This window comes from Callithrix jacchus, chromosome 9 (genome assembly GCF_049354715.1).
Source record: "Callithrix jacchus isolate 240 chromosome 9, calJac240_pri, whole genome shotgun sequence".
Lineage (NCBI taxonomy): Eukaryota > Metazoa > Chordata > Mammalia > Primates > Cebidae > Callithrix > Callithrix jacchus.
In genome coordinates, this window is record NC_133510.1 from 33,447,097 (window position 1) to 33,735,454 (window position 288,358).

A 288,358-nucleotide genomic window follows, 5' to 3' on the forward strand; every position below is an offset into this window, starting at 1 on the left:
GGTCTTTTGTCAAGCGGTGGCTTTTCTTATGGGAGAGGGATGCAGAGGTAGGGAAAATGTGTGAAGCCTTTGAATGCCAGGCTAAGGAGTGTGGAAGTCGTTAGTAGTTCTTGGTGAGAGTTGTGGCATAGTATTAACTGCATTTTATTATTAATCTGGTTGTGGATTACTTAATAGATTGGGGAGGTGGAAGTGGAGCTTCGGAGACCAGTTAAGATGGCTGTTGCTAGAGTCTGGAGTATGAGGACCTTTCGTATGTTGCGGTAGAGACCTGGGAAAGTGTTCTTTTGTTAGCAGACATCGTTGAAGGCACATGCAAATTCCTTATATTTAAAAAGGCCTTATGAGTATGCACTCGGTTTCTTTTAAAAGCAGCTACTGCAGAGGCCTGAGAGGCCAAAAGGGCGCGTTTGAAATTAAAACAGAGTTAGACTGCTGGCTTCGTAATTTTTAAATTATGTAGCCTAAAGGAAGTCACCTAACCTCTCTTGAGTCTAGGTTTCCATTCCTCTAAGTTAGGGGTGACAATCCTTACTTGTTAGATCAACTGTGTGCATAAACGAGACAGTGCTGTAAGGCATCTAGCAATGGCGTTGCGTGTTGGTTCCCGCCTTCCCCCTGGTATCCCGCAGGCGGGGGCTGAGTAGCCGAGGACCGCAGAGGCCAGGAAAGTCGTTCTATCTGGAGACCCCCGGCTGGCACTTCCGTCCAGCCCTGGACAGGCCTCCGAACGCCGACCGGCCGCACCTTGGACCAAGCTTCGCACGGGATGACGGAGCATTCCCTGCCAGTCGGTGGGGCAGACGTTTTCCTTTTCAGGGGGGCTCTGGAGCGCGCGGCAGTCCCTGGCAGCCTGGGATGCCGAGGGGGCGGCGGGGGAACAGCGCGGAGAGGCGGCGCCTGCGGCCAAAGCCGCCGCGGCCACCCCCGCACGACTCGCCTGCGAACTCGCCGCGGGTGCTGGGCCGCGCTGGCCGCGTTTGAAGTCTCCGGCGCGGCCGCTGGTTGGCGGGCGCGGGTCACGTGCGCCCAGGCAGGAGTTTCCCCGACAGCTGGAGGCTGCGTGGGATCCGGCGGCGGCTCTCGAGCGCAGTGGTGCGGCCTTCCCCACCCCCTCCCTCCCTCCTCCCCCGCCCGCTTCCGCCCGGCTTATTATCCTCCTTATTGACAAACAGAGCGGCCGCAGCGGCGACTCTCGGCGTCCGTTGATAGCCAAGCCATGGGAGACAAGAAGAGCCCCACCAGGTAACAGCGCCCGGGCCCCGGGGCCCGGACTGTGCGGGCGGCAGGGCCCCTGGCGCCGGGCTTCGGGTGGCCGCCTCGCTCGCCGCCCGGGCACCGGGGCGAGCAGGGGGGCGGCGCCGCTGCTGTGAGAGTGCTGCCGCATGAGGGGGCCGGCGCCGGCCGCCCCACAATGGAGCCGCGATGGCGGCAGCGGCCGGAGCGGCAGCCCAGAGCGGCTGTGGCGGTGGCGACTGCGGCCGCGCTCGCGCCCTGCCTCTTCCTGACTCCCTTCCCCCGCCGAGCCGGAGCGCGGCGTGCCGGGGGCCCACGGGACGGGGGTCGCGGAATTGGGGCGGGGGGCGGGGCGGGGGCGGCCGAGGGGCCCGGGCGCCTGGCGCGGCCTGCTGGTGACCCCGCGCCGCGTCGTGTCCGGGTTGTGTCCTGCAGGCCGAAGCGGCAGCCGAAGCCGTCCTCGGATGAGGGTTACTGGGACTGTAGCGTCTGCACCTTCCGGAACAGCGCGGAGGCCTTCAAGTGCATGATGTGTGATGTGCGGAAGGGCACCTCCACTCGGTGAGTACGGGGCCTCTCCCGCGTGCCGCCGGTCAGGCGGGGTGGCGACCAGAGGACGCCCCTGCGGCTGCCGCCCCCTCCCATGACAATCGCAGACCCTGCGGGAGGAGGCGAGACGGAGGTGGTGGCGGCGATAGGAACTGGGTCACATTGATCGCGACCCAGGCGATGGTTTGCGGTGAGGGATAATTGAAGAGGCTGTAACGTTTTTTGCTGCCAAGAGAGAATAAATTATTTAAGGGAGGCATTAGCTACTGCGATTTAATTCGTATCGCTAGGTGTAATGCCCCTCTCCCCACTCCGGGTATAAAAATGTTGGCTGCATTGTGTAGGGATCAAGGAAAACCCAGAAAATCCTCTTTTAGGAGCAAAGGATGTAATTTAATTTCATTCCTCAAAAAAAAAAAAAAAAAAAAAAAAGTATCTGATTGTAGAAGGGTCAGATCAAGGTTTTATTTAGTGTTTTTTTATTCCAGTTCTCTAATATTTTGTAAATAAGTAGTTGGAGATGAGCCCAGTCACAGGAACAGATTTTTACTGAAAGTATCTGTAATTTTTAGTTTGATTAAATGGCAGTCTCTTAGACAAATGAGATGAAAAGATCTCTATTTTCAGACTTCATTTTATTGTAAGCTTGCAGTATAATACCTCAGTCTTGGCCGGGCGCGGTGGCTCACGCCTGTAATCCAAGCACTTTGGAGGCCAAGGCGGTTGGATCACCTGAGGTCAGGAGTTCAAGACCAGCCCGACCAACATGGTGAAACCCTGTCTTTAAAAATAATAATAATAATAATAAAAACTCTGTTTTTTATAAAATGACTTTGAATTAAGTGGATAAAGAAAATCAGGAAATTCAGTCAGTGGCATTCTTAATCTGTCAGCACTTAGTTATCGAGCTCCTTGATTTTTATAGGAAGGTACCTTTTGTATTAAATGTAAGCCTATGATTTATCACTTAATATTTAGAGAAGATACTTAATATTACTTAATATTTAGAGAAGATACAAAGTCCATTAGAAACTATAACAATAAGCATATTAATCGGTCTTACTGTTGCTTTAAAAAAGAGGGCATATATAATATTGACATATATAAATATTCAGTAGACATTAGTTTTCTAAAAAATGAGGTATCTTGATTTTTTAAAACACTGTTTACAGAATTTTATTAAGTTTAAAATTTAGAGACAGGAATAGTTGACAATGTATTTGAAAATTTTCTTAGTGAATATCGTTGCTTTTGACATGCTTGCTTTTTGTAAATTATTTGCTTTTTGTATGTTCTTACAAAGAGTAAAATATTTTGTACATTTTTCATATTCAAAAAGCAAACTTTCAAACATATGCTAAATTTAGGAAATTACAACAGAACACTCCAAAAAGGAAAAAGGTATTGCTAAGATGATTGTGGTTACTGTTTTTGGACCCGTGATTTGTGATTTAAGTATTTTGAAAAACCGCATCTTCATGTCTGTAAGGTTGGAGTTGGTTTAGAGTATATTTGTATGACTATGTTAGTATTTTGGGCTTTTTTAAATGCTCAATAAGCAATTTTTAGAAAATTTGTTTCTTGGAGGCAGGAACCTTAAAGTGGAGACTATTATAATCTTAATATCTGGTACTATATATTATTGCTTTTTGTTGTTCCCTCTCTATTTTCTTGTAGCCATTAGAAAAATACTGAAACTAGAAGAGCCTATATGTTTATTTGCAGGGACAGCAAGGAAGGGGGGAAGCTGGTGTCCTACTCCACAGCCAGTCTTGGGGTTAGAGGAACCCTGAGAAATAGAGTAGGTGGTGGCAGCTCAGAAGAGAAGAAACAGGCCGAATACCTGGCACCTGGAAGAAGAAGGAATATAGTACACAGGGGAGTTGGCCCAGGACAGAGAAGTGGGCCTAGTTTAACAGGCTTGAGGCCCACATGGGGGCCCTGACATTTTTTTTTTTTACCGGTACATCTGAGCTCTTGTAGATCCAATTTTTAGTGGTGGAAACATTACTTGAGGAGGACTCAGAGAAGCATTGTCATTTGGATTGAAACTGAAGAGGCTCTGGGCAACTCACCAGAAATCTAAGGGACACTGTGTTCCTGAAAGTAAGTGTTCTACACTACGACCCTCTCAGCTTCTTCCTTCCTCTCTCTGAATTGTCTCTTCTCTTTTGATTTTGGCTCTAAGTTAAACCTAAGAGCTCTAATTTCTCTGTTATCTGTTATTTTCCTAGTGGTTTCTGAAATTCAGGGTGGAATCTATGTTTGTATAGAACAGTGGAACAGAGTATTAATAGAGAAGAAATTGATTGCATCACAGAATATTAATATTTTTCTTCTGGTCATGTTAGCAAAACAATATTAAAGGGACTGCAGAATGCTACTGAGAAGCAAAAGTTTCAGTATTTGGAAGGAATAATTCTCCATATTGATATGTTAATTAACAGGGTAATTTCCAGAGTAAGGTTGGCAAGTACTAAAGCTGGGACTGGATAGCTGCAGAGCAGAAGGATGCAGTTTGCTAGTCATTTGTTTGTGTGACCCACAGATAGGATTTGAATCCTTTGGGTCAGACTGACCTTTGAACTGATTTTGCCTCATTGTCAAATGTGAGGCCAAATCTAAGTCATTCTAGACATTTGAAAAACATTTTTCTGTTTAAACCTGCAGAGAAGATTGAGTCCTTGTTCCATTTTTACATCTTTTGTTTATTTCTTCCTTTCTTTTTTGTGGTAGGATCTCATTCTGTTGCTCAGGCTGGGTTCTGTGGCACCATCCAGGCTTATTGTACCTTGAATCCCAGGCTCAAGGGATCCTCCCACCTCAGCCTCCTGAGTAGCTGGAACTACAGATGCACACCACCATGTGTGGCTAATTTTTTTACATTTTTGCAGAGATTGTGGATTTCTCTGTGTTGCCTAGGCTAGTCTCAAACTCCTGAGCTCAAGCGATCCTCCCACCTTGACCTCCCAAAGAGTTTGGATTATAGATGTGAACCACCATGCTGGCCCCTTTAAAGTCTTTATTGACAATATCCTTTTTTTTCTTTAAAGAATATTAAGTTCAAATTCTTCTTATTGCAACAGAAGCTCATTTTGTTGGCTATATCCATGGTAGGTCATGTCTTTCTGTAGGATAAAGTTATATTTGTAGCATGTATTTCAAAATAAAATTTGATTTGTTGTAGCTTGAATTCCTCAATTTTTAATTTTTAGATTCTGGGGTACATGTGCATGTTTGTTACTTGGGTATATTGTAGACTGGTGAGATTGGCCTTCTAGTGTACCCATTACTCAAATAGTGAACATTATACCTTACAACAGGTAATTTTTCAACCGCTCACTCCAAAATTTTTTACATTGTGCTTTTGTATGAGAAACAGTAAATGTTAAACTGATAGGAAAATTTTTAAAGAAAAAAAAAATGGTATGGTGACAAATTATTTTTAAGATGCTACACAGTCTTTGTATCTGAAGTTTCCTAAAAGGCAAGAAATGTCTCAGATATAAACACAAGAAACTTTAGGAAATTAAGGATCATTCTTGGCTGGACCAGTGGCTCATACCTGTAAGCCCAGCACTGTGGGAGGCTGAGACAGGAAAATTTCTTAAGGCCAGGAGTTTGACACCAACCTGGGCAACACAGTGAGACCTCGTCTCTACTAAAAATAAAAAAAAAAAATAGCTGGGTGTGATAGTGCATGACTGTTGTCTCAGCTATTCAGGAGGCTGAAGTGGGAGGATCCCTTGAGCCCTGGAGTTCAAGGTTGCAGCGAGCTGTGATCACACTGCTACACTCCAGCCTGGGCAGCAGCGTGAGACCCTGTCTCAAGAAAACCAAAACCAAAACCAAAACCGAAACCAAAAACATTATCAATCATCAGAGAAAACAAGATACTAAGTATTAAGAATAGTCTGTATGAGGGAGATGACCAAGGTATGATGATTAAATTAAGACTAGAATCTTATTGCTACTTCATCTAGGAATAAAGAGTTACTTTATCACTTAATTCAGGTAGCAAATATTTAGAAATAAAAATGGTAGAACCATTGGTTTGGGTTTCAAACTATGGTCTAAATGAGAACCTATTAAACAATACCTAGTTCACACCAGGTTTTCAAATGTAACAGGTAATGTTACATTTTCTTAGAGTATATTATAACAGTTCTTTAGGTTTCTCATAGGTGTTATTTTAGAGAGCTGTGAAAAAGATTTTACACAGTAGAAAGAGTGCTAGGTGTTATACTAGTGTGAGTTTGGTAACCTGCATTCATATTTCATACCAACCATTTCAATATTCAGCATTCAGAAAATGTTTATTGAGCATCTTATATAAGGTCTGAGTTGGGTACTGGACATACAGTGGTGAGTAAAATGCATTTTTTTTGTTTCTTTAGAATTTTACGGTTTTGCAAGTCAAAACCACTTTGGACTGTAACAAGCTCTATATGTGAGGTTTGGTATTAGATGTTTCCTTATGTGTAGGCTGAAGAGGCGAAATTTTTTAATTAAAAAACATATTGTATGTCACTGAAAACAATATTATAATTAGGTAAAAAGAACAAGTTATTTCAGCTCCTGTAACAAGTGAACTGTAAAATCCACATTCTGAAGGAAGCTTAAACCAACTATCATCTGATAAAAACCTTTTCAGTATTGTTGTCTTGCCATACTTGCTTTCTGTCTTCAAATTTGAGGGTTGGCATTGATTCTACAACATTTTTGGTGTAAGAATGGGAGAAAAAAGTTGAGAACCGTCTACATAAGTCCTTTTAAATGAAATGCATGGTTCCTGAGCCGCCTCCTGTCTATCTGAGGAGGCTTTCTAGCAACCGTTTAGTTGTCCAGAGACTTCTTATTATGGAGGTTTCTTACTTGATTGTCTTTGTCCTCCCTTTATGTTAGAGGACTCAAATGCTGGTTAATTGTTTATGGGTAAATTTTGCAAGTAATCAGTGATTGAATAGTCTGGATATCAGAGTGGTTTTCAAAATGTAGTCTAAGTGACACCGAGAGTCCCTGAGATCTTTTTAGTTAGTCTGTGAGGTTCAAATTGTTTTTATAATAATTTGAAGATGTTATTTACCTTTTTCACTGTGATGATGAAGAGGCAATGGTGGGTAAAACTGTCAGCACCTTAGCATGAATCAAAGTGGTGGCACCAAATCGCTATCTTAATTGTAATATTCACCACCATGTACATGCATGCAGTAAGAATAATGCCAGTTTGAATTAAGAGTATCCTTGATGAAGCAGTAAAACTTACTAATTTTATTACATCTCATGCATTTTAAAATATTGTCTGACAAAATGGGAACTACACATAAAGGACTTCTACTGTATACTTAAGTATAGTGGTTAAGGGAAAGCACATGTGTAGTTTGTTTTGCAAGCAGAACTAATCTTTTTTCATAGAATATCATTTTTACTTGAAAGACTACCTGAGAAACTACAGTTATTCAGACTTGGATATTTAGCATATATTTTCTTAAAAATGAATGTATTCAAGAAATATACCACTTCAAGGAAAATACTTGATAGTATATGTTGCCAATGATAATCATTCAAGTGAAAATTAGAATTTTTGAAAATCTGTAGCAACAATGAGCTTTAGAGTTTCTGTGTATAATAAATACTTTTCTGAGAAGATTAATGGTGATATCAATGAATATAATTTCTGATACTTTGCCATGAAATGTGTCGACATTTGGAAGATACACCTAACTCAGCAAATAAATGGTTCCTAGTTACCGATAAATGATTTTACAAAACCGTCATGGATATTTCATTCCAAGTACAAAATACCAGTGGATTTTAAGGGAACACTGAAAACTTCATTGATGTAGTTTCAGATTTTACATTGCAGCTAACCTTTGAGAAACAACTGTGTTTTGATATAGTATCAAAGAAAAACATCTATAATTATCTGAAAATGCTATTGAACTACTTATGTCTTTTCAACTATATATTTGTGAGAGTCCAGATTTTCTTAATATTTTTGGACCAAAACAATGTATTGCAACAAATTGAATGCTGAGACAGATGTGACAATCCAGATGTCTTCTAAGCCAGATCTTAGAGGTTTGCAAAAACATACAGTGCCACTCTTCATATAAAATATCTTTGTTTAGGAAAATACTTTTTTTTTAAAACAAAAATATGTCATTTCTTATGTGATATATTTGTTTTTAGATGAACTATTAAATATATTTAGATTTTTAATCAGTTTTTATTTCTAATATAGTAAAGGTCAATATATGACCAACATTAAGAAAACAAACAAACAAAAACCTTTTTTTAAATTTTAAGAGTATAAAGGATCCTGAGACCGAAAAGTTTGTGAACTGCTGGTCTAGAGTTTATTGGCTTGGGTTTCTACGTGCAATGGATTTACTTCAGCAGGCATTCTTTTTATTTCCTTTATGGTGTGAGGCCTGATAACTAGTATCCTACTTGTTTAACTTGTTTAATCTCACTCATCTTTTAGTGTCGCCTCTGAAGTATTTGATGTCATTGGCTGTTTTTTCCTTCCTTAATTGAAACTCTCCTTCCTTGATGCCTCTTACACTTCTTTTTCTTGGATTTCCATATGTATCGCTGAAACCAATTCCTGCCTCCCCAAACCTGGCACCTGTATATTCTTTACTTTGTATGTGGCATAAACTCCTTTCTGGAGCCTCAGCTAAAAACTATCGTTGCAACTTTGAGTCTAATTTATAGTTGTCCTTCATATCCTTTCTCTGGATCGTCTCTTAAATCTGTCCCTTTTCCAGTTTATATAGTTACAGTTCAGAAGCCAGTATCATTTATCTCATGAACTATTGGACAAATTGGTCTCTCCTTTGGAATGCTACTAACATTATCTTCATTATCTTTTTGGAAACCTATCTGATATCTAATTATGTTGGTCCCTGTATATTTAAAAAAAAATTGAGTCCTCTTTAGTGTCTGCTGAATAAAAGCTGAAATCCTGAGTATAGTGTTCAAAGTTATAATAATAATCTATCCCTAAACTACCTTCCTAGCTTAATTTTCTGCTGCTTATCCTGATCCTGTGCTGCCTCAGCACGGAAGTATTTTTATCATCTGGTACTTTTCAAAGAAGCCCTCTAGGATTACTGTCCCTCCACCCCTTGGTATTGTATTGATTCTATGTATGTACGCTCCATAATGACATTTTGGTCAGCGGGGGACCACATATACAGTCTCATAAAATGGTAATACTGTGTTTTTACTCTACTTTTTCTATGTTTAGTTATGTTTAGATACAAATACCATGCTGTTACAATTACCTGCAACATTCAGTGTAGTAACATGTTGTATAGGTCCTAGGAGCAATAGGCTCTATCATATCGCCTAGGTATGTAGTAGGCTGTACCATCTAGGTTTGTGTAAGTACATTCTGTGATGTTCCAATGATGAAATTACCTAATGATGCATTTTTTAGAACACACTCCCATCATTAAATGATGTATGACTGTATGTATATGTAATTATTCCTAGCGAATCACTAAGTGTAGTATAATTGTCTAGATACTTACCTGCCCTACAGGGCAGAGATTGTCTTATTCACTTTGGTATTTCCAGAAGCTAATAAAATACCTGAAGTATTGTAGATATTTAAATGTTTTTAATTAACGTTCCTTCAAATTTAGCTATTGCTCTTTGACACCTGCCATTTCTTTTCCAATAATTTTAAACACTATGTTTGTAAAAATACTGTCAGACTATTTTGTCTCTTAAGTTGTAGGTATAAATCATTTTGGCATTATTATTTTCTGAGACAGGGTTTCACTCTCTTGCCTGGGGTGGAGTGCAGTGGTGTGGATATAGCTTACTGAAGCCTCATCCTCCCAGGCTCAATTGGTCCTCCCACCTAAGCCTCCCAAGTAGCTAGGACTACGGGAGCGTGCCACCACGTCTGGCTAATTTTAAAACTTTTGGTAGACAGGGGGTGTCTCCCTCTGTTGCTCAGTCTGGTCTTGAACTCCTGGGTCCAAGCAGTCCTCTCACCTTGGTCTCCAAAATGTTGGGATTACAGTCATGAGCCACCACACCCAAATGTTTTAGTAGTATTTCAAGGATGATATTGTGCATGAACACCTTAGCATTTTTAAGGAACAACTTTGGAAAGTGGTATCTTATTGTTATCTCATTTGTGGCCACTTAGGTCTCATTTTTCAGATTATTGAAATTTAGGTAATATAGCTAAAAATGTATTCTTGACTAAAGTAAACCATTGAAGTCGTGAAAGTGTACAACGTATTAAAAAATATATTGTATTCCATTGCTACAAAGAGAATAAAATACCTAGGAATACAGCTTACAAGGGGTGTGAAGGACCTCTTCAAGGAGAACTTCAGACTACTGCTCAAGAAAGTAAGAGAGGACATAAACAAATGGAAGAACATTCCATGCTCATGGGTAGGAAGAATCAATATTGTGAAAATGGCAATACTGCCCAAAGTAATTTATAGATTCAGTGCTACCCCCATCGAGCTACCATTGACATTCTTCACAGAATTAGAAAAAACTACTTCAGGCCAGGCGTGGTGGCTCACACCTCTAATCCCAGCACTTTGGGAGGCCAAAGTGGGCGAATCACAAGGTCAAGAAATTGAGACCATCCTGGCCAACATGGTGAAACCCCGTCTCTACTGAAAAATGCAAAAATTAGCTGGACATGGTGGCACACACCTGTAGTCTCAGCTACTCGGGAGGCTGAGGCAGGAGAATTGGTTGAACTTGGGAGGTGGAGGTTGCAATGAGCCAAGACTGCGTCACTGCACTCCAGCCTGGTGGATGGCAACATCTTAAGACTCTGTCTCATTAAAAAACAAAACAAAACAAAAACTACTTCAAATTTCTTATGGAACCAAAAAGCCCATATTGCCAAGACAGTCCTAAGCAAAAGGAACAAAGCTGGAGGCATCATGCTACCTGACTTCAAACTATACTACAAGATTACAGTAACCAAAACAGCATGGTACTGGTACCAAAACAGAGATGTAGACAAATGGAACAAAACGGAGGCCTCAGAAATAATGCCACACATCTATAGCCATCTGATCTTTGACAAACCTGACCAAAACAAGCAATGGGGAAAGGATTCCCTATTTAATAAATGTTGTTGGGAAAACTAGCTAGCCATATGCAGAAAACTGAAACTGGACCCCTTCCTTACACCTTATGCAAAAATTAACTCAAGATGGATTAAAGACTTAAACATAAGATGTAAAGCCTTAAAAACCCTAGAAGAAAACCTAGGCCATACCATTCAGGACATAGGCATGGGCAAAGACATCATGTCTAAAACACCAAAAGCAATGGCAACAAAAGCCAAAATAGACAAATGGGATCTAATTAAACTGAAGAGCTTCTGCACAGCAAAAGAAACTGTCATCAGAGTGAACAGGCAAACTATTGAATGGGAGAATATTTCTGCAATCTGTTGACCTGAGAAAGGGCTAATATCTAGAATCTATAAAGGACAGAAAGAAATTGACAAGAAAAAAATAATCCCATCAAAAAGTAGGCAAAGGATATGAACAGATACTTCTCAAAAGAAGACATTTATGCAGCCAACAAAGATATGAAAAAAGCTCATCATCACTGTTCATTAGAGAAATGCAAATGAAAACATGATGAGATACCATCTCACACCAGTTAGACTGGCAGTCATTAAAAAGTCAGGAAACAGATGGTGGAGAGGATATGTAGAAATAGAATCGCTTTTACACTGTTGGTGGGAGTGTAAATTAGTTCAGTCATTGTGGAAAGTGTGGCGATTCCTCAGTCTGGAACCAAAAATACCATTTGACCCAGCAATCCCATTACTGTGTATATACTCAAAGGGTTATAAATCATTCTACTGTAAAGACACATGCACATGTATGTTTATTGCAGCCCTGTTCACAATAGCAAAGACTTGGAGTCAACCCAAATGCCTATCAGTGACAGACTAGGCACATATACACCATGGAATACTATGCAGCCATAAAAAAGGATGAGTTCATGCCCTTTGCAGGGACATGGATGAAGCTGGAAACCATCATTCTCAGCAAACTACTACAGGAACAGAAAGCCAAACACCCGATGTTCTCACTCATAAGTGGGTGTTGAACAATGAGAACACATGGACACGGGAGGGGAACATCATACATGGGGGCCTGTCAGGGGTTGGGGACTTGGGGAGAGATACCATTAGGAGAGATACCTAATGTAGATGATGCGTTGATGGGTGCAGCAAACTACCATGGCATATGTATACCTGTGTAACAAACCTGCATGTCCTGCACATGTATCCCAGAACTTAAAAAGCGTATAAAAGGAAATTCATTGCATTCCTCACCTAAATTGTTAGTGTTTTGTTTAATGAAAAAGTTAAGGTAGTTGACATAAAGGGCTTATCAGAAACTCAAATATGTTATAAATACATGCTGATTGGGAACCTATCATATGCAATGAATTATGCTAGGACTACAGAATTGTGGTTGAGACCCAATACTGGTGTTTAAGGGTTTCAACTCTAGCATAGAAGAGAATATTTGCTAGTGAGTAAAATACAAGGGGTTGAGAATGGGTTTTCCAACATAGTTCTAGTTTTTGGAGAAGACTATGCTTATATGAAAACAGTTATTGTTGTGGCCTTTTAAAAACTGTATTTTATTTTACTTTAAGTTCTGGGATACATGTGCAGAATGTGCACGTTTGTTACATAGGAATACATGTGTCATGGTGGTTTGCTGTACCTATCAACCTAGGTTTTTATTTTTATTTATTTTTATTTTTAGTCATGGTTTTCATTGCAAACATCATTTAGGTTTTAAGCCCTACATGCATTAGATGTTTGTCCTAATGCTCTTCCTCCCATTGCTGCCCCACCCTTCAACAAGCCCCAGTGTGTGATGTTCCCCTCCCTGTGTTCTCATTGTTCAGCTCCCACTTGTGGGTGAGAACATGTGGTGTCTGGTTTTCTGTTCCTATGTTAGTTTGCTGAGAATGATGGTTTCCAGCTTCATCCATATCCCTGCAAAGGACATGAACTCATTCTTTTTTATGGCTGCTTGTGGCCATTATTAATAAAGCACTTTTGGCTGGGTGAGGTGGCTCACACCTGTAATCCCAGCACTTTGGGGAGGCAGAGGCAGGAGGATTGCTTGAGCCCAGGAGTTCAAGACTAGCTTGGGCAACATAGCGAGATCCCCATCTGTACAAATACATACGTAAATATAAATAAAGCACTTTTGGTAAAATGTGCTTTAGCATCATGGCCAGTTTTCAGTTTGATTGATTACCTTCTACCCTAAGAAATTTTAGCCAAATTATGTTATTTGAATCAGCTGCCATTTTATTGTTGGGTAAAGCCTTCTCATTTTTTTGTGTGTGTATATATGTACTTTTTTTTTAAAAAAAAACTACTGTTTTTAAGATGATAGTTATACAATGTAAAAATTCAGTAGACTGAAACTTCCTACATAGTATGCTGGCCCTGTATGTAACCTTGAAGGAAGGAAGAATAAGCAAAGAAACCTTTCACCCAACTATCATAGTTTTATAAAACTGTTTCAAACAACCCAGGTTTAAATCTAGGTGCTAATATTCATTCTGTTACTGTATTTCTTATTTGTTTCTTGCCAATGACATTATAAATCATGCCTTTGTAACTGTGACTGGATTTCTACGTTCCTCACCAGTTGCATAGGGTGTTTTGATAAGCAAATGGAAGTATATATCGGAAAACATTCTGAACACAGTAAAGCATTGCACGAGTGACAGATAATCAAAGATACAACTTTTACTGAATTTCCAATACCGGAAACTACCAGAAGTCACAACAACAACAACAACAACAAGCCAATGAATTTGGCAGCCATAACAGATAAGCCATCATTTATTCTTTAACATTAACGGCCACTATTTACTGAGCACTTACTGTGTGTCAGCCACTGTGATAATGACTTTACCATTTAATCTTCTCAACAATGAAAATTAAAAGCATTTAATCTTCTCAACAATGCTTTTGAAAGAAAACGAGAGAAACCTGAATATCATGCTATCATTGCCAACATAGCCAATAAGGTAACTTAAGAAACAGACACTAAACTTAATAATGTAACACTAGTACAAAATTATTTTATTTACAAAATAGATAGTTTCTGGGATGATTTTTCAAGTACTGAGTATGTATAAATTTAACAATTCTGTCCTTTTATGTAAGCGCACTTGTGTAGTGCTTTACTGTGTTCAAAGTGCTTTCCTATATATCCTTCTTTTTTTTTTTTTTGAGACGGAGTTTTGCTCTTGTTGCCCAGGCTGGAGTGCAATGGCGTGATCTTGGCTCACCGCAACCTCCGCCTCCTGGGTTCAGGCAATTCTCCTGCCTCAGCCTCCCAAGTAGCTGGGACTACAGGTGTGTGCCACCATGCCCAGCTAATTTTTTGTATTTTTAGTAGAGACGGGGTTTCACCTTGTTGATCAGGATGGTCTCGATTTCTTGACCTCGTGATCCACCCGCCTCGGCCTCCCAAAGTGCTGGGATTATAGGCGTGAGCCACCGCGCCCGGCCTCCTATATATCCTTCTATTTGCTCATCGAACCACACCTATATGACTAGTGAGGAACATGGTCCGCTGGTCAAAGAATTAATGTTAGAGTCTAGGTTGAAACCTGGGTTGTTTGATTACTGGTTAATCTTTTTACTCCTTTGTCTTTAATAAAGGGGTTTATAAAACTATCCTAGTTGAATGAAAGGTCTTTTGCTTATTCCTTTCCTTCAAGGTTAGATATAGGGCCAGGATACTTGGTAGAAAGATGAACATTCTGTGGAATATCAAGTTTTCAAGCAAGGATTTAGGGAAACTGGATTTTTTCCTTTAAGGTGTGTTTTCCTTAAATAATTCTTCATAGCTTGTAATAATTACTTAACAGATGTTTGTTGAACACCTACAGAGTTTTGTTTATTGGTTTTCATGGTTGCTAAAAACTTTTGTTACCTTTTGTTAAATGAGCTGTGATTTATAATCATGTTTTAAAACTGTCTGTATGTACTTCTTTCTGTAATATTGTTTATTGTGGGAAATTATAGAATTACTGAGAATTATAGAGGTAAAAGGCAAGTATCTCTAGAGTGTTTAGTCATTTCCTGAGCCAGACAAGTTTTTATTACTTGAAACCTTAATGGTAGTTTAAGAGAGTCATCAGAGGGAAGATCTTGAGAGGTTTGGAGTAGAGAGGCTTGTGTTAAACTTTTGAAGTGGGTTGAGCCCACTGTTATTTGCAAAACCTTCTTGTTGAGATTTTTAGTTAAGTTTGGAGGATTCTTAATTGTGGAACTTGGGGAACTAGTAATATTTAGCAATCTGCTGGGTGAGGTCTTTTCTATTTGTTGGAACTCATGGCTCTAGCCTCATATCCTCTTGATAGCTAAGAAAACAGGCTGGAAATATCGTGACTTGGATCAATAGTTGATTAGTTTGAGATCTGGAAAGCTGAATTTCCAGTCCCTTAAAAAAATTTTTTTTAAGAGGCAGAGTCTTGCTCTGTCACCCAGGCTGGAGTACAGTGGTACAATCATAGCTTACTGTAACTTCAAACTCCTGGGCTCAAGTGATCATCCTTACTCAGCCTCCCAAGTAGCTAGGACTATCTATAGACATGCTCCATCACACCCAGGTAATTAAAAATTTTTTTGCAGAGATGAGGTCTCACTATGTTGGCTAGCCTGGCCTCAAACATTGTTTCAAGCAGCTCTCCTGCCTCAGCCTCCCAAAGTATTGAGATTACAAGTGTGAGCCACCATGCCCAGCCTCCTGTCCCTTGCTGTGGTAGCATTTAATTAATTTTGCTAGAAAGTAACTTAAAGATTTCTTATTACAATTTTCCCTATACCTAGATGTTGTGGTATATCTCTTAACAATTTCGATCATTAGACCTACTAATTATGAATAATATAAGAACTAAAAAGCAAGAATTAAAATGTAAAAAATCTAGGCTAATAGTGTGGTAAATAAAGAATAAAATGACTGTCTTTTTTCCTATATTTACTGATCTTTTTGAAGTACAAATGTTAACAAACTTCATTTTTGTCTTTTATAACAACTGTTCTTTTGCTGTATATCTGCACTTCTTTGATATTATAGTTTCTTTTTTTAAATTATTTACACTTAAGTCAAGATTAAGATATCATAGTGTTTCTCAGGAGAAATAGCAGTAAATGTTCTCTCTTTTATTTGTGATGCAAATATTAAGAATCACTGATAGTAATATAATCACTTTGATTATATGTGAATGTGTGAATGACCAGATGTGTGTGCATGATATAAAGTTTATATAGCCCCTGACATTTTTCAGACATATGAATTAAACCATTTCATCTTTTTATGTTTTATACTTTGATCAGAGTTCCTTTGCACAATATTATGCTTTACTTTTATGGAATATACTAGGGACAGTTAACCCAGAACAGCAGCAAGTAGATGATTTTTATGCCAGGGAGGTAGTGCTCAACAGGTGAAGCTCGAGTCTCATTTGCAGAGTAGGCAAAGTGATTTTGGTCTTCTTTCCTCTTTGTTCCATCCATTTTTGCTATTTATCTTTTGTCCCCACAGAGCCCAAAATCTCTTCACTGATACTTATTTCTGGCCTACCTTCTAAAATGTTATGATTGCTTCATTTTCTTTATTTGCTTCACCAACTGTTCTTCCTTTACTAGAAAATCTTTTATGTTTTACGTAAGCCTGAATAAAGTAATTTGTTATAAATGGTAATGCAAAGAATCTGGGCGTGGTGGTGAAGAGTTTTACTTTTTCCTTAAGATAATAATTCTTATGATTATAAAAATATCATGTATACATTAAAGATTTAAAGAAGTATAAGGAGGAAGATAGTAATGATTATCTTCATATTATCATTCCATCAGAATTTAGCTACTTCTAAAATGTTGTGTTTCCACTCTTGTCTTTTTGCATAGATGTTAGCATTTGAAAGTGAACCTTGAGGTGTCTCTCATTGGAAGAATGGGGAAAAAGGAGACTTTTCCCCATTTGAGGGCCTTCTTATGACCATTCTTACCTCATCCTTGTCCTCTAAGTCTCTGAGAAGTCCTTCAGTCCAACAGTTTGTTTTGGCTTATTTAATTGAGCAGTTCTCAGTCTTATTTTACCAGAGAACTTTGTTTTTCAGTTATAATATAGACCATGTGGAGATGTGTTGTTCTGTAGGATTTTGCTATCAAAGTGTGGTCCATAGACCAGTGGCATTAGTATCATCTGGGAGCTTGTTAGAAATGTCCAATCTCGGCTGGGCACGGTGGCTCAAGCCTGTAATCCCAGTACTTTGGGAGGCCAAGGCAGGTGGATCACGAGGTTAAGAGATCGAGACCATCCTGGTCAACATGGTGAAACCCTGTCTCTACTAAAAATACAAACAATTAGCTGGGCATGGTGGCGCGTGCCTGTAATCCCAGCTACTCAGAAGGCTGAGGCAGGAGAATTGCCTGAACCCAGGAGGCAGAGGTTGCAGTGAGCCGAGATCGCGCCATTGCCCTCCAGCCTGGGTAACAAGAGCGAAACTCCATCTCAAAAAAAAAAACAAAACAAAAAGAAATGTCCAATCTCAGTCCCCACTGAGGACTTACTGAATCAGAACCTGCATTTTAACAGGATCTTTAGGTTATTTATACACACATTAAAATTTCAGGAACACTGCTCAATTTTTTTCCAGATAAGAAGATGAGGTGGACAGGGGACTGAGGAAGTCATCCTACTTCGAGCTGCTTTTTCCAAAGAGCTCTTCCCCTATATTTCTGTGTGTGCACGTGTGTGTGCAGGCAGTGTTGTATGTCTAGGTTTGTGCGTCGGCATGCATATTTGTACAGGCGTGTGGGTATGCAGTCATCTCTCTGTGTCTGTATCTCTGGTTCCCCTTTCTGTCTAACAGACACTTCTCTCAATGAGCTTAATGAACTCTTATGTCCCCAAATGTTTTATTTGTTATATCTCCTCTCTTTTATACCTACTCCCAATATCTGTACACAGCTATACATTCCTTCAACCATACAGCTCATCCAAGGCCATCTTTGGAAAACCTCTTGTGAAAGAGCAGGTTTCAGGAAATAAAGAGGAGAGAGGGTTGTCTGTTAGAGTCAAGTAACAACTTGACTTCTAACAACTTCTTTTTGGGGAAGAAGAGACCTGGCTTTCTCTCAGGAGGCATAGTGGTTTTGAATTGTGTTGATTGGATCCCTAAGGTTTCATGGAATTGGCTCAGTGGGAGCAAGCAAGTGGGGCTCTGTGGTTGCCTGCTTCACTTCATCCAGATCTTTTATGTTTTTATATATTTTATTAGGATTTCTCTTAATTTTTGTTTTATAAGGGTGTTTTGCAAAACTTTTTTTTTTTAAATCACTGCTGTGTTTTACCACTTAGATTCTGTTCAGCACAGGCTAAGTTAATTGTGACTGGACTACCCACCCTCACATTTCAAAAAGAAGAGCTATTTGTGAGTTTTGTAGGGTGGCAGGAGAAATTTGAAGCTTTCTTTCTTGAAAGACCTTTCTCTCTCCCTCCTTCCCTTTATCTTTCCTCCCACCCTACCCTGCACTCATCATCTTAGACACATTTGTTCTTTTTCAGGACCAAGGTTAGTAAGGCTCAGAGCTACATAATCGACTGATTAAATGAGTAATGAGCAGTATAATTTACAGATAAAACGTATGTTAAATTCATAATGCTATCAAATTGTACATTTTGATAACATTTAATAAGATTATTTTGGGAGCCAATCATAATTCCAAAAGATATAGTCCTGAATGCCATAATCTCAAATGTTGGAATCCTGAAAAATCAACATCCTTAAAGTCTAAAATCCGCCAAATCACAATCCTAAAATGTCAAAATCCCAAAAATATATTTTGGAAAAAATAATACATTTTTAAAAGACACATACATTTTAAAAAGGATTTATTTGAGAAACAGAGAAAAACACAACAGAACAATTCATAGGCCACTTTACACAATAAAATAGGCAATAATAACATTTTTGCAAGCATAGACACTCAGGTGTATTAATGACAATCATATAGTTTTAACAGTTATGAGAAGACAAACCATATTCATAAGTCAAAAAGGGAAATGTGTAAATGCATATCACTGTGGTTGGTAATTGTGTGCACCCAGCTTTATAACTGCAGTAATCTGAAATACCATGGAATACCTAAGCCTTGATGAGATCGATAATCATCTGTATGTGTGTATGTGTATGTGTGTTTATGTGTGTGTGTTGTTTCCTAGTAGCTTGTTACAGACTGTCACGTAAAATTTGGACCTTACCAATAAGTTTAACATCTAGAAAGTACTCTGGTAGTGTAATAGGAGTGAGCAGTATATATTGACTTAAGAATTAAGCAAGTAAAAGCAGAATTTTTTACTCTTTGCCATAAAGAGTACGTCTGTTTTCAAAGTTGGGATTGTCTCAGCATGGTCATGGTCTTTTTTCAGGCCACTGTGCCCTTTTGTATATTATGCTGTTTCTTCTGCCCTCCTTCTTCTGTTTCTCCTGCCTTTCTTGGTCTTTATGATTGCTCAGGATTCATCTCTGAAGGCCAAGCATTCCCTTGTCTCTAGGTCAGAGCAAATGCCCTTTCAATTACTCTTAAAACATCCTATGCTAAAAAGTGATGTTGTATATCCACAGTATATTGAAAATATTTTGTATTTGTTTCTTTCCTTCCTGAGGGCATTACCACTGATTCCAGTATCACATTTCAGTTTAAATCCCTTCAACATTTATATTCCTGTGGCTTTTTGATGCTGATTAAATATAAGCAATAAAATGAATTTAGCACATTTCTTAGTTAATGATAATTGTAATAATATTAATAAAATTCTCAATGCTTGTCGTAGTGTCTTGTATAGGTACTGATAATACTTAAATGAACTGCAAAAGGCCCTTTATTATATATCTGATTCTGCTGCTGTTTTAAACTGCTTTCCACTTCTTGTTTTTAAAGGAGCATTTATGGAATTTCATTTCATAATTTTGTGAGTTAGATGGAATATGTTTAAGTATACCCATTTTAATGGATAGAAGAACTTACATCAATCTAAGCAACCTGAATGTTCAATTTTCAGGAGTTTTAAAAATGTTTTATCATCAATATAATGCATGATTGAAACCACAGCTGACAGATGTCATTCTCTCTTTTGTCATGCTTACTTATTTGCTGAATCTTAACTAGAGGTTGCTGAATCTTAACTAAAGGAGAGAAACCATTTAGTGGAAGCCATTGTGATAATCTAGGCAAGAGGCAGTAATGGCCTGAACAAAGGGAATGCCAGAGGGGAGAGAGAAATGAATGTATTACAGATATATTTAGGAGAGATCTGTAGGACTTGATAGTTGATTGTATATGGTTGTGGGAGGGAGGAAGTTGGGTTCTAGTAATGGGGAGGAATCAAGGATGAATCTCAGAATTCTGGCTTAAGCAGTTGAGTGAATGGTGTTACTTCTCACTGAGACAGCAAATAGGAAGACAGGTTTTAGGGGAAGGTAATAGTTTACCTATAGATTTGTTGAATTTTAGGGAAGATCTGAGAGGGAGTATCTGTGAAGCAGTTTGGATATGTTGGGTAAGGCTTAGGAAGGAGAAAAGGGGTGTAAATACATATTTGATAGTCATTAGCACCCATGATTTGTGTTGAAGCTGTGGGAGTGGGTTAAGACAGATCAGGGAGAGAATACATTGCATACCATGAGAAAAGAGACCTAGGAGAGACTTTTGAGAAACATCTTAACTTTTTTGCAGTGGTAGAAAAAGAGCATCCCACAAAGAAGAAGAAAGAAATGGAGAAGGAAAAAAATTAATAGGGAGCAGGAAACCCAGTAGAGTGTAACAATACAGAAACAGAGGGAAGGGGATATTTTCAAAAAGAGTGGGGTGTGTTTAACCATGCCTAATGGCTTTTATTTTTATCAGACAGAATCTTAATTTTTCTCTCAAGTTCCATGTACTATTTGTTTTACTAAGTATGACATTTAAATGTATACTCTTTTTTTCTTTTTTGACGGAGTTTCGCTCTTGTTACCCAGGCTGGAGTGCAATGATGCGATCTCAGCTCACCACAACCTCCGCCTCCTGGGTTCAGGCAATTCTCCTGCCTCAGCCTCCTGAGTAGCTGGGATTACAGGCACACGCCACCATGCCCAGCTAATATTTTTTGTATTTTTTAGTGGTGACGAGGTTTCTCCATGTTGACCAGGATGGTCTCGATCTTTTGACCTTGTGATCCACCTGCCTCGGCCTCCCAAAGTGCTGGGATTACAGGCGTGAGCCAACGCGCCTGGCAAATTTATACTTTGAAGTCATAACAAGATAATAATCCTGAATAGTGCTTATCCTCAGCTTTTCATATTAGTTAGAATAATTCTCATTTATATTTATAGGCAAAGTAAAGGAGGTTAATACTGGTAGGTAGGAAGATGGGTAAAATTATGTTAAGGACTAACTTTTGTTGTCCAAGGATATAATTATCTAGTAACATCTATCTTTAAGTCTGTGCCTCTAAAGGTGACTTTAGATTATAGCTAGAAAATGTGACAGAATTAACAACAACAAAAATCCCCAAACATTGGGTCCATCTTGGTGTCAAGAATTTAAGTGGTAAGTAAATGTATAGTAACTTAAGTTTTGTTGTTGTTGTTTTTGAAATGGAGTCTCACTCTGTCGCCTACGCTGCTGGAGTGCAGTGCCGCAATCGGCTCACTGAAACCTTCACCTCCTGGTTTCATGCGATTCTCCTGCTTCAGCCTCCTGAGTACTTAGGACTACAGGCGCATACCACCACTCCCAGCTAATTTTTTTGTGTTTTTAGTAGAGACGGGGTTTCACCATGTTGGCCAGGCTGATCTTGAACTACTGACCTCAAATGATCCACCTGCTTCAGCCTCCGAAAGTGCTGGGATTACAGGCGTGACCCACCACACCCAGCCAATGTATGGTTACATTGAAAACTCCGGGGAGATTGCATAATAATTATGAGGGAGTATATATGGTTTGAAGAAACCCTTATTTTCTGTTTTCAGGAGGAATGAATCATAGCACTCTTCAATGATTGGTTAACCAAGCAATCACAGCACTTCTTTTAAAACTCTTTTTGTTCTATAAAGTAATAGCTGTCTCTGAAGTATTTTTTTTTCTTTATTTCAATTTTTTATAGATATGAGGTCCCTCTATGTTGCCTAGGCTGGTCTTGAACTGCCGGGCTCTCACGATTGTCCCACCTCAGCCTCCCAAAGTGCTGGAATTATAGGTGTTAGCCATAGCACCTGGCCTACACTAGATTTCATATGATTTACAGTGCCTAAAGAGTCAGTTTTATGAGTGCTGAATAACAAAGTTATTTAGAACATAGGCAGAATAAGAAAGGAATAGCCAAAGACTCTAGAACTAAATAGCAGTGAATGGCTTTTGAATTTCAAAAATATTTTAATTACTTACTAAACATTAAAATGCTGTTTTATCTGGAGATAGCATCAGATAAAAAAAATAAAATGCTAATTTAGGGCATGAGTTGGGCTAGGTAATGGAGTTAAAAGAACAAGACACATCCTTACCCTCATGGAATTTTTGTTTTGTTTTGTTTTGTTTTGTTTGAGATGGAGGAGTCTTGCTCTGTTGCCCAATGCAGTGGTGCCATCTTGCCTCACTGCAACCTCGGCCTCCCAGGAGTTAATTTTTGTATTTTTAGTAAAGAAGGGGTTTCACCATGTTGTCCAGGTTGGTCTTGAACTCTTGACCTCAAGTGATCCATTTGCCTAGGCCTCCCAAATTGCTGGGATTATAGCTGTGAGCCATTGTGCCCAGCCAGCCCTCATGGAATTTAAGTTGCAAACAAAAAGTACAAATAAAATCATTGCAGATTGTGGCAACCAGGGGAATTATTTGAAATAGGTAAAGAGGGGAGGCTTCTCTGAGTGGGTAGCATTTAATCAGAAAGCTGAAGGATAAGAGAAGGCTAGGCATGGTGTCTTTACAACTGTAATCCCAGCACTTTGGGAGGCTGAGGCCATTGGATCACTTGAGCTCAGAAGTTCGAGACCAGCCTGGGCAACATGGCAAAACCCCATCTCTGCAAAAAGTACAAAAATTAGCTGGGCATGGTAGCATGCATCTGGTTTCCCAGCTGCTTGGCAGGCTGAGGTAGGAGAATAGCTTGAACCCAAGAGAGGTAGATTGCAGTGAGCTGAGATTGTGTCCCACTGCACTTTAGCTTGAGGAAAGCCAGACCCTGTCTCCAAAAAAGGGATAAGAGGAGGTATTTGTGAAAGTTATGGTTAACAGCAAGTTGCAAGCCCTTTGGTTAGGAGTTTGTTTTCCATTGAGCAAAGACTAGTGCATAGTGAGGCAGAGAGTAAGTGGCATCGGATGAAGGTGAACAAGTAGGTAAAATGCCAGATCACAATTTAGTTGTAAATGATATAGGACACTGAGATTATAGGAAGTGTAACAAGCAGCCATTTAATGAGTTTAAGTGTGGAAGTGCTCTGTGGCTTCTGTAAGGCAAATAGACTGGCAGGCTGCAGGAATGTATAAATAAAAAGACTAGTTGGGTTATTCTTCTAGTTAGATGAAAGATGTTGGGACATTAATATTTTGAGATTAGATAAAAGAGAATGAGTTTGTGCCTTACTGTTATTAATACCTTGCTGTATATTTCCATAAAAAGGTCATCAATATACACACAACGAAGACTTTTTAAGGTATGGCATTTCAGTACTTACGGTTTTATATGTACTTTTAAAATGATAATGAAATTAAATATATTAAAGCAGAATGATTTGCATGAGCATGGTGAAATGTAATAGAGGAATTTCTTTTTTTAAAAGTTGTTTATTCATTGGCAATAAAAAAGGATGACTTTCCCTAAGGAAGGAAAATGAGACCTTAAAATTGCCTTGAGACAATTGAAATTTGTGATATTAGAAAAATTTATCAGTTTTATAAAATCAGTTTTACACAGAATACATTCACTTTAGAGATGGCTATTAAGAATTGACTTGAAAAGTAATAAAAGTCTTCAAAATCTGGTCAGATTAATTTAAATAATATAATTTTTTCCCCACCTTTTCTCTCACAACCCTGCAGTTATCTTAGGGCTCAACTGGGGAAGGATTCATTTGCAGGCTCACTCATGTAGTTGTCAGCTGATCTTAGAACACCTGCTTCTAAATTAACTCACATGTCTGTTGTCAGGCCTAAGAACTCTGGCTGTTGGCCAGAGACATCAGTTTATTGCTTTGTGGTCTTTTCTTGTCTGTAGGCTCAAAAAAACATGGCAGCTTGTTTGCCCCAAAGCAAAATAATCTGGACAGTGAGAGAAAGGCCTGCCTCGGGCTCCTAAAGTGCTGGGATTACAGGCATGAGCCACTGTGCCCAGTCTCTTAATGACATCTTTTATACTAGCTTACACCATTAGGATAAAATATTTGCATTATTGCTTCTTGATCTGTTTTATGACTACAAACATATAAGACCTTTGTGCTATGTACTTATTCTTCAGTGACTAGGAGTCTAGTAAACTAGAATAGTTAACTAGATGACCCTTTTCTGATATTTATTCCAGTTGGACATGGAGATCTGTGTAGTGACCCTGTTTGAATGGGTCATTTAAAAGTGAATGTATTTATTACTGTTAACACGTAACTCAAATTTATAGAAAAATGCATGTATTCATCCAAGACAGTTTGTATCTTATATATAAGTAAGAGTCTAGCAAAGATTTTGACAGATGTGTTGTCAACATTAAATACAAATAAGACCTTATAACAGGATTGAAATATAAGATTTTCGTTAGAGTTACATGTTGAATTTGATTTTGTAGAATAATGATTTTACAGGCCATTTTATACTATTCATTCTTTTTTGTGTGTTTTGTTTTCTTTCATTTATTCAATGGTCAGTTAGTTACTAGGCTATTCTTAAAGGAAACACCATATACTTTGTTTCCATAGGATGAAGAATCATGAAATCATAAATTACTTGAAGGAAGGAGGTGATTATTTAGAAGCATAATGGTAAAGGGGTATTAAAACACATCTGTATACTGAGTACAGGCAACTCTCCTGTCTCAGCCTCCTGAGTAGCTGAGATAACAGGCATCCGCCACTATGCCTAGCTAATTTTTGTATTTTTAGTAGAGATGGGATTTCACCATGTTAGGCTGGTCTCGAACTCCTGACCTCAGGTGATCCACCCGCCTTGGCTTCCCAAAGTGCTGGGACCACAGGCGTGAGTCCCTGCACCCAGCTGACTTTTTTTTTTTTGAGACAAGAGTCTCACTCTGTCATCCAGGCTGGAGTGCAGTGGCTCGATCTCTGCTCACTGCAACCTCTGCCTTCTGGGTTCAAGCAGTTCTTGTGCCTCAGCCACCTGAGTAGCTAGTATTAACAGGCATGCAAAAAGAGTTAGACCATGCCTGTCTAATTTTTGTATTTTCAGTAGAGACGAGGTTTACCATATTGGCCAGGTTGGTCTCGAACTCCTGATCTCAGGTGATCTGCCTGCCTAGGCCTCCCAGGGTGCTGGGATTACAGGCATGAACCACCATGCCCAGCCTGGTTAAAGACTTAGTGATAAAATGGGAATTGTATTGATGCATTTTATCTGAATTCTAACATATTTTAGTCCACCACGGTGGCTTCTATACTAAAATCTAGTGAATGTTAATGACAATGGCTAACATTGTTAAGAAATGATAGATTTTGATAGACTAATTATTCTTGTGCTAATATAAACCGTAACAATATTGTTCCAGCAAAATGAAATAGCCTGGTTAATTTTGTATATTAAAATATAGTAGCCATTATAATAGACATTTTAAAATGAAACTATTCTAATGATTTTCTTTCCCTTATGTTTCTGATGATGCAGAAGTTTCTATTGACATTATATTTAGCAAATTGTTTACAAATTTACTTTGGTGTGTGCATCTATCGTTATCTAGTGAATTTGTGCTTTCCCCCATAGTTCTTATGTGTAATAATAATCTCAAATAAAATTAAATAATCTTCTTATTCTGATAGAGAAGAAAAAGCTGGATCACTTACCAGTAACTGGAGTTCTCCTATTGGGTAATCTCCACAGATCCACATTGTTTGAAGTTATTGTGAGTGCCTCGAGGACCAAGGAACCGTTGAAATTTCCAATTTCAGGAAGGTAAGCAAGTGCACTGAAGCATGTCTCTAGCATCTCCCAAATCCCCTCCCCCAAACTTTCTTACATATACGTCTGTACTGCATGCCCCCTCAGTTCCAGTGGATGCCCATCAGGAAGATTCTCATGCTGGACAGAAGGGCAAGAGAGGTGGATCTGTGAGGGAAAAGACCCAATAGGATAACTCAAGTTACTGGTAAGTAATCTAGTTTTCACAAACTTGAGATTTTTTTTTCCCCTCAAATTTTGTCCCTTGAGAAGGAGTTTGTTTAATTGAAAAGAAAGGAAGTTATTTGAGATAGCTTCTTTTTGTATGTTTGATGTAGATTATGGAAATTATTGTATTGATAATAAATACTGAACTATTAATGGGTGTATGAATAAAAAGTGTGACAATTTAAAAGTGTCTTATTGGCCGGGCGTGGTGGCTCACACCTATAATCCCAGCACTTTGGGAGGCCAAGGCGGGTGGATCACGAGGTCAAGAGATTGAGACCATCCTGGGCAACAAGGTGAAACCCCATCTCTACTAAAAATACAAAAATTATCTGGGCATAGTGGTGCGTGCCTGTAGTCCCAGCTACTCGGGAGGCTGAGGCAGGAGAATTGCTTGAACCCAGGAGGTGGAGGTTGCAGTGAGCCGAGATTGTGTCATTTCACTCCAGTCTGGGTAACAACAGCGAAACTCCATCTCAAAAAAAAAAAAAAGGGTCTTATTTACAAAATAGCTGCTTCTAAAATATTATACATTTACTGGCCTTTGGTAAATGATGTAGTTGTTCTAAAGCAATATAGGGAAGCTAAATGTTGAATTCTTGTATACCTTTCTTTATGATGTTGCTTTTTTGAAGTAAATACTTATACTGTAAAATTTATGCAGATGTCTTTATGCAGGTGAATTTCTTTTGGCATAGTAGTACTGATCAGCAAGGATAGTTGACTAGCACTTCTGTTTATTAATTTTTTTTTTTTTTTGAGACAAAATCTGGCTCTGTCACCCAGGCTAGAGTGCAGTGGTGTGATCTTGGCTTACTGTGACTTCTGCCTCCCAGGCATAAGCTATCCTCCCACTTCAGGCTCCCTAGTAGCTGGTACTACAGGTGCGCACCACCATGCTTGAGTAATTGTTTTATTTTTTATAGAGATGGGGTTTTGCCATGTTGCCCAGGCTGATCGTGAACTCATGAACTCAAACCATCTGCCTGCCTTGGCCTCCCAGAGTGTTGGGTTTACAGGTTTGAGCCATTGTTCCTGGCCTGACTAGCTTTTTTCTTTTTTTTGACTAGCACTTCTTAATGACAGTTTCCAATGTATCTTGAACTTCATTGAAAGTATATTTGAAAAATAATTTAGGATATGTTGCAATTATATTCACCGCTTCCTTGTTTGTAATGAAAAGACTTGATGTGAAGTGTGGTAGATTTGGTTCAGTTTGAGCCCTCTGATTTCCTCAGGTACCAAATAATTTGTTGAATTGTTATTTGTAAATGTTACTATAGAATTAGACTGTTTCTTGCTTCTCATTTCTCTCCCACTCATTTTGCATTATTATTAGGTTACTATTTCTAAAAAGGCATTTTAACATAAAGAGCTTGTAATGGTGCACTGCTTGTAGGTGTTTTTACAAAACTTTCATCTGTTTGCTGGGTACTTGCGGCCTCCTGCTACCCAGTTCTATCTTGTTTATCTAGCCTTAATTTCTTCAGTTTGAAACTTTTGTTTGTTCTTACTTGGATAGTTATATTTACACTGGCTTGTGCTTTTTCACTTTCTTTAGATAGCGTTCTTTCCATTCTGATTTCTGTACTTTAAAGTTGAGGCAAGTCTTACCGCTTATCAGTCCTTTTATGCTGGCATCTTTGTTACCTCCAATTCCTCAGTAGAAAAGTGAGATGTCTATAAGATTATGTTAAATCATGGAATTTACTTAATAGAGTGCCTTACAGCACCTAGTTAATATTCTTGTTGGCTAGTATTTGGCTATAGATTGATCTTAAACATTTCTGTGGTTATGGTTAGTTGAATGATACAGTTTAGCCCTTAAATATTACTTCAAGTTGTATTGCTATTTAAAAAATTTTTATTTTGTTTATTTTATTTTTATTTTTTGAGACAGAGTCTTGCTCTCTCTCCTAGGCTGGAGTACAGTGGTATCATATCTGCTCACTGCAGCCTCTGCCTCCCAGGTTCAAGTGATTCTTCTGCCTCAGCCTCCTAAGTAGCTGGGATTACAGGTGTACATCACCCTATCTGGCTAACATTTTTGTATTTTTAGTAAAGACAGGGTTTCACCATCTTGGCCAGACTGGTTTTGAACTCCTGACCTCAAGTGATCTGCCTGCCTTGGTCTCCCAAAGTGCTAGGATTAGAGACATAAACCACTGCACCTGGCTATATTGCTATTTTTAAAAATACAGAGTTCTTTTAAAAATTTTTATTTATTTTATTTTTTACATGGGTATGTTGCATTATGAAGATATACAACTCTTAATCTGGGTTTTTATGTTCTTTGAGAGCAAGCATAGGATTTTATAGTTTATTTTACCTAGTTCCTAACATCAATGACAGATTAAATCATCCCCACTGAAACATTAGCTTTTCACATAGATTCATGAATACACTTGCCAGTCTTTTATTCTTTTCTTTCTCCCCCCACCCCCAGTTTTTAAAAAATGTATAAAGCAGCTTCATTTGACTCATCAATCTTATTTGTACTGTATTATTTTCTTAAAAACAATTTTTCCCTTTAAAAGCTGGTATAGTGAAATTCTAATTAGTATAATATTATTAGTACTTTATCTTGTGGCATATAAAAAGAGAGTTATAGTTTTGAGTGCAGAATGGCTTAACTTTAAGACTTAGTGTTAGAAAACAAATTGAAATACAGTGTACTTGATTTTTGCGCTTTGAATATCTTTGAAGAGTATTTCTTTCTTTTCAGAAATGAAGTAAGGAAATCTTTTTGACAGACTGTCGCTTCTAAATAATTATCAGAAAGCAGTTTGTCCAATCATTAGACAAGCCAAGATAAAGAACATTTAGTTGGATGACTTAAATCCTAGTTTTGAATCTGCTGCTGCATGTTTATGTACCATTCTGTTTAATCTCATAGTTTCTTCGGTATGAATGATAGGGTTGTTACATTGAGAGTGCTTTTATTCTTTGGAGAAATAAATTGAAATGTTCCAAGTAAAGTATTATGTTCAGTTCAGGAGTGAGTTCAGAAAAAAAGTGTGTGGATATTTGGGTGTGGTGTGTGCATGTATGTGTATGAAGAGAGAGAAAAAAAGATAAAGCAAAAGTTGTAAATGTTTAAGAATTTTGAATCTGGGTAGAAGGTGTATGGGTCATTTGTACTTTCAACTTGTCTATGGCTTTGAAATTTAAAAAAAAAGTTGGAGAGAAAGTGTTTTAAAAAGAACTTTATTGTGCTTCAGTTTCTCTAATTCTAAAATGGGAATAATAGAACTTTTCATGCCTTGAAGCAGGTAGGCACAGTGGGATAACATTTGGCAGAATAGCAGCCAGAAGAACTAGAAAAGTGATGATTTTTTCTGTGTGTGTGTCATTAAAGAAGAACTTTATAGTGGAGAACTTTTCAAAGAAAATTTTGCCTAAGGTGTTTTAGCTTAAAATTTATCAGTTACTTTTTTTTTTTTTTTTGTGAAATGGAGTCTCACTCTGTCGTCCAGGCTGGAGTGCAGTGGTGCCATCTCAGTTCACTGCAACCTCTGCCTCCCAGGTTCAAGCTATTCTCCAGCCTCTGCCTTGCGAGTAGCTAGGACTACAGGTATGTGCCACTGCGTCCAGCTAATTTTTGTATTTTTAGTAGAAATGGGGTTTAGCCATGTTGGCCAGGCTGGTCTTGGACTACTCCTGATCTCAGGTAGTCCACCGATCTCGGCCTCCCAAAGTGCTGGGATTACAGAAGTGAGTCACTACATCCAGCCAGACATCAGTTACTTTTTTTTTTAAACTAAGAGCATACTACATTATAATTGAATAAAAACAGTTACTTCAGAAACAATAAATATTTATGTAAAATAACCAATTAAAATCTTGAAAAATATAGCTTGTAATAAAATAACTCAATAAATGGGTAAAATAGAAGATTAGAAACAGCTAAAGAGAGAAGTTATTAATTTGAAGAAAGAAATGAGGACTCCTCGGGACAAGCACAGAGAAATGCAGAGGTGAAAAATGTAGAAGAAAAGACGACACTTAGAGAGGGTAGACTGAGCAGTTCCAATATATGTCTAATTGGAGTTTCAGAAGAGAGCATACAACAAACAGTGAAGAAGAAATATTAAAGGAAAAATGACTAAGAATACAAGAATTAAAAAACAAAATGGAAATTACAAAATAATTAGAACCAAATCACAACAAAAGTGTTGTATCAAAATTTGAGGTATGCCACAAAGATGGTACTTAGGGATAAATTTATAATCTTTAATGCATGTATTAGATTGAAAGATCGAAAATAAATGAGCCAGCTGTTCAATTTAAAAAAACTAAAAAAGGAGACAGTAAAGCCAAAGGAAGAAGAAATAATAGTGAAATAGAATTTGATGAGCTAGAAGATAATCAGCAACAGCTGGGTGCAGTGGCTCATGCCTGTAATCCTAGCACTTTGGAAGGCCAAGGTGGGTGGATCTTGAGGTCAGGAATTCAAGACCAGCATGGCCAAGATGATGAAACCCCGTCTCTACTAAAAATACAAAAAGTAGCCGGGCATGGTGGTGGGCACCTGTAATCCCAGCTACTCAGGAGGCTAAGGCAGGAGAATCACTTGAACACAGGAGGTGGAGGTTGCCGTGAGCGGAGATCTTGCCACTGCACTCCAGGCTGGGCAACAGAGCAAGACTCCATATCAAAAAACAAAACAAGAAAAGAATCAGCAACAATAAAAACAATATGATAAGTCAAAGCTGGTCATTTTCAGTTGGTTCTGGAAATACCCAAGAAAAATAGATGTTACAAATAGTCAAATTTTAAAAAGAGGTGTAAGTACAACTATAATGGCAATTTTTAAAATTATAAGAAATCACTAATAAGTTATATGTATGTAAATTATTAAAATGAGAGGAAGTTTTATTTTCTAGGAAATTTTTTATTCACATTTGTACAAGACAGACAAAACCATTAAAGAAATTGAAGCTGTAGTAAATTTTTCAAGAGGAATAGGTTTTTTTTTTAGTGACAATTTTATTGAGATAATCACATACCATATCATTTACTTGGTTAAAGTGTACAATTCAGTAGGTTTTAGTATTTTTACAGAGTTGCTCCCAGAATTACTGTAGTCATTTTTAGGACGTTTTCATTTCTCGTAACCCTCTATCCTTTGTCGTCTGCTAATCTACTTTTTATTTCTATAGATTGGCCTGTTCTAGACAGTTCGTAAAATGGAGTTATACAATATGTGTTTTGGGGGGGAATTGATTTCTTTCACTTAGCATGTTTTTAAGGTTCATCTACATTGTAGCATATGTCAATACCTTTTATTCTTTTTATATAGCCAAATAATAATACATCATCATGTGGATATACCACATTTTGTTTATTCATTTACCAGTTGATGGATGTTTGGATTGTTTTTTACTTTTTGGTTATTGTGAATATTCCTTCTGTGAACTATTATAGTCCTATGTTGTTTCCAGGACCTCCCTTGGATGATTAAGTCTCTGGCATAAAAATGGCACAGTATTTGCATATAACCTATGTACGTTCTTTCATATGCGTTACATGATCCCTAGATTATTTATAATATCTAATATAACCCAAGTGCTGTGTAAATAGTTGTACTGTATTGCTTAGGGAATAATGACAAGGGAAAGAAATCTGTACATAGTCAGTACAGATACAACTTTTGCCCTCAAATATTTTCAATCTGCAATTGGTTGTATCCATGGATACAGAACCCATGGATATGGAGGGCTGATTATGTATACCTAGGAGTGAAACTACTGGGTCATGTGATACTCTGTTTAAACTTTTGAGGAACTGCAAGACTGTTTTCCAAAGCAGCTGCGTCATTTTATTTTCCCTCCAGCAGTGTACAAGGGTTCGTTCACATTTTTCTGTACTGTCAACAATGCTTTTTATTGTCTGTCTTTTAAATTATTGCCATTATAGTTTGTGTGAAGTGGTGTCAGAAGGAAAAGGTTTTTTTTTTTGTTGTTTAAGAGATGGGGTCTTGCTGTACTGCTGAGGCTGTAGTGCAATGGCTATTCACAGGCATGATCATAGTGTACTACAACCTCAAACTCTTGTCCTCAGCAATTCTTCAGCCTCAGCATTTCAAGTATGAAGGAATAGTTTAATGGTGATATTTGTGATTATAATTTTAGATATGCTTTTGGGGAACAGCTAATCCCAATCTTATACAAATTGACTCAGAGGACAGAAAAAGAGGCAAAGTTACCCTATCTGTTTATTAGGCAAGTTTAGTATTGCAATCTAGAATGGAAAGAATATACAAGTAAAAACATATTACATTCAGTCTTCTTATGAACACATACACAACAGTTTTAATTGGGATAGAAATTTAAGGATAGTTCAATATTTGAAAATTGTATTAATTTAATTTATAAGAAAATTTAGGAAAAAATTAGATAAATTTAGTAAAAGTATCTAAACTCAGTACCCATTAATGTTTTAAAAACCCCCTCTTAAACTATGACCAGAAATGAGCTTTTTTTCTTACAGTAAAGGCTACCTTTCAGATAGCAAGCATCATGCTTAATAGTGAAACTTTGGAAACATTCTCATAAAAGCCAAGTATAAGACAGAGATATATCTCCATCAGTAAGGGAAGCAAAAGAGAAAATCCAAAAGGATTGGAAAGGAAGAAAAATTAGATGAAATTTTCCCTAGACAATTTAAAAGAAATGAACATATTGTTTGTATTAATAAGAGAATTCAACATTGCTGGATACAAGGTCAGCATTCAAATTAGTGATAGCCAGTTAGAAAATAAAAAAGATCTCCTTAACAGGAAATTTATATAAACAGCCCAACATTTTATTAAAGGACATAAAATTAGTCATAAATAAAAGGCAGGATATACTATATTTTTGGGTGGGAAGTTTATTTAAAATTTAGTAATACTACTGAAAGTTGCTTTGTGAATTTTATGTAGTTTCAGAGAAACATCCTAGTAGGATTTTTTGTATGTGTGTGTGTGGAAAATGACCTTCATGTGCAAAATTAAAGGTTCAAGAATAACCAAGATAGTTTTGGAAGAAGAAAAAGAATGAGAAAGAACTTACTCTGTTGGATATCAAGACGAATTTTTAAATTGTGGTATTTATCCCCGGGTGTGGTGACTCAACGCCTGCAATCTCAGCAATTTGGGAGACCCAGACAGGTGGATCACCTGAGATCAAGCATTCAAGAGCAGCTTGGCCAACATGGTAAACCCCATCTCTACTAAAAACAAAAATTAGCTGGGTGTGGTGGCATGCATCTGTAATCTCAGCTACTCAGGAGGCTGAGGTGGGAGAATCACTTGAACCTGGGAGGCGGAGGTTGCAGTGAGCCGAGATTGTGCCATTGCACATGGGAGACAAGAAGGACACTTCATCTCAAAAAAATAAAAATTACTCTATTTAGATTGAAATACTGCATACAAAGAACAAACTGCTATGCATAACATAACATGAATCGCTCCCAGACTTAATGTTGAATGACATTAGTGAGACACAAGGCATGCATATTATATGATTTCATTTATAGGAAGCTCAAAAACAGGTAGAAATAACTATAGTGATAGAGATTAGAATTGTGTCATCTTGGAAGCATGGTACTGATTGGGAAGGATCATGAGGGAGCCTTCTGGAGCATAAGGAATGTTAATAGTTTGGTCTGAGCTAGATCACACAGGAGTATATGTATTTAAAAGTCAAGCTGTACATTCAGTATTTGTTTTATGCTTTACTGTATGTAAGTACGTTTGATAAAAAAAATGACACTTGAAATAATATAGTATTAGTATAGGAAAAGACAAACTAATAGAATAGAGTTGAAATGGATTCATACGTATTTGGAACATTGGTGAAGGCTAGAAATGGCATTTCCTGGCACTAAGGAAAGAAAAAGTGGACTGTTGAATTGGTTTTCTAGTTGGGGGGAAAACTAGATCTCTGCTTCAAGCAATGTCTCTCAGTAGGAAGGCATGGATAAATAACATATAGAATAGTTATACAATGAAGAATTACCTAGATCTATATTTAGACTATTATCATTAATTAGTATTTTTTCAATTTAAGAAACACCTTGTACTTTCTATGTCCAGCTGTTGTTTTAAGCACTTTATGAACCTTAATTGTTGTAATCCTCATGAAAATTCAGAAAGAGGTACTATCTTTATCTTCCTTTTGCATATGGGAATACTGAAGCAAAGAGGAGTAAATAACCTACTCTGATAGCTAGTAAATAGCAGAGCTGAGATTCAAAGCTAGGATTTGAACCTAACCTGGCTTCAGAGTCCACTATACCATGCTGCCTTTTGATGTGTATGAATTTGGAGATACCTTATAAATATAAGGAAAAGTTCATTTCAGAATTTATGTGTACAATGTGATTTCATTTACCCAAATTTATGATAGTGGTTGCCTTTGGATGGGATTGTGGTGAAAGGAAACTAGCTTTATGGAACTGCATGTTTTCCCTTAAAGATGATGTATATTACTTTGTAGCTTTAAAAATAGTTATATGGAATATAGGCATATGCATGTTTTTGCAAAAAGAAACACTGGGAGGATTGACCTTTATTGTTTTAATCTTCATTTATACTTGATACTGGTTTAGAGTAGAAAAAGATATTTGCTTGGTTCTGATGTGGTGGAGCAGCAGATAAGCACTAGGTGCTAGGGACAGGAAGGTGAATAGGTTTCAGCCTCTCTTTAAGGAGTTCAGTTCTACAGGGAAAGAGACGAGGAAAACAATTTTGTTTCAGTTGATAAATGCAAATCTTTTTCCTTCCTTGTCACTATTCTTCCAAATACAAATAGGATGAGGGAATGTCTTGATTTGGAGAACAGGAAACAGGCAGTGAAATACTGATGAAGATAGCACTTCTTTTTCTTTCTTTTTTTTTTTTCTTTTTCAAGATGTAGTTTCACTCGTTTCCAAGGCTGGCATGCGCTGGCATGATCTCGGCTCACTGCAACCTCCGCCTCCTGGGTTCAAGTGATTCTCCTGCCTTAGCCTCCTGAGTAGCTGGGATTACAGGCATGTGCCACCATGCCTGGCCAATTTTGCATTTTTACTAGAGATGGGATTTCTTCATGTTGGTCAGGCTAGTCTTGACTGGTCACCCAGTCTCAGGTGGTCTGCCCAATTCAGCCTCCCAAGGTGCTGGGATTACAGGCTTGAGCTACTGTGCCCGGCTGAACTAGCCACATTTTAAGTACTCAGTACCCACATGTAGTTCCTGTGTTGAACAGCACAGACTTAGAGCATTTGAAAAAACTTTGTTGTTATATAATTCTGTTACTCTTCAATAAAGGTGCCTTAGCTATCTTTTCTTCTTTTATTTCTTCACCTGTTCGTGGGTGCTCATCTTTACTGTTAATCATTTGTAGTCTGAAATCCTGCTATCCATTCCTAAATTTGACAGAGCATTTAGGACTTTCTGTAAGTGTTGTCTGATCTAGATCTACTTAATTTCTTTAGATAAAATGTGATGTTTCAGTTTGATAAACTTCTGTTTTGAGACAGGGTCTCTCACTCTGTTGCCCAGGCTGGAGTGCAGTGATGCAATCTCAGCTCTCTGCAACCTCCCTTTCTTGGCTCAAGCCATTCTTCTACCTCAGCCTTCCAAGTAGCTAGAATTATAGACATGAGCCATCAACACTTGGCTAATTATTGTAGTTTTTTTGTAGAGACAGAGTTTTGCTGTGTTGCCCAGACTGGTCTCAAACTCCTGAGCTCAGAGTGATCTGCCTGTCTCAGCCTTGCAAAGTGCTGGGATTATAGGCATGAGCCACTGTGCCTGGCTTCATTTTGATACGCTTTTAATCAGAATATTGGCTCTGCTTTTTATCAGAATATTAGACCCTCTACATGGGCTAGAGTAGGTAGGATTATAATTATAATCATCTCTCTAAGGAAAGATCACTAACCTCTCCTTTTTTTGCTTTAAAGTTATTGCTGTGAACCAGAAGGATTCCTTACATGATGACTTATTTATTCATAAGGTGAGGCCCAACATTTCACTTTATGGGGATTGGATATACTTCCCTAGCTACTAATTGCTTAGGGGTTTTCAAATCAACATATTTTTTTTCTATTTTTTTCTCTAGTAGATACTATTAGAGAGTGAACATATTGAAAAGCAGAGCCATATCTAAGGTATAACATATGTGACTTAATATTTTGATAGTCTGTTGCTTTCATCTTTCCTAGATGAGGGACGGTTTAGAAGATTACTTTCAGTAAATGATTCTGTAATTTCTAATCTAGTTATCCATATATCCCAATTGCAGCAGAATTTTCTATAATTTATTTCAAATACTCTCAGACTTTATTCTTGTAAGATAAGATTAATTGGACTCTGAATATATAAATGTTAAGATTTTGAGGTTTTGGGGATTACCTGTTTTCTTTTTTTTGAGACGGAGTTTTACTCTTGTTGCCCAGGCTGGAGTGCAATGGCACGATCTCAGCTTACTGTAGCCTCCGCCTCCTGGGTTCAAGCGATTCTTCTGCTTCAGCCTCCCCAGTAGCTGGGATAACAGGCATGTGCCACTATGCCCTGCTAAACTATTTTCTTAAGTTTATTATTGTTTAATTTTTATACGCATTCTGAGTGTCTATTCTTAGCCTACCTCTTTTTTACACCACCTCTATTCCTGCAGAATCTCAAACACAATTTTAGTTTAAATTTCCGCTGCCTTGAGGTCAAGTCAGACTCATCAGCTTTGTCTTTGAGCTTCAGATGACTGAAATTCAGTAGGGACAAGTGATGGGTGGTATCGGTTTGCTCATAGTCTTGTTTAGTCCCCTCAATGTTGGCCTGCATCATGTTTCAAAGAAATTTAATTGCTGTCATTAAAAATCAAGAGCTTCCTCTTGGAATTTTTAATTTTCATCTTATTTTTTAAAAAATAAGATCTAGCAACACAACTACCTTCGTTCATTGCAACAGTTTGCACCATTTAGTTGGGGCTTTTGCTTTCAACAGCAGTCCCTGTTCCTCTTCGATTTTTCTTACACCTGGTCCTCTTTATTCCTTTTTGTTATTTACCTAGTCTGTAGATAATACAGCTTGCAACCTTGTTCTAGATAATCTGGTCCCTCACTACTACAAACTTTCTTTTCTTTGTCGTGAAACTTCTGGTATAGCCAAAGGGACACCTTTTTTGTTACCCAGGTTCAAGCAATACCTCCTGCCTCAGCCTTCTGAGTAGCTGGGATTACAGGCATGCGCCACCATGCGCCTCTACTAAAAAATTTAGTATTTTTAGGAGAGATGGGGTTTCTCCATTTTGGTCAGGCTGGTCTCAGACTCTCGACCTCAGGTGATCCACCCACCTCTGCCTCTCAAACTGCTGGGATTACAGGTGTGAGCACCCAGCCTAGGACATCCTCTTTAACACGGTCCACACTCCTTAACATGGCTTTCAAATTGTTTCATTCTCTGGTTTCTGTTTATTTCTTCAGCCTTACCTCTTTACATTCACCTGTATAAAGTTATGTCACAGCCATATTCTCCACCCGCTTATAGGTGTGCTTTTCTCTTTCTGGCCTATACATGCACTCTAATCTCTGGGTGCTGTTTTGCCTGTCCTCCCATTCTCTCTCTTTTTTTTTTAATTTTTATTTTTTGAGACAGAGTCTTGCTGTGTCATCCAGGCTGGAGTGCAGTGGCGCGATCTAGGCTCACTGCAATCACCTCCTGGGCTCAAGCAATTCTCCTGCCTCAGCCTCCTGAGTAGCTGGGATTTACAGGCATGTGCCACCACGTCTGGCTAATTTTTGTGTCTTTAGTAGAGATGGGGTTTCACCATGTTGGCCAGGCTGATCTCCAACTCCTGACCTCAGGTGATCTACCCACCTCGGCCTCCCAAAATGCTGGGATTATAGGTGTGAACCCCTCCTCTGGGACTTGTCCTCCCATTCTCTGTCTCTGCTCTTGCACCCCCTGCCTGCCACTACTTCCCAGTACCAGTTTAGTTAATTCCCGTTCATTTCAGTCTTAATTTATGTGTCATTCAGAAAGCTTCAGAAAGCCTTCTGTGCTCCTGTAGGATCTGTTTAGGTACCCATCCTCTGTATTCCATAGCTGCCTGAATCTAACCCAGTCTCAACACACTGTAACTGGTTTCATAGTCTGTTGTCTGCAGTGTTCGATAGCCTTTTTGAGGGGAGAACTGTGTCTTTACCTTTGATTTCTAATGCCCCTCATAAAATAGGTATATTGTAAATATTTATTGAATGGATGACTCATTCCTCTAAGCTCTTTTAATAATTGTTAACTCTGAACCTGTGTGGTTTCTATTGTACAGAATATTGTTTTCATCCTTTCAACTCTTGTTCATCCTCTAAGCTTCTACTAGGGGACTATCCCTAATAAGATACTTTTTTTCCCTGGCCTGTTTCAGTATTCACTTACCTTTTATTTCTTTAATTCTGGTAATATGTTTTAGAAATCTTGTTTTAGCATTCGGCATTTGTTTCCTGTATGTTATTTTAAGTTGAAGTTATATTTAATGCCATAGTTTAATTCTTAAGGTATTAAAATTTGTCAGTAATCTGTGCTTTACTTGATAGTATATTGCCAGCTAAAATATTATATTCATTGATTAGATTCATTCATGAGTCAAACCTTTAATACTTTGCTGGATATTGCTCCTCATTTACAGAGAACTTGGACATCTAGCCAGAAGTTTTTCTCTCTCCCTTTATCCATTTTGGACTTAGATTTTTTTTTTTATCCGTTTTGGACTTCTCGTATAATAGCACTTAGTGGATGTACTTTGATTGCTTGTGTATTCTTCCCTTTCTCACACTGAAACCATGTCTGTCATATTAAAACTACCTTTTGGTGTAGTATTTTAACTAATATTGGAGTTTAGGAGATCTTTATGTTCAGTGTATACATGTTTGATATATATCTGTACCATGTTTTCAGTAAGTTAGGCATGAGCATCTCATTTATTTACATGTGAACTATTAGGGAGTTATTTAGACAGCTCCATTTGCATGTCTTCTAGACACTTCAAACTTAACATATGCAAAGTTGAACTTATGTATGTTTGCCTATTTTTACTGGAATGTATATTTCATTAGGGAATATTTCTGTATATTCTGTAATATAGGGCCTGGACGATAGGTAGTATTTAACAAATGTTTATTAAATATTTGACTGAATGACTGTACAACACCAAAAAATTTTTGTTACTCATTTAGAGTTTTATTATAGGACATAATTAGATATATAAGAATGGCTTAGATTTATTTATTTATTTTGAGATGAAGTCTCACTCTGTCATTCAGGCTGGAGTGCAGTGGCATGATCTGGGCTCACTGCAACCTCTGTTTCTTGGGTTCAGGTGACTCTCCTGCCTCAGCCTCCAGAGTAGCTGGGATTACAGGTGTCTGCCACCACACCTGGTTGATTTTTGTATTTTTAGTAGAGATGGGTTTTTCACCATGTTGGCCACACTGGTGTTGAACTCCTGACCTCAGGTGATCTTCCTGTTTTGGCCTCCCAAAGTGGTGGGATTACAGGCGTGAGCCACCACACCTGGCTGGTCTAGATTTATTTTATCTTACAACTTTTTGCATAGAGCTTGCAGCACTGGAAGTTGCCCTGGGTGAGTCACTGAGTGAGTAGTGAATGAATGTGAAGGCCTAGGAAATTACTATATGCTACTGTAGATTTTATAAACACTGTACACTTAGGCTATGTTAAATTTATTTTTAAAATTTTGTTTCTTTAGTAATAAATTAACCTTAGCTTAATTTAATGTTTTTACTTTATAAACTATATTAATTTTTTAACTTTTTCACTTTTGTAGTGACACTTGGCTTAAAATGCAAACTTACTATACAGCAGTACAAAAATACAAGTATTTTTTTTCTTTATATCCTTATTCTGCGTGCTTTCTCTATTCAAAAATTTTTTACTTTATTACTTTTTAAATTGTTTGTTAACAATGAAGACACAAACACATACATTAGCCTAGGCATACAGAGTCAGGATCATCAGTGTCACTGTCGTCTTCTTCTGTCTTATCTCGCTGGAAGATCTACAAGAGTAATAACATGCATGGAGTTGTCATCTCCTGTGGTAACAATGGCTGGTTAGGTGTGGTGGCTTATGCCTGTAATCCTAGCCCTTTGGGAGGCTGATGCAGGCAGTACGCTTGAGCCCAGGAGTTGGAAACCAGTCTGGGAAACAGGGTGAAACCGTCTCTACAAAAAATACAATAAAATTAGCCGGGTGTTCACACATCTGTAGTCCCAGCTACTCAGGAGGCTGAGGTGGGAGATCACTTGAGCTCAGGAGGTCAAGGCAGCTGTAGTGAATCAGGATTTTACCATTGCACTCCAGTCTGAGTGACAGAGTGAGATCCTGTCTCAACAAAAAACCAAACCAACGATACCTTCTGGAATACCTAATGAAGGGCCTGCATGAGGCTGTTTACAGTTATAAATTCCAAGGAATACATTCTAAAATAGTGATAAAAAATAGTAAACACATAAACTAGTAACAGTTATTTATTATCTTCATCAAGTTTTATGGACTATACATAATTGTATGTGCTATGCTTTTTTTTTTTTGAGAGGGAGTCTCATTCACTCTGTTGCCCAGGCTGGAGTGCAGCAGTGCGATCTTGGCCCACTGCTGCCTCCGCCTTCCAGTTTAAGCAATTCTCCTGCCTCAGCCTCCTTAGTAGCTGGGATTACAGGTATGCACCACCACACCCAGCTAATTTTTGTGTTTTTAGGAGAGACAGGGTTTCACCATGTTGGCAAGGCTGATCTCAAACTCCTGGTCTCAAGTGATCTGTCTGCTTCGGCCTCCCAAAGTGCTGGGATTACAGGTGTGAGTCACTGTACCCAGCCGGTATGCGCTATACTTTTATCTGACAGGCAGCACAGTAGGTTTGTTTACATCGCCACAAACACATGAGTATTATGTGATGTTATGACAGCTACTTCACTAGGTGATAAGAATTTGTCAGCTTCATTATCTTAGGGAACCACTGTCACATATGTGATTTGTTGTTGACCAAAACGTTGTTATGCAGCATGACTGTATGTTTCAGAGTAACTTTGCAAAGAACTAGAAGTAAACATACTGACTACATGTTTAAAAGTAACATGCTGACTATATGTCTAAAAGTAACTTTGCAGTATATTATTTTTAAACATACTGATTGTATGTTTAAAAGTAACTTTGCAGGCCCAGCGCAGTGGCTCAAGCCTGTAATCCTAGCACTTTGGGAGGCCGAGGCGGGCAGATTATAGGGTCAAGAGATCAAGACCATCCTGGCCAACACGGTGAAACCCCATCTCTACTAAAAATACAAAAATTAGCTGGGCGTGGTGGCATGCGCCTGTAGTCTCAGCTACTCAAGAGACTAAAGCAGGAGAATTGCTTGAACCTTGGAGGTGGAGGTTGCAGTGAGCTGAGATTATGCCACTGCACTCCAGCCTGGCGACAAAGTGAGACTCTGTCTCAAAAAAAAAAAGTAACTATGCAAAAAACTAGAAGTAAACTACGTAACTCCAAAATTGGGTGGGGGAAGAGGAAAACTGATAGTAGTACCTTGATTAAAATCTTTAAATCCATTTACTTCTTTTTTTTTTAAAGACGGGGTTTCACTATGTTGGTCAGGCTGGTCTTGAACTCCCGACCTCAGGTGATCCGCCCACCTTGACCTCCAAAGTGCTTGGATTACAGGTGTGAGCCACCACACCCGGCCTAAATCCATTCCTTGCTATCTCTACCATTTGTCAGCTACCCCAAGCCACCATTTCTTTTCTGGGCTACCATATTGTGTGCTACTTAGTCTCTCGAATTCCATATGTGTTTCAAAAATCAAAATATAATCAAAGTCATTTATCTCCTTAAAAGTATTTCAAGGTACTTATTGTACCTAGAATAAAATCCAGGTTGTATTGTTTTGTTTTGTTTGAGACAGGGTCTCACTGTGTTGCCCAGGCTAGAGTGCAGTGGCACGATCACAGCTAACTACAGACTTGACCTCCCAGGCTCAAGTGATCCTACCACCTCAGCCTTGTGAGGAGCTGGGCCCACAGGCATGTGCCGCCATTCTCAGCTAAGTGAGTGAGTGTGTGTGTGTGTGTGTGTGTGTGTGTAGATGAGGTCTTGCTGTGTTGCCCAGGCTGGTCTTGATCTCTGGGCTCAGGAGATCCTCTGGTCTTAGTTTCCCAAAGTGTCTACACTTTGGATTTCAGGTATGTGGCACGATGCTTGGCCAAAGTCTAGATTCTTTAACATGGCTCATAGAGCCCTAGTAGCCTGGGGTCTACCTAACTTTCAAGTTTTATCTCATTTAATTTTTCCCCTTATTCAATATTCTTTTTGTTTGTTTGTTTTCCTCCTCCAGTATTCTCGAGCCTTATTAACTTTCTTTCGGTTTCTGTAACACTCTTTGTGTTATTTAAATCTAATGGATTTTTTTTTTTTTTGAGACAGAGCCTTGCACTGTTGCCCAGGCTGGAGTGTAATGGCATGATCTTGGCTCACTGCAACCTCTGCCCCCTGGGTTCAAGTGAGCTCATACGGCTAATTTTTGTATTTTTAGCAGAGATGGGTTTTCACCATGTTGGCCAGGCTGGTCTTGAACACTCCTGACCTCAAGTGATCAGTCAATCTTGGCCTCCCAAAGTGCTGGGATTACAGGCATGAGCCACCGTGTGTGGCCAAATCTTTCTTGATTCTTATTTACCCTCACTCCTGTTAGAACCTCTCATGGTATTGCATAGGGTAGGAAAAAATGAACAGCACAATTTATATTATATAGCTTGGGAGGAATGAACAGCACAGTTTGTAATTATATATATGTAGCTAATTTTTTTTTTTGTTAACCACTGTATTCCTTCCTAACACTAAGCATGATGCTTGGCACATAGTAGGTGCTCAATGTGAAATAAGCGTATGGCAAAAGAAGGAGAAATTCAGAGAAAACATGGCCCATGACATAAGCTTGGCGATTAAGCCAGATTTACATTAGATTAAGTACAAAACCCACCTATACACTTAGTATTTAGAAACACACTAGAACAAAATTACTAGGGGGTTTGGAAATAAATGGATGGTCAAAAAAAGACACTAAGCAAATATAAGCACAAAAAAAAAGCAATGGATTTGTATTATTAGAAAAAGTTGAATTAACAGTAAACATCAGGTAAGGAAGAGAGACTGTGATAATCTAGAGTATAGTTGCTAATATAAAGAGAGCCACAGATCTTTACTTTTTAAAGATGAAGCACAAAAGTATTTAGAATGAAACTATATAAATTCAGGGAGGAAGAGAGAGACAGTAATAGGAGTACTTTAACAGCAATAGTAGACGTTAAAAATATTTTTCAATCCTTGCCACATCAAAGAGATAAGAAATATAAAGAATTTGAGTCATATAATTCGTCTATCTGATTTGTAAGGCTGATGTAATAAATATATTATTCTGTTATTGTAAAGAGAAAAAAACTTTAAAAATTCTCCTTAGAACATTTTAAAAAATAGGTTGTATTTTTAAACATTTTAAATAAAGAATGCTGAAAAAAATTAAAAGCAGAAATATTATCAACCACATATTCTACAATGAAATTTTAGGTTAATAACAAAAGTGAGAGCCAGAAACCAAACCACCAATCCTTTTCAAATTCCAAAACTAAAACCTCAATTATTTGAATTAAAAAATGTAAAATTGCCGGGCGCGGTGGCTCAAGCCTGTAATCCCAGCACTTTGGGAGGCCAAGGCAGGTGGATCATGAGGTCCAGATATCGAGACCATCCTGATCAACAAGGTGAAACCCCGTCTCTATTAAAAATACAAAAAAATTAGCTGGGCATGGTGGCGTGTGCCTGTAATCCCAGCTACTCCGGAGGCTGAGGCAGGAGAATTGCCTGAACCCAGGAGACGGAGGTTGCGGTGAGCCGAGATTGCGCCATTGCACTCCAGCCTAGGTAATGAGCGAAACTCCGTCTCAACAAAAAAAAAAGTAAAATTATTGTCCTTCAAAAAAGAAAAAACTTAGGTCAGAGGTCTAAAGATACTGCAAACTAGCAACTATAGTAGAAAATAATTACAGTGAAGGACATCAGTGATATATAGGACACAAGTAAAATTATTTCTTTTTAAATTCTTTTATATTTATTTTTAAAAATAGAGACAGGGTTTCTCCATGTTGGTCAGGCTTGTCTTGAACTCCTGACCTCAGGTGATCTGCCTGCCTGGGCCTCCCAAAGGGCTGGGATTACAGGCATGAGCTACCACACCTGGCCTAAGTAAAATTATTCTAAGAATTTCATTACTAGAAAATGAAAACAAACATTCAGCGAAATAATTTAATACAAGAATAACAAACCTAAGGAAGGCTGGAAAAAGTAATTGGTGAAGATAAAGAATAGTAAGTGATGAATTAGCAGAAAAAAAAAGTTAAAAAAAATAGAACTTGTCCTTTAAAAGACTAGCTAGCAATTGTTTTTCAACAAAGGGAGAAAGTACAAAACGCAAGACTAGGATTATGAAAAAGAAGTAACTATAGATATAAACAATATTAACAATTTAAAAATTTTGTTATTTAGTTTTTTGAGACAGGGTTGCATTCACTCTATTGCCCAGGGTGGAGTGCTGTGGCACTGTCACAGCTCACTGCAGTTTCCGCCTCCCAGGCTCAAGTGGTCCTCCTTCCTCAACCTCCAAAGTAGCTGGGACTACAGACTTATGCCACCATGCCCAGCTCATTTCTATAATTTTTTGTGGAGATGTGGTCTTACTGTGTTGCCCACACTGGTATCAAACTCCTGGCTTCAGGTGATCCTTTGGCCTCAACCTCTCAAAGTACTGGGATTACAGACATAAGCCACCACGCCCGGCAAAAACAATCTTAATAAGATGAAAAAGTAAATTGTAATGGCATTGTATAATATGTTAAAACAGTAGCATATTTTGTCTACTGAAACTCATCTGGAAAGAAATAACTTTTTTAATTAAAATAAGCATGGTTTGATTAAGATTTATGTTCAGCCCTTTGAGAATTAAATGTAGCTGCTTTTATTATTTAGAAAGTATATGCTGTAGTGAATATGTACACTATTGACCTGTTTTCTTGTGCTGATCATTTTTATGTGAATTATTATCAAAATGTGCTTATCCTAATTTTCTTTTGGTACACGCTATCTGTAGCCTACACCATCAATTGGTACTTGTGAAACTCCATCTAATATTAGTATTAACCTAAGAAACAATCAGAAATGTAAAATTTCTTCAGATTTTATATTTGCTGCAAAAAGGTATATGCTATGTTTAATCTATAATGTATGTATCATACTTAAACATCAGATACATATAGACAATATGTATGTGTATACCTATGCACAGTCTCTCTCTCTCTCTCTCTCTCTCTCTCTCTCTCACACACACACACACACACACACACACACACACACGAGTCAAACTAGCAAATTTTAACATTTCTGCTACTGTGCATCATCATGCTGTCAGGCCCCTAATGGTTCTCCTTGCTTCCAGTCTGTCCCTCATGCCCTTGCATTGTTAGTGGTGTGGATTTGAAAATTTATTCAGTGTTTTAAACCTTTAATTATAGGACATTTCAAATATCTGCAAAAACAGAATAGCATTAAAAAATCCTACTAAAGATTGAGCTTGTGATAGATAACTGCCTGTTCTTTCTGATTCAAATCCAGGCTCCAGACCAGTTACTGTATCAATCAGAATTCTCCATATCCTGCCTCTAATTTGCCTTTCCAGCTTATGTCTTGTTGTAAGCTCAATATGCAGTTGTACTTGATTATTTACTAATAGATTTTCTGAAAAAGATTTGGAAATTTTATACATCTTCTTGATGTTGTGACTTTGCTCATAGTACTCTCTCTACCTTAACTGCCCTGCTTCTCAATTCCATCTGTTGAAATTTTACACACACAGTCTAGGCTCAGTTTAAAAGTCATCTCTACAGGAAGGCTTTCCTGACACATTTCCACTCTGACTCTTCCAGTTGTAGGTATAGTCTCAGCATTACTTATCTCTTGTATTTATTCAACAAATGTTTGAAAGTATACTACATTCTGATTCATTACTGGATTCATCATGTCTGTTTCTCCTATGAAATTGAGGCTCCATGATGTTAAGAATTGTCTGTCTTCATCTTGTAGTCTCCTCTTGCATTTAGCACAGTGCCTTGCACATAATAGAAGCTTTGAAATGAATAGTGTCTCAACAGTGAACTTTTTTGTAAATAGATTATTATATAATAAAATTGTACATGTGAATACTTAGAAGATTTTTTAAATGAAGAAAAAAAAAACATTTCTGGCTAAGCACTGTGGCTCATGCCTGTAATCCCAGCACTTTGGGAGGCTGACGTAGGCGGATCACATGAGACCAGGAGTTCAAGACTAGCATGGCCAGCATGGTGAAACCCTGTCTTTACTAAAAATACAAAAATTAGTGGACATAGTGGTGCATGCCTGTAATCCCAGCTACTCGGGAGGCTGAGGCATAAGAATTGCTTGAGCCTGAGAGGTGGAGGTTGTAGTGAGCCAAGATGCACCACTGGACTCTGGCCTGGGTGACAGGGTGTGAGACTTTATCTCAAAAAAAAAAAAGCAAAAAATATATTTCAAAGTTTATAGCATATAGCTAAGGACAAAGAAGATAATTAAATGATCTTAGAAACCAAGAAATAATGACAGACTAAAATATTTTGAATACATTGATTTATTCTATTCATTAGGTTAGCTCTCTTCCTATTCCTCTCCCTTTTTATGTCTTATTCCTCTTTCCCACAGCAGAAACCACTGTCTTTTCACATGTTTTTGATAAACAGATTTATTATCTGTTTTTGTGTGACAAACTACCCCAGAACATTTATTTTCTCACAGTTCCTGTGAGTCAGGAATTTGGGAGCAGCTTAGCTGGGTGTCTCTGGTTCTTGGTTTCTCCTGAAGGTGCAACTAAAATATTAACTGAGGCCGCAGTTACCTGAAGGCTTGACTCAGCTGGAACATTTTCTTCCAAGATGGCTCATGGAGCTGCTTGAGTGTCCTCATGACATAAGAGCTGGCTTCACCCAGAGTGAGTGATCCAGGAGTAAACAAGGTGAAAGTCACAGTGTCTTTTGTGACTTAGCCCCAGAAATTCTACTTGGTCATTTCTGCAGTGTCCTGGTTATACAAGTCAGCCGTATTCAGTGTGGGAAGGCTATGCAAGGGCATGAATGCCAAGAGATGTGAACCTCAAAGAATACTTACAAATAGTTATTATTTATTCATACTTATTTGTAAGACAATGTGTTAAGGTATTTTCATGCTGTATATGTTTTACTCCTCACAATTACTGTTTTATAAAAGAGAAATGAGGATTTATTTTATTTTATTTTTGAGATGGAGTCTCTCTCTGTCACCCAGGCTAGAGTGCAGTGGCATGATCTTGGTTCACAGCAACCTCCGCCTGCCGGGTTCAAGCAGTTCTCTGTCTCAGCCTCCAGAGAAGCTGGGATTACAGGTGCCTGCCACTATGCCAAGCTAATTTCTGTATTTTTAGTAGAGACAGCATTTCACCGTCTTGGCCAGACTGGTCTTGAACCCCTGGTCTCATGATCCACCTGCCTTGGCCTTCCAAAGTGCTGGGATTACAGGCATGAGCCAGTGTGCCTGGCCAAGAAATGAGGATTCTTAAGTAAGTATCAGAGTAGGATTTGAATTCAGGCAATCTGACTTCAGAGACAAGCTGTTAAATATTATCCCATTGTATCTCAATCTTCAGTATTCTTGGAACACAAAGAATATAGAAGCATACCACTAATTTTTGGTCAACTTAAAAAATAAAATCACATCTTAAGTAATAAAAACAGGCATCTTCTGAAATATAGGTGGAAAAAGAAAAAAGTAATAAAAACAGGCTGGGTTTAGTGGCTCATGCCTGTAATCCCAGCACTTTGGGAGGCCAAGGCAGGAGGATGGCTTGAGGCCAGGAGTTTGAAACCAACCTGGGCAATATGACAGAATCCCAGCTCTACAAAAATTTTATTAAAAATTAGCTGGGCATGGTTGTGAGCACCTGTAATACCAGTTACTTGGAAGGCTGAGGTGGGAGGATTGCTTGAGCCCAAGAGTTCGAGGTCACAGTGATCTATGATTGTCCCACTGCACTCCAGCCTGGGTGACACAGCAAAATCCTATCAATCAATCAGTAAATAAATACAATAAAAATAAAAAAAAAAATAATAGTAATAAATAATTAGTACTTAAAATAACAATTATTCATAATAAACCAAATTTGTGAAAGTGATATTGTATATTAGGTTCTATTTAGGGCTCATGAGCTTGAACTGTATAGAACAGGTTCCCCATTTAGTATGTTTCATTTCTTCTCTTCTTTTTTTTAAATTTTTTTTTATTGCATTTTAGGTTTTGGGGTACATGTGAAGAACATGCAAGATTGTTGCATAGGTACACACATGGTAGTGTGATTTGCTGCCTTCCTCCCCTTCACCTATATCTGGCATTTCTTCCTATGCTATCTCTCCCCAACTCCCTACCCCTGCTGTCCCTCCCCTATTTCCCTCCAACAGACCCCAGTATATGATGCTCCCCTCCCTCATTTCCTCTCTTAATTTCTACTACCTGTGCTAATTTTTATGCTAATTTAAAATTGCAGTTTGCTGAATTGGTGGCAAGCAATGACTTGCCCGGATAATTCTGAATATTCAGATTGAACTTCCAGAAATTAAGGATAATTTCCTACCGATGGCTGTTTCTTTTACTCTCAGACCCTTGATGAGCTTCGTCCCTCTAAAATGCTAACAGTTTGAATAGTCCAAATTGAGGTATTGGCAAATTTAATACTGATCTGCTTCCTGGTTACTCCTGGTGGGAAAGTTAATTTTTTTTCTTTTCTTTTTCTCTCTCTCTCTTTTTTTTTTGAGATGGAGTTTTGCTCTTGTTGCCCAGGCTGGAGTGCAATCATGTGATCTCTGCAACCTCCGCCTACCAGGTTCAAGCAGTTTTCCTGCCACAGCCTCTTGAGTAGCTTGGGATTACAAGCCCTGCCACCATGCCCACCTAATTTTTGTGTTTTTAATAGATGTGGGGTTTCACCATATTGGTCATGCTGGTCTCAAACTCCTGACCTCAGGTGATCCACCCACCTCGGGGAAAGTAAATTTCTTGAAGATCAACCCTTATACATGATATTTGCATTTATTTGTTTATTTTTATTTTTTGAGGTGGAGTTTTGCTCTGTCACCCTGGCTGGAGTGCCTTGGTGCCATCTCAGCTCACTGCAACCTCCACCTACTGGGTTCAACAATTCGCTTCAGCCTCCTGAGTAGCTGGGATTATATGCATGCACCACCACACCTGGCTACTTTGTGTGTGTGTGTGTGTGTGTGTGTGTGTGTGTGTGTGTGAGAGAAAGAGAGAGAGAGAGAGAGAGAGAGAGAGAGAGATGGAGTCTCGTATCTCCTAGGCTGGAGTGCAGTGGCATGATTTGGCTCAGTGCAAACTCTGCCTCCCAGGTTCAAGCAATTTTTCTGCCTCAGCCTCCCAGGTAGCTGGGATTACAGGCAGATGCCACCATGCCTGGCTAATTCTTGTATTTTTAGTAGAGACAGGGTTTCACTATGTTTGCCAGGCTGGTTTCGAACTCCTGACCTTGTGATTCACCCTCCTTGGCCTCCCAGAATTCTGGGATTACAGGCGTGAGCTACCACACCCAACGTGACACTTTTTTTTTCTTTTCTTGAGATGGTGTTTGGTTCTGTCACCCAGGCTGGAGTGAAATGGTGTGATCTCAGCTCACTGCAACCTCCAGCTACCAGGTTCTAGTGACTCTCCTGCCTCAGCCTTCTAAGTAGCTGGGATTACAGGCATGCACCACCATGCTCAGCTAATTTTGTATTTTAGGGGTTTCACCATGTTGGCCAGACTGGTCTCGATCTTCTGACCTCAGGTGACCCACTGCCTCGGACTCCCAAAGTGCTGGGATTATAGGGGTGAGCCACCGCACCCAGCCCAGCCTGACTTTAAAATTAAAAATTAAATTTATTGTGTTGTGCCCTATATCTAGAACACTGCAATAAAGCAAGTCACATGAAGGTTTCAGTTTCCTAGTGCATATAAAAGTTATGTTTATACCATACTATAGTCTGTTAAATGTATAACAGCATTATGTTCAAAAGTAAAAATGTACATGCCTTAATTTAAAAATATGTTATTGTGGCTAGGCATGGTGGCTCACTTCTGTAGGAATCCCAGCACTTTGAGAGGCTGAGGCAGGCGGATCGTGAGGCCAGGAGTTCGAGATCAGCCTGGTCAACATGGTGAAACCCCATCTCTACTAAAAACAAAACAAAACAAAAACCCGGGCATGGTGGCACGTACCCGTAATATCAGCTACTCCAGAAGGCTGAGGCAGGAGAATTGCTTTAACCTGGGAGGCAGAGGTTGGAGTGAGGTGAGATTGCGCCACTGCACTCCAGCCTGGTGACAGAGTAAGACTCCATCTTAAAAAAAAAACAAACAACAAACTTTATTGCAGAAATTTGAATGACCATCTGAGCTTTCAGCTAGTTGTAATCTTTTGCTGGTAGCGGATCTTCCCTTGATGTTGATGGCTGCTAAGGTTGGGGTGGCTGTAGCAATTTTTAAAATTAAGGCAATAAAGTTTTCCACATCGATTAACTCTTCCTTTAATGAAAGATTCTCTGTAGCATGCATTGCTGTTTAATAGCATTTTACCCACAGCAAAACTTCTTTGAAAATTTGAGCCAGTCCTCTCCAGCCTTGTTGCTTCTTTATCAATTAAGTTTATTTAATATTCTAAATCCTTTGTTGTCAGATTTAAACTATGTTCATAGGACCTTCACCAAGAGTAGATTCCATATCAAGAAACCACTTTTTGTGTTTATCTGTAATAAGCAACTCCTCATCTGTGAAAGTTTGATCATGAGATTGCAGCAATTCAGTCACATCTTCATGTTCCACTAATTAGTTCTGTTTTTTATTTCTTTTTTGCGACAGTCTGACTCTGTTGCCCAGGCTGGAGTACAGTGGTATGATCTTGGCTCACTGCAGCCTCCCTCCACTTGCCGGGCTCAAGCCATCTCCCACCTCAGTTTCCCAAGTAATTGGTTCCACAGCTGTGTACCACAATGCCCCACTAATTTTTGTATTTTTAATAGAGATGGGGTTTCGCCATGTTGGCCAGATCTGGTCTTGAACTTGTAAGCTCAAGTGATCTGCCTGCCTCAGCCTCCCAAAGTGTTGGGATTATAGGCGTGAGCCGCCACACTCAGCCTAATTCTAGTTCTCTTGCTATTTCCGCCACATCTGCTGTTATTTCCTCCATTGAAATCTTGAACCATCCAAAGTCAGTCGGGATAATTGGCATCAACTTCTACCAAACTCCTGTTTATGTTGATATTTTGACCTCCTCCCATGAGTTACAAATGTTCTTAAATGGCATCTAGAATGATGAAGCCTTTCCAGAAGGTTCCATTCTACTTTGCCCAGGTTCATCTAAGGAATTGGCTCATGCCTGTAATCTTAGCACTTTGGGAGGCTGAGGTGGGCGGATCATCTGAGGTCAGGAGTTCAAGACCAGCTTAGCAAACATGATGAAACCCCATCTCTATTAAAAGTATAAAAATTAGCCAAGTGTCATGACAGATGACTGTAGTCCCAGCTACTTGAGAGGCTGAGGCAGGAGAATCACTTGAGCCTAAGAGGTGGAAGTTGCAGTGAGCTGAGATGGTGCCACTGCACTCCAGCCTGGGCAGCAAAGCAAGACTCTGTCTCAAAATAATAATAATAATGATAAGACTTTATGTTTGAAATTTCTCCTTGATCCATGGGGCTGCAGAATGGGTGCTGTGTTAGCAGGCATGTAAACAACATTAATCTCCTTGTGCATCTCCATTAGAGCTCTTGGATGACCAGGTACATTATTAAAGAGCAGTAATATTTTGAAAGTAATCTTTTTATCTGAGCATAGGTCTCAATAGTGAGCTTAAACAGTGAGCTAAGTATTTTAAATTCAGGTCTTAACAGTTAGCTGAATATTTTAAATTCAGTACACTATGCTGTAAACAGATGACCTGTCATCCAGGCTTTGGTATTTCATTTATAGAGCACAGGCAGAGTAGACTTAGCATAATTTTAAAGGGTCTAGGAATTTTGGAATGGTCAGTGAGCGTCGGCTTCAACTTAAAGTTACCAACTGCATTAGCCCCTAACAAGAGCATCAGCCTGTCCTTTGAAGCTTTGAATCTAGGTGTTGACTTTTCCTCTCTAGCTCTGAAAGTTCTAGATGGAATCATCTTTCAACAGAATGCTATTTTGTCTACACTGAAAATCTGTTGTTTAGTGTAGCCACATCTATCAACTCTCTTAGCTAGATCTTCTGTATCACTTGGTGCAGTTTTTATATAAGAACTTGCTGCTTCACCTTGTACTTACTTGTTATGAATGTGGCTTCACTTTTCTGCAGCTTCCTCACCTCTTTCAGCTTTTGTAGAATGGAACAGAGTTAGGGTCTGGATTAGGCTGGTTTAATGAAATGTTGTGGCTGGTTTGATCTTCTATCCAGGCTAATACTTGTCTCCATATCATTAGTAAAGCTGTTGTGCTTCCTTATCATTTGTGTGTTCCTTGGAGTAGCACTCTACATTTCCTTCAACAACTTTTCCTTTATAGTCACATCTTGGGTAACTGGCATAAAAGGCATAGCTTTTGGTCTGTTTTGGCTTTTGACATGTCTTCCTCATTAAGCTTAATCATTTCTGGCTTTTGATTTAAAGTAAGAGATGTCTGCCTCTTCCTTGCACCTGAACAATTATTAGACACCATTGTGGAGTTATTAATTGTCCAAATTTTAATATTGTTATGTCTCAGGGAAGAGGGAGGCCCAAGGAGAGGGAGAGACAGGGAACAGCTGCTCAGTGAAGAAGCCAGAACACAAACTTGTATCAATTGAGTTCACTTTCATGTAAGGGTGTGGGCCTTGGCTCCTCAAAACAATTACAGCATTAACACCAATCATAGATCACCATACTAGTTATAATAATAATGAAAACATTTTAAGGATTACCGAAATGTGACACAGAGACAAGTTTTCCATGCTGTTGGAAAAATGGCGCTAATAGCCTTGCTGGGCAAAGGATTGCCACAGACCTTCAATTTATAAAAAGTAATAAATAAATTAAGGCACAATAAAATGAGGTGTGCTTGTGTTCATGCTATTTAAGATTTCCATTGTATTTCCTGATATACATATCCCTTGAGCAGTGGTCTAGAAATGATATATAATCATTAGGATGTTTTCAGTTTCTTAAAATGTAAATTCTTTTCCCTGCAATAGCCAGTTTGTATTAAGATGGAAAATTCAATATATTCAATGTTTTCTTTCTGTGGAAAAAATATTATAACCATTCTGACCACATTGAGTATGGGAAGCTTTGATTACCAATTACATACTGAAGTCTAAAGTAACATGATGATTAGGCAATCACTTGGAACCTCTTCTGTAACTTTGTATGTACACAGGTAAAGATCGGATTTCAGCTCAATCTTTTCAGTGATATTGTAGTTCAGTTTATGTTATAATTTCACTCGACTGGAAATAACTTTTTTTCAGTTTTGATGTCAGTGATAAGCCAGAACTCATTGTTCATGTTTTTCTCAAATAGACTATCTATAATTATATAATGAGCTGATTTTTTAATATTTGTGGTTTGTTCCAACTGTAAAGCAAAAACACCTGCTACCATGTTATAGTGTTAACTTTTCTGCATTGCATGCTATCAGCATTATAAAATACCCAGCCACATCATATATTAACAGAATTTTGTACCTTTTGCTTACTCGTCAAACATCATGAACTTTGTGAATTTTTTAAAAAGCTTCTTTATAATGCTTTTCTATTGTAAGTACAAGTATAAACGATGCTTTTATAGTTTTAACCTTCTTTTTTTTGTTAAAGAAATCATTCATCTCTCAAAAAAAAAAATAGCTATATACAGGAAAAAAAAAAGAATTCATCAGTTTACTCAGAAGAGCATATTTTGCCCTTGTTTTATAAAACCTTACTTGGTTGAGCAGAGAGGTACTTTACTTTGAAAATTATTCAAAAGCTTTGATGTTTCATGCCACTATCTGAAAAAAGATTACACTAGATAACAACGGCCTCTAGAAGCAAAAGGATGTTAAAAAAACATCCTTTTGTTTGTAAAACAAGCAAAATATAAAATGTAAAAAACTGTTAAAAAAACAGTTTTCAGATACTTATTAGTATACTTCTCATTCACACTTTTCTAGGTACTTGGCATAGACATCACAGTTATAAATTGATTTGCCCAGTTCATACTGATTGACATTCCACATTCCATTGAAGCCCTATTCCTTGTTTGCTTTCACATCATTATTTTGATTTCTGGCATCTGTGAATTGTTTCTTCTTTGCTTTTATGAGTTAAAGCAATTTTTATGAATTTGATTTATATATTACACAAGAACAGCAGGGTTTCTGTGAAAAATCATAATTACCTTTTAAATTTATGATTATAACAGGCTACTTGTGGAGCATATGATAGACTAACAGAACCCACTATTGGTACAGAAACTGTGCTTTGAGAATACTACACTAAGCTGTTCCAGGAGCAGTTATTCAAAGAGCCACAAATCTGATCATTATGCAAGAAGTAACACCTCTAGCTGGTAAAAGGCAATGGAGAGGTAGAAAGAAAGGGGCAATAATACTACTGCCTATGACTTTGAAAATCAGTGTCTTACCAGCATCAGGCCCAGAAGTAGAGGGAAAGCAGTTGGGGAAGTGGTAAGGAAAGAGCACAAAGTAAACTGTGTAACAGGAATAAACACACATTAAAATTAACATCACAAAGAAGTGAAACACCAACTAGCACAATGGTATTAGAATGATAAGTGAAGGGCAAATCAAATATTATTTACTTCAGTAACCTCAAACAAAAGATAGCTTGTCTCACTCTGAATGTGCTCTAATCTAATGGATGATTTGTTGTAGTCCAGTGTGAGTTAAATAAGTGCCATAACTTCTATGTAATATATAAAGATTCATTTACCAGAGCTAGGTATATCAAAGAAGCCATCCTCCCATTATGGCCACCAGATTTTTTTTGTAGTGAAGAATAGCATCTCAGTATTTTTAAATTTAAATTTTAATTTCTTTTTTTTTTTTTTTTTTTGAGAGAGAGGCTCACTTTGTTACCTAGGTTGGAGTGCAGTGGCTCAATCTCGGCTTACTGCAACCTCTGCCTCCTGGGTTCAAGTGATTCTCATGCTTCAGCCTTCTGAGTAGCTGGGATTACAGGTGCACGCCACCACACCCAGTTAATTTTTATATTTTACTAGAGATGGGGTTTGGCTATGTTGACCAGGCTGGTCTCAAACTCTTGGCCTCAAGTGACGCCTCAGCATCCCAAAGTGCTGAGGCATGAGTGACCTGTTCTTGGGCTTAATACCTAAAATATTATAATATAAATATGTATATTAGTTATCTACTGCTGCCTAACAAATTACCCCTAACTTAGCTGCTTATAGACATTTGTACCTCACAAATTTATATGGATCAGGAATCTAGGTACAGCTTAGCTAAGTCCTCTGACTTGGGATCTCCCCGTACAAGACTGCAATCAGTGTTGTGGCTGGGGCTGTAGCTGTCTCAAGGGTTTAGATCGAAGGTATCCTCACTTTCAGGCTTATTCAGGTGGCTGTTGACAGACCTCAGTTCCTTGTTGGCAGCTGGACCTAGGATATCAGTTCCTGTTGACCTGTTGACCAGAGGCTTCCCTCAGTTCTTTGTCACAAGGGCCACTCTGTTAGGGGAGATCACAACAAGGGAAGAGAGTGAGGATGGAAGCTAGAGTGTTTTAGTAAGCTAATTTTAGAAATGACATCCAGTCAATTTTTGCTATATTCTGTTTACTAGAAGCACCTCACTAGGTCCAGCCCACACATAGGGAAAGGTACTGGATAAGGGCATGAATACCAGGAGGCAGCATTGCTGGAGGCCATTTTAGAAGACTACTTGCCACAATAAACATTTTCCTAAGTGAGTAAATGAATGAAGCAAAGGAAAGAAACTTAGGAGAAATACTTTGTACTAATAAGTCCTCCAGAATTATAGGTTGCAGGAATGAAGTTGAATCATAAAAGAAAAAATTAATACCTGCACAAGACTTATTTTATCTAAAACTAGGCATGGCTTAATAGTGAGTATACAATCAGTCCATCCATATTGTAAAGAACTGTTTGGAAAATTGTTTTCCATAAATTCTAAATCAAATAACATCTTTTAATACTGATGATTTCTTTCTTTCTTTTTTTTTTTTAAACAGGGTCTCACTTCATTGCCAAGGCTAGAGTGCAGTGGTGCAATCATGACTCACTGCAGCCTTAACCTTTGGGGTCAGGTGATTCTCCCACCTCAGCCTCCCAAGTATCTGGGACTACAGGCACGTGCCACCATGCCTGGCTCCTTTTAATATTTTTTATAGAGATGGGGTTTCATCATGTTAACCAGGCTGGCTCAGATCATCTGCTCACCTCAATTTCTATATTTAGAAAAATTAGGCCATCCAGATTTGATGTGTTTCAGTCACTGGTTCCCAACTCCCACTGCACATTATTATCATTATTATTTTGAGATGGAGTCTTGCTCTGTTGCTGAAGCTGGAGTGCAGTGGCGCAATCTCGGCTCACTGTGACCTCCATCTCCTGGGTTCAAACAATTCTCCTGCTTCAGTCTCCTGAGTAGCTGAGATTACAGGCTCATGCCACCATAAGCTGCCAATTTTTGTATTTTTAGTAAAGACAAGGTTTCACCACATTGGCCAAGGCTGATCTTGAGCTCCTGACCTCAGGTGATTCGCCTGTCTTGGCCTCCCAAAGTGCTGGGATTACAGGCATAAACCACTGTGCCCAGCCTCACTGCACATTAGAATCACCTTGGAAACTTCACAACCAAACAAAAAGGACAAAGGGCTCTATCCCAGTCTAAATAAACAAGTTCCTAGAGGTGGAGCCCAGACAAATGTATTTTTTTCTTTCTTTTTGAAAGAGATAGGGTCTGGCTTTGTTGCACAGGCTGGAGTGCAGAGGCACAGTCATAGCTCACTATAACCTCAAACTCCTGGTCACAAGCCGTCCCCCTGCCTCAGCCTTCTGAGTGTGTAGGACTACAGGTGCTCACCACCACACCTGGCTAAAGGAGTATTTTTTTTTTTTTTTAAAGCTCCTCATATGATTCCAATATGTCTCCAGGGTGTTAGGCACTTCTGATTTAAGTGGTTCTTAATAAAAAATTAGAATTATGCACCCTATCTCTGGTTTAGTACAAATTGAAAAGGCAAATAATTTTACAAGCAAGTGTTCTTCATTTAGCATGTATTTATTCAGTGTCCAGTATGTGCATAACACTTGTGAGGGTTAAAACGAAATGTAAGTACTTTGAAAATGGTGCTGACACTTTGGACAGAAGATATTTTTTTAATTGTAAAAAATAAAAACAAAAATGGGAGCAAATTTTACTTGATGATATAGTTATATATGTATTTGCAATGATTATTTGTCATAGTCCACATAGGCTGTAGGGTTTTAGAGAGGAAAGAGATGACTTTAATACTAGAGTAGACATGATTATTTGGAAAAGATAGGATCTGCCATGGATTAGGAGAGCAAAGGTGAAATGTAATAATTTGCTTCACCTGGCAGATCCTGATTTGATCCTTTTTTGTAGGCCATTGACTGCACAATAGGAGTAGCCGAGGAGCTTCGAAAAATAACCTGTACCAGGCTTCACTCCTGGAGATTTTTTTATTCAATTGGTCTGGGTGGGGGCCCTAGTATAGTAATTTTAAAAGGACTCCTTGTTATGCTCATGTGCAGCCAGGGTTGAAAACAAGTGCATTAGGATCACAGATCCCTAGAAACTTATTAGTAGGATGGTTTAACATTCATTAAAAACATTAAATATTTATATTTCTTTATTGATAGATGTACTTATTTTTGGACATTAAGTATTTTTATGCCATAGGCACAGGAATAATAGCAGTGAACAAAATAGAAGAGGAAAAAGTCCCTGTTTACAATTAGAGGGGTTGTAGGGAACTTATAATCTATTCTGGTAGAAGAAAACTGATAATAAACTATTAATAATAATATGCGATGTAGTAAATAGAGATAAGTGCTTTGAAGAAAGTAACTCATAGTAAGGAGGATAGAGTAGGGAGTGAAGTTGGAGAGTAGAGTGCTATTTTGTGTAAGGTTAAGAAAGACTTCTACAGTTATGATCCAGCATTCATATACAGTAAAAAAAGAAAAAAGTAAAAACAAAGGAAGACTTCTCTGGGCAGAAGTAGAAAGCCAGTGATGCAGGATGCTATGGACCCAATTGTATCTCTCCAAAATTCACATACTGAATGAAGCCCTTGCCCCCAATGTGACTGTATTTGGAGATAAGGCTTGTAGGAGGCAATTAAGATTAAATGAAGTCATAAGATCCAGTAGGATTGGTGGCCTTGTTAGAAGAAGGAGAGGTTTGTCTATCTCTCCCTGTGCATGCACTGAGGAAAGGCCATGTGAGGACACACTGAGAAGGTGGCCGTCTGTAAGCCAGGAGGAAATGTAAGAAGAGAGCCCTGAGTAGAAGCTGAACCCTTCTGGACTTTGGTCTTGGACCTTCCAGCCTCCAAAACTTGAGAAAATAAATATCTGTTGTTTTAGCTACTCTCTATGGTATTTTGTTATGACAGCCCAAACAGACTATGACACTGGACTAATGGGTTCCACATAGAAGAATATAGAAGATCAGATAGGAAGAGTCTAAGTCATATAGAGATTATGAACTAGAGTAAGAATTCTGAATTTTATTGATTACCATATACTCTGGCTGCCAGTGTGTAACAAGGGAAGGGGATTGGTTGGGTGAAGAGGAGGAGCCCATTGGATGGTTTCCAGCAGAGGAATAATAGAATTAGATTTACATTTGGAAGGATCAGTGGCTGCTTCGTGGGAAAATGGCCTGTAGCAGAACAATTGAGGGACGTTAGGTTTTTTTTTTCGAGATGGAGTTTCGCTCATTGCCCAGGCTGGAATGCAATGGCACAATCTCGGCTCACTGCAACCTCCGCCTCCGGGGTTCAAGCAATTCTTCTGCCTCAGCCTCCTGAGTAGCTGGGATTACAGGTGCCTACCACCACACCTGGCTAATTTCTTTTGTATTTTTAGTAGAGACGGGGTTTTGCTATATTGGCCAGGCTGGTCTCAAACTTAGGTTATCCACCTTCCTCAGCCTTCCAAAGTGCTGAGTTTACAGGCGTGAGCCACTGCACCTGGCCGGGATGTTAGCTATCAAGATATTACAAGGGTGGTATCAATGGAGGTGGTAAGCAAGCATCCAATTTTAGACTTACTTTGAAGGTGGGGATGGAAAGAATTTGATGGTGATTTACGTGTGGTTATGAGAGAAAAAGGGGAATAAATACTGCTTCTAAGTATTTGGTCTAAGCAACTGGAAGAATGAAGTGCTACTTATTGAGACAGATTGTTAAAGAATAGAAGAATGGGAGCAGGGAGAAATCAAGAGTATGTTGTTGGCTGGACACAGTGGCTCACTCCTGTAATCCCAGCACTTTAGGAGGCCGAGGCAGGAGGATCACTTGAGGCCAGAAGTTTGAGACCAGTCTGGCCAACATAGTGAACCCCATCTCTACTAAAAATACAAAACAGGCAGCATGGTGGTGCACGCTTGTAGTCCCACCTACTCATAGACAACCAGGTGGATTTTTTTTTTGAGATGGAGTCACACTCTGTCACCTGCAGCCTCTGCCTTCTGGGTTCGAGAGATTCTCCTGCCCCCGGCTCTACAGTAACTGGGATTACAGGCGCATCCCACCATGTTTGGCTGATTTTGTATTTTTAGTAGAGATGGGGTTTCGCCATATTGGCAAGGCTGGTCTTGAACTGCTGACCTCAAGTGATCCACCTGCTTCAGCCTCCCAAAATGCTGGGATTACAGGCATGAGCCACCAAGCCTGGCTGCAAGTGGATTTTAAAATAGGCAGTGGGTTATATAAGTCTGGAGTTTATGGGAGACATTGGGGTTGATACAATTTTATAATATCAGTATATAGATCAATTGTTTTCAACCTTGAATACAAATCAGCTTGGGAACTTTGAAAATATTTGAGCCTACAGATCCTCATTTAAGTAGGACCTGGGTATTCCTGTTTTAATTTGATTAGTGGTTAGGTTAAAAAAATTTTAGCTTTTTTTTTTTGAGGTATAAGTGAGATACAATAAACCACACATAAAATGTGCAATTTGTTAAGTTTTGACTTATGAATATACCTGTGAAACTATCACCAGAATCAAGATAGCAGACATACATACATCCCTTATCTTCTGGAGTTTCTTTGTGCCCGTTTTTAATTCCTCTCTCCTGTACTTACCCCTATCCCATCTCTGGTTGCTACGCAACCACTGATCTGCTTTCTGCTACTACAAATTAGTTTGCATTTCCTAGAAATTCACATAAATGGAATCATACAGTGTGGCTTCTTTTTTTTGTCTCTTTCACTCAGTGTAATTCTTGAGTGTCAGTAGTTCATTCTTTGTGTTGCACAGTCGTATTCCATTGTATGGATGTACCACAGTTTTCTTTATTCATTCACCTGTTGATGGACATTTTGGTTATTTTCAGTTTGGGGCCATTGTAAATGAAGTTGCTGTGGACATTTGTGTACAAGTTTTTGTATGGATTTATATTTCCTTCTCTGAGTACATATCTGGAAATGGAAATAACCTGGATGTTATGGATCACATTGTTCTCATATGTTTCAACATTAGGGGTTTAGGTATGCCTTTGAGGAAAACTTGAATGCATGGAAAAGATTATTCAGGGACTACTTTCATTATTAAAATTAATGTTCTTACTTTCAATGTCATAATCTGGTTTTTCCTTAAATTTTATTTCCTTAAATTTAATTATTTATAAAATTTAGCAAAATTTAACTTTTGTTTTCTAGGCATAGATATTTTTAAAACGCCATTGCAGGTAAAATCCAATGTGGAGCCAGGGTTGAAAACCATTGTACCGATGATACTTAAAACTGAGGACTGAATGAGGTCACCTACAGGAATGCTTTTAGCATGCATTAAAAAAATCACCCTAGTTCTAGGGCAAGGCCTGAGAATTTGCATTTTTAAAAGGTCCCTGGTTTTGATACTCTTCATTCGTCAACTACACTTTGAGTAGCACTGATTTGGAGAGCTAGTGTAGATAAGAGATATCTAAAGACTCAGTCCTGAGATACTCCGAAATTTAGAAATTTGGGAAATTGGAAGGGAATCAGTAAATGAAACTGTGAAAGAGTAGCCAGTGAGGCAGGAGAGAAATGTGAAGAGTGTGGTGTCCTAGCAGCTGAGTGAAAACAGTTTTTCTGGAAGGGAAGGAGTGTTAAACTCAGTGAAATATTGCTGGAAAAGGCTAGGATGACTACAGTTGACTGTTGGTAAAGTGGTTATTGGTTACGTTGAAATAATTTTGCTAGAGTGGAAGGACGAGAGCCGGATTGATGTGTGCCTATGATAGAGTGGGAAAGTATAGAGATTGAGTATAGACAAATTATTTGAGGTGTCATGGAAAAGAAAACAGAAATGGGGCAGTGGCTAGACAGGGATATAAACTCAGGAAAGAGACTTTTTTTTCCTTTTTGAGGTGTGAATTACTGTAATATGTTCATAAGCTGACAGGAATAACACAGTAGAGAAGGAAATACTGTTGAAGCAGGAAACAAAGGAGGTCAGTGGCAGGAGTGTGTCCTGGAGAAAGGGTTCCAGTGGGCAGAGAGATGGATGATGGTTTAAATAGGAGTATGGATAGGGAAGTCAGAGTATATATATTGGGACAGATGGAAGGTTGTGGACATTCTAATCGAATAGCTTCTCTTTTCTCTGAGATAAGAACTAAGATCACCCCCTTGATAAAATAGCATATGATAAAAGTAAGTTTTGTTCAGTGCCTTGTTCCCAGTACTTAGAATAGTACTTGGAACATTTACTGGAGCACAGTAAATGCTTAATAAATATTTGTTAAATAAATTAACAATAAATGTGAATTTATTAATGTAATAAATAAATACATATTTGTTAAATAAAACAAGAGTAATCTTGGATTGGAAATGAGAAGGTAAGGAATCAAGTAGGTGCTGTAGAAGTCTGTTGTTGGATTAAGCTAGAGCAGTATTAATGGGTATGATAAAGAGGAACAGTTGGAATAATATGAAAGAAAGATGGAAAGGACTTAAATATTTAGTTGGCTAAGAGGAAGGGAAAGTTGAGAGTGACCTATTTGTAGCCTGGAAGATTGTCCTTAGTCTTTCAAATTAGGTGAAAAGCAAATAACCAAACTGTGATGTCATTTAATGATTTTAGAGGTTTTGCTGAAAACTTTAACCTAGTTTTTATAGAAATGATGTAAGTAATCTGTTTTGTCTGTGCTTACCAAGGACTATCTTAGTATTTACCAAGGAATCGAGTCTTCCTGCCACCACCTGTTGTTAGGAGGTGAGGGAAAATTGTGTTCTGGTCTGCTGTAGAAGTGTTTGCTACTGAAAATTAAGTATATATAGACCTTGGAGCCCAGTTCGTGACTGTAGTCTCAGCTACTTAAGAGGCTGGGATAGAAAAATCTCTTGAGCCCAGGAGTTTGAGACTATGCGATTATGATTGTGCCATTGCACTTCATTCTGGGCAGTAGAACAAGACCCCACCTCTGGTATTTAGAAGAGTTTACACACTCTCTCTCTCTCTTTGCCTATTTTGGACATTTTATATCAAGAAAACAATGCAAGAATATGTGGTCTTTCATGACTGTTGTCTTTCACGTAGCATAATGCTACAGGCTCATCCATTTACTATCTGTCAGTACTTCATTTCTTCTTATGGTGAAATAACATTTCATTTTATGAATATACACCATATTTGATTTATCCATTCATCAGTAAACATTTGGGTAGCTTCCACTTTCAGGCTATTAGGGATAATGTTGCTGTGAGGATTCGTATACTTGTTTTTGTGTGAACATATGTTTTCATTTCTCTTGGTTATGTACTTGATTAATTCACTCCTGTGCAGATTTCAGAATAGCACTTCTGCTATCTCTGGGCTTCTATGTTTTTCAAACCTTTTAAATATGTTATCAATTAGGAAAGTTGTAGGCCCTGTCCTAGCCACTTAAAAAATATTCAGGTCTCATGTTGGCTTACATAAAATTGTATGGCATCTAAATTAATCCACCACTGTATCATACATGCTTCAGTTGAAGCATATTTAAGAAGGCTCTATAGCCCATCTGCTGATGGTACATGCTGTCATCATGGTTTAGTAGCCAGGTAGATGGATAGGTGTAAGAGATTTCAAATCATAATAATTTATAATTTTGTATGCCTTCTGTACTTTATTTTGATAAAAATGTAAGTGGTTATTAAGTACTGTTAGTCATTCAGCTTTAACTCAACATTCCTTGTATCTTTCTTTAAAGCTTCTAAATTACTTTAATTGACAAGCTTCCCAAGATTCAAGGTGAATTTAAAGTTAAAAGATTGTCATTTATAAGTACTCAACTGTGTGAATAAGGATTTTCTCAGCATTGTACAACTAAATTAAATATAGAAAGAGCATAGAACATTGGAAGAATAAAAAGCAGATAACATTAACATTGGCATTAGTTAGAGGCTAGTTTGTTGAGGAGCCTAAATACTTGTTTTTAAACTTTTTTTTTTTTTGTTTGAGACAGGGTCTCCCTCTGTCTCCCAGTATGGAATGCAGTGAAGTGATCATGCTTACTGCACCCTTGACCTCTCAGGTTCAGGTGATCCTTTCACCTTGGCCTCCTGGGTAGCTGGAACTATAGACACGCACCACCATGCCTGGCTAATTTTTTTTTTAAATTTTTTGTAAAGATGGGGTCCCAGCCTGGTCTTAAACTCCTGAGCTCAGATAATCCACTCAGCTCAATTTTACAAAGTGTTAGGATTACAGGTGTGTGCTACCATGCCCAGTCGGATGTGAGATTTTTGTGATGAGAAAATGATCAGGAGTTACATACCCAGTTCTGGCCCTTTTGCTTGTAGTCTGTAAGAATCATAGGAAGTTGCTTAGTCGATTTTATTTTTAAAAGTAATTCCACAAGTAACATATTTATCTCTCTTTCTTTTCTTTTTTTTTTTTAAAGAGATAGTGTCATAACATGTTGCCCAGACTGAAATGGCACTGGCTATTCACAGGTATGATCATAGTGCACTGCAGCCTCTAACTCCTGGCCTCACGTGATCCTCCTGCCTCCCAGTCCCTAACTGGGACTATAGGCATGTACCACCATGCCCAGATAGTATATTACCTACTTTAAAATACTAGAATATTACAGATAAAACTAAACAGTTCCAGCCTGGTGTGGTGGCTCATGCCTGTAATCCCAGCACTCTGCTGAGGCGAGTTGATCACCTGAGGTCAGGAGTTTGAGACCAGCCTGGGAAACATGGCGAAACCCTGCCTCTACTAAAAATACAAAATAAGCTGGGTGTGGTGGTGCATGTCTATAATCCTAGCTGCTCAGGAGGCTGAGGCAGGATCATCACTTGAACCAGGGAGACAGAGGTTGCAGTGAGCCGAGATTGAGCCATTGCACTCCAGCCGGGGAGACAGAGCGAAACTGTTCCAAAAAAAAAAAACTAAACAATTCCTGACCATGTACGTTGCCCTAGTGCACTCTGCCATTTCCCACCATTCAACATTTAGACTAATATTAGGGGAAAGACAAGGAATATGTTTGTATATAACAAGGCATGTGCCACCACACCTGGCTAATTTTTTTGTAGAGATGGGGTTTCACTGTGTTGCCCAGCCTGGTCTTGAACTCCTGAGCTCAAATAATCCACCCACTTCAGTTTTCCAAAGTGTTAGGATTATAGGTGTGACCTACTATGCTCAGCCAGATGTGAGATTTTTGTAGTAAGAAAATGATCAGGAGTTACATACCCAGTTCTGGCCCTTTTGCTGTAGTCTGTAAGGATCATAGGAAATTGCTTAGTTGGTTTTATTTTTGAACATTTGAACATTATTGCAGATATGGATAATAATGATATTATTGGGGAGGTGGAGCTATAGGCTAGAGTGCAGTGGCACAATCATGGCTCACTGCAGGCTTAACCTCCCAAGGCTCAGCTGATCCTCCTGTCCCCCTACCACCAGTAGCTGGGACTACAGGTGCTTGCCACCATGCCCAGCTAATCTAATTGGTGTGTCTGTATGTGTGTGTGTGTGTGTGTGTGTGTGTGTGTGTATATATATATATATATTTTTTTTTTTTTTGTAGAGATGGGGTTTCGCCCTGTTGCCCAGGCTAGTCTCTAACTCCTGAGATCAAGTGATCCACCAACCTGAGTCTCCCAGAGTGCTGAGGCTACAGGCATGAGCCATCGTACCCAGCCACAAGTTTTCTATATAGAGGAAGCAAATGGAACTCTTAGAGTAGATGAGCTCCCTGAAGCAGAATATAAACGAGGAACCAACACAAATGTCAAGTATTCTTTGATATCATTATGATATACAAGATAAATGAATATGTTTTGAGATAAATTATTATTTTAAAAAGGGAAAGATAGAAAATTCAGAAGAGAACAGGGCTATTTAATTCATTTAGCAAACATGTTGAATGCCTGTTAGGCTCTGAGATTGTTACTAATGTTTCAAAAATGAAAAGACACAATCCTCCAGGAGCTTGCAAGCATACCTACAATTATAGTATAATGTGACTGACTTATTTTTCAAAAACACATAACATAGCCAAGTGTGGTAGCTCATGCCTGTAATCCCCACACTTTGGGAGGCTGAGGCAGGAGGACTGCCTGAGGCCAGGAGTTTGAGACCAGCCTGGGCCATGTTGTGAGGTCCTTGTCTCTACAAAAAATAAAAAAAAAATTACCCAGTTGTGGTGGTACCTGCCTGTGGTACCTGTTACCTGGGAGGCTGAAGTGGGAGGATAGCTTGAACCCAGAAGGTTGAGGGTTTAGTGATCTGTGGTTGTATGTGTGAGAGGGAGTTGGGGAGAGAGAGGGAGAGGGAAGGGGGAGAGGGGGAAAGGGGGAAGGAAGGAACTCTTCTACTATATATCTCTAACCCTGCTATTTCCTAAAATTTAGTCTTGTAGCTCCACCACTCAGTAGTGTCATTATTACCCACATCCTTCAAGAATAATGTTTGTATTCAACATGAAAAGAGAAGAAGTTGGCTGGGCATGGTGGCTCACACTTGTAATCCCAGCGCTTTAGGGGGGCTGAGGCCAGTGGATCTCTTTCAGTCCAGGAGTTTGAGACCAGCCTGGGCAACATGGTGAAACCTGACTCTACAAAAAATAAAAAAATTAACCTGGTGTGGTGGTGCACCTCTGTAGTCCTAGCTACTTGGGAAGCGGAGGTGGGAGGATTGGTTGAGCCCAGGAGGCAGGGGCTGCAGTGAGGTGATCTCGAACTCCTGGACTCAAACAATCTGCCCACCTTGGCCTTCCAAAGTGCTGGGATTATAGGTGTGAACCACCACACCCGACCATAACCAGGTGATTTCTTATAAAATCTTTCCTTGGTTAGATTTTTGGGCTTTTGTTAGCCAGAGTATCAACAGATTCACAATAGGTTTGGATTTAGTCCAGCCTTTTTTTATCCAATGAGATATACCATATTGCTTCAATTTACCATATATTTTGGTGTTGCTAAGCAGATTACTTCTTTTTGAAGTTTGAGTTGTTCTGCTGCTTTTTTGATAAAGCATCAGTCATTGTTTTTAATATTCTTTTTCTTTCTTTCATCTTACGTGTCCAACTTGACAAAGCTAAATTATGAAATTGATTGAGCTTAAAATATTATTCCTATAATATTTAGCACATGGGATTTTTTTTGTCAGTGGGTTTGAAGGCAGATACATGGTTGAAAATTGCATATATCAAGTGAATATGTATTGACCTCCTGCTCACACAGAAGCTCAGCCGGCTCCAAAAATATTTTGTCCTGATGAGTGATGAAATGGTCCCATTTTTTTACATTATAGTAAATCAACAGCCTGCCAAACCTTATTCAGTCTGTTTGGGCTGTCTGAAAGATACATAGGGATCCTCAAATTGGTTAATACCAGATTTTATAAATATAGCCTAATCATGGAATATGTGAATAAGTAGATGATAGATTGTAGTTGGCCAGTGGCTAGACAGTACTTATTTATTAACTAGGTAGCCATTTTTGTGCACAACAGCTCCTGATTATCACAGAACCTTTGGCATTACTTGAAAGTATACTGTCAAAACCATGATTGATAAACCTGTGAACATAAAAAGGCATATTTTATAAATGATACTCTGCCTTTATTTCCTGAGTTAACTATTTCCTATCTCTAAAATTTCCTCCTATCCTGATTTTTCTCATCAAGTAGAAAAGGGATCACAATCCTTAAGATATCTGGAGATAGCAGGGCCTTTTTTTAGGGCCTGGAGTTGAGTGACTTATGACATTGTAAAAAGATCATCATAAACTGTGTTCCTCCTACCTTCAGTGAAAGCTCTTAAAGAGAGCAGCAGAGAACTTTATTTGAATAATTAAACTATATATATGTATGTTTTGTGCTTCTTTTCTCTCAAAATTCAACCAGATGAAATAATCCTAGAATTGAGGTACAAAAACATAATCTTTAAGTGAAAATCAACCTTCACATTAATAATAAGAATAAAAATGGGTCTTAGGCTCTGATAAAACAGACTCTAAACCAACAAAGATCAAAAGAGACAATGGCATGTAATGGTAAAATCAATGCAGTAAGAAGAGCTAACTATTCTAAATATATATGCATCTAATACAGGAGCACCCAGATTCATTAGCAAGTTGTTATGGGCCTACAAAGAGACTTACACTCCCACACAGTAACAGTGGGAGACTTTAACACCCCGCTATCAATGTTAGACAAATCAGCGATACAGAAAATTAACAAGGATATCCAGGACTTGAACTCAGCTCTGGACCAAGCAGACCTAATAGACATCTACAGAACTCTCCACCCCAAATTCACAGAATATACATTCTTCTCACCACCATGTTACACTTATTCTAAAATTGACCACATACTTGGAAGTAAATCACTCCTTAGCAAATGTAAAGAATGGAAATCATAACAAACATCTCTCAGACCACAGTGCAATCAAATTAGAACTCAGGAATAAGAAACTCACTCAAAACTGCACAATTACGTGGAAACTGAAAAATGTGCTCCTGAATGACTACTGTGTAAATAATGAAATTAAGGAAGAAATAAAGATGTTATTTGAAACCAATGAAACAGAAGACACAACGTACCAGACTCTCTGGGCCACATTTCAAGCAGTGTGTAGAGGGAAATTTATAGCACTAAATGACCACAAGAGAAAGCAGAAAAGATCTAACATCAACACTCTAACATCACAATTAAAAGAACTAGAGAAGCAAGAGCAAACAAATTCAAAAGCTAGTAGAAGGCAAGAAATAACTACGATCAGTGCAGAACTGAAGGAGATAGACACACGAAAAGCCCTTCAAAAAAATCAATCCAGGAGCAGGTTTTTGAAAGTATCAACAAAACAGATAGACCACTAGCCAGACTAATAAAGAAGGAAAGAGAGAAGAATCCAATAGACACAATAAAAAATGATAAAGGGGATATCACTACTGATCCCACAGAAATACAAACTATTATCAGAGAATACTATAAACACCTCTATGCAAATAAACTAGAAATCTAGAGGAAACGGATAAATTCCTGGACACATACACCCTCCCAAGACTAAACCAGGAAGAAGTTGAATATCTGAATAGACCAATAACAAGTTCTGAAATGGAGGCAGCAATTAATAGTCTGCCAACCAAAACACGTCCAGGACCAGACAGATTCACGGCCAAATTCTACAAGAGGTACAAAGAGGAGCTGGTGCCATTTCTTCTGAAACTATTCCAGACAATACAAAAAGAGGGAATCCTCCCTGACTCATTTTATGAGTCCAGCATCATCCTGATACCAAAACTTGGCAGAGACGCAACAAAAAAAGAAAATTTCAGGCCAGTATCCATGATGAACATTGGTATAAAATCTTCAATAAAATACTGGCAGACTGAATCCAGCAGCACATCAAAAAGCTTACCCATTATGATCAAGTAGGCTTTATCCCTGGGATGCAAGGCTGGTTCAACATGTGCAAATCAATAAATGTAATCCATCACATAAACAGAACCAATGACAAAAACCACACGATTATCGCAATAGATGCAGAAAAGGCCTTCAACAAAATCCAGCACTCCCTTATGCTAAAAACTCTCAGTAAACTAGGTATTGATGGAATGAATCTCAAAACAGTAAGAGCTACTTATGAAAACCCCAGCCAGTATCATACTGAATGGGCAAAAACTGGAAGCATTCCCTTTGAAAACTGGGACAAGACAAGGATGCCCTCTTTCACCACTCCTATTCAACATAGTATTGGAAGTTCTGGCCAGGGCAATAAATCATGCGAAAGAAATAAAGCGTATTCAGTTAGGAAAAGAGGGAGTCAAATTGTCTCTGTTTGCAGATGACATGATTGTGTATTTACAAAACTCCATCTCAGCCCAAAATCTCCTTAAGCTGACAACTTCAGCAGAGTCTCAGTATACAAAATCCGTGTGTAAAAATCGCAAGCATTCCTATACACCCAAACAGACCAATCATGAGTGAACTCCAATTCACAATTGCTACAAAAAATAAAATAAAATACTTAGAAATATAGCTTACCAGGAATGTGAAGGACCTCTTCAAGGAGAACTACAAACACTGCTCAAGGAAATAAGAGAGGACACAAACAAATGGAACAGCATTCCATGCTCATGGATAGGAAGAATCAATATCGTGAAAAGGGCCATACTGCCGAAAGTAATTTATAGATTCAATGCTGTCCCATCAAGCTACTATTGACTTTCTTCACAGAATTGGAAAAAACTACTTCAAATTTCATATTGAACCAAAAAAAGAGACCACATAGCCAAGACAATCCTAAGCAAAAAGAACAAAGCTGGTGGCATCATGCTACCTGACTTCAAACTATATAAGGCTATAGTAACCAAAACAGCATGATACTGGTACCAAAGCAGATATATAGACCAATGGAACAGAACAGAGGCCTCAGAAATAACACCACACATCTACAACCATCTGATCTTTGACAAACCTGACAAAAACAAGCAGTGGGGAAAGGATACTTTAAATAAATGGTGTTGGGAAAACTGGTTAGCCATATTCAGAAAGCTGGAACTGGATCCCTTCTTTACGCCTTATACAAACATTAACTCAAGGTGGGTTAAAGACTTAAACTTAAGACCTAAGAAGAAAACCTAGGCTATACCATTCAGGACATAGGCATGGGCAAAGACTTCATGACTAAAACACCAAAAGCGGGGCTGGGTGCGGTGGCTCATGCCTGTAATCACAGCACTTTGGGAGGCCGAGGTGGGTGGATCACGAGGTCAAGAGATCGAGACCATCCTGGTCAACATGGTGAAACCCCGTCTCTATTAAAAATACAAAAATGAACTGGGCATGGTGGCGCGTGCCTGTAATCCCAGCTACTTGGGAGGCTGAGGCAGGAGAACTGCTTGAACCCAGGAGGCGGAGGCTGCGGTGAGCCGAGATTGTGCCATTGCACTCCAGCCTGGGTAACAAGAGCAAAACTCCGTCTCAAAACAAAAAAAAACAAAAAACACCAAAAGCAATGGCAATAAAAGTCAAAATAGACAAACGGGATCTAATTAAACTGAAGAGCTTCTGCACAGCAAAAGAAACTATCATCAGAGTGAACAGGCAACCTACAGAATGGTAGAAAACTTTTGCAATCTATCCATCTGACAAAGGGCTAATGTCCAGAATTTACAAAGAACCTAAACAAATTTACAAGAAAACTAACAACCCCATTAAAAAGTGGATGAAGGATATGAACAGACACTTTCAAGACAAGACATTTAATGCAGCCAACAAACATAGGAAAAATAGCTCATCATCACTGGTCATTAGAGAAACGCAAATCAAAACCACATTGAGATACCTACCATCTCACACCGGTTAGAATGGTGATCATTAAAAAGTCAGGAAACAACAGATGCTGGTGAGGATGTGGAGAAATAGGAACACTTTTACACTGCTGGTGGGAGTGTAAATTAGTTTAACCATTGGGGAAGACAGTGTAGCGATTCCTCAAGGATCTAGAACTAGAAATATCATTTAATCCAAATATCATTGGATCCAGAATCCAATTACTGGGTACATACCCAAAAGATTATAAATCATTCTCCTATAAAGACATATGCACACATATGTTTATTGCAGCACTATTCACAGTAGCAAAGACTTGGAACCAACCCAAATGCCCATCAATGATAGACTTGATAAAGAAAATATGGCACATATACACCATGGAATACTGTGTAGCCATAAAAAAGGATGAGTTCATGTCCTTTACAGGGACACGATGAAGCTGGAAACCATCATTTTCAGCAAACTAACACAAGAACAGAAAATCAAACTCCACATGTTCTACCTCACTCATGGGTAGGAGTTGAACAATGAGAACAGATGGACACGGAGGGGAATGTCACATACTGGGGCCTGTTGGAGGGTGGGGAGGGATAGTATTAGGAGAAATACCTAATGTAGATGATGGGTTGTTGGGTGCAGCAAACCACCATGGCACGTGTATACCTATGTAAAAACCTGCACGTTCTGCACATGTACCTGAGAACTTAAAGTGTAATTTTGGAAAATGGTATAGTTGTGTAGTACACATTTAGGAAAGCCTAGGAAAAAAAGAGAGAGATATATAACGACTCAAGAACAGAAGAAAGTAACATTTTTCTTAAGGCCAAAAGGAACCATTATAGAAAAGTTGTTGATGCTTAAAAAATAACAATACTAGGTACAGAGATTACCTGATCACTTATTATACCACTAGTCTCACATTTTTACTTCCAGTATAGTGTAGTACCTATTTCAGACTAATGCCAGTCATCTTTTTAAAATTAAAGTTGGAATTTCTTCAGAGATTTCTGATCACTTAAGGATAAAATCAGACTGCTTAGCTTTTAATCTTGGGACCCTTTCTTGTCTGTCCATCTTGGTTTTTTTCCTCCTCTCTCTGCCACTCTGCTCTCCGTCTCAAATTTGATCCTGCAGTAGTGCCAGTATTCACCAGATATATTATACTTCTTCATGCTTCTTTTTTAAAGTGTGGTCCCCAGAGACATCAGCATAACTTGGAAACTAGTTAGAAATACAATTTCTTGGGCTCTACTTCAAGGCCTACTGAATCAGAAATTCTGGGGGGTAGGGCTAAGCAAGCTAAACAAGCCTTCTAGGTGATTCTGATGTACCCTAAATTTGAAAACCACCAGCTTTTCCTTTTTTAATCTCAGCCATTAATTACCATACTTTCAATATCACTTTTATTTGTGCATCTCTTAATCTGCATCTCAAACTCTGCTAACCAAGAAAGGGTCAGGATTTTTCAGGCAATAAAGTTAACATTAGTTGTAGAGCATCTGTTAAAATGTATTTTTATCTTACTCTCCCTTACTTTTTCCCTCCTTCTCTCTGCCTCTTTCCTTGCTGTATCCTTTTTTCTGCCTTAAGAACTTTAGAGACTTTATTTTTAATCTTAACCTCAGTTGTAGAAGTTCTGTGGTAAAGCTGGAAAGGTAAAAGCTTGTACCAGCTTCAGATGTTGAAGCCAGGCAACATTTCAGATATCCCTGAACAGTTCCTACAGTAGGTTTTCAATAAATATTTTCTAAGTGAGTAAGTTAGCAAGTAGATGAATCTCAAAGGACTGGGCAGATCTCCAAGGTCAAAAGAGCATAGTGAGGTTGTGGCTGGAGACATTAGAAACTTAAAGGATTTAAGCAATAAGGAGTGAGAAATTTTGATAATTAAAAAATTGATAATATAAATATAAAATTTGACAATAAATTTTTTGATAAATGAAAAGTTTTAAAGAATAGATAGCCATTGTCACAAATGGTTAGGTATTTCCTTCTCTAAAGGAGGAGGGATAAATTATTATTTCATTGTAAACTTTGAAGTTTAACTTTTAGAATTCATGTTTATATATGGGCACATTCCATTTAGTTTGATACATATTTTAAATAATTTCCTATGTTGATTTATGTAACAGTATTGTAATGTTTGACCACATATTTAGACTATAAATTTTAACTGTTATAGTTGGTTCTGTTTTTTTTTGAACAGGAAAAACAATAATATATATCTTTAAAATTGTATATTTGATTGCCTTACATATGAGGAATTTTTATACTTGAAAGTTATTTCGTTATTAATTTGTTCTCATAATGTGAGATATTCTCTCATAAAGAACGTATGTTTTAAGTTATAATTTAAAACACTTTTCTTTTTAACATGCACACAGGAAACCTCGACCTGTCTCCCAGTTGGTTGCACAGCAGGTTACGCAGCAGTTTGTGCCTCCTACACAGTCAAAGAAAGAGAAAAAAGATAAAGTAGAAAAAGAAAAAAGTGAAAAGGAAACAACTAGCAAAAAGAATAGCCATAAGAAAACCAGGTAAATTTGAAGAATGTTTTATGACATTTTTGAAATAATAAAACCATTTAATTTTTTTTAACCTCGATATACTAATATGCCCAAAGTAGGAGTAAAATATTTGATCTCATAGTATCAGGAAATGTTTGAGTTTGATAGATAGGTTGGGAATTAAACACAGAAGCCACAAATAAAAGCTTAAATGTGTTGCTGCTTTTTTCTTTTTACTAGATTGGAAGACATTTGTGTCTGGGTGTTTTGTTTTGTTTTGTTTTTCCCTTAAGAAGAACTATTTGAAGCCAGGAGTGTTTTTCAAAGTACCAAACAGATATTCGCATGGGTCATGTGTTTCAAAATGGGTACATCTAGTACGTAGTTTAGTTAGAACAATCATGATACCCTTAGTGTGTGTTAGTGGAGTAACAGCCTTCCTTGCATGTAGCTCAACCTTAGCTTTTACCACCTTCCTCCATGATGCAACTATTTGATTGTTGTCTAAAACATCAATTTTAATAAAATGAATAGGCTGTCCGCAAAATTATGATACAGCTAAAGAAGCACAATTAATTTACTTCTTCTAGGCTGTCACAGTTTTTGGTCACATTGAAGAATATTCATGAATGATTGGTCTGGTTAATGTTAATGAGTTGAAACATTTTATGATGTTTTTGTGGTTGGTTACACATAAACTGCTTTATGTATTCATTTATTACTTTTACCTACTTTTATTATTTATTATATGTTCAGAAATTTGGTAGACAGAAAAGCTAGTTTAAAATTTCATTTTTTTATGTTTAGGCCAAGATTGAAAAATGTGGATCGGAGTAGTGCTCAGCATTTGGAAGTGACCGTTGGAGATCTGACAGTCATTATTACAGACTTTAAGGAGAAAACAAAGTCACCACCTGCATCTAGTGCTGCTTCTGCAGATCAACACAGTCAAAGTGGCTCTAGTTCTGATAACACAGAGAGGGGAATGTCCAGGTCATCTTCACCTAGAGGAGAAGCCTCATCATTGAATGGAGAATCTCATTAAAGTTTATTTTCTCCAATTTAAGTTTATTTTCTCCAAAGTAACTAATTTCTTAGTTACTTCTGTCCTACCATGCAAATACACAGATTATGCCAAGAGGTACCACATTTTCATGACAAACTTATTCATGAACAATCCATAATTTGAGTTTTACATAAAATAGAAATTTGTTAAAATTTGTAGATTTTATTGCAACTATGCCTACCCAAACATTTCCAGACTTAATATTTTGGTATCTGCAATTAAGTGCCATGAAAATGTGGTTGAATTATTCATTATGCAGTGTTATTGGTAAGTGTATTTTCACTTTTAGTTTAGTGAATTCTAACACATAATTCTTGAATTCTCTACTATTGGCATGTAATGAATTTAAATTTTTTATAACATAGTGCAAGCTGCCTAAATATGTATTATTTGAGAATTGTGAAACAGATAGTTATATGTATACAAGTCAAAGATCAACTTAATCAACTGTTGCTGCAACAGGTTTTTCTTAATGGTTATCCTCTTCAATACACCTGCTGGTACTTGGTGTGGTTAAATAGGAAAATTGTTATGAAATAAAGAATTTGTATGAACCTTTGCCAGTCTTTTTGACACGTTTTACTAATTATTGTTTCTGAATTGTGTTTCTGGTTTTATCCATTTTTTGAGGTTTTTTTGTTTCTTTGCTTATTTTTCAAAACATTCATTTATTGTAATGTTTACTAGCAGACTAGTAAACAATAAAATATTGATTATTTAGCTTTATAATTCAGGTTTAGTGCTATTGTCATTGAACACTGGTATTTTTTGTATCATATAAAACATTAAAATTCAAATAATTATAAGCACTTGGCAAAAACAAGAGAAAAGAAACTTGCCATATTTTACAAGCTGTAATTTTAGAAAAGCTTTAACTTAATGATAGTTTTATCACTGTTTCCTTGTCCCAAACTTATCCAGGGCCATAGAAGTATGAATCTAATTAATATGGGAATTGTTGCACAGAAATGGGAAATAACTAATTTTAAATCAGTTAAATTGGCCTCTTATTAAATATAACAATCCTTATAAAAATCATAGTACCCTATTTTCAGACACAACTGCCAGTTTACACATTACTCAGTAGCCAGAAAGGAAAAAACTACAGCCCCACTTATACTATGTAAAATTGCCAATAAATATTTTTATGACACAGAATTTACATTTTTGTTTACAACTATTAAAGTGTTTTATGTTGTATTTAAAATTTCAGCCTAGAAACCACACAGTACTTCTTAAATTCTCCTGGGGTCTCCTGCTTCCTTTTAACCATTTGCTTAATATATATCCACCTATAGGAGATGTCTGAATTGTAAATGAAATTAAAAATAGAATGTGGATACAAAATATCACATAAGACATCATGGTAACATTTGAAGAAAAAAAATAAAACTGTAGACCCTAACAGTTGTGATATTTGGTGGTTTTGTGTGGTAATGTAATTTCCTGTTTATAGTATTTTTTCAGGCACAGTGGTACTGTCTTTTTTGTAAGATGCTAGTTGTGAAATACAGTTAATTGCATACAGTAAAAGTCTGTGATTAAAACATTTATATACCTCATTCTTTAGTGTTGTTAAATGAAAAATTAAAATTTGTGTTTATTATAAGATGCTTTCATTGGAATACCAACTAACCGGTTATGTTCCTTTAAAACATGAATTTTTTTGTCTTATTCTGTTTTTAACATGTTTTGAAATGTTTTATATATTCATTTTGAGAGATAGTAAAAATTTAAAAATGTAATAGGGAAAATATTTAAGTCAAAACTGTGCTTTAAAGGCATTACATCTCATGATTCAATACTTCAGGATGAATTTTAAATGCACTGCAAGAGAGAAAAATCTGACAGGAGATGGGATTTTACCTAAATGGAGTATACTCAACTTTCTACATAGGTGGGAAGACAGTATAGTGTGGAGATTAAGCGTGCTAACTGGCACCTGGTGTTTGAATCCCTGTTGTAGAATGGAAGTGAGCTTAAATTACCCAAACTTACTTTCCATCTATAAAACAGGGCTAATGGTAATCATATCTACTTTCTAGGGTTATTGGAGGATTAAGTCAATCCATGTAAAATTCTTAACAATTATCTTGATACATATTGGCCACTCAGTAAACGTGAGCTTTTATTATTGTTATAGGTAAAATCCCATCACAAAAATACAAAAATATTTTTTGTAACAAAAATTATTTTCATGCCCTCTTGGATGACCTAAAGTAAAAGTCTATAGATTTCACTAAATTTTCAGTGTAATATCAGATGTTTTCTCTGGTCCTAGAAAGACCATCTTTCCATAATTAAAGAAACTGATGGGTGTGCACTATGAGAATGGAGAAATGAATTAAGTTGACTAGTTTGAAATTTTGATTTATTAATCACAATTATCTCAAACTGCCTTTGTTTCACCCTACCTCAAATACACTTCCACACCAGGAAAACAGACCCAAATTCCATAAATAGAACTGATGTTAAAATATGCAGAAAGATTCAGAAGCTAGTTTTAGGGTACATGTTTTGCTGTTTTTCATGAACTTAACAATGTGGTTTGAGCAGTGGGTTCTTTTAGCCAAATTCCATACAAAAAGAACTGGGATGTTTTCCAGCATTTACTTTGCTATAACTAAGAGTGAAGGTAGGCCAGGTGCAGTGGCTCATGCCAGTAATCCCAGCACTTTGGGCTGAAGTGGGCAGATATTTTGAGCTCAGGGCCAGCATGGGCAACATGGTGAAACCTCATCTCTATAAAAAAATTTTTAAATATATACGTATATTTAAAAAGTGAATATGAATATGTATACTTTGAGACACAGAAGAATATTCTTAAAACGTTTTATATTATACAATAGAAATAGTTAAAGGTTTTATTTTTATTAAATGCTTTCCTAAACAGATAAGTGAATAATAGACAAAGTGAAAACATTTAAAAAGGAAGAGAAACTTCAGCTTTTCTAAGTTAATAACTTTTAGATAAAGATCCTTATAGCCTAAAAGAATGTAGCCTCTGCGTATCATATGCATTAATGGTAAATGGTCTAGAAGTTTTTATTTCCACTGAGGTTTCCCCCACCCTATTTTTAAAACTTCCTGCTGTGGTTTGGATGTGGTTTGGCCTCACCAAAACTCATGCTGAGGCCTGATTCCCCAGTTTGTTTGTGTTGGGAGGTGGTGCCTTTAAGAGGTGATGAGGTCATTAAGATGGATTAAGGGCTTTCTCATGAGACTCAGTTCTGGAATGGATTCGCTTTTGCAGGAATGGATGAATTCTCACTAGAGTGGGTTGTTATGAAGTGAGGATACTTCGTGTGTTTTGTTCTCGTTGCCCTCCTCAGTTCACCATCTGCTTTCTACCATGAGTTGAGGCAGCATGAGGCCCTCACAGATGGGCTGCCTGATCTTGGACTTCTCAGTCTTTGGAATCATGAGCCAAAATAAACCTCTTTTCTTTATAAATTGCCCAGTCTCAGGTATTCTGTTACAGCAACAAAAATAGACTGAGATACTTTTTTGCTCTGCAACTTACCTCTTTTTCCAGATCTTTTAAGGACTTGATGTAGGAACTGAGCTATTTAGTTAAGTCATTGGTAGCAATTTGGCGCTGTACTTTGAAAATTAAGTGTAAACAGAAAAGTGAGTGTGTATAAGGAAAGAAATAGTAAAAGAATGCTTTCACTTCTTAGCACTCACCCTCTCCTGTATATCCCCAGGCACCTTCAGTTGTGTGGAACAAAGAATGCAGAACAAGGGAAGAAGTTCAGAACAGTTACCAATGACAAAAATCGTTGATTAGAATAAAAAGACAAGGTTACAGAATAAACATTGTTACTGATCATTTTTCAAAAACAGAAGGAAAAGAATGCTCTCCCTGGCTATTGAGGGTGATGCCCCAAAAAGTTCCCGTAGGGGTTTATTCTTACAACTTGAAATAAAGAAGTTTTTTTTCTTTTTTTTTTAAATACTGTTTGGCCTGATTTGCACTAGATAGTTGTGACCATTTATAAGAACAAAAGAAAATTATTAACTACTTTCCTGAATGCACATCCCTACCAGCCTGGATAATTTAAATGTTAAGTATGTAATGTGCAGTTGACCTCCTTGAACATGGGTTTTAACTGCATGAGTGCACTTACACATGGATTTTCTTCCAACTCTGCCACCTCTAAGACAGCAAAACCAACCATTCCTCTTTTTCCTCTGCCTACTCAACATGAAGACTATGAGGATGAAGACCTTTATGTTGATCAACTTCCACTTAATGAATTGTAAATATAGTTTTCCTTCCTAATGATTTTCTTAATTTCTCTAGCTTACTTTATTGAAGAATAGAGTATATATAATACATATACAAAATATGTGTTAATTGACGGTTTATGTTATTGGTGAGGCTTCTGGTCAACAGTAGGCTATTAATAGTTAAGTTCTGGGGGAGACAAAAGTTGTGAGTTTTCGACTGCTTGAGGGTTGGTGTCCCTAACCCCCACACTGTTTAAGGGGCAAGTGAATTAGGCTTTGTGCTTAGCCAGTGCAGATATTCCTGTCTTTACAGAATGGTCTAATTCTGGAGCATTATAAGACTAAATACTTCAATGGAAAAAATCAAGTCGTGATCTGGAAAGCTTTGGTGCTCTGGAACATGTTTCCCATTCTTAGTCTTCCCTGTTGGTGGGAGTTACAGACTAATAGCTATTTCACTGTTGTAATACATTACTCTGTTGACTTTGGTTTTATTTACATCAGTATTATTTAATTCAGTGAACACTTACTGAGTATGTATTTTTCCGCTAAATATACTAGGGATTGGTTACAAACAGGACAAAAATGCACATCTTAGAGTCTATAATTATAATGCCATAACTACAATAATAAAAATGTGTATAAGATATAGAGAAGAGAGAGTGCTCTCCACCCTTTTGTCTTTAGAAAATTCACCTAGGCTTAATTATCTATTGCAAGTCCACAATGAAAATGTTAGACCTCATTTTGATGTTTGAAGTTGATAATGCTGGGTGTCACCAGTAGTTTTAGCCAACTACTGTTTTATTTACTCCAGCTTGAAATTTCAAAAACTAAGATTTTAAGTCATGTAAAGTGAGATAATTTATTATTTTCCTGCACTAATTTTTTTAAAATCACGAAACAGCTGAAGTTTGCTATTTCCTTTTTGTAGATGAAGAAGCATATTACATCACTCTGTCCAAAAGAAATGCTATTCAGATTTATTTCAGAAAGAGCTTTAATTTGTCTTTTCCTTATGGACAAAGCAGAGTATTGATTGCCTGAAATTTGTGCTGTAGTTGTAAAAATCTATTAAAATTGGGTTCAGGCTGGGCGCAGTGGCTCGTGCTTGTAATCTCAGCCCTTAGGGAGGTCGAGGTGGGTGGATAACCTGAGGTTGGGAGTTCGAGACCCGCCTGGCCAATATGGTGAAACCCCATCTTTACTAAAAAATACAAAAAATTAGCCAGGAGTGGTGACAGGAGCCTGTCACCCAGCTACTTGGGAGACTGAGGCAGGAGAATTGCTTGAATCCAGGAGGTGGAGATGACAGTGAGCAGAGATCCCACCCCTGCACTAGAGCCTGGGTGACAGAGTGAGACTCTGTTTCAAAAAAAAGTGTTCAGTTTTAATAATTGTGTTGGCTTGGTTGTCTATCTGTAGTCTTTTTAGTCTTTTTTTTTTTTGTCAAAGAAAAAAGATTTAATAGATTCAAGTTTCACATCATGACAAAAAATTGTGAAATACCATTTTTTCTTCTTTTTGCATTTTTTATAAATATTGGGTTTCACAACATTGCCCATGCTGGTCTCTTAACTCCTGGGCTCAGGCCATCCGCCTACATTGGCCTCCTGAAGAATTGGGATTATACCTGTGAGTCACAGAGCCTAGTGGTGGCTCTTTTTGTAATTTAACTAATCTAATTTCTTATTCTTGATCTTCTATGTATTTTTTCAGAGTTTGATTTTTATCTACTTGTTTTTCTTTTGTTCTTTTTTAAATTTAGAGACAGAGTTTCTCTCTTGTTGCCCAGGCTGGAGTGCAATGGCAGAATCTCTTTGTTTGTATTTATTTATTTAGAGAATGGAGTTTCTCTCTTGTTGCCCAGGCTGGAGTGCAATGGTGCCATCTGGGTTCACTGCAACCTCTGCCACCCAGGTTCACGCCATTCTCCTGCCTCACCCTCCTGAGTAGCTGGGATTACAGACATGCGCCACCATGCCCGGCTAGTTTTGTACTTTCAGTACAGACGGGGTTTCTCCATGTTGGTCAGGGTGGTCTTGAACTCCTGACCTCAGGTGATCTGCTCGCCTTGGCCTCCCAGAGTGCTAGGATTATAGGCCTGAGCCACTGCATCCAGCCTTTCCTTTGTTCTTATAAATGGCCACAAATATCTTGTGTAAATCAGGCTGAATAGTATTTTTTTTTTTAGACTTCTTTATTTCAAGTTGTAAGAATAAACCCATAGGGGAACTTTTTGGGGCAGGGACCCAGTGAAATAGATACCTCCCTAACTGGAATTTCTGAGGAGTGGAAATAATACATACAGGTTTAGTAGGTCTTGAGATTATATCTAGATTTAAATTGGCTGACATATCTGGAAGAAGGGAGGAGTTTGGATGAAAGCTACTACTTCATCATCGTTTTTCTAATAAATCTTTTAGCAAGAAAATTCAGAAACTAAACTGGAAACCAAGATTTATTAACTTTGATTTTATGAATATTATTTTCATTATCCTCTTTAAATTCATGATAATGGCGATAATGAAATGGTCCTATGTTTACTTTTGGAGTCAGCAAGAATGGGAAGAGTTGGAAGATTATAAAACTAGTTTGGGAGAAGACTTCTAAAGGACACACAAAATAAATGGTGAACATATTTTGGTTTTTAATTTTTGTGGGTAAATAGGAGGTATATATATTTACAGGGTACATGAGATGTTTTGATACAGGCATGCAATGCATACTAATCATGGAGACTGGAGTATCCATCTCCTTAAGCATTTATCCTTTGTGTTACTGACAGCCCAATTATACTCTTTTAGTTATTTTTAAATGTACAATTCTGTTACCAACTAGTTCTCATTCATTCTATTTTTTTGTACTCATTAACCGTCCTCCTCACCCCCATGGCCTACCCTTCCCAGCGTACAGTAACCATCTTCCTATTCTTTGTCTTCATGAGTTTAACTCCTTTGATTTTTAGATCCCACAAATAAGTGAGAACATGGGATTTTTGTCTTTCTGACCCTGGCTTATTTCACTTAACGTAATAATCTCCAGTTCTATCCATGTTGTTGTAAACGACTGGATTTTTTTTTTTTTTTTTTTTTTTAAGAGACGGGGTTTCAGTATCTTAGCCAGGCTGGTTTTGAATTCCTGACCTCATCATCCACCTGCCTTGGACTTCCAAAGTGCTGGGATTACAGGCGTGAGCCACCGTGCCCGGCCCTGAATCCCATTTTTTATGGCTGAATAGTATTTCATTATTTGTATGTCCCACATTTTATCTTAGCTACTCTAAACAATGCTGTAATAAACACCAGAGTGCAGTTAACTCTTCAGTATACGATTTCCTTTCTTTTGGGTATATACCCAGTAGTGGGATTGCTGGATCATATGGTAGTTCACTTTTTAGTTTTTTTGAGGAAACTCCATACTGTTCTCTGCAGTGGTTGTACTAATTTACATTCCCAGCAACAATGTATAAGGGTTCCCTTTTCTTCACATCCTTGCCAGCATTTGTTACTGCCTGTTTTTTGGATACAAGCCATTTTAACTGGGGTGAGATGATATCTCATTGTAGTTTTGATTTGCATTTCTCTGATGAGAAACGATGTTGAGCACCTTTTCATATGCATGTTTGCCATTTGTACATCTTTTGAGAAATGTCTACTCAAATATTTGGCTCATTATTTTGATTGGATTATTAGATTTTTTTCCTATAGATTTGTTTGAGCTCTTTATAGAATGTTTATGAATTCCTAGTCAGAGGGGTACTTTGCAAATATTTTCTCCAATTCTGTGGGTTGTTTCCTCATGTTGTTGTTTCCTTTGCTGTGCAGAAGCTTTTTAACTTGATGTGATTCCATCTGTCCATTTTTGCGTTGGCTGCCTGTGCTTATGGGGTGTTACTCAAGAAACTTTTGCCCAGACTGAGGTCCTGGGGATTTCCCCTAATGTTTTCTTTTACTAGTTTCATAGTTTGAGGTCTTAGAGTTAAGTCTTTAATCCATTTTGATTTGGTTTCTGTTTATGGTGAGAGAGAGAGGTCTAGTTTCATTCTTCTGCATACGGATATCCAGTTTTCCCAGCACAATTTATTGAAGAGATTGTCTTTTCCCAATGTATACTATTGGCACCTTTGTCAAAAATGAGTTCATTGTAGGTATGTGGACTTGTTTCTGGGTTCTCTATTTTTTTCTATTATTTTATTTTATTTTTTCAAGAGACAGACTCTCACTGTGTCACCCAGGCTAGAGTGCAGGGGCATAATGTTGGCTCCTGCAACCTCTGCCTCCTGGGTTCAAGCAATTTTCATGCTTCAGCTTCTTGAGTTGCTGGGATTACAGGTGTGCACCACCACGCCAGGCTAATTTTTGTATCTGTAGTAGAGACAGGGTTTCATCATGTTGGCCTGACTGGTCTCTAACTCATGGCCTCAAGTGATCCACCTGCCTTTCCTTCCCAAAGTGCTGGAATTACCGGTGTGAGCCACTGCACCTGGCTTCTGGGTTCTATTTCATTGGTCTATGTGTCTGTTTTTATGCCAGTACCATGCTGTTTTGATTACTATAGCTCTGTGGTATAATTTGAAGTCAGGTAATTTGATTCCTCTAGTTTTGTTCTTTTTGCTTATTAGGATAGCTTTGGCTATTCTGTCTTTTGTAATTTCATCTACATTTTAGGTTTGTTATTTCATCTACATTTTAGGTTTGTTATTTCTACTTCTGTGAAGAATGTCGTTAGCATTCTGATAGGGATTGCAATGAATCTGTATATTGCTTTGGGTAGGTAGTACGGACATTTTAACAATATGATTCTAATCCATCAACAGGGAATTTCTTTCCATTTTTTTTTGTGTCCTCTAAATTTATTTAATCAATGTTTTATAGTTTTCATTGTAGAGATCCTTCACTTTTGCTTAATTATAAGATATTTATTTGTGGCTATTTTAATTGGGATTTGGGATTACTTTTTTATTTTTCAGATTGTTTACCTTAGGTATATAGAAATGCTACGGAGTTTTGTATGTTGATTTTTTTTTTTTTGATACAGAATCTTGCACTGTCACTCAGGCTGGAGTGCAATGGCACGATCTTGTCTCACTGCAATCTACACCTCCTGGGTTCATGCAATTCTCCTGCCTCAGCCTCCCAAGTAGCTGGGATTACAGGTGTCCACTACAATACCCAGCTAATTTTTTGTATTTTTAGTTGAGACGTGGTTTCACCATGTTAGCCAGACTGATCTCAAACTCCTGACCTTGTGATCTGCCCGCCTTGCCTCCCAAAGTGCTGGGATTACAGGTGTAAGCCAATGCACCCAGCCTGTATGTAGATTTTTTATCCCGACACTTTACTGAATTTGTTTATCAGTTCTAATTGTTTTTTTTGGTGGTGTGTTTAGGTTTTTCCAAATACAAGATTATAATTATCTGCAAACAAGGATAATTCAACTTCTTCCATTCCAATTTGGATGCCCTTTATTTATTTGTCTTGTCTGATTGCTCTAGCTAAGACTTCCAGTAGTATGTTGAGTAACAGTGGTGAAAACTGTTAGTGTTGAATGCATTTTTGAAAAGAAAGGCTGGGTTCCCAGAAGAAAAGAGCAGTGATCTGGCCTTAGGCCTCAGAGGTAGTTTTTGGTTTCTAATAAGGGAAAATAAAAAAGCCTATGTTTTCTAGCACAGAATAAAATAAATAATTCAAGGAACACTTGCACTTAATTACAAAAGAAAGCAAAAAAAAATGTTTACTTTATTAAAAATAAAATATATGAATATAAAATAAAAGAAACCAAACATAACAGGATTACCTAGTGATGTAATTTCTGTAGAGAAAGGGGTATGAGGGAACAGTAAGAATTCTGCGTTTAGTCAAGGATCAGATAGAAGTGTGATAGTATCAGAATTCTTAATTATTTTCAGCCTTCAATTTTTGGAAACCTGGGTCAGAAGAGTCTTCTTATCTCTTTCCCTCTCTTTATTTCTTTTCTTTCTTTCCTAGTTTTAGGAATACATACTTTCATGCAGTAAATGAAAGAAACACCTAACTGTTGTGACATCAAATATGTTAAATCATTTTCATAAACTTAATTTTAGGATTATCAAAATGCAATGTGTAAATCCTGTTAATAGAGGGGATGCCAGCGTGCATACAGCTCCTTCAAGATTAGCCAGTTAAGATGGTGTGTCAGTAACAGAAAAATCCTTTCTATTTTTGGAATGGCTTATGTAATTTTTCAACAGAAGAGTATAGGATTAGAAGGAACCTAAAGGGATGATATGGTCCAGCACTCTGACATCAATAAATGAGTGTTATTCCTCCTGATATGCTCTTTTCATAAAATTGTTGCAAAAATGAAAACTGCCTGGCTTCTCTTTTTGCCATTCCATTATTTTAACCATCCGTGGGTCAAGGAGTTATTCTTAATTATTATGTTTAGCTTCTTTGTTGAAACAGAGAATAGTTATAGTTAGCATCTTTTAAATTAAACGTTTTTTGAGTACCATATCCTTCAGCTTTCTCTCAAAAGATACTTTCATTCTTACCAATGCTTTTCCTATCGTTCTGTGTACTTCCTTAAGTTTATTTTCATTTCTCTAAGAATTGTAAGGTGTAGTGGAAGGATTAATTTAGTATTATTATGCTTTTTATTTGCCTGTCTTCTATTTGAGAGCAGCAATACACTCCTTTATTTCTAAATACTCGGCATCCGAGCCCCGTGTCTGGCTTGTAGAATATGTTTAATAAATGCTTATTCAATGCGTGAGTGTATGTTCTCATTCTCTTTACACATCTTTTTTTTTTTTTTTTTGGGACAGAGTCTTGTTCTGTCGCCAGGCGCCAGGCTGGAGTGCAGTGGCGTGATCTCCACTCACTGCAACCTCTGTCTCCTGGGTTCAAGCAATTCTCCTGCCTCAGCCTCCCGAGTAGCTGGGCCTACAGACACGTGCCACCACGCCCAGCTAATTTTTTATATTTTAGTAGAGACAGGGTTTCACTATGTTGGCCAGGATGGTCTTGATTTCTTGACCTCGTGATCTGCCCGCCTCCGCCTCCCAATCTTTACACATCTTGATAGCATGCTAGTTTTCCTTTTTTTTAAAAAAAATCAGGTAAAGCAAGCAAGAAAGGAAAACTGAACCTTAAATTTGTTTAGTGATTTTCTCATGGTCACAGAGCCACTACTATTTTGGTGTAGGGATCCGAGGATCTAAATGGAGACTACTTCTATGTTGTGCAGCATTTCCCCACCTTGTATTTCACAGCCAAACTTTTCGACGCCCAAGATGCAATTTCTGAAGTTTAACTGCATTTTCCCCACGAATGTGTGTTCGTGTGTGTGTATATTTTTAAGTGTCCCTTCCCTCACTTTTTGGCACTGGAGCTGCTTTCTGCCTCCAATCTCTCCTCTCTGTTTCAGCCTCTACACTACAGCCAGAATCTGCGCTCTAAAATGCAAATATGATCATGTTACTTCCCTATTTAAAAACCCTTCAATGGTTCACTAGTGTCTGGCAGATTAAATTCAAATTCCTTGCTGTGGTAGACAAAGCACTCAAATATCTGGCCCATTCTACTTCTACACTCTTATCACTCATCATCTCCTCTCTTGCATTCACTTAGCTGGTGGTATCAAACTTCTCACAGTTCCCTGCACAAGAGCCTGTTTATTGATCCTTCAGCCTGGAATTAGTTCCCTTACCTGACTCAAAATTCTAGCGCCACCTTTGCTATGAAGTCTCTCTTGACCACACTCGCAGGGCTGATTTGTTTCCACACCCTTACAGGCCTGGGTCTTAACTCTGGATCATTGTGTTGCGCTTATTTACAAGTATCCGCTGTCCCACGTACGCTCTAGTTAGGTTTCTTTATACCCCTAGGTATTCACTGCTTGGCAAAAGTGATGCTCTTTTAAATAGTCAGTGAATGAACGCAGTGTAAACAGCTGAAGAAGAGGGAGAAGAACTGGGGACGAAAGAAGCTATGTGGGGAGAATACTAATTGTTTTGCACATGCAAATAATGAGTTGTGAAGGAGGTCAAAGGGAAGAGCCCTGCCTTACGGGAACTGGGAGGCAAGGTCCGCATACCAGACAAACGAAGCAATGAGATTATCTGGGTGAAAATAGCTCGTGCGCGCACCATCATAGAAACTTAAGAGTCTGGGAGAGGATGAATAGGAAAGAGGCCTAGTCGAGGGCCGTCTAAGTATTAGACGGTTTTCGTGCGTCAGACAGTTTAATCATTACAACCACCCCGTGATGAGGATAGTAGCTCCATTTTAGGGATGAAGAAACATGCTCACGGAATTTAGGTTGCCCAATGTCACAAACTACCATGTGGAAGAACCATAATTAGAATTTAGGTCAACTGCCTCCAGAGCCCTGAAGCTTTCGCTCCACCTCTCTCGGCGGTCCGGAGCCACTGGGCACCGAGTTACCTGCAGGTCGGCAGGCGCTCCCTCTAGTCGCGACGCGCACCACGTTCCACGCACCCACACCGACCCCGGCATGCCCGCCCTGCGTCTCTCCCACGGCCAGTGCGCCGGCGCGCCGGGCCCTCCCGCCCGCGGGAGGGGCGGGGCCGCGTCTCTGTCGCTGATGTAGGGGCGCGCGGCCGCGGAGGCGGCGTCTTGGCTTCCGGGCGGGTTGTCAGCGGGTCCGGCGCCGCGGCTACGCTCGCCTAGGTGGTGGGCGGGGAGGGAAGGAAGGGAGCGGGCGAGAGGCGGCGGCGGCGGCGGCGGCGGCGGCGGGGGAGGAACTTGTTGCGCTCGCGGCTGCGCGGTGCCGCTCCCTCCGCTCCAGTTCGCCCTGGCGGGCGCGGTGGCCGCGACGGCGACGGAGACGGCAGAGCGCGGCCGCGGCGATGCGGCGCTACCTGCGCATCGTGGTGCTGTGTCTGGCCTGCGGCTTCTGTTCGCTCCTTTATGCTTTCAGCCAGCTCGCCGTGTCCCTTGAGGAAGGAGCGGGCGACGGTGGCGGGAAGCCACAGGCCGCAGTGGCTTCCTGGCTAGCGGGCGGCGGACGCAGCACCCTGAGAGGCGCGGGCCCCGTGGCGCATCCCGGCGGGTCGGACAGGTACGGGCAGCTCCCGGTGTGGGGACGCGGAGAGCGCGGGGCGCAGGGCTCGGTCTGGCCTGGGCTGCTCGCCGGTGGGTGCCGCGCCTCCCTCGTCTTTGCGGCGGTCGCTGACCCCTCATTTCTCTCCTTCCCCTCCGGCCGGGGCTAAACCCGCGCTGCTCCCGCCTGAGAGCGTTCCACACTTTTTGTGTTTGTCTTTTGACCCAGTCATGTGACCTTTAAGGCAGTTAGAAATTAATTTTCAACTTTTATAAAAAGAGGGTTCGTTGAAAATAAGAGGTGTCCACAAAAGCCTTACTGCTTCCTGGGTAGTGAGAATTCTCTCGTTTCGATGGAGTTCAAGTTGAGATATTTAAACATCAAGCCGGTGCCCTAGTTCAGTGTTTCGGGAGTGTGTGTGTGTGTGTGTGTGTGTGTCTCATGCTAATTTTTCTGTGTTAACGCTTACACGTTTTAGTATTAGCCACGGTTAGTTAAATTTGGAAATAGCATTTGTGCGGGTTGTGAAAAAAATTTTTTTTTGGAAACAATTTTTTCGGAAACTTAGAGCAAATTAAGAAAAATGAGCGATACTTGGTGTGCTCAAGTCTGCTGTGGAGTGAGATTAGGTATCTTTCTTACAAATAGGTATTTAAAAAGAGACATAATGACTTAGGTGGATTTGCACAAATCACTGCTAGAGTTGGACTTAACGTGAGGTTTAAATAGAAAAAAAAATGTTTCTGTCGACATTATTAATGCTTGAAATCTGAGCGTTTGCATTGTGTTGCAACATGGACATTTCCACCTTGTTTATGGGCACCTCTCTGGGAATGACGGGAAGTGCTCGCTCCCAAGCTTTGGCAAATGCTAGTTTGATATAGAAAACTACAGGGTTTGTAGGAACAGGAAGCATAGGTCAGCTGTGGGCTGTTGTTTAACATCATTTTGAATTGATGGTCATTCCCAGAATGAAAAGGGAACGTTTGGGAAGAGGAGCAGCGCGGAAAGCGGACTTATCGTGCCATTTGGTTACAGTCAGGGTAATTCCTACATCAGGACTCTCAGTTATCTGTCATAGGAGAAAGCAATCACTGAAGACTTGAATGAGCTTCGTGAAAAAGGACAGGTTGAAGCTAAATTGCTTATGGCCTAGTAGGTTATTGTGAGGCATTTACAATTATGGAATAGGAATTATTTTTATATTGAGCAGAACTGTAAGGAGGCAACATTTTAATTAAATATTGAATGAAATTAGACTGATGTTCGCATTGCATTTTTAGTGCCTTGGTCTTAGTTTATTTGTAACAACATTTTACAAATTGTGTTTGCTTGGCCAGTTAACTTTAATGAAATTATTTGAAATGTTGAAAATAAGAACCTCACTTTTAATAAACATCCAATAGAGTCATTGCTGAAAGGTTAAGTTTTGTGTGTCAGGATTGAGTCAACTGAAATGCTGTACTTTTTTAGGTCCTTTGAGTGGCATTACTCTTTATTTTAAATGAGCTGTACATCTAAATTAAAACTAAAGGTGTATCTGTCTTTGTAAAAACGTGTTGAAGAACAACGTGTCACCACATTTTCGCCAATAAGAAACCATTTGGGCAGAGGAACAACGTGGAAAAGTTGGATTGTCAAGTTTTAACCTATGGTTTGATTAAGGTCAGACAAGTTTCTAAGACCTCAGGACGCCATTTTACATATCATCGTTTATAGCATCTTTATCGAAATCTCATAGAGCTAGATCAACTTTTGGCAGGGCACGGCTGTAATCCCAGAATTTGGGGAGGCTGAATGGGGATGATTGATTGCTTGAGGCCAGGAGTTTGACACCAGCCTGGTCAACAACCCATCTTTACAATATATATATATATATAAAATAGTACTTAGGTATACTGCATTTTTGCTTTTTTTGCTAACCATCTTACCTGAAAGATTATGACTACTGTTTCTCTCTCTTATTTTAAATGTGGGATCTAGGTTTGTACCAAGTACCATTGGTCAGATCTTATAAAAACTATTCGTAGTATAGAATTTCATGGCAACAAAATACTTAGAAAAGTCTTTCCAAGTCCTTGAAGTAAGAACTTTAAAATGAAAGGAACAATTTTTTTTTCAGTGAAATGTGTTATCCATTTGTGTATTCTGTCTGCAGCCATGATTTTAGTAATCAGAAAATACATAGGTTTTGGAGTCAGATAAACATGTGTTCTCAGTATTCTGGCTCTGGTTGCTGTGAAACCTTGGCTAAATTGTCTCACTTGCCTCTGTTTCAATTTCTCACCTGTAAAATGTAGGTAATACTTAATTTAGGTATTTTTTTCAGCTTTATTAGGGTATAATTGATAAATAGAAATTGTATATGTTTAAGGCTTACAACTTGATAGTTTGATATACATATACATTGAGAAATGATCACCACAGTCAAGCTAGTTAACATCATTAACTCGGTGGCTAATGCCTGTAATCCCAGTACTTTGGGAGGCCGAGGTGGGGTGGATCACGAGGTCAAGAGATCGAGACCATCCTGGTTAACATTGTGAAACCCCGTCTCTACTAAAAACACAAAAAAATTAGCTGGGCATGGTGGCCCGTGCCTGTAATCCCAACTACTCAGGAAGCTGAGGCAGGAAAATTGCCTGAACCCAGGAGGCGGAGGTTGCGGTGAGCCGAGATTGCGCCATTGCACTCCAAGCCTGGGTAAAAAGAGCGAAACTCCGTCTAAAAAAAAAAATCATTAATCACCTCACGTAGGGTTTTTTCCTTCTTTTTGTGATGAGAACACTTAAGATTTACTGTCTTAGTGCATTTTAGGTATACAATAGAGGTTGTTAACTTCAGTCACCAGGCTGTACATTAGATTACCTTACTTAATTTGTAATATTAGTTGTCTTTGATGAAGAATAAATTGTCTCAAGCAAAACATGTGCATAGGATTATACAGTTGTTGGAAGGAACAGAATTGGAGGAAAAGCTGCAGATATCAGGGTGGCTCAAAGAACCTTAAGGACTGGGAACTCTTTTCCACTAAAGACAAAACTTTGTTTGTGGGTTTTTTCTGTTCTTTGTGGGTTTAGTTCTGTAATCTCAAATACAAAATCCTAGGAAAAGGCTCTCATTGGACTTGCTTAGATTGCATGCCCACTTGTGTACCAGTGTTACTTGGGATGGGGAGCTCTGATTGGTTGGCTCTGTGTCACTTGTACATCTCTGTGGTAGACAGAATAATATGGTTGGTGTTGGAGAGGAGGGGTGCCTCAAAGGAGGAGGAATGCTGGATAAGGAGTGGCTCTTCTACAAGGAGATATTTTTTTAAGCTTTTCAGTGTGGACGGACTATTAAGGTGTTCGACAGAAAGCAGTAGTTATTACCAGACATCAGTACTTCATACCACTGTGTTGCATTTTAGTTACTCAGGGTGATTAAATTATCATATTTCACTGATGAGTCCTGACGTTGATTATCAAAATTTTACCTGTGGCTATACAGCAGTATTGGTAGTGGGGAGTCAAGAAATTACTAAACACTTCAGTGATACCATTTGTGGATCCATCATGCCCTTTGTGTGTCTCATTGTCACACAGGGAGGTAATTACCTCACTTTTCTATTTTAAATCTGGTTAGGCCATAGAGTTGTGATTTCCACTGGATCCTGGGAACACTAGTGTTATATACTGAGAACTTAATAGGAAGCAAGGATTTTGTGGTCACAGACTTCAGCTTTGTCACTTACTGACTGTGTTGACCTTGAACTTGTTTTCATCATCAGGAGAGTGTGGTATTGAATTGTTTATGAGAATTGAAATTAAATATTATTAAATAGCTGGTATAGAGTACCTAGTATGGTACCTGACACAACAACATTTTAGCTAATATTTTGGTAATTTAAATTAAAATTCCACCCCCCACCCCTCAGTTTCTGACCTCTGGGAAAAATTCTAGTCCCTGGGCTCCAGTTAAGACCTGTTAAACCAAAATGACCAAAATGCCTGCCATTGGGGTCCAGGAATTTATATTTTAGATATGTGCTCCAGCTTGCTATAAAACCAAAAGTTGAGAATAGTTTGGCCACTATTTTTGCACTACTGTTTTTAATGAAGTTTTCCCCCTTTTTTCTGCAGTTATGTTTGAAGAGAGTTGAGTCAGTGAACAGGAAAGAGAGTTGAATTACTTACTAATCTCTGCTTTGTTATTGCAAAAATATCTGAAATAAAACCAATGCCCTGTACCTTGTATTTTAGGTCATTGAAGATCATAGTGATATCTATGTTACATATTTGTGAAGTATTATCTTTGTTTGTTTGAGCTGCTGTAACAAAATGCCATAGACTAGGGAGCTTAGAAACTACAGAAATTTATTTCTTACAGTTCTGGAGACTAGAAATCCAAGTCAAGGAACTAGCAGATTCGGTATCTGATGAGGACCCATTTTCTGATTCATAGATGGCGCCTTCTCCCTGTGTTCTCACATGGTAGAAGAGGCAAGGCAGGCCCCTTTATAAGGCCCTTCACTAATCCCATTCATACAGGCTCTGCTCATGACCTAATCACCTACCAGAAGGCCCTGCCTCCTAACATCATGTTGGTAATTAGATTTCAACATACGAATTTTGAGTACAGCTGGAGTACAGTGGCCTAGATCATGGCTTACAGCAGCCCGGACTTTTTGGGCTCAAGTGATCCTCCCACTTTAACCTTCTGAGTAGCTGTGACTACAGGCATGTGAGCTACACATCGCTAATTTTTTTTCTTTGTTTCTTTAGACAGTCTTGCTCTGTCTCCTGGGCTGGATTGTGGTGGCACGATCTTGGCTCAGTGCAACCTCTGCCTCCTGGGTTTAAGAGATTCTCCCACTTCAGCCTCCTGAGTAGCTGGGATTACAGACGTGTGGCACCACACCCAGCTATTTTTTTTTTTTTTTAGTAGAGATGGGGTTTCACCGTGTTGGCCAGTGTGGTCTTGAACTCCTGACCTCAAGTGATCCCACCCACCTTGGCCTCCCATAGTGCAGGTGTGAGCCATCACACCCTGCCTAGAAATCTTATTTTAAAGCAGTAAGATAATTATCTATGTGCCATACCTATTGGAAGTACTCTGCCCTGCATATAAACTTAAATTCTGTTCATAATATGTGTGTACCATATGAGGTTTTTTTTGAAAACCATTTTTGTTTTCAGATTGGCTACTTTTTATTTTATCGTTTTTGCCTTTATCATGCATAGGAAAACTTTCTGCCAGTTTTTTCCCCCCTCCCTTTTTTACATTTAAATCAGTCCACCTTTGTGGGGGAACTGAGTGGTAGAGGAGGTAGGTATATTGTGTGATGCTAACTTTTTCTTTGAAATGGTTAGGTAATTGCTTCAGTGTCATTTATATATAAGCAATCCTTTTCCTACTTACTGAGAATTAATGAAATTAGAAATTTAAGAAAAAGAAGTGAAGGTCTTATTTAGGGTTAGAAATTAAGTCATCTGGAAACAATTTTTTTTTTTTTTGAGACAGGGTCTCACTCTGTCACCCAGGCTGGAGTGCAGTGGCATGCTGTCAGCTCACTGTAGCCTCTGCCTCCTGGGTTCAAGCAATTATCCTGCCTCAGCCTCCTGAGTAGCTGGGACTGTAGGCACGTGCCACCACACCTGGCTAATTTTTTATTTTTACTCGAGTTGGGGGTTTCATCATGTTGGTCAGGCTGGTCTTGAACTCTTGACCTCAGGTGATCCGCCTGCCTTGGCCTCCCAAAGTGCTGGGATTACAGGTGTGAGCCACCACATCTGGGCTGGGAAGAAATTAGTTGAAAATTAAATAACAGTGATTTGGCAGTACCATGGGAATGGCCTCCTTTAATATGTCTGTAAGCATCTTTGCTTCTCTTGCACAGTCACAGGGTGGGTATATGTGCTGTGAAGTTGCATTGTTGCCTTGCAGCAGCACTTCATTCATACCGTCACATTCTTATGCTGAATATACCTAAATTTGTCACTGACTCTTTAAAAAGTTTTGCATGGTTTTCACTGATGCCTCCTGACTATCATGGACATTTTGAAATGAAAATTACTTTCTCCAGTTTAATTTAAAAGTATAACCAGGCACAGTAATCCTAGCAAGGAGGCCAAGGTGAGCGGATTTCTTGAACCCAGAAGTTCTACACCAGCCTGGGCAATATGACAAAACACTTTCAACAACAAAAATACAAAAAATTAATTGGGCATGGTGTCATGCACCTGTGATCCCAGCTACTCCAGAGGTTGAAATGGGAGGATGGCTTGAGCCCAGGAGGTTGAGGCTGTAATGAACTGTGTTTGCATCACTGCTTGCCAGCCTGGGTGACTTGTGTGTATGTATGTATATATAAAAAACCGTCTGTAATTTCGTTTAAATAAACTTCAGTTTCAACAACTGTTATTGTGATGAGCGTTGTTTTATCACATGTAAATACATGTAACCACTCCCACAATCAGGATACAGAATTGTTTCATCACCACAAAGATACCTTTTTCTACCCCTTGGTCTGTTGTAGACAGACTACTTAGAGCTAGATGCTTTATGCCTTAAGAAATTTGAGATGAGCCATAGTAACATTTTATTTCAGTTTGATCCGCAGTGACAAAGTTCCTTTTTCAGACTTGAGTGCTTTTGAATGTCAATATGGGTATAGTGAAAGACATACTTACCTAGCTCTCATATTAACACTTTGCCCCATTAAAATTAATGAATAGAGTTACCTCTTTGAATGTCGAATGTTTAGTATTCTGCTTTCAACAGTTTTAAGCAACTGATAACCAGAACCTGGATAACTGCCTTTACTTTTCCAGTATTATTTTCAAACTTTACTTTTTCTTTTTGGCCCAAACGTACAAGTGCTGTCTTCAGATGAGTTGCTTTTGCTAATTTATCTTATTGCTTCTAATAAGTTACTGATATATCATAAATTCTCAGTCTGAGTTTCTATTCTTAATCTCCAAAACCAGTTTTTCAAAGTGGGAGAATGGATATTTGGGAGTTAAGAAACTATAAATAAATTACTTCACTCCTTACAGCAACACCTGTGTTTTATGATTTTTTTTTAATGGCATGCAGCATATGTATTCTCACTAGTGCATATGTTTTTATATTTCCAGTAAAGAAAGAACATCATCTTTCCTATACACTTTGTATTTTTTGACGTTGAATTATGATCTAGAAACTTACCTAAAACTTGATTTTTCCCATCCAGTTTTGACTGCATTAAACCTTTGTGAAGTTCATCATTCTCTGCTCCCCCACCAAATAAACATTGTATCCGTTAGCGGTAACTGCCCCACTTGCACTCCTCAGTCCTCCAGTGCTAAGCAACCATGAATCTACTTTCTGTCTCCAGAGGTTTGCCGGTTCAGGACATTTTGCATAAGGAAATCACACAGTATGTGCCCTTTTGAGGCTGGCTTTTTTCTTGGCATAGTGTTTCAAGTTTTATTCACTGTAGCATTGTATCACTGTATTTCATTCCTTTTGTGGACAAATAATAGTCCATTGTATGGATATACCACATTTTGCTCATTATTTGATGGACATTTGAGTTGTTTCATAATTTTTGGCTATTCTGAATAATGCTGCTATGAGCATTCATGCAGTTTTTTTGTGAACATTTTTTCAGTCCTCCTGACTATATACTGAGGAATTTAATTGGTGAATCATGGTTGCACAACTCTGAATCTACTAAAAACCATACACTTTAAAAGGGAATTAGGCTTGCATTATTCTGCTTTGCTTTGTAACAACCCCACACATCTCAGCAGCTTATAATAGCAAGCATTTATTTTGCACACATTGCATGTCTGTGGCTATGACTTTGCTTGATATATCTTCTCATCCTGGGATCCAGGCTGAAGGAGCAGTCCATACATTGGATATCCCTAGTCTGATGGTAGTGGATGAGCAAGAAGGCAGATTTAACATCACAGTCCCATTTGAAGCTTCTGCTTCGTTGCCACAGTGTCCCATCTTTGTACATTACTTTGGCCACAGCAAGTCACTTGAATAAGATCAAAGTCAATAAATGATGCAGGGATATATGCTTCTCCTGTCAGAGGCAGGCAGGGCACATGGTATTGAACAGGGTTGTGTAATCCTTTTACAGTTAAATGTGGGGAGTGAATAACTGGATAGTTACAGAGTCTACCACACAAATAGAGATTGCTGGTTAAGGAGAAAGAAAGACTAATTGATGCAAGAAGGTCTTTAAAGACCCCTAAGAAAAAGATGGGCAACAAGGGGATGCATATGGAGTTGGTAGTAAGCATGAGACTAGCTAAGGGGAAGACAGCTAATTTATATTTCTACTAATCAGCATAGTCATGTCATTAACTGTTCTTCAGTATTCATCTGAGAATGTGAATAAACAGCTGTTTCAACTGAAGGTTGTACTGAAAAGGTACAGTGAAAGAAGGAGATAGAAGTTGTAGGTACAGGGACATGAATGGATGAACCATATGATGTAGTCTGAGTAGTGGGGGAAATGAGTGGTGGAGGGAGCTTAGGAAGCATGTGACTGGAGGTCTGAGTGATTTCCACACATCTAATGGGATATAAAGAATTAAGCTCCCAGCACTTTGGGAGGCCGAGGCGGGTGGATCACAAGGTCAAGAGATCGAGACCATCCTGGTCAACATGCTGAAACCCCGTATCTACTAAAATACAAAAAAATTAGCTGGGCATGGTTGTGGGTGCCTGTAATCCCAGCTACTCGGAAGGCTGAGGCAGGAGAATTGCTTGAACCCAGGAGGCGGAGGTTGTGGTGAGCTGAGATCGCACCATTGCACTCCAGCCTGGGTAAGAAGAGCGAAACTCCGTCTCAAAAAAAAAAAAGTATTATAGTCCTAGATACTTGGGAACTGAGGCAAAAGGATGGCTTGAGACCAGGAGATTGAGGCTTTAGTGAGCTGTGTTTGTGCCACTGAACTCCACCCTGGGTGACAGAACAAGACTGTCTCAGGAAAAAAGAACCATAATTATTAGATCAGAGACCAGTCTGAGATGAGGTATTGGAGATTAAGGATTGCAGTTTCAGGTGATGACAAGGTCCAGGATTTGCCATTTTTTTCTTTTTCTTTTTTCTCTCTCTTTTTCTCGTCAGTCAGGGTCTCACTCTGTCACCCAGACCTGATGTGCGTGATCACAGTTCACTGCAGCCTCAAACAACTGGGCTCAAACTATCCTCCCATCTCAGCTTCCCAAGTAACTGGGACTACAGGTGCACATCACCATGCCTGGCTTATTTTTTTTGTATTCTGTGTAGAAATGGGGTTTCGCCATGTTGCCCAGGTTGGTCTTGAACTCCTCGGCTTCTAAAGTACTGGGATTACAGGTGTGAGCCACTGTGCCCAGCCAGGATTTGCCATTTTTAACTGAAGGAAAGAGGAGGTAAAAGTTACTGGAACTGAAGAATTATGTAACCTGGGTGTTAGGTAGGTCTTCCGCATGAGAATATCTGAGATAACATTCTGTTATTCCCCACTAGACAGTGTGATCCATGTCCGTTTTACTCACCATCACATTATGGTGGTGTTCGTGTTTGACCTATATAGGTAGGTATTCAGTAGATACTTTATTGACTTACCCAATGCATGGTTAGAGGAAAGTAGGATTTGGTCCTGAGACAGGACTGTGAACGAGATGCTAGTTTTCTGTGATTCGGGGAGGAACCAGCAGGTTGGTAGATCAGAATGGTGTGGCATTGTGGCCCTTTTACATGGCTAGCAGTTGATGCTGGCTTTTCACTAGGATCTCAGTGGAGGGCTGTTGATCTGCATTCTCTCAAGTTACTTCTCCATGTGCCTTGGGCTTCTTATAACCTGAAGATCAGGTTCAAAGAGAGTTCCAAGAAATAGGATGTAGAAGTCTTAAGGCAAGGGCCTGGAAATTGGCACAGTATTATATTCAGTATTCCATATGTCAAAGCAATCACAGAGCCCATGTAGATTCTGGATAAGTGGAGTTAGATCCTACCTTTTTTTGTGTGTGTGACAAAGTCTCACTCTGTCACCCAGACTGGAGTGCAGTGGCACTATCTTGGCTCACTGCACCCTCCGCCTCTTGGATTCAAGGGATTCTCCTGCCTTAGCCTCCTGAGTATCTGGGACTACAGGCGCATGCCACCACACCCAGCTAATTTTTTTGTATTTTTAGTAGAGACCGGGTTTCACTGTGTTAGCCAGGATGGTCTTGATCTCCTGACCTCATGATCCACCAGCCTCGGCCTCCTGAAGTGCTGAGATTACAGGTGTGAGCCACCGCACCTGGCTGGCAGATACTACTTATTAATGCAAGTGTCAGAATGTATGATCATCCTTGATCCACCATATTTGGCACCTAGTTTGATACTAGCAAAAGTGCAGGGTTCTTGATGTGGCTCAAAACTTCACAAAATTTAAACTCATTACTAAGTTGTTCCAAATGTTGGTCTTATTGAATTTAATTCTTATGTCTGTGGCTTCTCCATCTTGCATCAACTTAAAAAAAATTGCCCCCAAATACAGTTTAATTGTAATACTGCAAGAGGGTCTCTTGAGTTAGAAGCTCCCTGGTGCATATTTCCTGAGGACAGAGTTTGAGGTGTTTTCTCTAGCTCACATGGACATTTACTTGAGACTAATGAAGATGAAGTAGTTTCAGCAACTTCATGTTGGCAACATGCACGTTAACTTTTCTAGTCAAATATTTATAGGAAGATATTTTTGAAATATGGGTAGTAAAGATATGAAAATGTTAATAGTGGTGGGTGATTTGTTTCTTGGTCTTTAAAAATTTTCTAAATGGTACTTAATAGCACGTATTGATCAAAGTATTCATAGAAACACAAATTTTCAAAATTTAATCCTTTTTAAGTTGTAGTAAATAAACAGGATTATAATAACAGAAGTTATCAGTACTTTGATAAAAAATTTTAACTTAACTCTTGATATCTCTTGATATACAGTGTTTCTCATTCAGGTCTGATTTTTTCAATAAATCCACGATTTATTTACAATCAACACCTAATGTATACCTTTGTTCTATGAAGAAAAATAACTAATCAGGTAATTGCATATCCCCTGTCAAACTCTACAATAGTGAAGGAATGGAAATGAATATCTCAAAGACAAATTCAATTTTTCTATAAAATTATTACATTATATATATTTAACAATACCATTTGCAGACTCAACTTGCACTTTAAATTATCTTATCTGGGGATATTGGTGAGAAGTTCAGCTTCTTAGGCCACTTCTCTGGGGAGTCTTGTTTAACTGGATATGGGATAAGATCCTATATCTGTATTTTTAACAAGTGACTTGAAGACCAGGCAAGTTTGGAAAACAACACATAACTGATTGGTTTGTAATTTAAAGTGCAAGTTGAGTCTGCAAATGGTATCATTAAATATATATAATTTTAATAATTTAATAGAAAAATTGAATTTGTCTTTGAGATATCCATTTCCATTTCTTCACTATTGTAGAGTTTGCCAGAGGATATGCAATTACCTGATTAGTTATTTTTCTTCATAGAACAAAGGTACACATTAGGTGTTGATTGTAAATAAATTGTGGATTTGTTGAAATAAAGCTGTGATAATGTCTATCTGAAAGACTAAGATCGTATCTACCTTAAAACATTTCTTTTGAGTCTAATTGGGTGTGAAAGGACTTGAATCTGAAAGTTAGTTGTTATTACCATCACTGAGTCTGACTGTGTGGTGTGAAGTCAAAGACTTAAAAAAAATGCATAGCCATGCCTGAGACGGTATAAACACAGATTTTCTAATCAAGTCATAAGTTTTACTAATATGTACACATTTTCTTCTCTTTGTGGTTTATGAGCCTTTTAAATGAAGATATGTAGGTAGCCTTTTGTGCTATGCTACAAAATGGTGTCTCTTTAGGGGAAAACAAAGTTACAGTGTAACTTATTCCTTTTTTTTTTTTCAGTGTAACTTATTTCTGTTGATTAAAAAAATTCCAACCTTCTTGTTCTTTATGCAATAGTATACAGAATTACTTAGGCAGCATTTTAAAAATCACCAGTGCCAGACCCTCTTCCTAGAGATTCTGATTTAATAGGTCTTGTGTGGCACCCTCTACCAGGGCTGAGAACCCCTGCCTTAGACTGTTGTCATTTGTGAGAGATCTGATCAGATTTTTGCAAATCAGAAATTTCATAGCCCATTTGATACAAGCACAGTAACTCATAATTGATTCCATAGTGAGGGAACACAAAGCTGCATAGTGATGATATAATGAAGTGGTCTGGTTTGGTGACTCACCCTGACTTCATACATACTTTAGTACCCAGTGAGTTTTAAACTATTATTTTGAACAGAAATCGTGATGAAAACATTTTTTTTGTAATATAAGGTGTTTTCTTTTTTCCTTTTTGGTTCCAACATGCAATCTAAGAAGAAAGACCAGGCTTGATCCTCTCCTGTGACGTGTATAGTATGGAACTGAGATAATGTAGATAATGATACTAGGCTGTGAATATCGACATGATTTCCTTTTTTTTGGGGGGCGGCTTACATTTGTTTTGTTTGAGACAAAGTCTCTCTTGCTTTGTCATCCAGGCTTGAGTGCAGTAGCATAATCATAGCTTATTGCAACATCAAACTCTTGGGCTCATGCAGTCCTCCCACCTCAGCCTTCTGAATACCTGGGACTTTACAGGTGCATGCCACCATGTCCAGCTAATTTTTTATTTTTAGAGACGGGGTCTTGTTATGTTGACCAGGCTAGTCTTGAACTCCTAGCCTCAAGCAGTCCACCTACCTCAGCCTCCCAAAGTGCTGAGGTTATAGATGTGATCCACCATGCCTGTCTATGAATGTATATAATATGTGCATATGTATGTATATATACACACTTAGCAGTAGGTTTGCTGGATCATTTCTAGTTTTTTGAGGAATCTCTGTGTTGTTTTTTATAGTGGCTATGGTAATTTATGTTTCTACCAGCAGTTTATTAGTGTTTCCTTTTCTCTTCATATCTTTGCCAGCACTTGCTGTTTTTTGTCTTTTTGACAATAACCACTTTACCTGGGTGAGATGGTATCTCATTGTGGTTTCAATGTACATTTCTCTGATGATTAGTGATGTTGACCATTTTCATATACCTCTTGGCCATTACGATTTCTTAATTTTTAGTTGAAAAAACCATACAAGTAATTTGGGTTGAGGATTCATTTAAAAGCATTAAAAATCTTCTTTTCCCTTTCCGCCAGCATTTGTGGCATTTTTATTGTGTTTGAGGATAAGCAAATGTTTTGTTTGTCCCAAAGGGATTTTGTTCTAGGGGTATAGTCTATGAAGAAAATTTTAGAAGACGTATTTGCCTGTGTTATCTGAGGATAGGATTTTAATATATCAGGAGAATTCAGACTGGAAAACTGTTTCCCAATCTATAGTATAGTCTACTTCTAAGGTTTTAAAGTTCTATTTAAAATAATGGGGCCCTAAGTAAGGGAGAAATCAGTTTTCCAAAATATTTATCATAGCAGTTTGGATTTGCAATTTTATTTGCTCTAAAATAGAACAGTTACCGTGTTACTGAGTAAATTCCTTGTTAGTTCCAAACCAAAATACTCACATTTCAAAATACTCTTATTTCTGTCTTACTCTGTTAGGTGTAAAGATTTCTCTCTGTGTTACTGGAATCCCTATTGGATGCTGCCCTCTGATGTTTGTGGAATGAACTGCTTTTGGGAAGCGTCTTTTAGGTAGGCCCTTAATATTTAATTGGTAGATGAGTGTAGGTAAGGCTAGATAGTTGATAATAAAACCTTTGACTGTGATAGGTTGTAAAAATGTTTCTTATGATATTATACAAATAATTTATTTTCTGATTGGGTGTTTTATTTTTCCCATTTTGTAGTTGTTACCACTGTTTTTTAGTACATACTGTGTATAAATGCTTTAAATTTTCTTAGTTGTTATTAAGATAAATCACAGTTCTTAAGAGAATTTATGATCTAACTTTTGGTAACAGTTGACAAAGTGATAAACCGGGATAAAAATAGGCTTCTGCAAATGTTTACAGATATGTGCGCACTCACAAATGCATGCGCGCATGCACACACACACACACACACACAACATTTATCTAAATTAAAGCTGATGTACTGTAGTGGGTGGGGACAACCAGAGAAGGATTATATTAGTTATTAGTAGAGAGGTTGAATATTGGGGAATGGGAGGATAAAGATAAGTATTCGATGGAGGAACAAATGATAAGACATTGTATATTGACCTTTTAAGTTACTGACTAGTTTGGCTTTATTCGATTCTTTGGATAATGAAGGTATTGGGCTGCCTGATCTCTTAGGTCTCTTCCTGCACTAATCTTCAATGAAAGAAACAAGTATTGATAAGAACAGGATAAGGCAGTGGCTCTCAGACTATCTCCCTGAGATAGTGGCAGAGGAGAGTGGGGCGAAGGTTTGAAATGCTCTTCCCAAGAGTAAAATTTCTTTGAAGAGTATCTATTTTTACTGCATCTTTATGATTCATTTAAATACTCTAGACTGGGTATGGTGGCTCGCCCCTGTAATCTCAGCATTTTGGGAGGCTGAGGCAGGAGGATTGCTTGAGCCCAGGAGTTCAAGATCAGCCTAGGCAACAAAAGCAAAACCCTGTATCTACCAAAAAAAAAAAAAAAAAAAAAAACTAGCCAGACATGGTGGCATGCACTGGCTAAGGTGGGAGGGTTGCTTGAGCCTGGCAGGTTAAGGTTGCAGTGAGCTGTGATTGTGCTACTGCACTTCAGCCCAGAGTGAGACCCTGTCTCAAAAAAACAAGTATTAATTCTACTCATTATATTTGCCACACACTGTGCTAGGTGCTAAGCACCAGACTCTTGGGTCAGGTTAATGTGGGTCAGGTTAATGTGGCTCCATCCTTCTGGATGGAAGCTTACATTCTAATAGGAGTTTCACACTAGTAAACCCAAAATTACAATAGAGTGTGATAAGTTGTTGCTATGATGAGTCATCTTAAGGCATCAGGGAAGACTTCTTGGAGGGAGTGAGTAGATGATGAACTGGAAATTAGCGAGGTTCAAGGACAGGAGGTGAAGTGTTCTAGATAGGAAGAACTTCATTTAAGAAAATTCCTAATTAAATTTATTTTTAATTGACAGTAATTGTATGTATGGGGCATAAAGTGATGTTTTGATGTCTGTATACATTGTGGAATGATTATATCAAGCACATTAACATATTTATCTTTTTTTTGTAATGGGGCATGTTTAAAACCTATTCTGTTAGTAATGTTGAAATAAACATAATTATCTGTAGTCACCTTGCTGTACAGTAGATCTTGAGAACTTATTCCTCCTGTCTGACTGGAGGTTTGTATTCTTAGGTCAACATCTTTCCATCACATACTCACTCCCACCCCTTCACCTCCAGCACCTGGTAACTACCATTCTACTCTCTGTAAGAACTGCATTTTAAATATCTATTAATTGTACATATTTGTAAATTCTTTCATTCTTAGTACAGTATGCATCCTATGAAGAACTGGCAGGGCATAGGTTTAAATCAGATAGTTTCGTTACATCCTATTGCTGTGATTGAAATTTTAATATAAGCCAAGTAATAATATTTCAACTTTTAAAAGTTAACTTTTAAAGAGAATCTAACCTTTCAGTTTGGTTATAATTTTGGATAATTGGAGCTTTGTATGTTTTCATTCTTATGAATATTTGCAAATGAATATAGTATTGACAGAACCACTTTGCCTTGCCACATAATTCTACTAACGTGAAGCTGGGTAAACTTGAAAGCTTCAACATACTCTAATTTATACAACACAGACCCTTTTGTAAATGACAGTGTGAGTGATAATAATCTTCCCTCCTTATTGACTGCAGGAGTATCCCAGGGAAGTTTACCTAGTTGGAATCCTGGATGCTCTGCTTACCATTCCTTTTGTTTTGGCTCCTCCAACTCATTTTCCTAATGCTCCCAAGTATTCCCTAGAATAAATTGTATGTGGATGGATACATAATGTTATAAGCCTTGTGTCTGTAACTCTCCTGAATTTGAGATTTCAGAAGTTACATGCTTTTCCTCTGTTACACTTTCTACCTGTAATATTGCATCCATTATATCATGCTATTACATTAAAAAAGCATACATTTGGCTCACGCCTGTAATCCCAGCACTTTGGGAGGCCGAGGCGGGTGGATCACGAGGTCAAGAGATCAAGACCATCCTGGTCAACATGGTGAAACCCCGTCTCTACTAAAAATACAGAAAATTAGCTGGGCATGGTGGCGCGTGCCTGTAATCCCAGCTACTAAGGAGGCTGAGGCAGGAGAATTGCCTGAACCCATGAGGCGGAGGTTGCGGTGAGCCGAGATCGCACCTTTGCACTCCAGCCTGGGTAACAGGAGCGAAACTCCGTCTCAAAAAAAAAAAAGCATACATTTTATATTGTATAATTATGTAAAAATCTCTCAACCTTACTTACTTAGGACTAAGGATCCCTTGCATTTAATCACTCTATTTCAAATACACATACAAACCCAAATGCCATAAAACTGCCAAATCATTCTTGCCCTCCATTTCAGTATCTAAGTAATACTGGTAAAGCTTCTTTGGAATCCCCCTTTACTACCACTTTTGATGTCACATTCTGCCTGGCACCAAGAGGCCCTTAGTTCAGTACCTTATTTTTCTTTCCATGCTTGTCCCAGCTTTCCCAACTTGAGTTATTTGTATAACTTTGATCAAATCTTATCTTGAGGGATCATTTCCTTCTGCATAATTTATTATACAGTGAACATAATATAAAAAATGGCCTCAACTCCTATTACAAGTGTTTTCATCATTCATATATATCATATCCTTTTATGTAGTTGTGATTCTAGTGTAGACTAATCTTGAATTTTTTTTAATTAAAAAACAGTTTTTATACAGGGTTTATCTCTGTCTCCCAGACTGGAGTGCAATGGTATGATCTTGGGCTGCTGCAACCTCTGCCTCCTGGGCTCAAGCAATTCTCCTGCCTCAGTCTCCTGAGCTAGGATTACAGGCATCACCACTGCGCCGGGCTAAGTTTTTTGTAGAGACGGAGTTTCATCGTGTTGCTGAGGCTGGTCTCAAACTCCTGAGCTCACGTGATTTGCATGCCTCAGCCTCCAAAAGTGCTGGGATTACAGACATGAGCCATCCCCGACCTAATAATGAATTCAGAGTGTAAAATTTTAATACTTTTCAATGTAGTATAGCCTTCATATTTATCATGTCAATGATAACACACTATTCCATTGATTTTTGGAAAGTACTTCATACTTAGAACTTTTTTCTCTTTTTGAGAACTTTAGAAGTAGTTTTTATCTGCAATTACTGAATCTTGTGTTTGACTGATTGCTTCCCAGCAGCGTGTCAGAATACTCACATCTCATCTCTTCTGTCTCCCCACCACTTTTAAAAAATTAAATACAGAGTCCAGCTGTGTCACCCAGATTGATTACAGTGGTGCAGTTATAGCTCACTGCAGCCTCGAACTCCTGGCCTCAAGGGATCCTCTTGCCTCAGCCTCCTGAATAGCCGTGTATGCCACCATGCCCAGCTAATTATTTAAGTTTTTTGGGGGGAGACAAGGTCTCACTATGTTGACCAGGCTGGTCTTGAACTCCTGACCTCAAACAGCCTTCGCTTCAGCCTTTCAAAGTGCTGGGATTACAGACATGAGCCCCTGTGCCTGGCTTATGTCCTTAAAAAAAAAAAAAAATCTAAAAAATCCCTACAATTTACTTTCACTCCTCTCTTTCCCTTCATTGGCAAGCTTTTTTTAAAAGAGTACCTACCTACCGGCTGGATGCAGTGGCTCACGCCTGAATCTCAGCACTTTGGGAGGCCAAGGCGTGCAGATCACCTGAGCTCAGGAGTTCAAGAACCAGCCTGGCCAACAGGACGAAACCCCATCTGTGCTAAAAATACAAAAATTAGCTGGGTGTGGTGGTGCCTACCTGTAGTCCCAGCTACTTGGGAGATTGATGCAGGAAAATCGCTTGAACCCAGGAGGCAGAGGTTGCAGTGAGCCAGTATTTCACTGCTGCACTCCAGCCTGGGTGACAGAGTGAGACTCCATCTCAAAAAAAAAAAAAAAAAAAAAAAAAAAAGTACCTACTGGTTTTACTTCTGGGTTTTGTTTGGTTTGCTTGTTTTTTTGGGGGATGCTTTAACTTCATCGCCCAGGCTGGAGTGCAGTAGCACCACCAGGGCTCACTGCTACCTGAACCTCCTGCGCTCAAGTGATCCTCCTGCCTGAGACCCCTAAGTAGCTGGGACTACAGGTGCATGCCACCATACTCGACTGCTTTTTATTTTTTTTAATATTAGTGGAGGGAGATGAGGTCTCGTTATGTTGCCCAGGCTGGTCATAAACAACTGAGCTCAAGCGATCCTCCTGCCTTGCACTTCCAAAGTGCTGGAATTACAAGCGTGAGCTACCATGCTCAGCCTTGGTTTTACTTCTTTAAATAAAAAGAACTTCACACCTCAGCCATCTGCCACCTGACTGTTATTGTAATTACCCCACCTCTGAATTATTGTTCTGGGGCTTAAGTCTTACTTTTCTTATCCATTTGGCACCGTTTACCACTTCCTTTTTCTTTCAACTCTGTCATCCTCTGCCTTTTGAGACCAGACCAGTTGCTCAGCTCTTTGATCTCTCTTCTCCTGGACTCCTCTAACACTGCTTTCTAAATATCTGTGTTTCTTAGGACTCTGATCTTTTCTCTCCTAATTTCCTGAATAGTCACAGGATAATTTGTTTCACTGATAGTTCCAATTCAGAGTTCTTTTCTGAGAGCCAGACCTGTATTTCCAGTTGCATATTGATCATTTTTACTTTGCTGATTGAGATGTCTCAAAGACTCATGTTCAAACCTGAACTTATGGTCTAGCTCCTCAGACTCCTTCATCTGTGTTTTATATCATATTTTACAACTGACTTTCTCCACATGTCAGTCCTCGTTGACTCTTGCTTTGTCTCTTTTCACACTGTTGCTCCTGGCTACTTCTTCGTTCCTTTTCCCTTAACTGTTGTACTCATCACTTCCCAAATGATTGTCTCCTTTGACTGCTCACTTCATCTCCCTTTTCTCTCTCCTCTTTGTTATTGTACTTACCATATCTGTTGTGATTGTGAATCTTCATCCACTTCTAGACTGTTAACTTTTTCCAGGTTGATACTATGTGGTGTTATCATTTAAGTCTCATGCCTAGCAAGGTATTTGGCAACCAGTAAGTAACAAATGGTTAACAGGATCATTTCTTTCGGAAGCTTTCCCCAATACCAGGTTAGACTAGGTCACACTAGGTTAGATGTTTGTGTTGTGAGCCTCCTTAGCAATCTCAGTTTTCTTCTGTTAAAACGATTACCATGCTTTCTTATTTTTTTAAAAATCAGTCTTTTCACAACAGGCTGCAAACTGTGTGAGGAGAAGATTGTGGCTTTCTTGCCTACCCCAGTGCCTATATGAAAGTTGTTCAAATATTTGTTAAAAAAATGAATTATATCACTAAATTGTGTTCTAAAAATTATATGGATTTAAGCCTGCACCAGCATCGTGTGAGTGTACTTGGAGTCACCACAACCTTAGCATTATAATTTTACCACTTATTAAAATGATAGCTTTTTGTTGATTATTTGTTGAGTGTATTTCCACATTTATTTAGCTTTTTTCTTTTGTTCTGTATATCATCTATATTGATATTTATCTATTGAGTTTTTAATGTTTGTTTTATAAACTCTTAGAATAATATTTGGTTTTGCTATTGATTGCAAATAATTTTCCAATTTGTTTTTTATTTTACTTGTGTTATATAAACTAAATTTTAGAATTATAAAAATATCAAAAATATTTTGTTTTAATGTACTAATTTTTCATGACTTGAGCTTTTTAAAAAATCAGTTTTTTAAAATATTTAATCTTCTGTATGGTGGGAGTTGATTTTAGATTTGTGAATTTTTAACACAACTCTTTTTTTTTTCTTTCTTTTAGTCCATTATGTGTTGCTGTGAACAATTCTTTTTTAATAGTAAAAGTAAAAGGTGTTGTTTTTAGGCACAACTGATTAAGCAAAAAAAGCTTTCTATTTTGTTTAACTGCGAGTTTTTAAAGATGGCTTCATGGGAGTTATTTTTTAGTTTGAGTAGTTATTTGAAATTTAATTCCGTTTAGTTTGACTTTATATACTGTAATGCTCATTCCTAGTCTAAATATTATTATGTATCTCTTTTTTTTTTTAACAGAGAATACTAATTTAATAATAGGCTGTAAGAACACCCTGGAGGTTATACTGTGAAATAAAACAAAATAGGAAAAAGCTATGTTCCTTCATAGCAAAATTTACTTAAAATAAGAAATCAATTTCTAAGACTTAGAAATTTCTTGTTAACAGTATTTGTACCTAAATTTGTTAGGTAACACATCCTTTAAGTACTTTTTTTTGTGATAAATGCCTGCTTTCCAATTTTTTACTTTGATTAATTTCAAATATACAAAGATTACAAGAATAGTACAGTGAACACATCATACATTTTTTTCACCTAGATATTTATCTATTACTAACATTTTGCCACTTTTCTTTTTCTGCCAAACCATTTGAGAGGTAGCAGGCATCATGACACACTTCTAAAGACATAGATTCAGCATGTGTCGCCTAAAAACAAGGACCTTCTTTTTACAGCCATAATTGTCAGTTTTAAGTTACTTAACGCTGTTCATAGAATATATATTCCTATTCATGTTTTCTTACTTTCCTGTTAATGTCCTTTTTATCTTTTCCTCCCTGATCAGGACCCACTCAAGGACCATACATTGCGTTCAACTCAGGTTGAGTTAGTCTCCTTTATTCTAGAACTGTTCCCCAGCATTTTTTTTGGGGTGAGAAGAGGTGGTGGTGTTGGTATCTTTTGCGATATTTTTGTTCTTGTTTTGCAGAATGTACCTTAATTTTGACTTGCTGACTACTTATTATTAGATTTTGGCAGGATTACTGCATGGAATATTGTGTTATTCTTTGGGCATACTATCAGGAGACATCTAATGTCATAAGTTTAATATTATTAAGTTTGATCACATGGTTAAGGTGATAGTCTCACATTTCTACACTGTAACAGTACCTTTATCCCCTTTATAATGTTTGGGGGAAATACTTTGTTAATACGTAGTTTTAGCATCCATTGATTATTTTTGTCCAAATTATCTGTTACCGTGGTGATTGCAAAAATAGTGAGTTTTATAATTCTCTCATTTTTCTATGTTTATTAGTTGGTATTTATCTTTAAAAAAAGAAGAGTTCCCTCTCCTTACACCTTTATTTAATGTCATTTTTTTGACTGATGAGTTCACTTTTTATTTATTTATTTTTTTTGAAACAGAATCTCGCTCTGTTGCCCAGGCTGGAGTGCAGTGGCACAATCCTAGCTCACTGCAACCTCCACTTCTTGAGTTCATGCAGTTCTCCTGCCTCAGCCTCCCAAGTAGCTGGGATCACAGATGTATGCTATCACACCTGGTTAATTATTGTACTTTTAGTAGAGACGGGGTTTCACTGTGTTGACCAGCCTGGTCTCAAACTCTTGACCTCCAATAATTCACCCTCGGCCTCCCAATGTGCTGGGATTACAGGTTTGAGCTACCATGCCTGGCCAGTGTTCACTTTGTAAGTTTAATATGTCATCATTCATTACCGTCATATTTTTCATACTCAGGTTATGCCAGGTTTAACCATGGGAGCTTTCAGATATTATCTCTGAATCATCTCAAGAATTTCTTCTAATCGTATATCTGTAGAAAAATAGTTGTGACTTTAAAATCTCCTTTTCTATTACATTAAATCCACACGGACTTTTCTCTTGTTCATACTATGATCAAAAGAAAGATTTTTGTAGACTTGGCAAGATTCTGACATTCAGCTGAGACCAACATTATTTGAAAGGCTGCTTTTCTATGACTACTTAGAAGGTTTTAGTTATCAGTACCTATCATGTTTTAGCTTACTTTAGATTTTTCCAGTTGCAATTGATTTTCCTGTCTTTGGGTCTAGGGGTAGGGTGGTGGTCAGAGGCATCTTTTAACTGTTTTTTTATGATCTGTTGAGTTGAGCCTGAACTGTATATAAAACTCTCACTAAAAAGGATACCAAACAGACAAGCAAATGTGACGTGGTTGACAGTACTTCTGTAGAAACTGTTGCAAGGAGTGCTGGCGCTGTGTCCAAAACAATCCTTGCTAAAATACCTCGGAGATGTTCCTGGGACTGATTTTTAGAGGGATTTTTTTCCTTGAGAAACATTTCAGTATATTATCATTTAAGACATCGCCCAGCACTCAGAGTGGAGTGCAGTGTGACATGATCACAGCTCACTGCAACCTCAGACTCCTGGATTCAAGCAACCTTCCTGCCTTAGCCTTCTGAGTAGCTAAGCATACAGGCACATACCACCACACCCAGCTAGTTTTTTTTGTGTGTAGATACTGGGTCTCTGTGTTACCCAGGCAGATCTCAAACTCCTGGCCTTAAGCTGTTCCTCTTACCTTGGCCTCCCAAAGTACCAGAATTACAGGTGTGAGCCACCATGCCCAGCCCTGAGGCTGATTTTTCTTAAGGTTTAATATACTACTTGTCTGTATGTAGCTGATGCTGTACAGAACAGCATATGATTATTATGCCTTACTTTTAAAATCTTCTCTTGGCCTTTGACTTTGGGGCAAGATCTAGTTATGGGCCAATAAAGCAATCTGAGCCCATTATAGATTATTAAAACATGGTGCTATAAAGAAGGCCTTTATACCACATGAGAAGTAGGATCTGGAGGCAGTCACTGGAAAGATGAGGCAATTTAGAATTCTCTAAAAATTGTCATGTCTTGATAGCCTAGTTTTTAACTTGTGTCATTGTGGCTTCCACTGTTTTTTTCACCCATACTGGAGGGCAGTGGCAAGATCTCTGCTTACTGCAACCTCCGTCTCCCAGGCTCAAGTGATTCTCCTGCCTCAGCCTCCCGAGTAATTGGGACTACAGGCTTGCGCCACTATGCCTGGCTAATTTTTGTATTTTTAATAGAGTCGGGGTTTCACCATAATGTTCAGTCAGACTGGTCTTGAACTCCTGACCTGGTGATCTGCCCACCGCAGCCTCCCAGAGTGCTGGGATTACAGGCATGAGCCATGTGCCCTGCTCAGCTTCCACTGTTTCTGAGATAAACTGGATTCATGTCCCCTTGTTATGAACATAGAAAGCATAGACAGTCTCCCCTCCACCGAGACTTTAAGTCTCCCCACCATCACCAGTTTCAGTGCTATGAACTGATGGGCTCAACGCAAAAGAGGGCACGGGATAGAGAGTGCAAACAAGGGAAGAGACATTGCTTCTTCGTAAATACCGTCAATGGAAAAGAATAGAGAGCTTTAAAAAGACCCAAGCTGGCCAGCTGCACTGGCTCCTGCTTGTTATCCCAGCACTTTGGGAGGCTGAGATGGGAGGATCCGTTGAGGTCAGGAATTGCCAGCCTAGGCAACATAGTGAGGCCCCATCTCTACCAAAAATAAAAAAAATTAGCTGGACATGATGGTGCACATCTTTGGTCCCAGCTACTTGGGAGGCTGACGTGGGAAGATGGCTTGAGCCTGGGAGGTTGAGGCTACAGTGAGCTGACTGAGCCACTGTGTTCCAGCATGGGTGATACAGTGAGACTCTGTCTCTAAAAAGAAAAAAAAAAAAGGTAAAAAGACCAAAGCTTATGCTAACACCAGATACGTGAAAGAAGTGGCACAGCAGAAACAAGAGGTATTAAAGGTTACTTAAGCCTATTGATATACACTGCTGCACTGTGTTAGAAGTAGAAGTAGACATACTAGTAGTGTTCGATTAGCATGTTTTAGACCATCTTAGAAGTGTTTACATCTTGCTGAATATTTGGTAAATGGGACTGAATGTGTATTATTAATGTGAAGGAAATTCGTTCTTGTAATTACCATGGTTTAAGATTGGGTATAATACTGAAATATTTATGAATAAAATTATGACTGGATTTGCTTCACAGTGAACTGTTGGTTGGTGAGAGGTGGTGTGGGGAGAGGTTTCAGATGACGTAAGAATGTGTTTAAGGGCTTTTTTTTTTTAAATAACAAAGTTTAAAAGAAAATTGAAAGACCTTCAAATCAGTCTTTCTCCCTGGGTTCCTTGAGAGAATTAAGCCCTAATTTCCTAAGGCATCCAATGTGAGTAATGAATTAATTTATCTGCTGGCAGCTACAATGGTGCTAGTTATGTATTCCTGGAAGAATTGAGAAAGTAGTCATTTTTTGTGTATTCTGTAGTTTATAAGGAGGAAAATTGGTGGGAAGAGCTGGTTGTGAGTGTAGAAATATATGATTGATTCAACATTCTAAAAATGTTTTGTAATTTGATGTTTGTTTGCCCTTATTTTTTAAATAAATAAATTATTTTTTTGAGACAAGGTCTTGCTCTGTCTAGAGTAAAGTGGCACAATTACAGTTCACTGCAGCTTCTGTCTTCTGGGCTCAAAATATCCTCCCATGTCAGCCTCCTGAGTAGCTGGGACTACACGTCCATGCCACCCTCCTGGCTAACTTTTATATTTTTTGTAGGGATGGGATCTCAGTATATTACCTAGCTAACCTGCTCTTGAACTCCTGGGCTGAAGTGACCCTTATTCCTCGGCCTCTCAAAGTGCTGGGATTACAGACATGAGTCACCACACTTGGCCTAGTTTGTTTTATAAATAAAAATTTTGAACTTTAGTTTTTCTCCCTCCCTCCCTCCCTCCCTTTCTTTCCCTTTGCCTTTCCTCTCCCTTCCCTTTTCCTTCCTTCTCCCTTCCTTCTCTTTCCATTCTTTCCTCTCTGTCTTTCACAGGGTCTCGCTCTGTTGCCCAGGCTGGAGTGTAATGATGCAGTCATAGCTCACTGCAGCTTTGAACTCTTGGTTTCAAGTGATCCTCCTGCCTTAGCTTCCTGAGTAGCTGGTACTGCAGGCATGAGTCACCACATCTGCCCTTGAACTTCACTTTTTGAACATGGTGAAAGTATCATGTTGTAAACATATACTAAAACTGTTGGAAAATGTGATTTTCTTTCCTATTAGGTATAATCTGAAAATACAGCCTGTTGAGAAAATTCATCTAGCTGTAGTTGCCTGTGGTGAAAGACTGGAAGAAACTATGACCATGTTGAAGTCAGCTATTATTTTCAGCATCAGACCTCTTCAATTCCATATTTTTGCTGAAGATCAGCTACATCACAGCTTTAAAGGCAGAGTAAGTATTTGAGATGAAGTCAAGGTTGTAGAATTGAATATTTAATAATATACTCTAATAGAATGTTGTTGTATTAGTCTGTTATCACGCTGCTAAGAAGAATTACCTGAGACTTGGAGGGAGAGAGAGAGAGAGAGAGAGAGAGAGAGAGAGAGAGAGAGAGAGAGATCATGAGAACAGCATAGGGGAAATCGCCCCTATGTTCAAGTCATCTCCCACCAGGTCCCTCCCTCCACATATGGGAATTTCAGTTTGAGATGAGAATTGAGTGGCAGTACAGAGCCCAGTTATATCAGTTGTTGTATTCCTTCATTGCACAAAAATATTCTGTAACATTGCCCTTCTAAAGTGGAGAGTGCTCCTTGAACCACTTCCATCTGAGTCCAGATCTAAGGTGAAAGAGGAAGGTTCATTTTTGAATAGCAGTGGGCTACTTAAAAGTAAGTTCTTTGTCAAGCATGGAGGTTTTATTTTAGTGACTGTAGTGCCAGGATGTTTTGACTAAGAAGTCCTGTGATTTATTTTTGTCCATATCCTTTCCTTTGGAGTGCCTTAATCAGAGCCTACATAAAGGTTTTAGTCTGGTTTTGAGAGGAATTCTTGATTAATAATATGGCAGGAAATGACTTCTGGATCTGGTAAGATAATTACTTGTTTTGGTTTTGTATTAGTTCAGATCAGTTTGGCAGCAGTGGCAGAAAACCCCAAGTAACAGTGGCTTAAACAAGACTGAAGTTTATTTCTCTCTCACATAAAAGTAGGTAGCTTGGATTATATGTCAATTCTTTATCTTCAGGTACTCAGGCTTCATCTGACTGTGGCTGAGTCCTTTCCAGCATGAGGCTTCTGCTTCATGGTCCACAATAGCTACTCAGACTGCAGCCAGTGCACCTATATTTTGTTCAACATGAGGAGAGGGAGTGAAGAAGGGCAGTCTCCTCCTTCTCTTAAGGGTACTTTTTAGAAGTCACTGTGACATTTCTGCCATATCCCATTGGTCTGAATTTAGTCATATAACCATACCTAGCTGTTAGTGAGAGTGGAATATACACTCTTTAATCAGGTCAGCCTTGTAACTTCCTCAACAACAACAAAATTCATGTGAATTTTCTTTTATATGTTCTTCTGCCTGTATCTGTTCTCCTCTTATTGTATAATAGTAATACTTATTATATAGTAATATATAGTAATAATACTTATTATATAGTAATAAGATGAGAACAGATAGAGGCAGAAGAACATGTAAGAAAAAGAAAAGCCACCTGAAATCTCACTACCTTGCATTCTGAAATGGTGGTAAAGGTGATGCTAATGATCATTCATTTTATATTTTCTCTCTCCTCCCTCTCTATCATCTGTCTGCATCTATCTCCATTAAATTAAGCTTTCAAACTCATTTGGATTTTTATGCCTGGTCTAACTATGTAAAAAATATATTTGATGTTTTTTCAGGTTAATTTAGTTCATTGTGCATATTGAGTGCAAAAATACTAATTAAGAGCTCAGATCTTTCAGTTTTCTGCCAAAAACATTTATAGTTTGGCGGAAAAGCTATACAAGTTTTCTTACCTCTTAAGTGATATATGGAAGTATACCTTTTTACTTTCTGTTTAAAAATATTTCTAGTATCGGCTGGGCGTGGTGGCTCACGCATGTAATCCCAGAACTTGGGAGACTGAGGCAAGTGGATTACCTGAGCTCAGGAGTTTGAGACCAGCCTGGCCAACATGGTGAACTCCTATCTCGAATATATATATATATATTTCTAGTGTCTATATTTGTGTGAGCTAATTTTGTGATCTTGATCTCTTTATCTGGATTGTTTTCTAAAATACTGAGGAATTAATCTTGTCTTAGTGGTTAAGAGAATAACAGCCTTCTGCCAGTTATGGAAATCTTTGAAAAGATAGTTTAAAAAAGTAAAACATTTATTGCATTATGTTAGTTGCAACCTCTGTGTTGTGTTTACACCTGGCTGAAATATTGATTGTGTAACATATGCTATATTTTTAAACTTAGTTTTTTGCTATAATAATCACTGAAAATGTTTGGTTTTGCCTTTGATGAAAGAATATCAAATATTTTATGGAACATGCTTTTAGTACATAAAACAAGTACATTAACAAGTACATGTTAAATGAAAAGTGACTAAGATTTTATTTTGAAGTTGGTGTTGAAAGGCTCTTCAAGTGGTTAATAAGTGGGGCAGGGAAATAACAGTGCTAGTATTTTAAAATAATTAGTTGATAGCTGGGTATGGTGGCATGCACCTATAGTCCCAGCTACTTGGGAGGCTGAGGTGGGAGGATCACCCGAGCCTGGGAGGTCAAGACTACAGCAAGTCATAATTATGTTACTGCACTTCAGCCTAACCTGGGTAACAGAGTGAGACCCTGTCTCAAAATAAATAAATAAATTAATAAAATAAAAAGTAAAATAAATAAAATAAAATAATTGGCAGGGACACCAAAGTAGAGTGTTGGAATTAAAGGTATTCCCTTAAACTATGTTGCAAGATGTTAATGTTTTAAAATGGACTTAAACACAATCATAATTCAAAAGCGATTATATTAGTCTGTATGCAGATTACTTTGTTTTCCCCCCATAGATTGTTTCTTACTGCTTTTTAGGAAATGTGAATCAATAATTCTATTGAAATAAGAATGAGCGATAATACTTAAACTGAATTTGAAATAGTTCAGTATCTTCAAATGCATTTAGGGTACTGAAGTGTAAACATTTTCATTGTAGATTTTTAGATATAATTTGCTTTTTGCAGTAATTTTATAAAAATTGACATTGCTATGTATCAGAATATTTTATTATCAGAAATATTCAGGCATACTAAAATTATGCATTGATGGACAAATATTTTTTAACCAGTTTCATATTTGGTCTGACTTTGAATGTAAGCACCTGTCATACCATATATATGGTGGTAATAAAATTAGTGCTTAATTTTTCTGATTTTAACTTGTTAATGGGTTAAGAGAATTTACACATTAGATAAAGTTGAGGAAGACATACTTGCAAGGGTCTTTCACCTTTCTGATGGGAGTCAGACCTTGATAACTTTCATTATGCCTCAGATCTTAATGGTGAAGTCTTTCTGGCATCTTATTTTGATTTTTAGATTTTAAATGGAAACAAAGTGGTGGAAGAATCTTTCTCTTAACTTTACAGCATAAAATGTATACTATCTTAATTTTTAACTCTTCTCTTTTATAGTCTGTTGTTTTATGATATTAGAGAGAAAATTCAGAGTGAAACTAATCTATTTTTTTTTAATTGTTTTAGCTTGACAGCTGGTCATTTCTACAAACATTTAATTATACGTTGTACCCCATAACCTTTCCAAGTGAGAATGCAGCAGAATGGAAAAAACTGTTTAAACCATGTGCTTCGCAGAGATTGTTCTTGCCAGTAAGTTTTTTCCCCCAGTGTCCTTTTTTTTTAAATTTTTTTATTTTTCTTTTTTTTTCTTTTTTTTTTTTAAATTGAAACTTACTGCCGATGAAGGTGGCCGAGAAAAACAAACAAAAAAAAAAGAAACTTACTTTTACACAGATGAGTCTCTGAAGAGTTACATATAAATCCAGTTTAAAAATTAATAAATAGAAATCAGTATTTGTACTATTTTTCCCTTTGAACATGAAAAAATATTCATAGGGAGCAACTAAAATAAAAACCCTGTTAAGAATGAGAAATTTTTAGTAATTTCTGTTGAGATACCAGTTTAATGTATTCAGTCGCTGTGAACTCTTATCTGTAAGAAGGAATAGAGGTTGCCAGGTCTTAATGGAGCCAGGTCTGTTGCCAGCAGAAATGCAGTGGCATTATCATGTTCAACTTGTAGACTGCATTTAGAGTTTGAGAAATTAGGGAGAGTGCATCATTAAACAGCAATTTGTGTCTTATACCAAGCCAATTTGTCTTTTGTAACTGATACTTAAACAGAAACAAATTTAATACATTGGAACTATTTATTCAGGGGGGTTGTTCTTTGGTAGTGTTCTGTGGTGAAAAACCTTGATTTTTTTTTATATACAAATATTCTGAAGCAAGGTTACCTCTTTCATTTTGATTTGATTTTACCCAGTTTTAAAATTCACAGTAGTTGTGTAGACCATTATGATATTTAGATACTTACAGTTTTGCAACTTAAACACATAAAGAATACTTATGGTAGAAATACTGAATTTAAGAAGCACACAAGTTTCTGGAAAGTATATAAATTATGGGGAAGAACCTTCAGTTACTTCTTATTGCTAAGTGGATTAAGGCAATTCCTAGCTTATTAAGAATGCAGTTTAGCCGGGCACGGTGGCTCACGCCTGTAATCCCAGTACTTTGCGGGGCGGAGGCGGGTGGATCATGAGGTCAAGAGATTGAGACCAACCTGGTCAACATGGTGAAACCCCGTCTCTACTAAAAATACAAAAAATTAGCTGGGCGTGGTGGTGCGTGCCTGTAATCCCAGCTACTCAGGAGGCTGAGGCAGGAGAATTGCCTGAACCCAGGAGGTGGAGGTTGCGGTGAGCCGAGATCACGCCATTGCACTCCAACCTGGGTAACAAGCGAAACTCCGTCTCAAAAAAAAAAAAAAAAAAAAAGAATGCAGTTTATTGAATCCAGGATATCTTAAAAGATTAACTTATAATTCTGCCTAACTAGTATCTTTGTGCTCTGCCTTAAAAAGTTGGACCCTAGGATCTTTCTCTTCTCTTCCATTGTAAAAAGCACACAAATAAGGGATTAAGATTGGTTAAAAAAATTAAGAAGTTTTAGATATTTCATGTAGGTTTTATAAGTTTTTGAAATAAGTTTTATATTGAATGTTTGCAGTGTCACAGTCAATTAATTAATATGCGAGTGCCTATTTCTTGTCAGTCAGCTATACTCAAGTGCTGGGTATATAGGAATCAATAGAACAGACATGTTTTCTGTTTTCATAGAGCTTCTTGTCTGATGGGGGAGACAGACATAAAATAATTACACCAATATATTGAAAAAACAGTAAGAGATGAAATAAAGATGTGAGGTTATGGCCATTTCTCTGCCAATTTGTTATGGCACTTTATTAACACTTGACACCATAGCACTTTGTTAACACTTTATTAACAGGTTTAATTGTTGATGTTATATGAAATATGCCAGATGATTTAATGATGTAAAACTAGTTAAATACTTAAATGCAATTTTAAGTACAAGAAATACTTGAAACCTGTCAAATTGACCTCATACTTTGCTGTTACTTCTACATCTTTTTAACCAGATTTAAGTAAATTGGTGCTTTATTTTTTTTATAGTGATAAACTTTTTTGCTGAGTTTCTCTTACTTTGAAATAAATGCATGAAAAGAACTAATGTAAACTGTGCCAGTGCCTTCTTCACCCGAAAGGAATCAGAACTATACATAGGTGATTATTATTTAACTATATGTCTGATTTCCAGTTGGCAGTGGCTCCCAGCATTGAACTTGGAGCTTTATGCAGCTTCTTCCTAGTCTGCTAAGAATATAGTAATTTGTAAACATATATGACACAGATGTAGAATGTTGCTATTAAAAACAGTTCTCACTCTACTACCCCTCAAAAAAGAGAGACAGACACACAGATTCCGCCTCCCCTTGCCCACACCTTCTTTTTTTTTTTTTGAGATAGAGTCTTGCTCTGTTGTCTAGCCTGGAGTATACTGGTGCTATCTCAGCTCACTGCAACTTCTGCCTCCTGAGCTAAAGAGATTCTTCTGCCTCAGTCTCCCAAATAGCTGGGATTACAGGCATGCGCTGCCATGCCTGGCTAATTTTTGTATTTTTAGTAGAGACAGGGTTTTGCCATATTGGCCAGGCTGGTCTTGAACTCCTGACCTCCGGTGATGCGCCCACCTCAGCCTACCAGTGCTGGGATTACAGGCATAAGCCATCATGTCTGGTCACAGATTCCCTTTTAATTGAGGCATTTGACCAAGTGAACTTTCCCTACTCAGGCCTTGCAGTCAGTCATTTTTTCCCCCAGCCTGGTATTAAGTCAGCTGATAATGATCTAAGGGAGGAATGAGGTGATTTCAGCCTAGTAGCTGCCCATTAAGGGCAGCTCCTGCTTTAGTTGCAGGAGGAAGTAAGAGCTTTGAAAAGTAGCAGAACTAGGATCAAGCTCCTATTACATTCTTAACTCAAAAGGTTTAGATTCACCTATTCATTGAATCTTACTAATACATCAGGATAGGCAGTAAAGTTAAATCTGTATGAGTCAGAATCTAAAGTTAATGTGTAAGGCAGAAATAAAAAATTATCCTTGGTTGGGCGTGGTGGCTTGTTCCTGTAATCCCAGCACTTGGGGAGGCCAAGGCAGATGGATCACGTGATGTCAGGTGTTCAAGACCAGCTTGGCCAACATGATGAAACCCCATCTATATTAAAAATACAAAAAATTGGCCAGGTGTGGTGGTGCATGCGTGTAATCCCAGTTACTCAGGAGGCTGAGGCAGGAGAATAGCTTGAACCCAGGAAGCGGAGGTTGCAGTGAGTTAAGATCACACTGCTGCACTCCAGCATGGGTGACAGAATGAAATTCTCTCTCTCTCTCTCTCTCTCTCACTCACTCATGCACACACACACACACAAAATTATCCTTAAAAACCCCCAGAGAAGGCGCATGTTGATTTAACATCTCTTAGAAGGTGCAACATATTAGCCAGTCTAAGTCAAGCCTTTACCCTTGGTTAGGTGTACATTCTCTTTGATTCATTGGGAGACAGTAAGCATAGAAATAAGAGCATGGACTTTGAATTGAATCCGGATTGCCTGGGTTCCAGTTTGGCTCTACCTCTTACTAGTTGAAACTGAAATGGTGTAAAGGTGTCAGTGTTATAAGGCAAGGGGAATAATATCAGAAGATCTTTATTTGTATTGGTTTATTTCTATATTTATCTCAGGAAATTAGGATTAAAGATATAAATTTACCTAAGTTAATGTTATTGTCCGTTATGAAAACCATTTCCTCCCTGATCTCTGAAGATGTTGGTAGCATTCTCTCAATTTTTATAATTATTTTGTTTTGGTTTGTTTTTATATCTTCTCTAAAAGTTAATATGAAGGTTAGCATAGTATCTTTATATGCTATTGTTAAAAATGACAGATTTAGGAAAGATTACCTTAAAATAGTATCAATTAGTTTATCTCTTCGGTGTATCATATACCATTAGAGGTGATTTTATGTTTCTTTTTGAAATAGAATTATAGTTAATTTTTCAAATATTTCTCCTTGTAGTTAATCCTGAAAGAAGTTGACTCACTATTGTATGTCGACACTGATATCCTTTTTTTACGACCAGTTGATGATATTTGGTCTTTCCTAAAGAAATTTAATTCTACACAAATTGCTGCAATGGCACCAGAACATGAGGAACCTCGAATAGGATGGTATAATCGCTTTGCTAGGCATCCATACTATGGAAAAACTGGAGTAAATTCTGGAGTTATGTTGATGAACATGACTCGAATGAGAAGGAAATATTTCAAGGTAAGTCACTAGTACAGGTAGTTGTTAGCATTTCTCTAAAAGCCTTCTAAATTGTTTGGTTTTCAATTTAGTTTTACTAAAAACTAGATTGAACTATAAAGAATTTTTCTACTAATCTAGAATAATCTAGAAGATTAGAAGAAGCTAGATGTCTAGATTTATCTGGAAGTGTGTTCATATTATTTTGTTTAGCAGAGCATTACAATAGGTCAAACCAGCTGGCATTACAATGAAGTAAAATAACAATGTACTAAGTAGTGAACATCATCTCTCTAGATTGCCGTTCTAGAAAGCAGATGTTATTTTGTATTTATATAGCCATGGAATGCATCGAATCTAAATTATGATACACCTTAAGGACAACATGGAGTTGCAGTTAAAAGCATAGACTCTGCAACCTGTTTGGTCTCACCTGTAAAATGGAAATGATAGCACTACCAATGTCATGGGACTTTTGCGAGGAGGAAATGAGTTAGAACAGTGGCTGACACATAGTAAATGTTGGCTGTATGGTGTTATTGGAAGTTAACTTAAAAAATTCCTGCATGTTTTCAGTCTTTCAGATTGTGAGGTCAGTAGAAAAGTCAGACTGTTTAAATTCTCTGAGTGTGCATTTAGATGACATCAGTATGTACTACTGTTTACCAGTTTCATGTAGATTAATTGTATATCTAAATTGCAAGTCACTGCAGTTCTCTGGAGTCAAACTGGCTTTCTTTGTAGCTTTGCCTCCTGTGCACTACTTTACTAGTCACTTAGTTAACCTTCAAGTATAAGTTCTCTCAGCTGAATAAGAGAGATAATAAACAGACTGAACTAAGTTAATTTAAAAGAGATCTGTTGAAAATTCTTACTAGATCGAGGCATGTAGTAAGCAGTAAAATGTTAGCTAAACACAGTGACTTCTGAGCACTCACTCACTGTAGGCTTTCCCTCTAGGGGTATAGACTTACTGTTTATTCCTTTATGTCTCATTAGGACTAAATTAAACATTAAGGGATATCATGTCTTTTATTATATGACTATATGTGTACATTTGTAGATACATATTTTTGTCATATATTTTTCAGATGGTATCTGGTGGAATGGAATTTATTCTTTCTATATGTCTGATTTAAGTCTTTGCCTCATTTCGAGCTGTTTCCTCTAAGTTTGGTATAAGCAGCAATACTGCTATAACCATTACCATGTGCCAACACTTTAGTCTTAGAAGTCTGACAGCTGTTACCTGTCACTCTTCTGTTCTGTTGATCTGGTAAACCTAGTTTTCTTTTTAGCCTTCCCTATTCTGAACCTTTTTAAAATTCTGATTTAAATTTAGTTTGTTTTCCACAGCTGGTTGCATTAGTGAGCCCAGTGTTAGGAAACCTCTGCTCTTGTTTAACAGAGAACACATCTCGCTTTGGTTGCCAAGTTTGTCATTATATCTTGAATTTTTAAATTTCATGTACGGTAAAGTTCTGCTATATGATAAAACTAGTATAGTAACATGATTGTTATTTTCTGATTCTTAGATTATGCACGGTGATATTATACCAGAAGATGGTGCTGTAAGATTATCTGCAAAGAAATAATGTAACTTCTCAGTAACTGCATTTGAAATTAGTAGAAGTTTAATGTTGCAAAGAACTATAGAGATAACACCAGTTGATTAAAACTTTAAAAAAATACAGCTATATATTTCAAATCCATTATTATAAAAATTATTTTATTCTTCTTTCACTTTTTTGTAGAGAACGGTCTTTACAAAAAAAGAGTTGCCCAGGCTGGTCTTGAACTCCTGGCCTCAAGTGATCCTCCCACTTCAACCCCCATAGTGCTGGGTTTATAGTTGTGAGTCACTGCACTTGAGCCAGATCTACCGTCTTTTACTTCCCTATTATTTAACTGTCATTCATAAGTACTTTCATAGTTTCTCCCTTTCCCTTTTTCTTTTTTTCTGTGACATGTTCCAAGTCATCTAGAGATGTAGTTACGGGGGTTGGAATAATTTCTAAACTTGCAAACTTTTTTTTTCTTCCCCACATTAATGTCTTGATGAAAAAAATATAAAACAATTGGTTGTACATTAATTCTGCAAGTATAATTTACTTCACACCTACTATTTCTGTTTTACAAGCAGGAATATACTCAGATTTGCTTTGTTTTCAAATATTGATATTATACTTAGGGTTGTCGAGATGTTCCCACAAAACTTAGGGATTTTTAAATTCCTTTTCTTATATATTTTCATTTTTCTTGATTGTTCTCTTTATAGCAAACATAGTCTTGGTTTTTCCTACCAGTTCTACAGTTAGCACAGGTCTTACATTTTAGAAATTTCGCAAGATAACTGAGCTACTTATAATTGCTTTCCAAACTGTTTTATACAGATGCACGACTGTTGCTTCATGGTTCTTAACGTATGCAAAGCCACAATAAAAACTTAGGAAAAGATCATAGTTTAAGTTATTTATTTGCTTTGCTGTCTGTCACCTGGTTCTTACCACTCTGGCTGTTCAGCTCCAACCTGATGTATTATAGTTAGGTATATCAAAAAGTTAAAATAGGGCTAGGTGTGGTGGCTTGAGCCTGTAATTCCGGGACTTTGGGAGGCCGAGGCACGTGGATCACATGGGTCAGGAGTGCGAGACCAGCCTGGCCAACATGGTGAAATCCCATCTCTACTAAAAACAGAAAAAACCAACTGTGCATGGTGGTACATGCCTGTATTCCCAGCTACTCGGGAGGTTGAGGAAGAATTGCTTGAACCAGGGAGGTGGAGGTTGCAGTGAGCTGAGATCCTGCCACTGCACTCCAGCTTGAGTGACAGAGTGACAGTGTGAGTGAGACTGTGTCCCAAGGAAAAAATAAGATATTGAACATTCTCTTAAAAAATTATGTAATTTTTAATAATCTCATATTTGTTAAACAATGAGTAACATTGGTTAAGCGATTATTTTGTGTTATCATATTTGCAGTTTTGAATCCCTATTAGGGTATTTATTTTCTCTTCTAAAAAAAGTATTACGATATTTCTTAACTTTTTCCTATTTATTAGAGAAAAACCGAAGAGTATGAATTAGACATCGTGGGACCTCTTCCTTGTTTGTTTACTCTCTGCCCTTTTTGTCCTATGTATTTGTGAAGTCTTTATTTGTTTGCTTGCTGCACCTACTGCAGGCAGGATATGTCTTTGGACAGCTTTATATTTATTTTAGCATGGTGCCTGACATAAAGTAGCAACTTGATAGATAATTATTAGCAAAGGACAGTCAGATGAAGGTTTTAAAAACTAGGCCATTAGTGAATTATTGAAAAATATTTTATATGAAGTAGATACAATGTTTTTACATATTTGTAAAATGTATGTGATAGAGGACTTTTCTTGTGTTAGTACATAACTTATGAGAACAGAATAATAACGAATATCTTGCCAAAGGGGTTGAACTTTTTAAAGTGAAGTAACTAATCTTTAGGAGTTGATGAGTTCCCAGTTTCTAGCATTGTTGGAGCATAATTTAAATAATCTTCAATTTTATATGTATGTATGGGACAGGCTGATAATGATAGTCCGTTCATTTTCAAAAGCATGCTTAATTTAAAAAATGAAACTAACTGATCTTAATTTTAACACACATGTATTTGGTCATAGATTTGCTAAAATTTGTAAAATTAGAACTATGGTTTTCTGTTTTAAATGTTATGAAACTAAATTATGCTTATAAAGATTCAAAAAATTCATTGTATCTAGAGTAAAAAGACAGTTTTTGACATATCTCTCTACAGTTTTATGCGTCTACCCACAGTGACACTATAAACTTTGCTATGTATTTTTTGGACCTTTTAAAATATGTATTTTGAGGCTCGGGGCAGTGGCTCGTGCCTATAATTCCAGCACTTTGGGAGACCAACCTGGCTAATATGGTAAAACCCCAACTCTACTAAAAATACAAAAATTAGCTGGGTGTGCTGGCACATGCCTGTAATCCTAGCTATGCAGGAGCCTGAGGCATGAGAATCACTTGAACCCAGGAGGTGGAGGTTGCAGTGGGCCAAGATTGTACCACTGCACTCCAGCCTGGGTGACAGAGCAAGACTCTGTCTCAAAAAAAAAAAAAAAGGAAAAGAAAAAGTATTTTGAAACAAACATACATATGCATTAGCACTTAGAGGATTCTTTTATATATTTTCAGCTTTTTTCATTTAGTAAATATATAGTTGACTGACTTCTGTGTCATTACACATAATCACATTTTTTATATGTATATGATGTGGAGAATGGATGATTTTATCTTTTTTTGTGTGTGTAACTAGTATGAATATGTAGTTGTATAACTGAAAATATATTTTAAAATTTGTATTTTCTTCAATATACTACCATCATGGTTAAAAAAATATATATTTTTATTGCATTTTAGGTTTTGGGGTACATGTGGAGAACATGCAAGATAGTTGCATAGGTACACATGTGGCAGTGCGATTTGCTGCCTTCCTCCCCTTCGCCTATATCTGGCATTTCTCCCCATGCTATCTCTCCCCAACTCCCTACCCGCTGCTGTCTCTCCCCTATTCCCCTCAACGGACCCTAGTGCGTAGTGCTCCACTCCCTGTGTCCATGTATTCTCATTGTTCATCACCCACATATGAGTGAGAACATGGGATATTTCATTTTCTGTTCTTGTGTCAGTTTGCTGAGAATGATGTTCTCCAGGTTCATCCATGCCCCTACAAAGGACACGAACTCATTGTTTTTGATTGCTGCCAATACTCCATGGTGTATATGTGCCACATTTTCCCTGTCCAGTCTATCATCAATGGGCATTTGGGCTGATTCCAGGTCTTTGCTATTGTAAACAGTGCTGCGATGAACATTCGTGTGCATGTGTCCTTATAGTAGAACGATTTATAGTCCTTTGGATATATACCCAGTAATGGGATTGCTGGGTCAAATGGAATTTCTATTTCTAGGTCCTTGAGGAATCGCCACACTGTTTTCCACAATGGTTGAACTAAGTTACACTCCCACCAGCAGTGTAAAAGTGTTCCTATTTCTCCACATCCTCTCCAGCATCTGTTGTCTCCAGATTTTTTAATGATCGCCATTCTAATTGGCGTGAGATGGTATCACAATGTAGTATTGATTTGCATTTCACTAATGACCAGTGGTGATGAGCATTTTTTCATATGTTTGTTGGCCTCACGTATGTCTTCTTTTGTAAAGTGTCTGTTCATTTCATTTGCCCACTTTTGAATGGGCTTCTTTGTTTTTTTCTTGTAAATCTGTTTGAGTTCTTTGTAAATTCTGGATATCAGCCCTTTGTCAGATGGGTAAACTGCAAAAATTTTTTCCCATTCTGTTGGTTGCCGATTCACTCTAGTGACTGTTTCTTTTGCCGTGCAGAAGCAATGGAGTTTGATTAGGTCCCATTTGTCTATTTTGGCTTTTGTTGCCAATGCTTTTGGTGTTTTGGTCATGAAGTCCTTGCCTACTCCTATGTCCTGAATGGTTTTGCCTAGATTTTCTTCTAGGGTTTTTATGGTGTTAGATCTTATGTTTAAGTCTTTAATCCATCTGGAGTTAATTTTAGTGTAAGGTGTCAGGAAGGGGTCCAGTTTCTGCTTTCTGCACATGGCTAGCCACTTTTCCCAACACCATTTATTAAACAGGGAATCCTTTCCCCATTGCTTGTTTTTTCAGATTTATCAAAGACTGTATGGTTGTAGATATGTTGTGTTGGCTCCGATGCCTCTGTTCTGTTCCATTGGTCTATATCTCTGTTTTGGTGCCAGTACCATGCTGTTTTGATTACTGTAGCCTTGTAATATAGTTTGAAGTCTGGTAGTGTGATGCCTCCTGCCTTGTTCTTTTTACTTAGAATTGACTTGGCTATGCGGGCTCTCTTTTGGTTCCATATGAAGTTTAAGATAGTTTTTTTCCAGTTCTGTGAAGGTCATTGGTAGCTTGATGGGGATAGTGTTGAATCTGTAAATTACTTTGGGCAGTATGGCCATTTTCACGATACTGATTCTTCCTAACTATGAACATGGAATGTTTCTCCATCTGTTTGTGTCCTCTCTTATTTCGTTGAGCAGTGGTTTGTAGTTCTCCTTGAAGAGGTCCTTTACGTTCCTTGTTAGTTGTATTCTTAGGTATTTTATTCTTTTTGTAGCAATTGTGAATGGCAGTTCGTTCTCGATTTGGCTCTCTTTAAGTCTGTTACTGGTGTATAGGAATGCTTGTGATTTTTGCACATTGATTTTATATCCTGAGACTTTGCTAAAGTTGCTTATCAGTTTCAGGAGACTTTGGGCTGAGGCGATGGGGTCTTCTAGTTATACTATCATGTCGTCTGCAGACAGAGACAATTTGGCTTCCTCCTTTCCTATTGGAATACGTTTTATTTCTTTTTCTTGTCTGATTGCTCTGGCTAGAACTTCCAATACTATATTGAATAGCAGTGGTGAGAGAGGGCATCCTTGTCTAGTGCCAGATTTCAAAGGGAATGCTTCCAGTTTTTGCCCATTCAGTATGATCTTGTCAGTTGGTTTGTCGTAAATAGCTTTTATTATTTTGAGATATGTTCCGTCAATACCGAGTTTATTGAGGGTTTTTAGCATAAAGAGCTGTTGAATTTTGTCAAAGGCCTTCTCTGCATCAATTGAGATAATCATGTGGTTTTTGTTTTTGGTTCTGTTTATGTGGTGAATTATGTTTATAGACTTGCATATGTTGAACCAGCCTTGCATCTCTGGGATGAATTCTACTTGATCATGGTGACTAAGCTTTTTGATATGCTGTTGCAATCGACTTGCCAGTATTTTATTGAAGATTTTTGCATTTGTGTTCATCATGGATATTGGCCTGAAGTTTTCTTTTCTTGTTGAGTCTCTGCCAGGTTTTGGTATTAGAATGATGTTGGTCTCATAAAATGATTTGGGAAGGATTCCCTCTTTTTGGATTATTTGGAATAGTTTCAGGAGGTATGGTAACAGTTCCTCTTTGTGTGTCTGGTAGAATTCGGCTGTGAACCCATCTGGACCTGGGCTTTTTTTGTGTGGTAGGCTCTTAATTGCTGCTTCAACTTCAGATCTTGTTATTGGTCTATTCATGGTTTTGACTTCTTCCTGGTTTAAGCTTGGGAGGATGCAAGTGTCCAGGAATTTATCAGTTTCTTCCAGGTTTACTAGTTTATGTGTATAGAGTCGTTTGTAATATTCTCTGATGATGGTTTGAATTTCTGTGGGATCTGTGGTGCTTTCCCCTTTATAGTTTTTTATTGCATCTATTTGGTTATTCTCTCTTTTCTTTTTTATGAATCTGGCTAATGGTCTGTTGATTTTGTTGATCTTTTCGAAAAACCAGTTCTTGGATTTATTGATTTTTATTTAAGGGTTTTTCGTGTCACTATCTCTTTCAGTTCAGCTCTGATCTTAGTTATTTCTTGTCTTCTGCTAGGTTTTGAGTTTTTTTGATCTTGCTCCTCTAGCTCTTTCAATTTTGAGGATAGGATGTCAATTTTGGATCTCTCCACTCTTCTCATGTGGGCACTTATTGCTATATATTTTCCTCTAGAGATTGCTTTAAATGTGTCCCAGAGATTCTGGTATGTTGTGTCTTCATTCTCGTTGGTTTTGAAGAACTTCTTTATTTCTGCTTTCATTTCATTGTTTATCCAGTCAACATTCAAGGGCCAGTTGTTCAGTTTCCATGAAGCTGTGCGGTTCTGAGTTAGTTTCTGAATTCTGAGTTCTAACTTGATTGCACTGTGGTCTGAGAGACTGTTATAATTTCCGTTCTTTTGCATTTGCTGAGGAGTGATTTACTTGCAATTATGTGGTCAATTTTAGAGTAGGTGTGATGTGGTGCTGAGACGAATGTATATTCTGTGGATTTGGGGTGGAGAGTTCTGTAAATGTCTATCAGGTTTCCTTGTTCCTGGTCTGAGTTCAAGTCCTGGATATCCTTGTTAATTTTATGTCTGGTTGATCTGTCTAATATTGACAGTGGAGTGTTAAAGTCTCCCACTATTATTGTGTGGGAGTCTAAGTCTCTTTGTAAGTCATTAAGAACTTGCTTTATGTATCTGGGTGGTCCTGTATTGGGTTCGTATATATTTAGGATCATTAACTCTTCTTGTTGTATCAATCCTTTTACCATTATGCAGTGTCCTTCTTTGTCTCTTGATCTTTGTTGCTTTAAAGTCTATTTTATCAGATATGAGAATTGCAACTCCTGCTTTTTTTTGCTCTCCATTTGCTTGGTAAATGTTCCTCCATCCCTTTATTTTGAGCCTTTGTGTATCCTTGCATGTGAGATGGGTTTCCTGGATGCAGCACAGTGATGGGTTTTGGCTTTTTATCCAATTTGCCAGTCTGTGTCTTTTGATTGGCGCATTTTGGCCATTTACATTTAGGGTTAATATTGTTATGTGTGAATTTGATCCTGCCATTTTGATGCTAGCTGGCTGTTTTGCCCATTAGTTGATGCAGATTCTTCATTTTGTTCTTTACCATTTGGTATGTTTTTGGAGTGGCTGGTACTGGTTGTTCCTTTCTATGTGTAGTGCCTCTTTCAGGAGCTCTTGTAAAGCAGGCCTGGTGGTGACAAAATCTCTGAGTACTTGCTTGTTCGCAAAGGATTTTATTTTTCCTTCAGTTATGAAGCTCATTTTGGCTGATATAAAATTCTGGGTTGAAAGTTCTTTTTTTTAAGGATGTTGAATATTGGCCCCCACTCTCTTCTGGCTTGTAGAATTTCTGCTGAGAGATCTGCTGTGAGTCTGATGGGCTTCCCTTTGTGGGTAACCTGACCTTTCTCTCTGGCTGCCCTTAGCATTTTCTCCTTCACTTCAACCCTGTTGAATCTGACGATTATGTGCCTTGGGGTTGCTCTTCTTGAGGAGTATCTTTGTGGTGTTCTCTGTATTTCCTGGACATGAATATTGGCCTGCCTTTCTAGGTTGGGGAAGTTTTCCTGGATAATGTCCTGAAGAGTATTTTCCAGCTTGGATTCATTCTCTTTGTCACATTCAGGTACACCTATCAAATGTAGATTAGGTCTCTTCACATAGTCCCACATTTCTTGGAGACTTTGTTCATTCCTTTTTCTGCTTTTTTCTCTGATCTTGCCTTCTCGTTTTTTATTTCATTGAGTTGGTCTTTGACCTCTGATATCCTTTCTTCTTCTTGGTCAGTTCGGCTGTTGAAACTTGTGCATGCTTTGCGAAGTTCTTGTGTTGTGTTATTCAGCTCCATCAATTCACTCATATTCCTCTCTATGTTGTCCATTCTTGTTATCAGATCTTTTTTCAAGGTCCTTAGTTTCTTTGCATTGAGTTAGAACATGTTCTTTTAGCTCACAGAAGTTTCTCATTACCCACCTTCTGAATTCTGATTCTGTCATTTCATCACACTCATTCTCCATCCAGCTTTGTTCCCTTGCTGGTGAGGAGTTGTGATCCCTTGTAGAAAGAGAGGTGTTCTGGTTTTGGGTGTTTTCCTCCTTTTTGTGCTGGTTTCTTCCCATCTTTGTGGATTTATCCACCTGTCATCTGTGTAATTGCTGATTTTCAGATTGGGTCTCTGAGTGGATGTCGAGGTTGTTGATGATTAAGTTATTTCTGTTTCTTAGTTTTCCTTCTAACAGTCTGGCCCTTCTGCTGTAGGACTGCTGAGGTCCATTCCAGGCCCTGCTTGCCTGGGGATTACCTCCAGCAGCTGCAGAACAGTAAGGGTTGCTACCAGTTTCTTCTTCTGCTGTCTTTGTCCCAGAATGATGCCTGCCAAATGTCAGTCTGATCAGTCTTTTGTGAGGTGACTCTTTGGATATGTGGGGGTCAGGGAGCTGCTTGAGGAGACAGTCTGTTCTTTATAGGAGCTCAAGTGTTAAGCTGTGAGCTCCATTGTTCTTTCAGAGCTGCTAGGCAGGTACGTTTAAGTCTGCTGCAGCAGAACTCATAAACCGCCTTTTTTTTCCCCAGATGCTCTGTCCCGGGGAGTTAGGGCTTTGTTTATGAGTGTCGGTTGTGCTGCTGCATTTTTTTGTTTTTTTTTTCAGGGCTGCCCTGCCCAGCAAGGAGGCAGCCTAGTCACTCACTGTCTGCCTTCAGAGGCTTTGCTGAGCGCCACCCTGCTGCTGTTGAGCTTCCCTGTAGTCCTGTTTATATGGGTGTGGTTAGAACTGCCTCAGCAATGGTGGCCCGCCTCTGTAATGGCGGACTCTTTCTGTTATGGCGGGTTGCCTCGGCAACGGCAAGCTGCCTCAGCAATGGTGGACTTCCTCCATAGGGGTGGAGTGCCTCAGTAATGGCGGATGCTCCTCCCTCACCGAGCTGCACCGTCCTGGGTTCAGCTGTGCTTGCCGTGAAACTCTCAACCCCGAGCGTTTCCAATTGCTGTTTTTTTGTTTGTTTTTGTGGGGGTGGGACCTGCCAAGCCTGATCACCTGGCTCCCTGCCTCAGAGCCTTTTTTTTTTTTTTTTAAGTTGAACGGTTGACTCTCTCCTAGGTGTTCCAGTCGCCTGCTGAAAGGGCACCAGGATCTGTGTGATTTCCCATGTGGTAACCCACTGCACTGGCTGAAACAATGGCACTGCCTGGGAATCTTCTGGCCAGCTTAAAAGGGCAACCAGACCAGTGTATTTTGTATGGAGAGCCACCGCGCCCCGGCGTCGACTAAATAGCCGCACTGGATAAAACAGCTGTGCTGGCCAAAACAGCTGCACTGGCAACCCTTAGGGCTCCTCCACCTAGGAATCTCGTGGTCGGTGGGCAATAAAGATCGGTCTGGAAATGTGGCGTCCACTCACCCTCTACGCTTTCACTGGGAGCTGCAATCCTGAGCTGCTCCTAAAAGGGCCATCAATCTTTTCTTATAATTTGTGGCCATTTCTGTTTCTTCTTTTGTGAATGGCTGCTTGCCCATTTCCTTTGCCCACTTCTTGGTTTTCTCTTACTTATTGATTTGAACTCCTTTTATATGTATTGCCTCTTTATTAAACTCATTTCTCATAGCTTTTCATTGATTGTCTTGGATAGTCTAGGTTATATCATTAGCAAATAATACTAGTGTTATTGCTTCTTTTCCAAATAGTTTTCTAATAGGACTTTTTTCTTTAAGCTAAGGTTTTTTTTCCCTTTTGATTTTTTTCCTAAGACTGCACTGGACTCTTAATTTTGACTTTCATTGATTTTCTTAGAATAGATATATTTCTTGTGAGATAATATATTTAAATATATATATTTGATTTATATTGGTTTTTAAAATTTATATTTATATTTCTCTATATATTTGAATAGATAGACTCACATGAAGACTTTAACATGTATTGTACAAGGGCTCCACCAGTTCTGTCTGCTGAATGTGTTGCTGGTTTTTGTCCTTGTGTAATTGATATTTTTCTTTTCAGAGCCTAATATTTCCTAAACATACTCAATGACTTATTTCAAATAGTTATCTTTTCAAATTATTTTCTTAAGGAAAACTTGTTTTAATCATTTTCCACATTAAAAAAATTCTAATTATAATTACTATGTATACTGTGATCCAAGAAATTTCACAGAAGGTTAATGCAATTGTAGATCAATTTAAGTATGTGGATTTTTTTTCATGAATTCTGACCTTCTTTTTATTTAAAGGACAAATTGTTTATATTGTCATTGAATTTACTATAAATTATAAAATTGCTTATAACATTGTTTCTCAAACTATGGCAAAGGATTAATTTTTTTAAAAAAATTCAGTATGTTATGAGCCAATACTTCTGTAAAAGATAGATTACTGGAAAAACATATTAAGTAGACGTAAAACTATCAACTTGCTGTAAAAGTTTCTAAATCTTACTCTTAATTTCTGTACTTAATTTCTTAATCTTATTGGGGACATATACAAAATGTACATATTAGCACACTATGTGAACTGCACTATTAAGAATGCTGGTTTATACTGTGGATAGTTTAAAAGAGTCACAGGGATCTAAAAGGTCCACTATTCAATTCAGGATTTCACCATGTTGCCCAGGCTGGTCTCGAACTCCTGAACTCAATTGATCTGCCTGCCTTGGCCTCCCAAAGTGCTGGGATTACAGGCGTGAGCCACTGTGCCCGGAACCATAACTATTAAGTAATATTTAAGTAGTGGTTTTCAGCGTGGAGGAATTACAAGCTCCTATATTAGACAAGTGAAAGAAATAGGTATAAAAATTAGATAGGATGTAAAATTATTATTATTTGCATGACATATTTACATCCCTGGGAGACCTCAACCTATTAAAACTACTATAAACATTGAGGATATATGGTTAATTTGGCTGGGTTGAAAATTAAAATACAAAAATTACTACTTTTAAAAGGAGAGTCAAACCATTTACTGTGGCTAACTCCAGGAGTTCTTTCTCAAGTAGCCTAGTATGGTCTGCTGAAAACAGTGTTGACATGTCAATCAGTTAACATAACCAAGAATAGGAAAATACTTTTGCTAGGAGGGTTGTAATTCTGATATCAAAGCTTACAGTTGTTAAATGGGTTGGGTGAATCTGTCAGCTCTTCGATAGTATGAGAGAGGCATCAGGAAACTAGGATCTCTTTCGTGGAGTGTAGTCTTTAATGCTGCCAAAGATGCCAGTTCTAACTTGCCTCCCTCTGGGACGGTGAGAGTTTATGGGACTGCATACACCTGCTAGACTGGACCCAGTTATTTTCCCTAGGAAATCTTGTTTGACTTGTATATCATTCATGGTACCTCTTTACAGAATTCTTTGCTTGTGCTTTCTAATATACAAATAGCAACCTTTTAGGAGATAAAATGGAAAACCCTCCTCCCCTGTTAAAATAGTAACAAAAGAGATAGCATTTATAGGAGCAAACTTGAAAGAAATTGGCAACATATATATATATATATATACACACATATATATACACATATATATGTATATGTGTATATATATATATATATACACACACACACACACACACATCTTTATCTGTCTATATCTGTCTACACACACACACACACACACACACACACACACACACACTCACTCATTCTTTCTTTTATCTTCTCTTTTCCTAGACAGCCCTTTTCACATTTAGGGTTAGAAATGTCACTTGATATCATGGGGAGTTTGCATTTCTCTTTGTGGCTCTGTTATGGTAGTTGTGGGAAGAATGAAGAACTGTCATCAAGCTGCCATTTTAAGTCTGAAAGTCTGAGGATCTTTTGAATGTTTTAATCAACAGAATGATATGACAACTGTACGACTACAATGGGGAGATATACTTATGCCATTGCTTAAAAAATACAAACTAAACATCACATGGGGTGATCAAGATCTATTGAATATCATGTTTTCTCATAATCCAGGTAATTATTTAAATTCCTTTTGTTTGCATTAAAGAATTACAGATAATACTTAGTGAAAAAGGAGAACATGCATTTATCTGATTCTGTCATATTAATGATTATAGCTATTTATTTTTAAGACAGTAAAATTTTTCTTGAATATTGGTTTAATTGGAAGAGATCTAAATGCCAAACATGTTTATTATTATTGTAATTCTTATCTATAAGAGCTGCATTTTTTAACTAAAAGTTTTGCAAAATGTTACATCTGTTGAATTAGGGGTATTTGCTTCATTGTTTGGTCTTTTCTTTATGTAGAAAGCCTTTTTGTTTTTCCGTGTCAATGGAATTATCGACCAGATCATTGTATATATGGAAGCAATTGCCAAGAAGCAGAAGAAGATGGAATTTTTATTCTTCATGGGAACAGAGGTGTTTACCATGATGATAAGCAACCAGCATTTAGAGCTGTTTATGAAGCACTGAGAAATGTAAGATTTGCCTTTTCTTTTTTTTTTAACTGTTTGTTTGAAAATACTTTCGAGCTTATGGTTAGTTTACAAGCATACTTAGAATTTTCATACACCCTTCACTCAGCCTAATCCGTTATTAACATTTTGCCTTATTTGCTTTGTCGTTGGTTCTCTCTCTCTACATTGCTTTTTTTTCTGAAAACAATATAGTTGTTTTTTCAGAAAACTCAACTGACATTTGATTTTAAGTTCCATACATCAAGTTCTTTTATCCTTAAAAAAGTCATTTTTTTCTTTAAATTAAGAATAAGGACATTCTCTTACACGATTTAGCATCTATCATTGGTTCTTGCTCAAAACAGTCTTCACTATGTTATTTGCAAATTGTTGATTGTTTAACACTAGCACTCCTTCCTTATACATCATTGACATTTGATGTGCTTCTATAAGGAAGAACCCTCCCTTTTGCACATATATTGATGTCTATATAATCACTGTGAACCCTTTGATACTTATTTTCCCCTCAATGATTTATAATTCATTATTTCTTTCTAATGTTAATGCTAAAGTTGTTCTAGATAGGGCCATCAGGAGCCCCATTGACTGCTACTTGTGCCCCTTTGACATGCCCTCATCATTTTTTTGAGTACCTTCTTTATTTTCTGTCCCAACAAAATATTCCAGGTTTGTCCTATACTGTCCCTGCCCTACCTTTGAAATTAGTCATCTGTCAAAGGAGCTCTGGTTCTCTTTAGTAGGCTCTGGGTGTTAGGCATGTTTATTGCTACCAGAGTCTCGTTGCTTCTGAGCCCTTTCAGTGGCAGAGCTAGGAAGTATAAGCATGCACACATGATGTTATGTGTTCACCCCTGATACTTCAATTCCAGGCCATTCTTCCAAGGCTCTTCTTTGCTTTCTTCTCTATATTATATCTCCTTACTTCCACAGTTAGAATCCTGACTTCTGTCATCAATACATTTTCTCATTTGCTTAATCCTACGATCATTTAAAATAATTTCAGAAATGTTCCATTTTTACCATTGTCTCCACCCCCAACCCAACCTACTAAAAATGGCTTAGGATTTGTTTTCAGTCCTTCCTCCTCCTCTCCCCTGCTCCCTGACAAGGGTGTGTACTCAATACTGTATTTAGAAGTTACTTGGATTAGTTCTTTTTTTCCTCTCTTTCAATGTGATTATTTTATTCATTTGAAATACATTTGGGTTCATTTTTTTCCATATGCTTTGTTTTAGTTTTTTTTCCACTATATTTGTTGATATAATTGCGTTTTTTTGATACATGGAATATTAATTAATATACTTCACAAAGTCACAATTACATAAAGGTTTACTCAGATGTAACCTGTTATCTTAGTCCTTTCATCCTAACTGCCCCTTACCCCTATAAGGTACCAATTTCATTGTTTTCTGGTTTATCCTCCCTATGTTTGTATAAGATGAGCAGACCATGGATATTTTGTGATTTCCATTTTCTTACATGAAAGGTAGCGTAGTGTATATCTTCATTTATTCTTTGCTTTTTATACTTAAAACATTCTGGAGATATTTCCTCTTAAAAAAAAACAGCTATATGGTACCCTATTTTATGTACATGTGTAGCAGAGTTTTTTTAGTCATTCTTGATGTTTAGACATTTTGTTGGTTTCCAATAGTTTGAATTATAAATACTGCAGCAATGTACACTAGCTGTGTTATTCATATATTTGTATTGTTGGAAGGTGAATCTTCAGGGTAAATTCCTAGATTTGGGATTATTGGATTGAAAGTATTACCATGTTCCTCCATAGGGATTGTTTGTATTCCTGCCAACGATTCATGAGATGGTCTGTTCCCCACATTCTCATCAACAGAGTATATTATCAAGCTTTTAAAATTTTGTCATTCTGATGGGTGAGAAGTGGAATCTTAGTGCAGTTTTTATTTGCATTTCTCTTATGAATAAATTATTATATATTTGTGAACTATTTCTATATCTTTGGCGGGGGTGAATTGCCTTCTAAATCTTTCACCTATTCTTCTATAGGTTTTTAAAAAATAACTAATGACTTTGGGAGGCAGAGGCAGGCAGATCATGAGGTCAAGAGATTGAGACCATCCTGGCCAACATGGTGAAACCCTGTCTCTACTAAAAGTACAAAAATGAGCTGGGTGTGGTGGCGCACGCCTGTAGTCCCAACTACTCAGGAAGCTGAGGTGGGAGAATTGCTTGAACCCAGGAGGTGGAGGTTTATGTGAGCCGAGATCGTGCCACTGCATTCTAGCCTGGCAGCAGAGTGAGACTCCATCTCAAAAAAAAAACAAAAAAACAAAAAAACCCAGAAAGACTAATGAAACATTATATACCACAAACTTCACCCATTTCAAATATATAATTCAGTGGCTTTTAGCATGTTTGCAGAATTGTACAACTATCATTACCATGAGAACGTTCGGTCTTTCTCACCCTCTCCTCCCTTTGTTAAAAGTTCTTTGTATGTTAGGAATATTAGGACTTTTCCTTTGATACATATTGTGAATATTTTCTACCAATTTGACTTTATGGTATTTGATGCCATTCAGTTTGTATAATTTTTTCATGTAATAAGTTTATCAACCTTTATTTATTTATTTTTTTGAGACAGCATCTCACTCTGTTGCCAAGACTGAAGTGCAGTGGCGTGATCTCAGCTCACTGCAGCCTCCGCCTCCCAGGTTCAAACAGTTCTCCTGCCTCAGACTCCCAAGTAGCTGGGATTACAGGCATGTGCAACCATGCCTGACTAATTTTTTTTTTTTGTATTTTTAGTAGAGACGAAGTTTCACCATGTTGGTCAAGCTGGTGTGGAACTCCTGACCTCGTGATCTGCCTGCCTCAGCCTCTCAAAGTGCTGGGATTACGGATGTGAGCCACTGTGTCTGGCTTTTTTTTTTTTTTAAGTGACTGGGTCTTTCTCTGTCGCCCGGGTTGGAGTGCAATGGCACAATCTTGGCTCATTGCAACCTCTGCCCCCCGGGACTCAAGCGATCCTCCCACCTCAGCCTCCCAAGTAGCTGGTACTATAGGTATGTGCAACTGCACCCAGCTAACTTTTATATATTTTTTGGAGATGGAGAGTTTGCTCTGTTGCTCAGGCTGGTCTTGAATTATGGTGCTCAAGCAATCTACCAGTATCAGCCTCCCCAAGTGCTGAGACTGCAGACATGAGCCATCAGGCCTGGCCTCACCATTTTTTTTTTTTTTGAGGCAGAGTCATACTCTGTCACCCAGGCTGGAGGGCAGTAGTGCGATCACAGCTCAGTGCAGCCTCGACCTTCTGGATTCAGTTGATCCTCCCACCTCAGCCTCCCAAATAGCTGGGACTACAGGTGCATGCCACCATGCTTGGCTAATTTTTGTATTTCTTGTACAGATGAGGTTTTGCCATGTTGCTCAGTCTGGTCTTGAATTTCTGGGCTCAAGTGTCCTCCTATCTTTGCCTTCCAAAGTGCTAGGATTACAGGGGTAACCCACCACACCAGGCTTAACACTCTTATTTTTTTCTTTTTTTTAAAGTAATAATCAGAAAGCCTTTTCTAATCTACACTTGGGTTGCAGAACAGGTTATAGGAGAATTCACCCATATGCTGTTTCATTTATTACATTCAGGCCTTTGCTCTGTTTAGAATTTACTCTCTTATATTGGGTGAGGAGTAGATACTATTTGACTCTTTTCCAAATGACTATACTTTGCTTGTGGTAAAACCACAAAATGGTAAACCGCATTTACTTAAAAATTTATATTTGGCTGGGTGCGGTGGCTCACATCTGTAATCCTAGCACTTTGGAAGGCCAAGGTGGGTAAGCCTAGGAATTCAAGACCAGGTCAGGCAACTCCTCGAGCCCAGCAGTTGGAATTCAGCCTGGGCAACATAGTGAGACCTTGTCTCTAAAAGATAAATGAAAATAAAATAAAAGGCTATCTTTAGCCAAAAGATTTGAGATACTGACATTATCATAAATTCCATTTGTAATTTTGACTTTTCTGTTTAGTTCCATTTGTCTGTTCATTTGTACACTAATACCACACTATTTTAATTATAAAGGCTTTTTGCTATGTTTTAATATCTGATGGTTACTCCCTCTTTATACCCTGTTTTTTTTTCAGTGTTTTCATAGCTATTGTATATTTATTTTTCTATAAGTATCAACTTTTTAAACTCCATTAAAAAACTTAAAAACTTGTTGGTATTTTTAGGCCAGGCACAGTGGCTCATGCCTGTAATCCCAGCACCTTGGGAGGCTGAGTTGGGAGGATCACCTGAAGTCAGGAGTTCGAGACCAGCCTGGCCAATGTGGTGAAACCCTGTCTTTACTAAAAATACAGAAATGAGCTGGGTTTCATGGTGTGTGCCTGTAATCCCAACTCCTCAGGAGGCTGAGGCAGGAGACTCTCTTGAACCTGGCAGGTGGAGGTTGCAGTGAGCCAAGATTGTGCCATTGCAGTACAGCCTGGGCGACAAGAGCAAAACTCTGTCTCAAAAAAAAAAAAAAAAAATCTTGTCGGTATTTTTATTGGGAGTCTGTTAGCTTCATATATTAACATAGGGACTGCTAACGTTTTGTTGGTGTTGAGACACACTAACCAAGAACAAGGGCTGTCTTTACATTTGTGTTTTAGGAATGTTTTATAGCAAGCCTGTCCAACTTGTGGCTGGTGGGCTGCATGTAGCCCAGGACAAGTTTGAATGTGGCCCAACACAAGTTTGTAAAGTTTCTTAAAACATTATGAATTTTTTTGTGATTTTTTTTTTTCTTAGCTCATTATCTTTAGTGTATTTTTGTGTGGCGTAAGACAGTTCTTCCAAAATGACCCAGGGAATCCAAAAGATTGGATACCCCTTTTTAAAATTTTTTTCCTATAGATTTTGAATATAACTTAAATCTATGCTTAAGTATTGTCTTCTTGTTGCTTTTGTAAATGAAGGTTTTGTCTTTTTTTTTTTTTGAGACGGAATTTCGCTCTTGTTACCCAGGCTGGAGTGCAATGGCACGATCTCGACTCACCGCAACCTCCGCCTCCTGGGTTCAGGCAATTCTCCTGCCTCAGCCTCCCTAGTAGCTGGGATTACAGGCACCTGCCACCATGCCCAGCTAATTTTTGTATTTTTAGTAGAAATGGTGTTTCACCTTGTTGACCAGGATGGTCTCTATCTCTTGACCTCGTGATCCACCCGCCTCGGCCTCCCAAAGTGCTGGGATTATAGGTGTGAGCCATTGCACCCGGCTCGAAGTTTTGTCTTTTAGGCATTCGCTTTATAATGCTTTTGGAAAAAATTTATACTGCTCCTCTCGTCCCCATCCCCCGATTGCCTGTTCTCTCTTTTCTTCTTGTTCTTACTTGTCCCGTTTTATGTACTTAAGGTGGATTGATGGGGGAGATGATTAATACTTCATTTACCTCTAGATGGATGTATGAACCAGATCTCTGTGAATGTTAAGGACCAAGACTTGGGGCAAATCCTAGGGAGGTTTGGATTTATGCTGTTACTTAGCAAGCCATATCACTTATCCATGTTAGAGAATTCACTGGTACTAAGGAAGAAGGATTAATACATGTGACCACTTAATTCTCTTGTAGATATACTGTCCTGCTAGACTGTTTAATACGGTATGGTTAGAAACAAAGCAAATAATAGGAGTGCTACTTTGGTTTAAATGTGGGGGTCAGGAGAAGAGCTGATGACCCCTGTTTACTAGATTTTTATTATTTGATAGTGACTGAAATCCTCTGGTCTAGCATAGCCTAATTGATAGCAGTGAGAATAAAAACACTTCACTATAATCCATGGTGACAGAGAGTGTACTGGGACTGTAAAAGAGTGTCTCAATTTTGCCTCGAAGGGCCAGGGAAGGCCTCCTTGAAGAGAAGCCTTTTGAAATGGGCCCTGAAGGATGAATAAGAGTTTGCCAGGTGGATGGGGACTGTCTGGGCTGAGAACTGCCTGAGAAAATGGTTCAGAGGCTGTGAAAAGATTCATGGAGAGGTCAGGCATCCGTCTTTTCAGTGTGTATGGAGTGATGGATGAAAGTCAGCAGGGGCCAAGATGAAGTGGATGTGGAGATGGTGTACAGTGTTAAGGTGATGATCTGCCATGAAAAGGAATTGAAGTTTTCTCCCAGAAAACTGTTTCTTAAACTTGGTGGTAGACAAAATTCTAACAGCATTTTAGGCTACAGTTCTAGCATATTATTAGCTAAGTTTCCTGTCCTATCAACTTGACAGATACAGCTTCTAAATAATCAGTTTATCATGGTATGACTATACTCACTGAAGAATTATAAAATTTAGTGTTGATGTTCATTTTAATGTAGCAGGCCTTGTATGCCTTCAGAAATTAATACTGTATTTTAATAATGCTTTATTATGGGCTGTCAGAAGGTGATAAAAATGAAGAAAAGTGCTTTTGGGGTTCTAAGACTGCAGGATAGAAAATAAATGCATTCCTTATAAAAATGCAATTCCTTTGTTTCCTTCAAGCATTAAAAAAAAACTTAGAGAATTAAATTTCCCTAGGTTTATTTGATCTTTTCTTTGGTGTATAAATGTGTACCTTTAAAAATCTGAGTAAGAGTTTTAAGTTGATTAATTACACTTGATTTTTTAAAAAGAAATCTTATTTTTAAAAGGATTTCAGATGATTAATTATCTTTTGTGTTTGTTTTGGGCCTGTGTTAACTACAGCTTACATCTATTCATTTTTCAACTTAATGAAGTTAATCAGTCTTTTATGGTGCTCCTGCGTAGTGTTTTTATCTTTCCTTATCTATAATTCAGTGAGAAGTGTAATTTTTAAAAGAATTGTATTCAGACAAGGATATTTATGCAAGTTTCAGACAGAAGCTTAGTCATAGCCATGAAATGCAGTGAGCAGTATGAATCATAAAGGATGTGAACCATCTTTAAAGTGTGAATTCATGGCTATGTCTACCAGCAAATCTGTTTTTATAGTCCATGCATATTTGTTAAATATTAGTTGTTGAGTGAATAAAAATATTGTAAAAATTGCAAATTCAAAATGGGACAAAACATTTTATGACTATATAAGGTATTTTTGGCATCATGCATTTTATTCTGAATTATTTCTTGATGTTTCTGTGTTAACTTTGATTTACTTTACACTTTTCTTATATTTGCATAAAGCAGTCTTGAATAGTACTGCCTTGCATATAGTTAACACTTAGGATTTGTTGGATTGAACTGCCATTCTGCTATATTTTCCAAGATATACTATTCTTTGAAATTACCTCTAATTGCCTAATTATGCTCATCACAGCCTCACTATTTCCTGTTGTTCAACTGACAGTATAAATCATGAACTTCCTAAAAATTAGTATACTGGGTCCTGTGCTGGTGAAAAGGGGGAATGATTAACTGTATATTGAAAGGCTTCTCAGAGGAGCTGACATTTGAACTAAGCTTTAAGGATGATGAGAACCAGGCAGAGAAGAAAAGGTAAAGACATGTCAGGCATAGTGTGTAGTATATAGTATGAAAAGAGGTCTGGAGTCAGGTAAGGCACGTGTGGCCTCCGGGAAAGAAACACCTAGATGTAGGTTACATACTGCACAAATATGCAGGCACTGCAGACTATGTAAATGGCAGAATGCATTGTTTTTAGGCTATATTTAATATAGATGGAAATTTTGGAAGGTTGCCTTCTCCCATAAATGTCAAATTGTGTTTGTCATATCACGGGCAGAAAGAGGTCTAGCTCATGAAACACTTCTTATTTCAGAAAATGGAAAAGAGCCTTTTTTTGTTTTTGTTTTTTCAGTGAAGAAGAAATTTTTTTTTGACCACAAACACTGGGATTTAAATCATATGAAAATAAACTGAATCTCAAGCACTACATACTCCTGGAAATCTCAGTAGTCTTCCTCTATTCTTAAATGCCTTCATGTTTTTTTCTTATTGTCATATAGTAAAAATAATGATCACAGTAGTTTGGACTTCCCATGATTTTCCTCCTCTCAACCAGTGTTCAAGTGTGTTTTTGTACACATTGAAATGTTTCTTGACAGTATCACTTGGCCGGGCGTGGTGGCTCATGCCTGTAATCCAAGCACTTTGGAGGCCAACGTGGGCGGATCACCTGAGGTCGGGAGTTCAAGACAGTATCACTTGATGAAGTTTACCTTCTTCAACCTGGCTACAGTTTTAACCGTGAACAGGTTTATCATTTAACCCTGAACAGATTTGTGTATCTATTTACAGTACAGCACTTTGCCCAGATTTCCACCATTCATTGAGCTTCATCCTTCAAGATTTTTGAACTGACTTGGCATGGTTTTGTTTTCTTAATGTTTGGATAAGTAGCGCTATCTGGTGGTTAATTAAGTGCATGAACTTTTGGAGCTAGGCTGCTGGGACAAAATCCTGGCCTAACCACTTACTGGATTTATAACTGTGAGAAAATCCTCTCTCCCTGCCTTAGTTGTTTTATTGTCAGATGGGGGTAATATTACCAATATTATAAACTTATTGTGAGGCTTAAATGTGTTAATACATATACAACTCTTAGAATGGTGCCTGGATGTAGCAAACACTCTATGTGCTATTGTTACTTTCATTGCATTGTTCCTGGCTAAGTTTCCCCTCCTCTTTTTAAAAATTTTATCTTCAAAACAATTTTAGACATTTATCTTGAGTATGTGTGATCGATTTTAAAAAATAACTCCAGAGGCGATGGTTTTATATAGTTAATGCTTATGTTTTTTCTTGCTCAAAACATACCAAAGTTTAGGATCTCTTTGCATCTCTACAGTGACAAAACCCATGTTGTAAACAAGCATCCAAGTTCATCCTCTTTTCCATAGATTAACTGCAGTTTCTTGCAGACTTACTAATTGTGCAGGGGGTGGTGCTTTCATTTCCTCTCCCTCAGTGTGCCTGTGAACCTCAGGGATAACCTGACAGACTTCCAGTTCTGAATTTCTTTTGTGATTTTGCATTTTTCACTAACTTCAACTTCCATATAAATTGTTCTATTTTTAAGCCTCATCCATCTTTCTAATTGAAAATACAACATCTAGTTGAAAATACTAAGTCACAGAATATCTGGTTGAAAAAACACAGATTACAGATTGTTTCCACTTTACTACCACAGCCCTTTCCAAAATATATTTCTTGATATTAATATGTTTTATAGTAAAAGAAGGACTCTGGCCAAAAATATATTTTGGGACAAACAGGTCAAACAACACTCAACAGATTTATTTTCTGTTTTACCTTTTAGACTTTTTTCCTGTGCCAGTCTGAATCCACACAAAGAGTGCCTAATATTTAACAGTTCTCAAATTTGTTTACTGTTGGGATCCTTCTCTGCAGTTAGGGTTCTGTGGGAAGTGCTGAACTATATAATCTTCTTTAATTCCTCCCACCGTATACCTCTACCTCATTTCCTTCCAGTCCAGTCTCAGCACTGTTATTGCCAGAGTGGTTTTTGAAAGGTGGGATGCAGGTGTCATGTGTGGTAAAGCTCTTCTTTTAGCCAGTTCAGCATCTGTTAGTTTCACCCAGATACCTGCAGGGCTTTTGGTTGTCTTCTTATCCGGTATCTCAGAGTCTTCTCTGCCCTTGTACATAGTTCTCCAGGATTCCTCCAGAGAGTTACCACGACTGTCTTTCTTTAATGGGAGACAATAATTATGTTTAATTTATTGAAAATATTTGTTAAACATCTAATTTGTATGAGACATTAAATGGACATTGTTCATATTAAACTGAAGAAGTTTGGAAAATAATTGAATTTATATATGTACCTTTGCCTTTTAAATTTGTTTATTTTTTTAAATTTTCTTTTCTCTAGTGTTCTTTTGAAGATGACAACATCCGTTCCTTGTTAAAACCTTTAGAACTGGAACTACAAAAAACAGTGCATACATACTGTGGAAAAATTTACAAAATATTTATCAAACAGCTGGCAAAAAGCGTGAGAGATCGTTATGCCAGATCACCAAAGGAAAAGTGATTCTTAGTGACTGCTAAATCAAAGGGATGAAAACAACAAAGAATCAGAGGATAAGTGTGAAGGAATCATCTTGGATGAAGTATTCAGGAAGGAATTATTCATCTCCAGAATAATTTTTTTTCCTAAAGAAGTTAAATAAGCAGTATTTTCAGGTAATGAAGAATAAGTTAATATCTTAGATTCCAACAAAGAAACATTTTTGATCTCTGATGTTCTGTAATGTTACTATCATTCCAGTATGGTTTTAGCCTGCAGACTTCTGTTGACTCATACTCTCAAGTAAGAGTGGTAGGATTGTGTAGATGGAGAAAATGTACCTCAGTGCACTCAGACTGTGAGTAGAGCAATAATTTTATGTCAGCACTAACCTCACTTTAAATGTGTGAGAAAAAAGTTTGTTTACAGGAGCAGAAACAGTTCTGTTTCTAAAGAAATGTGATGTAACTGATGTAACCATTGACAATCTATGTGTGCCTTTATACATTTCATCTCTGTTTTAAAATATTTTTATGACAATCATGTTTAAAATTATTTTTAGATTATAAGTAAGCTGCATGTTAAAAATTGAGCTGTGTAAGAAAGAGGGAAAATAGTGAAAACTTCGGAGTTTTAATCTGTGTGTGTATATGAGAGAGAGAGAAAGAAAAAGAGAGAGAGAGAGAGAGAGAGAGAGAGAGAGAGAGAGAGAGAGAGAGAAATGTAGTCTTTTGTTTGTATGCATTAAACTGTCTTGCCAAAACTCAAATTTAAGATTAAGTAGATATTTGCAGAAATTTTTCTTTATCATTTTAAATGAAAAATGTCAGCTTTACTGGGCATTCTGGAAGCAAAATATATTATGCTCATCATCAGGTGAGAACCTTAAGAGTATACTCATGATGGTGGAAAATGTGATGTACCAAAATGCATAAGCTGTATACTTCCCGTGAGTAGTAATTTCAGTTACAATGAAGTTGAAAAATGTGGTCCATTTAGTTTTCTTCTACCTCATAATGGCTTTGCAAGATACTTTTGAAGAAGCAAATGTCTAGAGCCTTACTTTAAGTACGTTAAACAACTTTGGTGGGTGATTTGGATTAAGATTGTTATATCCAGCTATAGAAAATGTGGTTTTAATTGAGTTAATGTGCATATTTTCCTTTTTTGAATATCACTTAAGACAGTTAATTTTTTTAAATCTTGAAGATGAGAAAAATACTGCTTTTTGGCATTCTTGACCAGTTATCTAATATAACTATAGATTCTGAATACTTATCATATACTGTGCTGGGGCACATATCTTATTTTACCAACTGCTTTATGGTTATCTCCTTTTTCTGTCTGATATTTTAATGCTCAAGTAGAAAATGGAAAATTATGAAGAAAAAATATGACCTGTGAAAATTGTGGCAGTTAGCTTTGTGAAGACACTGTGACCTCTATGGAGACATGGAATATGCAGAAAGAGATGGTTAGTACAGTTGTTCTATCTTCTGCAGTTCAGTCAGGGACAGATTGAGAGAGGAAAGTTTAAGCAAGATACATTAAATGTTGATAACCAGCCTAGCATTCTTAGAACAGATGGATTTAGAGAACACAAGTTGTAGTTCCTTGGCAGAATCCCATGGTGGATATAAGAAACTGTGAACTGTGTTGAAATTGAGCTTACTAAATAGAAAATGAGAATACCAAAAACTTGAAGTTTGGAAGAGTATGTATTAGATCATTTCTAATGGTCCCCAAATAGGATCACTGCCTGTCTGACTATATAAGACTTGTGTTGGGAGCTTAAGAATAGATGCCTAAGCTTAGGCCCTTGGAGACTCTGGCATGCTGTGTCTAGGATGGAGTCTGCAAAAAAAATTTTAGTTTAAAAATTATACAAAACCAGTGCATTGGTATTCAACTTCCAGATATGACACCTAACCCTAACAACCCCATGCTTGCTTCATCTGTCACTTTTTTCTTTGCTTAAGTATCGTAAAGAAAATCCCAGACATCATGTTATTTCACTGCTATGAACACTTTGGGTAGGTACCATGAATCACACAGTCCTTTGGCTTCATCTCATAGCCAGTCCTCAATCAGAGTTCCCTGATTATCTCAAATATGCCGTCTTCTAGTTGGTTTGTTAGAATCAGGGCAGAGAATATAAGTCACATGATGATTTTGTTTTTAACAATTACCTCAGATGACTTAGATGTTAGCTACTTTGGGAACCACTGGAAATTATTTTGCCAACTTGAAAGTTGAAGTTAGGGTGCCACAATTCTTGGCACAGTTGGTGGATTATAAATGCAATTTTGAAATATTATATTAGAGGAAGCATTTGGGGTTATTGACAAGATATGAATGTATATTAGTAAGTTCTTTAAGATTTAATTTCCTCAGTGAATGGGGAATCTCAGCCTCATGGGCTCTAATTGATTGGGACTGTGTAGAGCATGGTCGTAGTTTAATCTACCTGGACCATATGCTGTTGTCTCACTTGTGTTGTGGCTTATTTACACTGAGACACACACTACATTGTGGATCAGTTGGAAGGTTCTTCAGCTGGTTTATTTAGACCTGACCTAATTGATGATTTTACCATAAATTGAACTATAGTAAAAGTTTTCTCTTAGGTACTGTTTCTACCTAAAATTAAAGATATCAAAAAATATCTATAATAATTTTTAAATGAATTTTCTGAATTTCTCTTTAGACAAGGTAACTCTTCTTTTGAATTCTAAAGAAATGAAGTTCTTGGAGTTGATGAGAGATTAACTTATAGATGGAAAACTTAGAGAATATATTCTATTTTCATATAAATGGTCTTTCATAAAACATAGTGTACCTGTGCAGTTTATATAAATTACATGATTTATTATTTGAGTCTATGTATTAATTCTGACCTCAGAACTATCTCTGGGCTACAGGATTACCAAAGTGGGATGCCTTTAAAGTGCAGTCAAACTTCATTTTTATGAAGTAGAAAAGAACTTGGGAAACCTTTAAGAATATATATTGTGATTTACACTTTGAGAAAATGTATACTTTTCTTATGAAGAGTAGTTCATAATAGATAAGGGTTATAAAGCCCTGAAATATTAGTGCTTCCTCATTGCTCTCTTATCTTGCTTCCAGTCAGACATTATTGGTATAGTGAAAAGAAGACCAGCTTGTGAACTAGATCTGGATTCTCTTCTTAGTTAGTAACTCAGGCATGTTATTTAACCTTCTCTGTGCCTTAGGGTTTTTAAGTACAATCAGCATATACCCTTCGAACCCCAAAAGATGAGACTCAGAAGAGATAAGGGATTTGGAAGCATTCTGCATGGCTTACATTATGCCACACCAATGTTACTTTTGAAGTTCTGTTTTGCTCTGTTGTTTTCTGTACAGAGCATTCAGTTTACTCAGGCTGAATATTTTCTGACATATATCTCTCCAGTATGAATTTGTTTATTTTATGTAAGGAAGAGTTTTTCGGGAAGAGAAAGTAGAGAAGAAAAGAATGATGTAACTAAATCAAAAGAGAAGGAAAAGAGAGGAAGTGAGAAAAGGGGAGAGGAAAGAGAAAGAAATAAGAATGGGAATGGCAAAGGGCAGAGTAAGAGAAAAGATGGAATGATTGTGTGGAAAATTGAGAAGTAGAGAGAAATGGTGTGGAAACATTTACTTTTTGAGTTGTAGCCCTTATGCTCCATCACTGTAGGCTCTCTGGGGTCGGGAAAGGTGCTGACTTTCATGGAATGGGGCAGCAGGGCCTGCTGTATTTGGTTTGTTGGTACTAGAGTTGTTTCCCAGTCACCTACTCACTGATCATTTAGTGCCAATTCAACGGTCTATTTATTTATTTTTTTACTGGATCCAAGTTTGTGAGATAGGTCCTGTGGAAACACAAGTGTCTTCCTTTTTAACTTTATCCTTTTAGCCATCCCAGGTGTTAGACTGCAAGACTAACCACATATTCCCCAGCAGAGGTTGGAAGTGGAGGGGACTGCTCCCAGTAGTGTATTGTAGCAGTTTTCCCAGATGATACTGATGAGAGGCCAGGTTTGGGCGTAGGATGGCAAATGAAACAACAGATGACACCTGTTTATTCCTCAGTCGGAATACTTTCAGTTGAACCATTCTGGGTAGATTTAAGAGAACAAAAGACAGCAGAAATACCTGCAAAGATATTATTCATTGTCTTATTTTTCAGATGTTTGTATTTAAGTAATACCTTAGTAATAATCAGAACTTCTTTGAGATGTTTTTAGAAAGACCACTGATTTGTTTTTTAAAATAAATTTTCTGGTTCCTTAGAGTAGAGAAGAAAAGTAGGGGTGCAATATGTCAGGTGTGGGGCCAATTCCCATTTATTAAATGCAATTTCAGATGTCTTAAAATAATAATTGCCTTATTGCATTTTAATATTTAATAAAAGTAGATTAAATAATGATTTGTATTATAACAGTTATTCTTTTATACATTGCCAAAGCAACCCTGTTTTGCCTATTAAAGTCTGGCTAAACTGTTCTGTTGTTGTTTCTTAATTCATTAAACATGAAACTAGGTTTTAAAAGCTAAATTATATAAACTTAGAAGTCTAAAAATCATACAAGAAAATTCTTTTTTAAAAAAACTAAAATGATGTTATTCAAGTATCTAGCAATTAAAGAACCATGAGAAAAACAGAATAGCATATTAGATGTAACAGTTTAAAATTGATTGCAAATCAATGTCAAATGTTTAAATAGAAAATATTTATTATCACCTCATTTCTACCAATAATTTCAAGTGTTTAATGGTACTATTTTATTAGACTTCACTGTAAACTCAGTTTTCCAACAAAAGCCTTTGAAAAGGCAAGAAAAAGTAGAAATGAAAATTTCTCTCACCGTGAATACTGTGAATACCATTTGGAGGGTCCCTGGTCAAACCTTTAAATATCAAACTGAAGAACTGATGTGGAGCCTTTGATTATGTTTAGTTTATATACAGGATCTCAATATTCATACACATAGCACACTATAGCAACCTCTTGTAAAAAATTTTGAAGATAATGCAAGTGTATATACTGTTAAAAAGTAAATTGGCTGGGTTTGGTGGCTCATGCATGTAATCCCAGCACTTTGGGAGGCTGAGGCAGGAGGATCGCTTTAGCCCAGAAGTTTGAGACCAGTCTAGGTGACAAAGTGAGACCCTGTCTCTACAAAAAAATTAAAAAAATAGCCAGGTGTGGTGGTGTGTGCCTGTGGTCCTACCTACACAGGAAGTTGAAGCAGGAGGATCGCTTGAGCCCAAGAGTTTGAGGCTGCATTGAGCCAAGATTGCACCATTGCACTCCAGCCTGGGTGACAGAGTGAGACCCTGTCTCATAAAGGAATTTGACTTTGTAAAAAAATGCCATCTTCAACCTTTGTATCAAATCTCTTTAGGGAATGTTAGAATATTATTTTTGTCAGGCAAAAATAATCCAGGGCTTGAGCATTGCTGTACAATATGTTATCAGTTCAAAACTTAGCAGAGCATGCATTTATCACATGCATGGTCATCAATATTTGAGAGCTGGACCAGTGGTTTTTGATGGATGCTATAACAGAAGATCTATGATGGATACGGTGGTTTGCACCTGTTCCTGAAGTCAGAAACTGGAAAAGTTTGCAGGTATTTTAATTTTCTCAATCCTTTTGCATAAATATATTAATATTTTGAGTAATAATAGTTCTAAAACTGCAGGAAGGCATCATGGTATACTGTGATATATAGAGAATACTACTTATACACTGCTCTTTATCTTAAAAGTTTTGGTGTAATGTGAATATTTTCCTCAAAGTATTTTGTGTATTTTGACAGTTACTACAGGAGAATATAAAATTATAGATTCTGATCTAAACTAAGAATAATGGAAAGTTGCTTTGTTTGCCTTAGAGGAGTTTTCAGTTCATCCTCTTCCTGAGAAACTATGTGTTACTGTTACTAAATAAACATGTACTCAATAAATTATTTCCTCAAATGATGTGTCTGGATTATTTTAGCAATCAACAATAGTTGTAGAATATTTGTCATTGAGGTGCTTGAGCAGCAGGAGTCTAGATGGAGGGCAGTTTCTGGATTGACTAATTCAGCAGCTGAAGTGTCATCAAGAACCTGGGTACCTTCTGCATTTCCATTGTCATTCTCACCAAGTGAGTCTGATGTTTCCCCTTAAAGTTCCAAAGTGACTGCAAAGGTTCTGGGTGGTGGATGACTTGGGGCTGAAATGTATCTTTTTTTTTTCTTTTTTATAACAGGAAGATTTCACCTGGCCCCATTCACTTGCCCTCATGGCCATAGCAATGTGTATTATCTTTAAAACAACCACTTTTCAAAGGGAATAAAGCTCCTACAGTTGGCTCAGACCGTGAAGATTTGCCCTTGAAATTAAAAATGACCTCCCCTTGATGAATGGCTGCTCAGAAAAAGAGGAACAACTTCCAGGTTCTGAATGAAGTTGGTGGGGCAGGTGTGTGTAGGGAGTTTGGAAGATAGCTGTTAGGTGGGCAACAGACCATATGTTGTTTTACTGACCCACGTGTTTCCTATAATTTTCAGGCAGATCAAATTTCAGATCTAGAGAAGAGCACCCTTTTCTGTGGCAGGAACTAGTTTTGCTTTTAAAAGTCTGTGTAAGGCCAGGCAAGGTGGTTCATACCTGTAATCACAGGACTTTGAGAGGTTTGAGGTGGGAAGATCGTTTGAGCCTTGGAGTTCAAAACCAGCCTGGGCATCCCCACTGTGCAAAAATATAAAAATTAGCCTGGTGTGGTGGTACACACTTGTATTCCCAGCTCCTTGGGAGGTTGAGGGAGGAGAATCGCTTGAACCCAAGAGGTGGAGGTTGCAGAGAGCTGAGATCATGCCACGGCACTCCAGCTTGGACTACAAAGCCAGACCCTGTCTTTAAAAAAAAAAGCTAATTTAGATGAGAATTGTGGACTGAAACTTAAAAATAAGTTTCTGTAATGTTACAATAACAGTGTTTTCAGTTTTGTATATTTTAATTTTTATACAATTTTTTTTTTTCTCAGATGGAGTTTTGCTCTTGTTGCCTAGGCTGGAGTGCAATGACGTGATCTTGGCTCACTGTGACCTTCACCTCCTGGGTTCAGAAAATTCTCCCGCCTCAGCCTCCTGAGTAGCTGGGATTACAGGCATGCACCACCATGCCCAGCTAATTTTTTGTATTTTTAGTAGAGATGGGGTTTCACCATGTTGAACAGGATGGTCTCGATCTCTTGACCTCGTGATCCACCTGCCTCGGCTTCCCAAAGTGCTGGGATTACAGGTCTGAGCCACAGCGCCGGGCCTATACAATTTTTTGTAACAATTATAAAAAGGGCTTTAGGCCGGGCGCGGTGGCTCACGCCTGTAATCCCAGCACTTTGGGAGGCCGAGGCGGGTGGATCACGAGGTCAAGAGATCGAGACCATCCTGGTCAACATGATAAAACCCCATCTCTACTAAAAATACAAAAAATTATCTGGGCATGGTGGTGCATGCCTGTAATCCCAGCTATTCAGGAGGCTGAGATGGGAGAATTGCCTGAACCCAGGAGGCGGAGGTTGCAGTGAGCAGAGACCGCGCCATTGCACTCCAGCCTGGGTAACGAGTGAAACTCTTGTTTCAAAAAAAAAAAGGGGGGCTTTAAAAGATTGTGGAGGGGGTTATGGATTCTGGGGGGAGAGTTTACAAGTTCCTTGAGATGAAAGATGTATTTATTGGCAATCTTTGTCAGGTTTTTAATTAAAAATTTTTTATAAATTATAAATTCTCCTAATTGAAGCAAAAAATACAGAAGAGTTAAAAGTATATCATGTTTAATATGAAAGAGCTTCCTCTCCACCTACAACCAAAAAACATTTGGTATCTTTCTTCCCAGTCTTGTGCTATGCATATGTGTACATACAGGAATGCACAAATGTGGCTGTAAAATGGTTTCTGCTTTATGCACTGTTCTACAACTTGCCTTTTTTTTTTACATCATCTATGACACCTTAATACATTAGATCCACCTCATTCATCTTCATAGCTGTGATTATTATGTAGTAGTGTCCTTAAATAGAGATTAGTACACAGATTTCTGGAGTACAAAATTGTAAGTAAATTAGTTTTAACTTGATAGGGGAAGTAGAAACAAACCGCTTTCTCAGTTTTTGCTTAAATGTGATTTAATTTAAGGAACGTTATTTTAGGAATAAAACTCTAGTATAAGCATCAAAATAAATGTTTTTTAAATTAAAATAAATTTTCTACAGTTTGATACATACTGATATATTAGGTTGGTGTGAAAGTTATTGTGTTTTTTGCCATTTTAACATTTAATGGCAAAAACCGCAGTTACTTTTTTTTTTTGTATTTTTAGTTGAGACGGGGTTTCACCATGTTGACCAGGATGGTCTCGATCTCTTGACCTCGTGATCTACCCGCCTCGGCCTCCCAAAGTGCTGGAATTACAGGCGTGAGTCACCACGCCGGGCCAAACCGCAGTTACTTTTGCACCAACCTAGCAGGTAGCAATACCTGATTTTGTGAAACTGGTGTGTCAGATAAATGTTACTTCAAGGTTCTTTTCCATATATATAGTTTTAATATTTTGAACAGTTAAGTTTAAAAATTATTTGTGGCCTGGATGTGGTGGCTCATGCCTATAATCCCAAGCACTTTAGGAGGGCGAGGCAGGAAAATTGCTTGAGGCTAGGAGTTTGAGACTAGCCTGGGCATCAAGGGGAGACCCCCCATCTCTATAAAAGATTGTTTTAAATGTGCTGGGTGTGGTGGTTTACACCTATAATCCCAGCTACTCCGGAGGCTGGGGCTGGAGGATTGCTTAAGCCAAGAAGTTTGAGGCTGCAGTAAGCTGTGATCATGCCACTGCGCTCCAGCCTGGGCAACAGAGTGAGATCCTGTCTCCTGATAGATAGATAGATAGATAGATAGATAGATAGATAGATAGATAGATAGCTATAGAATTAACAAAAATTGACCACAAAATGTGCCTGTGCTTTGACCACTGTTCTTTAACATTTAAATTATTTCATGAGAACCACAACTGGTTAAAAGAAATTTTTAATATGTAAAAAAAGTGTATTCAAAATTAATTTCACTAACATGTTTCATTTAACCCAGTATATCCAAAATATTATCTGGACATGCCAGTATAAAGTTAGGTATTTCGTATTTTTCCCCATGTCAGTCACATATTTTTCACATGCAGTACACTTCTCAATTTGAACTTGCCACAGTTCAAGTGTTCAGTGGCCACTTTTAGCTGGTGGCTATCATACTGGACTGTGCCTCTCTGAAAGCAGACATCATTTCTGTTCTTACTGTAGTATCTATCACCTAGTACCCTGGTCACAGTAATGTACATAGTAGACACTAAAGTTTGAATTTTAATTGAGAAGTGTTAGGATTTTTTTTATGAGTTTGGAAGAGTTTGAACTCTGACCATTTAAAAAAATAAAGGCATTAAGTAAAATGCTTCAAAAGATGCCCATCCTCATTGGTAGCAAAATAAACCAGAAGAGTTTAGTTTTTTAAAAATTGTAATGAATGGAGCTTTTATTGTTTAATATGAGGAAGCTCAATACTGAAAAGTTATGGCAAATCTATGCAGGAACTACAGATGGAAATGTAAGGTGGTATGATTTATATTTAAATCTTAATGTAAGATTTAATTCACTTTTTGGAATCATTGATGATTCATGCACATACATTAATCTCAAATCTGTAATAAAAATGGGAACAACCTAAATGTCCAGAGGTAGGGAAATGGTCAGGTAAATGATAGTACATTATTCTAGGTCAGTGGTTCTCACTCAGAGGCAGTTTTGGCCCCCAGGGGACATAAGACAATATGGAGAAATGATTGTCACAAACACAACTATACAAGTGGAGCAAGGAAGAGGGTGAGTACTAATGGTATCTAGTTGGTAGAGGCCAGGAATGCTGCTAAACGTTTCATAAGATGGACAGTCCCTTACAACCCAGAGAAGTCAAGCTGCTCTTGAGGCATAAATAATGCTTCCCAGAGGAAATCACATCTGTACTGAAATCTAAAGTAAAAGCAAGGGACAGGCAAGAAAGGTGAGGAAAAATTTTATTTTTTATTATACTTTTAAGTTCTGGGATACATGTACAGAATGTGCAGGTTTGTTACGTAGGTATACATGTGCCATGGTGGTTTGCCGCACCCATCAACTCGTCATCTACATTAGGCATTTCTCCGAATGCTGTCCCTTCCCTAGGCCCCCACCCCCGACAGGCCCCGAAGTATGATGTTCCCCTCCCTGTGTCCATGTGTTCAACCATTGTGGAAGGCAGTGTGGCGATTCCTTAAGGATCTTGAACCAGAGATACCATTTGACCCAGCATCCCATTACTGGATATATACCCAAATGATTATAAATCATTCTACTGTAAAGACACATGCACATGTATGCTTATTGCAGCACTATTCACAATAGCAAAGACTTGGAACCAACCCAAAGGCCCGTCATAGCAAAGACTTGGAACTAACCCAAAGGCCCATCAGTGATAGACTAGATAAAGAAAATGTGGCACATATACACCATGGAATACTATGCAGCCATAAAAAAGGATGAGTTCATGTCCTTTGCAGGGACTTGGATGAATCTGGAAACCATCATTCTCAGCAAACTGACACAAGAACAGAAAACCAAACACCCCATGTCCTCACTCATAGGTGGGTGTTGAACAATGAGAACACATGGGCACAGGGAGGGGAACGTCATATGCTGGAGTCTGTTTGGGGATGAGGAGTAGGGGAGGGACAGCAGAGGGTGGGGAGATTGGGGAGGGATAACATTGAGAGAAATGCCTGATACAGGTGACAGGGGGATGGAGACAGCAAAACACCATGGCATGTGTGTATGTATGCAACAATCCTGCAAGATCTGCACATGTTCCCCAGAACTTAAAGTGCAATTAAAAAAATGAGATATGTAGGGACAGGAAAAATAATATATTAATTTTCTTATATTAAAAGACCAGGTAGATTTAAAATCTGCTTTTAATGGTGTATTCTAAAAAATATACTTACTGCCTTTTTGTGCACTTGGGTGCATGAAAATAGGAACAAGTGATGGTCATATGGTCATGTTTATGGGTAGGAAAGATGTCAACAGCTCTTCACATTATAAGCAATATGGCTTTATGCCACAGATGAGGAGAAATTATTATTATTTTTTTTTGAGATGGTATCTCACTCTGTCACCCAGCCTGGAGTGCAGTGCAGTGGTGTGATCTTGGCTCACTGCAACCTCTGCCTCCCTGGCTCAAGCAATCCTCCCACCTCAGCCTCTTGAGTAGCTGGGATCACATCTTTAAACTTAAAAAATATGATAAATTTGATAATTTTCTTTTAAATTAGAAAAAAGATAGAGGCTTATTTTTTCACACAAATTTAGGTAGTCAGAGTGGGTTTGGAAGTTCTATTATTATCAGGGACTCCTTCTAGCCTGCTCCTTTATCATTCTTAAATGGCTTCCATCAGTGGTATAAGAATGCCATTCCAGTTCCATCTACCATCTCCTTTTTAGCTATGGAGGAAAAAATGGAAGGGAAAGGGTTTGCTCTTAGCTTTAATAAAACTTTTGGGGAGTACCATCAATTATTTTGTCAATTACTCCTACTTACATACTTTTGGCCCAGAGCTTAGTCACATGGACACAACTAGCTGCAATGGAGGTTGGAAAATTTTTGCATATTCTGGATATTCATGGGTCCACATAGAATTTGTCATATTTACTACAGAAAGCAAAGGAGAAGGAGAAGAAGAAGAGAAAGAAGAAGGAGGAGGACAGAAAGAAGAAGAAAGATACTGAAGGGCGACAATCAGTGTCACATCTCTTACACATCTAAAAGATATGTTTGTTCTAGAGTTCCCCTGTTGGATAATTTGGTTGGGTATAGAATTCTAATTTGTACAGCAAATTAGAATTTAAATTTGGAAGACATACGTTCTTTTCTAAATGGTAATATTGTTATTGAGATGTATGATGGAACTCTGATTCTTGAACTCTTGTATATGGCCTGCCTTTCTGGAAACCATTAGGGTCTTTTTTTCCTGGAGGCCTTCATTCTGTTGGGTAATTCTCCCTGGAGTTCTGAAATTTCCTGATGATAAACCTGGGTATGAGCCTTTTCTCTTTCATTGTGCTGTGTACTTAATAAACTCTTTTGATTTGGACATTTGACGTTTGATCTTTTATTTCTGGGAAATTGTCTTGAATACTTTCCTTTCTTCTCACCATTTTTTTTTTTTTTTTTTTTTTTTTTTTTTAGATGGAGTGTTTCTTATTGCCCAGGCTGGAGTGCAATGGTGCGATCTCAGCTCACTGCAACCTCTGCCTCCTGTGTTGAAGCAGTTCTCCTGACAGCCTCCCAAGTAGCTGGGACTATAAGCATGTGCCACCATGCCCAGCTAATTTTTGTATTTTTAGTAGAGATGGAATTCTGCCATGTTGGCCAAGGTGGTCTTGAACTCCTGACCTCAGGTGATCTGCCTGCGTCGGCCTCCCAGAGTGCTGGGATTACAGACATGAGTCACTGCACCTGGCTTCTATTGAGTTTTTAATTTATTTTCATATTTTAAATTTCCAAGAATAGTTCTTTTTTTTTGTTGTTTTCTGAATGTCCTTTTTAGTAGCATCTTGTTCTTGTTTCAAAGATGCACTTTTATCTCTCCATGGATATTAATGATTTTGTATTAGCTCAGTCACAGTTTCCTTTTATTCTTTGTTTTGACCTCTGTCTTTCATGTTAGGTTGAATATTTCTAATGATTGATGATGATTGGCTATCTTCTCATTTTAATATTGAGCTACCTAAAAGCTGATGGGAAGTTTTATGCATGGGTGGGATTTATCACCAGATAGAGTGTATAATACAGTAATCTATTTGTGCTGTTATGTTGGGAGCCCCTGACTCTCTCAGTGTGTATAAATCTTTTTTGTGGGAACTGATTAGATTCCTAAGAAAGAAACTCTTGTTTATGTGGTTTGAAACTGACTGCCATATTGTGGAATCTAAGTAGGAGAAACTGACTATTGCCTTTCACTTAAACCACCCTGCACCTTTTTTTTGTAGAACACTCCTCATTCTCTGTGAAGCCCAGTGTACCAAAATTCAGTCTTTTTGGTCAGACTCCAGGCTTCTGCCATAGTGGAGGAATGATGGTGTGTGGTGGCAAAGGGTGGAGGGCAGGTGTGGGAGTTGGGGGGTGAAGGGGGAGGAGGAGTTGAATGGTTGGCTGTGGTCTAGCAGCATCTTATATGAACTTTCAGCTAATTCTGATGCATTAAGCCTCTAAGTTCCCTTTCCTTCAGTGGCACCTTGTGTTTCAATTCCTGATATTTCCCCAGGATTTTAAAAATTCAAATAGCTTATTTATGGGATTTCCCCATTGCTGCTTACATTTAGGCAGAGAAGAGGATAATAACTTCTTCATTTGCTTTCCAGTTTTCAAATTTTTATTGCTGCTTTTATCTGTTTCCCAGTTGTCTTTGTTCATGTGGGTTTATGCCTTATCTCTTTTACTATCCATATTAGAGTTTTCCAAAGAAACAGAACCACTAGGTTTACATGAGGAAATTTATTATGGGAATTAGCTCACACAATAATGGAGGCTGAGAAGTGCCACCATCTGCCCTCTGCAAGCTGGAGAACCTGGAAAGCCAGTGTGCAATTCAGTCCAAGTCTGAAGACCTCAGAATTGGGGGCTCCATTGTTTAAAAGCAGGAGAAGATGGATATCCCAGCTCAAGAAAAGAAAGATAGAATTTGCCTTTCCTCTACATTTTTTTTTTTTTTTAAATTTGGGCTCTTAATGGATTGGATCATGGCCACCCACATTACTGAAGGAAATTTTCCTTACTCATTTTACTGATTCAAATACTAACCTCTTTAAACACCCTCACAGGCACACACATAAACAGTGTTTTACCAGCTATCTAGGCATTCCTTAGTCCAGCCAAGTTGACGTGTAATATTAACCATCACATTTTCATTTAGTGGAGGTTAGTGAATAAGCAAAGGTAAATATGTGAGTTCAACTTACTATGTTTAATTCAACAATTTGTTGCTGTTTTTAACATAAGTAGTTTTAATTCTATTTTCTATCTGTGCTTCTCACTTTACTAATTTCTAGTGATGCTAATTAGCCCATTAGCTTAAAAATGTGCAAAAGACTCATTTAGCTAATCTCTGGCTGTTTTAAGCTCTATCTTCCATAAAGTCCCTTATGCTACCCCACACATATCAGGTTACTAAAGGAGCTTTTTCTGATGGTTCATACTTTCTGAGCATTAAATATGATGCTTTTTGCTTTATATTTATTATCTCATCAAATATTTATGGCAGTACTAGGATTTAGAGAGTATTATCCTCACTTTGTAGATGAGAAAACTGAGTGACAGAAACATTTTTTTTTCATAAGACAAAGCAATAAGTGGCAAGACCAGACTTTAGTGGTCTTATTTTTTTTTTTTGAGACAGACTCTTCTCAGCTCACTGCAACCTCTGCCTCCCAGGTTCAAGCAATTCTCCCTGCCTCAGCTTCCCGAGTAGCTGGGACTACAGGTGCATGCCATTACACCTGGATAGTTTTTGTATTTTTAGTAGAGACAGGGTTTTACCATGTTGGTCAGGCTGGTCTTGAACTCCTGACTTCAGATGATCTACCCGTCTTGGCCTCCCAAAGTGTTGGGATTACAGGCATGAGCCACTGTGCCCGACCTAGTGGTCTTATTCTTAACCTTAGAATATCGAACATGCATCCTTTAGTTTTTCTATTTTCCCCTGTTGCTATATTGTCTTTTTGGGGGGGAGATATAGTTAATTACTGAAAGAATTATTTAATTTTTAGTTTTAAAGGGGATTTCTCTTGGCTTTTATATATTAATATTTGCCCATTTGACATAGGTCTTTTTTTTTTTTTGACAGGGTTTCACCCTCTGTCACTCAGACTGGAATACAGTGGCATGATCTTGGCTCAGCCTAGACATAGCTCAAGTGATCCCACCTCAGCCTCCTGAGTAGCTGGGACTGCCGGTGTATGCCATCATGACCAGCTAATTAAATTTTTTATTTTTGTAGAGATGAAGTCACACTGTGTTGCCCAAGCTGGTGACATGGGTAATTTATTAGAGTGCTGTAATGTGCTTCTCACTACCTTCATGCTCCAGGAGGCCAATTTAGAGCACACTTTTCCTTTTGATAGCTTACTTAGCACATTATCCACTGCTGTGTAATTACATGCTGCATGCAACAGATTCATTTGCAAAAATGTTAATTTTTAAAGAATTGTCAAGTCTATTGATCATTTGCCAACTTTTTGTGCCAAAATAATATCTATGAAGTTAATTTATAAAAATATTTATTAATTTTAAATACTTTATAACATATAAATTATTCTAAACACTTGCCCACTTTACCCACAGATAAATCCGTGTGCCTTGTGAAAGCAAACAAAAAAAATCCTTGACAACCACTTCCTTGCCAAGACCGACCAAACACATACAGAATTTGTATATGTTCACAAATATCTTAATCTTTATTTGGAATGGTTTTAGAAAAACATTAAATGTAAAACGTTTGTGTTACAAATTTTTTAGTTGACTCTTATTTGTCCTATGTGTCAGTCCCTGTCTTTGTAAAACTAAGATTTATGTATCTGCCTTGCCAGGGTGGGAAAAGACTCAATAAAGAAATGTGAAAGTGAATCAAAAGTCTGAAAAGTTAACAATAATTCTGTCTCTTTCCTTTTTCAACAAAACATCCATAGTATTTCAGAGATTCCTTAGTCATCTCAAGGAATAAATTGAGTACTTCAGGCTGCCTACATTGAAGAGAAGGTTCTCATATTAATGCCAGGCAGTCTGTGTCCCAGTCATTCCTACCAGCGTTCTTCTTTAGGAATGGGTAGTTACTGAATTGTTGTCATGCAAATAGATTTTTCTTTGTCTTTAATCATTTCATCTTATTTAACCCATAGTTATTCTTTTAAAAAATAGGAAATACAAACAAGTAAAAGGAAAAAAATTCACATAAATGTAGAGATAACCAGGGTTTACATTTGGCGGGCATCTCTTCAGCCATTTTTCTATACACATACATATTATGAAGGGGACCAGAATATGCCACTTTGGCATGAGAATTATTTTGAACTGAAGGCAATTAAGAAATAGTTTAGCAGAAAGAAACTCCCTGCCCTACTCCATCTAACTAAAAGCAGAACATAAATTTTCACGTAAAAAGATGTTTGCCTCTTTTGTACCAGGAAGAAGATAGCAACTCTTTTTTTTTTAAGAGATGGGGTCTTGCTCTGTCTTGAGTAGCTGGGACTGCAAGTGTGCACCACCACAACACCTGGCTAATGTTTTTTTGTAGTGACAGGGTCTTGCTATGTTGCCCAGGCAGGTATTGAACTTTCAGTCTCAAATGATTCTTCTGCCTTGGCCTCCCAAAGTGCTGGTATTACAGGTATGTGAGTCACAGCTTTCAGGAGAACAACTCTTAATCACCAGGACTCTTAATTATTTGAGAGGACTCTAGAACTCTTATCAGCCCAGAGATGCACCCAGACAAATCCACAGGACAAATCTTACTAAACAACCTTTATTTCCCATTATTTTTCTCATATATTTACCATCTCATAATTTACCATCCCTAGGAAACTTCCTCCTCTCCTTTTCCTTTGACTGTCATAGCTCCAGAATTTAGCATTCTTTGCTGAAATGGTATATAAGTGCTCAGGCCTATTTGTTTCTTTAAATCTTCATTTCTTTTATACAAAGGTCTCCGTGTTCATGTGAACATATTAATATCAATTAACATTTGTATGCCTTTTCTCCTATGAATCTGTCTTTTGTCAGTTTCAGCTGCGAAACCTAGAATGGTAGAGGGAAATTGTTTTTCCTCTTCTACTATTGTATCAGCTGGTGTTCAGTCAGGGAAGCAGAGGCATCAAGAATGTCACATAATAAGGAAGTAATTATAGGAATCAGACCATGCCCAATTGTGAGGGAAGCTGAGGAAGTGAAAGTCTGAGGAAGAATTGGAGGGTCAAGAAAGAGCCACTAACCAGTTCTCCCTAAGCACCAATGTGGGTGGCGAATTTGGAGCTTGCAGGGAAATATGAGCGAGAGCTTGTGGTGAGGTGTTTGGGTTGCTGGGTTTGGTGGTGTGAGCCTAGTAGTCCCAGCTACTTGGAAGCTTAGGTGGGAGGACAGCTTGAACCCAGGAGGTGGAGGATGCAGTGAGCCAAGATTGTTCCACTGCACTCCAGCCTGGGTTACCCTGTCTCAAAAATAAAATGCCAACTGAGAATCAGTCTAAAAAAAGGGAAATTTTAAAAAGAGAAATAGCTACACTGGCCAATATAAACGCTGAGGAGGAGATAGTGAGTGTTGAGTAGGATTAGGATTAGGAATATGGAGGAGCCCGATGTTTAGGAAAAGGATGGAGATGAGTGTGGCAAAGCTAAAAGAGCTAGAGAGGGCAAGGCGATAGAGCAGGCGACGTGACTTCCCAGAGGCTGAAAACTGACGGCAATGATGAGACAGCACTAAAAGGAACTTAAACAGGGTGTTCTTCAAAGGGTATGGTTTCCAGGAGCTGGGAGGATGGGAATGAGAGTTGTTTAATGGGTATAGAGTTTCAGTTTGGCAAAAGGAAAAGAGTTCTTGAGATTGATAGCATGACAGTGTGAATGTGTTTAACACAATTGGACTGTACACTTAAAAATGGTTAAGATGGCAAATTTTATGGCATGTATATTTTACCACAGCTTTAAAAAATGGACATAGTGATGTGCAGAGCTTTAGCTTCTCATTTTGAAATCCAATTGGAGTAGAGGGTCCCTTCTGCTTACCACCCTATTAGATAATATGATGCTTTTTATTTTTAGTTTTCGATTTTATTTTCCTTAGACTGTGTTGTCCAGCTGGTCTCAAGCTCTTTGGCTCAAGTGATCCTTCTGCCTAGACTTCTCAAAGTGCTTGGATTACAGGCCTGAGCCATCACTCCCAGGCCAGTGATGCTTTTTAAATAAGATCCCATCAAATCAGCTTAGATGAACATTTCAGCAGAGGCGGGGAAACACAAAGATTCCAAGGCCAAGATTTGTTCTCAAAAATTACTTTTAAAGGGAAAGTTTTATTTGTATTTTAACTTATATTAATTTACAATTGCATTTAAAAATTAAGTTGTTGAGTTTATTTGGTGAGCAGAAACATCTTTGAAGTATTCTCAATCTTCCTGAGCTATTACTGTGATGTAACTGTATTATAATTTTGAAAGACAAACTTATTTTACAAAACGAAAAGAAAAACAAAACCTTTTATTCAGAACGTTTTGATAGTCTTTTTACCTCCAAGTCTAAAACATCTGCAGTTTATCCCCCTCTTTTCCCCTCCTACCTCCACCACCAACGCTTGCTGCTTGAATGCAGTTTTATACATAGACACAATTGTAATTGCCTAATTATGGAGCCATGTGTATATTTTGGCAGATGGTTCTGTGTATGTTAGACCAGTAAAAAGCGGGTCTAAATTAACAGCAGTATCAGGATAAAAGAAAAAGTCTCAGCCAACATTCTGTTAAAAACAATTATTGTGTGACACAAATAAAGACCTGAGACAGTTTCAATTTTGCATCTTTGGGTAGCATATATGGAAACAATTCTCTACTTATAAATTATGTTATAGCACTGTATTATACTTCTTTTAAGTGCTTAATGAGTACTGAACAACAGAAAGTCCATCATGTAGAAAAAACTAAGAAAGCAGTCAGCATTTCAGAAAGTGCTTCCTTCCATCATCACACAAACAGATGGAGCCAGGTAGCAGAAATAATGGGAATCTCTTAATGGTTGAGTCAGTATGATACCACAGAGGTATATTTGTAACTTTGCATTGCTCTTTCTGTGTCCAGATTAAGAACCTAACAAGACACTAATTGCACATTCCAGGTGCAAGGGGGAAAACCCCAAAATGTAATAAAATGAGAGGTAAATCATATGTTTTGGAATTAGCAATAAAGCAGGCAGATGCTCTGATAATAATGCTGAGATATCCAGGGAGGCATCAAGGATCTTGCACAATGATTATTTCTTAGATTAGCACCACCTAATTAAGAATAATTGAATTATAGGCACTGCTTGTGAGGCCTATAGCATTTGTCTTGGTGAAATTAACTCTAAAACACACCCACACTTGAATTAATTCACTGGTTATTATTAAAAGAGGAATAAAATGGTTCAATTCAGAAGGGCTGGACAGCTGGGGCTGAAAACTTTAATGTCAATTCTGCACCATGGCCTCACTATATTGTGTAATATGTTATCGAGCAGGTGGTTTGACTCTTCTGCCTCAGTTTCTTAGTGGTGAAGCTGGAAAACACACACAGCTTAGATCTACACAGCTTAGATCTGCATAGCCTGCTGGTCTCCCTGGCTCTGCTCATCCCAACAAACCAAACTAACTAAATACCAGTGACAAATGTATTGACCCCCAATTCTACTTTGATCATACAGAAGCAAAAAATGACACTTTTGCCCTGAAGCACTTCACATATGGCAGTCAGAGAAAACATGCAACTCTCAGACATAAATCAGAATTAACAAGGTCACCCTGGCTGGGTATGGTCCCTACAATGGTAAAACTTTGAATTTTTTCCATAAACCATTTTATATCTGATAATTGCCATGGTGGTGTCTGAAGATACATCATGACCTTTGTGAATATGAAAATCATGTAAGAAAGCTACTGTTGGAGGTATCCAAGATGGCCAAAAAGGAACAGCTCTGGATTGCAGTTCCCAGCCAAAACAAAGAGGATGAGTGATCACATTTCTAAATGAATTTTTACTTCCCACAGACCAGGAGATTCTTAGGTGGAAAAGTGCTACAAGTCTTCAGTGTGGCTGTTTCAGCTGGTGCAGTGGGTGTCTGCACAAAAACTCACACAAATCCGGGCACTGTTTCAACTGTCAACTGGAATGCCTGAGAGACAGAGTTGCCCATTCAACTGAAAAAAAGGGGATTGAAACAGGGAGCCATGTAATCTAGCTTGGCTGATCACACCCCTGCAAAGACCAGCAATCTGAAATGCTCTGGATTGAGAGTTTCACAGCAAGCACAGCTGGACCTGGGACGGTCCAGCTCTGTGGGGGAAAGGGCATCCGCCATTATCAAGGCAGTCCACCACTACCAAGGCAGTCCGCCATTACTGAGGCAGTCCACCATTACAGAGACAGTCTGCCATTACAGAGACAGTCTGCCATTACTGAGGCAGTTCTAACTATACTCCTATAAACAAAACTGCAATGAAGTTCACACAGCAGTGGGGCAGAGCCCGCAGTAGCTCAGCAGTACCTCTGCTGGCAGGCTGTGACTAGGCTACCTCCTTGCTAGGCATGGCATCTCTGAAAAAAGGCAGCATAATGACAGGAACTTATAAGTAAAGCCCCACTTTCCCAGGACAGAGGACCTGGTGAAAAAAGGCGGTTATGAGTTCTGCTGCAGCAGACTTAAACATACCTGCCCAGTAGCTCTGAACAGAATAATGGAGCTCATAGCTCAGCACTTGAGCTCCTATAAGGGACAGACTGTCTCCTCAAGCAGCTCCCCGAACCCCATATAACCAAAGAGACACCTCATAAAGGAGAGCTCAGGCTGACATCTGGTGGCTATCCTTCTGGGACAAAGAACAGAAGAAGAAACTGGCAGCAACTCTTACTGTTCTGCAGCCACTGCACGTGATCCTCAGGCAAGCAGAGTCTGGAGTGGACCTCCAATATTCCTATAGCAGCTGGGCCTGACTGTTAGAAGGAAAACTACAAAACAGAAATAACTTCATCATCAACAAAACATCCACTCAGAGACGCTATCTGAAAGTCACCAACCAAAAGACCACAGGTAGATAAGTCCACAATGATGGGAAGAAATCAGTGCAAAAAGGATGAAAATACCCAAAACCAGAACACCTCTCCTCCTACAAGGGATCACAACTTCTCACCAGCAAGGGAACAAGGCTGGATGGAGAATGAGTCTGATGAACTGACAGAAACAGGCTTCAGAAGGTGGGTAATGAGAAACTTCTCGGAGCTAAAAGAACATGTTCTAACTCAATGCAAAGAAACTAAGAACCTTGAAAAAAGGTTTGATGAAATGCCAATGAGAATAAATAGCTTAGAGAGGAATATAAATGAATTGACGGAGCTGAAAAACACAGCACAAGAACTTCGTGAAGCATACACAAGTTTCAATAGCCAAATCGACCAAGCAGAAGAAAGGATATCAGAGATTGAAGATCAACTCCATGAAATAAAACAAGAAGGCAAGATTAGAGAAAAAAGAGTAAAAAGAACAAAGCCTCCAAGAAATATGGGATTATGTGAAAAGATCTAGTCTACGTTTGATAGGTGTACCTGAATGTGACAAAGAGAATGAATACAAGCTGGAAAATATTCTTCAGGATATTATCCAGGAAAACTTCCCCAACCTAGCAACGCAGGCCAATATTCAAGTCCAGGAAATACAGAGAACACCACAAAGATATTCCTCAAGAAGAGCAACCCCAAGGCACATAATCGTCAGATTCACCAGGGTTGAAATGAAGGAGAAAATGCTAAGGGCAGCCAGAGAGAAAGGTCGGGTTACCCACAAAGGGAAGCCCCTCAGACTCACAGCATATCTCTCAGCAGAAACCCTACAAGCCAGAAGAGAGTGGGGGCCAATATTCAACATCTCCTTAAAGAAAAGAACTTTCAACCCAGAATTTCATATCCAGCCAAACTAAGCTTCATAAGCAAAGAAGAAATAAAATCCTTTAAGAACAAGCAATTGCTCAGGGATTTCACCACCACCAGGCCTGCTTTACAAGAGCTCCTTAAAGAAGCACTAAACATTGAAAGGAACAACCAGTACCAGCCACTCCAGAGACATACCAAATGATAAAGAGCATTAACACAATGAAGAAACTGCAGCAACAAATGGGCAAAACAATCAGCTTGCATCAAAATGGCAGGATCAAATTCACACATAACTGTATTAACCTTAAATGTAAACGGGCTAAATGCCTCAATCAAAAGATGTAGATTGGAAAATTGGATAAAAACCAAAACCCATTGGTGTGCTGTATCCAGGAAACCCATCTTACATGCAAGGATACACATAGGCTCAAAGGGGTGGAGGAGGATTTACCAAGCAAATGGAGAGAGAGAGAGAGAGAGAGAGAGAGAGAGAGAGAGAGAGAGAGAGAGAGAAAAAAAGCAGGAGCTGCAGTCCTAGTCCCTGATAAAATAGACTTTAAACCAAGAAAGATCAAAAGAGACAAAGAAGGGCATTACATAATGGTAAAAGGATCAATGCAACAAGAAGAGCTAATGATCCTAAATATATATATGCACCCAATACAGGAGCACCGAGATACATAAAGCAAGTTCTTAATGACCTACAAAGAGACTTAGACTCCCACACAATAATAGTGGGAGATTTTAACTCCCCACTGTCAATATTAGATCAACGAGACAGAAAATTAACAAGGATATTCAGGACATGAACTCAGCTCTGGACCAAGCAGACCTAATAGACATTTACAGAACTCTCCACCCCAAATCCACAGAATATACATTCTTCTCAGCACCATATCAAACCTACTCTAAAATTGACCACACAATTGAAAGTAAATGACTCCTCAGCAAATGCAAAAGAATGGAAATCATAACAAACAGTCTCTCAGACCACAGTGCAATCAAATTAGAACTCAGAATTCAGAAACTAATTCAGAACTGCACAACTTTATCGAAACTGAACAGCTTGAATGTTGAATGTTGGCTGGATAAACAATGAAATGAAGGCAGAAATAAAGATGTTCTTCAAAACCAATGAGAATGAAGACACAATGTACCAGAATCTCTGGGACATATTCAAAGCAGTGTCTAGTGGAAAATTTGTAGCAATAAATGCCCACATGGGAAGCAAGGAAAAATCTAAAATTGTGGCCCTATAATCAAAATTGAAGGAACTAGAGGAGCAAGATCAAAAAAACTCAAAACCTAGCAGAAGATGAGAAATAACTAAGATCAGAGCAGAACTGAAGGAGACAGAGACACAAAAAACCCTTCAAAAAAAAAATCAATAAATCCAGGAGCTGGTTTTTTGAAAAGATCAACAAAATAGACAGACCACTAGCCAAATTAATAAAGAAAAGACAGAAGAATCAAATAGATGCAATAAAAAATGATAAAGGGGATATCACCACAGATTCCACAGAAATACAAGCCACCATCAGAGATTACTACAACAACTCTATGCACATAAACCAGTAAACCTGGAAAAAATGGATAAATTCCTGGACACTTGCACCCTCCCAAGCCTAAAACAGGAAGAAGTTGAAACTCTGAATAGACCAATAATAAGGGCTGAAGTTGAAGCAGCAATTAATAGCCACCAACCAAAAAAAGCCCAGGTCCAGATGGGTTTACAGCTGAATTCTACCAGACATAAAAGAGGAGCTGGTACCATTCTTCTGAAACTATTCCAAACAATCCAAAATGAGGGAATCCTTCCCAAATCATTTTATGAGACCGACATCATCCTGATACCAAAACCCAGCAGAGATTCAACAGAAAAGAAAACTTCAGGCTAATATCCATGATGAACATAGATGCAAAAATCTTCAATAAAATACTGGCAAACCGATTGCAACAGCACATCAAAAAACTTATCCATCATGGTCAAGTAGGGTTCATCCCGTGGAAGCAAGGCTGGTTCAACATATGCAAGTCTATACATGTAATTCACCACATTACATGTATAGAACCAAGACAAAACCACATTACAGAACCAAGACAAAAACCACATAAATATCAATAGATGCAGAGAAGGCCTTCCACAAATTCAACAGCCCTTTATGCTAAAATCTCTCAACTAGGTATAGATGGAAAGTATCTCAAAATAATAAAAGCTATTTATGACAAACCCACAGCCAATATCATACTGAATGGGCAAAAACTGGAAGCATTCCCTTTGAAATCTGGCACTAGACAAGGATGCCCTCCCTCACCACTCCTATTCAATATAGTACTGGAAGTTCTAGCCAGAGCAATCAGGCAGAAAAAGAAATAAAGGGTATTCAAATAGGAAAGGAGGGAGTCAAATTGTCTCTATTTGCAGATGACATGATTGTATATTTAGAAGACCCCATTGATTCAGCCCCAAATCTCCTGAAACTGGTAAGCAACTTCAGCAGTCTCAGAATATAGAATCAATGTGCAAAAATCACAAGTATTCCTATACACCAATAACAGACTTAAAGAGAGCCAAATCAAGAATGAACTGCCATTCACAATTGCTGCAAAGAGAATAAAATACCTAGGAATACAGCTAACAAAGAATATAAAGGAACTCTTCAAGGAGAACTACAAACCACTGCTTAATGAAATAAGAGAGGACACAAGTGGAGAAACATTCCATGCTTATGGTTAGGAAGAATCAATATTGTGTTAATGGCCATACTGCCCAAAGTAATTTACAGATTCAACGCTATCCCCATCAAGCTACCAATGACCTTCATTACAGAACTGAAATAAAACCACCTTAAACTTCATATGGAACTGAAAGAAAGCCTGCATAGCCAAGTAAATTCTAAGCAACAAGAACAAAGCTGGAGGCATCACGCTACCTGACTTCAAACTATGCTACAAGGCTATGGTAATCAAAACAGCATGGTATTGGTACCAAAACAGAGATATAGACCTATGAAACAGAACAGAGGCCTTGGAGGCAATGCCATACATCTATAACCATCTGATCTTTGACAAACCTCACAAAAACAAGCAATGGGGAAAGGATTCCCTGTTTAATAAATGGTGTTGGGAAAACTGGCTAGCCATGTGCAGAAAGCAGATACTGGACCCCTTCCTGACACCTTACACTAAAATTAAGTCCAGATGGGTTAAAGACTTAAACATAAGACCTAACACCATAAAAACCCTAGAAGAAAACCTAGGCAAAACCATTCAGGACATAGGCATAGGCAAGGACTTCATGGCTAAAACACCAAAACCAATGGCACCAAAAGCCAAAATAGACAAATGGGATTTATTTAAACTCCAGAGCTTCTGCATAGCAAAAGAAACAATCATTAGAGCCAACTGGCAACCAACAGAATGGGAAAGCACTTTTGCAATCTACCCATCTGACAAAGGACTTATATCCAAAATCTACAAAAACTAAAACAAATTTACAAGAAAAAACCCATTCAAAAGTGGGTGAAGGATATGAACAAACACTTTTCAAAAGAAGACATATATGAGGCCAACAAACATGAAAAATACTCATTATCACTGGTCATTAGAGAAATGCAAATCAAAACTACATTGAGATACCATCTCATGCCAGTTAGAATGGCAATCATTAAAAAATCTGGAGACAACAGATGCTGAACAGGATGTGGAGAAATAGGAACACTTTTACACTGTTGGTGGGAGTGTAAATTAGTTCAACCATTGTTGAAGACAGTGTGGCGATTCCTCAAGGACCTAGAAATAGAAATTCCTTTTGACCCAGCAATCCCATTACTGTGTATATATCCAAAGGATTATAAATCATTCTATTATAAGGACACATGTACACAAATGTTCATTGCAGCACTGTTTACAATAGCAAATACTTGGAACCAACCCAAATGCCCATCAATGATAGACTGGAGAGGGAAAATTTGGCACATAAATACCTTGGAATACTGTGCAGCCATAAAAAATGATGAGTTCGTGTCCTTTGTAGGGACATGGATGAACCTGGAAACCATCATTCTCAGCAAACTGACACAAGAACAGAAAATCAAACACTGCATGTTCTCACTCATAGGCAGGTGTTGAACAATGAGAACATATGGACACAGGGAGGGGAGCATCACACACTGGGGTCTGTTGGGAGAAATAGGGGAGGGAGAGTGGGAGGATAGGGAGGTGGAGAGTGATAATATGGGGAGAAATGCCAGATATAAGTGATGGGGATGGAGGCAGCAAACCACATTGCTATGTATGTACCTATGCAACAATCCTGCATGTTCTTCACATGTACCCCAGAACCTAAAATGCAATAAAATATATATATTTAAAAAAAAGAAAACTATTTTTCCTGCATGTGCAGATTAATGCTAACTTGGAAACCTGGGTAATTTTGCAGCTTTTAAATGTAAATGTATTTGGCTAGCCAGTTCTGCTGTAGTGTGTCTCTCCTGGAAAATGAATGTTTTCTTTCCTTTTTTAAATGCTCCCTTCTCTGAGGGAGATGATGTCTTCCTCTGACATCATCTCAAAAGCCTTTGTACAAAATCCCTATTTTTTTTTATTACTTATGCAACGAAATGCTAATTCCTTTGGCTGACATGTCAGAGCTTCTGAAATCTGAACTTTTCTTCCTCCAAACATATGTCCCTTTGTTCCTTCATGTGAATTCCACAGCAGTCAGGTAGACCATGATGCTTGGATTTTCATTTCTACATCTTTTTTCCTGATACTCCTTCTACCTGCAAAATCCCCTGCACACCTCTTTATCAATGCAAATGATACCCATCTCCCTAGGTGCATCGCAGGTCCTGTGTTGGCTGTGAAACCTCAACAGTAGCTCACAGGGCTCTTTCTTCTCTCATCTCATAGCCTGTGCCACGCAATCAGCACTTAGTCATTTGTTATGTGAAGTATTTTGCATTAACATTTTATGCTCACATAGCCCATCTCTCTAGATAGATTATGAACTTAGTCCATAAGTAAAGTTGGCTTTTCTAGTTTTTGTAATGCAGGTCTGAAAAACATCTTAGGGCTTGAAAGCTGAGTACTGTATTGTTCTGTCTTTTCCATATATGTAACTGCGTTAGTGAGATGTGGAATAAATTGGGGTATAAACTGCTTTTAATAATTCTATGCTCTATTAGTCCATTCTTGCATTGCTATAAAGAAATACCTTAGACTGGGTAATTGATAAGAAAAAAGGTGTAATTGGCTCACTATTCTGCAGGCTGTATAGGAAGCATAATGCTGGCATCTTCTGGGGAGGCCTCTGGAAACTTACAGTCATGGTGGAAGGCAAACAGGGAGCAGGTTCTGACATGGGAACAGTAGTGTGTGTGTGTGTGTGTGTGTGTGTGTGTGAGAGAGAGAGAGAGAGTGGGGAAGTGCCACACACTTTTAAACGACCAGATCTCACAAGAATTCACTCACTAACAGGAAGACAGCACTAAGCCATAAGGGGTCTACTGCATAGTGCAAACATCTCTCACCAGGCCCCACCTCCAACACTGGAGATTACATTTCAACATTAAAGTTGGGTGGGGACAAATATTCAAATTATATCACATGCTAACTCCTACTTTGCAATCTCCTAACAATACCTTGGGCAGATTCCAAAATTTTCAGATCTCTTTTTGTTATTAGAACAATCTAGTCCAGGCCAGACATGGTGTCTCATGCCTGTAAATCCCAGCTACTCGGGAGCTGAGGTGGGAGGATCGCTTGAGCCCAGGAGGGATGAGGTTGCATGCAATGAGCTATGATTGCATCACTGCAGTCCAGCCTGGTCAAATGAGACCAAAAAGTAGCCGAAAGCCACGTTTCTAAAAGGGACTCTTTGCCAACATTAATCCTGTTCAAATTGTAAAGTGAATAGCTGCATCATTTCTAAATAAAGTAATTCTAATGAAAGTCTAGGATTTCAGGCATCCCATTGTATTATGTGTTAAAAGCACAGAATTCTTTATTTCACTAAAGAAGAGACTATTCTAACAGTTTATTTTCAGTTCCCCAACCTTTCTAAAATTCATGATATATAAATTCTGTTCTATAACAGACCTTTTGGGATATTTGACTAAATTTCAGGCATTTCTCAGACAATTCCATTATATTTTTCTAGTTGATCATTGTTCCTATATTTTATTTCAGCTTAAATATAGTGAGGTAGAACGCACACAAAAAATGTGTTCTACCCCATTGTCAGTGTAATCTTTTCTGGATTTTCACTTTTAGTTACTGTGTGCTTCTTTTACAATTCTTATTAGGTATTCTCTATCTGTAATCCAATATTTCCAATAGCTGAAGTCCTTGTGGCCCTAATTTCTCATTTCTGCTGATTCTTACTCATGGTGGCTTGTTTGCTGATGTGGTTTTTAATTTTGGATTGTGAAATCATATTTGGCCTTTATCTGTTAATTTCTTGTTTTGGAGTTTTTCAAACCGGAGACAGCATTTTGATCTTAACTGCATGATGTTAAGCTTGTAGTTATGAATATCAGGAGAGATTTTTATTTTTAAACACATTAAATCTGGGTCAAGACAAACAAATCTTGTTTCTCCTTTCTGCTTCTGGGTAGAAAGCTTTTTTGCAGCCTTCTGTTAAACTGCATGTGAGCATATTATTTGTAATTTTTAATTTTAGAGACAGGGTCTGCCTCTGTCACCCAGGCTTGAGTGGCTTACTGCCTCCTCAACAGGTTGGTCTCAAGCAATCTTTTTGCCTCAGTCTCCTGAGTAGTTGGGACTACAGGCACATTTTTTATTTTTTTGTAGAGATGGGACCTAACTATGTTGCCCTGGCTGGACTCAAATTCCTGGGTTCAAGCAGTCCTGCTGCAGCTTTCCAAAGTGCTGGCATTGCAGATGTGAGCCACTACACTTAGATGTATGTGAACACTTTATGTGGGGCTTCAATTCCAAATCCCAACTTATGCAAGTTCCTTGCCTTGTTTCCAGTACCCACGTACCCATTAAAATCCAAGACTTTAGAAAATGGAAACTGGCAATTGCTTTGAGGCCAACTGCTCTTTCAGTGTCAGTTGATAACTACGGGTTACAGCTTGCTTGTTAGTCAGTGTCCTTGGGAGTTTCCTTTACTTTTTTTTTTTTTTTTTTAACGAACTCAACTATGCATTAGAAAGGATTTGTGTTATATTGTATTCAATTTATCTTAGTATCTTGTAGGAGAATTTTTGAAAATATCTAGTCTGTCATTCCTTTAAATTTCACATTCTACCTATTTTTATTCCGGAATTTTCTCCATGTCTTATTGTGAAGCAATAATACGTAGTAGAACCTACTGTTTACTGAATGGCTTTTATGTGTCAAGTGCTTTAGCTCTGTGATCTCATTTTGTTGTCATCTTTCCTGTAACACTGATCACTCTGTACAGTTAGGACCCTATCTGTTACTCTCTTTTTCTACCCCTGTGTACTTCCTGTATAGCAGCCATCATGATATATAATTATTTATTTTTCTGGTTTTTCTTTTTGTTGTTGTTGTTGTGTTTTGAGACGGAGTTTCGCTCTTGTTACCCTGGCTGGAGTGCAATGGCGTGATCTCGGCTCACCGCAACCTCCGCCTCCTGGGTTCAGGCAATTCTCCTGCCTCAGCCTCCTGAGTAGCTGGGACTACAGGCACGCGCCACCATGCCCAGCTAATTTTTTGTATTTTTTGGTAGAGACGGGATTTCACCATGTTGACCAGGATGGTCTCGATCTCTTGACCTCGTTATCCACCCGCCTTGGCCTCCCAAAGTGCTGGGATTACAGGCGTGAGCCACCGCGCCCGGCCCTCTTCTGTTTTTTTTAATCTTTGTGTTCTACCATAATGTAAGTACCATTAGGATAGGGACCATGTGTATCTAATTCTTAGTTCTTAATTGAATTTCTAATGTCTATATGAGCAGCTTCTAGTGAGCTCTTGTTAAGTATTTGCCATATAGATGAACATAATCTGTGATGTAGGTAATATGCCTGTTTTCACATGAGAACCTGGACCTAGAGAGGTGAAGTGACTTGTCCAATGTTACAGAAGTAGTCAGTGACAACTGAGAAAAGATCATATGCTAAAGTCCATCCCCCCTGCCACTTGAGAAGCTATCTCTTTCATTAGTTTCTAGAAAGGCAAGGTGAATGGTTATATTATGAAAGTGGCTTCATTAAGTGATTACGGAAATAAATTGCTCACATCATTAATTTCAAATTACATTTAATTCTAATACTGTTAGATGATTTATATTATATAGAACTAAGGAAATTTCATAGAGTCAGCACATCAGGGTAAACTGTCTAAGACCTATTGATTATACTTTGTGCCAATTTTTGTCCTAGTTCTGAAAAGTAAATTTCTTATTTATTTTGGAAAGTATTTTTTGAGTGAACTTAGCTATGCATTAGAAAATTCTCACCCCATCCAAGAGAAATATTGAAAATTGTTTCTCTTTCTTTCTTCCCTCCTCAGTTCTGCTTATTCCCTAATATAAAAGAGAAGGCTGATAAAACTATTGTTTTTACTGAGCATATTATAAAAATCAGTTTATTATTTTAAAAAACACCACAAAAATGGGCAAGTTCAAAATGTCATATCCTTAAAGTCTGTAAAGATTAAAAAATAGTAAAATTGGCTTGCTTTGAGTAATCTTTTACAGTTTTCCATTTAAGACTATATTTTTATTTAATTTTAAAATTATTATTTTAAATTAATTAATTAATTCTTATAGAGTCAAGGTAACGCTCTGTTGCACAGGCTGGGATGCAGTGTCATGTAGCCTTGAACTAACTACTGGACCAAGCAATCGTTTTGCTTCAGCTTCTGTAGTTAGGACTGCAGGAGTGAGCCACCCTTCTTGGATAATTTCAAATTTTTTTTTGTAGGGATGGGGTCTCACTGTGTTGCCCAGACTGTACTTAAACTCCTGAACTCAAACAATCCTCCCTCCTTAGCCTCCCAAAGTGCTGGGATGACATGTGCGAGGCACCATGACTGGCTGAGACTATGTTTTTAAACTGAAGAATATTTTCTGCAATCGAGGCTGAATGATCAAACTGGTGATCAAAGTCAGGTGAATACTGCAAAGAATATCCATAGCCTGGAGATAGTATGCATCAGAGATGACATTCTCACAATAGAAGAGTAGATGTATGCTGAGTAGAAAGGCTATTTTGGATCTTTTTGTAATAAATCTGTCTGTGAGGAACTGCAGGTCTCCACTGCTATAGTTCAGTCTTACATGGACATTGGAATAAATGAATATACGTGCTCTCTGAGTATAATGACTTTGACTTATAGTACCTTTTTCAGCTTGGTGCTATGAAGAAAAGTGACTCCCATTGTTTGAAGGAGTAGTTTTCTGTAGAGTCTGGAAAATGTTCTTATACCTTTAATGGTAATTTTAAAAATGTTGTCTACAGGGTTTTATATTGTACAGCTGGAAGCAAAATCTGAGTCCATTTCACAGAAAGCATGGAGCCTTCCTCATTAGATTAGTTCCCATGGTGGTGCGCACAATGAACAGCTTTTCAGTCTTAAGAGTCAAAGTGTGGATTTGAGTATGTTAGGTAAATCAATGCTATTTTAATTGCAAAAGTGGAATACAAAATATTTTGAATTTGTTTTAATACATAAGGAGTTGTAAAGCTGAGGCCGAGTATCTTCTTCTCTTGAGTGAATGTGTGCTTTCCTCTAACTTCCTCAGGCTAGGTCTGTTCTCTGAAGCCTCACAGAACAAATCTAATCCTGTTTTTTTTTTTTTAATGTCAAAAAGACCTTTAGAGTCGTAAAGCTAGTATTTAGGGGAAATAACATTTCAAAAATAGGATGATTTTGAGAGAAAGTAAAAATTTAGTATATCATGTTGATTTCCAAGTACCTATGGATGTGGAGTATGATGTCATAGATGGTGAGCTCCTAAAGGCAGAGGATACCTCTTGTCCATATTTTATCTTCCCATTGCCACTACACCTAGTCAGTGCTAGATAAAGGTCTTTGGAGACACCCATCCAAATGATCACCGACAAGCCTGTTTGAATACGTTTCAACAGGTAACTCCTTACCACACCAGTCAGCTCATGCTAGCTTTGACAGCTGAGGCAGAATTTCTTTATCTCTTGAGCGAATGCGTGTTTTTACTCTAACTTTCTAGGCTAGGTCTATACTCTGAAACCTCACAGAACAAATCTGATCCATTTTTTTTTCGTATCAGAAAGACCTTTAGACATTTGAGGGCAAACACAATGACGCAAAATTTTAACAATAGTATGGCAGGCATCATGGTATAAAGTCAGATTCTGACTTCTCTGTTTTAGGACACTTTGGGTCTTATAGCAACCCCACCCCTACTCTGAGATGGAGAGAGAATATTCAGATGACACACATTTTGTGTGAATTTTAGGAGATTTCTAGATTCCCTAAGACCCCTCCTCTGCTCCCAGGTTAGGACTTCTGCTCCAAAATCCATTTCACAACATGATACTCCTTCCAGGACTGGAGAAAGAATTTTCTCATGTGTGGACAAGGAATACTGTGAATTCTTGATCTTGATGTGAGTGACTGGCTATCAACATTGGAAATGATATGAATGTTGATTATAGTAGACCATGTAGTGAAACTGCCTTTGCAGAGATTATGACAGTGGGAGAAGTCTAGCATGACTAACTCCATCTTGCTTCTGCCCTCATAGGCTGGTTCTCCTTGCTCATTCCTGGGTGTAGGCCAAACTAACCATGAGAGGAAATTAGTTTATAGTTTAACTTTGAAGCAGGGATTATAATATTCTTTCCCTAAAACAGACCCTGTCCTTGTATGGGATCTGAAACTGTCTTTGTAAGGCTAATGAAGGGCCACAAGATTACAGAAAGGGCCTGAATTCTGCTACAATGTAGGTGTAGTTTCTAAGAATCCCTTATTGCTCAGGGATCATGTGGCCAGAGGTGACAAGATTTGTGGCTTCCTCAATTGCTTCTATAAATAACATCACTATTGTAGAACCCAAGATTGGCCTTTTGAGGTGTTTTAAGACTTTTGCATTCTGGCAACTGACTGACTCCACTAGGACCCATGACTCATGACTCCATTGTCCCAGTGCCCTCACCCAGAGGTTGACTCAGTGCATGAGGACTGTTTTCCACCTTCCTGTGATTTCATTCCCAAGCAATCGACAGCACCTATCCCCGACACCCCTGCCTGCCAAATTATCCATAAAAACCCTAGCCTCTGAGTTCTCAGAGAGGCTGATTTGAGTAATAACACCCATCCTTCTGCTTGATTGGCTCTGTGATTTTTAAACTCTTTCTTTGCTGCAAAGCCCTGCTATTCTGAGTGCATTGGCTTTTCTGGGCAGCTGGCAAAATGACCCATTAGGAGATGACAGTATTGTCTGTGGAATAGTGAAATATTCAAGGAAAGAAATTTTGTTAAGTGAGTAGACCCTGGAGGTTAGAGAGTGGTTGGAGCTGGAGGTTTGGGAATCATCAGCATAGAGACAGAAATTGAATTTAATTAATACAATAAATATGCATTGAGCACCTGCATGAGCTGGGTGTTCTGTTAGGCATAGGGATAAAATTATGAGCATTAGCTTTTGTTACTACCTTTAGAGTTTGTATCTACTTGTTGGATCCTCAGGGAGAACAGGTAGATAGAGTAAAGGAGATACCTTGATAGTAATAATTAAAACCATATGTTTATTTATGTAAATATGACTTTCTCATTTTTTCTAGTGAAATTCTGTCATTTCACTAAAATTCAAAAATAGTAAAATGTCACATCTAAATTTTGGGGGGCTGTTAAAAATGACATTTAAATTTATACATGAACTGAAAAATGAAGCAAGTTCTGTCATAGCTTGACAGGTATAATCACTTATCCTGTAATGCAAACAGTAACCTAATAGCAAGATGCTAATATTGCTTTGGTGCAGGTGTTGCTAATTAGCTGTTGGATTAACCTGTATCATATTCTTATCTCTCACCTCTGCATAATATTTGTGCAAAATGCAAATGTAAGCTGTAAGTTGAAATGTTTAGTGCCAACCTTAACCACGGTTTGACCTTGAAACAATGAGAATTTTGAATTGGGCAGTGATTATGACTTAGTTGTAGCTTCAGGCTCAGTTAGATTTCTGGTTCTCCTCTCAATAGTCAAGGTTTACTCTCAAACAGGAAGTTAAACTCGTTTGGGGTCTGGCCAAGTGACTAGGTGAGAAGAAACCCGGAAGTCATTTTTTATTTAATTTTAAAATTTTTAATTTTTTGTGGGTACACAGATGTATATATTTATGAGGAACATGAGATATTTTGACACAGGCATATAATGTGTAATAATCATATCAGGATAAATAGGGTATCCATTACTTCAAGCATTTATCCTTTGTGTTACAAACAGTCCAAATATACTTTTAGTTAATTTAAAATGTACAATTGAATTGTTATTGACAATGGTCACTCTGTTGTGTTAGCAAATACTAAGTCTTGTTCATTCTAACTATTTTTGTACCCATTAGCCATCCTCAATTACCCCTTTCCCGGCACTAGCCAACCTCTGGTAACCATCATTCTACTTTCTATCTCCATGATTTCAATTGCTTTGATTTTTCTCTCCCACAAACAAGTGAGAACATGTAAAGTTTGTCTTTCTGTCCCTGGCTTATTTCAATTAACTTAATAACCTCCAGTTCCATTCATGCTCTTGCAAATGACAGGATCTCATTCTTATTTATGGCTGCATAGTTTATGCACCAAATTCTCCTTACTTATTCATCTGTTGACAGACTCTTAGGTTGCTTCCAAATCTTGGCTATTGTGAACAGTGCTGCAATATATATGGGAGTGCAGATATCTTTTTGATATCCTAATTCCTTTCCTTTGGTTAAATACCTTAAATACTTAGCAGTAAGATTGATGGATCATATGGTAGCTGTATTTTAGTGATTTGAGAAACTTCCAAATTGTTTTTTATAGTAGTTGTACTAATTTACATTTCTATCAACAGTGTATGAGGGTTCCCTTTTCTCCACATCCTCACCAGCATTTGCTATTGCTTGTCTTTTGAATATAAGCCATTTTAACTGGGATGAGGTGATATCTTACTGTAGTTTTGATTTGCATTTCTCTGATGATCAATAATGTTGAACATATTTTCATATATTTGTTTGCTATTTGTCTGTCTTCTTTTGAGAAATGGCTATATAGCTCTTTTGCCCATTTTTATTTAGATTAATAGTTTTTTTTCCTATAGAGTTGTTTGAACTCCTTATATTTTCTGGTTATCACTCCCTTGTAAGATGGGAATATTTTCTCCCATTCTGTGGGTTGTCTGCTCACTTTGTTGATTGTATCCTTTGCTGAGAAGATTTTTTAACTTGATATGGTCCCATTTGTCTATTTTTGCTTTGGTTGCCTATGCTTGTGGGGTATTATTCAAGAAATCTTTGCCCAGTGCAATGTCCTGGAGAGTTTCCTCAATGTTTTCTTTTAGTACTTTTACAGTTTGAAGATTTAGATTTAAGTCTTTAATCCATTTTGATTTAATTTTTGTATATGGTGAGAGAGATAGGGATCTAGTTTTATTCTTCTGCATATGGGTATCCAGTTTTCCCAGCACCATTTACTGAAGAGACTGTCCTTTCCCCAGTGTATGTTCTTGGCAACTTTGTTGAAAATGAGTTCACTGTAGATGTATGGATTTGTTTCTGGGTTCTCTGTTCTGTTCTATTGGTTTCTATGTTTGTTTTTATGCCAGTACCATGCTGCTTTAGTTACTATGGCTCTGCAGTATAATTTGAATTCAGGTAATGTGATTCCTCCAGTTTTGTTCTTTTTGCTCAGGATAGCTAAGGCTATTCTGGGTCCTTTGTGGTTCCATATAAATTTTAGGATTGTTTTTCAATTTCTATGAAGAATGTCATTGGTATTTTTATAGGGATTGCATTGAATCTGTAGATTACTTTGGACAGTATGAACTTTTTAACAGTATTGATTCTTCCAATCTATGAACATGGAATATCTTACCATTTTTTGTGTGTCTTCTTCACTTTCTTTCACCAGTGTTTTATAGTTTTTCTTATAGAGATCTTTCACTTTTTTGGTTAATTTCTAGGTATTTAATTGGAAGTAATTTCTTATTTATTCTTCTTATTTCTAGTGGTTTGATTGCTCTGGGAGAAAGAGCAGCAATTACTAGATAAGTAGGGATCATTTGCTCTTTACTTATCAAATATTTACTGAGTACCTCCCATGTGACAGCACTTAGTATGTAGTAAGAATGATATAAATACACTTAGAGTAAAAATTACCACTGGAGTGTTAAAAAAAGAATTCTACAAATAATTTGTAAAACTTTGACTTACCTATAGTGAGAAATTTTTTTCTGTTTGTGTGATTGAACTGTGGCAGAAGTAGTCATAACACTTTTCAAAGAGAAAATACTAGTCTTGCATAATGAGATGAGTCTACTTCTGGACAAAGACAGTGGAAAGCCCAATGGTCAGGGAATGAAGCTACATTTCAATGATACAGTCGGAAGATGGTGGAACTGTGTGGAGCAGAGGTCCTTGCTGACTCCTGCAGGACATGTAGCATGAGTAAGAAAATTCTCTTGTATTAAGAGAATTTGGGAGTTTTTTTTTCCTATTTAATAGAAGTTTTTGGGTTGCTTTTTAGCATCACATTACCTCATCTATCCTAATGCAAGAACTGTTATGTACTTTTGATTCTCAGAGATTTTTGTTGCTGTTGCAGCATTGTTTATTGTAATCAGAATGTGGAGAATTAAATAATCATTGTTCTTAGGTGGTTTAAATTATGGTATCCCTTATCATGGAGTATCAGGAAGCTATTTGAAAGAATGTGCCAATATAGAATTATCCCTAAGATATGTTGTTATAAGAAAAAAAAAGGATAGAGAAGGGTGTTTACAGCTTTGATTACTATAAAAAGAGAAGAATTATCTATACACACATATATGCACACAGATACACATGAATAAATATAGTATTTTTATTATAAAGTATACATAACATAAAACTTACCATTTTAACCATTAAATGTACATTTCAGTGGCATTAAGTATATTCACATTGTTGTGCAACCATCGGTACTATCCAACTCCGGAACTTTTATCATCTTCTCAAGTGGAAACTCTGTACCCATTTTTTTTTTTTTTTTTAGAAACGTTGTCTTGCTCTGTCCCCAAGCTGGAGTGCAGTAGTTTGACCATGTATAATTTTTTTTTAAGAAAGAAAGAAAGAAAGAAAGAAAAAGGAATGAAGAAGAGGAGAAAAGAGGAAGAGGAGGAGGGAGAGAGAACAGGAGTGTTGCTTAATTGCCCAGGTTAGAATGCAGTCTAAAAATGGGTATTGAAAACCTCCCTTATACCATCAAGTGTGCTTAATAATGGCCAGCCAATATTTCATTTAAACCTGTGAGTAGGTGTAATGTGGTACTGATGAGTACATATCTTGTGTGTTTAAAGTGGAGAGTTCTATAAATGTTTATTAAGTTTACTTGTTCTGGATCTGAGTTCAAGTCCTGGATATCCTTGTTAATTTTCTGTCTCATTGATCTATCTAATATTGATGTTGAGATCTCCCACTACTACTGTGTGGGAGTCCAAGTCTCTTTACAAGTCTTATGTATCCTATATTGGGGGCATACACATCCAGGATTGTCAGCTCTTCTTGTTGCGTTGATCCTTTTACCATTATGTCCTCTTTTGAACTTCGTTGCTTTAAAATCCATTCTATCAGAGGCGAGAATTGCAACCTTTACTTTTTATTTATTTATTTATTTTTGCTCTCCATTTGGTTGACAAATCTTTCTCCATCCCTTTGTCTTGACTTTTTATGTATCCTTGTATGTAAGATGGGTCTGGGTGCAGCATACCGATGGGTTTTCACTATATCTTGTGATTGGGGGATTTAGTCAATTTAAATTTAAGATTATTGCCATTTGATGTTAGCTGGCTCTTTTGCCCATTAGTTGATATAAATTCTTCATTATGTTGATACTCTTTACTTTTTGGTATATTTTTAGAAAGGCTAATACTGGTTGTTCCTTTCTATGTATAATGCTTCTTTCAGAAGCTCTTGTAAAGCAGGCCTGGTGGTAATAAAATCTCTGAGTACTTGCTTATTCACAAAAGATTTTATTTTTCCTTCAATTGTAAAGCTTAGTTTGGCTGGATGTGAAATTCTGGGTTTAAAGTTCTTTTCTTTAAGGATGTTAAATATTGGCCCCCACTCTCTTCTGGCTTGTAGGGTTTCTGCTGAGAGATCTGCTGTGAATCTGATAGGCTTCCCATTGTGGGTAACCTGACCTTTCTCTCTGGCTGCCCTTAGTATTTTCTTTTCTTTTTTTTGAGACGGAGTTTCGATTTTGTTACCCAGGCTGGAGTGCAATGGCGCAGTCTCCGCTCGCGGCAACCTCTACCTCCTGGGTTCAGACAGTTCTCCTGCCTTGGCCTCCTGAGTAGCTGGGATTACAGGCACGCACCACCATGCCCTGCTAATGTTTTGTATTTTTAGTAGAGATGGGGTTTCACCATGTTGACCAGGATGGTCTCTATCTCTTGATCTTGTGATCCACCCGCCTCGGCCTCCCAAAGTGCTGGGATTACAGGCTTGAGCCACCGTGCCCGGCCCTTAGTATTTTCTCCTTCATTTCAACCCCGGTGAATCTAACGATTATGTGCCTTGGGGTTGCTCTTCTTGAGGAATATCTTTGTGGTGTTCTCTGTATTACCTGGGGTTGAATATTGTCCTGCCTTGCTAGATTGGGAAAGTTTTCCTGAATAATATCCTGAAGAATATTTTCCAGCTTGGATTCATTCTCTTCGTCATATTCAGGTACACCTATCAAACGTAAATTAGGTCTTTTCACATAGTCCCGTATTTCTTGGAGACTTTGCTCATTCCTTTTTATCCTTTTTACTCTATTCTCATCTTCTTGTTTTATTTCATTAAGTTGGTCTTCAACCTCTGATATCCTTTCTTCTGCTTGATCAATTCGGCTGTTAAAACTTGTGCATACTTCACGAAGTTCTCGTGTTGTATTTTCAACTCCGTTAATTCACTTATATTCCTCTCTATATTATCTATTCTTGTTAGCATTTCATCAAACCTGTTTTCAAAGTTCTTAGTTTCTTTGCATTGGGTTAGAACAAGTTCCTTCAACTCCCAGAAGTTTCTTATCATCCACCTTCTGAAGCCTGCCTCTGTTACTGGAACGCAGTCCTTCTCCATCAGGCTTTGTTACATTGCTGATGAGGAACTGTAATCCCCTGTAGAGGGAGAGGCGTTCTGATTTTGGGTATTCTCAGCCTTTTTAGGCTGGTTTCTTCCCTTCGTTATAAATTTATCCATCTGTTGTGTTTGTAATTACCGCCTTTCTAATTAGGTTTCTGAGTGGATGTCCAATTGATTGATTCACCAGCGCCGAAATCTGAGCAACCCACTGTGCTGGCTAAAACAGCGGCGTTAAGATTGACGGTGCTTTTCTGACTGCACCAAAAACTGCTGTGCCAAGGCGCCCCCAAAACCACAGCGCCAGCCGCAAGAGTTGCGGTGGCGACCCGTGGGGTCCCTCCGCTGGGAATCTCCTGGCCCGTGAGCAGCAAAAATTCGTGTAAAAGTGTGGCATCCTCTCGTTTTCTGCACTTTCACTGGGAATTTTAATGGGTACATTGTTAATGTACCCATTAAACAATAACTTCTTATTCCCACCTTTCCCAGCCCCTGGAAACCACCATTCTACTTTGTAGCTCTGTGAATTTGAGGACTCTAAGTGACTATGACTTCACTAGTGAAGTCATATAGTATTTGTTCTTTTGTGATGCCTTATTTCACTTAGCATAATGTCTTCAAGATTCATCTGTATTGTAGCATGTGTCAGAATGTTCTTCCTTTTTAAGGCTGAATAAAATTTCTATTATATGTATATATGACATTTTGTTTATAAATTAATTTGTTGATGGACATGGGGCTGTTTCCAACTTTTGGCTGCTATGAACACAGATGCACAAATATCTGTTAAAATCTCTGCTTTCAATTATTTTGGTTATATACCCAGAAGTGGAATTGCTGGATCATATGTTAATTATATATTTAATTTTTTGAGGAATCTCCATAATGCTCTCCATAGCTGCTGCACAATTTTATGTTACCACCAACAATGCACAAGTGTTCCAATTTTTCCACATCTTTACCAACACTTGTTACTTTCTGTTTTGTTTATAAACATTTTTTTTTTAGAGGTCTGGTTTTGCTATGCTGCTCAGGCTGAACTGTGGCTTCTGAACTCAAGGAATCCTCCCACCTCAGCCCCATGAATAGCTGGGACTATAAGTACATCACCATAATAGGCACTTTCTGTTTCTTTGATGATGGCCATTCTAATAAGTATATCACCATAATAGGCACTTTCTGTTTCTTTGATGATGGCCATTCTAATGGGTGTGAAGTGGTGTCTCCTTGTGGTTTTGATGTGCATTGATTATATCTAGAGGATTAAAAATGTATAAATGATGATAGAAAGCCTTGCCTGAGTATTTTAATCAGCTATGGGATGATACGGTAATTTTGTTATTTTCTAAATTATGTTTTCAACAACAAACCCAGTAAAGTATTTAGAGTTCAAAATGTTGCTTTTCCTTCTTCACCTTCTGCAGATGCAGAATAATGGCCAATATTTCAATAATTTTCATTTGCAACTTTGTTCAATGAAGTTTCTCAGGTTTTCCTTAACATTTGACTGCTATCATCATCCAGTAGTTAAGAGTATAATTTCTAGAGCCAAGCTATTTGAGTTCACAGCCTGGTCCTGCCGCTTTCTAGCTGTTTGACTTGGACAAGTGACTTATTCTTTCTGTGCCTCAGTTTCCTCTTCTGTAAAATGGGGATAATATTGGTACCTACCTCAGAGGGGTGTTGTGATGATTACATAATTAATATATGTCAATCACTTGAAACAATTCCTGGGACATAGTAAACACTAAATATAAAAACAACTAGTTGTTATTATAGTTAAATTAGAAGACCATGAATCATTTGGTAACAGTACATCGTTTATATGTACTTAGAAACTATGTTGTCTTACCTGGATCTCAAGCAAGGGAGTAAAATGGTTTTTCATTATGGCTCCTGGAGAAGAGCCTATACTTTGAATAGAAGGGTTTATCTGATCTGTGTTAGTCAATAAAAAGTAGTTGAAAGTCACCTTCAGGACTTCTCTTAAAAGTAACTAATCTTTTGACACCCTGGGGCCTTGAATCAATGGTTGCAGATCCATATTTTCTGTATTCAGTTATTGCTTCCTTTCACCTTATACACTATGGGCTGAAAATCAACACACTGTAGCCTGAGAAAAATCAATGGAGTACATTTGTGGTTTAGAGAACACTGGATTGGGGACATATGTCCTTTTGGAAAACCCATACAAAGAAAATTATGTAGACACTTTCTCAGAGGAATCCTAAAGTAATTACTGGATGAATTTGTGATCCGAGAGGTTTCTCCTCAATTACACTGAGAGCGCACATCAATCACTTACCTTGCAGTAAACAGGCTATCTCAAGCATCCAAATAAAGACACCAAGGTTGTCCCTGTTAGAGTAATTGGCTCCAGTGGGCCAAAACTCAGAATTTACAAAGTGCTTCTCATTTCTGGCCCATTTGGCCTTGATTTTCAGGGATGGTTACTACTTACCACTCTTAAAAGAATCTTATTTCAGCTGGCTCAAGGAAACATGACTGAATCATTTTGAACTTTCTGTTTAGTGGAACCAGATGAATTACTATCAGAAGCGAATTCACATTGTGAGTTATGTTTCTTTACCAACATGCACTCCTTCTTGGGGAATTAAGAAAGCACTGCCTTGGTTTTAAAGTCAAGACTTCGAGAGTGTTGGTTGGCCCTTATACTGGGGAGTTAGTTCTGCAATAGCCTTCAAAAAATAAACACACTTCTGTGGTTTGGATGGGGAGTGGAATTTAATACTGTGCTATCTGAACTCCCAAATGCTGTTTACCAGGTGAAGATTATATCAAGATAGATGTGCTATAAGGTTTTCTCAAGTGAATGATCATTCTTTTGAAATAGGAGAAACCTGGAGAGGCAGAATTTGTATTTGCATTTTGTGAATGTACTAGAATATTAAAAAGGAGTTGCTTATATTGCCATTTACAAATTAGATTCACACAGTTGTTAACTTAAACAATTAAGGTTCGGGTTAAGACTTATCCCTGCTTCACTGTGTAGTTATCAGCTAGCATCTGAACTAGCTCAGGCCATGCCACATTCTAGCCATGACACTGGGCAACTCATTCATTCAGTCATTTATTCATTGTGGAGATATACTATATTTTGAGTAGCAACTAAGGGCTGGAAATAAGCAGTGAACAAAAAAGAAAATCTTATCCTTTATGTATCTTATAACCTCGTTGTAAAGAGTGGGATTGTCTAAATCTGATCCAAGGCAGTTGAACTGCCATAACAAAATACCATGGTCTGGGTGACTTAACAGAAATTTAGTTTTTCACAGTTCTGGAGGCCTAGAAGTCCAAGATCAGGGTGCGGGCTAATTCCTTTCCTGGTGAAGTTTCTCTTCTTGGCTTGCAGGTGAATACTTTCTAAATGTGTGGGGATAGGGAGGGAAGTGGGGGGTGTAGACAGTGAGGGAGAGAAAGTTCACTGATGCCTCTTCATATAAGAGCACTAATCTCTTCATGGGGGCTCTACTCTCCTGACCTCATCTGAACCTAATTATCTTCCAAAGGCCCCATCTCCAAATACCATCACATGGGGGTTAAGATGTCCAGATGTGAAGTTGGGGGCAGATCATAATTCTGTCCATAGCAGGGATATCAAATACTAAATAAGCAAGTACACAGTGCGTCAGATGGTAATATATACTATGGAGAAAAATAAAGCAAGACCTGGGGAGAGTTGATGGGGCTGCTGTGTTATATAAGGTAGTCAGGAAATGCCTTTCTGATAATGTGACATTGTAAACTGTAACTTTACTCTGTGACTGACAGGGAGAATCATTGTAGACTTTTGAGCACAGGAGAGATGTGAGCTAGCTTATGTTTTAGGTGAATCCCTTTGCCTCTTGTATTGAAAATAGACTTGGAGGTGGGGTGGGTTAGAAGACCACTGCCGAAATGCAGGCAGGATCTTGCACAGGGTTACAGAGGCAGAGGTCATGAGAAGTGGTCAGATTCTTATATCTATTTTGAGCATAGAGTTGATAGGATTTGGTGATGGATTGGATGTGGGATGAGAGAAAGAGAAAAATCAAGGATGATTTTGTTGACATGAGAAACTGTAAAAGGAGAGTTGCTATTGCTTGAGATGAGGAAGACCAAGGGAGAAGTTTTTTTGGAGGGGATGGCAATTAAAGTTTGGTTCGGCTATTAGACATGACAGTAGAGAAGTCAAGAGGGCACTTGAGTATAGGAGTCAAGAGTTTTGGGGCCAAATCTGAGCTGGGGATCTATATGTGGAAGTCATCAGATCACAGACCTACTCAAAGTCATGAGACACAGTGAGGTCAGCAAGGAGGTCCCAGGACTGTCTCTGGGAGAAAAAGAGGAAGCATCAAAGCTGACTGAGAAAGAAAAACCAAGTAAAAGGTGATCTAAGAGAAAGTGCCATTTCAGAATCCAAGGGAAAAAACAAGTATTTTGAAAAGAAAGAAGTGGCCAACTTGTCAAATGCTAAAGGTTTTTCTTTGTTCGTTTTTTAGACAGGGTTTCACTCTGTCACTCAGGCTGGAGTGCAGTGGCATGGTCGCAGTTAGGCAGCCTTGACCACCTGGGCTCAAGTGATCCTCCTGCCTCAGCCTCCCAAGTAGCTGGGACCACAGGTGTGCACCACCATGCCTGGCTCTTTTTTTTTTTTTTGTAGAGATTGGTTTTCACCATATTACTGAGGCTGGTCTTGAACTTCTGAGCTCAAGCAATCCTCCCTCCTTGGCCTCCCAAAGGGCTGGAATTACAGGCATGAGTCACTGAACCTGGCTTGCTAAAGGTTTTGGTGAAGAAATAATAGTGAAGTTCTGTCTACTAGACTGTCTGTTGCCCGCCTGGCATAGTATAAGGCTGGAACTACATTTCCCCATAATCCCCTTCCCTGTACAGTTCTTAGTTGGGCAAGAGAGAAACTTGCATTGAGATTTGGAAGATGGCAGTGAAGCAGAGCCATTATTCACAGAAAGTCATGGCAGCCAGTTGCGGTGGCTTTGCAGGTTTCTCCAGAGCTCCCATGTGTTAGCTGTGATGGTCATGTACAACCTGGAAATTTCCTGGTTTCCCTGTGAGCTTTGGCTGCTTCTCCCACTTCACTGCTTTAGTTTAGGGCCTAACAGGGGTGTCCAATCTTTTGGCTTTCCTGGGCCACACTGGAAGAATTGTCTTGGGCCACACCTAAGATAAGAGTAACAGTAGCAATAGCTGTTGAGCTAAAAAAAAAAAAGGCCCATGGATAAATTTCATTATTATTATTATTTTTTGAAATGGAGTTTCACTCTTGTTGTCCAGGCTGGGGTGCAATGGCGTGATCTCGGCTCACCGCAACCTCTGCCTCCTGGGTTCAAGTAATTCTCCTGCCTCAGCCTCTCAAGTAGCTAGGACTATAGGCATGTGCCACCACACCGGCTAATTTTGTATTTTTAGTAGAGACGGGGTTTCTCCATGTTGATCAGGCTGGTCTCAAACTCCTGACCTCAGGTGATCCACCCACCTTGGCCTCCCAAAGTGCAGGGATTATAGGCATGAGCCACTGCACCCGGCCAAATTTCATAATGTTTTAAGAAAGTTAGGCATTGTTTTCCTTTTTTAGCTGCAGTCTTTAATTCCTGTGTTAAACACCTTATTTCTTAATACTTGTAGTAACTTAATTGGTCAGTTTTCTGACCAATTCCAGATTGATAAATTCAGTTTGGATCTTTATGGGGTCACTTCAAAAATTCTAGACCCTTCTTAGGATTTAAAATGCAGTAGAGCCTCTGAATACCTTTATAAATTCCTCTTTTATATTGCTCCAAGAAATGCTGACAGGAGTCAAGGACAAACATTAATTAAGTAAACCTGAAGGCTATATGACTCCTTTACCCCAGAGATTTACTCATTTCTCTGTAGCTCATTGGACAGTCTGCCAGCAACACAAAATACACAAAATCTGATGGTGAGCTTTCCCTCCCTGTCAAGTAAAACTCTCTATTTCTCAGAGAAGTTTAAGTTTTTCCTCTCATTAATACTATCTTTATCCCCACAAAAATTAAAGCACACCTGGCTATCAAATCTTCCTTTTATTTTTTTTAACAGATAAAGTGCAAAAAGTGGATTGATATCATTATAAAATTATAGTTCCATAATCTGTCTCCTCCCATTTCATGTTATTTTGTTCAGTCACAGTCTGAGCATCTTCCTCATAGACCAGGAAGAGGGTTGACTACTTCTTAGACATGATGGGGTGCTCAGTCTTACCCTAGATCTCTATTCAGAATTTTAAAAAGGAATCTCCATGTGTTACAGCTTTCTAAAGTCTCATAGTCATGCACACATAAGAACCTTGCTTTAGTTCCCATCCACAGAATGTAAAAAACACAAAGAAATCTGCAGACCAAACAAGATCAAGTAGCAGCTTGCAATGTGAACTCCTAATCTCTGGGTAGATTTTGAAATGATCTGAGAATCTAATCATATTACATTTTAGACTTACATGAATCTTGTCAACTGTACATAGGTCATGACAGAAACTTAGTATTTTTTGGGGAAGAAGGTAAATAGAGGAGATGGTGGAAAGAAGACAAGAAAGGGTTTCTGTGGCTACAGTGTGGCCATGGAGCCAATTGAACCATGGCAGTTGGCCAGTATACACAGCCTGTGAACTGGAAATTCAACAAAAACAGAGATCAACAAGTGGTAGCATCCTACATGTGTTATCCTGTACCTTTTTTTTTTTTTTTAACTATTACAACTTGAAGATGATTCATATTGGTACATATAGAACTTCATCAGTCTTTTTGACAACTCTATAGTATTCTATTGCTTGTTTGTTCTATAATTTATTTAACCAGGTCACTACTAAGTGACACATTGTTGTAAATAATCTTTTTAAATTAAATACAATAGTGCAATGAATGACTGCTGTGTCATTTGAGGTTCATTCTGAAAAATTCCTCATATGGAATTGCCCTGACAGTGGATAGGCAGGTTTGAAATTTTGAAAGATATAACCAAAACTCTTCGCCCTAGACGAGTACTTGAGAGTGCCTATTTTTCCATGCCCTTACCAAATCAGCATCTTCACCCATTCAGTAGGACTAGCCTTTAAACCCTTATCAGTCATGCTCCAAAGTCTCTGTTCTCAGGAAACACCATGTTTATCACCCCTGAAAAAAACCAAAAATCATTCTTAAAAATGTCTGAAATCCCCTTACCTAGAGAGACTCATGGTTTGTGACATTAAAATAAAGACACACTTGGAAATGTTAAGGCTCTCTTTTACTCATTCACACAGCCCCACGAGTCAGCTCAACAGCCGGCTCTTTTAAAGGGAGGTGGCGACAAGGCGCGGTGGCTCATGCCTGTAATCCCAGCACTTCGGGAGGCTGAGGAGGTCAGATCACGAGGTCAAGAGATCAAGATCATCCTGACCAACAAGGTGAAACCCCATCTCTATTGCAAATACAAAAATTAGTTGGGTGTAGTGGCACTTGGCTGTAGTTCCAGCTATTGTGGAGGCTGAGGCAGGAGACTCATTTGAACCTGGGAGGCGGAGGTTGCAGTGAGCTGAGATCATACCACTGTACTCCAGCCTGGGCAATAGAGTGAGGCTCCATCTAAAATGAAAATAAAAATAAATAAAGGGAGGTGGAGGTGGCAGGATTTCAAAGGTTCAGTAAACATGGCCTAGGACTCGTTCTGCAGTGACCAGAGCAGGGAGCAATTCTTCAGAACTGGGTGGAAGCCTGGATCCCACCTGATCAAAACCCTTCATTGTGTTGCTGGAGAAAGAAGCCTAGAGAGGCTAGTGACTGACCCACAGAGCTGACCAGGAGAACAGGCAGGAGAGGACTGGACTTTCTGGAGTGTGAGGAAACCCGTCTGATTCTCAGGCAACTAACAAATCAGGAGCACTAGAGTAGCTCTGGGGGACAAAAATAAAATATTTAACAAAAATATTTATTGTTCATTATGGGAAAAATAAGGACTCTGTTGGACTTAGTTTATGGTATAATGTTGTTTGTATTTTTAATTTCATCCTGGGGAGGGAACACCATTGTTCCAATTCAGCCTGAAGGTGAACTTGGTGTCTAGGTGTCTTGAGCCAGTGCTTTGTTCCTTCTTCCTCCACATGCTCTCTCTATTTGAGCACCACTAGACATTACAATACAGCAGAAGAAAGTGGTATTTCTGGTTCTCCACTGTTTATTCTGATTTTAAGTAAAATAAATGGTGAAATACACACATTATGTATTATTTATTTATTTATATTTGAGGTGGAGTTATGCTCTGTTGCCCAGGCTGGAGTGCAGTGGCACAGCTTGGCTCACTGCAACATCCACCTCCCAGGTTCAAGTGATTCTCCTGCCTCAGCCTCCCAGGTAGCTGGGATTACAGGTGCTCACCACCACGTCTGGCTAATTTTTTTTTTTTTTTAATTTTAGTGGAGACAGGATTTTGCCATGTTGGCCAGGCTGGTCTAGAACACCTGACCTCAAGTGATCCACCTGCCTCAGCCTCTCAAAGTTCTGGGATTACAGGTGTGAGCCATTGTGCTGGGCCTTAATTTATTTTGAACACATTTTCAGAATTCCTAAAAAAATTCAGCGGGACTCAAAATTGCCTACATTTTAAATATAAGAATTTATAAACTGCTAGTTTCTAAGTATCATGTCTGCAAGTCAGGATTCCCGATCCAGAGACAATGGCCTTGATGGGATGGGGCCTGAAGGCGTCATCGAGAGTAACTGGAATGAGATTGTTGACAACTTTGATGACATGAACCTCTCAGAGTCCCTTCTCTGGTTTTGAGAAGCCTTCTGCCATCCAGCAGCGAGCCATTCTACCTTGTATCAAGGGTTATGATGTGATCGCTCAAGCCCAATTTGGGACTGGGAAAATGGCCACATTTGCCATATCGATTTTGCAGCAGATTGAATTAGATCTAAAGGCCACCCAGGCCTTGGTTCTAGCACTCACTTGAGAATTGACCCAGCAGGTACAGAAGGTGGTCATGGCACTAGGAGACTACATGGGTGCCTCCTATCACGCCTGTACTGGGGGGCACCAACATGCGTGCTGAGGTGCAAAACTGCAGATGGAAGCTCCCCATATCATTGTAGGAACCCCTGGCCATGTGTTCGATATGTTTAATCGGAGATACTTGTCTCCCAAATACATCAAGATGTTTGTATTGGACGAAGCTGATGAAATGTTAAGCCGTGGATTCAAGGACCAGATATATGACATATTCCAAAAGCTCAACAGCAGCACCCAGGTAGTTTTGTTGTCAGCTACGATGCCTTCTCATGTGCTTGAGGTGACTAAGAAGTTCATGAGGGACCCCATTCGGATTCTTGTCAAGAAGGAAGAGTATCTGCCCTGGAGGGTATCTGCCAATTCAACATCAACATGGAATGAGAGGAGTGGAAGCTGGACACACTGTATGACTTGTATGAAACCCTGATCATCACTCAGGCAGTCATCTTCATTAACACCCGAAGGAAGGTGGACTGGCTCACTGAGAAGATAAATGCTCGATATTTCACTGTCTCTGCCATGCATGGAGATGTGATCATGAGGGAGTTTTGTTCTGGCTCTAGTAGAGTTTTGATTACCACTGACCTGCTGGCCAGAGGCATTGATATGCAGCAGGTTTCTGTAGTCATCAACTATGACCTTGCCACCAACAGGGAAAACTATATCCACAGAATAGGTCGAGGTGGATGGTTTGGCTGTAAGGGTATGGCTATTAACATGGTGACAGGAGAAGACACATGGACTCTTTGAGACATAGAGACCTTCTACAACACCTCCACTGAGGAAATACCCCTCCATGTTGCTGACCTCATCTGAGGAGCTGTCCTTTCACCTAGCCTTAGCCCCAGCCAGAGTTCAGTCTTGGGGGGCTGAGGGAGCAGCTGGAGAGGGGAGGGAAGGGAGCCAAGGGATGGACATCTTGTCATTTTTTTTTCTTTGAATAAATATCACTTTTTGAGGCAAAAGAAGGAACCGTGAACATTTTAGACACCCTTTTCTTTGGGGTAGGCTCTTGTCCCAGGCACCAGCTCTTCTCCAAAAAACGCTAATCCATTTACCTAACCTAGTAACCTCCAGATCCCAGAGGCTCTCCTCACCTCAGCCGAGCTCCTTTGAAAGTGATTCAAGGGACTATGTCACTCAGCCTCATTTGCTGGACCAAATCTAGAGGGAGAACCACTAAAAGCCCTGAGTAAGGTTGCCCAGGGGATTGTCCCCAGGTGGGGGGAAGCAGGGGAGAGAAAATGGTAGCCATTTTTACATTGTTTTGTATAGTATTTATTGATTCAGGAAACAAACACAAAATTCTGAATGAAATGACTTGGAAACTGCCAAGAAAAAAAAGAATTTATAAACCTAGAAAACCTCAAGTAATATAAAAATTTATGAAAATAAGCATACATTATGATAGTATAAATTATTCAGCAATAAAATCTATAAAATAATGTATTTTAAAATTTCTTCTTTTTCTTAGATATCGGGTCTTGCTATATTGCACAGGATGGTCTCCAGCTTCTAGACTCAAGCAATCTTCCTGTTTCAGCTTCCCAAGCAGCTGGGACTACAGGTACATGTCACCACTCCCGGCTCACACATTTGTACCCCCTCTCTTTGAAGAGTACTTTTTGAAATTGTTGTATTCTTTTGTTTTTAGAGTGGCACTTTTTTTTTATTATGATAAGCTGTTCTATTTTGTTTTGAAGAGAGTGTTTCTGGTTTGTCTTTGTTTTTCTCAGTTTCATTGTGCACACACTGAGACTTATGCTTTCAGTGGAAGCTTTCCAATTGCACATCTGGTTGCTCATTGCAACCTTTATGGGTGTAGTCCTGTCTAGATATAAAAAGTTGAATACAGATTTGTTTTGTTGCATGAATTAAAAATTGAGTCATTGAGTTTTGAATACATAGAGGATTTAGATTTCATGTTTTTTTTAAATATAAAAATATCAGCAGCATTCAGAATGAAGTATGTATTTCAGTACTTAAGAATAACATAGTTTACCAGAATACTGAAAATGGTATCGTAAACACTAAGTACCATAGTATCAGTTTTTGATTCTTTTTCCTCTTCTTTTTTGTCTTTCTGTTTCCTGAGCTTTTAATTCAGATTTGTAAAATGACATGAGTGTGGCTGAATTGTGAATTATGTAGGCCCTCATGACTGCACCTGTGAATTTGACCGCTTTTTAGGAGAACCTTTTATTTCTTTAAGGAAATGCTTGCTTACATTTAAGCAACTGACTTAAAAATTGGCTTTTTGCAATGCAGCATATCTACTAGTCAATGTTTGAAAATATTAATTTTATATATAGTTCTTAGACTACAGTAAGAAAAGTTGGATGGAGACTTAACTGGTGAACAAGGATAAGAATCTAAGCCTTAACCAATCTGACAGCCCCTATTGAAAACTGATTTGAGCTGGTGAGTTCTGCCAAGTGATGGTGCTCTTTTATAAAACTCATGTCACAAACTAAAACATTTGCCCAAATTAATTCTTATAAATCTAGCCTCAGATGTGAAGAAACATCTATGTAAAGATTGCATTCACAAGGGATGTCATTCCCCATCATATCCATGTCAGTGCACCTATCCTTGAATTTTTTTAAGCATTAGGGTGAACTACATGAAATTGCTTTGTTTTTGGCAAAAAAGTAGTCAAGAAGCAGCAGCTTCTTATGGCATAAGCTATAGTTTGTTTCCTGAAGATGCTATTTCTAACATCTTTTTCTTTCCAAATATTTCTGGGAATATTTGTGATAAAAAAATAAGCATAGTTTACCTGTTTCTGTCTGTCCTAATTGAAATTGTTTCAGTCTGTCCTACTTGGATTTATTAACTGAAGCTGAATTAATAAATATCCACTGGAATCAGATGTTGGGAGAAAATGGCCAAAGGAAGCAGCTCTGGGTATCACTGTCGAGGTTCCCATCATAGTATCTTTCCAGAATCTTAGGGATGGCAGTACCGTAGGTGAGGCATCTGAGGTGTTTGTGGCTGTCCTTGACATCCTGTTCACCATTTTTTGTCTGGTCATAACACACAAGCTCCAAACCATCTACATTAGAAAGCCAATATCTAGTCCTAAACAGCTCGTTTTCGTTCATAGTTGAAAGAATCTTGGTGGCCAGCTTTCAGCACTGAAAATAGACTGTATTAAAATAGAATTACATTAGAATTGCAACCAAGTGCAATTAAGAACAAACCAGGCAACTTAGTGCAAAGTTTCAGCTCTTTTGGTAAAGAAAGACTTATTTTGAACTATTTTCTTTAAATTCTAATGTTACTGTAAAAATATTTACTTTAATAACTCAAAAGGTGCTGTTTCTTTTATAACATAGTTGAATACATTTTTCTTCTTCAGTAGTTCTTTCTTTCTTTCTTTCTTTCTTTCTTTTTTTTTTTTTGAGACGGAGTTTCTCTCTTGTTACCCAGGCTGGAGTGCAATGGCGTGATCTCGGCTCACCGCAACCTCCGCCTCCTGGGTTCAGGCAATTCTCCTGCCTCAGCCTCCTGAGTAGCTGGGATTACAGGCACGCGCCACCACGCCAGCTAATTTTTTGTGTTTTTAGTAGAGACGGGGTTTCACCATGTTGACCAGGATGGTCTCGATCTCTTGACCTCGTGATCCACCCCGCCTCGGCCTCCCAAAGTGCTGGGATTACAGGCGTGAGCCACCGCGCCCGACCAAGTAGTTCTTTTTATATTTGTATACTAACCGCTTGTGTGTATGGCATTAATTTTATGATACTTGAATGTGAGAGAAAGCACTGCAATAGGGGTCAGATACTTCTATTATGAAATTCACGCTGTAGTTCTATAAAGTGCATACATTAAAACATTATAAACTAGGTTATACTTTTCATTTTTGCCTGAAATCAAATAAATTTTATCTAGAATATCGGGCCCAAAGAAAATATAAATAAATACAAAAACTTGCACTATAACAATAAATCTCATTATGTATTCCTTTATACTGGAGAGAATTCCTTAGCAAAGGAGTCCGGGTCCCACTGGAAGGACCCCCTTCCATACACCGTTCCAATTCCGTAGCAGCCTCGGCTCTCTCCTCGACGGACAGCAGATGGCGCTGCGCTTCCCTTTTTGCGCCTCGGTGACGGGACAGGAGCCCAACTTTGGCAGAGCTGAGTTGAAGATTGCAAGCGACCTATTTGGAACTGGGAGAGCAATGGAAACTACGCATTTAGCATCACAATTTACTTCGCTTCATACTGATTTGTGCTCTGGAGGACGTGCAGTTTCTGTTATCCGTGATCCAGAGGGCTGCGTGTGTTGGATTAACCGGGCTCATACCGCTTCCAAACGGCTTGTCAGGAGAAGGTTGCTCAGGCAGGTGGAAAGACTGTTCTTAGCAGCACTCAACCAACACAGCAAACGGACATTCCCTTCTTTCTCATAACAAATTTGTATTTATGAAAGATACCTTGGTGCTCTTTAGTGGGCTATGGTGACAAGATGTGATTTGTAACTTTGAGAAGTTTGTGGTCAAGAAGGTGACCTGAAGATATTCAGTCAAAACTAAACAAACTCTGTGTTTCTGCTTCATGCACTAATTGTGTTCAGGGCTCCCCAGCAATCCGTCCTCTCTTTAGTCTTTTGGTCTGTGTCTGCTTTCTTCTTCTAAATCTGCTCCTTTGGGTAAACCTTGGCAAACGGATATATGTAGCTTTGTTTTCTTAAATAACTTTATAGAAATGCTTTATTAGTGGAAAATAATGGCATTGAGTATAATAATCATGTAGATTTCATCTAATTGTGATCGTAGGGATTATTTAATGCAACTGATTAAATAATACTGTGAGAAAGTGACACCTAGCCATGTGCAATGCCGTGCTCAGTTCACATACAGGTGGAGTGAGAACTCTGACCCAGGTTTCCTGAGCATCAGTCTAACAACCCATCTGACGTTATGTTCGATTGTATTTTTAAACAGGGTACAGATCGTAAATGTCAAGGTTAATTTGTCTCCCTGCCATGCAGCTCATGGATGGATTTTGGTCACACTCATTGCACAGCCATACATGCAAATCCCTCACCATCATTCCCCCCAGTCAGTGGCTTGGTTCTCTTTGCTGCTGTTCCCTTTGTCACACCTATACCATGCACTAGCCCTGTTGTGCTGGAGCTTCCTCTCTAGACTATGAGGTTGTCAGGAACACTTGTGCCGTCTCTCACTCATGTTTGTATTCTCTGTGTCCTGCGTAGTGTCCGACATCTCATAAGCTCTTGGAAATGTTGACTGAAGGAGTGAACTTTTGATGGAGAATACCTTGAAAGTGGCAAACCAGCGTGTGGTGGGAAGACCTCCTCAGGTTCTGAACATAGAGACACGCTGGAAATATAAGAGAAAGCCTTAAATGTAGAGCTAAGCTTGAAAGTGAGAAAAGGCACTCTGACATGCTAAAAACAAAACAAAACAAAACCAAGCAACAGCCAGAATTCAGAATGCTGCAGAGTAGAAGCAGAACAGGACTAGAATAGGTGGCAGGAAAGGAGATATTTTCAGCAGGATGAATTGCAAGTGAGTTTATATATCCATAGACACTTACATGACAGGCAGCCATTCTATCTATGGACCTGAGCTTTGCTTTATATCTGATTGCAAGGCCCCAGCACTAGGGCACAAAAAGGTGCATAATGACTGCGTGCCCTGGATATTCCTTGTTTTGTGAGCTCAAAGGTACCACAGAAGCTTCTTTGGGTTTGTATATTTTGAAGGGTATCTGATACTAGAGACAATCCAATAAGTCAGTGAAGGACAGGGGTCCCTGAAGTCACTTTAAACAACTCTGGTGTCTACAGGAAACAAAGGAAAAAACAAGGAAAAACCCTAAATTAGCCAACAGGCTGTTTAATAAAACAAATGTCTTATTCCAGACGATGCTGCCCATTTACCTCAAATGTGTAGTTTATGGATGTTTGTCATTCTGTTCTTTCCTTATTTGTGTAATGGGAAATATTTGCAGTCAAAAAATAGGTTCTGCAAAAGATTTCATTTCATTTAAAAACTTCAACAGAAACATGATTGTGAGTGCCCTATATCCCAGGGTTTGTCAGAAATTTATTTAGAGTCATTATTGGGGCTCTTTCCACCTCCCTTGGGTTGTATAATAAGGTTTGGATTCTGTCCCCACCCAAATCTCATGTTGAATTTGAGGAGGCTCCCGGTGGGAGGTGATTGGATCATGAAGCCTGATTTCTCCCTTGCTGTTCTCATGGTAGTGAGTGAGTTCTCACAAGATCTGATGGGGTTTAAAAGTGTGTGACATTTCTCCCCCTTTGTTCTCTCTCTTTCCTGCCACCATCTTTTGCCTTCTGCTATGATTGTAAATTTCCTGAGGTCTCCCCGTCATGCTTCCTGTTAAGCCTGTGGAGCTGTGAGTCAATTAAACCTCTTTTCTTCATAAATTACCTAGTCTCAGGTTTCTTTTTCTTTTCTTTTCTTTTTTTTTGAGACAGGGTCTCACTCTGTCACCCAGGCTGGAGTACAGTGGCATGATCTTGGCTCACTGCAACCTCTGCTTCCCAGGTTCCAGTTATTCTCCTGCCTTAGCCTCTGGAGTAGCTCGGGTTATAGGCATACAACACCACACCTGGCTAATTTTTGTATTTTTAGTAAAGAACAGGTTTCACCATGTTGGCCAGGCTGATCTTGAATTCCTGACCTCAAGTAATCTGCCTGCCTCAGCCTTCCAAAATGCTGGGATTACAGGTGTGAGCCACTGCACCTGGCCTCAGGTAGTTCTTTATAGCAGTGTAAAAACAGACTAATACATATAAGATGCAAGGTGACTTAGCAGTGCTTACTTTATGGGGTGGATCATCCAGCCTCAGTCTAGCATGGTCACAGCTGACACCTGCTTTTCCCAAGCCATGTGCCTTGGCGGCAGGCAGCTCTGTGACTTCTGGGCTAAGCTCAGGTACAAGAAACTTGTCCAGCCCCACGTTCAGAGGACTGACCTGAAGGAGCCTTGACTACTTCCATTCTTTCCTTTCCTGTAGCACAAAATACAGAGAGGAAACACACAGTGTAGTATTTCAAAATATAATCCTGCCCCACTTATATGATGGGGACAATGAAATCTGTCCTACTCTACCTTTCTTAAGGATGTTGACAGAATTGGTTGAGCTGGGTCTGTGCAAGCCCTCTCAGTTATAAAATGCTGGTTGCTGGGGAAGCTGCAGCTTGTATGGGGGCTGAGCCATGTGGAAGGCGCCATGTGGGGGTCTGACAGTGCCCCACCCTAAAGGTTTTCCTTTAGCCTCTAATTCATGCTTGTTTCCTTGGATTGAACACCATATGACCTAGAGGCATTCATTTGTGTTTAGGGTCTGTGTTGTCCAAAAATACATGCCTTTAAATCCTAGAATCACATTCAGTGAGGTGAGAAGCTCTCATTATGAAAGTATCCGAGAACAGAGTCCAGTGGAGTGAATGATGTTGTCATGTTTTATATCAGTTGCTCATTCCATGTCATGTTTGCATTAAAAGGATGAGTCAGAGGCCAAGAGTGGTGGCTCTTGCCTGTAATGCCAGCACGTTGGGAGACCCAGATAACAGGATCAGACAACAGGATCAGACAACAGGAGTTTGAGACCCAGACAACAGGAGTTTGAGACGAACCTGGACAACATAAAGAGACCCCATCTTTATAAAATAAATAAATAAGCTGGGCATGGTGACATGTGCCTGTAGCTCCAGCTACTTGGGGGACTGAAGTGGGAGTATCACTTGAGCTTGTAAGGTTGAGGCTGCAGTGAGCTATATAATTGAACCATCGCACTCTAGCCTGGTAACAGAGCAAGACCCTGTCTCAAAAAAAAAAAAAAAAAAAAACCAAAAAGGCTGGGCATGATGGCTCATGCCTGTAATCCCCCCACTTTGGGAAGCCCAGGCTGGTGGATCATGACATTGGGAGATCGAGCCCATCCTGGCCAACATGATGAAACCCTGTCTCTATTAAAAATACAAAAATTAGCCGGGTGTAGTGGTAGGCACGTGTAGTCCTAGCTACTCAGGAGGGTGAGGCAGGAGAATCACATGAACCCAGGGGGCGGAGCTTGCAGTGAGCTGAGATCACGCCAACTGTACTCCAGCCTGGGTGACAGAGATAGACTCTATCTCAAAAAAAAAAAAAAAAAAAGAAAGAAAAAGAAAAGGAATGGGTCAGAGATGTTGCCTGTATTGTTTAAATGGTTCCTCACTCTCACTTTCCTTCTCTCTATAATTTTCTCTTTATTCCTGGAAAATATATAATTGAATTCAAGTTAATCTGAATATGATGTGACTCCCTATATTAGAGAGAATCACCAGGTTCGAAATCAAAAGACTTGGCTTCAAGTTCCGGGACTGCCACTCACATGCTGAGTGACCTTGAGCAGTCTTCAGCCTTTCTCAGTGGCCTGCGTCTCACCTGCAGACTTCGGGATGACGGTGCTGATGAAAGGCAGCAGCGAGGTCGTGTGTATGGAAGCGCATGGTGAATGTAAACTGCTTGACAGGAGTTAGTTATTGTGGCTGATTGTGGTTTTTTGATGTTTTTGACCTGTATCTTTAATATCCTGTGACTGCTGGAAGATCAATAGCTGGTTGGATAGTCTTTTGTCCCTCACCCAAGAGTTTTGAGACTATTACAAAAACAAATTAGCTCTTAAATCCATGGAAAGTAAAAGTTGTTTTTTTTTTGGCAGAGTCTTGCCCTGTCTTCCAGGCTGGAGTGCAGTGGTGTGATCTTGGCTCACTGCAACCTCTGCCTCCGGGGTTCAAGTGATTCTCCCAGCTCAGCATTCTGAGTAGCTGGGACTACAGATGCATGCTTTCCTGCCTGGCTAATTTTTGTATTTTTAGTAGAGATGGAGTTTCACCATGTTGGCCAGGCTTGTCTCAAACTCTTGGCCTCGTGTGATCCACCCACCTCGGCCTCCCAAAGTGCTGGGATTACAGGCATGAGCCACTGCACCTGGCCAAAAGTTAATATTTTGAGTTTCTTGTCTGAATAGGGACACTGTTAGGATCATGGTTTAAGAGTCTGCTTAAAACTCTCCAGGGAGCACAAGTCTCCCCTAGGCTCCCTCCAACCTGAGGAAAAGGGGCTTTGATGAGGGGGCCAAGTGGCTTTCCAGGGACACACCTGGGCTGCGAGGCTCAAGGAAAGGGATGTGGGCATGGTGGTAGGCCCCAGGTTACAGCCTCGGGGGCCTTTTTCTCCCTGATAGCTACTCTCCCGTGCAAGCCTGTGAGGCTGGTGTCTTAGGAAAGCTTGAGCTGCTTCCAAGTTGGTCCAAGTTACTTGGAGGGACTCTTGCTTTCCGGTGTCTGGGGGCTGAATAATGACAGAATTTATTATCCAAACCTGGACACGAGTAGGAAAGGGTCTGTTATGAACAATGACACAGGAATGCACCCCACCTACGAGTGTGGTTTAGGGAAGACCCTTCTTTTGGTGCTCTTTTCTTTAGCTTCCTTTTTCTTTTCTTCCTCTTTTTTTTTTTTTGAAATGGAGTCTCACTCTATCACCCAGGCTGGAGTGCAGTGGCACAGTCGTGGCTCACTGCAACCTCGACTTCATGGGCTCAGGTGATTCTCCCCCGTCAGCCTCCCTAATAGCCAGGACTGCTGGCGTACATAACCACGCCCGGCTAAATTTTTTTGTATTTTTGTAGACTTGGGGTTTTTGTCTTCTTGCTCAGGCTGGTCTCAAACTCCTGTGCTCAAGCAATCCTCCCACATCAGCCTCCCAAAGTGCTGGGTTTATAGGTGTGAACCACTGTGCCTGGCCTTTATTTTTATTCACATCTTTCCACAGAGTGGTAAATCCCCAAGAGCGAAGAGAAGAGTGGACCCAGGGAAGAGGCCATAGAGTGGGAGGTCTCCCAGACTGGGCTTTTGGTCCAGCAGAATTAGGCATTTCACATAAGGCTTTCAGCAGATATTTAGAGTCAGCAGCAGTGAGCCCTTGACTGGCCTTATCTTCCATCCTCCTCAGGTGTCCAGCTGGAGCTGAGGTTGGCTACAGTAGGAGGGATACCAGAGGTATTCATTTCCATTTCATTCGTCACAAGTGGTACTAGGCGCCCGTGTCAAATAATAATTTATAAGAACTAACATTTATTAAACACAATGAAATCTTGCTAAGAAGTTTATATGGATTATCTCACTTAATCCATGCAACTGTCTCTTTAGGGAAGTTACTACTGTGTCTATTTTGCAGATGAGAAAACTGAGATCGGGATGATAAGTTGCTAAACCCTTACAGCCAGGAAGTGGCAGATCGGGATTTGGATTTGGGGTCTGCCTCTAGAACAAGCTTTTAACCGTGATACCGTCAGCCACAGCCCCATCTGGAAGGAGCTTACTGCCTGGGAGAGAGAGTGGAGGATGCTTTGCTGTAAAAAGCTCTGTCATAGAGACATATCCACGTCAGAATAGGGGCACTGAAGGGGAGCAACTCCTCTTGCTAGGAGGCGCTGAGCAAGCTGCAGGAGTGACATTTTTAGCTTCCTCATCTTGGCTGCACTGTCTTGCTTCTACCTGGCTTCAGCTTGCTTTCTCTCAGTCTTTGCTGCTCACTCACCTCATGGTGTAATTAAGTTTCCCTGTGATTCCTTTCACCTCTTCCTAAAGGTGGATAGTTTTCTTCTGCTGCTGAACGTCTGGAAATGTGCCAAGGCAGAGGTAACTCAAAAAGCCAGCTAAGGCTGGGTGCAGTGGCTTACACCTGTAATCTTGGCACTTTTGGAAGACAAGGTGGGCAGATCACTTGAGGTCAGCTTGGCCAACACGGCAAAACCCTGTCTCTACTAAAAATACAAAAGTTATTTGGGCCTGGTGGCACACCTGTAGTCCCAGTTACCCAGGAGCCTGAGGCATGAGAATCTTTTGAACCCCAGGGGTGGAGGCTGCAGTGAGCCACGATCTGCCAGTGTATTCCTGCCTGGGTGACACAGTGAGACTCTGTCTCAAAAAAAAAGCCAATTGAAGGGAGACATTTATGAAGACTTTCTGATATTCTGTGTGAAAATATTTTCACACATCCATTGGGGATGCCTTCCCAACTAATTTCCAGTGGAACTCAGGGCTGGAAATATGCTTTAAATGCTTGACCATTCTAGGCTTAAATAAGTAATGCATTGAAACAACAGCAAAAATAGGTAGTTGCAGTAGAAATTTTGGTGCAAAATTTGGCTTGTATCAAACATTTATATGGGTTTTTTTTTTGTTTGTTTGGAGTAAGATTGGTGGAAGACAACTGATACTCATCAAAGCGTGTCAGCTAGCCTATTTGTTAAAACTCAGATACCTGCACTCAATGCAAGAATTCAATCCACTTATTCTCAAATAAGATTTTGGGGGTAGTGGAGTCCAGGAATTTGTATTCGAAAAGATTTCAGATGATTAAAAAAAAATGCCAACTAGGCTGGGCGTGGTGGCTCATGCCTGTAATCCCAGCACTTTGGGAGGCTGAGGTGGGCAGATCACCTGAGGGCAGGAGTTCGAGACTAGTGTGGCCAACATGGCAAAACCCTGTCTCTAAGGGCTGGTGTGCACCTGTAATCCAAATTACTTGGGAGGCTGAGACAGGAGAATAGCTTGAGCCCAAGAGGCAGAGGTTGCAGTGAGCCGAGATCACATCACTGCACTCTAACCTGGGTGACAGAACAAGACTGCATCTCAAAAATTAATGAATAAATAAAAATATAAATAATAAAGGAAAAGATGCCAACTAAAGTTTGAGATCCATTGCTTTTAAACAATTAATTAATTAATCTTGCCATTCAATATTTAATAAACCCTGTGATCTGCCAGTTATTTTTTTTCTTTTCTGATTGCTCTTTGAATTCTATGCCAGTCATTTTACGGGTTATAATGACCTGGTGTCTTCATTTCAAGGACTCACATGTCAGTGAGAGACATATAGGGAGGGTCTACAGAGCAGGCAAGTTATATTACCTAACCACTCTAGGAATTGTGGAATATCATGGCTGACCTTGGAGGTGTGAGACTCTGCAATTAGAATCTTTTAAATAAAGTCCTTTGATGCCTGGGCACCATAATGAGACCCCATCTCTACAAAAAGTTTAAAAAAAAATTAGCTGGGCATGGGGTGCATGCCTGTAATCCCAGTGACATGGGAAACTGAGGTGAGAAAGGATGGCTTGAGCCCTGGTATTCAAGGCTACAGTGAGCTGTGACCGTGCCACTGTACTCCAGCTTGGGTGACAGAGTGACACCTGTGTCAAAAAAAACCCCAAAAAACAAAAAGCAAAAAAACAAAAATAACCAGAGCTCCTTTGAAGAAATTTTGGAGAGGAGTCATTCAGTCATTTTGTGAAACAGTGAGATTATACTATCACAGCAGAGCCAAAAGTGAATCCTGAATGCTACAGGAAATGAGCAGGGCAGGCAGGGAACAGCATCAAGGAGTCTGGATTATGCTACTAGGCCTCGAGTTAGTTGGGAGAGGTATCTGGTTCTGCCTAGCAAGTGTCTTCGTGCTTGGCTCCAGATGCCAGCGGAACTTAAAAATACACAAAAGAGGCAAGCTTCCCTTTTGTGGGAATTCTAGCTGGATCAGAATCTTTTCCCACCATGGTAAGAGAGAAGCAGCTGCCTTAGCAGTGAGGGGAAGCCACGTAGGGCCTTTGATTTGCATGTGTCCACAGGCATCAGTTCAGTTCAATGAGCTGATGAAATTGATTTTCTCACTGCATTGACTGGTTGTCAAACTGAATTGCTGTGGCGATTGGCTGGTTCAGCATCTTGCAGATACAGCCAGCAACTCCAATGACTCGATCACATTCTAAAAAATGAATTTCACAAAGGTGCTGTCTCTTTTTTTAACGAAGTTTTAATTCCTTTTGTGAAAGTCGGGCATTTGCTTAAAAGGAGGTAAAAAACCCTCTTACTCAGTGACATTGACAAACACTTGGAAACATTCAGGATTTCACGTAAGAATTAATTTGGCTGAACTTTGGCTGTGCTTTGACTTTGAGATTAGTATGAGTAATAACCAAATAAGTTAAATATATTCTACTTTGCATTCGGCAGGTTTGCCGTGTTTTTCTTCTATCTATTATAACTATCTTCAAATTTGTGAGTCATCATACTATCAATCAAAGGTTGGAACCAAATTGTGAAGGGCCTTTGGTGCTAAGCAAGAGGATAGTTTTTCCACAAAACATCATTTTTGCCTGAATTGCTAGACACTATTTGCAATTTTAAAAATCTGTGTAGAAAACAAATATACTCTGCCTTCAAGTAGGATATGCATAATGAGAACCCTCAAATGATATTAGCAACACTCATATAGCATTAGTGAAATCCCTGCCATTAGGAAATGTTATTTTATATAAAAAAGTTGATAATAGGATACAAAGATGCTAATATGATTAGGTGATGAGCTGATAATAGGAATTTTTTTTTCATATCAGTGGTTTTCATTCATCAACAGCAAAGCTGATCTCCCTAATATGATATGATATTATAATAAAACCCAGGCAGAGAGTCCGCAGTGAAATTTATGGTGCAAAAGAAAAGTCAATAGCATTATAAATCTTATAAACTGATTATATTTCAGCTGTCAATGTTCTTGGCTGGGAAATCTCCTTTAATACCCGTGTCTTAGTCCTATTTATTTTAGTGATACTGAGCAAGGAAATGAAATAGATTTAAATCTTTATCTTAAGGATAACTTTAATGAGTGACAGTCAATTCCGCATGGCCTGATGGCTACAGATCTGCCACCTTTGCTTGGCTAACCTCCCATCCAATTAAATGAATATTTAAATGTAAGTAGTAGGCAGGGTGGAGTCAGTGGAATTTAAATAGGAACCAACAGATATAAACCAAGTTTTCTGTGATACAATCGCTTTAAGCAGTAAATGGCGATCTGAAGCTGTGTGATAGCTATTTGAATATCATCAGAGGATTACTATTGCAGGCTTGTATCATGGATTAGAGAAGAGAAACCCTTTTTTTCAATGGAAATATAGTCTAGCCATTGAGGCTTTTTGGAAAAGCATCTCCCTCAGAGAAAGGGGGCAAAAAGCAATGAGATTCAGTTGAGCCATTCAATCATCTAACTATAGTCTCTTGAGCTTAAGTAAAAATTCAGTATATAAGCAATACATGTCAGAGTAGTGACTAGAGGGCTTCCCTATCAATGCTTTGGAGAAATTCTTCAAGGGACCTGTAGTCCTAGCAAGCTGTTTCTTGTTGAGTGATACTAACAGAATATAAAATGTACCATGAGGAATGTAAAATGATGGCTCTCTCTTCTAGCTTATAAATTAAAAAAGAGTTGGCATATAAAAGTTGCTCTCAAAAATATAACAAATACTGCAGTAAGATATGAAAGTCTTAGTGTGAGTCTAATTTCAGTGTCTAATGCCTTGTCTATAAATCTGTTGTTCAGCATTATTAATAAATAGCACCAAACATGAGAATGATAAATACAGGCAGCTCAGCAAATTTGTATGTGTAGACAAAGGACTGAGAGAAATACCATCATTGAAAATGCTTTGTGCTTTGGGGTCTTAATATATAACAAGACCTGCTGCAGTGTGGAATGCAGAAGTAGGCAGACCCTTCCAGTAGCCTTTAAAAAAACCTCAATGTTGGGGACACTAGGAAAGCTTTGTTAGAGCCTTATTTTACCCATGGCATGCCAGAGGTGTGTCCCCTAGAGGGAGGCCTGTTCATTGAACTTTTATAAATATTTTCACCCTTAAGGATTCCAAAACACTTTATAAAGTAGATTCCAGGCTGGACATGGCGGCTCACATCTGTAATCCCAGCACTTTGTGAGGCCAAGGTGGGTGGATCACTTGAGGTTAGGAGTTTGAGACTAGCCTGAACCAACATGGAGAAACCCCATCTCTACTAAAAATACAAAAATTAGCCAGGTATGGTGGCATGTGCCTATAGTCCCAGCTACTTGGGAGGCTCAGACAGGAGAATTGCTTAAACCCAGGAGGCAGAGGCTGCAGTGAGCTGAGATCACACCACTGTATTCCAGCCTGGGTGACAGAGCAAGAATCCATGTCAAAAAAAAAAAAAAAAAAAAAAAAATTCCATAGCTCCTGTCATGTGGAAAACTCTTGCTGGCTTTCAAATATGGGGAGAAACCTCATACATTGTGTATGGAGGGCCAGTTCATTCTTGATGATATAGTCACTTGAATAGCCCAGGGCCACAGAACTTCCTTCCTTCCTTCTGAGAAAATATTTGAATTTAGCAAAATTCTCACTTTAAAATCTTCATTAAGCCCTTAGGTTACCACTAACTTCACTGGGCTAACTTGGACTAGGTTGGACTGAACTTGGGTCAGAAGCTACACAGTGCCATTTTCCTCTCCAGGTGAGAAAGAGTTGCTTGGAACAGACAGTAAGGGGAACAGCCCCAGTGAAGCTGCAGAATTCTTTCTGTGACCTTTTGATGCTTCTGAGATTTCAACTCTGACTTCCATCCAGTTGAATTTCTTACCTGTCCCCTCCACCCCATTTAATTAATCTGCTCTTGCTTGTTACCCTAAGCACACAGGCTGATTCGTTTGGTTCCTGGTTATCTGCTCTGTGTTGCCCTGCTACCCTTGTCTTGAGACCTAATCTAACCGCTGTGCACTCAGATACTACTTTTAACTTTTTACGCACTGCTGTCCTTGGATTCTGCTGCTCAGTCAGTTTTGTCCCAAGAAATGTGGCAAGTAGGCCAGAACTAAGTCATCAGCTGTGATTACTGAAGTAAGTAGGGATTAGCTCCTGACTTCTTTGTCAGGCAATGGGATTTAAGAAAAGTTTTTAAAAAATATTATAATAGGGCTACTTTTTTGGTTTTTTCCTTTTCTTCTATCAACATTCTGCCCCTTAAATTTTGTTTGATTATTAAATATTATGCATAAGCAAGTGCTAAAATAGATCTTTCCAGTGAGTTTCTAGCTATAGACAGTTTCCAGCCACAGCACATGCCGGGAGTTGTAGCCATCCCATTCATTTATGTAAACATCAGATGAAGTGAGGGGAAGAAAGGGGTCAGGAAGGCAGGTAGAGGAGTAAGAATGGTCAGCAGGAGCAGCCTCCTGGCATCACAGAACTGTGAGAGCTAACTTATCTGGAGTGCTAAGCATCTGCCCTGCATTTTCTTTTGCAACCTTTAGAACTTCCCTGGGAAGTCTGTTTCTACTGCTGATTTGGATGTGGAGAAACTGAGGCTTAGTGATGTTCTCCTGGTTACACAGCCGATAGATATCGGGATTTAAATTCAGACCCATCTAACTGCAGAGCTTAAATGCTTAATCATCTTGTTAGATTGCTTTTATCCTTTTATGAGTCAATTGAAAAAATATTTAATGATTGAAATTTACTAAAAATCCAATATGCCCTTCAATAAATTTGTATTTTATCAATGACACATTGAAAGACACATGGAACACAGCAGAACTCCCGTTGAGACGTGAGATCTAATTGCCCTCCCCTTGAATCACAGGCTTGCCCTGTGAATGTTTTGAGCAATAGAATGACACTGTGTGGTTTCCAAGGCTAGGGCATAAGAAACCTTGCTGCCTCCATTTGGCTTTTATAAATACTTCCTTTTTGGGTGCTATCTTTTTGCTACCTAGCCACTGTGAGAAGCCCCATGTACATAGAAATTCCACATATAGGTGTTGTGGTTGACAGCCTCAGCTGAGTTTCCCACTAAGAACCAACAATAGGCAGTTTTATGAGCATGCCATCTTGGATGTCCCAGCCCAGCCAAGTCCCCGATGACTGTTGCCATCCCAGCACTTCAGCCAGTACCGTGTGGAGCAGTGGAAACACCAATCCACCCACAGAATTAGGAGAGAAGAATAGATTTTGTTTTGATCAATTTTTTTTGGGGGGGTTGCTACACAGTAATAGATATCTGAAACATGCATCTATGTGTGATAATATGCTGTATGTAGTCTGCACACAGCAAATGACTGTGCTCATACAGATTCAAGAATCTCTGGAAATAACTCTGCAGTTCCATGAGGTCTGAGGCCCATTATTTGGGACCAGAGAAGAGGCTCATGGGAAGCTTCCCATAGTGATGCATATTACGCAATTGGCAATATCCTAATTCATGGAGTCCCAGACTGTATTCTCAATTGTCCCTGATGGTGTTCTCAATTGTCTCAGAGGGGATGTAAACTTTCTGTGGAGTGCCATGAAAAGTTGAGTTAAAATGCACACGCACACACACCCACAATTTAGATGATCTCAAATGAACAGTATGTATCTGGGTGACATTTGAAAGAAGCAGCCATTTGGATGTCTCTCCTCCAGAGAAAACATACAGGCTAAATGATGCATCAGTAAGTGCTTTTACCAGGCATTCTTAATAGCCTTGGTTTATATGCCTATAATTCTAACATGGAATTTCAGAATGCAATAAACAGAGAACAAAGTGCAACCATTTTACGATATTATTAAAATAGTGCATATAATTGTTATCTAGTAATCAGAATATTTTAAAAGATACTTGATTATAATGGGTGCTACATTTTAAATATTTCTCTTCTCTTAACATTGATTCATCTATATAGGACGTTTTTTTTTTTTTTTTTGTCACTGTTGTTTTGAGATGGAGTTTTGCTCTTTTTGCCCAGGCTATAGTGCAATGGCACTATCTCTGCTCACTGCAAACCTCCGCCTCCCGAGTTCAGGTGATTATCCTGTCTCAGTCTCCCGAATAGCTGGGATTACAGGTGCCTGCTACTGCCCAGCTAATTTTTGTATTTTTAGAAGAGACAGGGTTTCACCATGTTGGCCAGGCTGGTCTGAAACTCCTGACCTCAGGTGATCCATCCATCTTGGCCTCCCAAAGTGCTGGGATTAAAGGCGGGAGCCACTGTGCCCAGCCTATATAAGAAGTTTAAAAATCATTCTTTTAAAAATATGGTCTCAGTTTTTAAGTTTTGATTATGTTCTGGTTATAGATAGTTTCTGTTTATTGTGCAGGAACTATCATGGTGAACCTTTCCGTAGCCCTGCAGGGTAGTTGTGAGCATCCCCTTTATAGATAGAGAAACTGACACTGAGAGAGCTTAAATTTCTTGCTCAAGGTTCCTTCATTAATAGCTGCAGAGCCAGGATTTGAACCACAGTCTAGCCGATTCCAGAGTCATGGACTCATGCCGTCTTCTATGACTGCACCTCATATTGCCCTTCTAAAGAGCTTATGATTCAAAAGGCAATTTGTAATAAAAAGCCAGACTGGAATCGAGGTTTTAAAAGCACTGCCTGCCCTTTCAGGTATAAAACATTTTGTTAGAAGGAATAACAGCATAATTATAGCAAATGTCTCCACCTTCACCGTCAGCTACTGCACACAGGTCTAGGTTACAAGTTCAAAATTTCACCGATTATTGGCGCATAATTGGCTTCATGTAGATGATAGATGTATTACTGATTGATTATCATGACTTGGTCATATTTGAAATGTCAAAGTAGAAAATTGAATTGTCATATTATCGCATGTTCTCATTCAAGCACCAGATAAATATTACAAATGATGATTTTCCACTGAGTACTATATAAAGAATTTATGGAATATTAATAATACTGTTATCCACAACCTTCATGCTTGGTGGATGACCCCAAACTGAAATCATGTTTGACTTTTGAGGAATAAACCTTGAGAATGAGCTGCTTCATACCACGTCTCTGCTGCCTACAGTGTCATAAGGTAAATATTCCTAAGGACAATACCTGCCTCCCTTAGAGAGAATTGGACATTTATGACTCACCTAATAACACTTTTTTTTTTTGCCTCATCCTTTTACAGCTTCCATGTTATGCCAGTCATGATGTCTTCCAAGGTGAAATCACATCCTCACAGAGAATCAAGTGGTTGCTTTGAGATAGTCAAGGCTCAGTCCCCTATTCTAAACTCGGTGAAGATACTGACAGCTTTTAAAAATGCTGCTGTAAACCATCTGCAGAAATTGAACGTTAGTTTCTATTTCCTGACTGGTGTAACCTCTCTGCTTTCGCTGGGGCACTGGGGACCTCTTTCCACACACCTGGTTAAGAAGAGTCTGGGAGGAAAACCCTGGAGATAAAAGGCTGAGACAAGAGATGTCAGCTTGTGAGGTGCAGCCCTCTGCTCTGGGCCCTTGAAAGTATTAAAGTGTTCTTCAGATTCCTAAGTGCATCAAACTTTGCCTGTGGACTGAATAAACCCACTTTTTAGAGACAGAGTCTCCTCTGTCAACCTGACTGGAGTCCAATAGCGCAGTGTTGGCTCACTGCAGCCTCAAACTCCTAGGCTCAAGGAATCCTTTTGCCTCAGCCTCCCAAGTAGCTGGGGCTACCAGTGTGCAACACTGTGTCCAGCTTTAAAAATTTTTTTGGAGAGGCAAGTTTCCCAGGCTGGTCTTGAACTCCAGGTCTCAAGGGATCCTCCCACCTCAGCCTCCCAAAATGTTAGGGTTATAGGTGTCAAACTGCACCCAGCCTCACACAATTTAACTACTTTTTAGATATTTGTAGAATATAGATACTGCTATGTTAATTACTACTTATATTAAGATCACATTGAATTTATAATACCTATATATGTTTTAAATTGATAAGAATTTAAAAAGTGTAACAGGGAGTGCATGGAATTTTTTTTTCCCTCAAATTATCTGAAGCCATAGACTGGGCCAGGAACTGTTTGTTCAAGTATGTTGCTCTGGAGAGCTAGAAGAACAGCCAGGAGTATATAGTTCCTGCCCGTCAAACCCTGCTGGTCGATGTGACAGTTGAGGAAAACTTATGTTCTAGTGTTTTTATGATTCTTTTGGGTAGACTGACTGTAGAAGTTTCCTAAGCACTTCAGGGTCTGCTCTAGTACTCAGCGTAATCATTCTTTCATCCTTCCTGGGTACAGTTACCCTTAGGTCTCCATGGCTAGAGCCTAAACGTTTTTAAAATTTCCATTTCATTGTATGCCCTATGGGTAGTAGGTGCTCAGTAAATGCTGGTTAGTGCTGAAGAGGCTGCTTCGCTCTAAACACGCCTCTTACCAAATCATCACCATTAATCACGTTCATATTCAGGCTGGTATCTATGAAGTGAATGAAGCATCCCTGGCTTATAGAGAAAAGGAAATCAATGCTTTATAAATGTCATTGAAAATGTGTCTTTTCTGCTCCTCCTTGTTATTCAGAAAAGAAACAAAATGTGTTCTAATTTGAATTGGCCACCTGGCTTTTAGAAGTGGCTTCTTACAGAGCTGGATTTAAATGTCTGGTATCCATGTTTCTTTCTTATACTGCACATCATCATGTTTGGAGTGGAAATGCCATAGGGCATGGATACTTTTTGACTCCTAAATGTGCAGTAAATGTGAACCCCAGGATAATTAAGTGTTTTACAAGGCACCATGTTCTCGCTTTCTTTGTGTTCTGTACCTGGTGTTTCTTTAGTTAGTCATACCAAAGCTCAGTTAGTTTCATAGTTAAGCCATATGATGAATAACCTAGCTTTGGTTCACTAACCTATGAGCCCAATGAGCATCTATAATCTTGCTTTTATGGAAAATGCTGAACAGCTGTCTTTGTGACTGGACCTACTTAGAGCTGGTACAATTCTTGCCAGACTCCAAATGCCCTCTGGGTCAATATGCAATTAGTATACAAATTTCATACCATGTAATGTGGGCCAATTGCTCAAACATTAATGAGCTTCAACATCCCTTAGTGACCTTGTTAAAATGCAGACTTGAGCCCCACCCTCCTACTGTATACTCCACTAAATTAGGGGTGGGGCACGGGAATCTACATTTTTGCCAGCCACCCTAGGTGATTCTGATGCTTGTGTTCTGGTGTACGGGACTGCAGGCATGGCAGAGAAGATGAGAACTGGTGCTTTGAACATGATTAGGATTTAGACAGGGTGGGGATGTCATTCAAGTGTGAAGGTGGGGCTGGGCATGATGGCTCACACCTGTAATTCTAGCACTTTGAGAGGCTGAGGCAGATAGATCACTTGAGGCCAGGAGTTCAAGACCAGCCTGGCCAACATGGTGAAACCCCATCTCTACTAAAAATACAAAAAATTAGCTGAGCGTGGTGGCATGTATCTGTGGTCCTAGCTACTCGGACTGAGTATTGAGGCACGAGAGTCGCTTGAACCCAGAGGCAGAGGTTGTAGTGAGCTGAAGTTGTGCCACTGAACTCTAGCCTCGGTGACAGAGTGAGACTCTGTCTCCAAAAAAAAGAAAGAGTGGAGATGGAATAGCATGAGCGGAAGGAAGTACATAGGAGACCAAGTGTGAGGTAGTGAAGTGTGGAGTGAGGAGTGCACGCCCTGAGGTCTGACAGACCTGCTTCACTCATGAGTCTCCCTGCTTTGCCACTGGCAACATTTAAGACTTAGACAGGTTATTTCACCTCCATCCTCAGTTTCCTCATCTCTAACATAGTCATAATAATGGCATCTATCTGAGGGTTGCTGTGAGAATTAAATGAAAATATGCACTTATTGTGCTCAGTGTATGTCAAGGCCTTAGTAACATTAACTTTTATTATGAATATATAAGAAAAACTGTATTTAAAATTTCTTTTCCTCCCTGTAGTTGTAGAATTTATGGTTTGAAAGTTCAGTTTTTCCTTCCTTCCCTCCTTCCCTCCTTCCTTCCCTCCTTCCCTCCTTCCTTCCTTCCTCCCTCCCTCCCTCCCTCCCTCCCTCCCTTTCTGTCTCTCTCTTTCTTTCTTTCCCAGTGATCATGGAGTCATATGGAGAAGTAGGAAGTTCCCAGAGTTTGGTGAGAGGGAACAGAATTCTTTGGGAAGGTTATAGAATATGTATTTCCCCTGCTAAAATAAGACAATTTCTGAAAGTCCCAGTTTCACTCTTCTGAAAAGAGCCAGGGAAGAGCAGAGAAGGGCGTAGGGCTACAGGCAGGATTCCAAGTTCTGGCTAGCCACTTGCCTGCTACGCAGTTTTGATTTACTTAGTCAAGTCCCCTCTCTGTGCCTCAGTTTCCTTCTTACTAAATCGAGAGGGTTCTAAGGGTTTGACAGGACAGAGTGTGCCCTTGAGGAGAATGGGGGTGTGAGTGTGTGTGGGTGGAGTGGTGGCTCTGGGGCAGGATCGCCAGTGCTTGAATGTTACTAACTGTGCAATTATGGCCAATTACTTTGCCTTTTTCCACCTCAATTTCTTCATCTGTAAAGTGTGAATAATTCTGATCAGACCTACCTATGTCCTTTGACCATTTATCCATTGATGGACACTTAGGTTGATTCTGTATCTTAGTTATTGTGACTAGTGCTGCAATGAGTATATAACAGTTAATATACACGAAATGTTTAAAACAGTGCCTGGGCACACAGAGTGCTCTGCGAATGTCAGCTTAATATTATTATATTGATGTATTGTCAAAAATGTTCCTTTTAGGGAAAATCATTTTTTCCATGAGGATTTAGGGATTAGTCTCAAATCTTCAACCAAGGACATCCCTTATCTTTCACTATTTCCCAGTCTTTCTTTGGTTTCTGAGTTTCTCCTCACTGTTGTCCCAGACTTCTAGTACATTTATGGAGTGCTTAATGCATGCAAGTGAATTGCTCCTATAGCACGGTCATGGTGAAGCTTCACCACACCCCAAGTGTGCGCCTGACATTCCGGACTTACTGGATGTAAGTGGCAGTGACTGCTCCAAAGCAAATACTCTTCACCTGTATTTTATTCTTCATTTTCAGCTCACCCTTTTCTTTTTTTTATTTCTGAGAATTTATGGAGTATGTGAGAAAAATTGTTATGTGCATATAGTGCATAATGATCAAATCAGAGTGTTCATCATGTTCCTTACCCTAATGCAATCTATTTTGTGAAGTATAGTCATCCCACTCTGCTGCAAATACTGAGTTGATTCCTTTTACCTTACTATATATTCACACCCTTTAACCTACTGCGCTTCCTCCTGTTCTCTCCTTTCCCTGCCCCTCCGCTGGCCCTTCCCAGTCTCTGTTGTCTGCATTGCCACTCTCTACCTACATGAGATCAACCTTTTGGCTTCCACATGTGAGTAAGAACATGTGATATTTGTCTTTTGTGCCTGGCTTATTTTGCTTAAGATAATGACCTTCAGTTCCATCCATGTTGCTACAAATGACATGATTTCATTCTTTTCTATGGCCAAATAGTATTCCATTGTGCATATATACCATATTTTCTTGGTCCATTCATCCACTGATGGACACTTAAGTTGATTCTCTATTATAGATATTGTGAATAGTGTTGTGGTAAACATGTAAGTGCTCGTATCCCTTTGAAATATTGATTTTTTTTCCTTTGGGTAGATCCTCAATAGTGGGATTGCAGGATCAAGTCCATACTATTGTTTATTCCACTTCCCCTCCCTACCTTGACACTTCCCTGCTTTTTAAACTCTATTGTTTCTTTGACTAGTGCTAGTCCATCTTGGCTTTGACCCTTTTGGAGTAGCACTTACTTCCTCTCCTGCTCATTTTGGCCTTGGACCTCCTGTTATTCTCTAAATGTCTCATCCATGTGTCCTAAGAGACTGTAAATTCCTTGAAGACAGGGCCATGACATCTCTCAATAGGATATGTCAGGGATAGAGTGGTATTTTTTTTTTTTTTGTTAAATTAAATGTATTATGCATTTGTATTAGTTTCTGGGGCTGCCAAAACAAAATACCACAGACTGGGTGGCTTAAAAGACAGAAATTTATTTTCTCACAGTTCTGTTGGCCAGAAGTTCAAGACCAAGGTGTTAGCAGGTCTGGTTTCTCCTGAGGCCTGTCTCCTTGGCTTGTAGATGGCCACCTTCTCACTGTGTCCTCACATGGTCTTGTGCACACACATTCCTGGCATCTCTGTGTTTTCAAATTTCCTCTTCTCATAATGTCACCAGCCAGATTGTATTAGGAGCCATCCTAATGGCCTCACCTTAGCTTAATCACAATATGACTTAATCATTTTAACTGAATCAGAATGTGACTGTATTTGAAGATAGGGCCCTTAACTTAAAGACCTCTAAGGCCCCAAGGCCTTTAAGTTAAGGGCCCTATCTCCAAATATAATCACATTCTGAGGTACTGGGAGTTAGAGCTTCAACATGTGAATTAAGGAGACAAGGCTGACACGGTTCAGCTCGTACCAGAATGTCTTGAACATAACTCATAGTTGTACTGAATGTGAAGTGCTGATCCAAAATTTAGAATGTCCTATAAATATATGATCTCATATATGAAGGGATTTAATGAAAATTGATTTCAGAATATACCAGGTTTGATTACAACAATTTCCAGGTGTCCAACAGGTAAGTTGGTCTGCCTAATCACAAGTCATGGCCCATTTGAGATTTAAAAATAACATTTATTTTACCCAATTAGTTAGCACATATGTGGGAGAGGCCTAACCACCCATCTACTTCTAAGCCCACCAGGTGTCACATCAGCAGGTGTGAGTCAAATTAGCAATTTGTGATGGAAGCTGAATGTAATCAGTTACACAATTTTCAGCTGTTCAAATTTAATCCATTAAATTACATCATGAAACAGACCCATCATGAAGCATTGAAAATAAGCATAAATAAAGGCCTTTCCCTGGGAATTGCTATTATAAGAGAGGTTTTCTGAGTCCTCCAGACCTGAGTGTGATTCTTAGCTCTGTCACTTAGTAGTTTCTGACCTTGACCAAGGCTCAGTTTCCTCACCTGGGAAATGGAGATGCTAATGATCACTGCGCACACAGGTTTTGAGAATTAAATGAGGTGATGAAAAGGAAAAATAATCTTTTAGTATGTGAACAGCATGAGAGTAAGGACTTTCTTTTTTTCATTGCTTTATCTTCAGTGTTCAGAGCAATGACAGAAAATTGTAGGTGCTCACTAAATATTTACTGAATGAATTATTGAATAAATAAAACAAAAGAACTCCCACAGAGCAATAGTGATAGCTGTCATGGACATTAGGCAGAGGTTCTCAAGTCTGGCTGTACCTTCAAAGTTGGGAGCTTTAAAAGAAAATACCAATGTCACGGCCCCAACCTACAGATTCTCATTTATTGGTTTGCTTTCAGCTTTTAGCACTGGGATTTTTTTTCCCCACAGCACATATCACCTTCTAATTGTATATTAATACAATTTATATTAATACAATTTAATCAGTACATCTGTTATATAATCTTATTGTACATATGCTAATTGTAATTATGTAATAATAAAAATACCATAGTGTTCGTTTCTAGTTCATCTCTTCCCTCTAGTATGTAAGCTTCATGAGTACAGATTTTTAATGTTTTGTTTCCTGATGAATCCTAAGTGCCTTGAACATACTTAACACCTAGTAGATTCTCAATAAATATTTGATAAACAAATGAATGACCAAGGTATATGATCCAAATAATTTGGAAGTAGCTGAAGTTTACTTTCTTTAAGTGGCAAATTTTACTGATTAGAAAGAGGGAAAAGTTCAGTCGGTTGGTAGTAGGAGGTGAATTGGAGGGAGAGGCTATGACCACAGCTGATGGGTGCTGGAGAAGGAATCCCATGCCTCCTGAGATAAGTTCTTGGCAGGGATTCGATAATGGAAAGCCCAGGTAAGTCTAGGGGAAAGTTCCAAGGCAGGGGTGCTTGTGATTTTCTTCCTAGGTGAAGTCTGAGAGAACAGAAAGCCACTTAGATCCAGGGCCCCCTGCACCAATGGAGTTCCCAGTAGATTAAAAATAGTGGAGTGGTTTGCATGAGCAGAGAAGAGTTTACCTCCCATTATCTTTAAGCCCATGAAATAGTGTGGAAGAGGGAAGGAAATTTCCCATGCTCTTGGGAGGGGTGAAGAAGTGGCTGAGAGTGACCAGACACCCAGGAGACCTTGCCATCCAGACAAGAAGGTTCCAGGTGAGCAGCATAGCTCTGGCGCCTGGAGAGGAGGGCGGAGCCTACACGGCTCAGCAGCAGCTAGTGTGGTTAGTGCCAGATCAGTGAATACCTCCAGACATAGCGTGTGACTGGAGCAGTTGGAGATGTAAAAAGGACACTCTATTCCAACAGGGCAGCTGCTTGAGGCCCTGTGACTGAAATAATCTCTCGGGGCTGAAAACAAAAGTTAAATGCAAAAGGTGAGAACTTTGGATTAAGTTTTCCTGAAACCGACTAGACTAAGTTTTCTGCTTCAGGTGGAATGCACTTTGAGAGCTCAGGTGGCCAGGATTCTAGGGAAACAACTTTTTTGAAGTTCCATTTTCATATATCTGCGTTTGTGACTGCAAAATTTATCCCTGTACAGTAGTGATCTTATTACTTTTTATCATTATTATGCATTTGGCTCACATGTGTGTCCAGTCCAATGGCTGCTCATCAAGCATGGTCTCCACGGCCTCGTTGTAGCCAGCAGGACACTCATGTGGCCTGCATGCATGGTTCCTGATCATGTGGCCCAGCTCCGAAGGCTCCTGCCAGGGTCAGCTCTAGGTGAGCTTCTTGGGTCTTGGGCAGATCTTACCCTTTTATCTTTTATTTTATTTATTTATTTTTTAGACAGAATTCCACTCTGTCACCCAGGGTGAATTGTAGTGGCACAATCTCAGCTCACTGCAGCCACTGCCTCCTGGGTTCAAGTGATCCTCCCACCTCAGCCTCCTAAGTAGCAAGGACTATAGGCGTGCTCCACCATGCCAGCTAATTTTTTTGTACCTTTAGTAGAGACAGGGTTGTACCAGGTTGGCCAGGCTGGTCTTGAACTCCTGACTTCAAGTGATCCGCCTAGCTTACCCTCCCAAAGCGCTGGGATTACAGGTGTAAGCCACTGTGTCTGGCAGATGGCTGTGTGTGGAATGGTCTCTGTTTTCTCAATCTCCAAGCCAATGTATTAAGTCTGTTTGATTTCTGTGGCCAACCATTCCTCAAACTCCAGGATGGCCTTGAAGGCCACAGACAGCTTCAGGGAATTGGACTGGAGCCCAAATATGATTTTAGAAGAATGGTGAGCTGGTCTCTCATGCAAACACATATCTTACCTGAAAATCTTTTAGTTATTTCAAGATTCAATTAGCTTGGTATTTAAGGCCTTATATACAGGAATCTCCAAACATTCCCTTGAAGACACACGAAGCTCCTTTGTTTTCTGTGAGTAGCAGGCTCTCTTGGCTGTCTCAGCTGGCTTTTACATCTGTTTCTTTGATTGCCTGAACTTCCTCCTTCATCCTTTCCACTCCTGTTCATCCTTTGAGTCCTGAGTCAAATGCTACCTCCTTTTTGAAACCTTTTCTATCTCCTCTGGGTTCAGTTCAGGGACTCTCACAGCATTTGATGCTGTCTCTAAAGCACTTTTCACATTGTTCTCTGTTTATTTTTATACATGTTCCTTCACTAATCTGTCAGTTATTCAAGCCAATGAGTTGTGTGCCTAATTCATTTTGAGTTATTCCCAGTGTGCCCAGCATCTTTCTGTGTGTGCGTGTGCGTGTGCGTGTGCGTGTGCGTGTGTGTGTGTGTGTGGAGAATTCCCTGGAAATCACATAGCTCTGAGTCTTTCTATGGGATATGACGTGATCAGTATCCTCTCAGGACAGCAATTTGATCACATCCCATTTCACAGAAAGGTCTTTGAGCGCAACAGCATTCCCATTGGAGTCCCATCAAGGGAGCTTTGGTTCCTAAGAACCGAGATGAGTTGTTCCTAAAGTGCGGTTCCCAGTCCCAGCCTCAGTATCACCTGGGAACATGTTAGAAATGCAGATTCTCAGGCCCACTGGGACCTGCAGAATCGGAACTCTGGAGTGGGCCCCAGCAACTGTGCTTTCTCATGCCCTTCAGGGGATTTTGTGGGTGCCACTCCTGGCCTTGGACCCACTCCAGGCATCTCTGTGGTTGCCGAGGCAGGGAATCGGGGGCTGGCAGGGAGTGGGGAAGGCTGAGGTGGGTGGAGGCGTGAAGCTCTCCCACAGCGCCTTTTACTCAGATTGGAGCTAGAGGAAAAATCCCCATGGGATGCTTCTGTCTTTCCCCTGTACCTCACTTGTTGCTGTCCTCACAGGTTTTTACATCTCAGCACTTCGCCTCAAATTTGAGCCCCCCTGAGGAGGAACGATAGAGCTATCCCATCTCTCCATGGGTAGGATCGTGCCGCTGCTTTGATGGATAAAGTTAGAGCGAGGTGCTGTGGGGAATGGCAGGCTTTGGGGTGTTCCGTGTTGCCAAGGCAGCGCCTTACTTAAGCCGAGGAAGGGCCTCTGAAGGGGAAAGCGAAGCAGCTCCACCACCCCAAGGATGCGTGCCGCTGCGCTCTTGACAGGAGGAAGACAGGGAAGTGAATGTTTTAGTATTTTATAAATCATTTGGAGGAAATTATGTTTTATTTATGTTCATTTTTGAATGTATTTGAATTTTTATTACAGATATTTTTCAAAGATGCAAGCAATCCCGGCAATCCTAGGGGGACAGGCGCCTCAAAAGGATGAGGCAGGGGCTGGCCCGATTGGCTGAGGGGCAGGCATTATTCATATTTTAAAGAGGAGTCTGAAGCTGGCTTTCAAAGGGACCTAATCTGAATGAAACTCAAAAGTTTTAAATTGTGACTGTGAAGTACTTGGATTTGAAAGGAAGGTTTAGTATAAGGGAATCACAGTGCCGCTTGAGTGAAGTGGAGAGAAATCTGGACTGAGAAAGAAGGAGGAATTAGAGATAAATCTTAATGAAGTGCGTTGACTCATTGTGTGGGCCAGATCCCCGGTTACTTCTTCAAAATTCCCCTTCTCCAGTATAATTGAGCTTGCAATTAGGTATCTGCAAAAACAATATTGTAAGATGGTCCCTAGAACTCAGCTCAGGGGTGCCAACTCTTTCACCTGCCTTCATTACCAGTGCACATCATGAGACCTACTTCCCCAGGGGGATTAGTTTTGTGGCCACAGGCACCAATCAATGAAATGGGCCAGGATGATTGTACTGTGTCTGTTACCAGGAGGTTCATTTCCAGGGGAGATAAGACTGGTGTCCCCCTCTTGCTTGAACAGCAAAGGACTTCAATGCTGTTGAAACCAAAGTGAAAATGGACACACGGACACTTTTCTTCTGCAAACAGGTATTTGCTCAGGTTTTGCAAGAATGTTGAATTTATGGACATACATGTTCATGGCAATATGAAGCTAGTCATGGGGAAAAGAATGTTCTCAGTAAACAAGGAATGGCAAATGGAGATAAGGTGCATTTCTTCTCCAATGTACCACTGAAACAGGACAGAGCAAAATATCTCAGGGTAGAAAGAGATGTACCAGTGCTGGGTGCTGGTACATTTCATATATTGAATTTCACAGATCTCCTTATCATGTGATAATATGTGATAATGCTAAAAAGATTGGTCCAGAAAGTAAGTAATGCCTTTGGGATGGAAAGACAAGAGTCAAATAAAAACACTTTTGTTGGAGAAACTATAAGTTAAAAGGTTTTAAAAGGCATTTTGAATAGCAATATTAGCTGCCATTTGTTGATGACTGAGGTGTAATATCATGCCCAGAACTTGGTGTTTATGCGCTGGTTAATTCAATTCATATTTATTGAGTTATTAAAGTGTGCCAGGCACTCGTGTGGGCTATGAAGGTTAACAAGCCGGACCTGTATATCCAGTCACACAACTTGTCAAAGTGCGTGCCTGCTAGCTGTAGTTCACAGCTGAGGAATCGAAAGCTCACAGCCATCGAGTCAGACGTTCTCAACTCTGCTCCAGTTGTAGAATCATGGAGAGGGGGTGGGGGTGGGGTTCTGCTTTTGAAAAACGCTGATGTCCAGGCCCTACCCAAAACTGATTAAATCAGAATCACTAAGTATGGGGCTAGGAATCAGTACATTCTTTTGAAGTTCCCCCAGGGCTTCTGATGTGCAGCTGGGGTTTAGGAACACACTGCAAGGTTGCACGGGTCTGCTTAGGGACGCAACCTAAGCCACGAAGTCAGGTACATGCAGCACATTAAGAATGGTAATCTCCGCCTCTGTGCCGTGTGGTGTCACGTTTTCGAAAGCCAGTTGTTATCAGCAGGACTGTGCTCCCAGGGGCTCATCGTTTCTCAGCACAATCTCTGCTTTAGGTCCGTTTCTTGAAAAGTCTTGTCAAGGTTCCCAGTTTGAAGACAAATATGTGGTCCTCTGAAGGCTTTTCACTTAATAGACTACTACCCACCGTATAGCACGTGTGCTTTGTAATTTCACTTAAGATGTTTGTTATATTTATTATAGTAATAGGAGTGGCAGAGATAGTGTGGAGATAGATAGAAGGTGCCGCTGAAGCCTCCTTTGGTCCTCTTGGAGGATAGCAGGTTATCGCTTTGTTTTCAAATAATGCAGTTGGTAATAAGTTTTTGGATGTATGTGAGCTGTAAATCGTTCTGAAAATTGAACTGAAGATACAACATCGTAAATCTCTTCCTTGGTGGTAGAATATTTATGGGGAGAGCAATATAATCAGTTATGTGGCTGTGCTATGTCTGACATCTGACTGAAGGGGACCCTGTACCAAGGATCTATCACCTATTATAAAATTCCTGTGAGGGAGCATGTGTGTATGTGTGTGTGTGTGTTTGTGTGTGTATGTGTGTGTAGGTTGGAGGACTTTTTCTTTTAAATGGGGATATCAAATATTTTCTTATGAAGATTAATTGGGAATGCATCAGTGGAGCAGGTAGGGATGCTGGGGCAGCATGGTGCTGGCATGGTAAGGAGATGCGGGGCCCTTCAACCTCCCAGGCAGCCTCCTTTTCTCCTGGATGCTGTGTAATATGGTTCCCTAAATCAATGCTTGTTTGTTCTGGGAACTCACAATCCTAAGAAAATGCACATTTCATTAGACTTGTTTTGAAACTCATTATCATCACTGTAAATACCTCTGTGTGGAAAGCAGGGAAATAAAACCAAAAGAAGTGAAGTCATGGCAAGCTGTGAGAAGGGAAGACACAGGCAGTGGTAGACAACATTGTCATGATTTTTCTTTTGGATGATGACAATTATTTAGAAGAAAAAATCTGTAATCACTACGTAATGGCTTTCAAACTTTTTTCCTTTGGTTTGTAGGGAAACACTTTTTTTAAAAAAACAAAATCTGACTTTAGGCCCCATTGTCTAAAACAGAGCAAAGGTTTAAGTTGGGAAAGTGACTCAAATCTTTGCTTACTTAGCATCTCATATCATCCCTCTCCACCACCCCGGATGCACCCCTCCACCACCCCGATGTACCCCTCCACCACCCCGGATGCACCCCTCCACCCTGGAGTGTGATGGTCATAGTTTTTTTTTTTTTTTTTGAGATAGAGTTTTTTTTCTTTACCCCAGGCTGGAGTGCAGGGGCGCAATCTTGGCTCACTGCAATCTTGCAACCTCTGCCTCCTGGGTTCAAGCGATTCTCCTGAATCAGCCTCCTGAGTAGCTGGGATTACAGGTGCACGCCACCATGCCCAGCTAGTTTTTGTATTTTTAGTAGAGACAAGGTTTCACCATGTTAGACAGACTGGTCTCGAACTCCTGATCTCATGATCTGCCTGCCTTGGCCTCTCAAAGTGGTGGGATTACAGGTATGAGCCATCATGCCCAGCCTGTTGGTCATAGTTCTATAATTGGTTGACCTAGTCCAGCTCTCCTCCTTCGGAGATGAGGAAACCACATCCAGAAAATGTCAACTTTCAAAGAGAAAACAGGGACAAGGATTCTTAAATCCATTCTTGTGCTGCTCCTACTGACACGGAAGAATGTGTGGTGCTTTTGGGTGAGATAACTCATTTGTTAATGTAGTGTGATTGGTTTTATTTATCTCACCTCCTTAAAGTCTTTTCTTAAACTTGACCTTTCTCCCTTCCTTTCCTTTCCCTTTTCCTTTTCCTTTCCCTTTCCCTTTCCCCTTCCCTTCCCTTCCCTTCCTTTCTGAGAGGGTCTTACTCTATTTCTCAGGCTGGAGTGCAGTGGCACAATCATGACTCACCTCCACCTCCCGGGCTTCAGGTGATCCACCACAGCCTCTCAGTGCCTGGGACTATAGGTGGGTGTGCCACCACACTCGGCTAATTTTTTGTAGAGATGGGGTTTTGTGCTGTTGTTCAGGGTGGTCTTGAACTCCTGGACTCAAGCAATCTTCCCACCCAAAGTTCTGGGATTACAGGCATGAGCCACTGTACCTGGCCAAACTTCACTTTCTTATTAATAACAAACTTTACTCCGATTACCTCGTTTAAAATTACAACCCTCCCCATGGTTCCATATACTTCCAAAAATGTTCTGTATATTTTTTCAGAGCACTTATCACCTCTTTACATATGATGCCATTTATATTATTTATTTTTGTTTGTTGTATGAACCTTCTTCACCCTCCATCCCAACTACAATCTAAGCTTCATGAAAACAAGTAATTAAAAAAAAATCCCTTTTGTCCACTGATGTATTCCTAGTGTCTAGAACAGTGTCTGACACAGAGCAGATGTTCAATACATATTTGCTGAATACATAAATGTTACGAGCCATGATTATAGACCAAGAGAGGGTCTTCATGAGTTATCCGTGACCACCTCACTCATCCTGCGTATTAGACTGTACAGGGGAGCAGAAAAGGCTCTGCAAATCGAATTAGCTCAACCATAGTCTCCCTTCAAGTGAAAAGTAATGGCCTTCTGAATCAACACTCCTCTAGGGAAGCCCTGTCAATTTTGCTTTCAGTAGCCTCTGCCTATTGGGAAGATGAAAACAGGCATAACAGGACTAGGCCAGGGGTACTTAATTCAAGGAATGCATGAACTTGGAGGAGAAAAAAACCCCACATATTTATTTTCATTAACTTCTAGCTGAAATTTGGCATTTTCTTCAACTATAAATATAGGCAACAAACCCAAAGAAACTTTGTCAGCCATAAAAACCATGGACTTTTTCCCATATTACATTATTGGTTTTGCAGATACATAAAAATAGTATTTTCAATTATTTCCACTTCAAAATTATGGTTGTTACTATACCTATGTCTATATTTTATTATCTAATACAATAAAGAATCACATATATTGCTTTTAATTGGGTTTGGCCAACAGAACAAGATCAGAGGACACGAGAGAGATGTCAGGGTCTTGATTTCCCCGGCTCTCCTTTTGTGTGGCTGGAGGTCAGTAGAGACTGCTCTCATTGCTGAAGACCATTGCTCCTGTCATGGGCTCTCTTCACAGCTCTTTTGGGCTCCTATGGGTCTGGGGCTGTGATATGATTTGGCTGTGTCCCCATCCAAATCTCATCTTGAACTGTAGTTCCCATAATTCCAACATGTCATTGGAGGGACCTGGTGGGAGGTAATTGAATCTTGGGTGTTATTATCCCCATGCTGCTGTTTTCATGATAGTGAGTTCTCATGAGATCTGATGGTTTTATAAAGGGCTTTTCCCTCTTTGCTAGGCAATTCTCCTTCCTGCCAGCATGTGAAGATGGACATGTTTGCTTCCCCTTCTACCATGATTGTAAATTTCCTGAGGCTTCCCCAGCCATGCAGAACTGTGAGTCAATTAAATCCCTTTCCTTTATAAATTACTCAGTCTCTGGCAGTTCTTTATAGCAGCGTAAGAATGGACTAAGACAGACGGTAATAGTTCTCTGTTCTTGCTGACTCTGTGATGCTTCACTATTTTTGTTTCTCTTAGCCTGCCTCCATAACTTAAGTAGTTACTTCATGAAGTGCTCTTCAATCATCCCTTTTGAATGTGCTCTGTTTCCTGCCAAGACCCTGACTGATACACTCCCAAACTGATCCAATTCCTCTTTTCTTTAAATGTCCCCCCTTTCTTTTGGCACATCCCGTAGTCTTGCCTATCAGACAAAAGGCACCTCTTGAGCACTTACCTATCAATCAATCACTATTCTGGATGCTAGGGGATACAGTGATGGACAAGACAGATGAAGTCTTTGTCACCTTGGACTAGATAATAAAATGAGCATTTAATAAGTGCTTACCATGTGCCAGGTGCTTTAGGAAGTCCTTTCCATGTAGGAAGTCATTTAATCCACACAAGAACCTGGCAGTGTATTTGTCAAATAAGGAAACAGAACCATGGAGAGAGTAAGTAATTTGCTGGAAGTCACACAGCCAAGAAGCAGCAGAGCTGTGATTCTAACCTAGGAGGCCTGACTTTAAATCTCATGCTCTTAACCACATCACTATGTTGTCTCTTACTACTTAGCATCCTTTTCAATAACTAGCACATTGCCAGTGCTCAGCAAATACTTGTTCTGATTTGAGTAAACAGTCTCTTTAGGAAAGGAGGATAGCAATGGGATTATGCTTTTGGAAGGTTCAGCAAAATTTTTATTTCAGCAACTTTCAAGAAGAGTTTGGTTTTCTTTTGTATTATTTTCAAGTGTTTATCTGCATTAGCAAGTGGTAAGAAAAAAATTATCTTCCCCATTTAGCTGAGTAAATATCTAGTCATGTGGCTGGATCTTCACCTCAACAGAATTGTGTGCTCTCACCCTGGGCAGGAGGCAGCCTCATGACACAGCAATGTCCAGTGGACAGTAGTTGTAGCAAATGTTTAGTTACAACAGAATAGCACCCAACTTATAATCATTAATAGGAACCCATGCAAGAGTTCACTGCAGCTGTGACTTCCTTTCTTGGTGAATTATTCTGTTTGAAATATAATGTACTCAAAAAGCAGCAAAAACTGTAGCTAGAAATCACTGTAATGGTGTTCATGAAAGCTATTGCTAATTTAGGGTCCAATTAAAACTAGAAATCCAATTATTGCTGAATAACATAATTGCAAGAGAGTAACTTGAATTGCACATATGTCAGTAATTAAGGAGGAAGCTTTAATAACAGAATCCATTTGAACTATTACAAGGAGGGGCCGAAGAGTCTGAGGATCAGCTCCAGGGTGGGTCAGTGCAAGGAATACCCCAGCAGTTGGGTACTTACAGTTGACTCTGAATTTTGTCAATATGGTTTGCTTTTACAGTCTAACTCACAGGATCCTGGCAAGATAAATGCAGAATTTAAAAGCAGGATGAGATTGATCTCTGAATCCACATCCTACGAAGCATCAAATATACCATGAGCCCTGAAAAATTAAATATTAGAAGGTATTATTTGTTAAACACTTGAGATACTATAGAAGGCCGTTGGCAAAAAAAAAGGTCAAATATTGTACCTTTACAGTTCAAACTCAAATTTTGACCTTGGGTTAACTTTAATGTATTGATTCTGTTACTTGCAGTGGAGTGGCCAGGCTGGTGAGAGTCTGGCTTTGGAGAGCCAGAGATGGGGCTTATCCAGTGTGTCAGCTATTAAGAAAGTTGCCTTGGATTTTGGCAAATGAGGTAGTCCTCTTTATTTGCATGGTCTGCAGAGGGGGCTAACAGCATCTCTTACAGAACCCCAGGCAGGTGATTCATTTACTGTAGAGGCAATCACGTAATGTGAGATCTTACTGAAATATAGTGGGACTGCATTTCTCAGAATGCATGCATCAGAGTCTGCTAGAGGGCTTGTTACATACAGATGCTAGGTCTGGCCACCTCAGAGTGTCTGAGTGTCTGAGTCAGTCTGGATTAGGATTTGGGTCTGAGATCTGCATTTCAAATAGGTTCCCAAGTGATGCTGATGATGCTTGCTAGTTTTGGGACTACACTTTGAGAACCATTGTGGTGGAGTAGATGTCAGCTGGGTCCAGTGAGGAAGAGCTGGAGCTAGAAGTGTGAAAGTTTGTTGGAGAGTAAAACCTGTGCGAAGGGGAAGGTTGGAATCAGAAGCTGGGGCCAGCACAGTGGTTTATGGCTGTAATCCTAGCATTTTGAGAGTCTGAGACAGGAGGATCAATTGAGCCCGGGAGTTCTAGACCAGCCTGGGCAACATGGCAAACCCTGTCTCTACTAAAAATACAAAAATAAGCCAGGCTTGGTGGTGCACACCTGTAGTCCCAGCTACCTGGGAGGCTGAGGTGGGAGGATCACTTGAGCTCAGGAGGCAGAGATTGCAGCCAGCTGAGATTGCACTTCAGCCTGGGTAAATGAGTCAGACCTGTCTCAAAAAAGGAAAAAAGAAAAACAACGCCAGACTGTGAGTCAGACCTTACCAAGTCTCTGCCTGCCCACTGAAGCATTCCGAAGCCAAGGTTGCCCAAGGGAGTCCCCTACTGGGGAGGAATGTCAGGCACTTGCAGCACACAGTTATGCTAAGCCATTGGCTGGGGCCACCCCAGAAGAGCCTGGTGTTGGTTAGAAAGCTGAGAAGGACCTGAAGGGGTGGATAGTTGGAGGCTGCCAACTGACCACGCTCTTTGCATCTGGGCAGCAAGCCCTTTCTTGAAGACATATCTGGGCAGTGCACCTTTGTGTCTACCACAGTACAGGGACGATAACAAAGGTATTTTTTTGAGCAAAGAATGACGTTGGTCACGAGACTTGCAGTAAGTTCAGCAAGCTGGCAGGACCAGGGTGAGAACTGAGCAAAGAGAAATAGCCTAGATCCCCTATCATGAGGGCAATAGGGGATTGAGGCTACACAGTAGAACTACGTGGGGATCTTTGAATCATACGGACACCCAGGCCCCTGAGATTCTGATCTAACCAAGGGGGCAGTGAGCTTGCATCACAGTAACATGCTTAGAGGTCAAAGCTACTGGGTTGGGTCCAGGTACAGTGGTGCAGCAACTGGGTGATAAAGTCATGGAGGGCAGCTGATTTGGGAGGGGCCAAGTGGCTGGCAAAGGTTAGGAAAGGGGTCATAGGCTTTGCTAATCAGACTGGGGTTCAGAGCATCGAGTTCTTGTTTTATATTGTGCAAACCTGGGAATGTCATGCATTGTCTCTGAGCCCCAGTATAGAAACATTTGTATGGCTGATAATAACCATTGCTAATTAAGAGGCCCCTGATGCATGCCAGTTCTGCATATGACTATTTTCATAACAATCTTAATGAGAATATTATCTTTTCCTTCAGATGAGAAAGCACTGGCTCACAGAGGGTTACAGCTTGCCCCAGATCACACAGAGATGGGGAGAAAAGGGTGGATACAGGTATTCAGCCCCTCAGCAATTAACTCCAATGTTGTGCTTTTTCTACTGTGCTGTACTCATGGGCTTATTTCTACCCTTTTGGCTGGAGGCAGGTAACAACCAGCCATTTGAACAGGTTCTTGGGAAGTCTCCATTCACTGGGGCATGTGGGCAGGGGTTCACAGGCATCTGTAAAATCACCCCAGAATATCTTCTTACTTTATAGCTTATCCATACATGTCTTTCTCCTGTAGCCAGTTCCTCAGCATCATTTCTGCTTCTCTCTCTCCCATCCCTCTGGTATGTTTGGTTTGAATTCATAGGTGGGAGTGATAGGGTGTAGGGAGACCTGTGAATAGGGATAAGAACGTAGAAATACAAGTTCCTGAACGGCTTTGGAGCTCACTGCTAGAGATTTATATTCTTTGCAACATTTCTTTTATCTGTCACCCCCTTGAGCTTTCTGTCTCTATTCTGGTTTGGCCTGGCACCATCTTTAGCAAGGAGCTCCTTACTTGATTACTCCTCAGTCTCTCCACCATCTCGTTTATCCTTCCCACAGCCACCAGAGCTGCCTTCCTACACACAAGTTCAACAGTGTCATTTGTTTGTTCAGAAAACTTCCATGGCTTTTACCATGAAAGTTTTGGAGTTAATTGCCTATGGAATAAAGAAAAAATAAAAAAAAATTGGGATGTGTATAACATGTACTGTGGCTCATAGTAACTATATTTACTAACTGAAATAAACAGAATGCACAAAACACAACATCTGTTTTCTTCCATTCTGTTTGGCTCTGCAGTGTCTGAAGCTAGGTACACCAGAGGCCCCAGCCTGGGATGGAGGAGAGCTGTTCTAGCCAAGCCAAGGCTAACCACATGCACTTGTTTGTGTTAGTGTAAGTCCCCCTGTGAGAGGCCAACCCTAGCTTGTGGAGTATTCTATGAAGCATTTTATTTTATTTTCATTTTTGGAAAGAAAAGTATTAATGAAATACTTGTTTGTGCATTATTGTTATTATCATCATTATTATATCCTCTCTTGACTAAAAGAGACTACAAGAAACTATTGCTCACCCGTGTCTTCCCTGTGGGGGGAATGGGCCAGCCCTGCCTCTTTCCTATCTCTCTTTGACTTTGCTATACATATTTACACTTAATTTTGGATAAGACTGGGTTTGATCTGGAATTCACTTCTAACAAATGATGGAAGCCTTTTGGTAAAGACTCCATTCAGGAAATTTCAATAAGCTGATTGTTCCTTAAACATCCCAATAGATAAGGGGTATGTTAACCAGAGATGTTCTTGCTCAAACCTTCTCTGGAGCAGGGATGCCAATTTGGATTTTAGTGGGTTTTCATGCAGTGAGCAGAGAGAAAATGGTTGTCACTAATTCCAAAGGTTAACTCTAGGCTGGTGTTGCCACAAAAATAAATCAACAATGCTAGCCATTTTTGTTTTGAGACAAGGTCTCACTCTGTTGCCTAGTGGGGAGTACAGTGGTGTGATCCTAGCTCACAGCAACCTTGAACTCCTGGGCTCAAGCAATCTTCCTGTCCCAGGTTCTTGAATGGCTGGGATGACAGACAACAGGTCACTTTGATTGTTTAATGTACAGAGAGAACCTGCCTGGAAAATCCCACTTCTCTGATGTGTTTCTTTTTAGTTCATAAGTGGGAGTGATGGGGTGGAGGGAGACCTGTGAGCAGGGATAAAAAAGTAGAAATACAAGTTCCTGAATAGTTTTGCCTTCAAAAACAATGTGGGCAAAAGGAACAGAATCTTCTGATGTTTTATCATCTATTCCAGGTTTCCCCAGACTTTTCGATACTAAGGACTTGTTTCTTAATTGACACTTCTGTGATGTACTCAGGCTTTAAAGCATTTGGTCTACAAAATAACTTTATTAAGTAATAAATAATATTTATGTTATTAAATAAGGACACATGATTGTCAATCAGATGTCTGATGACTGTGAGCTGGTACCGTTGCCGCCAAAAGCGGGTAAACATTTTGTTGTTGTCGTTGGCTTGTACAGATGCATCATTTGATTTTTGTTGGACGTTCAGAACCATAAAAATACCTAAGGGCCTCCATTTCCACTTTCCCAAATTTCTCCGAGTCCAAGAAACTGGAATTTATTACTAGGCTATTTTGTAATCTTTCTAGATGTGAAGTAACTGTCTACAAATACTAAAAAGGGTTAAGTTTGCAATCTTGGGTAGTACGAAGTTATTTGATGGACTTCTGCTGAACGATGGCCAGAGAAAACCCAAAAAGAACTGAATTATAGGCACTTAAGACTAATCTGTGCTGACCTGTCAGGAGAAATTATAATTTCATTTCTAGAAATACGATAAAGAAATGAAATAAAGTCTAATTCCAGTGCGTAAATTAGGGAAATCAACTTCCTGTTTGGTCCTGAATGAACTGCTTTCTATTTGACATGCTCAAGAGCGAGGTCTTCCCTTTAATACACACTGTGAAGTAATTGCCCTGGTGGAAATCAGAAACATGCAATGTAATATATTAGTTTTACTCAATGATATTTGAAAGGTGATACCTCAATTAACAAATCTTTGGGGAAAGAGGCAGCGTTGAAATAAATATGCTCCAATCTCCTTCATGAATCAAGCCAGGGAGAACTGCCTCTAGGCATTGGCAAGACAAAAAAAAGCTGAGCAGAGTGGCTCTTAGCCCTGCCCAGATGTAAGCAAACAGGACTACCCCTTGGCAAATTTATAAAATGTTTCAAACTTCTGTTTCTCCACCTTTTACTTTCTGTTGCCCTTTGATAGGCTGTCCTCTTTATGACTTAAGGAACTCCATATCCCCTTTCTTTTTCCATCAGAAATTGGTTTTGTATCCATTGTATTTGTTGATTAATACACAGTTAATGTGAATGAATTTTAATTGATGTGATAAACCAAACCAGTCCTTTGAATTCAACCCTTTTATAACAAGCTTTGTGAATCCTTGGGCACTGAGCTGCTCACTGCAGTAGCCCAAGCATCTAGCTCTGTTCAAATCGCAGGCTGCAGTTGAATGAATAATGAAAGAGTTGGTTCCTTTGCACTTGAGGGAATCCAAGCTGAAGGAATGAGCGTGGGGAAGGCTTGGGTGGGGTGGGAAAGCAGGGGAGGGTCAGAGAAGTGGGTGAATTGAAATCTTAGTAGGGCTACTCTGAAAATAACCTTGACTTAGTTCCTCCAGGGTATCTGATAGACATGTCAGAAATGGGTGGGTTTTTTCCCCTTCTTCCCACACCCAAGCTTTTTGTATCTCTGTAGAAAACAAGGAGGGACTGTGGCTCCTGGGGGCAGAGGTGCTTGTACCTCCTTTTATAGTTATTTTGCTCAGCTCCCTAACTTGCTGGGTCCAGGGTGAAATGAAAAATGAAGGGGACCTTGTTCAAAAATTGTTAAGAATTTCATGCCCTCATACACTGCTGGTTGGAATGCAAAATGATATGGCCACTTTGGGAAAGAATCCAGCAGTTCCTTAAAAAGTTAAACTGAGTTACCATATGATCCAGCAATTCTACTCCTAGATATAGATCTGAGAGACTTGAAAACGTATGTTTACACAAAAACCTGTACATGAATGTTCATAACAGCGTTATTTGTAACAGCTGAAAAGAACGAGCAACCTCATGTCCATTAACTGATGAATGAATAAACATAATGTGGTATATCTATGCAATGGGATATTGTATACATTGTATCCATACAATGGAATATTATTCAGCAATAAAAAGTAATGAAGTGCAGGTACATGCCACAAGGCATATGAAGCCTGAAAACATTATGCTAAGTGAGAGAAACCAGATATAAAAGGCCACATATTATGAGATTCCCCTTATATGAAATGCCCCAAATTAGCAATTAGAGACCTAAAGTAGATTCGTGGTTTCCAGGGTCTGGGGGAATGAGGGAGTGGGGAGTGACTGCTAATGGATGCAGGATTTCCATTTGGAGCAATGAAAAGATTCTGAAATAAGATAGTGGTGATAGGGCTGGGCGCGGTGGCTCACGCCTGTAATCCCAGCACTTTGGGAGGCCGAGGCGGGTGGATCACGAGGTCAAGAGATCAAGACAATCCTGGTCAACATGGTGAAACCCCGTCTCTACTAATACAAAAAATTATCTGGGCATGATGGCACGTGCTTGTAATCCCAGCTACTCGGGAGGCTGAGGCAGGAGAATTGCCTGAACCCAGGAGGCGGAGGTTGCGGTGAGCCGAGATCACGCCATTGCACTCCAGCCTGGGTAACAAGCGCGAAACTCCGTCTCAAAAAAAAAAAAAAAAAAAAAAAAAAAAAGATAGTGGTGATAGTTGCCCAACTTTGTGAATGTACTGAAAAACAAGATGAATTGCACACTTTAAAGTATGATTTTTATGGTTGTAAATTATATCTTAATAAAAACATTACAAATTTCAAGACAGCAGTAGCAGAGCATTAAAGCGAGCCTTGAGTTCTTCTGAGTTCAGGTCTCTGTGCAATTGTTCCAGTGCACACTCACGCAGCCCACCCTGCCTTCAGTCTCTTAAGCCCTCTCACCCTTTGCCTCCTCCCTTCCTAACCCATGTTGCATATTTTCTTCCACATTTAATGTGTTAACTAACATATGGCATAGAAAGCAGTTGAGGATACAGGGATTGACTATTCCCAAGATTGACTATCTTATTTCAGAATCTTTTCATTGCTCCAAATGGAAATAGTCAACCCCTGTATCCTCAGCCAGGGATTGAGGGATTGAGGGATTTTCTGGGAGGTGGGACTTTCAATGCTAAAACTAGGAAAAATCCCAGGCAAATGAGGAGGAGTTTGTCACCCTAGTGGTGCATAAACATTATTTTACATAATTTCTCCAAATTGAAATCTTGAAACACATTTCAAGTCTCTGATTCCTACCAGCGATGATGAGAATGTGGCGTGCAGTGTTGGTCCTGGGCCCCGTAGTCACTTTGTTTGTTTGGTAGAAATGCAGAATCTCAGGCCCCTCCCAGGCCTATTGAATCAGAACCTGCATTGTAGCTAGATCCCCAACTGACTCATGTGTACTCTGAAGCTCTGAGCCTTGAGGTAGAGGACACAATGATGGCTGAGCAGAGTGATCTGGTCCTGGATTTGCCACTAGTTGGCTGTGTAAACTCAGACAAGTTGCTTAACCTCTCCGGACCTCAGTGTCTTCATTCACAGAACACAGAAATTGGATTCTTACAGCTAGTGATTAGTGAACACATAACTATTTGTTATATGCATCTGGATTAAACAACCCAGATCTACTTAACTCCCAAATTAGAAAACTCTCCTTTGATCATTTACTAGCTTTGTAACTTCGATCAGATGACTTTCAGTTTTCTCACAAGGGGTTATTGTGAAGAATAAGGGAGAAAAATAGCATTTACAAAGTGCCTGGCTCAGGGTAGACTCTCATTAAATGTTAGCTGTTATTTTTTGTATTGCTGAAATCTAAGCTTCTGATCAGACTGTGCATTAGAATACATCCTCATGAAAATGCTTGGATCTGGATATCCTTTTTGTTAGTGAAGGAATCCTGTGTCTGGAGTTGAAGAGCATATAGACTCTTAGTGTTAGGTGAAAGAATGTATTTAACTCCTGATTCCTTTTTATTTAGATGACTTTAGCTTGGTGGTTTCCTACAATTCCAGTCTGCATCTACTTAGCATCTAAATCTTTTGTCTTAGGATAGAGCTATCAGTTATAAGGAAAAATATCAGAAAAAACATCTACAAACAGGATACATCAATATGGTTTTCATGGTTTAGCAAACTAAGCTTTGATCTTTGGAGAACAATGGTGACTGAAGTTCAGAGCTTGAGGTTTTCTGTGCAGGCTGGATTTTACCAGTTCACAGAGGCACGTGACGGTTCTGAATCTATAAGGCCTTTGTTGGGTATTTTTTTGTTGTTCTTTGGTCTCTGCACTCCATCAGATTTACATGTTGGAGATATAATTAGCCATAGACTGATTGCAAAGAATCAGCCATAATTTAAAAATATGAATTAACATAAAATGGCAAGCATTAGAAGTTAATGCTAACTTGATGCTCATTTATTTTGCATCCAAATGAGCCTTATTAAGTTACTTAGTCCATCTAAACATCAGGGTTTTTTTTCCTCATATGCCAGGCTGTGATAACAATTTCTTATTCTAAACGCTGATAACAATTTTGAAAAGCGCAGGTCTGGTCTGCTGTTGATAATCAATTTTCAGCTTCTTCTCTGACCTGGTTTAAACTGACATCACTGTATCATTTGGCATCTTAAGGTTCCAAGTGCTGTTTAAAGGGCTTTCTAATGGAAATTATATTTTGACTGTCAAGGCCCTGTGGTTTCCTTCACTGTCAGCATGATCAATAACTTTGGGCAGGTGGATGGAGTGCAGATGGGGATGGAATGTATGGAAATGTAGCAGGCCTGTGGCATGTGGGCTTAAATAAGCAAATCAAGCCAATTGGCTTAGAATTATGATGGTTGGCTTTCTAATGCATATTCAGGGAAGGCTGAAAAATGTATGAAATTTAATTGTACCATAAAGCTGTCACCAGAAAATATATACTGAATATCAAGCAGGGTAACACATCTTCTGGAGAGTTAATCTATGAAAGTTAAAAAAAATTTAAAGAACGTTATAGTTGAATAAGTAATAGAAATAGGTGGTGCTAGGGAAGAGTTTTGAAACGAGAAACAAATTGCACAGACTCAAATTTAATGAATGAAGCACACTTGATAGCTTACTGTCATTAGCAATTTTCCTACTGAATATGTAGAAAAATTGGGGACAAAAGAGTTTTAAAAAGTGAGGCAATTTTAACATTTTCTATGCCAAAGATTTAAGACAATGCATCCACAATATTTAGATAATCATTAATATTGTAATACTAGATACATTAGTATCAATGAGTGGAGTTTTGCTACTTTATAGTGAAAACCCAGTGTTTCTGGAAGCCAGACTGAAAATTCCTGACACTTCATCTCGTAGAGAGATGGCTTCTGAAACTTCAGTGTGTGTATGAATCACCTGGGGATCTTAAGGTATAGATTTTTTGGGTATTTTTTTTTAACAGTGGTAAAATTTACATAACAAAATTAATCATTAACTATTTTAAAGTGCACAACTCAGTGACATATAATATATTTACAGTTTTGTGCAGCCATCACCTTCGTTAAGTTCCAAGACACTTTTATACTCAAGGAATCTCTATGCCCATCAGGCAGTCTCTCTTCATTCTCAGCTCCTGACCACCACCCATCTGCTTTCTGTCTCCATGGATTTGCCTAGTTTCGATGCTTCAGATAAATAAAGCCATATAGTAAGTGACTTTTCATGTTTTGGCTTCTTTCACTAAAATGCAGATTGTGATCCAGAAAGTTTGGGACCAGAGGCTGATTTTCTTGCATTTCCATTTCCCTCCCAGGTGATGTAGATGCTGCTGGTGTGTGGTGCTCTTGGATGAGCTTGAGTCTCTTAGGTGGAGGCACTGTAGCCCATTGAGGATCAGGGAAGACTGGAGCACTGATTCTCTGACTTCCTATTGAATCATTTGAACCATTGATAGGATCAAGAGGACTTGTTGGCTTACTGATGTTCAGAGATATTGAGGATCCCCAACAGATCCTTTCCACAGAATTGTGTAAAACATCAGAACATGTACATTGTCATTTATGCTTGATTTTGTCAAATTATTTTGCCATCTGTATCAGAGTTGGCAAACTGTGGCCTGGGGATCAAATCTAGCACACTGCCTGTTTTTATCAAGCCAACCAGCTAAGAATGGCTTTTATTTTTTTTAAAAAAAAATGGTTTAAGAATAATCAAAATAATAATAATATTTTATGGCACATGAGCATTACATAAAATTTAAATTTCAGCATTCACAGATAAAGTTTTATTGGAACACAGCCAAGCTCATTTGTTTACATATTGTCTATGGCTGCTTTCATGATACAACAGCAGAGTTGACAGAGACCATATGGCCCACAAAGCCAAAAATATTTACTGTCTGTTCATTTTCAGACAAAGTTTACTAACCCCTTATGTATATGATGACTTCAGTCTGCAAGTACAGAATAAAGACAGTGAGATAACCTACAAAGTCCTTGTGAAGAGAAAAGGCATGCACTATCAGGAATATAAACCAGAAGTTAAACATTACCAGAAAAAAATCAGCTCAGAGATGAGTTTTACAAAGCAGAGCTTTTAAAGAATTTCTAATATTCTAGTCAAAACAAAGAGCTAAAAATCAGACTTCTCCTCTTGACTAAGCATTAAAACCTTTTTTCTTTCTTTCTTTTTTTTTTTTTTTAAGTAAGCCACTCTTGGCCATCTCTCGTGAGCCTTCTCACATTTCCATGGCTGTAAAGCTGTATGTGAAAATGTCAAGTGCTTTTTAAGAATGGATTTTACACTTGCCATTTTCAAGTACAGTGGATTTACACTTCAAAAAGTCAGACACGACTTCATAATTGAATTGCACCTGATCTTTTAAAGTGTGAGGCCCTGGAACTTGGTGTCAAGGACAAGCTCAGAACTAGGCTAAGTTTTTAGAGGTGGAGTCTATCCTGCATTCCAGACTTTAAAATGAATAACAGATGACTTATTCAGTTGAAATACTTTTGCATTGCAGCCTAAATTATTGATGAGGGTTCACAATGTTAATTTTCCTGGTTTATTTTTTGATATTAAAGAAATTTTGGGCTAGGTGATCTGGGATATATGATACCCACATTTGACTGGGAGAGCCACTAGGGTAATTTCTAAGGAAATGATAGTTTATCTTTAGGGATTGTCTCAGGCTTTCATACCCAAAAGATGAATGGATTATAGATACCATTATGAAAAGCCCAAGGCTGCTCCCAAGAAATGTTCAGTGGAAGTTATTGACTATCCTTAGGACGTCAAACATTCAGAAGACAGACATGCACACATATCCAAACTTTCACAAAGATGTAGTCTTTGTGTCTCCTGAAAAAAAAAAAGGAAATGTATATAAATCTCCAGGTTCTAGAAAACATTATTTTTTGAAGAAACAAATCAGAAAATAAGTGAAACATGTTTTTTCTGACTCATAAAAAAACAGTTGGCCCAACATTTTGGCAAATTTACATTCTTTACATTAAGGAAATGCACTGACTTGAGTTTTAAGTCCTTATTTCCTTCTGATATCTTAGAGAAGAAGATTGCATGTAAATTTTTCTAAGGCATAGTTACATGTCAAGTATGGAAATATTTGTAAATGTGCCCTAAAAATACACCTTTCTTTGGGACAGCTGTGCATATTTGTAAACTCTGCAAGTTCTTTGTAATTATTCCTTCTGCAAAACCTGATAAATGATATTTGAAATCCAGAGGAAGCAGAAGAAGAAAGAATCGTACAGCATGAAATCTAGCAAATAGAGAGCAGAAGTTCCACCATGTTCTCCTCTCTCTGTGTCCTAATGCTCCCTACAGGGAGTTGGCCAAACTGGAAAGTCTGAGTTTTCCACAGGACTACCCTAAAATCTAATGCTAACTCCAAGTTTAGGGGGTTCCTTAAACCATCCTCTGGTTCCATAATTCACTAGAAAGTTTAACAGCATTGGCCAGGCGCGGTGGCTCACGCCTGTAATCCCAGCACTTTGGGAGGCCGAGGCGGATGGATCACCAGGTCAAGAGATCGAGACCATCCTGGCCAACATTGGGAAACCCCGTCTCTACTAAAAATACAAAAAAATTAGCTGGGCATGGCAGCGCGTGCCTGTAATCCTAGCTACTCAGGAGGCTGAGGCAGGAGAATTGCTTGAACCCAGGAGGTGGAGGTTGCGGTGAGCCAAGATTGTGGCATTGCACTCCAGGCTGGGTAAGAGTGAAACTCCGTCTCGGGAAAATAAAAAAAAAAAAAAAGAAAGTCTAAAAGTATTCACTGAAACTGACAATACTTATGGTTATGGTTTATTATGGGAAAGGATACAGGTTAAAATCAGTTATAGGGCAGAGTTTGGGGGTTCCAATCATGAAGGTCTTGTCCTCAGCATGCATTGCCTTCCTAGTATCAATGTTTGATAATATACATGGAGTATTGTCAACCAGGAAGCTCACATGAGCTTTGGTGGCCACAGTTTTTATTGGGGTTTCAGTACATAGCATGAGTGATTGATTCACTGCCCATGTGGTGGAAGTTGGTCACCAGGTGGACTGACACCATGTGACCCAAAGTTGCCCCCTTAAATCACATGGTTAGTCTTTTTGGCATGGCCAGCCTCCAACCTAAGACTGTTAGGTGTGGCCATTGGGTATGACACAAATGACCTCCCACTGCTTACTTCCCATTAAAAATAAAAACAAAAGGGCCGGGCGCCGTGGCTCAAGCCTGTAATCCCAGCACTTTGGGAGGCCGAGGCGGGTGGATCACGAGGTTGAGAGATCGAGACCATCCTGGTCAACATGGTGAAACCCCGTCTCTACTAAAATACAAAAAATTAGCTGGGCATGGTGGCGTGTGCCTGTAATCCCGGCTACTCAGGAGGCTGAGGCAGGAGAATTGCCTGAACCCAGGAGGCGGAGGTTGCGGTGAGCCGAGATCGCGCCATTGCACTCCAGCCTGGGTAACAAGAGTGAAACTCCGTCTCAAAAAATAAAAAAATAAAAATAAAAACAAAAAACATTTTTCTGGAGGGGGCAGTTCCCTCAAAGTGTTGCCAACCTTTGGGAAAATTGGTCTCCTATACTTCTTTGAGCACTTCGTTTTACACTTGAAATTAGTAAGTGAATGGAGAAGAATGAGAATTCTTTAGCCCCTGAGACCCTCATCCATATACCAAAGAGAAGGAGTTTTGTTATTTATTTAGAGAAGAGTAATACTACTCTAGATAGAGAGTTTCAAAGACAAACAAATTACAATAAAAAATATAGAGATTATCCACTGTTCTGTATTCATCAGGATTACATGTTCAGAAGTAAATAGAAATTAAGCTTTTATCCTTTTCATTGCTGACAGCTTTTTGAGACTAATGTCATTGTTTCAAATGGTAATACGTACTTGTTATGGAAACATCAAACAATAGAGGATACAGTAAAAAGGAATAAAGAAGTACTCATTAAATATTTCAGTATCTAGAGATAACCATGTTATTAATTCTATTTCTTATCAATTTTAACAAACTTTATTCTTTTTATTTGCATTCTTGTCTGTTTTCTTTACCATACCTTGAGCTTTCTGAGGACAGAGACCAAATCTGTTTTTTTAACCCTTGAATCACTAACCAATTATGATATAGTGTCTGACACAATCTCCAGAGATTTGCTTAATCAATGATCAGTGAATATCCATTTAGTCATATTATTCATTTATGCACACAGATACATAGATAGCTATAAGATCCATTGGGTCAGAGCTTTTTGCATGTTTCGTTTTACTTGTATAATTCATTTGTCCAGAACAGGAGTCAGCAAACTAAATGCCAGGAGCTGAATGCATCCAGCAACCTAGTTTATGTAAGTAAAACTTTGTTGGAACATAGCTGCACCCATTTATTTACATATCATCTATGACTGTTTTTATATGACAGTGGCAGAGTTGAGCAGCTGCATAGGGGCCTTGTGGCCTACAAAGCCTAAAATATTTACTATGTGGATGCTATGAAAAACATATTTTTCTGTTTTTTTTTTTTTTTTTTTTTTTTTTTTTTTTTTTTTGAGACAGGGTCTCACTCTGTTGCCCAGGCTGGTGGGCAGTGGCATGACATGATCTTGGCTCACTGCAACCTCTACCTCCTGGGTTTGAGTGATTCTCCTGCCTCAGCCTCCTGAATAGCTGGAATTATAGGCGGCTATCACAATACCCGGCTAATTTCTGTATTTTTAGTAGAGATGAGGTTTCACCATGTTGGCCAGACTGGTCTTGAATTCCTGACCTCAGGTGATACACCTGCCTCGGCCTCCCAAAGTGTTAGGATTACAGGTGTGAGCCACTGCACCTGGCCAGAAAACATTTTCTGATCTCTGCTATGGAATAATGTCTGTCACTTAGTATTTGATGAATCTTTGTTGAATGGATAAATTTTATAAAAAATGTTTCTTATTTAGCAATATTTTAAATATTCTGGTCACACAATTATTTTAAAAGTTGTCTTGTTTTATTTTTAAATTTTTTCTCCTCCTGTGTCTCCACCCATCACCCTAAATAGTTGTTTTAAATTTTATTTGCATACCATAATAAATGTCAACTAGTTGACATTTATTAGATGTTTAAGATATTTTCTTTTCTCTTTTTTGTTCTTTGTAAACAGCAACACAGTGAACATGCATTTTTTCCTATGAGTACCACTATATTAGGGTAAATTTAAATAAGTGGGATTCCTAGGTCAAAGGATAGTCACATTTTTATGTTTTTGATGTATTTTGGCAGATTGTCTCCCCAAAAGGTAGTACTAATAATATTTCATTTCCCTCATAACTGTACCCCAACATTTGACATTAAGAGCAGGATTTTTATTCAGCCACGACATAAACATGCAAAAAAAAAAAGTCAGATGGAAATCACATTACTTCTAGGATTCTTTTAGTAATAGAACTGACTTGTCCTGCCAAAATGATGAGAGATATAAATGGTTTTTATTTGCCAAATTAAAAGCATGGTGGTGCCCTTGATTACATTTACATTTACCATTAATTCCCTCAGCTCTTGAACACAGGAGGAAAAAATCATTATGATAATGAAGGCAGCTATTTTTAAACAAATGTATGCATGTACATTTTAGAAACAGAAACGTTATGTTCTTTAAAGTGTGAAAAATGCTTACATATAATTCATTGGTTCATGTGAATCAATATAATAAAATATAACTAAAAGTTTTTTAAAGGGCTTGTTTCACCTTTAGAAAGGAATAAGGTGGCAGCCCAATTTCTGGGCTCCTTGATGGCAGGCTCGAAGTGTGTAATGACAGTGATGTATTTGGAAATTACTCTGATTCAAGAGTTCACAAAACCAAGCTGGGATGCCTGCTGCAGTCCTCCATTTCACCAGGAAGAGCTTGCTCGTTCATCTTGTTTGGAGGTGTGTAAAAGGCCTAATCACAGCGGGATGGGACGGGAGGAGGAGGGTGGAGGAACTTTTCTGGCCTCATCAGCTCTTTTGAAAAGCCAGCTGGAAACTGAAATTGAGCTCCATTAGCTTTGCACTGGGAGGGCACCAGGGTTAAGTTCCTAGACCTGAATGCTAAGCTTCTTATGTTTTAAATCTTCAGTCAAGAAGATTACTGACCTTCCCTTTGATGCAATGCAAAAGTTAGTGGGTTGAGTAGTAAAATTTCAGAGCTCTTAGTCATAGATAAAACTAGGTATTCAGAAGGAAGAAAAGCCTGCCTGTGTGCTGAGCTGTGGAAATGGATAACTTCATTGTGCAGCCAAGGGTACTCTTTCCCTCCTGTTTAATGACTAAAGTGGCGGCTGCAAATAGCCAGATGGCATGTAATGGAATTTAGGTAGCTGTGAAGCAGGCAGGGGACCGAGAAAGAGTCAAAGGGAAGGGAAGCATAATGCCTGGCTGCGTGGCCTCAGTGCGTGGTTCGAGGGCACCCAGCTATTCCATCTGCCCTGCACCTATCGACACTCCATAAAATGAAATGGAGGATTGGAAATTAGCTGGTGAATAAGATGAAGAAACACAAACAGAGCTGAAACGCTTTTGGGGCCATTGCTGCAGCTTATAAGCCCCCTCAAAGACGTCAGTGTCCAGCTTTTGCAAGGCAAAAGCTGGAGATGCCTTGTAAAAGTCAGTGTCTCCTTGGAAAAGTACAACTAATACAGAGGAAAGTCTAGTTTCCTTTTCAGTGTTCTTTTCTTTTCTTTTTCTGAGAGGGAGTCTTGCTCTTATTGCCCAGGCTAGAGTGCAATGTCGTGATCTCGACGCACCACAACCTCCACCTTTCAGGTTTGAATGATTCTCCTGCTTCAGCCTCCCAAGTAGCTGGGATTACAGGCATGTGCCACTATGCACAGCTAATTTTTTGTATTTTTAGTAGAGACGGGGGTTTCACCATCTTGGTCAGGCTGGTCTTGAACTCCTGATCTTATGATCCACCTGCCTCGATCTCCCAAAGTGCTGGGATTATAAGCGTGAGCCACTGTGCTCAGCATACCTTTCTTAACCTCTCTCTGTAGATACTTCAGCCAACTCCTCTAGTGAGGACAGATAAAAATAATGGTTTAAAAGAATAAAACTGACTATACCTCTGCCGATTCCCTTCTGAATCCAGGTGACAATTGTCACTACCACTGAAGAGTATGTTTTTTGGATCTGACAACATAGAACGTCTTTATTTCAGGTTTACTTATGGCTGTCTATACAGTAGAACCTAAAACAGAATGTCAGCAATCACCTGGAAATTTTGTCAATGGAAATAGTAAATATTATGGAACACATCTGAACAGCACGCCACCATATACAAAACCCAAATTAGCTGGATAATTACCGTCTTTGTTTCTAACTTCCTTCCAGTTTCTTTTACAAATTACAATTGACAACTAGAACTTAACTGGAAAAGAAAATCCATATGACTGCTGATTAGATCACTCAGGAAGTGGGAATATTTATTTGTTAAATGACTTCCAGAGGTTATTTGCTGAGAGACAGTTGCTATACTGGAACTTCTAAGTCAAGGTTATTGACTGCAACTATTAGGTTCAGTCCATTAGAGACAAGTCAGCATTATAAACTAGTGGATGACTATTTTAGTTATAGACTAGACAATGGATTCATGGAAGTCTCTCATTTTAATGAGATGCCAGTTGCGGGCAATTATTCAGTTACTTTTGTTAATTGCTCAAATAGTTTATCATAGCAGGTATACTTGAAAGTGGCAGAGTTAAGTTAATTTTTCCATAGGTGTTTTATTGTGATTGATTTTTTGGGGTAACCACTGCCCTTTTTCAGTTTCTGTCTTTTCCAGGCTAAAAATTGTGATGATCCAATTTTTTGGTGTGGAATATTTTAACTTCAGTGCATGCATTTGTGTAATAGAAAATATTCAGTATTCATTTCAAAAGAAAATTTTGTTCCTACCTCAAAATGCTCTTTTAGTGCACCGCCAAGTGGAGGTGAAATCACCTTTCCGTGCTTGTCAGGCTTTTCAGTTTTCACCTAAGAATGTTAACTCGGGAGGCTGAGGTGGGTGGATGGAGACCATCCTGGCCAACATGGTGAAATCCTGTCTCTACTAAAAATACTAAAAATTAGCTAGGCATAGTGGCACATGCCTGTAATGCCAGCTACTTGGGAGGCCGAGACAGGAGATCACTTGAACCCAGGAGGTGGAGGTTGTGGTGAGCCAAGAAAGTGCCATTGCACTCCAGCCTGGGCAACAAGTGCGAAACTCTGTCTCAAAAAAAAAAAAAAAAAAAAGAATGTTAACTCTATTCCTAGCTCAAGTGCCTACCCAAGTGTGAGGATGTTTTATTGAATTAACAGCATAAAATAACTGTAGTTTGGTTATTTATTTATTTATTTTTGAGGCATGCAACATTAAACTCACTGCTGTATGCATTATCTCTCAAAAGCTCAGGGAAGCTCCACAATATACATGGAGGAGGAATATTGTGTGGAGGCCATGCAGTTTAAACACTCCTCTAGACAATCCAAAACAATGCCTGAATGAAGCCAGAGCAGCAGAAATCTGTGTACCTAGACTCATTTATATTGTCCCCTGCAGATTTGCTTTCTACTGATCTGATGTTGGAGTTGTGCCATCACCAGGGTAACCAATTGTCCTAGACAGTTGCTCCAGATAGTCCTGGTTTTATAACCAAAAGTCCCACATTCCAGGAAAAATCCTACTCCAGGACAAACCTGGAATGTTGATCACCCTACCAGTTAGGCATGTCCCAATAAAATTCACATGTGCACCTAACGTGAGGCCATGAAGATCTTTGTGTGAATTTTCAGGAGGTAATTCTCTCTGGACTTAGTTTCTCTTGAGCAACTATGTATTTAATCAAACAACTTAAAGTTACCGTGAATTGTATAATTAAAGAGTTTACTTTCTCCTTGCATTGAAAAAACAAGAGCCAAATTTCAAGTCGAACTAATGGATTCATTTTTGTGTTAGCCACATATCTGGTTCAATTTTATGTCCTTTCCTTTCCTTATCTTTCTTTCTTAATTTTTTGTTTCTTTTTCCTTTCTCTGCCACTTCAGCTGTGCTAACCAGTTATGTTTGACATAGCCGTTATAACTGCCTTTGATGCTTCTTTTGTTAAGAAGGAGGCATAAATAAAAATTGCTATGTTTCACCACAAAACTAATGTTGTAAGTCAGGTTTTCCAAGAAGGAGACTGACAGGGAAACTTGCTCGCAGGATCTATTAGGTGGAGGGGAGGAGAGCAGAGGGAGGAAGCAGGACAGGTAGATGCGAAATTGACTACATCACAGTCACAAGAAGGCTTCAGGCAGCGCTGTGGGAGCTGCAGCTGGAAGGTCTCCTCAGAGTTGTCCTGGATTTGGGCAAAGAGGGTGGCCCTTGCACTCCCTCTCCACCTTGGGGGATGAGTTATGGAACATGGCCTGGCCCTGGGAAGGGGTGTGACCTTGGGATATGGGGTTTCTTCAAGCTGAAGAGCAAATCTCAGAGAGGTCAGGTGGCAGCAGCTATTCCAGCAGCTCCAAGAATAAGTCTTCTAGCATCACAGTGTCCTCCACAACCAGCATTTCTGTCTCTCCACAGTGATCCACCCGGCTGAAGGGCTGTGTGCAGTGGTAGAAGGAGCAGGGAAGTCTTGGCTCTCCATTGGTAAAATAAGGATACTAATACCTTCACTGCAGAATTTTTGTGATGATCAGTTGGGTCCTATATATAAAGAACTTATCACAGAGTATGCCATGTCGTAGGTAAATAAATGGCAACTGCTATCATCTCTCTCTTTCTTTCCACATGGGCCTAGTGAATCAATTAATGCATGCTGAATGGATCATTTTACTGAATGATCTGACTTGGCCTCAAGGTAGTGAAAAGTTTAAGAAAAACCAAAACAAAACCAATTTGAAGCATGCACATTTTAATACTAGCAGTTACAACAGATTTCTTTAACATATTAATAGCAAAAATATATATGTAAGATATTCTAGGGAGATTATTTGAAGGTCTCTAATGTGGGATTTCTTGTGAGTCTTTAGGATGAAGAATTAGGAGAAGCCAGAAGAGCAGGTACAAAGGTGGCTGGACAGCTTGGATGCTTTCCCAAGTTGTGTATTTTTCCATTTGGAGCATTTCTATAACCCACTTTTTTTTTGGTCAGGCACTGTGAAAGCAAAAGACCAAAAACAGAAGGCAGACAATGAGAATAGTGATAGTTGAGGAAAAGGAAATTACTTAATTGAAGAAGGCAACACAGTCTTAAAGCTAAAAATATTAAAAATGAAAGAAGGTAACGATCACTGTGATACATTTTTAAGTCAAGAATTTTTAAAGAGCTGAGTGAGTGTAAAAAGATTAAAGGCAAATAAAGCCCATGAGGTTAAAAACCAATACACTAATGCTGAGTTACAAATAAATAAATACAATTTACAATGAGATAAACTAAAAATACAGCACAGAAGTATTTGTGTGTTTTGAACAATTAAGATGAAACATTCTGTAAATGTAAGACTAAAACAGTTGTTTTATAAACCTGAGGTTAAAGACATATACATGAAAACTCAATCTATTTACCTTTAAGACCAGTAAGAAGACATTTGAATATGTTCACTTTATTAAGTAATTTCAAATTGGATGTCTGGTCCTTTAAAGAGCTATTTTGGTACCATTTACTTACAACATGAATTTGCCAAGAAGTGTGAATGAAGAATAGCTGAATATAGGTAGAGTGACATTATGTTCGATTCCCTTAAAGGACATTTGAGAGCTGAGAAGGCAGTTAGAAAATATAACTCATCTCTACCACTGTTACCTATCTTTCTCTCCCACACCCTCTTTGTCTCTCTTCCTCATTCTCTCTTTCTCCCTCACTCTCTTTCTGTCTCTCTCTCTCTCTGTCACGCACATACACACACACACACACACACACACACACACACACACACACACACAGAGAGATTCCAAAAAGCAGAAGTTTGTAGTCCTAAAAAAGTGTTTAAATATCATTGTGCAGATTGTTTGCGGATCCCTGGAAAGCTTGTTAAAGGCACTTATTCTTGGAGTCTCCTCCGCTCTACTGAATCAGAATTGCTGGAGCTTGGGCCTGGGAATATGCATTCTAACGAATGTGACAGGTAATGCTGATGCCCACTAAAGTCTCAGAACCACTGTTTCAAGTGACAGGAATAATAACCTAGACTGGGGAAGTGAGAACTGGTGACATATAGAGCAGCTGAGAGGCAGTGAAAAGGTCTTTAACACATATATTTGAAAAATCAGCTGTCTCTAAGCTGAAATTGACATAGAAAAGAGAAAAGCATATAAGAGATGCTTATCAAATTTGTAGACAACTCAATAGAAAGAAGAGTTAACATGATAGATGACAGCATTACAGCTCAAAAGGGTCTTGACAGGCTGTGAAATAGGATTGAAATTAAGATGTTGAAATGTAACAGGGATAAATGTAAAACCCTATATTTGGGTTGACAAAGAGAAAAAAAGAATTTACTGCACAAGGTCAAGATGGAAGCAAGCAACTTAGTAAGAATTCATAAATGAGGACCCAGGAGATGTTGTTGACGGTGTCCGTGGTAGAGGCCACCAGAGCGAAAAGGCTGCCAACAAAGCTCCATGTGCATGAGCCTGGATTGATAGCGAGAGGTGAAGTAAGGAGAAGTGAGCTAGAGTTTCTTCATGCCGGTCAGGGTTGTGATCCTTCCTGGATGAAACATTTCAAGGAGAATATTGAAGAACCAGGGCTCAGCCCCAGGAAGTGGCCAGGATGAGGACTGCAAAAATTATTCTAAATTAGGGACAACTGAGATTTAACATAGAAAAGATAGGTTTTTCAAATATTTAAAGGTATCTGTCATTTACAGTAAGGGATAATCAAAGAACAGATAAGGCTGTGAGATCTTGAGGAAGCTAAAGACTGGGGCGTGGAAAAATTGAGTAGAACCAAATGTAGAGTTTTGGAGAAAAAAGACTAAGAGAAAGTTTTGATTGAGTAGGTAAGTCAGTTCAACTGAATTGTGGCAGCAGAAAGTTAATTGATTGGAGGTTAGAGAAGAGTGGGTGGTGAGTACCTGGAGGCTATATTTGTAGATTACTCATTCTAGGATTTTGGCAGTGAAGATAGAGGAAATAATTGGGTGAATCTCTAGAAAAGACGCCAGACTTAACTGTAATTTTGTTTTAAGATACGGAAGTCTTATGGGTATTTATAAGATATAAGATAGGGAAGTCCTATGGGGTGACTAGATCTAGGTTTGCCGATTATGTCTTTGTCCCAGGGTATTGTCAATACGGTGTCCCCTTTCATGCTCAGAAGTATCCTGGTGTTGATAAATCTCATGGTCTCACAGTATTTGAAGGCTGAGGGAGGTGAGCTAGTGGAGAGAGCATGTGTAATGAGGGAGTGAGTCCTGCCAGGTCCTGGTTGGGCAGCAACAGGCCTGGGTCGGCCAGGGAAGCTGGCCAGGAATATGGTTGGATAAAAGAGGCTCTGGCAGGTGTTGTGAATCCAATGGCTGGGTGCCAAGTCTGGAATTCTGCTGGAACCAGCAGGGCTCAGCATTCTGTTTGGCAGTAATGAAGACTTTTGCATTTTATTAGAGAATTCCCAAGAAGAGAAGCCTTCAGGGATCCAATGGATATGGTCAAAGAGATACTCTGGCAGTGTCTGGCTGGGGCCTCTACCAGACCACTCAAAGGCCAGCTACAAAGTCCACTCATTTTCAAAGGCATGCAGCCAGAAGCTCAATGAGTGTCTCTCTTCTGCAGGGTTTTCTGTCTCCAGAGTGGAATGGGGACAATCTTGCTTCATTAGCAATATGCAAAAACTAGAAACTATTAAACCAGAGTGAGTTGTGTAAGTCTAAACCTCACAACCATTATAAATATACCATCAGTGAGGGTGTCGGAACTGGACGCTTTTGTGTGAATGTATATTAATTGCAACCCATGGATTTGCATGTCCTGTGGAATTCCCAGTTACAAAAGGCAGATTTAATAACCTGGGTTTTTCAAACGCAAGGGAACCTGGGACTGTCAGCCATTCTTTTAACTGCTTATTCACCACTTTGTGATTATATTTCTTTCTCTGACATGAAGGGGCGATAGGGACATTAAAGCCTCACGTGTGGTTAAGAGCACAGTTATTGCAGTTACAGAAATCTGGTTGGAAGCTCATTCTTATTGCTTACTATCTGTTGTTTGCCTTTGGGCAAATGACATATCTGAGCCTCAGTTCCCTCCTATGTGAAATGAGAATAATGACAGTATAGACTTCATAAATTTGTTGTAGGGATGAAATGAAGTGATGGATGTAAAATGATTAGCATGTTTAACTTATTACAATAGTTGGTGTGAACAAATAGTACCTGTTACTATTTGTATTGTTCTTATTATGCTGCCTTGTCCGTGAGATGTTTGAAGAAGGCTCCATGGAGAGTCAGGGAGTGCTTCAGCTTAGGTCTGTTTTTCAAACATTACCGAGCACTTCATAGGTATGCGAAGGACTTTGCTGTTCAGGAAAGTTATTTCTCGATAAAGAGCTTTGTTCTGTGCTGGCCTGGTGGATGCTATCTGTGCACTTTGGGTTAACCATGCATCACTTCGTGATGTGATTGTGGTTTTATTGAATCATATTTGATAGCAATGACAACAACAACAACAACAACAACACACACCACCTTAAATTTGCATAGTGCGCAGCTTCAGGCCAAACCACTAGTGAGTCCCCTGAGGGTTAAAACTCCCATGATAGTACTTTACAGTTAACCAGTGTCTTCAAACAATAGTGTGTGCGTGCGTGTGTGTGTGAAGGTCATTACCTCATTATAGTAGCCACATTGCTGGGGGCAGGGCCCTCATTCTTTTGGTTGAACTCAACTAGGTTTGTTTGATTGCTTTTGAAAAAGAGTGTTGATTGAACAGCTTTTATGAGAATAGACAAGATTACACTATGCTTTGTAATCTTTAGTGATCTTTTTTCCAGAGAGTTGTACATTCAAATTTGGTGGCAAATTGAATTCATGCTGCATGCCAGGACTGCAGATCAGTTAAAAATGATTAAGCCCTACAACATTGGAATTAACAATTTTTCACCATTTCTTCATATTCTTCTTAGGGTTAGAAGTGATGCACTGGCCATCAGTGAATACTGACAGCCTCCCTCCCTCCCTCTCTCCTTCCTTCCCTCCTTCTCTCCCTCCCTCCCTTCCTCAAATGCTTATTTGGCTTCTATTGTGTGCAGCTAAAGGTTGCAATGTACAGATCGCTGTGCCTTTAAAATATACTTTAATTTAAAATATGTCTGCATATGGTCATTTATTTTTCCACCTAGCCTGATTATTTTTTCTTCATGGGCTTACTTCGTGGGTCTGAAGCTAATTTACATAACTGATTAAATCAAGCCTAGATAGTTTGTGACCCATTTTTGTTAGAAGTTTTTCTCTCCCTCATCTACAACCACAGCCATTAAGATAGCTTACAGTAGCCTGGCTAATGATTTTCAGATTTGAGTCTCAGAGAACTGTGAGCATGAGGTTTTCAGAAATACTTAGAATCACTGAGGCTGAGTTCTCTCATCTGTGAAATGACCATGTTAACATTCTCCTGAAATCTGGGAATTGAAATGTACCTTCTAATTCTTGGTTGATGGGTTTTTAAAGCCAAAACTTTAGCCTACATAATTTGCCTTAAAAGCAAAGTATCACTGACCTGATAATAAAGATTTTTAGGTCTGTCATCGACATTATTTAATACCAGCAGTGCTAGTGGTGACGTCAGTGGTGGTGATGATGTCAGTACCAGCTATGGAAGAAGATAGGTGAAAAAAGATCCGTCAGTGTAACAGCATAGTAATCAACATGTCACCAGCAGTCATTTGGCATTATGGTTTGAGGTGATAATGAAAATGTCATTTCAAATTATTCTATCATTTATTAAGAAGACACAAATGACATCCTTAAAATTCAGGTTAGATCAACAAGTGTTCTTTGAGCCATTAGATACAGAGTCATTTTGACCTTAGTTTGGTCCAGAGGCTGTCTTTCCTGTTCCTATGCACTTTGCATGACGGTATGCCACAGTAAACTGAGCATGGACTTTGGAATCAGTCACACTGGGGTTCAGATCTAAGGTGGTTTACTTACAAATTGTGCAATGTATTTATGAGTAGTCTGCTTTCTAAAATGTAAAAATAAGAATAATGCCTCCTTTCTCAGGGTGGTTGTGAAGATTAAATGGGATAATGCTGAGAAGTTCTTTGCAGAAAAGTTGGTTATATTTATGGAATGGTTGTTCTATGCTTAACACACACACACACACACACATTTTTTTTTTTTTTTGAGACAGAGTCTTGCTTTGGCTCACTGCAGCCCCAACTACCCAGGCTCAGGTGATCCTCCCACTTCAGTCTCCTGAGGAGCTGGGACTACAAGTGTGCACCACTACTCCTGGATAATTTTTAAAAAATTTTAAAAAATTTTTTCATCATGCTGCCCAGGCTAGTCTTGAACTCCTGAGCTCAAGCAATTCTTCTGCCTCAGCCTCCCAAAGTGCTGGGATTATAGGTGTGAGCCACTGCACCCAGCCTTACATATATTATTTTTACTCTTCACTCAACTTAGCTAGATGACACTCTTATTTCCATTTTATCAATGAGATATCAGAGAGGTTATCAAGCGACTTGTTGATGATACATAGTAAGAAACTGAGTGGGCTTCACATCTGGGTCTACAGTGTCCACAGCTCCCACATGGTAGGTCTTCAATAGTGGTAGTTTTTCTGCTCCTTCCATGAGTTTGTAACTGAGTGTCTGAAAGAAATAATTTCTTTTTAATTAAATAAATACAGTTAGAAGGAGTAAGATCTAGTATTTGGTAGCACAACAGGGTGACTATAGTTAACAAAAATTTATTGTATATTTTAAAATAACTAAAATAATGGAATTAGAGTGTTCCTAACACAAAGAAATGATAAACGCTTGAGGTGATGGACATCTCACTGACCCTAACTCGATCATTACACATTGTATGCCTGTATCAAAACAGCACATGTGCCCAACACATACATGCAACTATTATGTAGCAATGACAACTAAAAACAAATTTCTAAAAACTAAGGCTTACTGCATAATTTAGGCATTCATTACATATTTGTCTTGCAAAAAAAGATTATAGATATACGACTTCCAGGGAAAATAAAAGCTTACAACGTTCTATACTGACACTATGAAGCTGAGCTAGGGATTCTGGATGTTATTAGTCACATGATCCTAATGACATTGCTCAGAATTGAAGGTTCTTGCTATATCCTTAAATATTCCCTTTGTTTTCTAAAAAAGGTTTTTATTTTGATATAATTTGAGCCTATAGAAAATTTGCAAGAATAGTACAGGGAATTCCTATATACCCTTTATTCAGATTAGCCAAGTTTATACATACATATTTTTCTCCACTTGCTTTATAATTCTGTGTATATAATATATACATATATGTATGTAATTCACAGTGCAATGATTTAATTCACATCTAAAGGATGTGCTGTTGTGATACAGGCATATAATGTGTAATGACCTAATCAAGGTAGATGGAGCATTTTACATAGATATATGTGTGTATATAAAATATACATAGAGTTTTTTTTCTTGAACCACTTCAGAGTAAGTTAAAGACCTCAGATACATCATGTTCCTTTACCATTATATGTCTTTCTTCTGGAAACCTCTGACATAACCACAGTATAATGATCAAAATCAAGAGTTGTAACATTGACACATTACAATGATTTAATTCACAGATCATATTCAAATATCGTCCATTTTCCAAGATCAGTCCAGGATGATGCATTATTTTTAATTGTCATGTCTCTTTACTGTCATTCAGTCTGGAACATTTCTACGGCCTTTGCTTTGTGTTTCTTGACTCTGAATTTTGCATAGTACAGCCAGTTATTGTTGTAGAATATTGCTCAATTGCCTTGTGTAATATTTCCTCATGATTAGATTTGGGTTATACATATTTGGCAAGAAAACCATAGAAGTGATATGTGAGCCAGGTGCGGTGGCTCAGGCTTGTAATCCCAGCACTTTAGGAGGCCAAGGAGGGTGGATCACCTGAGGTCAGGAGTTTGAGACCAGCCTGGCTAACCTATAGTGAAACCCTGTCCCTAGTAAAAATACAAAAAAAATTAGCCAGGTATGGTGGTGTGTGCCTGTAATCCCGGCTACTCAGGAGGCTGAGGAAAGAGAATCGCTTGAACCCCGGTGGCAGAGGTTGCGGTGAGCTGAGAAAACGCCACTGCGCTCCAGCCTGAGCAACAGGGAGGGACTTTGTCTCAAAAAAAAAAGATACTTCGAGATTTTGTACATATCTTGCTCATCATCAAATTGTTTCACTTACCAATTTTAGCATTCATTAGTGATTTTCTAACACCCATCCTTTGTTTTATATGCATTAGCATTCTACTGTCGGAATATATTTTCTCTTGTCTTCCATCTATCTATTTATTTTTATCAGTATGGACTCAAGGATTCTTATTTTAGTCAATGAGTTATAATTCGTTGCTATCCTATTTATTTTGATGATTAAAATGTCTTTCATTTGGTCAGTAGAGATGTTAAGCTGCCTTTTGTGTCTTTTGGGCATGTTTCCATCATTTTTTTTGAATACTTTATACTTTCTCGCACAAGATGTTCCAGGCTCATCTTGTACTTCTGCCCTAACCCTGAAATCAGTGTTTTTCCCTAAAAAGAATTAAAGCTCTTTAGAAAAAAAATCCCTTAAAAAAATATGTTTTAGTTGCATCTATTTGTATTTATGCATTTATGAGAGCCAGTATAAAAAAATCTTTTTTTCCAAAGAGTTTTAGTTCTTTTTAGCGGGGGAATGCTATATTAAAAACCAAGCTCTGGGGCCGGGCGCGGTGGCTCAAGCCTGTAATTCCAGCACTTTGGGAGGCCGAGGCGGGTGGATCACAAGGTCAAGAGATGGAGACCATCCTGGTCAACATGGTGAAACCCCGTCTCTACTAAAAATACAAAAAATTAGCTGGGCATGGTGGCGTGTGCCTGTAATCCCAGCTATTCAGGAGGCTGAGGCAGGAGAATTGCCTGAACCCAGGAGGCGGAGGTTGCGGTGAGCCGAGATCGCGGCATTGCACTTCATCCTGGGTAACAAGAGCGAAACTCTGTCTCAAAAAAAAAACAAAAACAAAACAAACAAACAAACAAACAAACAAACAAACAAACAAACAAAACCAAGCTCTGGCAGGCCTATATACCAGAGTGCAATTTACTTCTAGTGTGAGTAGCTCTCAGTGTACATAGCTAGGAAACACACACACACACACACACACACACACGCTTTATTTCTTCTTTACCTGTCATCTATTTATTAGAAATCCTAGGTTATTTCTCATACTTCCAATTCGAGCTCAACACCACGGGCTTTTTTTGTAGCCTTCCCCTTTCCATATCTGTGACTTTCTCCTCCAACAGTGAAGAACCTGGCTGCCACTATCCAAAATATTTACCAATTTATTCAGACTTAGAAACTAGTTCTAGAATTCTTAATCCATATGATTGCCAAGCAAACCTATATGATAGAGTTCAATCTTTATTTATAATTATTTTGAGGATAAAATTGTATATAGTCACAGGCATAAATCTGGAGTCCAATTTGCTGAGTTTTGGCAAATGCATGCACTTGGACATCCTGCATTCCTATGAAGATATAGACATCTTAAAAATCATTCCAGAATGTTCACTTGCACCCCTTTCTAGTCAAGCCTTCCAGAATAAACTCGTTTACATATGTGTTTTACTGTAGTTTGCTTTATAAGTGGAATCATAGAGTGTGTATTTATTTTTATATTTCACTTTCAATTTCTCTACAATTTAACTGTGCTTCTTTCAGGATTTTTATAGTGTAGCTCTGTATAATTATTTCTAAATATGAATGCTCATTTTCATATTTACATGAAACTCTGCTCTTATTTAGCAGGATTGCTAAAGCAATTGTAGTGAGAGAGATTGTCTCGCTATAAAAGAATGCTAGAAAAGAATGGAATCCTGCTGATCTGAAACTGAAAACTCTTGGAATTAGTTTTTATGAGACCCAATATAAAACTTTTTGCATAAATGAGCTTATCATGGTACCACTGAGCTATTGATTGTCATTCAGAGTCCTTAAAATGTACATCAATTCAACAGGCGTATGTTTCGTTATTCTGGCATTCGTTCACTCATTTATTCTAAATACTTCTGAGCACATCCCTCAGATACTGTTCCAATTGTTGGAGACCTAGCATTGAAAAACTAGGTAATGTTCCCATTCTACCAGGGCTCCATGTATTCTATTTCTAGTGCTCTTCATTTGTTTTGTTTTTGATGAGGTTTCAGTGTGATATTTTTGTGTCCCACCAAATTCGTCTGTTGAAGCCTTAACCCCAAATGTGATACTATTTGGAGATGGGATCTTTGGGAGGTAATTAGCTCATGAGGGTGGGGACCTGCTCTGATGAGATTGCTGACTTACAAGAGGAGACCCCAGAGAGTCTGTTTTCTTTTCTTCATTGTGTGAGGACACAGCAAGAAGGCAGTCATCTGCAAGCTAGGGAGATAGACCTCTCCAGATCCGTTTATGTGTGAAAAGGTATTATTAGGCAAATACATTTCAGAGATGTATTAAGAAAAGTTAAATATAATTTTTGCTAGAAAAAAAATGTTTCAGTTGTTAATTTGATGAGCAGCACTGTGAGTAACCAAAGTGGGATGTTGTCTGCAGCATTTCCAAAACTCATTTTACTGTGGCTACTACTCTATTGGAAGTAGCATTCTTTGGAGTGCAGTTTGGCAAGTGGGGATAGTAGTTCCAGGTTCCCAGAGTGAGGAGACTCACTCCCATCAGCAGTTTTGGTAACTAGGCTTGTGGGTTGTCTAGTTGAATGAGAAGAAAGGGCTATTGCTCTCCAGTGATAGGCCAAAGACACTGTTACATGCATGGGTCTCGGGTTGACTGTATCCCCATCTCTATTCCTATATGCCTTCCAGGTGATATCTTTCTTCTTTTTTTTCCTCTTTAAGATTGCCCTTCAATCTACATCTTAGTCAATTTTTATCTTTATGGAAGATTAGAGGATATGCGCCTATTAAATAATAAATATGAGTCTGCAATGTGCACATCTCCTCTGAAAACTTTGGAGGGATATTCTCCAAGGAACACAAAAAAGGAGACTTGGCCTCTGTACTATAGATGCACAAACTCATTTATTACTAAATGAATAAAAGCAGTGATCGGGGTCTGGGTCCTTTTCGGGGATTCCTATGCACAGCATGCTCTGCATATCCGTTATACCAGCCGTGGCTGGGAGCCATAGAAATAATATCATAAGTGATCCTGTATTATCCACTGACGTAATTACTCTATAAATCAGCTGGAAAATGAGCCTGCACTTAAGAAGCTTGTGCCTAGCATACAGGAGACCACTCAGAAGTATGTGAGCAGAGATGGGGAGGAGTAACTCGGGATCACACACCAGAGCTGCTCAGAAGTTTGCACAAGTTAATGGGTAGATTACCAGTGAGTGTTTATTTTGTGCCCATTGCTTTCAGAGAGTATTTAATATCTAATAGTGGTATGGTTTCAAACCATGGTTCTTGATTCTGAAAGAAAGTTATGCTACCTTTCTCAGATTTTGATTCAGTTGGTATGAATTGGGCACAAGAATCTGAATTTTCAACAAATACTTCCAGTGCATCTGATGCAGAGGTCAAGCAAGAACTAAGGCAACAGCGAATTTTGAACAAAAAGTGTTAAAAGTACACTTCAAAGTCAGCAGAGCTGAGCTGAGAAACAACAGATGTTAATGCAATCTGGGAAAACGTTGGCATTCTCTTTTTCCTCACAGATTCTCTCCTTCCTCTAGAACATTTTTGGTGACAAAAGAATCTGTCACTCTTCACTGGCATTGAGATCTTGTGCTAATGTTCTAATTGTTTTTCTAAATATTTTCTAGCTATTTTTCTAAATATTTTTATTTCATGATCACTGTAACTTTTAAACACTGTTTTTTATTGTATCTTTGGAGGAAAATAATTACACAGTATACAGTTCTGTAAGTATTCTGTGAAGCTCCAGTTATAACTAAAAAGAATATATACGTGTGTGTGTGGTGTTGTGTATGTGTGTCTGTGATTAAGAAGAATTATGCCTTTCATGGAATGTCTTCAAAAATTACTCCAAAGTTTTATTCACCAGTGAGTTTTTACAATTTTGTTTTGTATCATGCCACATTTTCCAGTATAAAATCAATTTATAAAAAAATTATTTTACAATGAACACTCATATCCCCACTGCCTAGATTCTGCCTCTAACATTTTACTTTACTCGTCTTTAACACGTATCTATTCAATTTCTTGTCCTCATCTCATCCTTTAATCCATCTTAATTTTTGATGCATTCCAAAATAAACTGCAGACATCAGAACACTTCCTCCTGAACAGTATGCAATATATGTTTTTGTTTTTGTTTGAATTTTGTTTTTCTTTAAGTTCTAGGATACATGTGTAGAATGTGCAGGTTTCTTACGTGGTAAACATGTCATGATGGTTAGTCTGCAATATGTTTATTATCATTTATTTACAAAGAAATGCACAAATATTAAGTGTATATTTATTAAATTTTGACAAATTCAAACCTCTATGTGATGCAAATCCTTATGAATGTACAAAACATTGCCACCACTTCAGAACGTTCCTTCATGCCTTTTCTCAGGCAATCCTTACTTTTTGTTTATGCCAAGGTTTTATTTAAATGGAATCATGTAGTATGTACTATTCTCCTTTCACTCAGTAGAATGTTCTTTTTTGTATTTTTTTATTGATATATCATAGTTGTATATATTTTGGGGGTACATGTGATATTTGGATAAATGTACATGATGCATAATGATCAAATCAGGTAACTGGGATATTCATCGCCTCAAACATTTATCTTTCCTTTCTGTTGGGAATATTACAAATCTTCTCTTCTAGCTATTTTGAAATATATGATAAATTAGAGTAACTGCAATTTTTCTACTGTACCAATGAATACTAGAACTTATTCCACTTATTCTTTCCATCTAAATGTATTTTTGGAGCATAGTATTTTGAGACCCATCCGTATTGTTGTTTGTATAAGCAACTGGTTTCTATTTATTGTTGAGTAGTTCCATTGTGCAATATATCATAATTTGTTTATCCATTTCCTATTGATGGATATCTGGGCTATTTCCAGTTTGGGGCTATTATAAAGCAAATTGCTTTGAGTATTCTTGTTCAGGTGTTTCTGTGAACGTATGCTTTGTTCCTCTTGGGTGGAAATCTCAGAGTAGAATTGCAAATTGACATCTGCAGGAAGAGGTAATCACTGAATTGGGGAATAGGGAAGATTGAATCTGGGAAATGCAGCTAAAATTCTAGAGGGTTTCTTATGTATCACTTGACATACATTATTTGACTTTTACAGTTTTCAAAATTGAATTTTTCCATTGAGTGGTTAAGAGTAGCATTTGGAAGCCAGGTGCGGTGTCTCATGCCTGTAATCCCAGCACTTTGGGAGGCTGAGGTGAGTGGATCAGTTGAAGTCAGGAGTTCGAGACCAGCCTGGCCAACATGGTGAACTCCTGTCTCTATTAAACGTACAAAAATTAGCCAGGCTTGGTGGCATGTGCCTATAGTCCCAATTACTTGGGAGGCTGAGGCATGAGAATCCCTTGAGCTTGGGAATTAGAGGTTACATTGAGCCAAGATCACGCCACAACACTCCAGCTTGGGTGACAGAGCAAGACTCTGTCTCCCAAAAAAAAAAAAAAAAAAAAAAATGAGTAAAAGAGTGGAGTTCAGACATTGGGGCCTTGTCTTATATGACTGTTTTGGTGGCATTTTATTCACTATTAAACATACTCAAATACAACTAATATGCAATCAATTTTTTGTTTTTTAATTTGTAGTTAAGTTGTCTGAATGCCTGACAAGATGGAATTCCCTGTAGGTATTAGAGGGGAAGCTTTGAGATCTTGTGTTTTATCTTAAAAATTCACATGGATCCTTACTTTTCATGTTATTTATTTGATAAAATAATAAAAATATTGCTTATGATCTGTGGAAAAATTTACTTGACAGAAAGTTGTACTATATTTTTATCATGAGATTTTAAAAATGAGTATAATTAAAAATGTTATATACTTCAAATATGGAGAAAAACATGTACATAATATTTCAAGCTTTGTTTCGAATGGAATCACTCCTCCAGGTACTTAATATAAAAATCATGTTATAACTTTTACAGCCATACATATGAGCTATAAATTGTAGACTTAAACGTAGACTTGTGGATATTTTGACTCAGTATTATTTGGAAAACAATATATATCCAACTACATAAAACATTTCTTATGACTTTAATATAAGGGTAACTAAAACAGTACTTATGAGTCAAGTTATTTTCTCTTCTCCTGAAACTTGGGATAAAGTGGATACTCTAGGAAGAAGCAACGTGTTCATTTTATACCGTGGCCATGTTCCCTGGAGCTACATGTATACTTGTAGGAAAGCACAGGATGTAAAAAGGATTAATAATTGTGTTCATTCTACTGAATTTTTTATTCAATGAAATTTATCATACTTTTAGTAGCAAATTATTACACTGAGCACTAATGATGTAATCATGAATGTTTTAATACGTGTCTAGTTCATTCCCTATATGAAATCCGTTATGCATTGTCCGATTTTATCCTTCTACAAACCTTTCTATGCATTTTCTCACTTTTACTTGCCATTTTTCTTTTATTTTTAAAAAAATGCTGTCAACTTTTATTTTAGATTCAAGGGGTACATGTGCAGGTTTGTTTTATGGGTATACTGTGTGATGCTGAGGTTTGGGGTGCGAATGATCCTGTCATCTAGGTAGTGATCATAGCAGCCATGAGTTTTTCAGCCCTTCTTCTTCCCTGCCCCCTCTAATAGTCACCAGTGTCTATTACTCCTGTAGTTAAGTCCATGAGTACCCAATGTTTCACTCCTACTTATAAGTGAGAACATGGAGTATTTGGTTTTCTGTTCCTGTGTAATTCACTTTGGATAATGTCCTTCAGCTATATCCATGTTGCTATAAAGGATATGTTTACTCGCATTTTATATATGGGGAAACTGCGGTTTAAGTAAGAAAAGTAACTTGTTTGTGTGGTCACACAACTTGCAAGCCAAGAAGGGGTTTCAGCATAGGCAGCCTGACTCTAAACCCACATTCTGAATTGTTAGTGGAGAGCCAGCCAGTTATCTCATGTCATTATACCAAACATTATTGTGATTTTTGGCCTGAGTCAGGCTGGCGTTCCTTTGGGTGGAAGGGTCACGTGATCCCTTGATTAGTGAGTAATTGATTTTCACAGCGGCCTGTCTCACAGCTCACCATTGACAGGAGTGACCAAGAACAGCATGGGTTTTAGAACTCATGACTTGAGTAGCACAAGGAAGGCCTCCAAAGAAAGTTGCTTTTTCTATTGCAAAGTCTTCCTTCCATTTAGATCTCACCAAAGATGTGCCTGTGAGGAACGTTTTAAACTTAGTAGTTAATATTTATTTGTTTAAATTATTTACAGCCATGTTTTAAAAGGCATTGCTAAGTATAGATGGATATCTACTTTGTTTAACATCAAGATTTATTTTGTCTAAGAAGTTTCAATATATTGATTAGCATGAAGCTGTGATAGTTGATTCATCTTAATCTTAAAAACTTCTGCTTAAAAACGGACCTTTGTTCCCTATTGAATACTGCATAAGATTGATGCATCTCCATTTGACTTTCTAGGAGTTTAGTGCTACTCTGTCTATCCAGCCTTTGTTCCTCAATCACCCAAATAAACTTTGTTTTTGATTGGACCAATTTCCTCACTCTCCTACAAATACCCATTCTTTCCTGCCTCCTTGCTCATGTTGGTCCTGCCAACCCATTCTCTAAACTTATTCAGAATAAGCCATTCTAGCTGTCATTTCACCTCCTCTTTGAATCTTTCCTTGGTACTATAGTGGTTAAGAAAGTAAACACTGGATTTAGATATACTTGTACTTGGCAATTTATTTTACCTTTCTTAGTTCATTTTTCACCTGTGAAGTAAGGATAATAGTAGTTGACACGGTTTGGCTCTGTGTCTCCACCCAAAATCTCATCTCAAATTGTAATCCTCACGTCTTGAGGGAGGGACTTGATGTTGAAGGAAGGACCTGGTGGGAGGTCACTGGATCATGAGGGCAGTATTTCCTCCATGCTGTTCTGGTGATAGTGAGTGAGTTCTCATGAGATCTGATGCTTTAAAAGTGTTTGGCAGTTCCCTCTGCCCTTCCTGCCACCATGTAATATGTCCCTTACTTCCCCTTCACCTTCCATTACCATTGTAAGTTTCCGGAGGTCTCCCGAGCCATGTGGAACTGTAAGTCAATTAAACCTCTTTTGTTTATACAATACCCACTTTCAGGGAGTTCTTTATAGTGTGAAAATGGACTAATACATTAAGGTGGCTCCCATGATCCCTGCTCTGATGTGTCTTTCCCTCCCTTTGAGCATGGACAGGGCCTGCAACTTGCTCTTAAACAACAGAATATGGCAAGGGTAACAAAATACACATGATTAAATTTACATGATTATGTTACATATGATTGCAACTTCTGTTTTGAAAGGAAACCCTCTTTCTTATGTTTTAAAGAAGCAAGCCGCCAGGTTATAAGCTGCCTCATGGAGAGGGTCATGTGGCAGGAACTGAAAGTAGCCAAAAGTCAAAAAGAGACTGAGGCCCTCAGTCTGGCAGCCTGCAAGGAACTGAATGCTGCCAACAGTCGTGTGCTTGGAAGCTAATCCTTCCCCAGTTGAGCCTCAGATGAGAGCCTGGTTCTGGCCTACACCTTGATCGCAGCCTAGCAGAGGACCTAGTGCAGCCATCCACAGACTCCTGACCCAGAACACCATAAAATAATAAAGTATGTTGTATTAAATTGCTAAATTTGTGGTAATATTATTATGGAACAATGAATAACTAATATAGATACTATCTACCCTATATGATTGCTGTGAGAATTAATTGAAATAATGCATATAAAGGCTCAGTACTGTACTTGGCACACAATAGATACTCAACAGTTAACAGCTTCATGCCCCAATTTCCACCCTCTGGCTTCCAGTTTTCACTGATCTAACAATAGCTGAATCCCTGTAGCACTTAGCAGTGTTGAAAGAGATGTTTAAGTATATTTAGTCTCATCTTCCAGCTGGTGTTTACAATTCTCTACAAATTTCTTTTCTGTCTAGTTTTGCTTAAATAGCTCCAGTGACATGCAGCTAATTCTTAAGGCTTTCCTTTTACAAAAGTCATGGCTCCAGCATTCTTTGCTAATCAGGACATAGATTCCCTGATGCCCAACAGATCAGCAGACTTGCATCCTGATCATTTGAAACTACAGCCCTTTTTAAACATATCTGCTGGATCTTACAACAGACTATATTTAAATAGCCAATGAGCGTATAAAAAGGTGTTCATAAGAATTCCACCAACTTCCACCCACGCTCTGAAGGCCCAATGCCGCATTAACCACTTGCCAAAGGAAAGGGGTCTTTTCCTCAAGAAAGACTGCTCTCTTCTTCAGATCTAGTGTCAATTTCCTCTCTGATTTTCAGAGGATGCTAGATATGGGAAACTTCACTTCCCTGCAGCCACAGAGAAATGACATTTCTCTTTGATATGGATAATTAAGGTTTTCTCAGTCTTATAAAAAATGTAAATAAAAACATCTTAAACATTAAAAAACAGTTCAGTATCACTAGTCATTAGAAAGATGTAAATGAAAACCACAATACTTTACCAATATAACTACATTAATAAACTAAGAATATCAAATCTTGGCAAGTATGTGGGGAATGTGAAACTCCATCTCTTACAGGTGAGTAGTTTGGCACAACTACTTGGAAAACTTGGCAGTATGTGCCAAAGCTAAACATTTCCCTATTTAGCAATTCCACTCCTGGGTGTATGCCTAACAGAAATGTGTGCTCATGTCTGCCAAAAAATTATACAGGAATGTTTATAGAAGCTTATTTATAGTAGTTCAAACTGGAAAATAGCCCCAAATGTCCATCAAAGTAGAATGGATAAATAAACCGTTGTGGATATTTGCACAATGGAATACTATACTGCAATAAAAAATACTAATTGCTACCATATGCAATATGGATGAATCTCTCAGGCATAATGTTGAGTGAAAGAAGCCAGACGTTAAAGAATAAAGTGCTCAGTGACCTTATTTATATGAGGTTCAACAATAGGCACAACTAATCTGTTGTGGTAGATGTCAAAATGGTGGTTATTTTGGGGGCAGTATTGCTTGCAAGAACATTCAAGAGTGCTGGGAATTTCTAATTCTTGATCTATGTGGTTGGTTACATGGGTATACACTATGTAAGTGAAAAAATGTACTGAGCAATGCTGATAAAATGTGTGCACTTTACATTGTGATAGGTGTACTTCAGTAAAAAGCATTTACAAAGTGTCTGTTGGTTGCTAAGCATCCGGATTTTTTCATTCGCCAATTTAGGGAATAATAGGTTGTCATTAAAGGCAAGCTAGATAACTGCAAAATAAATGAATCTGTTTCACTATTCAGATTCTGATAGCCTTGTTTTTTTTGAGACAAGGTCTGCTTTGTCCCCCAGGCAGGAGTGCAGCGGTGTGATCATGGCTTACTGCATCCTCGAAGTTCTGGGCTCAACTGATCCTCCCTCCTTACCCTTCTGAGTAGTTTGGACTACAGACATGCAGTAAGATGCCTGGCTATTTTATTTTTATTTATTTATTTTTGTAGAGTCAAGGTCTCACTATGTTGCCCAGGCTGGCCTTGAGCTCCTGAGCTCAAGCAATCCTCCAGCCTTGGCTTCCTAAAGTGCTTTATAGCTTTTATATAATCTCTTGTAAGTCTGCCACTGGCTCATGCATATTATATTTTCTACATTGTTACCAAGCAAGGGATCACACACAAATATTTGTATTGCCCAACGCAGTTAGCAAAGAGTAGGACACATAGGTATTATCAACAAGGGTTTATTGAGAGAGATTCTAAGGAAAGGCAGACTGTGGCTTGACTTCTCAGCACCTGTTGCTCAGCAGTCACCTCCTGGTAAAAAGCATCTTAAACATTAAAAAAGATTTTCAGTATCCCTAGTCATTAAAAAATGCAAATTAAAATCACAATACTTCACCAGTATAGTGCATTAAAAGACTAACAATGCCAAATTTGGGCAGGTATGTGGGGATCCTTATCTCTCTCTGAAAGCATTTGCTGTCTTTTTTTGATATAATTTTTTTCCTCAAAGTTGATTTCATATGACGTGCGTTTCTACTTACTTAATCCCTAAGCATCCCCTGCCTGCCCACCATCCTGTTGATTTAAATGTAATCAGAGAAATTGCAGATAACAGGTAAACACTGATTCCTTGTCAGACAACTTGGAACATTTTATCTTGGAAACCCTTTCAGGAGCAAATAAAGGTAGAACAAAACCAAAGCAGAGCCCAACCAGAAAAGGCTGGAGTTATTTCTCAGGTTAAGCCCCACTATTAGATTATTCCTACACTGCCAGGTCTTTGTTTGTTTGTTTTGGTTCTTGACATGCGGTCTTTATGCTGGAGGCATAACTACCACCCACAGAACACCTGTGATGAGGTGGCAGTGACAGAAGCTTCTTGTCCCACTCTGCTCCCTTAGCAAACATACAAGCTGGGATTTGAAGGTCTGCCTTTACTGCAAATCTTTTCTACAGGGAAAATGAAACAATACTATTTTTTTTTAGTCATGTGCAAATTCATCAGGAACTCTTAGGATAACCTGAACCTCTGAGCATCTATTTCCTCTCAGTGTTCAGGCGTCATAATAGCAGTATCTAATAGACAAAGTCTTTTCAATGAGCAGTAAGCAGGGATGAGTGCAGAAACCCTCTCAGGGTTCCTAAGGGATGGAATTCCTTTTCTTGCTGTTACTGTTGGCTGTCTAATTCCCTGATTTACTGCCAGTGTGGATACGAATTCCTCCGGTGCCTAGTGTCACTGTTCCATTAGCAGGTTTTGCACATTTTATTGCTAAGCAACAATTAGCACTGTGAATCCTGCCTTCTGTGATTTCAGTTTGGGCTTCACACATGAAATTTTGCTTTCATCTTTGCAACACAGCAACAGTGTTCACTGTTCAGTGAAAGCTGTTTTAGAAGAACCTGAGAGAAAAAAATTGAGGAGTTAACAGCAGGTATTCAGCCATTCAGTGGTATGGTTTTGAAATGTTATTTATGAAAGGATCTTCTCTAATTAGATATCCAATAATTTGAAAGTAATGCTAAAGGTTGGAGATAAACTCAAAGCAATTCAATTTGGCCTTAAGGGGGAAATGATAACAGTAAAATAATTATAAAAATCCTGAAAGAGAACAAACTAAAGGTCCACAGGAAAAAGAAAAAATCCTTTAGCAAAAAAAAAAAAAAAAGTCTCATGATAATAATGAAAGGAAATGCTTTATTTCCAACCTCATACCATGCAAAATTCTTTTCACTGAGTTAATGGGATATTATGAAAATATAATGGGAATAATAGATCTAGAAGAAGAAGTAGGTAAAAGAGTAGAGGAAACAGGAAAAAACTCCATTAAGTTAAATGTAACTTGGTTCTTTACCCATAAGGGAAGAAAAATGACTATGCTTCAGTTTAAATATTACTTTTATGGAAGAGCAGCTTATAGTGAAACATTCTTGTTAGAGAAATAAAATTATTAACATTTAAGAATTCAGCAAACATAAAAGCATCTTTTTTTTTTACATATATAAGAATATTGTTTTTAAAAATTCTATTGTGTAACTATACTCACCCTCTTGCCTTGAAGAAGAGAAGGAACTGTAGTTAAGCCGTTGAAGGAAATAGGGTCTGGGAATGTTATTCTTTTCTTAATGAGAAGTCTGTTTCCTAGTACCTTCTTAGAAACTTGAAGAAAGACCCAGGGAGGATCACAGTAGAGAAAAGTCTTGACTGAAAAGAAGAAAATGTCAGACGTTGGATTCTCTCTTGTAGTTCTCAGAAACACACCGTGTTTCAAGCGGAACAGGATTTACAGGGGATTACATTTTGGAGTTAAGAGGTATTGGTCATGGATAAGCCAAATTCTCTTAGAATGTAAGAAACTCTTTGACTAAAAACCTTTTCTTTAAAACTCTCTGACTTAAAGGATAGTTAATTCAAAGCATTTGGTTCTACTTTGAGCAGCAATTTCTTTAATCTTTGAATTGGGGTTCATAGAAAAAGATCTGCCTCCCTTAAATTCCACTTCATTCAGTTTGACATTTATTGAATTTACTATGAAGTCTCTGTGCAGGTATTTGAATAAATAAAAAGCTTCTTGTCCTCAAAGAACATACAGTCGAATGGGCAAGACAGTTAAATAAATAGTGTCTGATGTTTAAGTACAAGGCTAGGGAATGGTACTCGTGCTATGATGTTACAAGAGAAGTTACCTTAGCTAATTTTAAGGGTAGACGCTCAAGGAACAATTCCTACAGGTCATGGTGTGTGAACTGCTTGGTTTTTATATGAAGCTGCAAGTAGTAAATCTACAGATGAATGCACTTGGAAATGGTAACACGGATAACTCTGGAGGGAAGCTCGACAGTGACTACCATGGTTTATTCCCTGTCTTTCTATATTTTGAGAGTATGTTACAGTAAGAATATATTTATACATGATAAAAGATTTTAAAAAGAAAGAGAATGTCTTTTCCCTTAGAATGGCTTTTCAAATATTTGAAGATGGATCTCTTGCTCCAGGCTAAACCCCAGCTCTGAGTGGAATGGCATAATATATGAGAGATGTTCTGCACAGTGCTTGTCATAGGACTTAAATAAATATTTGCTTCAATGCTCATCTCTCTCTCTCCCTCTGTTCCCAGAGGAAGAGGTCCATCTTAGCTTTTCCCTTTGGGTTATGTTTTTGTTTTGTATATTCTCTTTTTAAAGTGGAACCTATTTCTTTAGGGTATCAATGGAACAGTTTTAATCACTGAAAAAGTACTGTTATATAATCAACTAAATAGAGCTAAATGTAAGGCTTCTGGTGATGCACACTGTACTTATCTGGGTAAGCTAAACTTGTAGAAACAAGAGAGAAACTGAAAATTAGTAAGTCAAAGAACATAGCAGCTTATTTCTCTTTCCTGTGGTAGTCAGAGGTGAGCATTCTAAGCTGGTGGGGAGTGTTGCTCCACTTGGTCGTTTAGGGATTCAGGTGCTTTCTGGTGTGCTTTTCTGCCATCCCCTAGCACGTTGGAATCATTTTAGATGAAGCTGGTAGCAGCCATGGATGGATGTGTTCTAGCTAGAAAGGTAGGAAGAGACAGCAAGGAGAAGGCAGACACATGGTGGGCTCAGAAGTGGCACATGTCACTTTCAGTTTGCTTCCATTGGCAATAATTTAGTCACATGATTACACCTGCAACAGGGGAGACTGGGGAATGTGGTCTACTTAGGCAGCCATGTTACTTGCTGCAATTCAATTACAGTGGAGGAAGAAAAGAATATATTTTATTAGACGACTAGCAGTTTCTGCCACACACCTCTAAGTTGCATTAACTTTCCTTAAACAAACACTGTATTAGGTCACATTGAGTTTATAAAAATTAAACAGTGGCAAAAAGATCTTAATTGGTCTTACATTTCTTTGGTGTGATTTTTTTTATGATTATATGTAATACATTTTATTTTATTTATTTATTTTAAATTTTTTATTGGATTATAGGTTTTGGGGTACATGAGCAGAGCATGCAAGACAGTTGCGTAGGTACACACAGGGCAGTGTGCTTTGCTTTTCTTCTCCCCTTCACCCACATTTGGCATTTCTCCCCAGGCTATCCCTCCCCACCTCCCCCTCCCACTGGCCCTCCCCTTTTCCCCCCAATAGACCCCAGTGTTTAGTACTCCCCTTTCTGTGTCCATGTGTTCTCATTTTTCATCACCCACCTATGAGTGAGAATATGCGGTGTTTCATTTTCTGTTCTTGTGTCAGTTTGCTGAGGATGATGTTCTCCAGATTCATCCATGTCCCTACAAACGACACAAACTCATCATTTCTGATTGCTGCATAATATTCCATGGTGTATATGTGCCACATTTTTCCAATCCAGTCTATTATCAATGGGCATTTGGGTTGATTCCAGGTCTTTGCTATTGTAAAACAGTGCTGCAATGAACATTCGTGTACATGTGTCCTTATAGTAGAAAGATTTATAGTCTTTTGGATATATACCCAGTAATGGGATTGCTGGGTCAAATGGAATTTCTATTTCTAAGGCCTTGAGGAATCGCCACACTGTCTTCCACAATGGTTGAACTAATTTACACTCCCACCAACAGTGTAAAAGTGTTCCTTTTTCTCCACATCCTCTCCAGCATCTGTTGTCTCCAGATTTTTTAATGATCGCCATTCTAACTGGCGTGAGATGGTATCTCAATGTGGTTTTGATTTGCATCTCTCTGATGACCAGTGACGATGAGCATTTTTTCATATGATTGTTGGCCTCATATATGTCTTCTTTCGTCAAGTATCTGTTCATATCCTTTGCGCACTTTTGAATGGGCTTGTTTGTTTTTTTCCTGTAAATCTGTTTGAGTTCTTTGTAAATTCTGGATATAAGCCCTTTGTCAGATGGGTAGACTGCGAAAATTTTTTCCCATTCTGTTGATTGCCGATCCGCTCTAGTGACTGTTTCTTTTGCCGTGCAGAAGCTGTGGAGTTTCATTAGGTCCCATTTGTCTATTTTGGCTTTTGTTGCCAATGCTTTTGGTGTTTTGTTCATGAAGCCCTTGCCTACTCCTATGTCCTGGATAGTTTTGCCTAGATTTCCTTCTAGGGTTTTTATGGTGCCAGGTCTTATGTTTAAGTCTTTAATCCATCTGGAGTTAATTTAGTGTAAGGTGTCAGGAAGGGGTCCAGTTTCTGCTTTCTGCACATGGCTAGCCAGTTTTCCCAACACCATTTGTTAAACATGGAATCCTTTCCCCATTGCTTGTTTTTGTCAGGTTTATCAAAGATTGTATAGTTGTATGTATGTTGTGTTGCCTCCGGTGCCTCTGTTTTGTTCCATTGGTCTATATCTCTTTTTTGGTACCAGTACCATGCTGTTTTGATTACTGTAGCCTTGTAGTATAGTTTGAAATCTGGTAGTGTGATGCCCCCCACTGTGTTCTTTTTGCTTAGAATTGACTTGGCTATGCGGGCTCTCTTTTGGTTCCATATGAAGTTCATGGTGGTTTTTTCCAGTTCTGTGAAGAAAGTCAATGGTAGCTTGATGGGGATAGCGTTGATTCTGTAAATTACTTTGGGCAGTATAGCCATTTTCACGATATTAATTCTTCCTAACCATGAACATGGAATGTTTCTCCATCTGTTTGTGTCCTCTCTGATTTCGTTGAGCAGTGGTTTGTAGTTCTCCTTGAAGAGGTCTCTTACGTTCCTTGTGAGTTGTATTCCAAGGTATTTTATTTTTTTTGTAGCAATTGCGAATGGCAGTTCGCTCTTGATTTGGCTTTCTTTAAGTCTGTTATTGGTGTAGACGAATGCTTGTGATTTTTGCACATTGATTTTATATCCTGAGACTTTGCTGAAGTTGCTTATCAGTTTCAGGAGTTTTTGGGCTGAGGCGATGGGGTCTTCTAGGTATACTATCATGTCGTCTGCAAATAGAGACAATTTGGCTTCCACCTTTCCTATTTGAATACCCTTTATTTCTTTTTCTTGCCTGATTGCTCTGGCTAGAACTTCCAGTACTATATTGAATAGGTATGGTGAGAGAGGGCATCCTTGTCTAGTGCCAGATTTTAAAGGGAATGCTTCCAGTTTTTGCCCATTCAGTATGATATTGGCTGTTGGTTTGTCATAAATAGCTTTTATTACTTTGAGATACGTTCCATTGATACCAAGTTTATTGAGGGTTTTTAGCATTAAGGGCTGTTGAATTTTGTCAAATGCCTTCTCTGCGTCAATTGAGATAATCATGTGGTTTTTGTTTTTGGTTCTGTTTATGTGGTGAATTACGTTGATAGACTTGCGTATGTTGAACCAGCCTTGCATCCCTGGGATGAATCCTACTTGATCATGATGAATAAGTTTTTTTAGTTGCTGTTGCAATCGGCTTGCCAATATTTTATTGAAGATTTTTGCATCTATGTTCATCATGGATATTGGCCTGAAGTTTTCTTTTCTCGTTCGGTCTCTGCCGGGTTTTGGTATCAGGATGATGTTGGTCTCATAAAATGATTTGGGAAGGATTCCCTTTTTTTGGATTGTTTGAAATAGTCTTAGAAGGAATGGTACCAGCTCCTCCTTGTGTGTCTGGTAGAATTCGGCTGTGAACCCGTCTGGACCTGGGCTTTTTTTGTGTGGTAGGCTCTTAATTGCTGCCTCAACTTCAGACCTTGTTATTGGTCTATTCATAGTTTCAGCTTCCTCCTGGTTTAGGCTTGGGAGGACACAGGAGTCCAGCAATTTATCCATTTCTTCCAGGTTTACTAGTTTATGCGCATATAGTTGTTTGTAATATTCTCTGATGATGGTTTGAATTTCTGTGGAATCTGTGGTGATTTCCCCTTTATCATTTTTTATTGCATCTATTTGGTTGTTCTCTCTTTTATTTTTAATCAATCTGGCTAGTGGTCTGTCTATTTTGTTGATCTTTTCAAAAAACCAGCTCTTGGATTTATTGATTTTTTTGAAGGGTTTTTCGTGTCTCAATCTCCATCAGCTCAGCTCTGATCTTAGTTATTTCTTGTCTTCTGCTGGGTTTTGAGTTTTGTTGATCTTGCTCCTCTAGCTCTTTCAATTTTGACGATAGGGTGTCAATTTTGGATCTCTCCATTCTCCTCATATGGGATCTTATTGCTATATACTTTCCTCTAGAGACTGCTTTAAATGTGTCCCAGAGGTTCTGGCACGTTGTGTCTTCGTTCTCATTGGTTTCGAAGAACTTCTTTATTTCTGCCTTCATTTCGTTGTTTACCCAGTCAACATTCAAGAGCCAGTTGTTCAGTTTCCATGAAGCTGTGCGGTTCTGGGTCGGTTTCTGAATTCTGAGTTCTAACTTGATTGCACTATGGTCTGAGAGGCTGTTTGTTATGATTTCAGTTGTTTTGCATTTGTTGAGCCGTGCTTTACTTCCAATTATGTGGTCAATTTTAGAGTAGGTGTGATGTGGTGCTGAGAAGAATGTGTATTCTGTGGATTTGGGGTGGAGAGATCTGTAAATGTCTATCAGGTTTGCTTGCTCCAGGTCTGAGTTCAAGCCCTGGATATGCTTGTTGATTTTCTGTCTGGTTGATCTGTCTAGTATTGACAGTGGAGTGTTAAAGTCTCCCACTATTATTGTGTGGGAGTCTAAGTCCTTTTGTAAGTCATTAAGAACTTGCCTTATGTATCTGGGTGCTCCTGCATTGGGTCCATATATGTTTAGGATCGTTAGCTCTTCTTGTTGTATCGATCCTTTTACCATTATGTAATGGCCTACTTTGTCTCTTTTGATCTTTGTTGCTTTAAAGTCTATTTTATCAGAGATGAGAATTGCAACTCCTGCTTTTTTTTGCTTTCCATTAGCTTGGTAAATCTTCCTCCATCCCTTTATTTTGAGCCTTTGTGTATCCTTGCATGTGAGATGGGTTTCCTGGATACAGCACACTGATGGGTTTTGGAATTTTATCCAATTTGCCAGTCTGTGTCTTTTGATTGGTGCATTTAGTCCATTTACATTTAGGGTTAATATTGTTATGTGTGAATTTGATACTGCCATTTTGATGCTAAGTGGCTGTTTTGCCTGTTAGTTGTTGTAGATTCTTCATTATGTTGTAGCTCTTTAGCATTCAGTGTGATTTTGGAATGGCTGGTACTGGTTGATCCTTTCTATGTGTAGCGCCTCTTTTAGGAGCTCTTGTAAAGCAGGCCTGGTGGTGACAAAATCTCTGAGTACTTGCTTGTTCGCAAAGGATTTTATTTTTCCTTCACTTCTGAAGCTCAGTTTGGCTGGATATGAAATTCTGGGTTGAAAGTTCTTTTCTTTAAGAATGTTGAATATTGGCCCCCACTCTCTTCTGGCTTGTAGTGTTTCTGCCGAGAGATCTGCTGTGAGTCTGATGGGCTTCCCTTTGTGGGTGACCCGACCTTTCTCTCTGGCTGCCCTTAGTATTCTCTCCTTTATTTCAACCCTGTTGAATCTGATGATTATGTGCCTTTGGGTTGCTCTTCTTGCAGAATATCTTTGTGGTGTTCTCTGTATTTCCTGCAGTTGAGTGTTGGCCTGTCATGCTAGGTGGGGGAAATTTTCCTGGATGATGTCCTGAAGAGTATTTTCCAGCTTGGATTCATTCTCTTCATCCCCTTCTGGTACACCTATCAAACGTAGGTTAGGTTTTTTCACATAGTCCCACATTTCTTGGAGACTTTGTTCATTCCTTTTTGCGCTTTTTTCTCTGATCTTGGTTTCTCGTTTAATTTCATTGAGTTGGTCTTCGACTTCAGATATTCTTTCTTCTGCTTGGTCAATTCGGCTATTGAAACTTGTGTTTGCTTCGCGAAGTTCTCGTATTGTGTTTTTCAGCTCCTTTAATTCATTCATATTCCTCCCTAAGTTATCCATTCTTGTTATCATTTCCTCGAATCTTTTTTCAAATCTTTTTTCAAGGTTCTTAGTTTCTTTGCATTGATTTAATACATGATCTTTTAGCTCACAAAAGTTTCTCATTATCCATCTTCTGAAGTCTAATTCCGTCATTTCATCACAGTCATTCTCCGTCCAGCTTTGTTCCCTTGCTGGTGAGGAGTTTTGGTCCTTTCTACGAGGCGAGGTGTTCTGGTTTCGGGTGTTTTCCTCCTTTTTGTGCTGGTTTCTTCCCATCTTTGTGGATTTGTCCACTGGTCGTCTGCGTAGTTGCTGACTTTTCGTTTGGGTCTCTGAGTGGACACCCAGAATGTTGATGATGAAGTATTTCTGTTGCTTGGTTTTCCTTCTACCAGTCTAGCCCCTTCGCTGTATGACTGCTGAGGTCCGCTCCAGACCCTGCTTGTCTGGGGTGCACCTCTAGCAGCTGTGGCACAGCGAGGGATGCTACGAGTTTCTTTTTCTGCTATCTTTGTCCCAGGATGATGCCTGCCTAATGTCAGTCTTTTGGATATAGAGGGGTCAGGGAGCTGCTTGAGGAGACAGTTTGTACTTTATAGGGGCTTAATTGCTGAGCTGTGCACTCTGTTGTTCATTCAGGGCTGTTAGGCTGCTATGTTTGATTCTGCTGCAACAGAGCTCATTAAAAAACCCTTTTTGTTTTTATTCTCATATGCTGTGTGTTGAGGGGTTTGGGCTTTATTTTTGGATGTCCGATGCTGTGTCCTGCCCAGCTAGAAGGCAGACTAGCTACTGTTTGGCTGCCGAGGCTCTGCCCTCTCTTTGGTGTGATTTATTCTCTCAAAAGTTATTACATACTTAGTTTTTCATAAAAATATTATAATGGACATAAAATCAATTCATGTCATTTCAAATTAGCTTCTAATACTTATAAAAATATATATTTCTACATTGGAGTCATTCTTATATATGTATTCTTCTTTCTCATTTAATACTATTTCATGTACATATATTCTTCTAATTTTACCACTCCATAGAGTTGTTTCCATATCATAAGAGAGTATCCCATTGCCTTTATGGCTCCATATTTTCAGATGTTGATTTATTTCTTTTCGTATCTTCCCTTTTCATTCCTGAATTCAGGAAGGTAGCTTGCACTCCTTTGCTGCCTCAGAGAGGTGTGTGTCAGCTGGAAAGCAGAAGCAATGTGCAGTCTTCTGGATGTTGCTTCCAAAAGCCTAAACTTATAGTGGAACTTGGAATGTTTACTGAAATTGTATAAGGGTCCAGGGGATTTGCCAAAGGGAAAAAGAAAGTATTACTGCAAGTAGGATTTCCTAAGGCCAAAAAGGATGCCAGAGTATGGGAGAAAGGTGGAGAGAGAGGCCTGTGGGTTCCTGAGTAATGGGGATCCAGTCCTACTTGATGGCAACATAGGCGGGGGAGGTGGAAAGCAGAGACAGCTTAGGCCTTGGCGAGGATCTGGATGGCCCAAGAGTGTCGAAGAGCAGCAGGAGCCCTGAGTCCTTACAGGCTGTGTAGACAAACATCCTGGGATAGAAGGATCCATCCTATCCCCCGGTCCTTGCTACAGTATCAGACTCCTGAAACTTTCCAAGGAGGTGAAAAACTTTTGAGAATGATTGAGATAATACTTTTTGCCTTCTTGGCAGATTTAGATCTCAAAGTCGGAAGTTAAACTGAGTTATAGAAAATAAATAGACATTTCCCACACACCTAAACTTGGTAACCAACTTTTATATCTGCTGCTTAAGTGTGGATTGCTTAATCATCCTTCAGCTGTGTCCAGGCTTGTCTTAAAAGCTAACAAGCAAATGGGGCTCCCATTCCAAATTTGTATGATTGAGTTTTTGAATTTAAATCCAGACTTTATATTAAATGCTACTAAATTTAATCTTGTTGCTTTTAACTCATTATTTCCACCTATGGGAATAATTTTAAAAACTGATTTTGTCATCTGCAATAGTATCTATCTTTCTGCTTGTGTTATCTGCAGAAATGACCAAATGGCAGTGCTTTCTGTTTTCATTGAAATAGTAACCAAAAATGTAGGAAAGGCCAGAAGGAGAGATAGCATGTGGCTGCTACTGTGGGTTCCTTTTCAGTTTTAATATTTATTCAGCATTCATTTCTGAGTTTTGTTACTCATTTCATTTGAGTCTACATAACTGTACTCATTGAGCCTATAGTTCTTTTATTCAGCACAGATATTGTGTATGATGTTATTTACTGGTTTGGAGATAAACATCTGTTTATTCATCATCTATTAATATTAAGCCACACATGAGCATTTGTGTGGTAGCAGCAGAGGTAAGGTGAGTGAAGAATGTACCAATGTAATGGCAATGTCCTGAGTGGAATATTTCTTATCCTCATGAGGTCCCCAAAGTTCATGGATTCAATCACATACTTCATGACACTGCCCAGTGAAGCTTTGCTTTGTAAGAAACAGAAAACTGCTGAAAATTGTTTTGCCTGGGCAGAGTGGTGGTAGGATTGTGGATGACTTTTATTTTTTATATTGCATGTTTCTGAATTTTATGCTTCAATTAGATTTATCTATCCACTCACTTATTCATTTGAAAATATGCAGGTGTAATGGCTTGTGCCTGTAGTCCCAGCTACTCAGGAGGCTGAGGTGGGAGGATTACTTGAACCCTGGAGTTTGAGGCTGCAGTGAGCTATTATCATGCCATTGCACTCCAGCTTGGGCGATAGAGTGAGACCCCATCACTTTAAAAAAAAGAAACACAAAACCACCCAAAATATAATGAAATATTTTATATGCTAGGCACTTGAGATACAGTGGTGAGCAAAATCAGATATGGTCCATTCCCCTATGGAACTTAGTGTCTAATGGCCAGACATTAGTGCCTAGAGGCTCGTAAGGGTTCTGGAATCAGAATGCTTGGATTCAAATTCCAGCTAGTAATCTTGGTCAAGTTCCTTAACTACTCTCTATTCCCCAGTTTCTTCATTTATAAAATAAAGATAATAACTGCAGCTCCTCACCTCCCTGCTTAGGTGGGTTGTTGTGAGGATTAAGTGGAAAATGTGTAAAACGTTTGATGTGGAAGTATGTGGAATACAGTTTTTATTGTGCATCAGTATTAGTGAGGGAGACAGACATTAATTACATATTCATACAAATACATGTAAAGCAGTAACTGTGATTGGTACTTCCTGGAGTGGTTTGCATACCAAAGAGGGGCAAGAGACTACAGCTAGGAGTCCATTCTGGTCAGGGAGGTATTCCTGAAGAATTGGTGAGCGAGCTATGAGTTAATTCTCACAAAACCAATCAAGATATAAATATCCTTTCTAGAAAAACCCTGGAAAAGATAGGTTGTGAGTAAGGCTGCTTAATGGGTTGTTTGATTGATTGCCTCTTTGCTAGTATCTGCTGATTGTCTGAGCTTTGCAGTCTTTGGTGGATAGTATGAGAGCGATAAGAAGCAGAACAAGGCCCAGAGGAAAGGGTCAGAGGGGATAAAGTGAGAGGATCAGGACTCCAGTCTGTTGGTTGCGGTGAGGTGGAGTCCACTTCCATTTGGGCAGGTCAGACACTCCTCATGTGGTTTGATGCAGAAGCTGCAGCTTGATGCTCTCCGGGGGCCGTGGTATACTAATTCCAACAGCAGCATATTAGGCAAAGGCACGGGAATCACAAATTATTTCTAGGCCAAATTTGTTACTGGGGAGGAAGCTACATTCGCAGTGTCCGCCAAGGGTAACAAAGTGTACTCTCAGATTACAAATTTATTGAATTGAATAGGATACTTTCAAAAAAAGATTTTGTGAAAGAAGTTTATTAAGTTTGGCCAAATTTAAGCAAGCATCTTTACTGTAGGCCTTTCAAAAACCTTTACTATGCTAATGGGCATTAGGAATCTCCCAAAGGGAGTTTCTCATGGCTTAAGCCATCAGTCCCCTTGGTCATGGGCTGTCATGGAGTGTCTTGCGGGGCTAGTTATGAGAAACACATGCTGGGAAATATCCTCAGATGTTGTCAAGACTGACTCTCAATGGCCCATGGACAAAGAAGGCTATAGCAGGGAGAGCCTGGAAGGACGTACTAGAAGGAGCAGGGACCAACCAGACCGTTGTTAAGACTGGAAACGACCAGCAGAGGGCGGCTGCAGAGTGCAGTGAGGACAGGGAGGGACTGCAGAGTGCAGTGAGGACAGTGAGGACACCTTCCAAAAGTTGGCTCCAGGAAACATAGAGAACTTAGGCCCTGACTCCCAGATGCTATGAATTACAAGTAGACTGCGTTGGGCCCCAGGGAACGCAGTGCTGGAGGCTATGAGGGCCTCTGCATCTTGTTTCTAGTAGGTGGTCATCACAAGCAACACAGAGCTCACATTCTGGGGAATGATGGGCAGAATAAAGCTAAGCCTGCTCCTTTTCTATCACCTTTCCTAGGTTCTCAAAGCTATCAAATAAAGAGTTTTTCTGAGATACAGCACCCAAGGGCTTAAGATTCCTGTTGTTTTGAAAGCGAGAGTGTTCTGGCCTCTGACTTAATGTTTACGAGTCTTTAGGCATTACTGATACTGATTTCCTCATTGTCAGCTCCTAGGTCTGGACCTCATTTAATACTGGTGTAAAGCTGCTTCACAACAGCTTCAAGGACCTTGAGCTCTGATTTTTAATTTTAATTTTCTACTTCTATTTTCTGATTATAAAAGTAACAAATGTTCATTGTCTGAAAGTTCATAAAAATATAACATCGAGGCAAAAAATACCCATAATCTTACCAGTGAGAGACAAGTAGTGTTGGTAGATAGCCATCTGGTACTTTCTCTCTGATTTTATTTTTTCATAAATCAAGATTATTTGTGATTCAATTTTGTATCCTGCTTCCCTCCCACTTAATCTTATGCCATGCCATTTTTCCATGTTATTAAACAGTCTTTATAAACATAATTTTCAGTGGCTGCCTCATATGTTAAAGATGGAAATATTGTAATTTACTTAGCTGTTCAATTTCCTGTTAACCATATTTGTTCTTCTCCTAATATGAATGTCTTTCTTTTTGGTGAAGACAGGGGCTGTTAAGGACTCTTTTTTTCTTATTCGTATATTTTTATTACACAGTTTTTCTCAAGAAGTAGGATCAGTTCTTCCATTTTTATTGATTTACTGAGCATGGTTAACCTTCGTGTTGTCTTAGCATTTTCTCCTAAACTTTAGCTGGTGGTGCTATTTAACTTTCCTGTTCTAATCTTATCGATGCTACTCACTTGCTCTTCATTCTATCTTTGGTACATGCCCTTTCAAAACATCAATCTATTAGAAGTTTCTCTGTACAGAAGCTTTGGATCGTTTCAGTTGGTGCTGAGATACAAAGTTCTTTGAATAGTCCTGCCTAACCAGCTGAAACTTTCAGCCATTTGCCATGTCACTACTCAGTGTTGGGAAGTTCAATTTTTGGTGAGGCCTCTCTTCCTGGCTTGTAAACAGCCCCTTCTCGTTGTGTCTTCATGTGGCCTTTCCTCTATGCTTGAGGAGAGAGAGAGAGAGAGAGAGAGAGAGAGAGAGAGAGAGAGAGAGAGAGAGAGAGAGAGGCGGAAGCCAGGAGAGGGGAGGAGAGGAGAAGGGAGAGGAGAGAGGAGAGAGGAGAAATATGGTGTCTTTTCTTTTTCTTATAGTCACCAGTCCTATTGGATTAGGGCTCCCATTGTAATGACCTTTAAAGAGTTAATTATCTCACTTAAAATTTTTTAAAAATTAATTAATTAATTAATTATTTTTGAGACTGAGTCTTGCTCTGTCACCCAGGCTGGAGTGCAGTGGCACAAACTTGGCTCACTGCAACCTCCTCCTCCCAGATTCAAGTGATTGTCCTGCCTCAGCCTCCCGAGTAGCAAGGATTATAGATATGTATTGCCACACTCAGCTAATTTTTGTACTTTTAGTAGAGATCAGTTTCACCCTGTTGACTATGTTGGTCTTGAGCTCCTGACCTCAAGTGAGTGATCTGCCCACTTTGGCCTCCCAAAGTGCTGGGATTATAGGTGTGAACCATTGTTCCAGGCCCAATCACCTCTTTAAAGTCTCTGTGAAAGAAAACAATAATCTCACTTCTTACTGACCCCAAATGAAAGGATGTTGTTGTCATTGGAAGTCAGCACTTCCAATCCCCTCAAAAATAAAAGATCCAACCTTCACCATAACCCTGGCAAATCTAGAGAGCCTGACCATGGACAGACCTTCTTTTCTTTACTCTATCTAACTGGGAATAAGGGTAGGGATTTTAGATGCTTGGACATATGAGCTATTTAAAGGAAAACTTCTCTAGCAGAGGGCTGAGAAACCAGTGTGGGTTATTTTGAGTGTTTAACCGTCAGGCACTTATTGAGGGCCCTACGTGGTGACAGAGTGGCATGGTTCCAGGCACTCAGGACACAGAGGCGAGCAAACAAAATCTCTGGCCTCCTTGGGCTAACATTCTAGTGAGAAAATGCAATAAAGAGATAAACAAATAAGTACATAATATGTAAGTGGATAAGTGCTATACAAATAAAGCAATATAAATAGAGATTGGCTTTTTGATAAAATGTTTCTGATGCTTGAATTTTAAAAGTTTTTATAATTCACTCATTGAATATAAATAGAATCTATTATTAAATTTAGGATCTTCCTAGCTCTTTGGCCAAGAATTTACCCCAAACAAGATCTGGCTTCAGTTTTCTGATAAGGACATGAGGTTTCTACTTTTTCTTCTAAAACGGCCTAGGGCCTAGGTGTTTGCAAAGCATGAGCAACTTCAGGTACTTATACAAATTTCATTACTATTGTTTCATTTTTTGTTGAATTGGGCAACATTTCATTCCTTAAAATAGAATAAGTGTTCCCTAAAAATTTAATTATTATTAATTTTTTTCTCATATTAGGCAGCATTTCATTCTATAAAATAGTGTCTTTCTTAAATAATTTAATGATGATGATGAAGATAATGATTTTCTACACAGAGTAAACCCTGAAGAAAGTTTGTGCTTTTTCTCCCTGACACGCTGAACAAGTGTTTCACAAGGTTTGATGTGTGACACCCCTTTCTACTGAGATGATCCCCTGCTAAAATGTGTCCTGTAATTAATGGACTGGGGACACACTGCATGCTTCTTTCTCCTCTTGGTCATCGCAGTGCATATTAGCATAATAAAGCCCTTGAGAAGTCTTTTTGTGAAGTGTTTAATTTTCCTTAATGTTTTCTAAACTCATGATGATGGAGTCCTCTCCCCCATATTTAGAGTAATTTCTCTCTTTCTCTCTTTTGTAGAGATGGGTTAGTGTTGCCCAGGCTGGTCTCAAACTCGCGGGCTCAGGCAATCCTCCTGCTTTAGCCTCTTGAATAGCTGGGACTACAGGTGGTCATTACTGTACCAGGCTTCCAGTAGATTATTTAATTAAAGTTTAGAGCTTCTGCACCAAAGTGATACAAAACCTAATACCATTAGCGTAGCATCACTTATAATGCTTTATTTCTAACAGGCAGCAGACAAGCGATGAACAGGTTTTTCTAAACCACTCTTCCGAGTTAACACACCAGTCAGCATTGTAAACACCACTTGTTTAACCTTAAAGATCCACTTGTTTGTCAAAGTTAAATATAGTCAAGCCCTTACCTCATAGTTTTACTCACAGCCCAATCAGTGTTCTTTTCCCACCTAAGACTCCTTGTGTGGCTTCTTTTTTGGGCTTTATTTCATGCTTTCCTGGGCCCTAATGCTAGTATTTTTCACCTGTTCCTATCATTGGCTGGATCTAGGTGTCTTGTCTTGATGAAACTGTGGTTGGAGTCACCCCAAAAGCAGAGGCAGGGAATTTCCACAAGGGATTGCCTCAAATTGTCCTCAGATACAGCTGGTTGGGATTCCAAAGAAGCACTAAACTTTAGGGAGATCAATTTATTGAGGACATTTAGGTAGAGGGGACACTTGTCCTGCTTGCAAAGAAAGGACAGTGAGACAAGGGATGTTCTACGTAGGCGTGTTCCCAATGAGGATCAGACCATGAGTTTATACAAAGGTCATAGGAATTTGGCTCAGAGTCCAGGCTAGTTTCCTTTATTGTCTTGGGCTACAACCTAAACACCTTTATCAGAGCCTGTGAATCCTCAAGGCTTCTGACTGGATTCAAGCCTAGGGGAAAATACAGCTGGCTGAGTTGCAGGATGAAGGTCCACTGTATTTCTGGGTCGGAATGGAAAAAAATGAGGGAAACTGGGGTAGTTTGCAGTATGATATTCCAACAGTATGATCCCTGCTTTTTTCCTCTTTGTCCCATTCCTGGGAAATATTAATACGGATAGCACCTAAGAAAATTTAGTAGCAAAACTGGGTCTGTTTGATGCCCGGGCCTGATTTCTAGCCACGTACTTCCCTTAAAGCACTGTGTGACTTCACATTGGAGTAATAAACTCCTGTGGAACTTCAAAATTATTTGTCTGTCATTTTATGGAGTAAGGCAAAGGATTAAATGAGTCTCTTAGTCACCCCTTCAAAAGGTAGTTTTTAATTGGCATTTCCTCTCTAAGTCAGATTATAAAATATTTTATTGTTGAAGCTGAAAATCCTTTTAACTGTTGGAAACTTCTTTTAATTTAATTTTTATGTTTTTAATGCTAAAGAAAAAAATCTTAGTGAAAACTTCTTTTGAAGTGTTTTAAAGAACTCTCTGAGACTGGATAATTTGTAAAAACAAAAAAACAAAAGGCTTCATTGACTCACAGCTCTGCATGGCTGGGAAGATTTCAAGAAACTTACACTCGGTGGAAGGTGAGTGGGAAGCAAGACGTGTCTCACAAGGCGACAGGAGAGAGAGAGAGAGAAAGAAAGAGAGACAGCACCAGTGCAAGGGAAACTGCCACTTTTAAAACCATCAGGTCTTGTGAGAACTCCCTCACTATCATGAGAACAGCATGGGGGAAACTGCCAGCAGTTTCCTCTTTTGATACGTGGGGATTACAATTTGAGATGAGATTAGGGTGGGGACAGAGCCAAACCATATATAAGAGTTTCTTTACAAACTACCCCTTTTCTTCCATTTTCAGTCGTTGCTTTTTTTTTTTTTTTTTTTTTTTTTTGAGACAAGTCTCGCTCTGTCACCAGGCTGGAGTGCAGTGGCACAATCTTGGCTCACTGAAACCTCCACCTCCTGGGTTCAAGCAATTCTCCTGCCTCAACCTCCCAAGTAGCTGGGAATACAGGTGCACGCACCACGCCTGGCTATTTTTTGTATTTTCAGTAAAGTTGGGGTTTCACCATGTTGGCCAGGATGGTCTCAATCTCTTGACCTCATGATCCACCCACCTTGGCCTCCCAAAGTGCTTGGATTATAGGCATGAGCCACCGTGCATGGTTATATCATGAGATTTTGAGTAAATAATTTGATATTATTTGTAAGAGAAATTGTGATGGGATTTAGTGAAAAAGAGAGCCTTGGACAAAACTGTAAAGGTGATGAAGTGTTTGTCTCTTTCTTCTTTTTTAAGCTTCTTGGGTCTTTCCCATGTACCCTGGCCTGTTGTGCCCCAGCCTCACCCCAGTGGCTCAGAAATCTCAATCAGTCCTGTTCTCTCCCTGTATCATCTTGCACCCCACCGATCAATGTTCTTTTCTCCCCAGACTCCACTGATTTGAAGTGTAAGTTTACTGGTTAATATAGGGCAAATAACCGGCGACTAATTACAGCTGAGCACAGCCTCTTCCATTTTGTACCCAGTGCATACACATTTATTTGATTCTAGGCTTACCTTCAAATTGTATCCTTTTTTTTTTCTTTAGGCTTAGCCTTATTTTCAAATATTGCTCCTTTTCTATTTTCATTTTATTATTATCTACTTGCAGCCATTGAAACTAAATATTAAGTAATTCAGATTATAAGAAGACGGCGCTTTTTGAGTTTTGAAAAATGAATCTTTTTATATGGGTTAGGAACACATTTAGCTGTGAGCAATAAAGATCTGGAAAATAACGGCTTAGATCAGAATGCATGTAATTTCTCTCCCATGTAAAAGAATTCTAGAAGTGGGTTGTCCAGGCCTGGGGAAGCCATTCCACATTGTCAGAGACGTAGGTTCCTTCTCTCCTATTCAGCCACGTGTTACTTCCATTCTTTTAAAAGGGTGCTTGCTTCTAGAAGTATTATACATTTCCACTTGTATCTCAGCCAGGCTCTAGTCACATGTCCTCACTGAAATCAACAATAGGCTGTTTAACACTTCTGCTAGTTGGCGGGTAATGTGCCCACCTAAAACAGTGGGGTTCTTTTATCAAGGAAAAAGAGGTGACTGGATATTAAAAAGCCACAAGTTGTTTCTGCCATATCTTCATTTCTGTAGTGATAAAAGTAATATACTTGTTGGGTAAACATGCAGAAAACATAGGAAAGTGAAGAAGAGGAAAGTACTCCCAGAGACCAGCTCTCTCGACATTTTGGTCTAGTCTATCAGTCACTCCTTCTTCTCTTCACTACACTTCTATCACTAAATTTTTATAGACTTGTGAGAAAAGTTGAGTCAATATATAATTTTAGAAACCCACATAACCTAAGTGGGCTAGTACTATTTTATAGTGCTGTTTCTTTGCAAGTAAAAATTTTGTTATATTTGTTCTAATACATATTTTTCCATCTATCCATCTTTCTGCACATCCACCAAACCACCTTATCTTTTGAAGCATTTTAAAGTTGCAGGCATTAGTAACTTAAGCCGTAAATACTTTAACATACATATTATAAACTAGAGTTCAACATCCATTCTTTTGTTCTTTCTTTGAGGTAAGATTAAATACAGTGAAATGCACATGTTCCAATGCAATGAGTTTACATAACATTTTTAAACTCACTTTTTTTCCAGTGAAGTTACTTTTATTGTGACTATTATGTGAAATTTTTTGCATGTTAATAATGTAGATCAAAAAATTATTTTTAATGATTTACTTATAAATTTAACCAATTCCTTATTGTTGTAAGACATTTTAGTTGTCTCTAAATAATAATTATTATTATTTTTGAGACTGACTCTGTTGTTCAGGGTGGAGTGCAATGGCATGATCTTGGCTCACTGCGACCTCCACCTCCCGGGTTCAAGTGATTCTCCTGCCTCAGCCTTTTGAGTAGCTGGGATTATAGGCATGCGCCACCATGCCTGGTCAATATTTTTTTGTATTTTTATTAGAAACAGGGTTTCACCATGTTGGTCAGGCTGGTCTCAAACTCCTGACGTCATGATCTGCCGCCTCAGTCACCCAAAGTGCTGGGATTACAGGCATGAGCCACCATGCCTGGCCAATTTTTTATTATTTTAAATAATACTGTGTTAAACATTATATATATATGTACACACACATGCATGTATGCATGTGCATGCACACACATGTAAAATTGTATTTGGCTGAATTCTTAAATGTAGAATTTCTAGATCAAAAGTATATGAAGAGGTTTAGGGCAGTTGATCTACTTTGCCAAAGTGCATTTCTGAATCTTTGAACTATTTTGCTTCTCACTAGCAGGGTATGTGATTGACAACCTCTAATTCTTTTTACCTAAAACTTTAAGAGTTTTTCTTTTGTTTCATACAAGAGACAATTTTGTTATTTTTTACCAGCTTTCCTGTTAGTTTCTAAAAATCTCACTTTACTTTATATGTTATTATTATTATTTTTAAAATGGAATCTTGTGCTGTTGACTGTGCTGGAGCGCTGTGGTGTGATCTCAGTTCACGGCAACCTCTGCCTCCCAGGTTCAAACGATTCTCCTGCCTCAGCTGCCCAAGTAGCTGGGACTATGGGCTTGCACCACCAAGCCTGGGTAATTTCTGTAATTTTATTAGAGATGGGATTTCACCATGTTGGCTAGGCTGGTCTTGATCTCCTGACCTCAAGTGATCTGCCCACCTTAGCCTTCCAGAGTGCTGGGATTACTGCACAAGGTCATATGGAGCCTGCTGGGTCATATGGAAATTCTATTTTTAATTTCTTTAGGAACCTCCATACTGTTTTTCATAATGGCTGCATCAATCTACGTTCTCACCAACAGTGTATAAGAGTTCCACCCACTTTTTTTTTATACCCTCTCTAATATTTGTTATCTCTTGACTTTTTGATAATAGCCATCTGAAAAGGTGTGAGGTAGCTCATTCATAGTGGTTTTCATTTACATTTCCTAGATGATTAATTATATGGAGCACTTTTCCATATACTTGTTGGCTACTTCATCTTCTTCTTTGGTGAAATATGTATTCAGGTCCGTTGCCATTTTAAAAATTGTGCTATTTGTTTTTGTGCTATTGAGTTGTATGCATTCTTCATAAATTTTGGATATTAACTCCTTATCAGATGGTTTGCAAATATTTATCCCAATCTGTAGGTTGCCATTTCATCCCATTGATTGTCTTCTTTGCTGTTCACCTAATTTGATGTAGTCCCATTTATTTGTTTTTGTTTTTGTAACCTTTTTTGAACTTTTGGAGTGATATTAAAAAAACAATTATTGCTGAAGCCAGTGTCAAGGAGCTTTTCCCTTATGATCTCTTTTAGGAGCGTTATGGTTTCAGGTCTTTGCAAACAGGGGAGAGAGACTGAACTCAATTTTTCTGAAACAAAAGGTAGGAGAGTTTTTAAACATAGAGTGAGCTAGCAGAAAAGTATTGGTGGACATTGGGGCTGGGGGGCGTTGTCAACGTGATTAGGCCATCTGTGTTTGCAAATTGATGCTTATCAAGTTAGGCTCCCACGCTCCCAGGAGACTGAGATAGGAACTCTGTCCTTTGTTGCTGTTTCTGTCTCAAAAGGTTGACTCCCGGGTCCTTGAGAAAGGCATTCCTGGGTTGTGAAACTGGCCAGAGGCTGAAAGAAGATTTACATCTCTAAGGGGCAGAGAAAGAATTTATAATTGCAAATTTTCTAAAGTAAATGCTCCTAGGAAAGATAGGTCAGAGGCCTATAGTCAGGAGGAAATCTGTCTAAAGTTTAATAGAGCTGAAGGGAATGTTAAGGACGTCTTGGTCAGTGTGTGTGTGTGTGTGTGTGTGTGTGTGTGTGTGTCTTTTCTACTGACAAGGCTCAATAAAAATGAGGCCTTCCCTTTTCAGGGCTCATGTGCTGCATTTCTAGGATTCTGTTGGACGTTAGAGGGTGAGTGGATGGCTTCACAGAGCAGATGGGAGGCAGCAAGGTGAGGAGGCCAAGAGAAACATTCCTAGGTGGAAAGCCTCCAGGATTATGAGGGATCTCTATGTAAACTGCCCGTGCTTTGATTCTCTTTCTCCAGAAAAAAAAAAAATGCATTTTTGGTTAGTTCTTAAACAGATAAATTACAAATTTGTAATTACAAAGAACAAAAACAAGTAAACAGATAAAATAATTAAATAATAAAGGAAAGAAGGGCAAAAAGCATCCCTTTCCTAAACCCCGGCACGTGAGTTTAAAAAATCAATTGCATACAGCTGTCACCTCCAATCTCTTCCTCCCTCATTATAAACAGCGCTGGAAATGTCCAGGAGACCTGGCAAGATATCAACTCTTGCCAGACAAGTAACAATAAGCTTCTCTGCCTGTGAGAACCTGCCATCCCGAAGCACAAAGGAACCAGGCAGGGACAGATGCACACAGACTCCGTGTAGTCGTGGGGGCTTTCAGGAACATTTTCCGTCTCCGGATGCTTGAGGGACTGGGCGGGCTGGGCTCGGTGTGCGCAAAGGTGTGGTGCGGGGACGCCAGCTGGGCGTGCTGTCGGCAAGGAGCCCGTAATGGTTGTAGTTAAATTGGGGAAGTGAGGAAGGCTAATTAAAAAGCACTTAGGCTTGGAAAACAGGAAGCAGAACACCACAGCGGGGAGGCGACAGCGTGGCCGGCCCTGCGCCAGCAAGAGGCAGGCTGCTGGGTGGGTGGGAGCCTCGCGAGTCTGGGCACCGGGCCAGCGCCCCCCGCCAGCACCGCCGTGCGCAGTCGCGACTGCGGGGCAGGGGGGACACGCGGGGCTCTGCAGCCTGCCCAGCGCCGCGCTGCTGCTGGTTTCCTCTTCCTTGCAGATTCTGTTCAAATCCGTTGCTGATTGTGTCAGTTAACAAAACTCCCCGCCTCTTTGCACAGAGGTTGGGCAGTGTTGTTTGAACGCTGAGCAGAGCCTTTCCATTCACCTTTAAAATAGAACCAAAGACTGGACGCCGTGACTCACGCCTGTTATCTGAGAACTCTGGGAGGCCAAGGTGGAGAATCGCTTGAGCCCAGGAGTTCGGCCTTGGCAACAAAGCCAGACTCGTTTTCTATAAAACAAAAAAAATTTAAAAAAAAAAATAGCCATGTAGGTTGGTGCACACATGTGGTTCCAGCTGCTTTGGAGGCCGAGGTGAGAAGATAAGCTGAGCTCTGGATTTGGAGGCTGCAGTGAGCCGAGATGATGCTAATGTTTTCCAGCCTGGGTGACAGAGTGAGACCCTGTGTTTAAGAAAAAAAAATGTCAAAGGTTGTGATGAGGTAGGATTAGAGATGATGGTGGTGGTATCAGCAGCTGTTGGATGAT

The 288,358-nt window shown here is 38.9% G+C and overlaps 2 protein-coding genes, 1 long non-coding RNA gene and 1 pseudogene across 25 annotated transcripts; all 4 read left to right on the forward strand.

The window, feature by feature from the left end:
* The first annotated feature begins 1,063 nt into the window (after window positions 1-1,063).
* Window positions 1,064-78,417, forward strand: YAF2 (YY1 associated factor 2). 17 transcript variants are annotated; one of them, XM_078338909.1, is made up of 8 exons: window positions 10,538-21,777; window positions 23,511-23,544; window positions 24,796-24,836; window positions 25,928-25,999; window positions 26,093-26,192; window positions 36,146-36,198; window positions 73,776-73,928; window positions 74,706-78,417. In XM_078338909.1, the coding sequence occupies exons 6-8, from the start codon at window positions 36,176-36,178 to the stop codon at window positions 74,941-74,943; spliced, it is 414 nt and encodes a 137-aa protein (XP_078195035.1). In that variant the 5' UTR covers window positions 10,538-21,777; window positions 23,511-23,544; window positions 24,796-24,836; window positions 25,928-25,999; window positions 26,093-26,192; window positions 36,146-36,175; the 3' UTR covers window positions 74,944-78,417. The 17 variants fall into 17 exon arrangements, 13 of the variants coding, with proteins under 13 accessions (XP_035111682.1, XP_078195032.1, XP_035111686.1 ...); XR_013522707.1 differs by lacking the exons at window positions 10,538-21,777; window positions 23,511-23,544; window positions 24,796-24,836; window positions 36,146-36,198; window positions 74,706-78,417 and adding exons at window positions 1,064-1,245; window positions 1,672-1,797; window positions 3,511-3,891; window positions 29,671-29,786 and having other exon boundaries at window positions 25,867-25,999; window positions 73,776-73,851; XM_035255791.3 differs by lacking the exons at window positions 10,538-21,777; window positions 26,093-26,192; window positions 36,146-36,198 and adding exons at window positions 1,064-1,245; window positions 1,672-1,797 and having other exon boundaries at window positions 25,867-25,999.
* A 9,571-nt stretch (window positions 78,418-87,988) lies between these two features.
* Window positions 87,989-150,849, forward strand: GXYLT1 (glucoside xylosyltransferase 1). Of its 7 annotated transcripts, XR_013522703.1 has the most exons (10): window positions 87,989-88,263; window positions 101,881-101,973; window positions 113,386-113,557; window positions 116,855-116,980; window positions 120,829-121,080; window positions 134,299-134,422; window positions 134,720-134,892; window positions 144,723-145,036; window positions 145,122-145,218; window positions 146,228-150,849. XR_013522703.1 is itself a non-coding variant. In XM_002752364.6 (8 exons), exons 1-8 carry the CDS (start codon window positions 88,052-88,054, stop codon window positions 144,882-144,884), a joined length of 1,314 nt encoding a protein of 437 aa, XP_002752410.3. In that variant the 5' UTR covers window positions 87,989-88,051; the 3' UTR covers window positions 144,885-150,849. The 7 variants fall into 7 exon arrangements, 2 of the variants coding, with proteins under 2 accessions (XP_002752410.3, XP_002752411.1); XR_013522702.1 differs by having other exon boundaries at window positions 144,723-145,218; XR_622708.5 differs by having other exon boundaries at window positions 145,122-150,849.
* A 39,760-nt stretch (window positions 150,850-190,609) lies between these two features.
* On the forward strand, window positions 190,610-214,646 carry LOC144577879 (uncharacterized). Its single transcript, XR_013522708.1, has 3 exons — window positions 190,610-191,351; window positions 194,427-211,676; window positions 211,776-214,646. It is a non-coding gene; the product is annotated as an uncharacterized LOC144577879 (long non-coding RNA).
* On the forward strand, window positions 192,570-194,279 carry LOC100411665 (eukaryotic initiation factor 4A-I pseudogene; annotated as a pseudogene).
* Window positions 214,647-288,358: the final 73,712 nt, after the last annotated feature.

Excerpts from the sequence above, each read along its gene's own strand:
- GXYLT1 (XM_002752364.6), top strand. The coding sequence starts at position 88,052 with ATGCGGCGCTACCTGCGCATCGTGGTGCTGTGTCTGGCCTGCGGCTTC. Across the intron at positions 101,974-113,385 it reads TTTTGGGAAGCGTCTTTTAG|GTATAATCTGAAAATACAGC; the intron begins GTAGGCCCTTAA and ends CTTTCCTATTAG. Across the intron at positions 134,893-144,722 it reads TTTATGAAGCACTGAGAAAT|TGTTCTTTTGAAGATGACAA; the intron begins GTAAGATTTGCC and ends TCTTTTCTCTAG.
- YAF2 (XM_035255791.3), top strand. The coding sequence starts at position 1,773 with ATGTGCGGAAGGGCACCTCCACTCG. Across the intron at positions 23,545-24,795 it reads CACAACGAAGACTTTTTAAG|GATGAAGAATCATGAAATCA; the intron begins GTATGGCATTTC and ends TTGTTTCCATAG. Across the intron at positions 24,837-25,866 it reads AAATTACTTGAAGGAAGGAG|AGAAGAAAAAGCTGGATCAC; the intron begins GTGATTATTTAG and ends TTATTCTGATAG.